At 37.8% G+C, this 240,312-nt stretch overlaps 7 protein-coding genes across 10 annotated transcripts; 5 read left to right on the top strand and 2 right to left on the bottom strand.

Moving 5' to 3' along the window:
* The first annotated feature begins 30,831 nt into the window (after positions 1 to 30,831).
* Positions 30,832 to 39,723, top strand: LOC136053447 (programmed cell death 1 ligand 1-like). 2 transcript variants are annotated; one of them, XM_065744149.1, is made up of 8 exons: positions 30,832 to 32,100; positions 34,348 to 34,416; positions 35,104 to 35,457; positions 35,869 to 36,150; positions 37,151 to 37,258; positions 37,800 to 37,856; positions 38,463 to 38,528; positions 39,275 to 39,723. In XM_065744149.1, the coding sequence occupies exons 2-8, from the start codon at positions 34,359 to 34,361 to the stop codon at positions 39,295 to 39,297; spliced, it is 948 nt and encodes a 315-aa protein (XP_065600221.1). In that variant the 5' UTR covers positions 30,832 to 32,100; positions 34,348 to 34,358; the 3' UTR covers positions 39,298 to 39,723. The 2 variants fall into 2 exon arrangements, with proteins under 2 accessions (XP_065600221.1, XP_065600223.1); XM_065744151.1 differs by lacking the exon at positions 37,151 to 37,258.
* A 10,725-nt stretch (positions 39,724 to 50,448) lies between these two features.
* Positions 50,449 to 56,179, top strand: LOC136053534 (programmed cell death 1 ligand 2-like). The gene is made up of 5 exons (XM_065744280.1): positions 50,449 to 50,749; positions 51,735 to 52,019; positions 52,630 to 52,770; positions 53,594 to 53,635; positions 55,734 to 56,179. Exons 1-5 carry the CDS (start codon positions 50,449 to 50,451, stop codon positions 55,814 to 55,816), a joined length of 852 nt encoding a protein of 283 aa, XP_065600352.1. The 3' UTR covers positions 55,817 to 56,179.
* An 18,038-nt stretch (positions 56,180 to 74,217) lies between these two features.
* RIC1 (RIC1 homolog, RAB6A GEF complex partner 1) lies at positions 74,218 to 123,322 on the top strand. Of its 3 annotated transcripts, none has more exons than XM_065744159.1 (26): positions 74,218 to 74,528; positions 84,608 to 84,715; positions 88,000 to 88,076; positions 99,645 to 99,752; positions 100,793 to 100,935; positions 101,953 to 102,086; positions 103,139 to 103,230; positions 104,305 to 104,393; positions 105,206 to 105,350; positions 105,781 to 105,829; positions 106,088 to 106,240; positions 106,509 to 106,712; positions 108,033 to 108,071; positions 108,271 to 108,381; positions 109,488 to 109,577; positions 110,082 to 110,242; positions 111,270 to 111,408; positions 114,156 to 114,272; positions 115,079 to 115,807; positions 116,078 to 116,236; positions 116,343 to 116,476; positions 119,302 to 119,591; positions 120,379 to 120,573; positions 121,156 to 121,333; positions 122,266 to 122,454; positions 122,818 to 123,322. In XM_065744159.1, exons 1-26 carry the CDS (start codon positions 74,388 to 74,390, stop codon positions 123,101 to 123,103), a joined length of 4,260 nt encoding a protein of 1,419 aa, XP_065600231.1. In that variant the 5' UTR covers positions 74,218 to 74,387; the 3' UTR covers positions 123,104 to 123,322. The 3 variants fall into 3 exon arrangements, with proteins under 3 accessions (XP_065600231.1, XP_065600232.1, XP_065600230.1); XM_065744160.1 differs by having other exon boundaries at positions 101,950 to 102,086; positions 103,142 to 103,230; XM_065744158.1 differs by having other exon boundaries at positions 101,950 to 102,086.
* An 8,556-nt stretch (positions 123,323 to 131,878) lies between these two features.
* On the bottom strand, positions 131,879 to 145,646 carry ERMP1 (endoplasmic reticulum metallopeptidase 1). Its single transcript, XM_065744169.1, has 15 exons — positions 145,357 to 145,646; positions 144,535 to 144,836; positions 142,023 to 142,150; positions 141,576 to 141,681; positions 140,631 to 140,777; positions 139,897 to 139,989; positions 138,897 to 139,109; positions 137,773 to 137,993; positions 136,430 to 136,604; positions 135,713 to 135,903; positions 134,951 to 135,103; positions 134,322 to 134,524; positions 133,600 to 133,715; positions 133,007 to 133,170; positions 131,879 to 132,233 (listed from the first exon to the last, which is right to left on the bottom strand). The coding sequence occupies exons 1-15, from the start codon at positions 145,644 to 145,646 to the stop codon at positions 132,069 to 132,071; spliced, it is 2,667 nt and encodes an 888-aa protein (XP_065600241.1). The 3' UTR covers positions 131,879 to 132,068.
* Positions 145,647 to 155,661: 10,015 nt separating this feature from the next.
* Positions 155,662 to 164,588, top strand: LOC136053535 (monocarboxylate transporter 13-like). Its single transcript, XM_065744281.1, has 5 exons — positions 155,662 to 155,719; positions 157,088 to 157,387; positions 160,382 to 160,525; positions 161,572 to 162,372; positions 164,259 to 164,588. Exons 2-5 carry the CDS (start codon positions 157,186 to 157,188, stop codon positions 164,483 to 164,485), a joined length of 1,374 nt encoding a protein of 457 aa, XP_065600353.1. The 5' UTR covers positions 155,662 to 155,719; positions 157,088 to 157,185; the 3' UTR covers positions 164,486 to 164,588.
* Positions 164,589 to 169,684: 5,096 nt separating this feature from the next.
* On the top strand, positions 169,685 to 173,428 carry MLANA (melan-A). The gene is made up of 4 exons (XM_065744246.1): positions 169,685 to 169,764; positions 170,863 to 170,959; positions 172,294 to 172,395; positions 173,260 to 173,428. The coding sequence occupies exons 1-4, from the start codon at positions 169,694 to 169,696 to the stop codon at positions 173,326 to 173,328; spliced, it is 339 nt and encodes a 112-aa protein (XP_065600318.1). The 5' UTR covers positions 169,685 to 169,693; the 3' UTR covers positions 173,329 to 173,428.
* A 6,181-nt stretch (positions 173,429 to 179,609) lies between these two features.
* Positions 179,610 to 238,357, bottom strand: BRD10 (bromodomain containing 10). Its single transcript, XM_065744156.1, has 8 exons — positions 237,647 to 238,357; positions 231,774 to 231,974; positions 226,758 to 228,175; positions 212,027 to 212,103; positions 206,356 to 206,445; positions 191,020 to 191,135; positions 187,435 to 187,622; positions 179,610 to 183,815 (listed from the first exon to the last, which is right to left on the bottom strand). The coding sequence occupies exons 1-8, from the start codon at positions 238,159 to 238,161 to the stop codon at positions 180,181 to 180,183; spliced, it is 6,240 nt and encodes a 2,079-aa protein (XP_065600228.1). The 5' UTR covers positions 238,162 to 238,357; the 3' UTR covers positions 179,610 to 180,180.
* Positions 238,358 to 240,312: the final 1,955 nt, after the last annotated feature.

The following is a 240,312-nucleotide window of genomic DNA, read 5'->3' as shown; positions in this document are numbered from 1 at the left end:
CTGTACTACAACTGTGGAATTTCCATTCTTGCAGATGTCCAAGAGACAATTGGATATGGCCCTGGGCAACTGGCCCTGCTTTAGTAGAGTGGGTGAGGTGTTAGTTCAGATGACCTGAAAGATGTCTTCAACCTCAATCATTCTGTGGTTCCACGAGACCAGAAAACATCCCATGGTGTTCTCAGACTTCTTTTGATGCTCTTGTACTTCATCACACTACTGAGTTAAACGAGTTCTGTGATCAGCTTATACATTGAAGTTCTTCACTATTACTTCCATCTGGTGTGTTCTGATGGCAGAAATCCCTATTAATCTCTAGCTTCTTGCTGTTCTTCATATCAAATTGAGTTCTACTTTATAATATCACTTCTTTAGGTCATCAGTTATTGTATTACAGTTCATTTGTTCTCTTGATAAAACCCATCAATTTTGTCATTCACAAATATTATTAATATAATCTACTCACAATGTCAAATATAAACCAAAAGCAGATCCAGACCAATTCTTGAGAATCTTTTTTATAACTACTAAAATCAAGCCTTACTTTTTAAATAGAAACATCTGATATCTTCTCTTTACCCCAGCGCTCACATTTCTGCTAATCTCAGTGTCTTTCATGGTAATTTACTTAATCTTACAGTAAATTCTTTCAAGAATTTATAGAACATCTACCACATCAATTTTGGAAAAGAGGTTGATTTTCTTAGAAAAGACACAGCTTGGCATATTACATTTTATTTATTGTCCATTTGGCTCCACAGCTTTTCTTATTGTTTCTTTCAAAACTTCATCATAAGCCTTGTAAATAACTGAAGTTACAATCCTTTAGTAAACCTTGCCCTGAGATCTGGATGTTAAGACAAAGAGCTGAAACAATTCTTAAATTTGTTTGTTGTTTTCAGTAGTAGACTGCAATGTCAATCCAGTTAACTAAGATGATTTGTGAGGGTGACAAGCCACAGATCAGTGCTGTCCCCACTTACAGTATACACTCTCTAGCATGTCTTGTTCACTAAGAACTTGAGTGAATATAAAAGTATCTATTAGATTTTCCACAGTCCTTCACACTGATCATTTAATCACATTCATCACTGAAAACTATGAGGCAGGAAACAACTTTATTTTCCATCTCAATATGGTACTGTGGCAAGATGATCTGCTGATGACTGTGTTTAATCTTGATGGTGTAATAAGAGCAAGATTCTTGTCTATATCCTTTTAACTATTCTTAATATTCTTATTTTCTGCCAAAACTGCAGAATCTGAGTGGAACATAGAGGGAAATCACTTGGTGTGTCATTTCTTTCAAATATTCAGTGCTTACTTCAGCTGGTTGTTTGGTCAGATTTTAGGTTTTTGTTGTTGTTGCTTTGTTTTGGTTTGGTTTTTTAAACAAGAGAGGAGAAGATAATGCAGCCTGAACAGCAGGGACAAAGCTGTGTAAGTACAATAGCCCTAACTGAGGAAGTACCTGACTATAACAGAACAAAAAATAAAAATAAAAATAAAGGAAATCAAGGAGTGAGATTTTCATCTGAAAGAAAATCTATTCTGAAAAAAGATAAAATCAAGTTATCTCCCAGCCTTTCTAAAAGGGCCAGAGATTATCTGAAACATTGTTTGGTTCTGTGTGTAAACCAAGCAGACTGGCACACACAAACCTTTTAACATTTACAACAGCATCCCACAGCCCACATCATATTGATAGGCAAATACAAAGCTTCAGAGAAATGCAGTAGAACTTCTGGGTTCTGATATTTTATTACTCAGTTTAACAGAAGAATTTTTTTAAAAAAGCTAAAAATAATGGGGGGAGGGAAGCCCAAGATTATTTAGGACATTCAGCACATCAGCACTGCTAGGTTAGATTGACCTTGATTGTCTAAGACTTGTGTGCTCTTATACACACAATCAAGAAGGAAGCCATTTTAATTTCTTCAAAAGCATTAAATTGCCTTCTGGTCACCTTCCCATTTCTCATGTAACTGTCAATTAAACAATATTAAAGAATATGCTTCAGATGAGTTTTTAACATATCTAACTTGAAATGGGATTATCTAACTGGTTGAGTGTGTGTATATCCATCCAGACTCATGCACCCTGAGGGGAGCCACAAAGATGACCAGAGTGCTGGAGTACCACTCCTGTGATGAATGCTTGAGGGAACTGGTGCTGTTCAGCGTGGAGAAGAGCAGGCTACAGGAATGCCTTATTGCAGCATTTCACTACCTGAAGTGAGCTTATAAAAAGAGGGAGACTGACTTCTACAAAGCTTGATTGTGATAGTTATAGGGAGAATGGTCTTAAAGTAAAAGCAGAGAGATTTATGTCAGATGCTAAGAGTAAATTCATAAATGGTGAGGCACTGGCACAGGCTGCCCAGAGAAGCAGTGGATGCTCCATCCCTGAAAGTATTCAAGGCCAGGTTGCATGGTGGCATGGGCAGCCTGACCTAGCAATTGGCAACCCAGCCCACAAAACAAAGTTGGAACCTTCCAACCCAAGCCAATCCTATGCAAATCAAGTCACCTATTTAAAGATGAGACATTTTATATTTTATAGATATTTTCATAGATATTTTAAAGATGAGACATTCTCTCTTTGTATTATACATCCAAAATACTAACTGAGAAAGTTGCCATTTAGTTCTCTCAGTGCAGTCAGTAGATTTTGACTGAGAATAATCATTAGTAGTAACTATGAGTAGATTGTACCAAGAAATCATTTAGGTAATTAGCAAATGCTCTAGCATAGAATCTTTCTATTGCTGCTTCACATGGTCAAGAAAAGCAAAATACAGAATTAGGTTTTGAGAAATCCCCAAGCATCAACAGAACTCTTTAAGTTTCTCTGATCTTTACATTTATACAATATTATGTAACTGCTCTTCAGTTTTTTCCTGTTTGATTTTAATTTAGCTGTAAGCACAGCTAGGGTCAGCCTTGACACCTCTTTGCCCTTTGAAGATTTCTTTTCCCATGAGTCAAGATAATAGCTTTTGTGAACCAGTATAGTTTACAAATATGGAAAAGCATTGTGAAGATAACAGATCTTTTAAAGACAATGCAACACATCTTTACAGAAAATGGGAAAATACTTCCACAAACAAAATAAAAAATAAGAATGCAAAGAGTACCATCTGGGTAATATCTTCACACATTGAAAAATTTTGTATGGTGTAGGAGCTTTAAAAAACCCAACACACTGCTAGACTTTTTTCTTCATTATTTATTACATGTACTATCTAAACATATGGGTCCATTCCCATTAAATAATGGTACATTTATTAATAATGGTACATCTTTATTAAAAGTTCCTCTCTACTGTACAAAAAAAAAAAAAAAAAAAAAAGAAATAAATACACTGGTCTTTTCACCTTAGAGTTTTGCTAAAAATATTTATTGTGCCTAAAATAAGCAGCCTGAAAACAGTGTAGTTAAGAAGTTAGTTAAGTTAGTTAAGAAGAAATCGGCTTCTTCCCACAGATATTTGTAACTCAGCATAGGGAAAAAATGGGGTACCTAAGTTAGTATATCTAGTTTAGCTAAGTGAGTTTTATAAGGTACAGGAAACTAAACACTATCTGCATGAAGAAATATATTCTAGAAGAAAAGTGCAAATAGAGAATTCAGAAAGTTCTCTTCATGTATCAGAAAAACAAGTAATTAAATCTGTTCTTTTCTTCTGCTTTCTAATTCAAGAATAATTTAAAGGATTTGTAATTACTTAAGGTTTCTACCATTTATTCATCTCCATTACTATTGATTTAGCCTGAGCTGAACAATTTTTGTTAAATTGTTACTAATTATTTCTTCAGACTATGTTGATCTTGCTATCTTATTTACAAGGTCATTGAGTATCTAGATAGGTAGAATTAATTTTTTAGACAGCACAGTAAAAAAAAAAAAAGGATAGAACTAATTACATATAATTGTACACAGTAGGAAAAATAACATTCACTGTAATGTCTCAGTACTATTCCATCTCTTTCCTGAAGACTTAACTTGCAATTGTTGTTCTTACAAAAATATCATCAACAGGCTCTAGTTTCCTGACATCCTTAATTTTCAGATCACTTTTTTTCTGAAAAAGTAATTACATTGTGGCTGAGAAACCACTTAATAAAATATCAAAATAATTAGATTTTATTTTGTCATCTACAAGAGACTTAGAGATTCTAAAGTAAGCAAGCATGCTGCCTGTTAATTAGACCCATTGTGGTCCCAAATATCCTAAGCCTTGTAAATTGCAGAGGCTTGATGTGACAAGATAAAATAATGACATGTAATTTAATGTTCTCTATTTTTCCCTTCAATTTGATGATGTGTGTAGTTTGCACATGTATGAAAAGTACTAAGGGATCCTTTGTTCTCTTGCTGGCACATAAGAAGTTTATGCTTCTAAAATGCACAGTAGCATCTAAATTAGCTTCAATTTGAAGGCGCACATGGGGAGGAAGTGGGACAAGGTTATGCTGATGAAATATATTTCTTTCCAAACGGTAACTTTCTGGAGAAGAATAAAACCAGATAGTTTATTATGCACAGATAATAGACAGAAATAAGAGAAGAATGAAAAATACAGTTTTAAGTTTATATTAGTAAATAAAAACATGACCTCTTAAAAAGTAAATCACAGAACTTGCAGAGTGACAGCTCTTTGACGCCACAGTAAGAAGAGGAAGAAGAAGAAGAAGAAGAAGGAGAAAAAGAAGAAGAAGAAGAAGAAAAAGAAGATGAAGAAAAAGGAAGATATTTAAGTCACAAGGTCAAACAAAAACCCTTCTGTAGGAGACTGTCTAATAACATTCAGAAGCCCAAGATTACTTTCATGTTTATTTATACAATTAAAAAGTAATATGTGTAAATGAAAAGGACCTGTAGTATATATTATAAACAAAGTCCAGATAACATAATGATTACATTCTTCATATTCTTTTTTTAACTATAAGAACAATTTTTTCACATATGAAACCCTCAGCTCTCTACACACAAGAATAAATGGGAAAAATTCACAGAAAAACCCTCATAATCTCTTTCACTTCAGCAAGCTTCTACAGTGTGAGTATAGCATCTTACCTAGATGAAACGAAGTACTGGATTTAAATTCATTTCTTAAAAAAGCATATGCTGGGAAGAAGATTAGGCTGAAGAATCTTTGAGAAAAGTATTTCATGTCTGTACAGGAAAATGTAGCACAGTCAGGAAGAGAATGTTTCAGAGCAATCTTCACATACAGAAGGCTGTAAAAGGTTGATCTAGTGACATTCAGATTAATCACTGAATTCTTATTGTTGCTCAACGGGTATAACGTTACAATGAAAATGTTATTGTACAAGATTCTTGCTCATGAAGCTACAATATTGTACCAAGATAGTGTGAAGGAAATTTTTAGAGACAGTAAGTACTCTACAATATCGTTGAAGAAGCTTGTTTTTAAGCAAACATTTTTAAAAGAAAAATCCATTTATCTTCAGTCATAAGTTATATAAAGAATATCTAATAAAAATATCACTAAATTTCACTAAATGTGATGCACAAAATATCCTTAATCTCTTTACAGCTGCGCAATATTGTATCAAACACAGAAATACATCTTCCAAACACTAGAAACACCCTTTGTTCTGTTCTTCTATAATCTGAAAATCTCCATTTTTGCTTCCCATTTCTTCCACAGCAGTGGAAGAACATTTACGTCACTTTGCATAGTTTCATCCTGTCAAAACAAAAGACTGCAGCGGTAGGTCTGTAATGGGGGCCTGAATAATGGAGAAAGTGTTTAGTAAAGCATTCCAGGGTAATTCCACAGTGACTTCACTGGATTTCAAGCTTTTCTTATGGAAAAAGAGAAGGGGAAAACCAAGCAACACTGATGGCCGAAGTTGCCTCAGATCACAGTGTTTCATCACAAAATTTACTGGAAGAATTGCATGAGAAATAGTTTGGAAAATGTCTGGGCTCTATTCAGAGAACACTTAAGCCAGTGGATTGTGAGAAAAGAGCTGATACTGCTGGCATGTTCCAAGGACAGGCTCCAGTAACACACGTTTAGAGAATGCACCTCTGACAGCAAATTGAAGGCAGGACACCATATGCTATCAAAAATGTGTGCCATCAAAACACACTTAAACTTGTCCAGACCCAATGTCCAATCAACTCAATATATTTTCATCATCAATAATTGTTGGCTCAAGTATAAATATATCTTAAATTAATTTGGATGCTGTAAGTTGTAATTTTAAGCAGCTACAAGGACACTCAAGCAGCTCCTATGTCTCTCAACCTTTAGGACTTCTGGGCATAATACTTTCACGCTTACCCAATCAATACAGCAAACCTAATTTAAGATCTTGTGTTCCCAGTTTTGAATGTTTTGAATGAACTACAGCCTGACATTTTGACCTTACATTGGCAAACAGCTATTGGTAGATCCTAAGACAAAGCAGCTACATTTTTCAATTTCTTAATTTCAAGTCTTTGTCAATCTGCTCTGGGTGCCCCTGTCAGAGTGGGGGTTGGACCGCATGACCTCCAGAGGATCCCTCCAAACTCTCCCATTCTGTGGCTCTATGAAGATTATTTTAAATTAGTCAGAAGGCAGAACTATATAAGGAAAGATTCATGAGTCCACCACAAAAGGCTGTTCCAAATTAGATGAAAGATACAAAACCAAACAACATTTGACTGCAGTTCAAATCAATATCCCATTTTTACCTGTTTATTTCTTAGTAATTGTGTCTTGTTTTCCTCCACATGTGTTCTATTGAAAATGCCAGCCACACTAGTGCAGTTAAAGAGTGGAAGAGACTTTTGACCTATCAACATGTAGATTTTATTACAAAGGCCAAGTCCCACTCCATTAGGACTTATTTTGCAATGAAGTTTAAGACAGTTTATTTTTCCTTATGGACAAGCAGCAAGAATTAAGAATAGTATATATTCCTGCAAACCATAACATCTCGTGTAGAACATTATAAGATCACATAAGGAAAAAAAAAGCTTGTCATTCAAACTTAGTATAGTCTCACTGATGTGAGTAGTTGGTTACTGAGGAAAAAAGATACAGGTGAATATTATATGTGAAGGTAAACTCTTCGTGGTCCAAGTTCCACGTTTCAGGGAATAAATTCTACTTTCTTTTTATCATATAGGCCTGCCATCTATGGAACAGCAGAAACTTCAACAGGGACTACTCACATTCCTACATTTTTATTTAATAAAAAAACTGCCGTAACTTAAAGGGTCTCAGGTGCAGATTTACTGTGGCAGGAAGGAAGGTGCTGAAACTTTCCCAGCCAGCAATCATGGGCTGAAGCTGTGATGTGAATGTGTGAGTACCCTCAAGCATGCTTGCCTGTTAGTACTGGAAAATCAAGTCCTCCAAGAAGCAGACCAAGTTTAAATACAAATAAGTTAGTACTGTAGTCTTTAAAGGTGACACAAATTTTTGTGAATTTAACTCCATAATGAACAAGTTTTCAAAAAACACAGGTTTTCTTAAATACCGATCATATCATTTTAAAATTTCAGTTCAGAATTTCAAAATAAAATTGGTTCTACTTCTATATTTTAAAACATTCTCAGGAGGATCCACTCAGAAATAATTGTCCTTTTTTTTTTTTTAAATACAATTAATATTTTCTAAACATTGTGAGGAACTGTAAGGACTGATTAGCATTTGAAATGTAACACACACAAACTGTTATGGTAAAAGGAAATCAATCTGACAAAATGAAACTTGACATATGAAGAGAAGTGAGGCAGGGAGGGAAAAGGTCAGCTCCTGCGAAACTGATAATGCTAATAAACTAGTCAGTGGTAACCATCCTTATCATTTCAGTTGATTATTATTTCAGACCATGATGTCAAACCATAGAAAAGAGCATTTATGCCTTCATTTCATTGATTAAAATCTAGTTGGAGAAAATTCTTGTCTAAAATAATGTAATCAACTTCCACAACTTATAAAGAATAGTAAACAGCCTTCTCTGGATTACAGACTACACGAACACTGGTAAGTAGGACTGGAAATTTCTGATTCTCGTTTTCTCTTTCTGGCCTTCTCTTTCATGTTCGCATGCTGTAGGAAGGAACAAATGCTACTTTAGTCAAAAGCAAAACAAATGGTTTACAATATGTTGTACAAAGTTTCAATGGAAGTAGAAACTACAACCGTTAAAAATTGCTCCCTCTTCATTGTCCTAGTGAATTAAATACTACTTGTTTGATGCATTTCTCGATGCATCGGGAGAGAGTATGACACAGCAATCATCTCCTGATAAAGTATTTGTCTGATATATTCAATGGTCCTCCTAGCAGATTCACCCCTTTCCAGAAGTCCTCCAGAGAAGGGAGCAGGGCAAGCATTCTGCTTGAGAGCTGTCACAGCAGTTACACTCCTGAGGGAACTGCATTTCATGTCACTGTCATTAAGATATGATTATTCTGATGGTTTTGTAAATATATTCAGGCAGAAATTTACCTTAATGGAATTACCAGCCATAAAAACATACACATGCATCTCCGCTTAAGTTCTATAACTCACAATACAAATTTTAAAAAGGAGAAACAAACTGCTTGAGTATCCTTACACACATTTTAGAAGAGCTTTCAGTTCTGCCAAAGGCTGATCTCTTGCATGTCTGTTGGAGGGGTAAAGGCCTTGGCTCCTGAGGCTTTAATAGGAGGTTATTGCCACTTGAAGTTTTCAGTCATCAGAAAGTCTGAAAATGTTCCTTAAACAGCTAGTTATTACTATTTTCTGAGTCCTCTGAGACAGTGAAAATAAGATGTAATTTTTCAAAAACATGACAGTCACATACAAAACCTGCAGAACACTTACAAAGCATTCATAAAAGTTGGTTTAGCTAAATAATTGCATAAAAAGTGCGTAGAAGCAATGCAGTTGGCATTTCATTAACAGACTAAAGACTATGGCTTTTGTGGCCTGTCCTAGGTGTCAACCTTAATGATCAATGTGCAAAAAATAGAAGCTGCTACAAATATCTGCTGAGCAAAAAATAAATAAGTAAATTGAATACAGAATAGTGATACTTACGTTTACAACTACATAGCGAGTAACTAGAGTGCAAAATAGAGATGATAACTTGTAATAATTACACAGCATTGATTTATTCTACATCTAGCATACATACAGAAGTGTCAGGAAATAGGCCTCCAGATCAAACAGTTAAAATAAATGTTTCATCCTGCAGCTTCAAAGCTTGCCTGCAAATATCATTCACTTAGAGTACACAGAGCAATTAAAATTAATAGTGCTGCAAGAAATTACACTCCCTGAAAGGCAAATTCAATTTTTAAAGTTTCCAATTGCAAACGTGTATTACAAAATCTGTACAAGCTAAAAACTGTCATAAAAAGGGGGTCTCAGGATATTAGCTACAAACCAGATCATAAACTACGAAAAACAAAAATGCTCTTTATGCGCCTGTTTTTGTCAGTAAAGTAATTGAATTACATGCCATTTAAAAAGAAAATAGCACAAAAAGTGTGTAAATCTATCTGGAGTATTAGGATATTAAAAGATGAGGTCCAAGGACTGTCATGTGAAAGTAAGGATCTGTGGGAGTTACCTGTGCTTCTGCTTCTGAGCATTATAGCAAAGAGTGCGCAGCAGAGTGCAGGAGGATGTTCTCCTCCTGCACTTAAAAATCTTTTATCTACAGAACAAAGATATGTTTTGGGGTGTCATATCAGTCTGCAGAGTTCTTAGGAGTTTTATACAAGAATTACATAGACAAACCAAAGTCTTTGGATAGACAGTTATGTCAAAATCAGGTTTCAAACAGCAACAAAAAGCAGTGTAGGACTGAGTTAAGATTACAAAATCAAATAATTCATAAATCTGACTAAAAATTAAGTAAGAACAATTCAATTTATTATTTCCAGCCCCCAATAATTTCATTAAGTACTCTCCTTCTGGGCTCTATAAACTTGAGGGTTTTGTTGTTTTTAAGAAATGCACAGTCATCACTGAGTCAAAATGAAAACCGTAAGATGTGTGACAGGATATTAAAAAAAATTTTTAAATCTCAAAATGTGATGTTTTTCCTATCCTATTTCTGATCCTTACTTGTAAAATTACTTTTCTTTCTTTAAAGCATTTTGTTTGAAAATAAAAATAGACGCAAAATCCCTTTACTTATACATTTTACATCCTGTGCTCCTTTAAGCTCTGCTTTATAGAGCTTCCCATTTTTAATCTTTTAGACTTAGCAATCAGGAAATATTATTTTTTTCATACAAAAAATAACTGAGATTCAACCCAGATTTAACTTCAATTGACATAACAACAGAGGATGAAAACACTTAAGTTAGCTCTGCTAACAAGGAAGGAAAAACAGAAAACTTGTATTGCTAAAGAAGGCAGCTTCAGAAGGCATTTTTTCCCAGCAGTGAGGTAAATCCCCCCCCTCCAGTGAACTGAGGGTTGGCTGCTGATGCACATCTGAGCAAGACAAAAATTATAACTAAGTAAACTGCATTCATAACAAAATGTGCTAGTCTGGTAAGACTGTTTCCACTGAAGAGGTGTACTTTACTGGTAATGTTTGTATATTAGAAATAATTAAAATTTGTCCTTGTAAACCACTACATTTACTACTTCACAGCGTTCAGGAGGAGTAGACAACACAATCTCCCAGCTAATTCCAACCAAAGTGGCTTTCTTTTTCCTTGTGAGATAGATTGTTCTAATCTTCCTCAACACAGATGTCATTCATCTTGTTCTGTTCCATTTGATGCACACAAACTAATAAGGATATAGAATTGTTACCAGAGAACATTTATTTCCTGAATTAAGCCCAGATCTCCTAGAGGGCAAAACAATTTTTCTAATGCTTCAAGACAAATACATTAGAAATGCCATAAAAGCTTGTAGTATCTTGCCAATAGAAAACAAATGTAGGTACTTCCCACCCCAAAGGGAGAAGGATGGTAGAAGTCAGGAAAAGGAAAGCATGCTTACATTTCACTTCATGCGGAAGAAAGGGAGCAATTGTTTTTATTGTAATAGGACAAAAAAAAAATCCTTTTGATAATTCGGTGTGAAAGTGAGAAAAATAGTCAAAAGTCTCACAAAAACTGACAGAGAATTACTCAGTATCTAACACTTGAAGAAAAGATACATTTTTTAAGTATCATCATGGCAAACATTTACATTTTACTAAAATATAAATTGGCAAATCTGCTGATGCAAAAAAGGATATCATCACACTAAGAACAGGGTGATACTACAACAAGCCTCTGCAAAGACACCTATACAGGATCATGCATCAGTTCTCTTCCTTTTTTAATCAGTGAAAGTGATAAAGCATTAAGAGAAGTTTTATTGTTCAGAAACTTATTAGCATTTTTACACAGGGATAGTATTAGACGATCTTTAAGGATCCCCTCCATCCAAAGCTATTATGTGCTTTTACTTCTTGCCAAGAGCAAAAACATAACACACATGTGCCTTTCAAAAGACACTTCATTTAATGACCAGCTAATAAAATATCCACAGTATGTTGATGAATATGTTGGTAGGATTTATTCAGAAAATCACAGTGCTACTTGCATATAAACTTCACCTCCAAATAAAGCAGGCAGCAACTCCTCTCACCCTTTCTGACATTTCTTTTTTGCATTTCTGCTTTTAGCTCATTGCTCAGATAGGATTGGAGTAAGGAGTAAGATTGTCCTAGGATAAGAACATGTAAAACATACAAGTCTCTATCAAGAACAAAATAATAGACCAATGAGATCCACTCATTATACTTGTCTGAGATGAAGGACTTTAAATTTAGTACATACAGGACTGACATTAATATTTTCCCCTTTCCAATGGTTTCTTTGTTTATTTGGTTGGTTGTTTTTTTTTCCTTCTCCCCTGGTGTTTTACTTAATATTTTTTGCTTTTCTATGAGCCAAATGACTAAAGCAGAGTGTGACCCAAAGCTCAGTTTGTCATAAAACTTCTAATAGCATATCTCGTAATGACTTCTTTGCATTCTTAATACATGTATATCTAACTGAAATAAAAGTTACGCACATAAGACCTTCATCTCAAATACAAATTATTTCTCAGTTTAAAACTAACTGGGGAGATGAAGGGCAGCATTGAGTTACCCGATAAGTAAGTAATGACTTCCTCATCTCTCCCTAGCAAAATTCTCAATATCTGCACTAACAAAGGAAGTTGAGAAAATAGTTATGTGCTACATTATTCAATTAAAATCTCAGAAAAATCAATAATTTTAGAAAGGTACACATTTGTATATAAAAACATTTATTTTCATAAATACTGAGACACAAATACTGCTTGCACTTTATGAATCTGTGATTCTATCACTCTGTGACAAAATACAAGCAGTATTTGTGTAAGAATATTTATGAAAATAAATGTTTTTATCTATGCTAAATGAGTAATCTCGTTTTTCATTCAAACAAATGCTTAACATATACAAGGCAACTCTTTCACTATTTGTTCTCACATTACCATTGAAACTTCTGCTTCTTAAAAATAAAGGACTTGAAAAACTGACAGAAGGTTAACTAGATCCTCAAGCACTTGTAAGTAAGAAACAAACTTAAAACTGTTAAAGAGTTTAAATTCACTTTTTACAGTGTATTTATAAACCCTACAATCACCTATGTTTTCAAAAAGATATTGAGATGAAAACTAAACAATAAAGAACAACTATAGAATAAAAGTTACATCCTCTTGCAATCTTTACTGCATAGAAGTTTCACCCATAACATTATGTATTATAATAAAGTTCACACAGATATCAGTATCAAGTCCTGAAAAAGGTTATTTTGTACTTAAAAAAAAAAAAAGGAAGGGGAAAAAGAAAAAGGGGGAAAAAAGAATAATCACATTTACTAATGTGCTTGAGCAGGTTAGAATTTGAAAGGCTGGAAAAGAAATGTAAAGTTCAAAATAAGTCTTAAAGAAAGATTTCCTTACGTATTAGCCAGGCTTTTGTTAACTGGGCCTGCTTTCTGCTCAGGTACGTTAGCTTCTGTAGAAGGCATATTCAGAGGTTATTTAAAGTTAGCCTGAAAGCAGGGAGCAGAAATAGACATTTGCTTATCCTGATCTTCAGGACCACAAAGGACAGATTTCATTGTCATTCTTAGTAACTCACATAATGACAGTTAAGCACTTAGCATCTCCTAATATTTATCTTAATTCTTGCCTAATTTTGCAATGAAAAATTAAGATTAAAGGCCTCTTAAAAGGATGCATGAAAAAAAACGAAGGACTAAACCAACAGTACACACAAAAACTTCAACTGCATAACAAGTGTGTTTATAGCTTCAGCCAAATACAGTTTTTTCATCATTTTTCCATGGGTTCTGATGCTTTCATTATTCTTAGCCCTTTTCTCTGAATTATTCACAATCTGACTGCTTATTAAAATCTCTTTCTCAGCAAAAGTAATCAAACATGCGAATTGAGAACTTTTATCCCCACTTAATAAATCCATAATGACATACGCTTTTTTCAAATTGTGCTGTTGAATTAGTTTGTATATATATTTATAATAGTATATATAATATACTGATATTTATGCACAAGTATATAATGTACAGGTCTTTATTTAAGCTCCTGGAACCTAATCACTTATACTTGATTCACTTATTTAACTTTCCTTCTTTTATATAATGCTCTGGACTGGCATTTACTCCATTATATCACCTATTACTCCAGGCATTTTCAAATTCATCATGAAAACCTGAATTCTAACCAACCCTTCATTCTAAAATTTTATGTAAGGACCATTTCACTGAATTATGGTCAGATTTTATTCTGAGAAACTGCAGAATGTCTGGAAATAAATTGAAATGTTCTGGTCCTCTTCCATCATTTCTTATAACAGACTTTACTTTTTTTTCCTAACTATTATTTTTACTTCAATTCAGAAAATATCCAGTATCCAGGCCATAAGACATAGTCTACCAAGAAGCTTGCTATACGGTAAAGCTATACTTTCATTTCAGATTTAAGGCAAATCGTTGAACATGCAGATAAATCTGCCTCATTCCATTTATTTATTGCCATTAGATGCAAATTTCTTTAGGAAACACATCCATTGCTTAAAAGTAGTGCAGCCATATTGGGCTGTTTGTTTGTCTGTTTGTTTTCAATCTGAGAACTGTTTTCTGAAGTCTGTAAAGATCTTGTGATTTGTAATTTGGATGTATTATTTTTACAGGCACAAAATTGTCAACAATCTAGTGTGTTTTTGGCATTTCTCTGTCTTTAATGCAACACACTGTTGCATTAAAGGATACACATATGTAGAGCAATAAAGGAGCATGAATACATCAGTATAAATACAGAATTGCAGGACAATTTCAGTATCACTGCCGATACATATTAGAATAGAATTATGTAGTCTTCTAAAGGCTTAAAATTGACCTTTGATATTAGGAACTTCAAAAGAGTCAAAAGATTTTTGAAACGCAATGCCAGACTCTCTTTTGTTTTTCAAAAGATGTATTGCAATGCATTGTCAAAACAGAGTAATAAATTCCCCTCTGTTCAACCAAACATACATTTCCAGCTTTGCTTAATTTTGGCATTTCTTAACCAGAGTATGGAACCTTTTCCATGCCTGTACAGACAGCATGCAGTCAGCAAGCTTAATAATGACAAATGCCCCAAAAATACCTGCTATGAATGCAGTTCAGTGGCTGTTCCCTGGCTATCTAATATTACCTGGGGAGGAGAATGCACTTTACAGTCTGACATAATAAAACAAGGAGAAAGGAGGGACAGAAATAGAAGGGGAGTGAGACAATCCAGAGATTCATATTGCAGACAGGAGGTTACAATCAAACATTTTCATTATGGGTAAACACAAGATTTGTCAGAAGTATATTATTTTCCTAGCCTGTTTATTTTCTCAAAGGTTACGTGGCTCCCATCAAAGATTAATTTGGAGGATTATCTTTGACTCCTCAATGCAATTAAGTTTCCCCACAGAGAAGACTATATCCTTTTGTTTGATAAGAAATTCTCTTGCTAGAACAAGAAGAACAACAAAATTGAACCAAAGAAAACCCCAGATAATTCTGAACTGCTACTCCATTCCCTTCTCTGCTCCCTCCCCCCAAGTCTGTTAGCCACAGAAACATTGATAAGCCCTAATTACTAACTAGTTTCCTCTCTTTCCAGCACCATCAGCAATTCTTGCTTTCTCTTTTTTACTTTCTCCTAAATCTTAGATTTTTCAAGCCCTCCAGCATTTCACTACCAGGCTCAGCCAGCCCTGACAGCCTGCCAGAGCCAACCTTCTGTAACATTAAAACAATATATTTATAACAAATTGTATTTAAAAAAATGGTTATTGCTTTTTACTGCCATTGTCAATTATGACAGATTTATGTATGTGCTATAACTTGACACATAATATTGAACAGGGGAAATTGACCAGTTAGTATAGAAATATATATTCTATAGATCTAGTAATTGTTTTTATTTTTATTTTAAATTCTTGCAGTATAATTTTATAAATTTTAATCTTTTCAATGTTTTATAATGATTGTTATAGCGTTATAGCATTTGCATGTCAAAATATAAGGAGATCATACAATTTCTTCTCAAGTGAATTATTCCCACAGACAACCAGACTTTTGCTCAGTCCTTGCTGGGTGAGGAATCTGTCATGCAGGACATACTAAGGCTTTAATTCTGATTTCCCTTCCTTGCAACATTGTCCGTGCACCAGTATCACACATATCTGACTGTTAAAAGCTAGACCAAGTCACAGCTCATTTCAACAGACTGCTATGCTGTTCATGTGGTACTCAACAGGAGAGCAGACAGCAATTCCCAGCTTGTCTTGAAGAAGATGTGAAGAAGTCCTATTTCAATCAAAACAAAGGAAAGTAATTTTGATTCCTCTATACAGTTTAATAAAAAAAAAAAAACACAGAGCCTTTGTAATGCGTTTAGACAGTCTTTTACAAATCAACACAAAAATCTTGTGCAGTGAAAAGCAGATTTTGTAAGCGTTGCTTTGTGTATCCGAGAATTATGTTCATTAACAATTAGAGATTCAATTTAAAATTTTTGACTGTATTGTGCCATGGCCTTTTTCCAACATTTGACCTCATATCACTCTAAACATCACTATATAAAGAGTGTACTATATGTGAGGGTGTTTTTTAATTCGTTAAAAAAATAATGTTTAAAAACAATGTACTTAGATTATAAACAAAAACTTTTCTTATCAAAATAAAGTCTTCAGCAAACTTCATCAGAGCATGTGAATTCAAAACCTACATGATGGTCAAGGAATGTCACTATCCAGAAATATCTACAAAAAAGTTGTAATTAAAGAGTTCTAAACCATGCTGAGGAAGGCATGATGAACCACAAATGCTGCTGCACGCTTAATTGTCACTTTCAAAATTTGTATCTTTTTTGAGGTTGCTCTGTATATTGAAAATAGCCCATTATTTCAATAACCTTTTGCAGATATTAATTTTAGTCATCAAAAATGGAAAAGATAAATATCTAACTAGAAGGGAAAGTGCAGAGCGTAGCTCTTTAAAGAAGGAAATACAGAAAGTACTTAATTTAGCATTAAGAGTGCTCACACAGCTCAAGACATATTTCAAGACCTGAAACTTTCTCTTATACAACTCAGCCACACCAAAAGCATTTAGCAAGGCCATATCCTAAGCCTGAGCTGTATCTGATATATTAGATGCTTAGAGAGAACTTGCAAGTTGCATTCTCAGGAGCAGGGTTATGATAAAAATGAAGTCTCAACAAATGTCTACCACAAAGACTTTTCACTTGGTACAGACTGATACTGTGTTCTGAAGCCACATCAAGACACAACACAAACAACTGGCAAGTCCTTCAATGTGAAGGCAAACTGACAGTCTGTCGGTTTTTGTTTTGTTTTTTACTTGAAAAGCATTAAGATACATTTTACAAGGCCACAATCTCTTCTTTTTGCAGAGAAACCCCAAGACGTGTGTAAGGAAGAAATATGCACATGACATCTTTTAACATTCTCCTACTTCAAAATTGTCAAGCTGGTTTGGGTGCTCAGTACACATTAGAGTGACTCTAAAACTGACCAAGCTTTAGGAGTCAACAAGGGTTGGGATTTAGGGAGTTTTTTTGTCAACTATCTTGTTACTTGCCTTCCTATTTGTGCAAAAGTCTCCTTTCAAGCTTTTCAAACCCCCACAGAAGTTAAGCCAGCATCTATACAGCTTTTCATCTTTTCTCCATTCAGTAGAGAGCAGTTACTCTTCTTTTGTTGTTGTTGTTCTTTTTGGTTTTTTATTTTTGTCCAAATGTTTCTCCATAGAAATTCATAGCACATTAATTCTGTTTTGAACAATTCACAGTAACTTCATGGCTCTCCCAGTATGCAAACAACTCAGAAGCCTTCACAGATTCTAGAAGTTTTTCCAACATTTTCTGTGATTTTATTCTCCACATCAATCCAATGACTTAAATATTTAATGCATGAGCAGTAACAAAACATCACAGTTAGTATGTACAGCACTCCATGATATAATTCTGTTTAAAAGCAAATAAGTCAAACTACATTATCTTCCACATGTAGACTGAAGGCAGATTGTCTAGCACTATGGACACATCACAGGTTTTATTCACATCATACTCTTAACATGCAGAGACAAAAGTCTTCTATTCTTCCTTACTCTCTGCCTGAGCGCAAAACAGATCCATTTTATTCCATTCCTTCCTGACAAGATATTTAGTTCTTCCCCTGACTATAATGCATCATTTGTAGATGGCATAACTACACACTTCATGCAGTTTTAATAGTTGACTATTTTCTAATATGGACAGTAATGTCTGCAAATGAAGTACAAATCAGATATGAGTAGGTATGTTTTCTGCCAGAAGGAAATCTCTGTGTTGCCTAGTAGTGTTATAAAAAAGATGAAATACCACACAGGGAGAGATCCTTCAGAGCAACTTGCAAAGATTTATAAAGTGATCACAAAAAGGATTTTTACTTGTTTAGTTGGGTGGTTTTTTTTTCGTTTGTTTGTTTTCTTTGCTTGCTTTTTGTAGTTATCCTTAGAAAAATAGAAGATGATCTTTTATGTTAGTCTGAGCATTTAATCGAGAACTAACTTTGTTAGTCATCCTTGGCCAAAGGGCCAAATAGTGTTTTCCAGTCAATGCCCTTAGTGCCCTACAAAAGCTAGCCTGAATTCAAGTTGTTTTTTCACCACCATCTTTTATTCTGAGCAGCAGAGAAGAATGTAGCACATCTCCACTTTAATTTCATCACCGTCCTCTGCCATTAGGATTTCAAAAAACTCTTTGAGAGGACTACCTCTGTAGCTCTGGCAAGTTGGACTTGAGTTAGCAATGCATCCTCACAGCCCAGAATGCAAACCATATCCTGCACAGCACTGAAAGAGATGTGGCCAGCAGGGCAAGGGAGATGATCGTGCCCCTCTACTGCTCCCTCGTCTGGAGTACTGCATCCCGATATGGAGTCCTCAGTACAGGAGAGATGCAGACGTATTAGAGTGTGTCCAGAGAAGGGCCACAAAAGTGATACAAGGAATAGAATGTCTCCCCTACGAGGACTGGCTGAGAGAACTGTTCAGCTCTGCAAAGACCTGGTAGCAGCTCTAAGTATCTAAAGAGGAGGTCAGAAAGAAGCAGACAGACTGTTTAGCAGGGTCTGTTGTAATTGGACAAGGGAAATAATTTCAAACTAGAAGAGGAGAGATTTAGGCTGGATATAAGAAAGAAGTTTTTTTTTTTTATGATAAGAGTTGTGAAGCAGTGGAACAGGTTGTCTAGAGAGGTGGTGGATGGCCTGACCCTGGAGACATTCAGCACTCAGGGTCAGGCTGGAGAGGGCTCTAAGTAATGTAATCTAGCTGTAGGTGTCCCTGCTAATTGCAGGGGACTTGGTCTAGTTGACCTTTAAGGGTCCCTTCCAAATCAAATGATTTTGTGCTTATATGACAATTTTTTCTCATAGAAATATTTTTTGTGCTATCTTTGTGTTTTCCTTCCTGTCCTTTTTTAATGACAAAGCAAAATAGGAGAAAAGTAAAGAGAAAAAAAAATTCCATTAGGTATATTACTTGACATTTTTGCTTCAAGTCCTACCAAGACTTCACAGAGGTTTTTATGTATGTATGTATGTATGTATATATTTTGTGATGTTTCTGAAAGGCTTGTGACTTTTAAAAATGTTTGATCTCTTGAGCATACATAGTTTCAGTTTGTGAGGAGATTCACACATTAAAAGGTAGGATGTCTTTTCCACTTATGAAGTTTGGCAGAAGAGTCCCTATCAAATTCAGGAAGCCAATTTACCATTTAGAATAAGTCTGTTAATTTAACTGTTTATAGGTGCAACGATGAAGATCCCTGGCAGAAGATTCTGTATACAGCTTTGAAAGCAAGGTTCTTCACCAAAACTTAATAATTTTACTGGAGTGAAGGTTACTGAGGTGAGGTGAGGAAGGGTGAGATTTCTCCCTGGGAGTGGGACAGGCTGGATGGGCACAAGCCAAGGGCTAGCCAAGTTTATGGAGTTTGGCTGACAAAGCACACTGCCTCATTACCCACAGAAGTCACCACACAAAGCTGGTCTAGGAGCTCTAGGTAACGAGCAATCTTCATCCCCCAGTGTTCAAGGTGTTCTTTGTTTACAAAGTCTGTATGTTCAGATGTGTTTATCAGACCCAGCAGATATCCAGGTGTGTAAAGCACTGCTCCTCTGAATCTATTTACTCCCCTGGATGTCTGTTAGAGAGTTGCAGAGGCAGAAACTGCAGTAGCCAGACTTTAAAAATACATTTGAGGAAAGTTACATTGAACAGTTTCTTGAAGCACAACTGAAATACTCCACTGTAAAGGTACATGTATATGTTAACATGAGTCAGTAACAGTTTGGTTAATAAAATATTGATGTAGAAGATACTTCCTGGGAAAATCTGGTTAATTTTTGCTGTCAGGTAAGATCTCTCCACTGTGATGTGCAGTCTCACACACACTGGTGTTGGGCACCTTAACAAGATACTGTTTGGTCCTGAAGGAAGTCCTAGGGATCTTATCCAGTGTTTCTATTACTGTTTAAAAGCCAGTGTTGGATTTTAACCCAGCAAGCAGCTCAGTACCACACAGTGTTTTGCTCACTCAATCCACTGGAGTAGGACAGGGGAGAATCAGGAAAAATAATGTAGATCTTATAGAAAAGGAAGAGAGAAATAACAGTAATGATGATTATGCAGACAGGCAGACAGACAGATGTGGGTTGCTCCAAAAATAATGTCTCCGATTTATTTCCATGTAAACTGCAACAGATAGGACAAACACAATAAGACTATTTGAAGAAGCAAAACTCAGCTACTTGCCCCCCTTCTCCCCCCCCCCCCTTTAATTTTTCAACAGTCACCACCATTAGCTGCACATTTTCACCATTAATGAACAAGGGTCTGTGTGCCCTGCTCATAAAAATCTGCGGCAGTGGAAGCACCCCATTGTTGCTGTTGCCAGTGATGAAACATATCACTCACTGACTGTTTCACTGTGCTCACATCCACTCTTTGGTCTCCATAAATGTTCAGCAAGCATCCATGGATATCAATGGGTGCCTTTTTCCTGTTTAGAAATATTCAATGGGCCATCTGTGCTTCATATTCGCTTCCATGTCGGACTCCATTCCTACAGACTGCCTCTATGCTGCTATCTGTCACACAGTAACAGAATGTAATGGAAACTTCATTGTACGGTTCAAACTCTAATGCCCCACCACCAGTGTCTGCTTCTGAGCTCTTGGGCCAACAGCAAAAACAAGTGGTATTATTTTCAGAGCAGCCCTTAGATAGATAGATAGATAGATAGATAGATAGATAGATAGATAGATAGATAGATAGATAGATAGATAGATGGATGGATGGATGGATGGATGGATGGATGGATGGATGGATGGATGGATGGATGGATGGATGGATGGATGGATGGATGGATGGATGGATGGATGGACGGACAGGCAGGCAGGCAGTTTTTTTTTTCTGAAGTGACAACTGCACAACTTAGGAAAGGAGTGTAACAATGAACAGCCCTCCTCTGGCAAACTTCACTGAAGTTTAACATTTGCATAAGGTTGTACCAAGAACCCCAACACGGGTCAGGAAGAAGGGAGCTGACTCCTTCACTTGGCTGCTGCTGCTGGGCAGCAGCAATCCCGGATAAATTTCCTGCCGTACCCCAGCTTCACACAAGATGGCAGCCTTCCTCTGCTAGGCCTTGACAGGTGCTGCTTTAACAGGACGACTTCAGAGAAAGATGTGATAAGTTTGAGAGAATCACATTTTCTGTCAAAGCCGCTCACCGAAGATATCATCCACCCTACTCAGTGACCCCCTTACAGCCAAGCAAACAATCTCGATGTGCTCATGTTTCTTCCTTTCTTGAGCTGAAAGACATTCCAGCGTGTGGTGTGCCCCCTCGTTATTCAGGCAGCCCTTTGTGTTTCTGTAACACATTGAGGCAGTGCATTTCAAATTCTTGGAATAAAGAGCAGGGGGAACTCTTGTCTGCCTGCTACTAAAATATGGCCAGCTTATGGAGCACAGGTTAATGACTTATGAATGAGTGGAAAGAACAAGGGCTGGTCTTGATTGGGTCATGAAGAATCACTGTGGTCTATGCACGTAGAAAGGAGGTGGGTTTGATCAGTGCCAGATCCAGAGAGAGTAGCCATCTGTCCCTGCTGATGTCTGCCTGCTTCCCCAGACACCAACTTAGCACTAATCATTTCACTAATATTGTTTGTATTCGTGTCAGGAGACAATGGAATCTTAGAATCACCAGAATTGGAAAAGTCATCCTTGATCATCCAGTCCAACTATTCACCTACCAACAGTATTTTCCCACTAAACCATATTCTTCAGTAAAACATCCAAACGTCTCTTGAGCACCTCCAGGAACTGTGAGTGACTCCACCACCTCCCTGGACAGCCCGTTCCAGCACCTGACCACTCTTATGGAGTTTTTCCTAATATCTAACCTAACCTCCCTAGGCACAACTTTAGACCTTTCCCTTCAGTCCTATCACTAGTTACACAGGAAAAGAGGTCAGTCCCTACCTCCACATAATATGTCACAGTTTACAACACCAACTTTCCAAGGTACATTGCTCACAGGAAATTCAGCTCTCTGAAAAGCCACAGTCAAATCCAGAATATCTGTCCTGCTGGGCTGGTAGGTGCCTATATGCCTCTCTATCACTGCTTTGGTACCACTGTGTTTCAGTACACAATGAAGGAGGCAGAGGCTGGCCCAGAGTGATGCCATTAAATCTACTTGCCACTGTGATTCGTTGATGATGTGCTGGCACATCATAAACCAGGAGACACTGTCTGGTGAAGAACAGTGATGTAAAAACTAGATTTAGTCATGGGTACTTGTTCACACCACGCTGTGACCTGATGGTGACCAGTTCAACATGCAATGGCAATTTTAGTTTTGACTTTCACATTTAATTTAATTTAATAAATACAGTAACATTTATAATAATTTGCCTTTACACAGCATTCTTGTCTGGAGTCAGTTGTTTTAGGTCCAAAGTGGGTGCATTAGTACAATATAATACTGAAAGATGTAGCTAGGTCAAATTCACTCGAATTATTCTGTGTTAGTCCATTAGAGAAAATGAAATCGCTTGTGGATAAAATATGCTCCATTTTCTCCTCTCATCTGTTATCTGTCCTAAATCATGTATGAGAAATAAAATATTTCTGTCTAGATACAAAGGGGAAATATTTGTAACTTCCATCATTTTACACATTCATTGAGCAAGTCAAGTGTGATTTTTACATGATGTGAAAGATAAGAAGCACATAAGAAAAAACAAACAAACAAAAAGAAACAGAAGAAATGTTGGAAAAAAATGTCATTTTCCCCCTTATATTTACATGCAGTGCAGTTTGAAGAATCAGTTTGATTTTTACCCTTTTTCTGTAAAAAAATTCAGTATCATAAATCAAATCACAATAGAGATAGTCTGGAGAATTAGTATTTGGAAAGGAGGTTTATGTCTATGTCAGTCTGCTTAATTGATTTCATGGAACTGGAAAGGTTACCTACAGAAGTAAATTCCAGTATATATCATCTTAACATTTTCCAAAATGGAACAGCAAATGCTTGTGTAGAGCCTCCTAATTTTGAAGTTGCTGGATCAAAGTATTTAAATCATGTGAAAGAGAGGAAAAGCAATGTTATAAAAATGCAGTCTTTATGGGAACCGTTTCTCTGTTTTATCTTAGCATATTTATCTGATGTTCTTTTTTTCTCGTAAATAAAAATACACTGACCATAAACATGGATGACTACAAACAGTCAAGACTTCTATAACTACATATTAGTTAGTCCTTTGGCTTGTAAGAATTGCTTATTTGTCTTTTGGGAATGACTGTTCAACAAGAAGTCCAGATTTTTACTATCTTATGCTTAAGGTAAAACATTCTGATGGACATTGAAGATTTTTTGTTTTGTTTTACTCATAGTATTCATCTTTTGAGAAAAAGAAGTAAAAGAGTATATATATATATGTTAATTTTGAAAATCCAAGGATGCACACAGAGAGAAGATAAACTTTTGGCTTGACACAGCACGCTTTTATTTGCAGTAAGGGAAATCCCAGTGTTATCTAATCCTCTTAGTTAACTAAAGAACTCATCACCTTAGTGAAGCTTCTCTTAAATGAGCAGCTTCCTCTTCATTCTGGGAATTAAGATTTCTGAGTTTTTTGTTCTTGCTGGAGAGAGGTTGCTCAGATCTGCTTATATTGGTGACTTTCAATTTTAGGTACCATACACATCTGCTGTCATTTGTTTTTAAGAATGCGATTTACAAATGTCAAATTTTTTACTAAGCAATTATCATTTGAAGTGTATTATAATATTAGATGAATAAGTTATACTGGTTACCTCTGTGCCTAGCACCAGTCTGAACTACAAGGACAAAACAGGATGGGTAAATCTGATTCTTACTCATCAAATTCCCAACTCTTTTTTTAAATCAGGATCAAAATTTCATTGTTAATTTAGGTGGTAGAATATGTATTTGGACAGGGATGCCAAACTATGAGATAGATTTGCTCCTCCTAGTAACTTCCATATGAAGACATTCCTAAGGAGATATTCTGCTGTTTAATGACTGCTCAGGAGTAAGGTTTGCTTAGGTCATGTTTACTCATTTTGGTTTCCATTTGGGAAAGTACTCTTACATCACAAGTGCTGTAAATGCTAAACAGGTAATACCTGTGATTTGATTCTCTTCTCTGTTCTTATTTGGATTTGAAATAGTTTTTGTTGTTGCTGTTGTTTGGTTTGGGGTTTTTTGTTTTGTTTTGTTTTCTCACTGTAAGAAGGGGGAAATTGTTTATCATTTGAATTTTTATTTGCATAGTTCTTCTGAAGTTGTAACATTTTGTGAGTCTAAGAGTTCTTCAGCATCTGACTGTGCTTTGTACCATTAGAGAAGCTCCCAGAGAATTCTGGACTGCAGAGGGGAAAATGGCATACAGAGAGAGTTACCAAGGCAATATAATTCTGATTGAGCAGAAGTTAGTATTCCTGATGGTGTATTTCCTAGCCTCAGATTCACCATCTCCTTCTCTTTGCTCTGTCTTTAACAGTACAGGTGCCACTCTTCTTTCTCTAGTGGAAGAGCATGAGTTACCAACTATTGAATATTCTCTTGTCTGAAGAGTCCTCAGCATGTCAGTCAGTCATGAAATGGGAGTGAGTGTAACTAAAGTACCCTTGGAATACCTGAACACTTCCAAATGGAAAAACAAGACAAGAATGAGGTTTTCCTCTAGAGCATGGGTGTCCAATCTTTTGACTTGCTTGGCTGTATTGAGTGAAGGGGAACTATTTAGGGCCATATATAAAATATATCACAAAGTTAATCCACATAGGTAACAAAACTTCTTTCATTTTTTTTTAATTTAATTAAAACATATTTGAAAAAGGGTAGCAAAAACCTCAAGCTGATGGGATGCTTTAACTTTTATTCCAGTCATGCTGGAATGATGAATAAATAAATAAATACTCAACCAGTTATTTTTATAGTACTAACACTCTTGTCTATGTAACTAAAATATAATGAGTAAAACATTATTTGCATTTCCTATATCACAGCTGAAAGAAAACAAACAAACAAAACCCACCATTTTAACATGCTTACTGTGGAGACCACAATGTTGTGGTTAATTATTCTGTGCCAAAGTATGGACCCTGCAGAAGTCACTGTCTTTTTTACCCCTCAAAGAACTACATTTAAAAATTCCCATGTGCAATCCACATGTTTAATATGTTAATTTTTAGACAATGCTCCATTAGTCTGTGTTCAAAAGACTTACTGATTTTTTGGCAATTCTATATTTGCTACCCCTTTCCTGACTATAAATCTGGGCTTACAGAAGAACATCATAAAATTACTTCTGAATTTGAATTATAGACTCATGGAAGCACCAAGGCTTGAAAAGACCACCAAGATTATCCAGTCCAACTGTACACCTACTACCAATATTTCCCCACTAAACCATGTCCCTTAGCACAGCCATTCCAGCACTTAACCACTCTTTTGGAGAATAATTTTTCCTAATATCCAACTTGAACCTTCCCTTGTGCAACTTGAGACTGTTCCCTCTCAACCTCTCACTAGTAATGCAGGAGAAGACACTGACCCTGTACTCTCTACAGCCTCCCTTCAAGTAAATGTAAAGAACTGTAGTACCTCCTTTCAGCCTTTTCTTCTCCAGACTAAACAAGCTGAGTTTACTAAATAGTGGAGTTCCCTCAAGCTACTCCTCATAAGACTTGTGCTCCAGATCCCTCACCATCTTTGTTGCCCTTCTCTGGACATGCTTCAGGGCCTCAATGTATTTCTTATAGGGAGGGGCCCAAAACTGAGTGCAGTGCTGAGTACACAGGGACAATCACTTATCTGCTCCACCTCGCAACACAATTTCTGATATAAGCCAGGATGACACTAGCCTTCTTGGCTACCTGGTCACACTGCTGGTTCATGTTTAGCCAAGCATCAGCCAACACTCCCAGGCCCATTTCTTCTATACAATCTTCCATCCACTCTGTCCCAAGGATGCTCAGTTGCCTGTTGTACTGAGGACTGTTGTAGCCAAAGTGCAGGACACGGCATTTGATAATGTTGAATCACTTCATCCCATTGGCCTCAGTGTTCTGGATAATTATTCTCCAGCAAACACACTAACTTATTAGAATACTTCACAAAATGACAGAAGCCCAAATTTAATAATTGATGAGAGAATTTCATTGTCTGCTTAATAACAAAAGACGTGTGTCTTCACAGGCATATACGCACATGTTGGTGGTTTGAAATATAATCGGCAATCACATCATTTTACTCACCAAGTGGCATAATCACATGTAACATGTAATACACATGAGTTTTGATTTGATTGTGTGTGGTGGATATAAGAGGCAGAGTTAGCCCTGCACTGCACCCTCCCCTCCACTGCTCTCTGTTGTCACCTCTGCAGTCCACTCTTGAGCTATGCATAGACAACTCACGAGAAATAATCCTAAAAATCATACAATAATGTTATAAATTTACAATTTTATGGGGCTGCATTACTAGTTGTCCAGGTTTGGACATGCCTGATGTAGCAGATGAGAGCTGTGTCCATGCACATCAATCAGACATAGAAAAGGTGGTGAGGGCACTGGCACAGGCTGCCCAGAGGAGCTGTGGATACCTCCTCTCTTGAAGGCATTCAAAGCCAGGCTGGATGGCATCTGTGGCAGCTTGATCTAGAGACTGGAAACTCTGCCCATAGCAAAGGGTCGGAACTGAATGATCTTTAATGTTTCTTCCAACTGAAGCCATTCTGTGATTCTATGAGTCTATGAAATGTAAAGTGAAACAAAACGTGTCTGACCAAAGCTATCTGAAGCTGCTGTTCTGTTCTCTGAAATACTCAGGAAGGATGTAATTGTATGATGTATGAGTTGTTGTTCCCCAGCATAAATATTTCCATATTCCATTCTAACATAGAACCATTTCTGAAGCCCAGACTTGTCTCTAATGCCAGACACTGCAACAGAATGCAACTAAAACTACAAACCATTGACACAGCAGAGTGTGTATTTAAGTTGAGAAAATGAAAAAAAAAATAAAGAGGACAACAGAAGGAACAAAGATGGAAAGGAGAATTTCTGCACAGAAAATATTCTAATTTTCAACATGAATTAGTAGCTTTGTAGTTATAAATTCAGTAGTAGATTAGCAGGTAATTGCATAAACTTTGTTGTTCAGAGCATATGGCCAGCAGGAGCAGGGAGGTGATCATCCCCCTGTACTCAGCTCTGGTGCGGCCACACCTCGAATACTGTGTTCAGTTTTGGGCCCCTCACTACAAGAAGGACATTGAGGCCCTGGAGCGTGTTCAGAGAAGGGCAACAAAACTGGTGAGGGGTCTGGAGCACAAGTCTTATGAGGAGCGGCTGAGGGAGCTGGGATTGTTTAGTCTGGAGAAGAGGAGGCTCAGAGGAGACCTTATTGCACTCTACCACTTCCTGAAGGGGGGTTGTGGTGAGGAGGGGGTGGGCCTCTTCTCCCTGATAAATAACGACAGGACGAGAGGGAATGGCCACAAGTTGCGCCGGGGAAGATTTAGATTAGACCTGAGGAAACATTTTTTCTCTGCAAGAGTGGTCAGGCACTGGAATGGCCTGCCTAGGGAGGTGGTTGAGGCACCATCCCTAGCGCTGTTCAAGAAGCGTTTAGACGGGGTGCTGAGGGATTTGATTTAGTAGTTTAGAGGGTAGGGATGGTGTTAGGAGGATGGTTGGACTAGATGATCTTGTAGGTCCTTTCCAACCTAATGTACCTATGAACCTATGAACCTTTAACAAGAATGGACTGACTGCTCTAATTGGGGTCGTGCCATCTCCGGATAAGTACTTTAGCCAACAATCATCTATATGCAACTGGTGTGTTTTATATCCTGACCTCCCAGGGAGGTTGTGGAATCTCCTTTTCTGGAGATATTCAAGACCTGCCTGGATGCCTACCTGTGAGACCTTGGTGTAGGGAACCTGCTTTGGCAGTGGGGTTGGACTCGATGATCTCTTGAGGTCCCTTCCAACCCCTATGATTCTATGATTCTATGATTCTATGATCTCACTACTTTTTTCACATTTGTTCCTCCCAAAGTCACTTATATATCTCCCTATTTCTTTCTTTCATTCCTTCCCTAAGCTTACTGTAAGACCCATGTAGTCCAGAAGTGCTCTACATATCTGTTCTGCAATGTGTCTCACACATTACAATGTGTTCAGCAAAGGTTGAGGAGCAGCTCCCTTGGTCTGAATGGTGCTGTGGCTTGCTGGGCTTTGCACTGCACGTCAGCACTGCAGCTCTCCTCCAGGCAGGAGACTTTCCTCTGTGCCTCTGTGCTTATGAAGGTGGCTTCTGGTGGGCTGGTGGCTCCTGAGATGGATTTGGGTGTTGCAGGGGCAGTGCATGACTTGGGGTTTCCACCTGCCACTGTGTCGCAGTGCTCCTTTACAGTGCATCAGTGCTTATGCTCCCCATCATCCTTGCCTCACCAGTTCAGGGAACAGAGGGTTTCTGTCAAATAGCTCCATAGGATCACCCTTGGTAAGAAGCAAACCTAGTAGTGTACAGTGACTACTCAGCGACCTCAGCCTCCTGAAGTTTTATGACCTCTCAAAAAATGCCAGCCACAGACTGAAGGTGGAAATGCCAGATACTTAAGCACACAGCATCTGTGTACACAGCCATGCCACGTGAAAACCAGTGTAGATTTTGAATTTTCCTTATATCTGTTCCTGGTATGCATGCCAGGGCTAAAGTGTTCTTCTAACACATCAGGAAATATTTTGTTTCATTGATACATTGATGTTCCGAGTGAGCTACTTGTCTTCAGGTTGCTTTCTTGTGGGTAACCAGAAGTTAATGCTGTGGTGTAATGGTTAGAAGCCGGTGCTTGCACAGCCGTGACCCGGGTTCGATTCCTGGTCAGGTATACCCAGAACAGAGCTAGAGCATTAACTCTTTAACTCTAAATGCACTACATGATGTTATGATGTGGAATACCAGTACCAAAAATCATAAAACCATGACACAGGGTCATTGTAGCAGCAAAGAAAGTGCATATCAGGTTATAACATCCCATCTTGTGATCGGAGCTGTGTTCAATGCAGGATCCGTCAGTAGGGAGAGCTACGGGCGAGGAGTCGGAAGCAGTCGAAGTCCGACGCTAGCCCTCGTCCACCTGGGCTGGGAATTTGTGTAGCGGGGAAGGAAATGCCTCCGACGGGACGTGCCTCCGTTTGCTCCTGCCTCCATTTCTATTTTGGTTTCGTTTCCTGAAAGACCAGGGCTTTCGGGATAACGAAAACAAAAGGCATTGCAAGCTCCACCGCGAACACGCAAGGTCACGTCTCCGCGGCCGAGGACCGCAGCCCTCCGGGAGCAGCCGCCGAGAGCCGACAGGTATGGGAGCGGCGGGGGGAGCAACCGCTGCCGTCCGGGGCTCTCTGGCAGTGGGCGGCTTCGGCCCTGTGTCTTACCCGGGGATACCTGACGGGGCTGGCATGGAAAACGTGATCAGAACAATAGAAACATCCGTACCCCAAAATAGCAAAATACATCAAAAACCCAGTACAGCTGATATATACGGCATCTATGTCTGTATCTGCATCTATAGCCATGTCCATGTCTGTATGTATATGTATATGTATATGTATATGTATATGTATATGTATATGTATATGTATATGTATATCTTCATCTTTGTCATCTACATAGGATGAGAGTATATGATTGTACAAGGGGAAATGGTTTCAAAGCAGAAGAGGGGAGATTAAGATTGGATTTAAGGAAAGCTTTTTTTTTCATTAAGGGTGGTGAGTCACTGGCACAGGTTGCCCAGAGAGGTGGTGAATGCCCTGTCCCTGGAGACTCTCAAGGTCAGGCTGGACAGGACTCTGAGCACCTGATAGAGCTGTGGGTGACCCTGTTCATTGCACTGGACTAGAAGACCTTTAAGGGTCCCTTTCAACTCAAACATTTCTGTGATTCTATGTTTTCACATCTGTATCTATACCTATATCTATATCCACATAGTTTATACTTTAAAAGATTATATATATGTTGTATATATGAGAAATAATATGTGTTTATATACATACAAACATGTACACCTAGCACTGTGAAAAAAACTTCAGTGGTCTTTTGTTTGTTGTGTACTTGCATGGAAATTCCAACCTTGTTAGCTCAACACAAGTGATGAAAAAGAGGAAATTAAATTAATGGCTTTGACAGCTGGCTACACTGATCACAGAATCACAGAATCATAGGGGTTGGAAGGGACCTCAAGAGATCATCGAGTCCAACCTCCCTGCCAAAGCAGGTTCCCTACACCAGGTCACACAGGTAGGCGTCCAGGCGGGTCTTGAATATCTCCAGAGAAGGAGACTCCACAACCCCCCTGTGCAGCCTGTGCCAGTGCTCCATCACACTCACCATAAAGAAGTTCTTGCACACAATCGTGTGCAATCTTTTGTGCTGCAGTTTCTGTCTGTTCCCCCTTGTCCTGTCTCCACACACTGCTGAAAAGAGTCTGGCCTCGCCACTTTGTCCCCCACACCTCAGATATTTATAAACCTGGATCAGGTCCCCTCTCAGTCTTCTTTTCTCAAGGCTAAAGAGACCCAGTTCACTCAGCCCTTCTTCATAGGGGAGATCCTCCAGGCCCTTCACCATCTTTGTGCCCCTACACTGGACTCTTTCTAAGAGATCTCTGTCCTTTTTATACTGGGAAGCCCAGAACTGGACACAATACTCCAGATGGCTTCTGTGGTCTCAAAGTATTGTTTTACAAATTCCCTTTGGTTTCTTTTTGCTGCATCTTTGCTTCTGAGAAAATAAAATGTCACTAACAGATGTGTTTAAGCACAGAAGAAACTAGTGGAAATAAACCTTCATCATTATCTCCTACTATGGAAATCCACCACCTCAGGTTCCCAGAGTACTTTCAGGTTACCAGAACATAAATGTAAGGTTTTACTATTTCATACGCCTGTCATGTTCCTCCCACGCTTCAAGTAAAAAGGCCAGTGCTGACCAATATTGTCTGTTACGTGTTTTTGCTTCCATGACAGGTACTGTGAGTGGGCTGTCAGGTGAAAGAAGAAAATATTTCCTGGAAACTTTTAAGCAGTCTTCTTATAATATTTATATTCTTCTGAGAACCTTCTCCACTTTTTGAGATACACAAAAGAAACAGAATTGGGTGAGCCTATGCTGAACAATAGGTTTAAAGTCCTATTTGGTGCAGTTGAACAGGTTGTCCCACTGCACTCAGCAGGTGAATATGAATAACATTCTTTTGCTTCACATGCTTGTTTTCTTTTCTGTTTTCCTTAATGTCTTCTAGAATCAAGGACAAGTTTTCCTGAATTAGTGTAGAGGGATCAAGGACTATTGCCTACATATTGCTCTGATTAGATGATACATTTCTTAAAATGCCTGTGGCATTTCAAGCACTAATTTTCCCATTTTTGTCTCTGGTTACAGTTAACCACTGTTAGCAACAGAGAATTTTCCCTGCTGGGGAACTTTCCAGTAATGGGGAAGTTTCCTAAAGAAGTGGAGTTACATGCACATTTAAGTTCTGCTATGAGGCTTGAGCAAGTAGTTCTGGTCTTGTCATCTCCATGTGATTGTGAGGGAACTGTGCAGCTGTGTAATGCACAGGTGTCAGAAATCAGGCAGAGGAGAGAAGGAGCACTGTGGCAGTTCTGCAAGAAAGGCAGTGAGAAGGCTCTGGGTTTGGCTTGACATCTAGGTCTCAAGCTGCTTCAGCTGAGCTGGCTTGGGTATGCTCCTGATGAGAGTAAAGCAGAGCAGTCTGCAACAGTTACTGCAGTGAGTATTTTCATTTGCTTTTGGATTCAACCTGGACCGACGTTTTTTCTCTCTGAAAGTGAACTATTGAGTACAGCAGCACGGCACACTTTCTCAGCCTTGAGGAATTTTGTAAGTAACAGTCATATATTTTCTACATGTAGTAAAGCTCATCTTCTTCTGCAGCAGTTGAAAGCAAGGAAGTTAGTATTTTGCAATTTCAGGATACAGTCATGGGTCTGAGAACCATAGAAGAGATTCTTTGCTGTCATCCATCTCCTAGGAAGTGATTTCCTCTCCTAAGAGAAATACCTACAGAGAACTGGGATGGGATGCATGCACAGGCGTGGGTGTCCTCCTGTGTCAGTAGAGCATATACTCTTTGTTCTGGCTACCTTCTCAGCTCTAATCTCTGCTATGGATAGAGCAGGGCATGTTTTGAGCCTGAGTGTACTGCAGCTCTCATTACTCACAGCTTGGAGAAGAGAAGACTGCGGGAAGACTTAATTGTGGCCTTCCACAATTAAGGAAGCTTATAAACAGGAGAGGGACCAACTTTTTGCATGGTCAAATAGCAATAGAACAAGAGGGGGTGGCTTTAAAGTAAAAGAGAGAAAATTAAATTTAGAAGTTAGGAAGAAATTATTTACTCAGAAGGCGGTGAAGCACTGGCACAGGCTGCCTAGAGAAGCTGTGGATCCCTCGAGCTGTTCAAGCCCAGGCTGGATGGAGCCCTGGGTAGTCTCAGTTGGTGGGTGGCAACTCTGCCCATGGCAGGGGATTGGAACTTCGTGATCTCTGACGCCCCCTCCAATCCAAGCCATTCTGTCATTCTGTGATCTTGGTGTGGGGAACACTGAAAGTTGCCCATCTGCACTGGGCAATCTCTGTGACTCACTTTGTGCAGGTTGTGCTTGGAGTGAATGTGGCTGAAGCACACTCATGAAGCAGTACTCTTCTATCTCATTTGAGAAGCTTTGCTTTCTTGGGCAGCAAGAATTAAGGGAATCTATTGCACATACTTCACCTAGGCATTCATGGGCAATTAGATTGCTGTTGCTTTTAAGAATGTCTTTTGTGGTTAAAGAGTGAATTGGGTATCCAGACATGTAAACAAGACTGGGATTTATTCATACTTGAAATGTGCCTTTCACCTCAAGTCTTGCCTGTATTTTCATGTCACTGTTAGCAGAACCCCATTTCATAATTGCTCATGCCTGCCTGGCAACATGTATGATGGGCTCCCTTCCTCAGCTTCACCTGCCTTACCACAGATGCTCTGCTGGGATCAAGCAGCAGTGATCTTGGGGAAAAAAAGAGCCTGAATCAAATCGCTGGGAGTAGTCCCATCTTCTTAAGCCACAATACTGTAAAGGCATACATGTCTTAATGGCTCACAGTAATATTGCTAATTTATCACCTTAGTGTTGAAAACCAGAGAAGTATCAAATTGTTTGTTGGGTAAGTTTTGCAATCCTGAGAGAATTTCATGAGTTGGAAGTCTGATGGCTACCCTAGTTTCTAATTTCTTATTTAAATTTCTGTTACCACTAGAGTTCACTGTATTCATCAGTGATTTCCGTTAAAGTCAGCTTAAGCTTTTGTTAAGTGTGCTTTGGAAAGATAGACTACTGTTTGATACCAGTACAGTTCTCACTTAAGTTTCACACTTAAGCAAGAGTAGTGGGTGTGTGAACTGACATTAATCAGTGTTTTGTAATATTGAAGTGTTGTGTAGGAGTATAAAAGTCATGTTAGTAAAGAGGGGAACATTTCTGAGGGAAAACTGACACATTTGTGTGTTCAGAACTAAAGTGGCAGAAATTCAAGATTCTGTATGTAGGCTGTTTAATCAATGTTTTACAAGGGCATTGCTGTTTCAGTGCTCTTTAATTGATTATTTATGTAACTTCACTAGCCCTTCTACAAGTGCTGTGAAATCCCAGGTGCTGCAAAGTTCAGTACAGTAAAATAAGGGCAGCTTTCAGGGAAGAACTGAGCACCCACTATGTGTGTAGTGAATGAGTGTAGAGAATGTGTGTAGAGAACTGCTTCCTTCTTTTCCCAGCAGGAGAAATGATCCCTGCTATGATTTCTAGGAACACTGGGGTACTTGTGAATATTCATTTACTAGCTGACAGATTGTGATAAAGTTCATGTTTTGATATTAAAAAATGTGTTTAAAGGTAATAAAATTAGGTGCTCTCCCTGGATCTGTCCTTGAGGATTTCTGCCTCACTTGGTGCAGTTACACATGCAACTTTGTCACACCTTTGCTGGAGTTGTATTCAGCGCCTTCTGTGCAGCAGCTATGAAATACATTCAATAGTGCAAGTTAGAAAATAAGCAGATATTTATGTTCATCCATTATCATTTTAGGTTCTACCTACATGATGGAAAAGCTTTTACTTCTGCACATATTTCTATTCCGCTGGCACTCCCTAAATGGTAAGAAGTTGAGTTGCAAGAAGTAGCAGAACCACTTGTTTCCTTTCTACGTGTTAGCATGAAAAGGTTAATTTCTCAGTTTTCTTGCAGGTGCTAGTGTTTTGCTCATTTTTATTTATTTTTTTTCTTTTTAGCTGAATGTTTTAAGTAAAAAGGTCTCTGTATGTTTTCATTCCACACGATCTCTGTATGTTTTATGGGAGTGCTTTGATGTATTGTTACAGTGTTGAAATGCTGGCAGGGACTTCAGAGACATCACGAAGGCAAGATACTATCTTCATGAAGCAAAATGTTATTGGCAGTGTTAGGTCTGGTGCTTGTTAGGTGTCCTTGAACATCCCCTGAGAAAAGAGCTGGCTCTGCTATAAAGGGAATACTCTCACAAGAGGTATTAGCAGTGGTCTGTTACTGTAGCAATGTTCTGAAGGCAACAGCTGAGCATGCACGCACGATATTGTTTTTAGAACAGGTTCATACTGTTTACCTGCACAAAACAGATGTCTGCAAGCATAAATATCCCTGTTTGCTATTGGGAAAATGAACACAAAAAGAACATCAGTGAGAACATAGCAGACACTTTCAGTCCTCAAAACGTCACAAAAACATGATATGACATCAATTAATCATGGCTTTAAAAAAATGTTTGTAACTGGAAAACTAAGTTTTGTTTAAAATTTTGTTTTTCAGCTTTATTCACAGTTGAAGCTCCCAGATCACTCTATACTGCAGAACTTGGCAGCAATGTGACCATGGAATGCATATTTCCAGTGGATGGGAAACTAAAGTTCAAGGATTTAAGTGTCATCTGGGAAAAAAAAGATGAAGTTAGAAAGGATGTTTATTTACTTCTCAAAGGGAAGGAAGACTCTGGAGGTCAGCATAGTGATTTTCAGGGAAGGATAAAGCTGTTGAAAGAGAATCTGGATTTTGGGCAGTCTCTCCTTCAGATCAGCAATGTGAAGCTTGGAGATGCGGGGCTTTACCACTGCCTTATTGAGTACGAGGGAGCTGACTACAAGACCATCAATCTGAAAGTTCAGGGTGAGAGTTCTACTCTAGGAGGTTCGCTGCTCTATGATACTGTGGGAAGATTTGGGGCCAGTCCTGGCAGGAGGGCATGTCTGCACTAGCATTTCACGAAAGCTCCTCACAGACAGGAGCAGCCTCATGGCCATTGAACCACAAGTATAGCCTTGTATTTCATCTAGGTGGAAACCATATTCTCTCCTTAATTACTCTGACATATGAGGAACACTCTCGTAAATGCCATTTAGACAGCTTTGTCAACATTATAATATAACCTGTACAATAGTACTATTTACTTTCCCTACCAGGAGTACTATTTACCAAAAACAAACTGATGCACAGAAGGCTGGGATAAGGAAAAGTTACCTTGCTAATAGATGCTGTTCTTCTGGTTTTCTCCAAGCAGATTCTCTCTCATCTCTTTAGCTCCTTACAGAACCATAGCCCAAGAAGTGGTAAGGACAGGAGACAAAGAGTGGAAGTTAACTTGTCAGTCAGAAGGATACCCAAAAGCTGAGGTGATGTGGCAAAATGAAGAATATCAGGATTTGACTGATAAGGCAAATACAAGTTATGAAACGGGAAGTGATCAGCTGTATCGTGTGACGAGTATTCTCACAATCAAAAACAGAACTTGTGAAAATTTTCGTTGCATCTTCTGGAATAAAGAAATTCAAGAAAATACATCAGCAACTTTGTACATACTAGGTAATTTCTCCAAATATAATTTATGGTAATATATGTCAAGATATTATGCCATTTTGTCTGAGTTGAATCAACCATTGCTTGTTTCACATTCCTATCTAATTTTGGAAAGGCTAAAATGGAATACCCATGATGTTGAGTTTTGCCAACAGTGTATACTTCCACTGTACCAACACTGCCATTATGGGTCTGTTGATGGAGCTAATTGTTCAGAGGTGGGAATTTTATACAATCTACATGAAACTGAGCTTTAACCTGTTATAAAAATTATATAAATATTATTAAATATTATCAATTATTTGAAAAGCATATAGCTTGGAGATCAAAAGTGAGACCCTCTCATATAAATTAAACATACTTTAAGAAAAATTCTGTCTCTGTTATGAGAATCGTCAACAACCTGGTCTTTTTGAGTATTAGAACAACCTGGTCTTTTCCTGCCAATACAGTTTTTGCTGTGAGCACATTTAAATTTAACATCTTGCTAAAAATGCTTGTGCTTCCTGTGACTGACAGGGTAGGGTAGAAGCAGAAAGCTAGAGTGTGGAATGTAAGCATCCCTTCACAGGGTGGAGAGAAGACAAGTTCTGTATTGATAAGAAATGCATTCACCATTGAAGAGTGCCCTTTACATTCCAAACTTTACCCAAACAAAGTGATGCCTTCTTTACTTTGTCTAGCAGCTCTTTCCTGTAGTCTTGATGGATGAACACTAAGCTGTGAGTAATACTTGGCACTTTGGTGACAAGCAGGATCTATGACAGAAGGAAAGGCGCTGTCCAGTGGAATGCAGGAAGCAAAGATAGACAGAAATTTGTTAGATAATCTTTATCTAATATTTCTTAGATAATGAATGCACTAAAGTGCACCACCAACCTTAGACAAAATCTAAAATGCTGTTATGACATCAATTATCTTAACAAAAATAATAATGAAAATGAAAGAGAAAGGGAGAAGCTTATGTAATTCTGCATTGCTCTTCCCCTACTCCTTTTACCTGAAGATTCAGCTGATGATGTTCTGTGGACTGAGAGCAAGTACCTTGTTTGGCCAGTTCTCATTGTGACAGTCCTCGCTGGATCAGCGTCAATTACTGTCTGCATAAGGAAAGGTACGTTCAAGATGTTTATTTTTGTGTATCAATCTTTCCTGTTGATTTATCTTTGCAAAAGTTAGATGAGATCATAAAAACTTTCTTAAATCCTTAATCATGAAATCACTTTTTTGTTTGTTTGTTTGTTTTACTACATTGTTTTTTTCTTCACCTGACTCAATCAGATTTGAGCTGTTAGGTTAGCAGAGTAGAATGGGTTGCCAGCCACCCTCAGGTCATTTAATCATACATCTCTATTATTTTTTCTTATAGGTAGAGCAATATGGTTAATACAGTATTATATCTATCCATAAGGGTGTGGTTTGTGAACCTATCTAAGATGGAAGTTATTCTGAATGCTCAGAATAGATAGGGCAGGTTTTTTGGCATTTTCTACTGCATTCTGTAAACAGTGCGCATGCTTTTTTTTTAACTGATCTGTTATGAACTCTAGATACACCCTCATTCTTGTTAAAATACTATAAAAAATGATAGATTACAAATGGAGTGATTGGTTCAATTTTCAGTCTAAAATTTTTTTTCTCTTATTGTTTTTCAGCTAGAGCAAGTAAGGACAGTAGGACATGTATGGCTAAACCATCAATAAATATAACAAGTATGTACCCATGGCATAAATCTAGCTCAGTTGTGTCTTATGGAAATAATAATAATAAAACATCTGTAACTGAGAATTTATTCTATAATGATGGCAACAACAGGCAAAACTCCCTTTATCTGTCACTTTATTCCTTGCTTTTTCCCCTAATAGCCGTTTTTCCGTCCTGTTCAGACACTGATGTTATTTAGCAAAGGTCACTGAATGGCCAGTATCACTGTGACAGTCAGACAGGAAAAGGAGCAGGGCTAATACCTACCATGGTATTAGACTAAAAATTAGACTAAATTCAGCTGAAATACTTCAGTCTTCTCTATTGAAGGCTTTTTAAAATTTTTATTACTATTCGGATGTTGTTTGGCTTTATTTAGAAATCACTTTAAAATACACTGCTCTGTGGAAGTTAGTCCATACAGACAGGATTTTTCCTGAAGAAAACCTATTCTAAAATATTTGTCCAAATAGGACACAGTATTTGGTATTAATTCCTTTCCTAGTTTGTCACGTGCTTCTTGGAAGCCCTGATACAAGTTTAACAAAGTTTTATCACTGCATGAGTAGTTTTATCTGTGCTGACTGTTATCTGTGTTTGTGGTTTATTTGAAGAGCTGTCAAGAAATAAAGATGCACATGACTGCAGAGGTCCTTCTTTTGAAGATGAGGAGCTGAAATGTAAGCATAAACAGTAACGGTAAAAGTAGTAGCAAATGTATGCAGAGTGGCTCACCTGTTATCCTCACATTGAATGATCATTAGAAGTCTTGGCAGCACAGCTGGAGGAATGATGGTGGGGAGGGAGACCGTAGCCCATCATTACTACTCTAACTATATCAAGTTATGAGATTCTGTCTCAGCAAAGCAGGAAAATAAATGACTGAGTCTTTGAAGCTCCCAAAACAGACTGTGGCATGGAACAAAAGGAGGAAGTTATGGAAGCTTTTCTTTCACCTTCTCTCTGACTTTTAAAGAACATAAATTACTCTCCAGATCCCTCCTTGCAATACTTTACTATTGTAAAACCAAACAAAGCAAGCAGATATATATTTCTGAACCAAACAGGGCATAGAGATACCCTTCCAGAGATAATGACAAATAGGGCAATGTATTGGATTTTAAAAGAAGGAATTACCTAAGCCACAGAAATTTCTCTGCATTTTGTTAGGTTGTATTTGTTCCATTGCATCTGTTTGAACACTCTATCCTCCAGTGAGCTTGAACTATCATTACTTACCACGATCGCATTCTGTGTCTATTTGACCTTCTTTTTAATTTTTTTTTAGACCTTTTGTTTTGAAAATGAAAGGAATTTTTCTTGGTACCTCCAAGCTCTGGGAAAGAGTCACAAAGCCAATGTATGTTCTGTTACTTAATATTTTTGTAGTTTGATTTGCTTTTTCATATAGTTCTTCTTTTTACAGACATACAAATTGAGAAGACTTAGAGAAAGCAGGGGAAGATTTTCCATTGGTGGTGAAGATTTGGCAGCCCTAATTTTCTCTACTCTGTCTGTTAAGTGAGATAGTCATTTTTTATTCTGTTGTTGCAACCTTCTTCCATATTACTGTAAATCGGGAGAAGCTGTAATCACCATAGCATAACAGCCCCTTGGATTCTGGCCTCTGTTTATACAACTAAGTATGGAGAGGCTTATTTAAATGTCCACATTTTTGCTTTCTGAAGCTTATGCACTTTGAAGAATACATCCTATTGAAAATATATTTAAGATAAAGCACTTTAGGTCTTGGACCATAAATAATTTCTTAGCCTGTGCTTGAACAGTCAATCTTCTGGACTATTTCCTGTTGAAGTTCTTTGCTCACTGCAGAGATTTTGTTTTCTAGCTTGTGAAGATTTTTTTTTCAGTACATTGATCTGCATAGAAGATGAGTGCAATAAGAAAAGATGCTATACATACAGGGCATTTTCTGTCCTTATTGTAGATCTTAAAATGTTGTGGCTACCATCAGCTATGTTTCAAATGGATACTGTAACCGTCTTGACAGCTATGAGAAAATTCTTGGAAATTACTAGATAAAGCTCAGTTTATTATTTTTTTTTTCTAAAAAAAAAAAAAGTTGTTTTGAGGATTTAATTTCCTTGCAATAATCTGGCACTACGTGATTACTGATCGCTGATCGTTATTCTTCTGATTTAATATTTGGGGATAATGCAACTCTTCAGAACTTCGAGAAGTACACTTCTTGGCTTGGACTGGTTTTTTTTTTTTTTTTTTGTTCATCGTGGAAACAGAAGAAGAGAAACATTGTCACTGCTAGGACATGAAATATATGTTCATATGGTTACTTAAGAAATGCTGATGGAACATGCTCCTAGGTGGTATTTCTTAATCTACTGTTGTGTTACGTTTTGCAGGTTCATAGCGGTTGTGTTTGTCACACATATATTGAAATAATTTATTACAATGCTATTCATAACTATATATTTTAAATAAATGTGTGTTGTTTTGTTTTTTTTTTTAATTATTATTATTATTTGCATGGAATCTTTGACAACTTATCAGTGTCTGGTGTAAGGACTGTTCACGCTGTTTCTGGAGAACTCAGGTATTCAAATAGCCTCTAATGTCTCCCACAGAGATGAAACTGAATCACCACATACTGCTGAGAAGAGTCCAGCCTCGTATTTTTGCTTCCTGCTCCTTAGATATTTATACACATGGATCAGATCCCCTCTGAGTTTCTTTCTTCAAGGCTGAACCCTCACTTGAGAGGTGCCTAAAGACTGGAGGATAGCCAGTGTCATTCCAGTCTTCAAAAAGGGCAAGAAGGAGGATCTGGGGAGCTACAGGCCAGTCAGCCTCACCTCTTGCCCTGGAAAGGTGACAGAACAGTTTGTTCTGGATGCTGTCTCCAGACAGTTGGAAGAGAAGAGAGTTATAAGGAGTAGTCAGCATAGGTTCACCAAGGGGAGGTCATGCTCAGCTGACCTGGGGGCCTTCTATGATGTTGTTACTGGCTGGGTGGGTGGGAGGAGAGCAGTGGATTTATTCTACCTTGATTTCAGCGAAGTGTTTGACACTGTCTCTCACAGCATCCTTATAACACAGTTGAGGAAGTGTGGAATAGATGGGTGGATGTTGAGTTGGGTTGAGAACTGGCTGAGTAGCAGTGCTCAGAGGGTTGTGATTGGTGGCATAGAGTCCAGTTGGAGGTCTGTACTTAGTGGTGTTCCTCAGGGGTTGGTGCTGGGTCTGGTCCTGTTCAACATCTTCATCAATGATCTTGATGAGGGAATAGAGTCCACCCTCAGCAAGTTTGTTGATACAAAACTGGGAGGAACACCAGAAGGCTGTGCTGCCATTCAGCGAGACCTGGACAGACTGTAGAGTTGGGTAGAAAGGAACCAGATGAGTTTTAACAAGAGCAAGTGTAGAGTCTTGCACCTAGTGAGGAATAACGGGATGCACCCGACATGTTGGTGGTTGACCTGCTAGAGAGGAGCTCTGAGAAGAGGGACCTGGGTGTCTTGGTGGATGACGGGTTGATCATGGGTCAGCAGTGTGTCCTGGTGGCCAAGAAGACCAGTGGCATCCTGGGTTGCCAGCAGGTCAAGGGAGGATATCATCCCCCTCGACTCTGCCTTGGTGAGGCCTCAAGTGGAGTACTGTGTCCAGTTCTGGGCTCCCAAATACAAAAAAGGCAGAGATCTCCTCGAGGAGTCCAGTGGAGGGCTACAAAGATGATAAAGGGTGTGAAACACCTCTCCTATGAGGAAAGGCTGAGAAACCTTGGTCTGTTCAGCCTTGAAAAAAGAAGACTCAGAGGGGATCTGATCCATGTCCATAAATATCTAAGGTGCAGAAGGCAAAAGGACAAGGCTGGACTCTTCTCAGCTGTATACGGTGATAGGAAGTTCCGCACAAATGTGTGTGGGAAATTCTTCACGGTGCAGTGACGGAGCACTGGCACAGCTGCACAGGGAGGTGGTGGAGTCTCCTTCTCTGGAGATGTTCAAGACCCGCCTGGACACCTACCTGTGCAACCTGGTCTTGGGAGCTGCTCTGGCAGGGGGGTTGGACTCGATGATTACTAGAGGTCCTTTCCAACCTCTACAATTCTGATTCTTTAAGCAGTTGTTTTTTTTTTTTGGTTTTTTTTGTTTTTTTTAAATAGATAAATATACATAAATTGAATAAAGAGAACATGAAATATGTTTTGCAAAAGTTGGGTAGCCCCTAGAGGAGGTCTTTTAATCTGGTGAAAATTAAGAAAATGCAACTTAGCAGTGTAATGAATGCAGAATAGTTCTAGTAAATGCATGTTTAGAATCCAAGTCTGTATAATGCCCTAAGTGGGAATAAATCCAGTAAAATTACTGTGCAATTAAAAGAATAATTTAAGTATAAAAGCTCTGTATAAAGCTTTGAATAAACTTGTTTGGATGTGTGTTATCAGCATTGAACCCAGACTCCTTTCAGAATGAAACAGTTCTGAATTCAAAATGAAACTGGAACTGCTCATAAATTCCTTAGAAACTTGGTTTTCTTTAGCCACAGACACTTCTTTTCTGACACAGCTTGAATAGGAACATGAACTGTGTTATTCAACAGTAGCTGTTAAATGGGTTATGAGAGCCAGATGGATAGCTGCTGCTGCCATGCAAACAGGATACAGTTCTTCTACATTCTGAAAATCCTAGCTGTTATTTGAACCTCGTTCTCCCAATGGTTGCATAAAGATCCTATGTGAGTATAATGCTGCTAAAATACAAATCTAAATTAACTCTATTTCTGGCTGATCGATTGCAGATTTTGCTTAATATTCTAAATATTTACTTAAACCAATTTTATTGTCAAAGATTTGCAGAGAATGAATTCTGAATCAGATGCTAAGTCACAGATCCTGAAATAGATTGATATAACTTCAAACTCTGGGGAAGGAAAAGTCTTAGGAACTGAACCTGAGTCTCTAATTCAGTCTTCTGACTGACATAGGTGAAAGCAGAATAGGAATGCTAGCAATCCTCTACTGCCTGTGGATTGGGATTTTGCTGTTTGTAAATTTTACATTATGAAATTCAGGGAAAAGTTGTAAAAAGGAAACATAACCCTGCATCAGTTTGTGTCCATATGTTCCTGGTTATTTTCTTTTTATTGGTATTAACCTGTTATCTGCATGGTTGTTTTGATTGCATAGTAAATCTGCAGAATTCCACCTTGTGCATTTCCAGGAAAAGTCTGTAGAAGCTGGAAATCACACTGAAATGTTAGCCTATATTGTTCAGCACTGCTGCTAATAACTGAAAGGTACATACTCTGCAGAATACATGGCTGCATTAGTTTTGATTTTGTAAATATCATTTTCTTACAACAAAGATTTCAACCCAATCTTACTATAGTATCTATGGAAAAAATATTTGAGGTTTTATTAGTATAACCATATTTGACAATGAATGAAAATAAATGGAAGATACAATAAGTGGTGGTTGTCACATGTATTGCAATTGTTGTAATTATATTTGGTTACAGATACATTTTAAAAAATGAAGGAAGAGTGAAAATTGAAAGTGAGGGAGAGCAAAGAAGAAAATGAGAAATGTTATTGTCTCACCTGAAAGCTGGAGATGGAGAGCAGGTTGAAGTGATGGAATTAGGCTGCCATGGGTGATATGAACATCAGAGGCAAAGCAATGAGCTCGGCAGTAGCCTAACTGCATAGAGAGGTGAACAAGTTAGACACTGAGTGCAGCAGCAGAGAACAGACGAAAAATGAGAGTGTGTGTGGGTGCTGTTGCAGACAAGGAGGGCAGAAGTCTGTGTCCTCAGGACCTACTGGGATAGGAGCAAGACACAAACTTTGAACAAATACTAGTTTTTATTAAATTAACATGTAACTTATGTTTTAAATGAAGTCCCTGAAATGAAAATGAAGTACATTCTTTGTGCTTATAAGATATAGATATTAGGTTGGGTTTTTGCTTATTTTTTCACATGGGATTTTAGACCTTTTAAGAAAACAAATGAACTAATTAACAAAAAACACCCACAAAAACTGGATTCCTCACTGAGTGGGAAAAAAAGTGCAGCCACTTAATGACTAGGTTGAAAAGTCCTTTTTGCGGATTTTGGAAGGCTGGGAGGTTTTGAAGCTTCTAGGAACGAGCATGGTATGCAAGACTTTCAGTGGCAGAGAAATACAAAGCAAACAGTGACAGGGCCTCAACAGAGTTATGCAGTGTTGCTTACTATGTGCATAAAAACATATTCTGTTTCTGCAAGGACAGCAATTACAAGGAGTGCTACAATCATGTGAGCCAGGTACTGCTGATGATCAGCATCCTTCTGGCTTAACTGGGGATGTCATGTTAACACAGCTTGATTCTTCCAGGCATTGGCAGTGCCAGGGGGTCTTGTACTAAAGCATTATATTGAGATACTCCTTTTATCTGAGAAAATTGCTATGATCTTTCAGACACAATAGTGAAAGGAACAGAACTGAATTCACAGTTCATGCTGCTCAGAGGTAGGTTTCAATCTTTACTACTGAGGAGCACATTGCAAAGATCCCTTGACAGCCTTCTCTGAGTGGCCATGCTTGGGCAGGAGGACTGGACCAGATGTCCTCCAGATGTAACTTACAACCTCAATCATTCCATGATACATGAAAATTCTCTTTGCTTACCAAACCCCATGCAAATACTTCAGTGTTGGCAACATTGCGGGAATTCTTGCTAACCAAGAGTGGATTTCTGACTGGACTGGCGCCAAACATATTCATTCTGACAAAATGAATGGTTGATGCAGCCAGCTGTACCTCCTTATTTTGGTTGCTAACCTTCATACACCTTGAGCCTGACTTTCTGAGGTACAAAGAGCCCAAGGATAAGTGCATTCAGAAAAATAAAGCACCTGAGAGAATCAGAGCCAAAACATTTCAGACCGAGTCACAAACAAACAGGGAAGTAAGATCTAAAATCCTCTGCAGTAAGTCTAGCTCTGAGGAAGTCTAAAATTGTTCCTTCTTTGCTTTTCTTCCTTATACTTATTTCTGCATCTCTTTCACTGATTTTTTTCTGGCCACAATAGTGAGCTTGATTTGTTCAAATAAATTCTTCCTTTGTAGAATCATAAAATCATAGAATATCCTGGCTTTGAATGGATCCTTTAGGATCATGAAGTTCAACTCCTGGCTCCCTGCAGAACCAGCCAAAATCCAAACTCTATGTCTTAGAGCATTGTCCAAATGTTTCTTGATCTCTGGCAGCTTGGGGATGTGACCATTGCTCTGGGGAACCTGTTCTATGCCCACCACCCTCTGGCGAAGAACCTTTTCCTAGCATATTTGATCTTCTCCTGACAGCTCCATGTCATTCCCTCAAGGTCCAGTCACTGTCACCAGAGAGCAGAGCTCAGTGCTTCTACTCCACACGACCTCTTGAGGAGTTGCAGCCACCATGACACCCCTCAGCCCCCTCTGTCCTGTGCTAAACTAACTCAGAGACTTCAGCCACTCCTCATACACCTTGCCCTCCAGACCTTTCAACATCTTCATAGCCAGTACTTTTACATCCTTCTTATGTTGTGGTAACCACTGAACACAGTGCTTGAGGTGAGCCCACGCAGTGCAGAGCAGAGTGGGACAACTCCTGCTCTTGTCCTGTGACACTGCAGAGCACCCCAGGGTGCAGTTGGCCCTTCTGGCTGCCAGGGCACACTGCTGACTCATGTTCATCTTGTCACTAACAACACCACTACAGAACACTCCTTTCCACAGGGCTGCTCCTTCAGTCCCTTAACATCCAGACTGTATTTATATCCAGAACTATCCCATCCCAGATTATGGCTCTCACTCTTCAAATCCAGGTTAAAATTGTATCCATTAATCTTGCTAATTCCTGCAGAGCTGATCCATGATCTCATTAGTTTAGTAACAAATGTTGTCCCTTGGTTTCATTGTTGTTAGTTTTTTATTCAGTTATGTTGGTCCATACACAGAAGTATAAACAATAGTTTCCTTCTCACAGGAATAGGAAGCTACTAACCCTTAAATTGGACTTTCTACTGAATTACTTAAGGGCTGACGGTTTACTGCCAGTAATGCAAGGTACTTTATAAATACCAGGCACTGCTTTGTGTTAAGTGAAAGGAAAAGTAGCACCCAGCCATACAATATGAAGCAAGATTATTTGTTCATAAGTTCATAAGTTCATAAGGTTGGAAAGGACCTACAAGATCATCTAGTCCAACCATCCTCCTATCACTATCTCTACCCAACTACTAAATTAAATCCTTTAGCACCTCATCTAAACGCTTCTTGAACAGCGCTAGGGATGGTGCCTCAACCACCTCCCTAGGCAGGCCATTCCAGTGCCTGACCACTCTTTCAGAAAAGAAATGCTTCCTCAGGTCTAATCTAAATCTTCCCCGGTGCAACTTGTGGCCATTCCCTCTCGTCCTGTCCTTATTTATCAGGGAGAAGAGGCCCACCCCCTCCTCACCACAACCCCCCTTCAGGAAGTGGTAGAGTGCAATAAGGTCTCCTCTGAGCCTCCTCTTGTCCAGACTAAACAATCCCAGCTCCCTCAGCCGCTCCTCATAAGACTTGTGCTCCAGACCCCTCACCAGTTTTGTTGCCCTTCTCTGAACATGCTCCAGGGCCTCAATGTCCTTCTTGTAGTGAGGGGCCCAAAACTGAACACAGTACTCGAGGTGCGGCCGTACCAGAGCTGAGTACAGGGGGATGATCACCTCCCTGCTCCTGCTGGCTACACTATTTCTAATACAGGCCAGGATGCTGTTGGCCTTCTTGGCCACCTGGGCACACTGCCGGCTCATGTTGAGCCTAGCATCAACCAACACCCCCAGGTCCTTTTCCTCTCTACATTCTTCAAGCCATTCTGCCCCAAGCCTATAGCATTGCAGGGGGTTATTGTGGCCAAAGTGCAGGACCCGGCACTTGGTCTTATTGAACCTCATCCCATTGAGCTCAGCCCAGCTATTCAGCCTATCCAAATCCCTCTGAAGGGCCTCCCTACCCTCAGGCAGTTTGACACATCCTCCCAACTTTGTGTCATCTGCAAACTTACTGAGGGTACACTCAATTTCCTCGTCTAGGTCATCAATAAAGATATTAAACAAGATGGGCCCCAAAACTGACCCTTGGGGGACACCACTCATAACAGGACGCCAGCTGGACTTAACTCCATTAACCACTACCCTCTGGGCACGGCCCTCCAGCCAGATCTCCACCCAGAGAAGAGTGAACCTGTCCACACCACGGGCTGCCAGTTTCCTTAGGAGAATACTGTGGGAGACCGTGTCAAAGGCCTTGCTGAAGTCCAGGTAGACTACATCAACAGCCTTTCCCTCATCTACCTGTCTGGTCACCCAGTCATAGAAGGAGATGAGGTTGGACAAGCACGACCTGCCCCTGGTGAACCCGTGCTGGCTGGGTCTGATCCCTTTATTGCCATGCACGTGTCATGTGATTTCCCTCAAGATCATCTGTTCCATAACTTTCCCTGATACCGAGGTCAGGCTGACAGGCCTGTAGTTCCCCGGGTCTTCCTTACAGCCTTTCTTGTAGATGGGAGTCACATCGGCAAGCCTCCAATCTTGTGGGACCTCTCCAGATAACCAGGAATGCTGATAGATGGCAGAAAGTGGCTCGGCAATCACCTCTGCTAGCTCCCTCAGCACCCTTGGGTGGATCCCATCTGGCCCCATGGACTTGTGGCAGTTCAGATGGAGGAGTAGATCTCTGACCATTTCTGCTTGAATCACAGGGGATGCATTATGCACCCCGTTCCGGACTTCCAGGTCAGGGCAAGTACCGTGTGGACAACTGTCCTGTCTATTAAAGACAGATGTGAAGAAGGCATTGAGAACCTCAGCCTTTTCCTTATCATCTGTGGTTATATTGCCTGCCTCGTTGAGTAAAGGAGGGAAATTTTCCTTAGTTTTTCTCCTGCTGTTAATATATTTGTAAAAGGGTTTCCTGTTCTCCTTTACAGCAGTAGCCAGCCTAATTTCAAGCTGGGCTTTAGCATTTCTAATTTTCTGCCTGCAGATCTTGGCCAGTTCTCTGCAGTCACCCCAAGTAGCCTGACCCATCTTCCAGAGGACATAGACTCTCTTTTTCTCTCGGAGTCTCAACAAAAGATCCCGGTTCATCCACACTGGTCTTTTTCTCCTCCGGCTTGACTTACGGGACTCCGGGACTGCCTGCTCCTGTGCCTTTAAGATTTCCATCTTGAGGAGCATCCAGGCTTCCTGGACCCCTTTACCCTTCAGGAGCAAGTCCCAAGGGACCCTTGCAACAAGTGTCCTGAACAGGTCAAAGTCTGCCCTCCGGAAGTCCAAGGTAATAGTTTTGCTAGTCACAATTTGCATACCTCTCTGATATTTCCTGCTTAGTGCCAAGTATTTGCAGGTTGTGACGTTAAAGAACTCAGATAATAAACTCAGATAACTTAGTTTTACACAAAAAATTATGGAAAATGAAGTTGAAAAAAGTAAGAGTCAGTGATCTGAACGGGTGTTAGTGATCTCTGTAAGCAAGATCAGGTGTTAGTACAGACAGTAACAAAAATAAAAAATAAAAAAATAAATTTGGTTCTTCATATTTATAAATCTCTCTGTCAAGAGAGGCAACTGAAATTCTTTCTGTTATTTATGGGTACAGAAATGCTGTAAAAAGTCTGCCCTGACAGATTTCTTAAGACTGCAAGCTACAGATTTTGAAGGCTTCACGAATAAATTTGCAGAAGTATTTTCTCTCCCTTCATTGCCAGAGCTCAGTAGTTCAAATTCTGTGTATGAACATGGGTTATTTTATCCAGGATTTCCCTTGTTTCCAGAGGTAGTCTAGTAATGCTTTGCATTTGCTGCTGTTTCTTAGCTGCAATAGATTCTGAAGGTCTGAAAGGCTTTTAGTGACAGCATTCTAGTACATCTCTCAAGCAGAAGATAGCTGATGTTAATTAAGTTCAATTCTTTTATTTCAGATCCACCTGAGAAAATGTTCCAAATCCTGATAGTGCTGTTGCTGGAAATTGATCTCTGTATGGTTTCAGGTGAGAGGAAGTGGACCATCTTTCATTCTCATCATTAGGACCAATGTAACCATACTGCTATGTCCTCGGGATGTGGGTTGCAGCATCTTACCATGACTACTGGCTTCCACAAACAGCTGGTGATGTCTGGATCCTCTGCCTTGAAAAGTCTTACAGAAGGCATTGAGCATGAGGACAGCTGTCCACCACTTTCCACCCCTGTGCTTCTTGACAGCATTCTGTGTTTTCAGCAGAGCTGGCTTGAATTACCAGGCATGACTATGAGAGAGAGAATAGCCACGAGCCAGTTGTAAACTAAAGCAATCTCAGTGCAAGACGTACTGAAGCAAAATCATGGGTATACCTCTGACCACCTCTGTAGAAGGAGCAGCTTGCTAAAGGGGGGTCACAGGAGTAGAAAAATGGGTGAGGAGCATGGCATATGACATTGTAGTAAGGCTGTGGCCCCTGGGTGGCCACTGTGCTCAAAAGATTTTGCAGCAAACATATTCCTTATTTAACTTATCTCAGGTTAGTGAACTCATATATTCTATATAGATAAAGAAATTCTACATATAATAGATTCAGTAAATGGGAAGAGCTTGGGATTTTTTTCATATTATTTTTCTGTCACTATGGTTGTATAAAAACAAATAAAGAAACATTGCTAATAGGAACTGAAAATTTCCCTGCAAGTATTTAACAAACTCTTGTAAGAATAATAAGAAAAACACACAAGCAGTTGCATGAACTTCTCTTTTGAATATTGCTATAAATATTTTCAAGTGCTTCTGAATTAAAAAAATATGTGGTAAATCCAGTAAAAAAGGTAGTAACAAGGTTTATGGAATCATTGATCATAAAAATCGTTATGAAGTATGCCTTAAAATGATAAAGTATTAATAACAATATGACTTTCAAATTTGCTGAGTGGCTAAGAAGATTGTTTTGACATACTTTCAGTAATAGTTCTCTGTATTTCTGAGTTCACATGGGATCAGAGATACACGGTCCATGCGTGTGCAAGACTGCAGCTGCTGCACAGCAATTCTTGCCCGTTACTTGTACGTATTTAGTGCCAATACATGTGCTTCACAGGTGTTAAACTGAACCTTTACTTTTTAAAGAACAACAAAACTAGCCTTAGCATTTCCATTTTTATTTTTGTTTTGACAAAAACCTTAGGACGTACAAGATACAATCGTGGTTTCAGAGCCTGTGTAATCACTGACTCTGACTTGAAGTACCTTTTAAATGTGAAAAAAAAAAAGAAAAAATGTTGCTTGTCTTGTCTTTGTCATTCAGATTATATAAACAATACAAATAGAGATTATTTTCTATAGATACTACCAACATAGCAAAAATGCTGTTGTGAATAGGAAAAAAAAAATGCTTAAATCCTTGAGTCAAGCTAATAATCGTATGTCAGACAATACAAAACTGTCTGATTAAGCTTAAAGAAAATCATAAAATATTTCAGCACAGCAAAGAACAGTTGCTTTCTTCTCCTACCCTAGCTTTATTCACAGTTGAAGTTCCTCAGCAGCTATATGTTGCGGAGTATGGGAGCAATGTGACCATGGAATGCAGATTCCCTGTTAACGGCTCATTGAACCTGGGACTCCTGAATGTTGTCTGGGAGCAGAAGAGGCAAGGTCAGCTGGAATCAAGAGATGTGTACACACTTCACAGTGGGAAAGCACTCCTTTCATCCCAGCATCGTGATTATATGGGAAGAGCAGCACTGTTACACAACAAATTGAAATTGGGACAAGCTATCCTTCAAATCACCAACATCAAAATCACAGATGCAGGATCTTACCTTTGCCTCATTGATTACCAAGGTGCTGACTACAAGTACATTACTTTGGAAGTAAAAGGTCAGTGGCTGAAGGAACGTGACTGCTTATTTATTGAGATGTCTTAGCTAAATTCCTACAGATAAGTAGGAATTTATGAAATGATAGTAATCTCTTACCAAGCCCTCAGTACTACCCAGTGGTACCGAAGCAGTAGTCCCAGTGTCATCTGTTCTGGTTCAACAACAGCTGAATTTCTCTGGGGTACATTCCATCTTCTCTCAGCACCCTCTTCTGTGGAGCTCCACCCACAACCCAATGCCCTGCTGGTCCACTTCTGGCTATTCTCAGGCATCCCTCTGATGTGTTTTACCTTACTGATAAGCCCTGCTGCAATTACTCAGGAGGCTGGAAATTTCCCCAGTGATTGCAGCTCACCGAGCATGGACAAGTGGTTTTCTGAGTTTGTCAGAGCCAAGTGGGCATCAGTAATAAATACGTACATGACTGGATAGTATGGCAGGACAGTCCTTAGAAAGACCTCTATTGTTTCCCATTAATTGCTGTATGTCTGTGTGATACAAGGCAGCATTCATTTCCCATTTAGACATTTGAATAATGAACTTTATCAAATGCAAAAATGGCCACAGTTTGCTCCCTCTGACCCACTCATGAAAATTCTAGGCTCGTCTCCTTCTAAATACCATGAAAATACCATGCTTGTTTATAAAGTATGGTAACATAAACATTAAAACAACCTTTTTCCTGAGTTATTTCTCTTGTAATACAGCTACTATTTTGTGTATTCAAGATGAAGCCCCACAAGATTTCATTTATTTCCCCTGTACTGATTAATTCAGTGTTAACTACTGTCTTGGACAGGGTATTGAAGTAAGCTCTGTCACTTTGGTCCCAAGAAGGATTGAGTTAACACTACTGAGTTGTTCTACAGTATTTTCTTCATCAGTTCAAATAAGCATACTTCAGATAAAACCACAAACAATAAGGGGAAGGAGGGAAATAGGAAAATTACTGTCATTGCTTAACTTCACCTGTTTTCATGCAGCATCCTACAGGATAATAAACACACAGGAAATAAGAAAATGGAATGAAGACAAGATTGCTTTTATATGCCAGTCAGAAGGCTTCCCTCTGGCAGAGGTATTCTGGCAAAATGAAAAGAACTTCAGTCTCAGCAGGTCTGCAAATACTACATACACAGCGACTGCAGATGGCCTCTATAATGTCACCAGCATCCTGACAATCAACCAAAACATGAATGAGAACTACAGCTGCATATTCTGGAATAAAGAACTGAATGAAAATACTTCAGCTTACATTTACTCCTTAGGTTCATATCACCTTGAACTTGTATAATAGACAGATGAGAGAGGGAGAGAGAGAGAGGAAAAAATGATAATGCCCTTTATTACATATGTTTTGTCCTATTATTCATCACTATAACTTCACTCTAAAAAGTGGTGTAATAGTGATGCTCAGGATCAAGTCACTGTTATTTGTGTCTTTAAAGTCAAGGCTAGCTCACACCCCAAAAAAGCCAAACTGTCTTTTTCTAGAGTATTTTAATTTCAGAGTCGCTGCCATTATTTTGCTGCCAGTATGGTGGAAATTCTTTAATCTTCATGGGTATGTTCCCTAACAAACTGTTCTTACAGAATACAGATAAATTGCAGTATTGCTTGCTCAGATGGCATGAAAATGGGAAACTTGACACATGTATTATAAAGATTATTGAAGAAATATTGCAGAATAAGAAATTCTCAGTGTAAAATAATACCTTGATAAATGCTAAGAATCTTAAGTTCAGTCAGTGCCAGTCTTTGGAGAATCAGAACTGGAAGTTTATAAACTCTGCCAGCTTTCTAAGTTACAAATTTACTTTTCCTGTTTTGTTTTGTTTTGTTTTATTTTGTGTTTTCTCTTTTGTTTTTCTTTGACAGCTTTAATGAGCACACAGTATGATGGACAAAAGTCTCTGGTCTTATTTATCCTTGCTACATGTGTGACAGTACTGGTCCTACTCTCTGCATTAATAATCTTTCACAAAAGAAAATCATTCAAGAATTGCCGTACTAAAAAAGGTACATCTTACTTCAGATAGTTGATTTTTTTCTTATTTATTTTTCCTGCGAAAGATGTATTTTAATGCTTAATAACGTTAGGCATGCTCGTATGATTTTGGTCACATTTTCTTTCTAGAGGAACTCTACTCTAAAATGAGATCTTGCTGTGTTTGAGTTGGACTTGATTCTTCTCACCTTTAATTTAGGTGAGCGAGTGAATGAGTGTACATTTTCTCTGACCATCAATTGTTCAGTAAAGGACGTCAGCAGGTTTTGGCTTGGGTGAGGAGAGCTGTAAAAACATAGCTTGTCATTTCCATTTGTAGCAACAGATTAACAAATTTGCTCACCTCAGAGCCTTTGTCTTGTTTTCATTCTTCTAAGCTACAAAGCCACTCTATCTACAGTATTTGACATTAAACTTTTATTTATAGGCTTCATTAAAAGCAGTACAGCTAAAATGGCACGCAGATCCACTGCTCTGTTGGATTATTATAAACTGTGTTTATTTCCTGGCTTGAAAATGCAATACTCACAAAGTGAAAATGCAAATGGGCTATTACTCTGATCTTTTCTGTACATGAGAAGACTCCAATAAACTCAAATAGAGCTGTTGTAACAAAATAAGATTGAGTCACATTTGGTTATTAAGGTCTTCAGAATTTGATTCAAAACTTGTAAATGAAAAGAACTGTAGAGAAGCCAGTATATTTGGGATGAATTAATAACAAAAACTTTAATGTATTTAAATCCCTGTTTAATGCAAAAGTTTGTTGAATTATATTGTTTCTTCCAATATTTGAAATGTTTAAGTTAAATTTATTTACATTTGCTTTAACAGACAGGAAAGGAAAATTAAGCCCTAATATGACAGATGAGAACAGTAAGTCATTTTTTTTTATTGTTGATGCTTTCAGCTTTTCCCTCCTCAAAGGTAAGAGCAGTGTAAATCTACAGGCAGCAACTTAGATATTGCTATATCAAAATAGGAGCTACTTTGAATTTAATTTGAACTTCTCTTAAATATTCTAACTATCTAGTATCTATAATAATCTCTAAAAACATAAATTCAAACTTACAACTTTCTCACATGCTGTATAAAAATTAATGAATATTTATTCTTTTGTACTGAGATACAGAGAGCTTGCAAATATAGCTGTGTCTACACCCCTGTATATTGACTGCAGTTCTGGTAGCCTTATCAGGATAAGACACACAGAAAAAGCTGGTTGTTTTGAAAAGCTTTTTGTCACAATTATTTGTGGTGCTTTTGGCTCAGTCCACATATTTTGTCAGTAATAAGAAATGACACCTGATTTCTCTGGAGCATTAGATGGTCCATCAAAGTTCTTCTCATCTAATGAGTATTTGCCATGCCTAGACACCTAAAAATTATTACATTGCAAAGTGAATGCAATGCCTAAAGACAATAGGGTGTATGTGGCTGTCCTGTACTAAAATTGAAGTGGCAAAAAACAAAACAAAACAAAACCATAGAAAACTATGAAGTGATACAAGAAACGTCTTGTACACATACGATAATATGTGATACCACATGCGTACATACATCACTTTTGTTACCTATACACAGAAGTCTCATAGATTAATGCACTGTCAGGAGAGAGGCTGTGGTCAGCACCAGGTATGATGATGCTGGATAGAGGTGCCTTTCCTTGGTGCCCAAGTAGCCTACTGAGGGCAGTCCTGAGGTACACAGTGTAGGAAATGACCAACTCCCCCACTGCATGGAGCAAAACTGTGATGCAGCTGGCCAAGGGCCTGAGGAAATAACACGGAGCAGTTTTTATGCATAGACATACATATACAACCTTGGGCATTTCCAAGGACAAGATTTACTGGAGAAGCCACCTTTGTTTCCCACTACTAGAAAAAAATGCATCAAAAAGCCACTTCCTTAGGAGAAGTAAAACCTGGGGACTGGGGAGATGGGAATGAGATCTTCACTGACTCTCACTTCACATCAGATAGCAGTGCGTGCCTCTCTCTTCATCAGCACCACTAGATAGCACTTGTGAGATGACACTTTCAGAAAATCACTCTCGCCTATCACAAATCATAACTTACTGAAGTTAAAAGGCCTTTCTCATTCTGTGTGTGGCAATGTGACATTTTGGTGGAGCTATGCCACATGCAAATGAATAAAAGCTGTAGGCAAGCAGCACTGGTGCATGTCTGGACACAATTCCAGTGCATGTTGTCTGAACAATCAGGCTTCTCCCAGCCTTTTGTATAGCTGCTGTAGGACTTTTTTGCTGTGTAGGCAGTAGCCTCTTCTTTGCGCTTACCGAAATGAAGAAATTAAAGGAGAGGTAGTAGCTTTTTGTGGTTTTGTTTTACTTCTTCATTTTAATGACCAAAAATCTTTGTCATATGACTTACTGCATGTTGCACAAACATGTATATTTCTCAGCACCATGTATTTTTAAGAAACACTGGAAAGAACCTTTATTCCATGATGAGTATGTAGTTGAAGCCACAGACACTTTACCAGAGAGCCCTGGAATGACCCACATGGCCTTGGTTACAGGAACAAGTATTGTGCATGTTATCATCTTAACTTGCAGCTTGAGCTGCACCACTACTGAGGATGCAGAACATTCTACCTTGTCATTGAAGTCCCAGTTCTGCAAACATCTCTTCAGCTACACAAATTTTACCTATAAGTATTCCTATGGGTGTTATCTAACCTGATTTCAGTTTTGCTACTTCAATTGCATGGGATTGCCATTGATAGCTGTGATACAACAGAAAATTCATAATTTGCATCATACTCTTTCCTCTGAGAAGGTTGCAACTGGATGTCATGAAGTTAATGTCAGCTTTAAAGAGACACTGTACTTCAGCATACATAGAAAAACTCATTTAGTGAATACAGACTCTCAGTGTTAGCCTCTAGACTGCTAAAACCAAGTGATTATTGTGTATTTTTAAAATAAGATCTTTCTTTTTCTTTCCTTAAGGAGACTACTGTAACTCTCAAACAGAGACTTTATACTTGTCAACTGTCATATTTTCTGAAGAAAGCAGGAATGCGAGTGTGTGAAAATTCATCATCTCACATGCAGAAATTTGCACATTTTTATCTGTTTTTGAGGACTTCAGAGGAAAGCTACCACATCAGTTTCAGATGAACAGATGAACTCATGTGGATTTGCTGGCATTAGAGCAATGGACAGCTGCACTTCTTCAGATACAGTATCTTGAAGTTACTGAGAATTATGCCATCATTCAATGTGGTTTGCCACTGGGAGAAGGTTTTCTCCAGTTCTTTTGATTCACTTTATTTTTGAATTTACTGTGGCTCAATGAAATTTAGTTCAAAGAGTACTTTCATTAACTGGTACAGTTTCAAGAATGTTGCTAGGCTTCAAACATCCTATGTGAGTTTGAATAAAAGCTATATATGCTGCCCTGTATCTAAACTTCTTTCACAGGGAGAGTGTTACATACTGGTATCTCATTTCCAAACTTTCCAACATATTAAACTGGAAATTACCACAAGTACCCATCAGCATTTCACAAAACTAATAAGAGATCAAAGTTAAAGTAGAGCCAGAACTAAAACCAAAACAAACCAATAACAACAAAAACACAGTAAATCAGGACTATATCAGAGGAGAAAATATTAATGTACAGTCTCTGTAAAACTACAGGTAAGATGGGTGAAAAACTATGATCTGTGATGCAGCAGCAACATAAAAATAAGGAATTTTACACTTGATATTATTACTCAACATAATTTTCTTTAGGAGGAATTTAGAAGCAAAAGTGAAAATCTAGTTCAGTTAGATTTTTCTGATTATGTTTAAACAGTAATTTAAACTTTATTTAAGAGGAAGAGGCATGTAATTGTTTTACTTCCCATTATAGTAATGCCAATTAGATAAGCCAATGCTTTATTTAACATGAATATCCTGCAGCCTGGGCATAGCTTCCACCGTGCCAGTTCTGAAAAACAGCACAGCAGGAAACCACGTTTTTCTTCTTAAATAGTCATCAAACACTGAAGCCCAAGCACAGAGTTGGATTTGTCGTACTATTTTCAAAGTGCACTGGCTCTGGTGTACTGTCCTTTCTCCAAAGATAGACAGACACAGAATCACAGAATCATAGAATGACTTGGGTTGTAAGTGTCCTTCAACATCATCCCTGCAGTAGCCAGGATTGCTACCCACTAGATCAGACTGCCCAAAGCCCCAGCAAATGTGTCCTTGAATACTTCCAGGGATGGGGCTTCCACAACTTCTCTGAGCAGCTTGTTCTAGTGCCTCACCATCATCTGAGCAAAAAATCTCCACACAATATCTAATCTACATTTCCCCTAGACACGGAGCAGTTGGCCACAACCCTCTGTCTGTGACCATCCCACCAGTGATTTACCCACCAAACAGCCCACCCTTCAAATCTGTATCTCTCCAATTCAGAGACAAGGGTGTGGTGTGGGAAATATGACAAAACTATAACATTATACATAACATGTTATATGTTATATGCCAGATTATAATGTAACAAGATTAAAAAGAGGTTCTCACATGGAAACTATTTCTGACATTTTTCTAGTCTTTGAAGAGCATTGTCTGCTTTGCCAATAAAAAATAAAAATAACGTATCAGTAAGACTACATTTTTTCATAAAACTTTGGATATAGACAGAAGCTGTATCTCCAGGGGCACGTGCCACAGTTCACACTAGCACAAGACTGACCTACTGTAGGAAGGTATTTGAAAGACAGCATATATTTCTTCTCCATGATAGTTGATTTTAAAAAAGGAGGACTGATGCCGATTTTACTTTGGACAGAGGAATAAAGTATCTCTTTATCATCACCTCAACTTGGGCATCTGGGACATCTGTGTATTATACCTTTAAATATTCAGTTGTAGCTATTGTATTCAGCTGAGTATAATCCACCAAGGCTTGTCATGTCCTTGCTGACATGGGAAATCCGATAGATGGCAGAGAATCAGAGGCAGCTTCTCAAAGCAGTGCTTAGCTTGCAATGTATAGCAGCTTGGGGACTGCCCTAGCTTGTAGTATTTAGCAATAGTTAAGGGTCAGTGCATACAGTCGATTTCTTCCCATGACAGACTCCACAGGGAACCACTAGCTGCTTCTGTTAGTCACTGTGAAAACTCCACCTCCTGTAAGGACTTTGTTTTTGTGTTTTTAATCAGTTTTTTTTTTCCTTTCTCATTATCATAAAATGGAAGTAATTTAAGCTGAATTTATGTGGATAAATATAAAGCATATGCCACAGACTTTGAAATTTGATTACAGATTATTGTTCCTTTCTGAATGAAAGTCATCCTGTTATTATCTTACTCTTCTAAGTAAATTTTGCCTTGATGTGGGTAGGGACTATCACATGTGGGCAGCACCTCTTGCATGTTTTACAGGCATAACAAACACTCCCTTGTTTTACTTTTCATAAGAACCAATTACTTATACACTGGCATTATCAGGAGGAGGCAGTACAGCTTTGTACTACAGTCCTGTGTCCTAATCACTCTATTCCATATGAAAGGAGCAATTTTACTACTTACTGTTAAGACCCATAAAAATATCAAAAAATGTGTCTTTGTTTGCATGTGTGTATTTTTTTTTACCAGCTCCCAGTTGATACCTATGAACTACAGTAAAAATAAATCAGGATGATACTCACAGCTTAGTAAGTGACATTTAGCTTGTCAGCTGCCTGAAACATCTATATGCATATACAAATTCATGCATGAATTGCTTTTTACTGAAAGTCACTGAGCATATGATATGTGTGTGATATGATGAGTCTCTGTACTGCTTTACAAGCTGTTATCTTGAAAAAGCTGAAGTAAGAGTTTTTGGATAAACCACCCACAACATATGCAAAGAGTTTTTTTCCCCACAGTTTTAAAGACTACAGTGAGCTGTAAATAGCTGATATTATCAGACCAAGACTGTAAAGTTTCTAAATATTATATAACAGTTAGTCCAAAGAGATAGACTTTAAAGCTTACTCTCAAGTAGAGGACATCTTGCATAGGACATTTCCATTGTCCTTCCTGATATCATAGAATAACAAAATGGCTCAGGTTGAAAAGGATTTTAAAGATAATCCAGTTCCAACTCCCCTATCACGAGCAGGGTTGCTAGCCACTATATCAGGCTGCCCAGGGTCCCATCCAGCCTGGCCTTGAATGTCTCCAAAGATGGGGCATTTACAACCTCTCTGGGCAACCTCTTTCAGAGATTCATGCTCCTCTGAGCAAAAAACTTCATCCTAACATCTAACCTAAATCTCCTCTCTTCTAACTAAAAATCTTTTTCTCCTGTCTTAATCACAATCAGACCATGTAGAAAGTGAGTCCTCCCAAACTTGTTAAGTTCCCTTCAAGTACTGGAAAAACACATTGAGATCTCCCTGGAGCCTTCTCCTCTTTAAGCTAAATAAGTCCAGCTGCTCACCCTTTCTTCATACGAGAGGAGCTCCAGCCCTTTGATCATCTTCATGGTCTTCCTCTGGACTTGTTCCAACAGGTCTACATCCTTCCTGTTCTGGGGGCCTCAGACATGGAAACAGTACTCCCAGATGGAACCTCACAAGGGCTGAGTAGATGGGGACAATCACCTCTCTCTCTCTGTTGGCCACCCCTCTTGATGTAGTCCAGCATAGTGTTGGCTTTTAGGGGCTCCAAAAGTACATTGCTGGCTCATGTCCAGCTTTTCATCCATCAGAACCCCCAAGTCCTTCTCTGCAGGTCTGTTTTCAGTGAGTTCTCCTAGTCTGTACTCATATCTGGGATTACCTTGACCCAAATGCAGCACATTGCACTGGGCCTTGTTAAATCATTAGATTTTTGTGTGCCCACTTCATGAGTATGTCCAGGTCCCTTTGGATGGTGCCTCTTCTTTCTACTGTGTCAGCTGCATCACTCAGCTTGGTATTATGAGCAAACCTGAAAAAAGTGCGCTCAACCCCACTGTCTATGCCAGTTGAAAACAGATCCTTGGGGAACACCACTCATGACTCATGACATACAACTCCTCTTCCTCTAAATAATTTTATCTCACATAGGAGGGTGTAATAAATAATGCCATGCTATTGGACTGTAGGAAGGCATGGATTCAATTATATTTGGTGGAAAATTTAAACTACTTACTGGTTTAAATTCCTTAAAAACATTTGATAGCTAATCAGATTTTAATGATGATCAGTTTTCACAAACATGTATGTAAAAAAAACATTTTATATAATCTAATTATTGTTCAGCTAAGGAACACACTACTTTTGTTTCGGGCCTATTTCACTGTGAGATGTTTGCAATTTTAGCACAGGTTGATTAGTCTTCTTGTTCATTCCTCACCTGTTATTTATCTTTGATTCCAGGGGCTTGCACTAGGTTTATAACATAGTATTTTTAGTGACTGTGAATTGCAGGTTGTTCTGTGACTAAAAGCACAAAGGGGAATAGAACTAGTGTCTGTTTTATGCAGCATTCACTTTTGCACTGTCAGTGCCTAAAAACACTGAACTAGTTGATTTCATAAAAATGTAGAATCACAGAAAACTCCGAGTTGGAAAGGACCTCAAAGGTCATCTAGTCCAGCTCCCCTGCAATGAACAGGGACAAGCACAGCTAAATCAGGTTGCTCAGAGTTTGGTCCAGCCTGGCCTTGAAAGTCTCCAGGGACAGAACATCCACCACATCTCTGGGCAACTTGTTCCAATGCCTCATCACCCTCACCATAAAAAAAATTTTACTTATATTTAATTTAAATCCACCCTCTTTAAGTTTGAAAACATTTATCCTTGTCCTACCAACACAGACTCTGCTGAAGAGTCTATCCCCTTCTTTCCTGTATCTTCCTTTTAGATACTGAAAGGCCACTATAAGGTCACCTCAGAGCCTTCTCTTTTCCAGGCTGAACAGACCCCTTAACACAGATAAGGCTGCAGGCAACAGCTTACATTAAGAATATTAGTATATTTGAAATAAGGCTGTGGGTAGGCAGGGATTTCTAATGAGCACTTAAAAGATGTATGTTTGCTTACCAGATAATTCTATCAGCTGATTCTAAGCACGGCCAACTGGAAGCAGTTCAAAATGCCTTTTAGGTGTTTGAATCACCAATAAACAAAACATCCAAGTCTTTCTTAAATGGAGTAGTTAGCAATTCTCACAGAATTTCTTCTTTCACCTGATAGAAACATGCAACTTGTCACCAAAACCAATACTCTCCTACTTCACAGAATGGCAGTGGGAAAGGTTTTGCAAGCCATTCCTCTACTGCAAAGAATCAGTTTCTGGAACACATCTAATCTGAAGCTTGGCTTCTTTTTGTGTAGTGGAGGGACTGAACTACATGACCTCTAGAAGTCCCTTCTAACCTATTATCATATTTCCTTGTAAATTTGTTATTCAAATTAGCTTCAGCATATTTGGCAATTAGCTGACTTAGACTCTGATGGAAGACTGGCCTGGGAGAATAGCCTCGGGTTCTCAGGACTGCCACCTGGTATGACAGGATATCCTAGTTTTCCTCAGCATGTTGTCAAATGTGCCTTGAAATACTGTTATAGCCGGTGTGCTCTACTACTTACTCAATCTGAACGTGTATCCATATGGCAGAAAGTAGCTGACACAGGTACATTCACTGTGCAAACACTGACAAAAGCTGACTTGAAAGAAACATTAATCGAGTTCATTAGTATTTGCTTTTGGGTATTATATTTACTATCTCTTTTCTGCAGCTGAAGTTTGTTTACTCACAAGTCACTTTCCTTAATGGGCTTTTCCAAACGAGAAGTGAAATGTCTTTCACGTAAAGTCTGTGTCACAAACCATGTAACTTGAGGAAATAAGACCAGCCCTATGCAGTAGAAATTTAATAAATTGCAGAGTGGGTTTAAGTGCATTCCTAACACATGTGTTTTCTAAGAAAGACAAGATGATTGAATGAGTCTCCACTGGTGAAGACAGAGCTTCCTGTAATGATGTGGAGAATCAAGCTAATCATAAATTTAGAATTCTAATTGCAACAAAATTGCTATTAAAAAGATCCCTGTGATGCTGAGCTGCTGCATGTCTGCATGAAATGTACGTTCTTCATGTGAAAAAATGAAGATATTTTTCCCAGACCCAAAGCAGACAACTGTCTGTCTTAGCAAAGCTTGGTAACAACTGTACCAACATGTAAAGCTGGTAGAAAAGAAAGATAACTTTTTCCATGTCATCTTTTAGTAAATAAAAATTGGTTAAAATAAAAATTGGTTAAATAAATAAGTCAGATATCAGTAAAGAGACTGACAAAAATATTAGTGATCAGTGAGAAAGCGGAAACTTTAGGTGGAAGAGGGAAAAGGAAGACATCAATTTTTGTTTCAAAAGGCACACAGAATTTTTGTGAGAACTAATGAAGTTTTGTGATGCACTCTGAGCTCAAAGAATGTCGTTTTTCATATCAGAACCCATGAACCGCTGAGAATTGTTTCTGTACATCCCCAAAATATTGCTATCCTAGCCCATGGAGAAGTTTCCAATTGATGAGAAAAATAAGGCAGTAAAATACCTAGACCATTTATTTATTTATTTATTTATCTATTTATTTATTTAGGGGGGGGAAGCAACATATTTAGGCCTCCATTCAATTTCTGTATGTTTACAGTACACATACCCTGTGTCCCTGAAGAGCTGTGAAATGTAAACCAGAATATGGAGCTTTGCTGGGATACAGGAGAAAATGTCAGAGATATTGAACTGACTTTCTGAAGGCTCCTATTTCTAGGCTTTGGAAAGTAAATCACTGCTTTTAAAGAGAAATATTAGACATACAGCCTGTTTCCAGACTACTTAAAATGCTCAAAACCAGGAGCAGGATTCAGTGAACGTCTGGGGTTGTCCAAACTTCTGGCTTGTTTGGGCCACACTGGGTAATGAGGAATTCTCTTGTGTTGCATATAAAATATATAATATAGTTAATTTATACAAGTAACAGAACTTTTTTTCTGTGTTTTTTAGATTTTTATTAAAACATAGAAAAAGTAGGGCATACGTAAAAGTATTGGAATATTTGACTTAACTTTTGTGAAACAAACACATCAATCTAGTTCAATGGATATCACTGCAATTCTTAGTGAGTTTTTAAAGTGCTAATTGGAGATTTTTATCTATTTTTTCTCTTCCTGTGCTTTACCCTTGAAGACAGTTGTTCCCAAATTTACATACTGCCAAAAACCAATGACATATATAAGGCATGATAGTGAATTGATGGGTACCTTTCTCTGGTAAGAGAGAGCTTATAGAAATCTAGTAAAAAGACACAAAAAAATTTTATATATCAGATTGCAACTCCTTTCATTCCACTTGAAATCTGTAGGTTATGTATTTATGTTGGCTAAAATGAACTTAAATATACCAAAAAATTTATGATTTTTTAGCAATCTTGAAACCTGATCTCCAGTCCTTCATCAAAACAGAAAGCAAGGCTGCATTTTTTTCTATGTTCACAGGACTGTGTTTAGCCAATGCCTAAAATTATTTGTCATAAATAGAGCTTGCCATAATGTAAGTTTCAATTCAATGCTGCTATGGTTTGAAACATAAGTTGATCGTCTCCTTGAAGACGCATGATTAACTCATTTTAATGGGTGGTAAAATCCACCAAAAATGTTAAAATTGTGAGCCATTTTTTATCTTCAAGTTCTGGCACAACTTTTCCTTCTAATTCCACAAATGACTTGACTTCATTTTGCAAATCTTAACATCTTTTTAGCATTTTACCCAGACTTAGTCACCTTTCTTCAGAAAAGTAATGTTTCCATAATCAGCATCCATACTTTTAAGGAATTTCTAGAATTGGTGTGATTCAGACTTTTGGACTTCATGAAATTCATAGATTTGATGGCAATTTGCATGACATAATATATTTTTAAAGCTTTCACATACAAATTTTCTTGATGTATCATGCAGTGACATTTCATCAAATGTTAATCACTGATGGCAATTACATCGTCTTCTATTAACTGTGTAAGTCCTTTTTTACCAACCATCATCAGAGTGCTGGCACATAAACATGTATGTAGGTTAAAATATTATTATCGGCAAACACTGTGTTCTAGTCACCAAGCTGCATAAGAACACATCACATGTCATACACATGGGTTTCACTTTTACTGTGTGTTTGAGGTGGATGGAAGAGGTGGAGTTAGCACTGCACTGCACTGCACCTTCCACTCCATAGCATTCCACTGTTGCCTACTCAGTCTGCACTTGAGCTACATGTAATTGGATCATGAAAAAATACTGCTAAAATCACAAAATAATGTCAAAAGTTTACAATCTTCTGTTACAACATTATTAGCTGCCCAGGGTTGCATGTGGCCCATGGGTCAGCCATAGGGTGGAGATGCCTAGAGAATTCACAGTTGAGAAGATAATTTACCCAAGTGTGAAAATTTCACAGAGATGAATGAAGATTATTATATGCTATAAATGAGAATGAGAATTCAATATAAATATGAATATAAATGAGAATACATTCTATCACAGACGTTGATCTAACGGAGGATAAATTCAGAGATCACTGGATCAGTGGCCCCTTATTACCATTCATGAAGGTTCTTTATTCAGGTTCTTTATAATAAGCTTCAAACTCAATATCTACAAAGACATTCAGTTTTCCAAAACTGGAAAAGTATATGATAATTGCTGAATGGGACCAGAAACCTAGACACTTTCAGCTGAGGAAGTTAGCTGGATCAGATATTCCCATGATTTCCACGACAACAAGCTGTTCAATTGGAAGGTTAAAAATAGCCAAAGACTACGAAAAATTTTCTCTCACCAGTCAATACAATCTTGAACTTCAAATGCAATTTCAGAGCACCAACCAGATCTGTCCAGTCAGCCATTACTGACCTTTCCCATTCTCCAGTACAATAGGCAAGGACACCATTACAACGTAGGCCTGATGGCACTGAGATAATTCAATGTTCCTGTTGCTACCAGGAGAATGGTCTGAAACATGGATATTCATTTGTGCATCTTGCCTGACAGGAGAACTGCTAAGAGACAGAAGCAAAAATGTTCTTGACTCGATTAGGGAAAACACTGAAGAACTGCAGGAAGTGAAAGTACCAAAGTTAACTCAGCAGATGGGCTCTCTGTCCTGTGTAGTTAAAGTCAAGGATTTTCTCAAGTCAAGGTTTTCAATCTCATCTTCTGTGTGCTGCGTTCTGATACAAGTCACATGTTCTCTGTTGATCTGCACATTTTTCAGCTTCTTTAAATCATATGGCTGAGGTACTCTGCCTGCTATAGCAGCATAACTGCATATTTATAAGTTAGCTATAATTGTGGACTACATGTATGACTTGCTACTTGATATGTTATTTAAAATAAGATTATTATTGAGATAATTGAGCTTCCTGATGCCTTTGGATCATTTTCCTTTGCAGTACTCAGTGTTGCTTGGACTTGTCCTACTGGTTTACCGTTCACCTAGACACACCATGTGCAATTTTCACTCTTTCTGCCAGTGAAGCTGAATTCAAAGTGGAACAAAAATATAAATGGTCTAGTAGGATCATATGCAAAAAGTGAAAACATGTAGAAGAAACTTAGAAGAGATAGTCTTCTTTAGTCTAACAAAAGCTAAAGAGGAGAAAGACAACACTGCTGTCTAGAAAAATATCTTACTTAAGAGTATAAGAGGAACAGTCTACCTGAATGAAGAGCCAATACTGGCATATAAATGAACTTATAAATAGGCCCTGTGCTCAAAACATTGGCAACATTGGACTTCTTGAGTGTCAGGGGAGGGAAGACTTAAGCCTTCCTGGAGTTACAACTTTCAAGGCATTGTTTCCTACTCTGTATGTGTTGCTAGTGTTCATTTTCCTTCAAAGGAGAACAACAATAACAACAAAATACAGAAACCTTGTAGAAAGCCTTCTATGATTTAATAAACAAGAATAATAGGCTGCAGTTATCCAGTTACAGAGCTTTTACTCAGAAACTCAGGCTACTTACACCTATTTAAGGATAAAAAAGGGAAAAACTGTTTTTACCTTGCTTAATCAGGGCTCTTCTCAAGAGAACAAGAACATGTACATTACTTCAACATATACCAAAACCTTTCTTGTCATAAGAAACACCTCTCATCTTGCAGAGTCATAAAGTAAATGCTCTAGTACTGCTAGAGTACTCTATTCTGCTGCAGGTTTAGAAACCATAAGCCTCAAAGGAGAAACAAGGAACAAGGTGAAGTATTGTTTTGTAGCACATAGCAACTGCAGTGAGTTAACTCTTAGAACCAGGCAGCCACTCAGGCTTGCTCTGTTCCAGCCTTTCACTTTCATAACTATCTGATAGTAGTAGAAACAGCACAGAGAAAGCCTTGGTAGCTGTCCCCCATTGCTGATTCTGTGGGCAATGGCCAGATAACATACTTGCAGGCAACTCAGAAGATTTAATAAAGTTTGGCTTTTTCACAATTGTTGGGTCATGATGGAAAGCTCTAAGAGTGGCTACAAAAGCATTTGAAACGAATCATGCTATTCAGTCTGTGATAACACTATGTAGAAGGTAAAAATGACATAACACGTTTTAAAACTCTCCTTGCAACTATTAACTACATTGAAAGCTTTTTACATTTTTAAATAAAATGGAATTTTTTTCTTAAGAAAGAAAGACACAGTGAGATTAAAAACACCAATGAATTAGGGAATCTGGCTTGTGTTTTCAGTTTTATTACTTGAATTTCTCCATTTCAGAAGACTTGGTTGTTGCTTTTTGTTATTGTTTGTTTTATCTGTATTGTTGTTTTATCAGCATCTTTTAAAAATTCACTTATGTTCATGATAAGAGTTTTGCAGAGATTTGGAAAACTCTGAGCAGAAAGACAGTAGAGTTGATCCCTATACCCACTCGCATGGGCTTTTTTCCCTGAAAATATTCATGTCACCAAGATGTAAATGTTGTCAAGAGGTTCCAGATCTGTATAGTTCAGCTTTGTACAGCTGACCATAACACTACTAAGAGACGTTATCTCACACTAGGCAGATTGGTAATATGCTTTAGGAACACTCACTTCTGTTTTTTTCAAAGCAAACTTTGTTAAATCTCCAACCAGATGCAATCTTATGGTAGCTTATGACAGTTGCATGGCATGACTTTGCAGCTTTCCAACTTCCCATAAAACCACCAGCCAAAATATCAGTTGGGCTGATAATTTATTAGTGGATGGAAGAGACCTTCCTTGCACTAATTCTGCCATTAAAGGTCTTCTAACTTCAAGGTTATACAGGTATCATGCTGTGGAGTCAAGTGATTCTCAGTTGAACAAATAAGCAGCTTAAGTAAGGGATATGGAAAGACCTAAAAAGATGAAGTTACAATGGAGAATTGTTAAGTAAGATCCTATAGCAAGATCTCATTGTTTACAGGATAAAATATGGCAACATTCAAGAACAAAGTAAGGAATATTTAAAAAATAAAAATAAGGCAATGACAGAGGGTAACTGTGATACAAATTCTCTTCAAACCATGAAACATACTGCCAAATATTTGCAGAATCTTTTACAAAGCAGTCTTGGGGATGTGAAAATGGAATACTTTACTTAGTAAGCAAATTAAGTTGCTTCACTGTTTTTTAACATTTCTCTGGCTGTGGTGCAAATAATCCTCTCATATTTCAAACACTAAGAGCAGTTGCTAGAAATTTATTAACAAATTGATAGAAGTTTCTCTGTACACTAGATTTATGGTTCTCTGTCCTAATTTCTGCCAGGTTCATCTTCCCTGTTCTCCTCTCAGTGTTTCAGACTTAAATTTATCTTGAGCAAAATGTGCCAACAGCCAAAAGCAGAAATAAAATCACAACACATTTTGTAACATTTTAACCTACACAGCTTAAATCATCGCAAAGTACTACTGTCTACATGGTGTCTCCAATAACCCCCATTGTGCTGGCTAGACTCAAAAAGCCTTATTTTACAAATACATGGCTTTGAATATTTCATGTTATTTGACAAAGTCAGCCTCTAAAAATTCAGTAAAAGGTGCCAAACCACTGTACTCTGCCCAGGGATGCTGGACGATGTTAGCAACTGTCAAAAGTAAGAGGGCTATTATTTCTGAATGCCAACAGACCAACGCTTCCTCCTTGAAGAAAGCTCTGAGGAAACACCAACAGCTGAGAAAACTGTTAGCTCTTCCTTCTTCTTTTATTTGCTGTGCATTAGTCATGTGCAGACATTCTGTTACAAACAGACTTGTGATCCAGCTGTAGTGTTTTACAGTTTTAATGACACATAGATCTGGTCAAACAGAGTAACATTGACATTAGAGAGGCTTGCTTTTTGTCTGCCACCTATGCACTGAAATACAGAATTTCTAAGTGGTGCCACTTCATATTTCAACCATAACAAAACTGTAACAGGTTTTTTCCTTGTTCAAAAGTCCTTTATTTCTGCACATCTTGTATTTTTCTACTGGTTTAAACTCAGATTTCATCTCTGTAAGATTTTCATACCACATTTGGAAACATCTTTTCAGATCTTTACAACCACATTTGCAAGACAGTTCAGGACTTTGTGTGCATCATGTCCATTTTATTTTGCTGTCTCAGTAAAAGCTACATTATTTTGAAACCAGATTATTTGTGGGAATATGAAGGGAAGCAGTAAGAAATGTCAGACTTTCAAGGACTATAGTAAAAGAAGGGAAGAGGATCACAAGACAAATCTCACAAGGCCAAGAATGTCACATGATGCCGGACAGCATTTGCACAGGACCAACCACCTTTTTTGAAATCTGTCCTTCCTGCAGATTTTCCTAATTAAAGCTTATTTGTTTTTCTCATGTGTAGATAGATGTGAACCCCGAGAGGACCTGAGCACTTACAAGTCTCTTCTTATTTAAAGACAGTGAGATTGTTCATTTTTTTCTAATAACTAGATCTATAATTTTTCTACTGTCTTCAGTAACATATGATCTGAACTTAGAAGCCCTGTAACCTTGGACTATTTTTGCAGCTGAAAAAGTGAAGTCTTCCTCTGATTACATGTAGAAAAATGTGTATTTAACTCTGTCAAGGAACTGTTGAAAGGTCGCCATGGTTAAAGAAACGTGAGTATTAGTGTATAGCCTAAAAGCAGACGTTCAAATAGCTCTTCCTCATCCGTTTTACTGTTTTTTTTTTTTTTTTAATGGTTATTTACATCTACAGAATAAGCTCTATAGCTCCACCCAGTGTTTATTCACAAACTTCAAATCGCTACATAGCCACGAGATGGTTCATTAGAGATGTCTCTAGATGTGGATGAAGATAACCAACTCTCTAGAACTTATCTAATGTATTCTTCTTTCAAATAATCATTAAATCACAAAATCTTTGCCCCTTGTCATGGGCAAAGGTTGTCACCCACTACATCTTGCTGCCCAGAGCCCCATCCAGCCTGGTGTTCAGCACCTCCATCTATGACTATACCTAACACCACATATCCATACCTTCTGTATGTATGTATATTACCAGCTAATCCTGAATCTACAGTGATGATAAACAACATCAGTTTTACTTGCAGGTGTATTCTAGCAATGTTAGAACATCTGTCCCAAAGAAACAGCTGAGTTTGATGCAAGGCTCTTATATAAAAGCTAATTTTTTTTTTTTTTACATAGTCTCTGAGCACAAAGAGCTACTGAATTGATACTCATTTATTTCAGATGTGCCCAGTTCAATACAGGCAGAGAGAAACTCCCAAGGGGAAGAGAGATGGGATCTCGAATTACTGTTAACTGGCGTGCAGCGGGGCTAAGACACAAACTGATAACAAACCAGGCTTTTGAAACATGACTGTAATTTGTTTGCTTAGTGTTTTATGGCTGTTCACTTAAAATGCTGTGCATGTTTCTGGGCAGTCTTGTCAAGAAAATTCCAAAGTTCAGACGATGTTGTACTAGCAAAATATTTAGAAAGAACTAGCTCAGCTAGAATAAATAATCAAAATAGAGTGTGGCTGCTGCAGCTCCCTTTGCTTACCACAGGCTTACCATAGTGCCTGCAGAGGGCACTGCCAATGCCATGTGCACATCAGAGCTAATTTAGTGTACTTCTCAGCCTATGCAAGTGCCTACAATGAAGAGACATGGAAAACAGAATTAAGGTTAATAGCTACTAATCATACACAAGTAAAGCCCTCTATTTTTGATAGCTCAATTTTTTTCTTTTGCTTTGTTCAGATGGTGTCCCATGCTCTGGGTGATGTCTAAAATCAGATTTCTGCCTTTAACCAATCTTCCTTTACTTTTCACCTCCAGAAAGAAAATACTCTTAAAATCCAACAGTCAAGAGTGCTACTTGTTACAGATAACATTTTTCAGGTGTTACTGATAACACATATAAATATAGCATTAGTAGTACAATACACCAGTATAATTTAAATGCACTTCTGTGAGCTACAGATAATAATACAGATACAATACAGCAAATATTTGCAACATTCCAGGAACACATAGTAAAGAGAGTAATTTAAATGCCTAACAAACACTGAATCTAAGACATCATATTCACCACTATTTCTGTATGCCAGAGCTCCTATCTCTCCAAACTTCTTGTCAGCAATTCTTTATCCACATCACATACTGTAACCATAGTGTATACCCAGTACTTCATGCACTGGGTGTTACTTCGTAAAAACCATGCAGCCATCATCCCCTAAAACTTAACTGATTTATTTCCATTTCTCCATAGATGACAGCTTACAAGGTTCTTTGGTCAATTTGTTTACCATAAATAAAATTTTTCTGGCACTTTGTTATATAGAAAGCAATGCTAGGAATCATATATTAGAGCAATTTAGCTCCTCCTGTAACCCCTTTTTCCTGCTGGAAAGCCATACAGAGTTTGTATATATCCTCTTCACTGATCAGAAAAGATTGAATGAAATCCACCGACCTGTAGCTCATAACACTGGTATTCTTCTTAGAGTCTGCACAGTGTAAAAGTTATTCTTTTATACTATTAATTATTTACATTATTATTAATTAATAATGTCACAAATGTTAAAACAACCTGTGATTCTGGACATTTTGTTTTCAATGCTATCAAAACATAAAAATTCTTCAATGAATGCAATTCTCTACACATGTTCAGAAACCACACTGGTGTTTAACAAAATGGTTGCATGCACAGATTCTTCAGTGATGGGCTACTTAAGATACTAAGAGCATATTCCTCATTCACTGAACCCTAGATAACAAAGTCTGAAAGGCAACTGTGTATTTCTAAGGATATTTTCACATGTGACTTTGAAGCCAACTTGTCTTAGTAGTTTTTGAAATCATCATTGTAGGTGTTACAAAGGAAAATGAGTTGAATACTTGCCCTATCTCATTCTATTTTGTATGAATCTGCTCTTAATGAAAAAGATCATTTTTGGCAGGTCAGGGGATGGTATGACTAAGAAAACAGGCAGTTTAAATCACAGACTAGTCCATAGCAACCCTCTCCTTTCTGTACCAGAAACCTACAAGGTGAATGACATGTTTGTTCCATAGTTTTAAGAAGCCAAGATGATGTAATAACTACACATGTATTGTCACCTGCCTTCTAATGCTTATGCGATGTAATACCTGCTTTGTTGAAACAGGTTGGCAAAACCTCATGCTATTGTCAATGGTCAGGCTTCATGCTTCATTACCATTCTCCCTGTAAGGCTTTTTAATTTTTTCTTATTTTTTGGCTTTAAGCTGCAAATACAACATGAGGTGAGAATCTAACTTACATTTGTGGCACTAGCTGTAACTCAGGGCCAGGAATCTGAGACTAACACTGGCATCCCTGCAAAATGCCTACACTACTGCAATGTACTGGGTCTGCAATCAGCAGCATCTGTCTCCTCCTTGTAGTGAGGCCTATTTATCTAAGCTTAGATTATTTCAAACACACCACATGCTCCCACAGCTCTGCATGAGAAATTCCTTTTCAGGGAACAGTTATCTCAAGCGTTCAGCTTGCAAAACATCATGACTGTCATTGTGTAGGCAGGTGAAAGCAAGTGAGTCTTATCTTCAGCTGGGTGAACTTGATGACAATTGACAACTGGACCTCTGTGTATGAACAACTTCCACAATTCTGTCCAGCCTTGTTATCAAAGTCTCTCTGCTGTATTCTGTCCTTGTGACCGGCTGCCACTGCCAGATCTGTTGAAGGATCTCTCAGCTTAGTCATTTGCATGCTTGTCATTTCTACACATCTTTTGCCTCTCAGGGTAGTCTGTCTTATATTATCATATTACAGCACCAAGAAACAGGCTTGTTTTTGTATTCAAACAACCTATGAATCCAAAAAAATCTATCTTATCTTGCTACAGAATTATTGCACTCAGCATCTAAATATGATCTTGATTCATACTACAGCAGTGGTCTGGAAAAAAAAAACACTGTTTAGACCATAGCCTTATCGTTGACATGAACATTTTGATAATAACATTTTTAAGTAAAACAGTGTGATTTGTATTGGTGAGCTTCCCATCATTATTTCTGACTCCACTGCAGTGCCTCATGCCTTTCCACAGTTAAAGCAACAACAGCAACAATGTGAACCTGACAAAACATTAGCCTTTCCTTTTTGCACAATGTCATGGTTTCAACGTATTCACTATCAATGGCAGCAGTTTTCTCTCATTAACATTGTTCTGTACAACCCAGCATTGGTCACTTGAAACAGCATGATCTGGAAGCTTGTTCGCTTCTTAGGCATACATGTGCAACAGCACCATAGCGTTAACTAAAGGAGTCACATGGAACTACTGAAAACATGTGGCTCCCTTATGATTTTTTTCCCATGGATTGTGATAAATTTATCAGCATTTTACTTTCATTAAATAAGGCTGAACAAATGTGATTAATCCAGAATAAATATGATTCTAAAAGTCATATCTATTCTTCAGGATATATTTCATGGTATTTATTTCCTAAAAAGAGGATTAGAAAGTTATTTAATAAACACGATGTTGCTATATTCCCAAAAAATAATTGACTATTTTAGAACATTTGTTATCAGAAAAGCAGGCCAAAACAGGTTCAGAGGAGAGTCAACAGCACAAATAAAGCATGTAGCAGATCTGTTGACTGGTATCTGTCTGGTGGGAGAGAATCTGATGAGAAGGCATTTCTACGTTGCATGCTTAGAAAACTAAGGTAAAAATATCTTGATATTGTGCTTCCGTGTATATATTTCCCAGATACATTAGTTTTGTTTATGTTCTAAAGTATTGAGACAGCTGGAATGTGGTATTTGTACGGGAACAAAAAACATTTACTACCAAAAAAGGTGTCAAAACAGTCCTTGGCAGCAGGAAGGGGCCATGCCCTTTGAATGAGCAAGGTGGTATTAGTGCAGTTTGATTTCCCCCATCCCTTAAAAGATCAGCTGCACTCAGTTCATCTAACAGCGCGCCTGACACTTAGACAGTTTTCCCTTCTCACTAGCTGTTTCTGATGTCTCATTAACCTGTGAATAAAACACTTCAACAATTTTGGAAACAAACTGGATAACAGGCACTGGCTGAAAAACAACCTATAGAAAGAATGTTTTTTTTTGTTTTTTGTTTTTTCAGATGAATTCATTCTTTTATCCAGCTCATCACTTGATAGAAGAAATGCTAGCACCAGCCTCTGACACAAACTTGGTGCCAAAACCACACTGCTACACACACATTGCTAGCGTGACTGTTCTCGCACCCGCACTCCTCGTACCCAAAGGAGCTTCAATGCCAGTATCTGTACTAGTAACTCACCCAGTGACCAGCATCCTGGGGAGCCCGCTCTATACCCACCACCCTCTGATGAACCCTTCCTTAAACAACACGTGACCGACCCCCAACACAACCGCACGTTACCGCCTCCGCTACGTGTCGGCGTCACCTACGGCATGCGCATGCGCTGTCTGCCACGCGTCAGTGGAAGGGAGCCACGCATTGCCACGCAAGCGCACAACACTCTCCCGGCCCTTAACTCGGTACGTCCCCTCCGCGCGCTTTCGGCGAGGAACCTTGACACAGCGCCCGCGGAGCCGTGAGGGCGGAGCCGTCTCCGCGTCTGACGTCATTTCCGTGCGGCCCCGCGGCCGCGGCCAATGGGCGCCTCCGCGGCCGTGGCCCCGCCCCCTCCCCCTTCCGCCGCCGCGGGGCCGCTGTTGCGCTCCGGGCCGTGGCGGTGGAACCGGAGCGGGGGCGGGGAGATGGCGGCGGGGGCCCGAGCGGCAGCCACCACAGCGACACCCAGAGCGGTCGGGCGAGGCACCCGCAGGAGGGAGGAGCCGCTGCGACTGCCGCCGGTCCGCGCTCAGCAGTGACCGCTTGCTTCTCTCAGGTCGCGGCCCGCGGGACGCACGCCCCTCCTCGCGCTCTCAGTCGCGGCGTCGATATCGTTCCCACCGCCTCCGCGACGCAGCGGGGTGGTTTGGGCCCGGCCGGGCGCACTCGGCTGCCCTTCCTCTGGGCGGCGGCGGTGATTATGCGCGGGCGGCCCCGGGCCCTGCGGCGCTCCGAGCTCGTGGTCCCGAGGCCGTCGCGCGGGCGGGGAGCGCTCCCGGCCTAGGTCCAGCGAGCGGGCGGCCGGGAAGCCGCAGCCATGTACTTCCTCAGCGGCTGGCCTAAGCGGCTGCTGTGCCCGCTGGAGCGCCTGGAGCCGCCTGTGCACATCCAGACGGACCCCCGGAGGGTTTTCTTCGCGGTGCTGTCCCCGTCACAGCTCAGCATCTGGTACTGCAGGGTAAGTGTCCCGGCTGCTCCCGGCCCTGCTGTGTGCCATCCGTTCCACTCCGGAGCGGCCGTGGCGGTTGGGATCGGAGCGCACCGAGATCTGAGTTACTTGTGAGTCTCTCCTGTGGGCCGGTGCTGTGCAGCCTGGGTGTTTACTGCTGGCAGAGCAGTATCAGGGAAAAGCGAGATCTGTCTGCTCAGGCTGCACCACGTATTCCCCGAGATGAGACTCGGAACCGACTTTCTCTGTCTTTCTGTCTGTCTTTCTGTCTTTTTACTTTGTCTGTAGCTGGCTCACAAGTGTAACGTAGAGGCTGTGCTTAGCAGCATTATTGCAAATGTGCCTCGTGTCTTTTATGTGGATGTGTTCCATGTTTTATATAAAAGGGAGTGTAAACTTAAAAAAAGAAACATTTTTTCAGAACTCTCTAATTATGTAATCCTGAAGTTCTCAAACTTTGTTTGATGATAGTTTAACTGTTTTGTGACTCTGAGACCAAGAATTACAATGCTTTTGGTTAGATGTTGCTGCTTTAGTGATGTCATCTGAATGTGCGTGTAATTGATATTAAATGCTTTAAATTAGCTTTGATAAGGTTGGTAAGGAAAAAATGGTGCATGCCACTTTGGTTTGACGCAGCATTACAAAGCAGCTGGGATATTGACTTTAAATTTTGATGCTGGGTCTTTTAAAATACTGCCTTAGTAAGATCTCTGCCTGTCTATTAGTATCTCTAATTCCAGATAATTTTTCAGAGTTCATCTCAGATTACAGAGAAAAGTAAAAATCCTGTTTTAGAAAGCTGGTATAGAGTAGTATTAAGTGACAGCCGTAACCTTAAAATCTTCTCTTACGTTATGCTGAGATTTCATCGCTGTTGTGTTCTGACTGTCTATTAATTAGTTCCTGGGCGAGGTGCCGATGCTGTGTTTTAACTTTCATGTGTATTGCATCAGGGAGTATCAACCTGGTATCTGTGCCATGTGAACTTCGTCATGTTGCCTGTGGTCCCTTTGGTTCGTGGCATGTAGTGTAGAAGAAGTATACTGTATGATAGCTTGTCTGATAGCTTTTGCTGTTTGTTAAATCTCTAGCTGAAATTGTCAAGAAAACATAAATGGCCTTTTCTGGGAAAATAGGTAAAGGAGGACAGGGTTGTAGAATGCTTTGCAAGACATGCCCTTTTGTCCAGAAGGCAGTTTCTTTTACCATACATGGGGGCTGCGTTCATTATCTGACAAGTTTGGACTTGTATTGAGGCACTGAACAGTGTGTAGCTGACAGAAGGAAGGGCTGAAGGGTAGATGGATTCTCTTGTTGCAGGAAAGGTTGAGCAAACTTAAAGGTTATGAAAAATTTCTCAATGCATTCTGTTCCTGTATGTAATGGTTTATTTTGACGCTATTTTGCCAGACTTGATCAGTAAAAAATTAGTCTCACCACTTGCACGAATGTCCAATTGTTAGCAAAATTCTTTAAGATAGAGGTTTATGTTGAGCATTTTTTTATGATACTCTACTTATTGCAGGTTTGGGTTTTTTTAAAGGGGGAAGTCACATGATGAACTGTTACAAAATGAACTAAAATTTTAGCATTCTAGAGAATGTTGTCATTAGGCAGAAGTATATTCTTTAGAACAGAGCTACTTTTTGGTTGGGTTGAACTAATTCAGTTTTGTGTAGTGGAAAAGCCTTCAGGCTAATGTCCCTGTTAAGACTTAATACTCTCTCAAATATATATGGAAGGCTTTGTGTGAGCATGAGGTGATGAGGCTGGTGATTTTCAAGAGCAAGGAGCCCTTTCAAATACATCCAGGCTGTGAACTTGCATTGAGTGTCGTGTGCTTATCAAGTGAAGTCATAATGTTTAAAGCTCCTTTTTATCTACAGTGTATTAGGACCTGACACCTGGAGTTAGAAACCATAAGGTTAGAAACTGGGTTAAATGACATAGGTAAAAACAGATGGAATTCTCTTGGTGTCTGAGTCAAAAATTCCTAGACATTTAACTTGTCTTGTAGAGTGAGTTTGTATCGTAAATAAAAAGACCACTAATCAGTGATGAGCTTATGTCATTACATGCTGAGAACACTCACCCCAAGTTTGTATATTTTGTTTTCTAAACTGTTTGTGCTGCTGTACCTATTTGTATGTTATAAAACATACACAAAATAGAAATTAAGGAATGAAAAGATTAAATAAACTGTACCTTTAGTTTATTTATTAATGGTACAACAGTGCTTTCTTCTCTTGCCCAGTGGATTCTCTTACATGTGCCCCAGTTTAGAGAAAGCCCATCTAAGCATTTTTCCTGAATATTTTGTAATAAATTTATGGCTGCAGAACATTTCATTGACATTGAAAGCCTGTTTTCATTGACAGCGTTGGAAATCTTGTTTTTATTCTGCTAATGTTAGGTACTTGGATGTTTGAAACTTGCTTGAAATAAACTTTCTGAAAAACTAAGAAGGAGTCGTTTATTAACCTGGGAACTGAAGGTGTGCTTTCATTGAGCAACTGTGCAGTTTGAAGAGTTGTCATCTTCTCTGCTTAGACATGTATTTTTGTGGCTACTATTGTCTTCTATGGGGCAGTTCAACTTGCTGAACAAATGGAAACTCGCTTTTCCCTGTTCATGGCTGAATGAGAGGAGCATTGTTCTTAGCTTGTTGAGTGTGTTACTCCTTTGAGAGCAGTGACTTCCTATTTTTGATTAGTTTTGTTATCTGATGAAATAAGAACTTGAGGCAGTTTAGGGAATTTAGTTATTCTCTAGATATTGAGGGAAGATGTATGTGGGTGTAGAATATGTGACAAAAGGATGGATTTTTCCGCTGCAGATGTTGAAGAGTAAAACAAGAATAGAGTCTGATGACATAGTTGCACATATAAATATAGTCTGGTGTTTCCTTCCTTTGATCTTAACAGACTGATGGCAATGACAGGAATAAGTACCAGCCTTAAATATTTAATGAAAACTCTTGCACATTGTCATACTGTCTGGAATGAGTCTGCCTTTCGTTACCAGTCCTGCAAGCTCTCTGGAGTCTATTCATTTTGAGGAAGATATTGTAATTACCTATCTGTTTACCAATTTACAATTTTTATCTACCCCTGTTTTTAAACTTTTATTTCTGTGATATTCTGACACTGAATGAGATCACTGAATCATAAGTTAGATAGCATGCGTGTCAGAATCCTAGAATTATCCATCTTGATTCTTAATGCTGACTTCTGTGCATTCTTCTAGGACACTCATCATGTGCTTTTTGGTCTCTAAGTGGTCCAGCATTAGAACTGAGCTTGATATATGCTTTAAGTAAATTGGACACAACAGGGAACTGTGCTTCTCTTAAAGAAGTGATCTTTGCAACCTGGAATTTTGGCATGCTGTAAAAGGAGTTATTTGCGATGCCAGTGCTTATAGTAAATGTGAAATGTGCAAAGATAGTTTTTTTGTAAAAAGTGCAATTGTTACTGTAATTTTTTTTAATTATTATTACAGGTGACTTTTAAGGGAAAAACTAATTGTTTATTCTGTGGTTCCAGGATTAAGTTTTCAGAGTAATGTATTTATCTCAGAACTCTAAGGAGAATAACTTGCTGAGTACAGTAATTTGTTATTTTTTCTTGGGTAGAACTAGATTGAGTCTCTGTAGCATTTTTATTTGAAATTTTATTGGAATATGGACATCAGACATGTTGATAATGATGGATGTGGTTACACATCGTGAACAATATGAAACAAATGGCATCAGTGCAAATGGTGTTGTCTTGCCTCTTCTGTTGTGGTTTGTGGTTTTTTGTTTTTGCTTTTTTTTTCTTCATAGTAATTTATTCTCTGGGATTCTTCTTCTCACTGATACCTATTGGGGACTGATCTGAAAATGCCGTTTCATTTTTCACTTTGTGAGAGTGACAGCTGTTCCATTGCTTCCATTATAAGGTTATTTATGACTTATGTAAAAAAAAAATAAAAGAGAAATATCTATGAGACTGATGCATTTGTTGTATGAAATGTGAAGTTCTCATGTTTATATTAGCATGCCTTTTTGGTTTATCCTCTATTAATATCAAAGAGATGACCCTTCAAAAACATTGAAAAATTGCTTACCTGGAAAGAATAACATCTTAGTTGTGAGCTCTGGCTTTCCAAGGAATTGCATATAAAATTGTTCGTCAGCCCAAGACCAGGTATTAAGGTAGAGGTTTTGTGAATTTGCTCTTCATCACAGACTCCCATTGTTCCATTTAATTCAAATTTAAGCACTTGATAATTCATGGGACTGAGAAACAGTGAAGAGTGCAGCCTTTCTTACTGACAGCATTTTTGAACAGTAGGCTGACTGAAAACTTTTGCTTAGAAGAGCTGGTGATTGCCATCAGCTAGGCAGTTCTGCAGCACCTAGGTTTTTGTTCTTCCACAGCAGCTTCTGTAAGGCGCAGTGTTGGGAGTTGTTCATGCTGTATTTCTTGGATGCATATGCTACTGATTTTAAATCTGCTGCTTTTTTAAACTGAATTAAGAATGATATTATTATAGTCAACATTACCTTCAGAAATCCTTCTGCTACTACCTTGTACCTATGTTACTTACAAAATAGCTTTTCATGGTTTATCTCTACATCCCTTTCCCCTCCCTCTATTTAAGCATGTATTAATAAACCTACAAAATTCAGCCTTCAAAGTGGAGTGCAAGCCATCTGATAGCATACAGCGCAGTGTCACCAGCCCTTCGTTCTGTTTCTTTCAGCCTGCCATTTAAATTTTCAGCTCATCAGAACAGTTCATTTGATTTTTGTCTTGTGCATACATCCTAATACATTGAAAACTTGTTGAGACAAAACGAACATTTGTGTTTCTGAAAGATACTGCCTCCTAATTCTGTATGAGATAAACATAGCTGTCTTAACTACTTCATTGTTCTGTGTAAAAATCATGAGTCTGCTGGTGCCTTACAGGATGGTCTGCAATCCTCATAGAGTGCTAATTCACATTCTTGCTATTTTTTTGAGTGACTATAAATGGCAATGTTCCTGTTTCAATTTTTCTCTTTCCTTTTGGGTTCAAGTCAATTCATAGTGAGAGAGCATCTGAAAATGAAGGAATATTAACAGGTTTTAGTATTTGAGTCTACTCATGCTGTTAGGTTTTTAATTTTCAAACGTAGTCCAGTAATTTTATGTTGCATTTGTTGACCTATTTACTGGGTTGAGTGTTCTTTACATGTTGTTTGCTGCTGACCCACAGCAGTCAAACCACAGAATCTGAATTAAGGAAAACTTAGCATTAATTAAATTACAGTCACTCAAACAAGCAATGGCTGTACCTCTCTCCAGTTGGCTAGTGTATCATTTTATTTTGAGGCCTTTGAACACCTCGATAAAAGCAGGCACTTACTCATGTGAGAGTGGCTGTTCAAGTCTGTACTACTTGTGCTATTTAAAGATGGCCAGTTCAGAGCAACCTGGTTTGGGATTTGAGTCTGTTCAAAGTGCGTTCATATAATGTAGTGGAATGCCTGTATTTGGAGAAGTGAATCAATAATGTCTTATGTCTAGCTTGCTGACAGAACTGTATGTGGGGCTTTTATATCTTGATAGAACTTTTCATTAGAAATTACTTCATATGGTCCAGTGTTGGGAGGCTGTTTACTCTGCTCCTGGTTACTGCAAAAGGAAGGAAGTGTGAAAAGTGGTATACTCTTTGTCAGATAGAGTTAAATAAAACTATTGATTTCAAATTACTTTCATTGTGTTTGTTGCAGTGTGGTTTTTTTGTTTTTGTTTTTTTTTCCTTGATCTTCATTAAGACTCCATCTTTCTCAGTTAAAAGACAAAGGGAAATATTAGTAACCAGTGTTACAACAACTAACAATGAAACAGAAGTCAGTTTTAAAGCAGGTAGCTGAATTGGATGTCTTTGCTTGTGAAACTGACTTACTACAGTAAGGGTTTTATAGGTAGAGAAGTCTCTCTGTTTCGGTACTGATCATTCAAAATGTTTTTTTTTTCCTTTTAATTGGAAAAGAAAAAACAACTTCTAACTTAATGTTAGAAGGAATTTGTTGAGAATAATCAAGATTTCAGAGTATGAGACCTGTGGAAGGGGTTCTTGTGAGAATAGAAGCTAAGTAATTGAGTGGTGAATAAGAATGGAAGGAGATGTGGTATATTTAACCATGGGAACTAGAAGTTGTATTTTATTTCTCTCTTTTTTTTATTGCAGGAACATTAGAGAACTAACATAATCTTTGGAGGATGATATTAAGATGCTTTTTTTTGATGGTTGTCTTCCCTTTTTCCCTTTTTATCGATTTCTGTATCATTTGAACATCATCCCCCACTGTTCTATTCATAAGCAAGTGCTGGCTTCTGAATACTGTTTTTGCCTGACCTGATATTCTTTATACTGAGTGGCAAAACATACATCAAAATGCTAGACTTGCTTTGCAGCGGTTTGAGAAATGGCTTCTCATCTATTCTGGGAAGCTTTTGCTAGCTTCACTAGTATCAGTGAAAGAACCATTATTAGTTTCACAGGAAATCCTCAGTTCTTCCTTTCTTAAGAACTGAAGATGTTTACTTAGCTTTGTAGACAATTTTTATTTTTTTTTAACAATTGTTTTTATTAGCTATGTTACTTCCCATGTTTCTCCAATCACAAGCTTCACCAGAAACTGTGATTCTGTCATTAGAAGTTTAGTGAAGGTAGATTTTAAGCATTGTAAAGAAGCAGAATCATTGTCTTGATTTATCCTTTATATCTTGGGCTTAACTGGATTTCTTTACAATTTTCTGTTACTGCATGCTAAAGTGTGAAGAAGGACACAAAATGCATGGGGTTTTCGTGATGCTGATGTAGGGAATTGGTTATTCCAACAGGAAAAACTCTGTGCCATGGGGTCTAAATACCTGCTGCTTCTCTACAGGCTATGAGTTAGTTATCTAAACCTAATCAGAGAAAGCTATTATATTTACTGGGTCCTTTTGTTTTTCGAAAGCAATAATTTGTTCCACTTTGGGAAAGTACTCAAAATGAGACTGATAGACTTCTTTTTTATACAGTGTACTTCTGTACTGTTATACATCTTAGGTCACTTTTTTTCAGTAGTAAATGACTTCAGATATAATATGGTTGTTTCTATTTCACTTGTGTGCACTGAGCAAGCTGCCTTTTAGGTGTGTGAAGCTTGTACCTGTTCTCATTTTAGTGGAGAGCTTGTAAACCTAGGGAGTGAAAGTACTATGTTAGGGGTTTTCAAAACTCATAGTTTTCACATTCCGAATATGGAAAGAAATGGCACTGGTGAAATATTTATGGTTTAACCAGTAGTTAGGTGGACTTTCTGATTTATTAAATTAGAAATGAGTCTGCATGCTAGTAAGAAACTGCTGAAACTCAAAAAGGTAAAAAGAGCACGTACTCTTAATGGTAACTTTTTTAGTCCTCTTCTGTGAAAACAAAATGCAGATCAATCTAGAAATAGTTTTGTGTAAATTTTACATTTGCTGTGTATGTGGTATGTTCTCCCACATCCTAAGGTATAATAACAGCTTTCTTACAAATAAATGTCACAAGAACATTACAGTATAAATGCAGTCATTATGGTTGTAAAAGTAGCAATAAAGAAAGAAAATTTTTGTACTTTAATGAGTTTCTAGCTTTTTAAAAAAATTTTTTTACCTGCTCTATAATTCTTGAAGCACAGGAGTGCTTCAGGTTTGGTGTTAGAATCATCAGAGCAGATTATTGTGGTTGTACTGTCACAAGACACTACTTTTCCCTTCATATCTAAGACATCTAACTTGGTTTTAAACCAAATGGTGAAAGACTGTGTAGTTTGCAAGATCAGTAAATAGATTACATGAAACTGTATTTTCTTTAGTATTGGTTTTCTTGATCTATGAGTGGCCGAAAAAAAACAGAAAAGCCATCTTAATTGAAAAAGTTGATGTAGACAGTTCTTAAGGTAAAGATTAGTTTGCTTGTTGTATTTTCTAGTATAAATTCTTAACTTATTTTTGAGAAATCAGTTCTATGTAGATGTGAAATCTCATTAATAGAACTGTTCACAAAATGCAAAGTCATACTATAAATGTGCCTATAAAGGCCTCATGTCTGGGTGGTGTTAATGAAAATCCTTGTTTAAATGTGTACTGATTTCATAATAAATTGTTTGTAGCTCTGCTTTTTTTTTTTTTTTTTTTTTATTTTTGTAAGGGAAACTGAAGTAACTGGTTTCAAATGTGTAAATACCTAATTATGAGGTATCATGATTTCTGGGTAGAATTAATAATTTTACTTTTTTCCTCCCACTTCTGCCATTTGAACTAGTAAACTAGAAATGATCCGATGTTGACATTACCTTTGACTGTTGTGACAGTTATTTTTATCCCCATCCAGTAGCTGGGGTAGTGCACTCTTTTTTGGTGTAGAGTTTGTTGCTACAACTCCCAAGAAAAATGAACATTTGATATGGTTAGAGAATGCATCTCTTGTCTTGATGAGGGAAAACTTCTAAAAAAAGCTTGGTTTGCTTAATGTAGCTGAAGGCTGAGAAAGCATGCTTGTGCTCAAACCAATGTACATGCACATATTTCTCTGCCTTTCTTCCCCACTGGGAAGGGTAGCAAACAAGAGAATACCTGTCTAAGCTGAAAGCTATTATTGGTTCAAGAATGAGAAAAGTGAAAACATATCTTAAATATGTTTAGGGAGGAGGACTGTTTCTGAGCCTGGGGGCAAGAAGAGGTATCTTTCATTAGGATTTTATGTCAGCTCTTCACTGTTTTCAAGAAAGGGAATGAAGACTTCGTGCCTTTGGTAACTTTGTGTGAGCTTCACTACACCAGAAGTCTTCTCGATACCCAGGAATAAAGGTATAAATGAGCACTTCCCTTCATGTGCAAAATCAATTCAGCAAACTATAAGAGGTGGTTTGTCTGCATAATTTCTGGTGACCTTTTCTTGAAGAGATGTAAAAAAGGTTTTCTGGTTATCATCTGTTTTATACATCTGTTTAGCACAAACATTTCGAATAGATTATACCAAGTATTTACATAGAATTTTTCATCCTGGTTAATTTGACAGTCCTTTTCGTTATAGGAGCCTATGAGTAGTGCTATTTTCTTTTCTCATTTTAAGTTTCAGATACCCTTTGTTTAACTTGAAACTATTTCTGTGTTCTGAAATAACTTTTTTTCTGACTAAAGAAATATTTTGTTTGTTTTGATCTGAAATCTGGGAAGAAAAGTCTCTTAATTCTGATGTGGTGTTAGAAAGCAGTGTTGCTCTATTCCTCACGATGTGTACTGGAACACTTGCAAACAGGAGCATTCTCCCAGAGTTCAGGTTCTACATTTAAACAGTTAAGACATACTGCTGCAGTACATTAGCATACATATTCATTCTATACCAAGATTTCAGTAGTATATGCTAATGTCCCTCTGGGCATGTGCAATTGCACTTAGGGTGGTTGTATATACCCACTTTATACCTGTTTTTCCAAGATTGGCTTAAGCACTTAAACTTTTGGCTGACCTTTAGCTGTTTTTCACCAATTGGGCAAATTTTCAAATTTTCCATTTTTCATATGCCATAATGAGCAAATTCCAAAGTAACATATGTGAAAAAGGAAAACATCCTTGCACCTGATGAAATGCAAAGTAGTCTGTTATGACTCCATTGCTTCTTGTGAAGCAGAATTAGAAGAAAAGAAGGCTGTTAACACACCAAGTGAAGTTGAAATGGAAAGTTTTAGAATTAGCACACATTGATTCCTTTTGCTAAACTAATATATTGGTCCTTAAAGTGATATACTGATCCCTATTGCTAAGCAAACCAGCCAGATAGCATAGCTTTTTACTGAAAGTGAGATGAAGAACAGCAGAGTGGCAGGAATTTGGTGTAAGTTCTTTTATTTAAAAGTACCGTTGTATTGTGCATTGTCAAATACTCTTTTTTTTTTTTTTTTTTGTCTTTCCTTTTTGTGAGAAACTTGTTGTTAAGGAAAGATAATTCTTTACATTCCTATTTCTCTAGACAAATTATGTAATTATTATCATATTTCTTTTTTTTCCCCTTCAGCCCAGTGTATTAATTGTGAGCTACAAGGAACTGTCAAAAGCAGCTTCTCAGTTTGGATCTTATAAGCAAGCAGAGTGGCGACCTGATGGCACCATGATAGCTGTTTCAGTAAGTAACTAATATTTATCTTATGTGAATATATAATAGTACCAAGGGTACCAGAAACTTTCTTTAGTAATTTTAGTGCTTTTTTTTTCTTGGAAGAATGAATTGTAGTTCTTTATTAAAATGTTTACATTTGTTTGCTAGAGGTTGTGTAGTATCTCAGTATTTTTGGGATCTAATCACAAAGAAAAAAAAAAAGCTTTTTAAGTCAAAGTTGATTAATTTAATTTTCTTGTGAGAAAGTGCAAAAGATTGACATTTTAAATTACCCATCAAAAACTGGAAATGTGGAATTACAAATCATGTAATAATTACTGTCTTGTTGGTGACTTTATCACCAAATATAAACTATCTTTTATACTTCAAATGGTGCCTATAGCATCTTGCAGATTTTAAACTGATCAAACATTCCATCATACTGGAAAACACTAGATGGGTGATGAAATTGTTCTTGTTCCTACTAAAATTCCAAAGATCCCATTTTTGTATTTAATGCTGGCGCTATTCTTTTCTTTGATAGTTAACTTACATTGTATAAATCATTTAAAAAGATCTGTTGAAATCAATGCAGTAATATATTACTGCTAGAATTTCTGTTTGTATCAGATTAAGTTTTCAGGTTGTAAAAGATCTATCCACAATAGCAAAAAGGAGACTTCTGTAAAATTTACCATGAATAAACTAATAATTCTTCAATTTTATAACACAGAATGTAATCACAAGTAAACTACTCAAGCACGTTACAATGGCATCTTCATGCAGAAATTCTTCATGCAGGAGATATAGATTGTTGTATTGAATTAATGTGTGTATTTTTTTCTATGATATTGGGATCCACTTACTTGAGACTTTGTGGTTCAACTAATGTTAAGACTATTTTTTTTTATTTGGTTACTGAACATTCAAGTTATTTTTTGCACTTTAATGCATAGTGTTCTATTTTTCCTAATGATATCAGATGGTGTATGCCCATATCTTAAATTCTCAGATTGCAAATTTAGGTTTCACAAAGTAAAGTTTGTAAAAGTTTTTACATTTACAAAGTAAAATGGTTAAATAGGGAGTGGGTATAAATCTGTAGCATCTGCAGTGAGGTAGTTATTGTTTGTAATGAGGGAAAACTGTGATCTGGCACTTAAGATTTTATAATATCTTAGGTAGCTTTAACAGTAGGCAGTTGAACAAGCTTAAGCAGTTCCTACTATTGTTCTTGAGAAATTCTAAAATATTTTCTACTAGTATCAGAATTCTAGTGTTAAGCTGTTGGCACAGTTCTAAACTAGTATCTTGCTTTGGAGTATCATATTCACCATCACTATCCACGTATTGTTCTTTGTTCTTTCTTGGTAGAGTTTGATCTTGTTCTTTTTTTTTTTCCCCAATATTTTGAACCTTCTTCTCTCATACTACTGTATTAATAACTTCTTCTAGTGTTGCTGAGCTTAGATTAGTATGTACAACCATGATAAATGATTCTACCGAATAAATAAATGTGTATCAAGATGCTTCAGTGCAGAGAAGGATACTGGCATTTTAGAACTTTGACTGGTTTGGGCAGTCCTCCAATACAGGTTGTTTTTCAGGTTCTTTTCCCAGAACTAAAGCAGAACTTTATGAAACACCACAATATAAGAGAAAATGTGTAGTGAAATCCCTTGTAAGGTGCTGAATGTTTATGCTTTGACTGTCAGAAATGAGAATGTTTAGGGAACAGATGACAGTGATGAAACTTCACTAAGTTTCATTGTAGCATAGGTATTTATAAGGCAATGTATAAACCTCTCTGAATAAATGTGATCTATTTGCAATGAGTATCTGGTTGAATCTTCCACATTTCAGCCAGCTATCCATGGAATTTGAGGTTCTGTCTAGAAATGAGCCTGTAACAATAATGACTTGTGTTTTGAATGGGATTTCATCTAGGCCCTTTGTTTACAGTATCAGTATAAAGATTACTTCACAGTATTGTTTTACCTTTCCTTCCAGTATAAGGTAACTTTGAGGTTAAATATTTAATGATGTAATGGAAAGAACCTGTAAAGATACTAAAGTGAGCATCTTTTTTTTTTTTTTTCCCTATATAATGATTGAACATATTACCACTAATGGAAAATCTTCCAGTTACTTTTGGTCTCTCTATCAATTTTATAGCTTGGATAGTTTTACACAGCAAAGATATTTGCTTTGGATGCAAGAATTGTACTTTTAATGCATTATTGGACTTTTCTGAAGCTGAAACACGAATTCATTTCAGAAAACTTGATTTCTTTGAACTGATGAACAGAGCTAACAAGTGTTACTTTTTCCTTTGTTCACAGAAAAGAAAACCACTCTTGCACAGCATCTTGAAACCATACGTTTCAGTGCTGCTTATCTTTAGTAATAATGCTTTAGGTACATACCAAGCCTATATTAAAATGTTTGTATGAAAATACTGTTTAACTGAAGAGCATTTGCCATTTTGCCTAAAGGATAAATTTGTGCTTTGAACAAGTCATTATTCTTAATTTTGAACAATAAACTTTGCTAATCATTTGTGCATCTTGCACTTTTACAAGCACTGGATCATCTTCTACTTGTGATTGCAAATCTGATGACTAAATGATTTATGTTTGCTCTTTGAATAATGTTTGAGTTTTAAGTCAGTCTCCCAGAACAGCAAAATATAACTGGGTATTGGATTAGAGTAGAATTTTTTTCAGGCACTGAGAATTTTAAAATGTACTGTCATGTCTAAAGGTGGATGAATGAAGACTTTTCAAATCCTGCCTGGCTGACTAAAGCTGAGGGGCAGTGCCTGGCTTTTTTGGTCCCAGTATGTGTTAAAGCATATGGAGGTCTTGCTTTGAAGGCCTGCTACGTTTTACTAGATCTATTCTGTGCTAATTCTCTGTAAAAGCACAACCAGTTCTCTCATATTTAAAACTCAAGATGCTGTTGTTAGAAGATTGTACTTTTGGAATTTAGGTGACTAAGTTCCACATACCTATCTATTTTCATGTATTTAGGTCTGTATGAGTCAGACAAATCTCTGTGGGATGCATATATCGACTGCATATTTTCATGTCTTCTCCCAAGTGAGTGATATATTCAGCAGATTCTGAGAAGTAGTATAGATTTTGTATAGAATGAATTTCATACCACTATTTTTTTTACTGTCTGAAACGTGATAGTGTGTATGTGTGCTCACTCTACGTAAGACACGTAGAATTGACAAGAATCTGTACATATTTTACTCATTCATCTTGATGGCCAGATGTGGGTGTTAACAGTTATTTCTCTTTCAGACTGCAAATGGATACATCTTGTTTTTTGAAATTCCTTCAGCAAGAGACAAGTATCTTTATGAGCCAATGTATCCCAAGTGAGTATTATAAACTTTCTTTGTGTCCTCAAGTATGGGAAAATGTGACCAAAAAAGTCCTGTGCAGATTATATGATCAGACACATTGTTTTTAATTTTGTGTTTTAAACCTTGATGACCGTATGGAGTATCTTTCTTTGGAGTTAAAGTCAGTTTAGAGAGGCTGATCTAACTGGCTTGCTGTACACTGGCTCAGTTCAAGTCAATTGCTGGAAATTCATGAGTTCTCAAAATTCTGAATAACAGAGTTAATATTGTCTAATTTTCTGATTCATACTAGGCAGTCTTCTGGATTCTTCATCTTTCACTAAACTTTAATAGTTATTTAATAGTAGCTCAGTTAAATATATCATGTTTCTTAGGAATTATTAGTGTTACTTTTTTTTTAATGGCTTTTTTCCCTCCAATTTTACAATAATTAAGATAATTTTGAAACAAATTGGGAAGGAATTTCCTATCTCTTGTACACAATAGTAACTGTTTATAGTAAGAATGTGCAAATATTTTAGTTTTGTGTTATGTTGTCATTATTATTGTCCCTTGTGAGACGTATAATACACGTCCTTTGTTAAAATGTAATGAGACTGTATATTGGATGCATTTGTGGTTAACTTCATTGACTTCTAGTGTGATTTGGCATAATTTGAAAATATTTAGGTGAGATTAAAACTTTAATGGTGTATTTATATATTTGCATGTTTACATGGGCAAACTTTATAGTTGTTGATTGAATTCAGTTTGTTCACAGTAATAATAAAATGCTCTTGATTTATCATTGATTTCTATGGGAGGGAGAGGAGTGTTTTCATGTTCACAGAGTAAGTTAAAGTTGGTGGGTAGATGTCATGGATTAAAGACTTATTGTATGTTGATAGGGTTAGGCCCTCCCTGCTTCTGCCCCTTCCTCTGTGGGAAGCTGTCAGAGAGGTGAGAAGGAGGAATTACCTGAGATAAGGTGTAAACTATTTTACTAAAAATGCTAAAGGAATTTGGTATAATACAATATGAAAAGAATCATTAGAAATAAATCACACAAATGGGAAAGAGAGGCTACCAGTAGGCCAAAGCTGGATGCTTCCCACAGTCTATCCAAGGAACAGCCTCTCAGTGGCAGGACAAAAAAGCACCTGTATCTGCAAATGGAAGCCTGTCAGGAGGACTGGACAAAGATGATGTCATATAGGAGGAAAACATAAAGACATAATTGTTAAATCATGAACTTTTAAAACTTTAATGTTTATGAAGGATTTTTTTTTCACTTCAGTGAGTAGATAATTGTAGGTGTTACACTGTTATAATGTATATTTTTCTTCTGAAATAGTCTTCAAAGCTGTGGGTTTAAATGGAATTTACTGTTGCAACTTATTGTCAGTTTTCCAGAAACTTAGACTAATATTAGCAAGTTATATTACAATGCTTGGTTTTTCTGGAACTCTAGTAGATCAGATTTACAAACTGACTTTTAACATCTGATTTATGTCTTCAGAAGAAAAAAAAAAAGGAGCAAGAAGAAAAATCAGAGAAGCCTAACCTGTTAAACAAACTGTTGAAATAAGTAAATGAAACTGGTATGTCTGTAGCTGCATATAATGCAAATGCAAATGAAGTAAACAGTAAATGATGGAATACTCTTCTTCGATTGGGCATATGTTTTTAACTGGTAAAATATGAAACTATATGGAAGTAAGTGTAAAGGATGCAGTAAGAATGAAAGAAATGTTGGAACATTAGTTTTGTCATGTTAAGGAGGGATTTGAAAATAGCTATCAAGCTATATCAGACTAACTTTCATATAAAAATATTGGAAAGTGACTTGTCAACCTAAAATGCATGTTTTATGAGAAAGTATTTGTTACATGTGCTGTCTATTGAATTGTGAGGACTTTAGAGTGTATTTATTAAGCCAAGGGGATAATATAATGTTTTTTCTATGAATGAAAAAGACAAGGTGCTTTTCCCATAAGAGTTTTTGTTGGGTTGCTCACAATCTCCTAAGGCTAATGCATGGACTTAAGATCTAACTGAACTTGCTGGAATTACTAGTCTGTCTATATTTAGCTCTCAATTTTGAAAACTTACTCAAAATTACTACAGGTCTTATTATATTAGATCAAAAGCCAGGCAGACACCCAGTAGTGTTTGTGTGTAAATTATGTATACTGTGGTTAACTGAAGATTGTTCTGTAAGATTTTGGGATGTGTTGAACTTCTTTTCCTGTGCAGGTGCAGTGCTTTGTCAGTAGGTAGTTTTGCTAGTTCTGCTTTATAGTTTCTTCTGTGTTGATCAGTCATTAAACAAAAAACAAACAAAAAATCTAATTCCCAGAGCCAGGCCAAAATGAACCAGCAGACAAACTAAACAGACTGAAACTTTAAATTCTTGGGGAGATGCTTTCGTTTTCCAAAGATGAAAACATTTAACTGAAATACTTGTATTTTATTTCTCCAGGACTGAACAATTTACCAAATGTGTTCTGTTAATTATGAAGCAATTAAAAAAATCACTGTAAGGACATATATTTCTTGCATTGAGCCTGAAAGGCATCATATTACTGTTTTCTCCTGCCGTAGCAGTGTGTTCTTGGCTCCTTTCTGTATGCTGGCAATAATGATTATGCAGCTGTGCCTTAAGGCAAGCTAAGTTGCTGGCCTGATGGGGAATATAGACCTACCTCTTTTCCTCCTTTAACTCCTTGCACACACTCCCTTAGATTCTAGTACCTTAGCTTGTGAGCCTTTATGCAATGTAATAGAAGGGCTGGTGTTAGGAAGTGATGTCCTTGAAGGAGCCTTTAATGTAGTGAACTGATTGTTAGAATTTTCTGTTCATTAGCAGGATTTCAGAGTTCAGGAACATGTAGTGACTGGCCAGTGGTACATGTATGGTGATTCTCTTCAGTTCATGATAAAGTAGTTGTTTGTGTGACATTTTAACACTCATGCAAACATTCATTCTGACTTGTCCAGCTCTGATTTCTGTAGTTACAGAAAGTCTGTGTTGTCCATGAGTAGTAGTGTGGTGAGTTTTGCAGAATGTTGGGAAGATTGAAGACTTTTCTTGTATTTGAGTAGGTTAGGACACTGTCTTATTGGCTACTGGAAACAAAAATTAAAAGATAACAGTTCAACTGTAGGTGTATGTACTGTTTGTATATGAGGTAAAGATTTTTTCCCCTCCACCATTCTTCTCTTTGGTCACCTCCATGACATGTCAGGAAGTTAAAGATTTTGTAGAATATTGCCAGTTTTCTTTTACCTCCAGCTAACAGACACGCTTGTTCCAAAGTAACTCTTTTATGTTTGAACTTGGTCTTATTCTTAAAATTTGGAATAAGAATCTGCTTAGTGTTTATGATCTAACCAAACCTAGTTTCTGTAAGCAGAATGAGGCTGTAAGCAGAATGAGTACCTCCAGTACTCTTTCTTCAAATAACCAGTTCTGACTGAATCATAAATAATAAGCATCTTGACAAAAGAAGATAAAATAAAACTCTCTTAATGCAGTTTCAACTTGGAAGGAGTTCTTAAGCACTGCAGGTAAGTATAATGAGGTCACGGTGCACTGAGAGTACACACCAGAAACTTGCTCAGCTGCACTTGAATCCTGATACAACTTTCTAGTTTAATGAGTAGTTGAACTTGTGGTTATATTTTATCCCATAAAGATGAAAAATATTGTCTTTAAGTTCTCCTGTCACCTTAGCTCTCATTTAAATACAATGTGCATGTTTTACTGTCCATGAATAAAAAATGTCAGAAAAACAGATAAGATACTTTCTTGGCCTTATGGTTTCTTTTACATTCCTCTGCTTTAGGCAATTGGTGGATGCAGTGAAGTTACAGATGTATAAGGCATTACTGTTTTTGAAATGAATACTTATTTCAAGACTTGTTTCAAACTGTAGATTTTGGTTGATAATTGAAATACCTTGAATAATTGTTTAACTGTCATTTAAAGAAATAGACCAAAAAAGCCTTTGAAAATAAAAGTGCTCTGTTCTATTTTATGTGAAGTTTTTCCTACATATGATGGAGCAAGATGATCCTGAGGTGCTTACCCACATTTGAACTGATAGCACAACTGTTCCAAAACAAACAAACAACAAAAATTTGCATAGGAGTATGTGGGAAGTGAGGGAAACACTTTAGCTGCTTCTACTTCACTACATGTTGCAATATATTGTTTTAAATTCTAGTCTTGTTATACCTTCTGAGGCTTATTTGGTTAATAGCAGCATTCTGTTGTGAATTCTGAATATTTTTCCAAGTTGTTCTAATGAAGAAATAATTTTGGCTCTGTTGATACTTTGCTGGAGCTAGTCTGTGAAATAAATGCTTAGTCCTGCTTAATCTGTTCAACTAAGAATACATTTTAAAAAAAATGAGGTAAACTAGACTGTCGCAGACTATTTTACTGTTCCAGCTCTTAAAAAAACTTTCTCCAGTTCATAGCAGACTTGGAAGAGATTCAGTGTTGGCCATTAGCCCAAATTCTGAGATACTTCCCAGGAGTGAAAGCAAGTACAAAGTTCTGCTTCAGTTAGTTCAGTCTAATTTTACCACTGTATTACTAAAAATTACTACAAAATAAAACAAAAGAATGTGTGATAGTAGAATGGTAAATTATGTTTAACCTCTACATGTGTTACACTTTAAAGTGGTAGTACATGTAAGTAAATACTCAGACAATGTTTTTTGAGGAATGTCCAGAGGAATTTGTACAGATATTGTACAGATTGTTTCATGGGGATGAGGTGTACAGTGCCATCACAGTAGAGACTTCGCTCTATTGAACTGTAGTTTCAGCAAAAATAGTGACGAGACTTGTAACTGAAAAGACATTGTGTGGTGATTTAATACTGAGTATATTTTTGTCTCATATTTCTTTATATCCTCAAGTGGTCCCTGCTTAGGACTTAAGGGCCATAAATTTAGAGTCAGGCCTGAATGTCATGTTCTAACCAACACGAGCACGTTGACAAGCTAATGTTTACATTCCAGTTCATATTACTGGATTAATGCTAATATATCTCATTAGAGTATTTGTGCCCTACTCTTTTGGGGCATTTTTTAAAACTTTTTCCTTTCCTTTAGCAAGTTGTTTATAGGTGCTATAAGTTACCTCATCAGTAGGGATTTTTTTTCCCCTGATTCAGTGTAGTTAAGATTAGTGTGCGGAAATGTTTCGAACTTTAAACTCTGCAGGGATAAATGATGAGGTATACAGTTAATTAACTTATTCTATAATTGTTCTTGGTAATTATGCTTGCACTACATTTTACGTATGTGATTTTTTTCCTTGTTAAAACAACAAAGTTGTTTAGGGCATTGATTGGACAGTGTATATTTAGAACTTGATCAGTTGTAAAATTTTATTAAACACCGTGGCATTTGCTAGACCAGGTCCTGGATCAGGAGCAATTAAGAAATCTTTGAAACTGAAATAACTTGTTACACCACTTCACTTTTAAAATGAGTATGTCAGTTGTCATTCATATAATCATAAAATGTCTTTGTTTGGAAGGGACCTCAAGGATCATCAAATTCCAACTTACCTGCCACAGACAGGGTTGCCACTAGATCAAGTACTAAGATCAGGCTGCCCGTGGGCTCATCCAGACTGGCCTTAAACACCTCCAGGGACTGGGCATCTATAGCCTCTCTGGGCAACTTATGCCTGCACCTCACCACTCTCAATAAAAAAGAACTTCACCCTGGTCTCGCCTTTCCTTTAGTTTAGTAGACTGATAGTGTTCTATCACTATCTACCCATGAAAAAAGTTGATTTCTGTCATGTTTGTGAACTTCCTTTAAATACTGGAAGGCTGCAATGAGGTCTCCCTGCAGCCTTCTCTCTCCAGTTTTAATAAACCTGATTCATTCAGCCTGTCTTATAGGAGAGGTGCTCCACCCCTTGGGTCATCTTCGTGGCCCTCCTTCAGACCTACTCAGAGCAGCCACAATTCTTTCTTGTGCTGAGGGCCTCATTCCTGGACCCAGGACTCCAGATGTGGATCACTTCTCTTGCTGTACTAGCCACCTCTCTTCTGATGAGAACCAGGAACCATTGGCATTCTAGGCTGCAAGCATACACTGATGGCTCATGTTAAGTTTTTCATCAACCAGAACCCTTAAGTCCTCTCTACAGGGCTGTTCCCAAGGAGTTGTTCTCCCAGTTTCTATACATATCTGGGATTACCTTAGCCCAAGTGCGAAACCTTGCACTTTTCTGTGTTGAACCTCATTAGGTTCACAAGGGCCCACCTTTTGAATTTATCACGATGCCTCTGAATGGCATCCCTTCCTTCTGCTGTATCAACTGCACTGAGGTACTTCTCAAACCACAGGAACCTATTATTCATTTTGGTAGAAAGGACTGTATGGAGAACTACTTTTTAAAATCCTTTCTCATTCTTCATAGTAATTTCCACATGCTCTCTTTTAAGGTTTGATTGTCTGCCATTTTCTGTCTGAGTGTATGTGGACTAAGCCAGACATTTCATCTGCTGATGGCTGGCTGCAGTATCTGGTGGAGATAAAGAGGTTTAGAGGTCAGAAAATTAAGATTACATGGAAATCAAAGCTCATAGTGCAACTTTCAGAACTGGCCTTTAAAGGTTGGTAGACAGTGGCTTGTTATTGAAGAGTCCCATATAAAGGTAATGATAGTGTTATAAATTGATCTGCAGATGTTGTTTGCTGTGGTTTTGTTTGGTTTTCAGGACTGTTTATCACCTTTACTAGATGAAACTTCAATTTTTTTATTCAAAACATACTATTGAAGGAACCATTTTTTAGCAGCAGTTATTAAGAAATGTATAGGCCTGAGTATGTTTAAAAAATGATTTTACTTTGTGTGTTTCAGTTATTTGTTCTAAGTATATTTCCTAATGAACTAGTCTAGAATTTTGAATGTGCTTTTCAATAGTGTCTCCACTACTTCCCAAGCAGCTCTTGAGTTGTGGGAACTAATGATGTTGGTGAGTTGGTTGGTCTGTTTTTCTTTTGTTTTGTGTTTTAGTCCCTTCCTTCATTTTTTCAGTGTTGGAGCTCTTGTTTTTCACTTTCAACGTAGTTTTCTAATGAAGTGTTATTAAGACAGCCAGTTCTTCTCCCTGCAAGTTCAAATAAATACAACAGAATGTGACTTCATGTTAAAGAATTTTAGCAGTTCTTACACATTTCTCTTTAATTTGGGGGAAGTCAGGTTAGAAATCCACATCAGGAGATTAATGTGGGGAAAGGTTAGTGAATGAGTTTTGGAATAGGGAAAATATATTTAACATATTTCTATACCCTTATTTTAAAAGTGATTAATGAGATTTAGTTATTTAGATCTTCAACATCTTACAGAAGCTTTGTTAAAACATGTAACACTAGTTTTCTGTGAATAAGCATCTGGAGTATAATGTGAAATACGGAACAGAATGAATGGTCATAAAAAATTAAAAAAAAAAAGATACATCTTGATCTTCAAGATCTGAAACATCACTAGAAGACTTGTATTCTACTTTAAAAATAAACATAGCACTGCTAAACATTCCATGTCATTGCATTTGGCAACTACTGCTTCAGTACAAGCTGGGATATATAAGGATATGTACAGATAAGCACAGTCATGCTGAAAAGGACTTTGGGGTAATGGTGGATGGCAAGCTGGAGCCATCCATGTGCCCAGAAAGCCAACTGTATCCTGAGCTGCATCTAAAGCAGTGTGGTCAGCAGGTTGAGTGAGGTGATCCTGCCTCTCTGTGCTGCTGAGGCCCCACCTGGACTACTGGCTGAGAGAGCTGGGGCTGTCCAACCTGGAGAAGAGAAGGCTCTGGAGAGACCTGATAGTGGTCTTTCAGTGACTAAAGGGGCACTATGAGAAAGAAGGGGACAGACTCTATAGCAGGGTCAGTTGTGATAGGACAGGGGGACAACTAAAGGAGGGGAAATTTAAATTTAAATAAGGAAGTTCTTTTACAGTAAAGTTGGTGAGGCTCTGAACTGTGCTAATCGGAGAAGTGCTGGGCGTCCCATCCCTGGAGGCATTCAAGGTCAGGCTGTACAGGACTCTGAGCAACATGATCTAGCTGTAGGTGTCTCTGCTCATTGCTAGATGAACTTTAGGGTCCCTTCCAACTCAGATGATTCTTTATCTGGGTTTTTCTTGGATCACTAACAGAATGGGAAGTTTTTCTCAATTCTGAGTGCTAAGAGACTTATTAAAAGGTTTAGTTATCTTAACAGATGTGGCCAGTATCTTTAAAATCAGTGAATTAAGGCCTAGAATAACGTGTTTTGATACTTGAGCTACATAGAGGAATTAAGACAGAACTCTGAAAGACAGACAAAAGATTTTCCACAGTTTTACTTGCAGTTCACTTACTTTTTCACTTCACTGTTCCTTCACTATTGTTTCAAGCACAGGTTCATTAACTTCATGAACCTGGTTTTAGTTGTTTCCTTTCTGAACTAAGAATAGAGGAGAAATACTGTTTTGTTTTGTTTTGTTTGTTTGTTTGTTTGTTTTTTAAGCATGTAGCTAGTTGATTACTGGAATGTGTCCGTTCCTCTCAACTCTTGCACACCAGAGAGTTACTTAAAATTTGGATACAACAGTAGCAGATGCTGATGTGGCAATGCAGACCAAGCATTCTTTCCTGCTTCTGTCAGCAAAGCAAATTGTTTAAAGGTCAAAGTAGCTTAACTAGTAAGGCTGACTCATGCAGATGTGGAATGTATGAACGCACTGTACTGTGTTCTCCCTGTATATGTGGTAAGGGTTTACTGTGAATTGATAAAATTGATAAATCGTAGGCAATACATTAAAATACTGAAAATTTTGGGTTTCAATCAGGATAATGGTAGCTCACTGAAAAAAAGATGCATTCTGCAGTTTGAAATAAATGTGCTGATCTGACCTCATAAACCTGAAATCTAAAATATTCTTACAAACTATTTTTATCAGAGACATTTAAAGAGAAAGAAGCCTGCCTCTATGCAATATTATTTTCCTGCAAGAAAAATCTTTTCAACTGTGACATTCCTGTTCTGGCTTGCATTTTGTCCTCTGCAGAACCAGTACTTATATTTGGTTATGTACCTGTCAGTGTCATGTTACACTGTGTGTTACAATAACACTTGCATGTTACACAAACTTTTTCTGTCAATTCTTTTATTTGTTTAGGAGATTGATTTTTGATGAGCTACAGTCCTGTCAGGTTGTTTGGTAACAGCCTGTCTGTACCTATGGGTCCACATGGACTGAAAGGCATATAGTCAAACATCTGGTAATTTCTAATTGTTTTCTGTCCTCTTCTCCAATCCTCAGGATAATACATTGCAGGTAGTGACAGAGATTTGAAGGTACTAAGCCTTTATGTATTTTTTTCATTTCTGAAATACCTGACTCTGGAAGGTACAAATCAAGATGAACTTCCAAGAAGTGCATAGTGATTGAAGAAAGACTCACAACAGTAGTATTATTAACTGGTCAATTTCTTTGTATTTTAGGCCTCATGTCAGTCCATCACAATAGCTGGCTGCTCTGAGGTCTGGTTGGTTTTTTTTTTTCCAAGACAGCTGTGTTTTGAGATTTTTATGTTTTTTTTTAAATACCCTTGTTTAGACAAGGTGTGTAGTCTGTGGGCATTAAAGTAACTAATCTTACTGAGCTATTATTTTTTTTTCTATAATCCTTAAGGACCCCCATAGTGTCATTCCTAAAACATGTTAGTATTTCAGTCTGTAAACTTTACTTTGTCAAAGATTACTTTTCTCTTACCTCAGCTAGCATACATCTTTATCTTTGCTTAAGAGTAGTTCATATTTGTCAAAAAATAGTTTATCTGAATGCAATGTTTTGCTATAAAATGGTAATGAAATTAAGGTACTTAAATCCAGCTGAGATCAAGAAAGTCAGGAAAGAGGTTAAGGTGTCACTGTGATATCAAACTTCTCAAAAACTGCACCTGCTTTGTTATCTGCCATATCTCATGTAGTTGCATTGGCTGCCCTGCTGTAGGGCAAAGTATTTTCTTAGCTAAAACCCAAGATGACACAGATTTGTGTATATGTTTGTTTCTGACTAGTGATGCTAGACAAAAGTCTAACTTGTCTGCAGTGCCTTTGAAATCCATAATTGGAGAGGTTTACCAGTGTAATGCTCATTGCAGCACAGGTTGACATCGTGTCACAATACTTAAATTAAGTCAGGTTTTTTTGTTTCTTGATTAGCTGAACAATTGAACTACGCATTGAGTCAACTACATGAATAAGGATGTTATATTTAGTTTGAGAATTAAATGTGAAATTTAAAATGAGGAAAGCATACATTAAAAGCTTTCACTGTCTAGAAACTGATAAAGTTCAATGGTCTGTTTTAAGGAAGTTCTATATCATCTCTTTTGTACCTTTTCTCAGTATGTCAAAGGTTTACTGATAATTTACTGTAGGAGAATAGTTGTATGAATTATTATAATGTCTGCCTCTCGAGTTGTGAGAATTAAAGATGGAAACATAAACCTGGTAAAAGGGGAAGTGGCCACAAACTATAACATAGGAAATTCCACACAAATGTGTGTAAGAACTCCTTCACTGGTGATGGAGCACTGGCACAAGCTGCCCAGAGAGGATGTGGAGTCATTGAAGACCCACCTGGGTGCCTACCTGTGCAACCTGGTCTACTTTGGCAGCGGGGTTGGACTGGATGATCTCTAGAGGTCCCTTCTAACCCCTACAGTTCTGTGATCCTGTGAATAGGAGGTGAGGAAACATGAGTGTTTTATGGCCGAAACCTGCAGTGCTTTTTGGCAACTGATGAATTTGCAATTGTTGTAATATTCATTATCTGCTAATTGTCTTAGTTTGCTTACATACTCCTTACATATACATGTGATGATACTTCTGATTACAGCTCTTGTTCTAAAATTATGTTCTACAAGGGATGTTCTGAAAGTAATACTCTCTGTTTTATTATGTTGGTGTCAGAAGTAGGTGTTGGTAATATGGTAAGTAGAGGTTGAACCTACTTAAGAGTATTCCATTACATGTTGATGCTGTGTGCCTGATGGCAGCAAAGGAGCAGTCTGTCAAATGGTGTCTGATGTGGAAGTATGGATAGAGCAAAGGTGTGTCATTGAATTCCTCCTTGCAGAAAAAATGACACCCACTGACAGTCACTGACACTTGCTAAGTATTTCTGGAGTCCAAACAGTAAATGTGAGCACAGTGATGGCAACAGCAGCAGTGCTCTGCCTATACTGGTGTGGATGTTCAGGCTCTTGTGTATCACAGACATAAATACATAGCTAATAGTATTGACTCTTGAAAGCTAGTGTTCAGTAACTGAGAATTTGCTCTATAAAATAGTGTTATTGTGCTTTTTGTATCTGTTGTAGTTTCCATGGAAATAAATAGGAGGCATTACTTTTGGAGCAACCTATTTATATATTGTATTGCTCATAGACAGGTAGTAGCTGATATACATCAGCAAAAATCAGTAAAAAATGTGGAAATAAAAAACTCTTACCTCTTTTGATTGGCATCTTGTTTCAATGTTTGGGTTTCTTTCTGTTTTAGAGGAAGCCCACATGTAAAGGGAACCCCACATTATAAAGAAGAACAATGTGCTCCTTCTTTGAATGTCGGAATGAAGAAAGTATTGGATCTGCAAGCTTCTATCACAAGGTATGTTCACTAATTGCATTAGAACTTTTCTCTTTATTGCAGTTACTTGTTAAAAAGAAAAGAGGAAACTGGATCGAAAGCTTTAGAAAGTTGAAGAATGTGAAAAAGTAAATTGTTCAGGAATTCTTTATTTCTGTGCTTGCCAATGCTGATATTTTGATGCTATGTACTTAGTACATTCATATTCAATATTACATTACTTTAAAGTGTGTTTGTTCATGGGTTCAAAGTATGGATTAGATATTTCATGGAGACACATGTACACTAGAATAAAACTGTAGGTGGAATTCCAGTATTTCCTCCATTTGTCTGCATCTTTCATCTGAAAGATTTTGTTTATCTCAATTTTGGGGGGAGTGATTTCTTTCTCTGTATATTTAACATAAGTTGGTGAAACTGCCTAGCATTGGGATGGAATGGAAAAATAACGAAATGCAAATTGTAAATAGGCTTCTAAGGAGGAAATAGATATTGAAATACATGTAGTAAGTGTTGGAAAAAGCTTTCCTAGAAAGCTTCAGGTTGTTACGTACATGTGAATAGATTAACAGTAGTTTTCAGAATTTTTGAGATATTTTTGGAAAATACTTACGTCCAATGTCTGCTGGATTAATGATCTTAATGAAAGCACAGGAAGTATTGTGGATTGTTTACAGCCCTGGTGATATTGGCAATTTTATGCTGTAGATGAATAGTTGATTGTCTGCAGCATCTTACATTTAGTCAAAAGTAGTATGAGTATGATCTACAGTTGTTCATGTACCATTTAAACAGTTCCTCTGATGATACAGACCTGTTAATGATTTCTGACTCCTGGAATAAAACAAAGAGATACTATATTTTATAAGCTTGGTCTTACATCTTATCTTTAGTTCCTACTATCTAAAATGTTTACACACTTCAATTATAACTTAATTAATATAAATTCCCAACTTACTTATGCAAAAGGAAGTAATGTGATGTTTGTTACACTAATTGATAATTCTGTGACATTGATTTGAGTTACAGATTTTAAAGAAAATTACAAATACATTTGTTAGTTTGCAGTCCACATTAGAGGATCTACTTGTTGCTACTGCTGATGGATTTCTCCATCTTATTCACTGGGATGGTATGACCAATGGAAGAAAGGCCATCAACCTGTGTACAGTTCCTTTTTCTGTGGATTTGCAGTCTTCTCGAGGTATATATAAATTTGTTTATTGTGGGGTCTTTTTGGAGATTGCTTTGCTGCCATTCAGAGAGACCTGAACAGGCTGGAGAGTTGGGGAGAAAGGAAACAGATGAGGTTTAACAAGTGCAAGTGTAGAGTCTTGCACCTGGGGAGGAGTAACCGCATGCACTGGTTCAGGTTGAGGGAAGACCACCTGCTGCAGAAGAGCTCTGAGGAGTGGGACCTTGGGTGTCTTGGTGGATGACAGGCTGGCAGTGAACCAGCAGTGTCAGTGAGGTGCATTAAAAAGAGCATGACCAGCAGGTCAAGGGATGTGATCTTCACCTTCTACTCTGCCCTGGCGAGGCCTCACCTGGAGTATTGTCTCCAGTTCTGGGCTCCTCAGTGCCAAAAAGACAAGGATCTCCTGGAAAGAGTCCAGTGGAGGGCTACAAAGATGATAAAGGGCGTGGAACACCTCCCTTATGAGGAATGGCTGAGAGACCTGGGTCTGTTTAGCCTTGAAAACAGAAGATTCAGAGGGAATCTGATCCACATCTATAAATATCTAAGGTGAGGGAGGCAAAGGGACGAAGCTGAACTCTTCTCAGCAGTGTGTGGCAATAGGACAAGGGGAATTGGCCACAAACTGAATCATAGGAAGTTCTGCACAAATGTGTGTGGAACTTCTTCACAGTGCAGTGATGGAGCACTGGCACAGCTGCACACAGAGGTGGTGGAGTCTCTTTCCCTGGAGATGTTTAAGACCCACCTGGACGCCTACCTGTGCAACCTGGGCTAGGGAGCTACTTTGGCAGGGGGGTTGCACTAGATGATCTCTAGAGGTCCCTTCCAACCCCTAAAGTTCTGTGATTATTGAAGAAATACTGTCTAATATAAAATACAACTTACTTTGAAGAGAATTTATTTTTTTTTAAATATGGACAGAACATCCTGTTTAAATTAGCTTTTGCTGTGAAGTAGTAAATAACTGTAAAGTTGTTGGTTTGCATGTTGACATTTTATAATCTGCTATCTTCTCAGCAGGTTCATTTTTGGGATTTGAAGATGTTTACATCAGAGATATGGAGTACTGTGCCACACTTGATGGTTTTGCAGTTGTTTTTAATGATGGCAGAGTTGGTTTCATTACACCAATGTCAAGTAGATTCACTGCTGAGGTATATTCCCTCTTGTATTTACTGCACACGTTCTATAATATGTATCCTTTCGCTGGTCTCCACCTTCCAGTTAGCTTTCTATTTTAACTTCTGTTCAGCTACAAAGAAATTAAAAAAAAAAAAAAAAGAAACCCCTACAAAAGTTCAAGAGTTAACAGAAAAGCATAAGAGCAGTACTGTATTTAGCATTTAAAACTAATATTTGTACTAGATTGCTTTAGGAGCAGTACACATCTGTGGGAGAGTAATTACTAGAAGGTGAAATTTCTAATTTTGTTTGTCTGTTTTGGAATGTCATCATAGTTCTGAGGTCTTACTGCTGTCTGTGACAGCTTGTTTACTAGTCATGAGTGTAGAGTGATTCAGAGAAGTTTCTCCGGTACCAAAGTATTGTAGCTATTTCTAACTTTAACTGTATTTTAAGTCTAACTTTTCTCATAGCAGCAAACATACTTCTGAGTTTGTTTGTTTGAAGCTCTTCTAAGCTAAGCACTTTCTGACTGTAGCTCAGCCTACAAACCTCACTACATTTTATCATTTAATCTTTTCTGATCAGGTAGATGGACTAGATGATCTCTGAAGGTCCAGTCCATCTAAACTATTTTATTCAATTTTAATTACAAAAGATACAGAAGAATTTATTTACTTAAGCCTAGACTCCTTCATGGTTGCAGATTTATTGCAGTTTTATTCTCTTGTTTCTTGTTTTGTTTCCATCCTTAGTACCACCTACTGCTTCTTATGTAGTAGCAGGGACATATTTATAGGTAATGACTTGCTTTCTTTTTTCATAACTTTGAAATAAAATCTACCGTATGTAAAAACTGGTTTCATTATTACTGATTAAAAAAAGAAATGCCAGTATGCAGGGAAGCTGTTTACTTGAGTCATGTCAGTTAATGTTGCTATTTGCAATAGGAATTAACTGGGATTATGACAGTCAAGTAGTAAATCAGTTGTACGACGTTCATAGATAGCACATGAGTAGAAAGTGGCTATTATGAATGAAAGCACTGCTTAACTCAAAGTGTTGTGATTTCCTTTCTTTACAGCAGCTCCATGGTGTTTGGGCACAAGATGTGGTTGATGGAACCTGTGTAGCAGTGAATAACAAATACAGACTAATGGCATTTGGCTGTGCCAAGTAAGTTTTGTAAGAGTGGTTCAGTGGGGAAAAAATAAGCATATCCTTTTGTAACACAAGTACTTATTTATTCTGACTAACTTGTGTTGCAGAAGTTTAAGAGATGATCAGTCTTCCTAGTATATTATGTCAAGAAGGCAGGAGGGAAGGCCTGCTTGAACTGAAATTGTAGTTGACGCTTTTTCCAGCTTTGGGGAGAAAGAAAGGACTGGAAGGATTGGAAATGTGCTACTGTCCCAGTTAATTTCAATGCAGGGTTATAAAGTCAATTTTAAGCAATTAATGGCAATAGTTTTGAAAGGAAATAGCATTTTATAGCAAAATGACAGAATGATCTGTCCTGATTGGGGAAAATGTTGCCTGTTTAAATATGTGAGGATTTAGAAATAAAAAAAAGGAAGTGTAGTTGTGGTCTTTATTTACTACTCTTTCAAGACAGTTCCTCCTATGTAACAGTGTTTTAGGTGGTGTTGAATGCAGTTTTCTAAAAAAAATGTATTGTTTTTTTCAGAGTATTTCTTAAGACTGTGATCATATAGGTCTTCAGGTGTCTTCTGAAGTAAAGTTCTTCTAGTAGTAATAACACAGTATGTTGCCATTTGCCTTTGAAGAACAGTTACTGTAATGCATAGACCTTAGTTTACGCTGCTACACTCCTAATGATGCCCTAGCACCTAGTAAAAACAGAATTCACTTGAACAGCTTGTAGTGCAGTTGGAAACAATAAAAATCTGTGGATCCTATATATGTGTATGTTAACAGAGAATTAAAAGGTCTTGGTGTATGAGTTATTGTAATTTTTTTTTCAGGTCCTCCATTGCATTCTTAATGCACTTTACAAAATATTTATGAGCTAAATATATAAATATTTTTATATATAAATATATAAATATAACTTGGTATGTCTGTTCTTCAACAAGTTTGTAAATAAGTTGTTCTGTTGTATCTGGACAAGTTGAGTTAATTAAAAAACAGAGTTACATATGAAAATTAAAGTGTAACCTGTTTTATTAATATCTTGAAACTGATGAGAAGTTCAGATGGATTGTCTGAATTGCTTGTAATCTCTTTCAGTGGCTCTGTGCAGGTTTATACAATAGATACTACCACTGGAGCCATGCAGTTTTCTCATAAGTTGGAGCTAACACCAAAACAATATCCTGGTGAGCTAATTTTATTACTAGAATTTTCCAGCTGTTTTTTGGGCACATGTTTTTAACTACTTAGAAATTATTTGTTATTGTCTGTTATCACTAATGGCATTAGTTATATACTTTTGCACAGTTAAACTGAATTACTCTCGTGTATTTACTCTTTGCTGCTTGCTTGTGATTTTTATCTTTTACATTACTTGCTAAGAAAATGAGAGATTATTGTCAAAACTGTTAATGAATGTAGTAAAACAGGCAGGAGTTAACTTGAAATAATTGACATGCAGAGTGCTAAGATTACAGAAAACATTTTTTTTAGTAATTCAGCAATCCCCTGCCAGAACTGCAGTGAACAAAAAGTGAATTTTTAGTGTAGACTTTTAAGTGAGAAGCATAAAAAGGGATTAGTTGTGTCTTAAACTGAACATGTAAATTTCAACTGAAATAAAAAAAAATAGGTAAGTGGGAGTTTCACAGTTCTGTGATGTGCCAGAGGAAGAAGTTTCAAGAGTGGCAATAAAATCTTACTTTTCCTGAAAACTATCTTACCAGAGTTGCAGTGATGCAATTGTTGTAGCATGGTGTGTTTCTGGCCTGTTTTCATGTGTTTTTAGTTTTCTACCCAACATATATTTGAAAGAAAATGTTAATTCTTGATTTGTCTTTTATTCATGCGGTTGAATGCAACAAAAACTTACTGAAAATATCTATTATTTGTTTCTTTAAGATTTGGTTTCTACTGTTATGTTCTCCAGCTGCTGTCATCTTAACGTTTTCTCACATGCTATTTTACTGCTTTTTACTGTTTTACTGTTTTTAAACAGATATTTGGAATAAAACGGGGCCTGTCAAGCTAATCAGATGGTCACCTGATAGCTGTGTTGTTATGGTGACCTGGGAATGTGGAGGCTTGTCCTTATGGAGTGTTTTTGGTGCTCAGCTTATTTGTACTTTAGGAGGTGATTTTGCGTGAGTATCTTTCTCTCATTAAATTGTAAACATTATATTAGGGCACTTTATTTTCTTATGATCTTAATTATAAAAGTAATGCATTATCTTATTTTTTGATCTTGTTCTTTTATAACTCCTTAGTTATGGGAGTCATTGAATGTTATTTAGTAGTTTAGTAGTTATCTTTCTGCCCACAGTAGCTAATACCCCTTATAGCAGGCAAATATTGTTAGAACTGCCTTGGTGCCCATATATATTTACTGGACATTTTCTAACAATGTAGGAATCACAATATAGCTCACTCTAGACACGTAACAATCACTTTACCATTTAGGCATTATAGTTGAAGATGACTGTAAAGATAAAATCATGTGACAATACAAAGATAAGATACTTCCTTATTTTGATGAAGGAATTGCAAAGTCAAACTTTTTGTTCTGTTTTTAAGGTATCAGTCTGATGGTACCAAAAAGGACCCCCTAAAGATCAGTTCTATGGTAAGTATGAATGCAAAAATACTATCACAGAGGATGCCTGTTAATTTTTTATTATTCTTAATTGTTGTAAAACTTTTCAGAAAAGCAAACTGGCTTTCTTTAGCTTTATTACACTTAATAAGTAAGATATGTATACTGTTCTTCCTAACACAAATGTTTCACTAAGAGGGGACAGCTAATGACTGTTGTAGTGTTGCTTGTAAGGGTGAATGCTTTTGCTGTTTCTCTTCTTTTTTAATTACTATTATTTACATCTAGACTTGGGGTTCAGAAGGGTATCATCTGTGGGTGATTTATGGGAATTCTTCTCAAAACATCAAGTCTGAAAGAGATGCAAAAAATGAAGCTCACCAAAGTGGTATTCTGCAGTTTCACTTCATCAAGAGCGCACTCACTGTTAACCCTTGTATGGTAAGGATTTTTGTTATTTGTTGAGTTATTCTTTGTTAAATTGGTCATCTTATAGTGAAGTCTTTGGGATGATTGTGTGAAAATATGGCTATGAAGTAATGTAAAATTATAGGTTACATAGATTTTAACCAATGTGAAGGTTGGAAACAGCCATAATGGCTATTTTTCATGTTGTTTAATTTGCTAATAAAGTGATCAAATGTTTTCCCTTTTTTTTTTCTGTACACAGTGCTGAATGTTAATTTAGTTTTATTTTATTTTAATATAGAGTAACCAGGAACAAGTCGTTCTGCAAGGAGAAGATCGTTTGTATTTGAACTGTGGTGATGCAACACAGGCTCAGAATCCCAGAAATACTTCAGCATACTCTGAACATAAGCCAGCCAGGGAGAGAGTTCCATTTTCAGATGGCAGTTTAGATTCTCAGGGTTTAAGCACTTTACTAGGGCACCGGCATTGGCATGTTGTACAGGTACTTCCTACTGGTTGTCCATGTGTTCTATGCTTGCTAGAATTTGTAGCTAATTTCATCACTCTCTGCCATACTTCTTTTCTCTAGTATGAAATTATTGCCATTGTACTTTCTCTTGGGTACAGCTTCTTGACAAATGATAAAGGGATATTGACCATGTCAACTTTGTGACTGTATTTACAGTCTAATCAATGAGAAAATCAGAATATCTTTTTGATTCTTGGGAAAAGAAGTTTAATTCCATTTCAGTTATTTGAGTGGGAGAGTATGTGTGACATGCAAGAAATCCTTAAGGGATTAGTTCTGTTCTTTATACATTTATGCAGATTGCTTTAAGCATGTGCAGCTGATAAATACAGTCTTATGATGTTGGCTGTGTTTCAAGTAGACTTGTATGGCATCTGTCTGTGTATTTCAAACCTGCCAATGCCTTCCCAAATTCTTGGGAAGAAATTACTTCCAGGGAGTAGTAATGGCACAGATTGCTTTTTCTCTGTCATAGAAAAACTAAATATCTTCTTTTGTGTCATTCATGTATCATCTTCTATGGTGGATTGTGAGATGTTTTAAAAAACTTTTATTTGGAAAATTGTGTACCAATATGTTATTTTTCACACAGAACAATAATTGCTATTATGAAGCAACACCTGACACTTAAGTATGTATGTAAGATCCTAAATACAGTTGAATTTCCACTTTATCTGGTCAGATAGCACTTCTGCACTCTGAAACTGAGGTAGGAGGGCAAAGTCCTCATTCAGTTTGGGAAGAAAACTAGGGCAACTGAGACTTTTTGTGGGGAACAACTTACCTCTGAGACCTAGCAGTTAGTTCATGATGAAGGCAGTTACCTGTCCTGTGTTAGACCAAGGACTGGAGTTTGGTCCTGGATCATCTCTTTGATCTCTCATGTCATGAGGAATCCAGAGCAAAGCTGTATTTTGACACATCCCAGGGAAGTGCTCTCATAACAGGGCTCTTGAGCATGCTGGTTTGCATTCCTGATTGGATTAGAAATTTCATCTGAACACGGGAAGTCCTTCCTGACTGCTGCATTTATCAAAATTTGTACATTCCCAAGAGAGATTCTTTTGGAAGAGGTGTTAGTTATTAATCTGTGATGTTGTATTGTATGTTGTTAATGCACTTTTATATTTCTTGTATTAACAGTCTAGCCTTTATGATTTGATAGTGGTATTGGGGAAAAAAGTAATTATAGTTAAAATAGAAATCTCAACATCAAAGATGTTGTAATTAATCCCTACTTTTTTGATGCTTTGTATAGTAATTTTTGTTTGTTTTGATGTTTTTTTCCTTTAGATTCATAGTACTTATCTAGAAAGCAACTGGCCAATAAGGGTGAGTGATTTTTAAGAATGTGTTCTTTAGAAGTATTGGGTTCTTTGAACCAGTTCTAAAAGTTGAAATCATTGTTTTAAATTACAGAAGGAACAGTTTGTAGAAAATGTTTGTAGAAAACACAAAGTCTGTGAAGTATCTTTGATGTTTCATGCTTCGTGGTGATGTACCTGAATTTGTTTTGTTTTCTTTTGACCAGTTTTCAGCTATTGACAAGCTTGGGCAGAATGTAGCTGTTGTTGGCAAGTTTGGTTTTGCACATTATTCCTTACTCACCAAAAAATGGAAGCTGTTTGGAAACATTACCCAGGTGAGAGGTTATATAACTTTATTTGGAAATACTCTGGAGGTCATATTTGTTGGAATGTTTTTCTCAGAGAAAGCTTGAAGTATCTTTTTAAGATTAGCAGTTTGTAGACACAGTAATTTTTCATATTTTTTTAGTGAACTGCCTGAAATATCTTGTGGTTTTGGTGTAATTGTTCATGTCTGATTATTAACTGTTTCAAATATGACTGCATTTGGTCAGACGCTGCCTTATGTCTTGTCTGAGAGTTTGTGTGCAGCCCTGCTTTGAATGATAAGCTAATAAATTCTGTCCAGAAGAAAGCTAATTTGAGAGAGCTGGGGCTTGCCGGTAGGCTAGGGAAATGTAAAGTTGTGTTTTGTAGAGTGTTAATTTGTCTTTCATTTACAGTTCTTCAGTACTTTCATTATTTTCAAACAGCAGAAACGTTTGCTTTTGTAGACTGTTTCTACTATCAGTAAAGTTTGTGTAGATCATGTCTGTCTTTGGGATTACCTGCAGAATGTACATATATGCATGTCCATATGTATTTTTGTGTGTATGTATGTAGGTCACTCCAAAAGTAATGTCTCCCTACTTAATTCCGTAGGAGCTATAACATACAAAGAGCATAAAGCACTATTTTGTAGAGAAAATTCTCAGCTAAAAAGCACTAGTTTTCAGCATAATCACCACCATTAGCATTGTCAGCAGTGAACAAGAGCCTGCATACTGCCCTCATAAAAATAGGCACCAGCAGAGGTGATGACCCACTGTCACTACTGTGGGAACAGTACACCCACAACCTCACTGTGCTCACATCCACTGGTTGATCTCCAATTTATGTTTAGCATGCATCAGTAAAAGTCAGTGGGTGACATACATTTGCTCTGTCCACACCTCCATGTTAGACACCATTTTGTCAGACCATCCCTCTGCTGCCATCTGTCACATGGCAACCAAATATAGTGACATATTGGTGGAAGAGTTTAACTTCTACTGCCATCCTACAAGCATCAGCCTCTGATGTTACAGACCAACATAATAAAATAGGAGGCATTGCGTTCAAAGTTGCTTTTATGTAGGTATATATGCATCTGTCATCTGCTTGCCCTTTTTTTCCTTTTCAGGAGCAAAATATGATGGTAACAGGTGGCTTAGCTTGGTGGAATGACTTCATTGTTCTTGCATGTTATAATTTAAATGATCACCAGGAAGAGGTGAGATATTTTTCTTCAAAATTTATAAATCTTTCTCAGCATAGTAGATCTGTTACAAAGCAGTAGTATAAATGTGAAAAACTTAATATGTAGATGACTTTTGGTCACTTTCAAGAAATCTTAATTAATACGTAAGTAATGCGTGGAAGTTTATTGCTATTAAAAACTATTTTCTGCTGACTACTGTGAGTGCTCATTGTTCTGAAAACTTACTGAGGTTTTTTTAGTGTTAGCACAAAGCCTGTTGTAAGATTTCAATTTACAGTTTTTGGAGTGACTTGTAATGTTTTAAATTAAGTGAGCAGGCAAACTTCAATTAATTCTTTTTCTTTTTCCAAACTAGTGAATGAAATTCTTTCCTTAAGTTTTTTCAGTACTTCTCTCTTGTTCTTTAGCTAGTTTAGATGCAGAAGCATAATGTAAAATAAATATACTTGAATGTTGGAGTGCTATCAGTTTGGTAGTAAATGGTATCTGTATTTAAACTACCCGTTTTCTTCATAGCTGAGAATCTACCTGCGAACATCTAATCTTGACAATGCATTTGCGCACATCACCAAAGTGCAAGCAAACACATTACTACTGAGTGTCTTCCGGGACATTGTAATATTGTTCAGAGCAGATTGTTCCATTTGCCTTTACAGTATTGAGAGAAGGCATGAAGGGTGAGTGTTAGTATTTGAATGCTTTCTTGTGGTAATGTACTTTTAAATCTGTTCTCAGTTTGAGTGAATTCTTAGAGCAAAATAAATAAAGTTGTTTGTGAATTTGTTAAGTCAGATTATTAAGTGTAGTGTTAGAGGGTAAGTATTATCTGTGTACACAGGTGATAATTCATGAGTTTTGTCACTTGACTATATTCAAATTCACATACTAGATGCAAGGTTTATGACTGAGGTACACATGTTCCAAGCTATGTCTGTACAAATGTGTGCCATTTTCTACCTGATAGTAACTTGAAGATTGTATGTAAATAGAAAATGAATACTGATTGACTCTGATTAATAGTGATTGACACCTACTTCCCTGAGTATTTTCAATACAAACTGTTTCTAATGCTACAAGTAGTAATCTGTGGGCATAGGGGAGGAATAGCAAAGAAGGAAAGAAGTTTGGTTTGTGGTGTGGTCATGGGGAACTGTTCTGGTGCAAAAGAAGCAGCAAAAACCAAACATTTTCAGAGAATAAGACTAGTAGCACTGGAGAAGATAGAGATCCTAGATAAGTTTAGAGTATCTGAGTTGGTGATTTTAATTCCATATTGTAGATTTGGTTTCAGTAAGAAGAGAACTTTTCAACACAAAGTAAGCTGTTGACCCGCTTCAGAGGAAAGTTTTCAATGGTGTTTTTTTCACAAAACCCAAATTGGATTAGGTCAGATCTCCTGGAGGGTAACTGAAGTCTTGTTCTGAACTGACTAATGATATCTTCCATACACTTACACAGTTCTTTGTTACCCAAAAGGGTCAAGATAGAGTTGCTTAGCTTTGTAAGCTTATTTTATAACATTGTGTAGTGCATGTAGGTGAGCTTATGAGATACCTGGTTAAAGTGGGCAGGAATGGAGTGCATCATTTTAATCTGTGGACTAATTTGTTTGCTGAGGTTTTTTTTCTTTAGGATTACTTCAAGATACTAATTTTATGTTTAAATACTGCAAAACAATTGCTTAATAGTCATCTTCTGTTTCAGTCTTAACCCTACTGCCAGTGTCCAGGTTCTTCAAGAAGTGTCCATGTCTCGATATATACCCCATCCCTTCCTTGTAGTGTCTGTTACGTTGACGTCTGTGAGAACAGAGACTGGCATCAGCTTGAAGATGCCTCAGCAGGTATAAAGAATTTGTTGCATGGATTTGTTAGCTTAGGTTTCAAAAGTTGCCTGACTGGAAAATAAACGACAAATCAGTTCTGTATAGTAAAATTAATTGTGTATGTTTTCTAGTGCTTATTGTGTAGGCTTTAAGAACTGGAAGGGAAAAAAAAGAAAAAAAAGAAAACCTCTTACTTCTTTTTTGCATCTTCCCTTGTCATGTTGTAAAGTTTGCGGCTGAATTTTGGAGAAAAATTAAACTTAGCTATAATGCCAGGGGTATGTTTCTCTGTTACATATAAGGTGCTGAAGGCTAGAGCTGATGAACAATGACTGAGGTGTGAGGTTGATGCCGTGTCTTAGCTGTCGGAAATAATAATGGCCACTGAAAGGCATGGAGTAAAGAAAAAGTGTTTTTTTGTTGTTTGTGATGTAAATAAATAAAGCTCAGTTATTTGTTTAGCTGGAGTATAAAGTCCTATAATCTTACAGTAGTTACCTTAAAAGAATTGTGAAGTTAGGCTAGCTGTGAGGTAGGCCTCTAGATACATGAAAATTTGTCTTTTTCTTTGCGTACCAAAGCCACCTGCAGGCAATGAAATACTGCCATAGATTTAAAATCTGAAGGTTTTGTTTACTTCATCTTAACCTACTTTAGTGTTCTATAGTTCAGAACATACAACCTGAGACTGCCACGTGTTCTTCGAGAGCATAAGAGGCAGAACGCTTGTCATTTTCTAGTGTGTTTTGCTGTAAGCCTGTGTCCTAACATGTGAAATACCTGACCTCTATCATTTCTTAATTTTGAAGAGAAGGTGTTGATACATTTTAGAGCACTGCTACTATTTTAAATTTGATTTCAGTTTGAGCTCATCCCTTTTCTTTCTAAGAGCTCATATTCTTCAAACTGTCAATCCTCCAACTACATGTATTCCTAGTGGACATGTGTTACAGATGCTTGTTTGCTCTGTTGTGTCCAAAATTATGGTTTTTTTATCTCTCTATCTTGTCTAGTCTAAAGTCCTGAAAAGTCGTAGTAACTCTTGCAGTCAAATGATCAGACTTAAACAGCCCAAACTGCCAAACAGAAGCTGCTAAGCCAGTAGTTATACAGCACTATCTACTTATATAAATATTAGACATTGGTAATGATTGAAAGAAAAGCGTTTATGTTAGTGCTGAATATGATATCATACAGCACCTTTAAATAAAGCAACAAGTCCAATGTAAAATGTTAGACTTTACAGTATTGTTGCTCATTAGAGACCTTAGTTCTTCACGCTTCGAATTTCTTAAAATACCATGTCTGTAGTCTTAGCTGGAAAAAGACCCTCTTATTTTTAGGCAATTACAAATGTGTGGAATGTATTTGTAGCAAACAAAGCATCTGTATTTATTCTTTTGCACTGGAACTGTAAAATTAGTCTATTTGTAGGCACTTAGTTCTGAGTCTTCTAATTCCTTCTGCACTGAGATGGACTTTATCATCTCTGTATGGATCAACTGATTTCATTTGGGCTGAAACAAATACAAATAAAACTGTTCGTAGAAAGGTTGTTTGCCTGGAGACTAAAGGCTAAAATAAGGGATTTTTTTTTCTCTAGTTTTAAATAAATTAAAACATTCCTTCAGAATTTCTTTATTCTCTTTGGAATGTTAAATTAACAACATACACACACACACACGTTATTTAAATTCCAATTCTGCAGTTTACTATATAGAATCATAGAATCCATAGGGGTTGGAAGGTACCTCTGAAGATCATTGAGTCCAACCTCTCCCTGTTAAAGTAATTTCCCTACAGTAGGTTGAGCAGGGAAACATCCAAGTGGGTCTTCTGCAGAGGAGACTGCACAACCTCTCTGGGCAGGCTGCTCCAGTTCACTGCCATCCTCACATTGAAGAATTTTTTTCGCATATATGTATAGAACTTCCTATGTTCTAGTTTTTGCCCCTTGTTCTATTGCTGCATGCCACTGAAAAGAGCCTAGCCCCATATATCGTTATGAATCCAACTATTAGAAATAGAGTTTTGTGGCTAATGATTGTGAAGAAGCCAACATCTGTATGTATATATATGTATAGATAATGCACATATTTAGGTTTTTTTTTGTTGTTTTTTTTTAACTTTATTTAAATTAGAGTGTTATGCAATTCAGATTAAGAATTATGTAAATGCATCTCCAGCATGAAGTTTCAGATCAGTTGTGGACATGTGTGAACAGAGCACTAAGTTTACCAGGAGCTGGCAGTTCGATTAACATAGTTACAGCTATGTAACTAGTGTCTTGCGAGTTTACGCAGCATATTATCTTGTAACTTGTCAGCTCCTGTTGTAAAATAGCTAAGGAAAGCAGTGTGTGGAGTTCAGACATGCCCTGTTTATGCACATTACTTCAAGCAGATAAAAGTCCTTAGAGCTTGTTGGATAGGTTTTATTTTCTTTTTTATTTAATTTTTAATTTAATTTAATTTAATTTAATTTATTATTTATTTTTTATTTTTTGTTTTATTTTATTGACAGGTAAGCAAAAGCTAAGGATTCTTTACTGCTCCCCTTTCTTGGCAGAATTTGTCTTTAGAGTAACTAAAAACATAGCATCCTACAATTTGTCAGAAGAGATTGTGAGCTTTTCTTGAAGAGGCAGTGCAGTTAATATTTTGTTTTTATTCTGGAATTATCTTGTGATTGTGCATGCAAAAATATTGTGTCTTTGTTTTGTTTTGTTTTTTAATGTAATTTCCATAACACTGATTTATTCTTAGGCTTGTGAAGCTGAAAGTATTATGCTAAACTTAGCAGGACAACTCATAATGCTGCAGAGGGATCGATCTGGCCCTCAGATACGCGATAAGGATAGTAATCCTAATCAAAGGAAGCATGTGAGTAAACGTGATATATTGTGATGGCTTCAACGATGACAATGGCTGGAGAAGTTGTGGATGAGAGTGGTTCAGGAATTTAAAAAAATAATAACAAAAAGGAGGGTAGATATTTATGAAAGGCAGCATGTACTTTTACAGGATGAATTATTAGCTGGAAATAGATTACAGCTTCCCTGATTTTTTTTTCTAAGAATTTATGAAAGTTGCTTGTTAATTGTGTGAATGTCTGGCTGAAGTATTTACTACTAGTATTGCGGATCCAAGTTTTAAAATAATAGACCTGTGCAGAATATGGTATGCAGTAATAACAGAAGGTCTCCAATATATCTAAAATGCTAATGGAATATTACAATTTTTGCAGAATATATTTACTAATAGTACTTGCAAGTTCTGCTCTTTTTTTTTCTGTGTTTATGGAAAAACCTTTTCACTACGTGAAACAAAGACTTCAGAAAAGTGAAATCTGAAAAGTTTAGATGAAGGATTTTTTGCAGTTGAGTCAAACACAATCAAGTTTTGTCTTCATAGTGATTTTATCATTTGGACTTTAGGCAAACTGAAGAAGTATAGAGCAGGTTTTTGTTTTCCTCCCTTATTCTGGCTCTTGTTGCTTCCTGATTAAGATTAGGTTGTTGGAAAAATGAACAAGATGTCTTCTGAGTTAATGTAAGTAGCATTTTCTCTGGTGCTTTGCAGAGAGATAAATTCTTAGCTGAAAAAAGAGCACCTCTGAAGGTTTAAAAATGAGGAATATTATGTTTGATAAATGTTGTTATTTTTGTTTTTTCTGTTTCTTTTTTTAGCTGCCTTTTTGTGCTCCAGTTGTACTAGCCCAATCTGTTGAAAATGTATGGACTACTTGCAGGATCAATAAACACAAACGCCACTTATTGGAAGCTCTTTGGCTCAGCTGTGGTGGGGCAGGTATGAAAGTCTGGCTTCCCCTCTTTCCCAGAGATCATCGAAAACCACATTCCTTTCTGTCAAGACGGATCATGCTGCCTTTCCACATCAACATATACCCACTAGCTGTTTTGTTTGAAGATGCCTTGGTTCTTGGTGCTGTTAATGACACTGTGCTCTATGACTGTTTATACACTCAAACCAGTGCTAGAGAAAACTTGGAGGTTCTCTTCCCTTTCTCTATTGTTGAGAGAACCTCTCAGATCTACCTCCATCACATTTTACGCCAGCTTTTGGTTAGGAACCTTGGTGAACAAGCCTTGCTTTTGGCTCACTCCTGTGCCACGTTACCATACTTTCCTCATGTACTAGAACTGATGCTTCATGAAGTGCTGGAAGAAGAAGCTACCTCGCGGGAACCTATTCCCGACCCTCTGCTTCCCACTGTGGCAAAATTCATTACGGAGTTCCCCCTCTTCCTGCAGACAGTTGTTCATTGTGCTAGGAAGACAGAGTATGCCCTGTGGAATTATCTTTTTGCTGCTGTTGGAAACCCAAAGGACTTATTTGAAGAGTGCTTAATGGCCCAGGACTTGGACACAGCTGCCTCTTATCTTATTATTCTACAGGTAATGGTATGCTGTGTATTGCAACTGTATTGTTTAAAAAATGTTCTTCATAACGAAGTTACTTACGTTAAGTGAATTTTAAGTTCAGTGATGATGCCCTGTTGGGAAGGTAAGAGTATCAGGCAACATGAGTAGTTAGCTTACTATTAGAAAAAGAAAAATCTTTTTTCTAATCTCTTATTTTTGAATGTGACATAAGGTTTGACGTAATAATACCTTTATTTCTCAATGGTAAAAACAAATGATTTAAATGTTCTTTGTTATTCACAGAATATGGAAGTTCCAGCAGTTAGTAGACAACATGCTACTCTCCTGTTTAATACTGCCTTAGAGCAGGGAAAGTGGGATCTTTGTCGTCATATGATCAGATTTCTTAAAGCCATTGGTTCTGGAGAAACAGAGACACCTCCAGCTACACCAACAACTCAGGTTAGTGGTGAAAACAGTAAATACTGTGCATCAAACTTCCTGTGATCTATCTTGCTGTTACACAGCATGTTTACTCGATTCTAAGTTTGTATTTTCTTGGTTTTAGGAACCTAGTTCAAGTAGTGGCTTTGAGTTCTTCAGACATCGCAGCATCAGTTTATCCCAATCAGCAGAGAATCTTCATAGCAAGTTTAACTTGACAAAAACACTGAGTATGCCCTCTGGCCCATCAGGAAAAAGGTAATGCCTTCTCCTTACCTTCTTTGTTAAGTAATGTACTAGTTCTCTTCCCAGTTTAAAGCTATATTATTGTATAGTAGAGTTAAATGTATCATCATCTCTCTCAGCAGCCTTTTGTTTGTTGTTTCTATACTCTTATAATGCTTGTGCCTCACTTACATTCTCAGATGAAGATGCATTCACACATATATAAATACATGTGTCTGTATGCATGTACTTATACGGAAACAAACTTAAATGGATATTACTGACCACCAGAAGACTCTGAATCAACTGGGTGCATTTTTATTAATTTAAATAGCTAGTGAGACCTTGTGCCTCTTATTTGAAAAATCTGTTTTCCTTAGTTAAAAAAAAAAAAAAGTGAACCGCTCACAGCACTGCAGTGCCATAAAATGCATTTTACAGTGATACCGTGCACATCTGGAACTGGCAGTGTGTTGCTGACCCATAGAGAATCCACCCAAAGGTGGATTCCTCAAGCTGCTGTACACAGAATTCATTTGACCAGTGTAAATACTCAGAATAAATAGCGAACTATAGGATATAGTGAAATAGGATTCATTATTATCTTTGTTTTTTTTTTCCTATATAAGACTTTCAGAACAATCTTAGTACCAACTGAAATCCTTTCATTTAGTAATTTTCCATACATGTCACCACTTGAGGAGTTTTGAAAGGGTGTACCTTTCCAGATGTGTAAAAGTGAGATCCGGAAGGCCACAGCCTTCCTGACAGTGAACTTGGCAAGGGAGGTGAAAAAGAACAAGAAGGGATTCTACAGGTACAGTGGTCAGAAGAGAAAGACTAAGGAGACTGTAACCCATTTGATAAATGAGAAGGCTGACCACACAGAAACAAACATAGAGAATCCTGAGATCCTCCACAAGTTTAGTCTCAGTCTTCACTGAGGGTCACACTTCTCATACCTCTCACATCCCTGAACCTTTAACTGGGGGTCAGAGGAGGATAATCTCCCAGTCTAAGGGCAGAGCAAGTCAGAGACCACCTCATGAAACTGAACATGTACAACTCTATTGGGGTTGGATGACTTGCATTCCAGGGTCCTAAAGGGGATGACTGATGTTGTTGCCAAGCTGCATTCCATATGAAAAGTCATGACTGACAGGTAAAGACTTTGGTGACTGAAAAAAGGGAAACATCACCTCCATTTTTAAGAAAGGAAGACCTAGGGAACTACAGGCCAGCGAGCCATGTGTCTGTGTCTGGGAAGATAATGGAGTGGATCCTCCTAGAAGACATATTAGGGCACATGAGAGATGAACAGGTGATCTAAGCCAGCCAGCACAGTTTCACCAAAGGGTAGATCATGCCTGACCAATCTGATGGCCTTCTATGATGGATCTGTGGCATCAATAGACAAAGGAATAGCACCTGAGGTCATCTACCCGGCTTTGTGCAAGGCTTTTGGCACAGTCTCACATCACATCACATCCTTATCTCTTCACTGGAGAGAGATGGTTTTGTAGGGTGAGCTTCTTGATGGATAAAGATTTGGTTGAATGGTTGCAGCAGTGGGTTGTGGTTAAAGGCTCTCTGTTCAGGTGGAGGCCCGTCATGAAGGATGTCCCCCAGAGATCCACCTTGGGACTGGTGCTCTTCAACATCTCTATCAATGATATAAGGTAGTGGGATTGAGTGTGCCTTCAGCAAGCTGAGTGGAGAAATTAATGTGGAGGGATGCATCCAGAAGGACCTGGACAAGCTTGAAAAATGAACCTAGTGAGATTCAACAAAACTATGTGCAAGATGTTGCACTTGGGTTGGTACAATCCCAGACATGTATACAGACTGGGAGAACTCACTGAGAGCTGCCCTGCCCTGTGGAGATGGACATATTTTGGAGATCAGTCCTTGTGGATTATGTGTTTGACGTGAGCAATTACGTTCTGGATAAACCAACTCTATCCTTGGCTCTATCAAAATAAGTGTTGACAGTAACACAGGGTAGTTGCATATCTGGATCTGTCAGTGTGTTGCTGAGTGACACACTGATATTTCCCTGGGAGGCCCCACCTGGGGTATTGCATCCAGCTCTGAGGCCCCAAAACAAGAACGGCATGGAGATGTTGATGTAGGTCCAGAAGATACGATCTTCTGGAGGGAGCTGGAGCCAGCTTTCCTCTGAGGAAAGACTGAGGGATCTGGGACTCATTGGGGCCATCAGGTATAAAGAGGACTTAGAAAGAGGAGGGAGAACAACTTTTCATACAGGCAGATAGTAATAGGGCAGGGGAGAATGGCTTTAAACTAAAATATAGGAAATTCAGAGTAGATGTTAGAAGGAAATACTTTACTTAGAGGGTAGTGAGGCACTGACTGGCACAGGCTGCCCAGAGAAGCTGTGGATGCCCTATCCCTGGAGATGTTTGAGGTCAGGTTGGATAGGGCTCTGGACAGCCTAAGCCTGAGCTGGTGGGTGTCAACCCTGCCTGCAGAGTCTTTAGGTTCCCTTCCAACCCAAGGTATTCTGTGATTCTATTACTAATGTTCAACTTTACTCTAAAATTGTTTCTCAGAAGTCATTTTTTTTTATGTCATCTGCTTTTTGTCTTTATTTATTTATTTATTCCTCTGCTCATGGTTTGATATTCTATGGTTGCTACTGCTGTAATTTCCTTCTGTTATTTTACTTCACCTATTGTGGCAATGGGATCTTTTGAAGAATATAGGGCAGGAAGGAGTGGTGGAAAATGTCTTGGTATTCAGAAATCTACTTCACTTGTACTATGGAGTACTGTGGCCAACAGTCTATATGACTTCTGTTCAGTGCTTCATCTGACTCAGGTCTGGTTTGTCCATAGGTGGAGTAAAGACAGTGACTGTGCTGAGAATATGTACATTGACATGATGCTCTGGCGACATGCTCGGCGCCTGCTAGAAGAAATCAAGCTGAAAGACCTTGGTTGTTTTTCTGCACAGCTGGGCTTTGAACTCATTGGCTGGCTGTGCAAGGAGCGAGCCAGAGCTGCCCGTGTGGAAGACTTTGTTTTTGCTTTGAAAAAACTACACAAGGATTTCCTCTGGCCATTTCCAGTCATGCCAGCTTCATCTATTATTAATTCACCGTTCAAGAATGGAAAATACAAGACAGGTGCTGTAACATATAGGTTGATTTTGATTTGGTTTCACTTCTGCAGTCCTGCTTCCATCAGCCTGAATATCTCCTTCTTCAGTTCAGCCAGGCAGACAGGCTGAGGTTTATCATCTTCATAGCCTTCTCACATGGCCTGTATTTTCTGAAGGGATTTTGTTTAGCATAGACCTCATCTCTTCTGTAGTCTGATTTACACTGCTGTTTCTTCTGAGGTTTCTTACTTTTTTTGGTGCACTGGAATGGATATCACTTGTACAGATAGTAAGTTGGACTTGAGGTACTGCTTGTTGATGTATGACTGCTATGTAAGATTATAAAAAGCAACATTTTAATATAGTTTTTAGGCGAGAATTTGTTTTACATTAAAAAGTATATATTTTCCTCATCTTTAAAATTTTCTATGTTGTAGAGGACTAGAAGTTTGAAAGCTTGCTGTAAACCTCCTTTGCAGTATTACTGTCTCAGTACACTGCTTTACCCTCTTACAGAATAAGTGAAACTAGCTGCCAAGTATTCCTCTTCCTGGTAGTAGCAGCACCATTATTTAGTTCCGTTGTTGCCAATACTATATTACCTGATGGTTCCTTTGTTCCAGTGCTGATATAAAAAGCTGACCAGAAAACCTTGAGATACATGAAATTGCTATATTCCTTTAATTTTGTTGAGCTTAACAAATTGAGTACTGACATAGTGAGAAGTTACAGCTTTATGAGGTTCCCGGAGAGAACTTTACAAATTCTTTTCAATTATTACATGAGTTTTTTTTTCCTTTTTCTTCTCTCAGCCATGGGGGAACAGCTCCTAAAATCTCAGTCAGCAGACACCTTTGTAAATATGGAAATGGACACAGGGGTTTCAAACACACCTCGGAGTCGCAGCTGGCTTGGCACTATCGGCTCCTCTCAGAGAGAGATTGACACAGCTTCGTCCCATGGACCACACATGCAAGATGCATTCCTTTCTCCTTTGCTAAGTAAAGGTTAGCCACACTTCCTTCTGAAAGTGCTTCCTTCTGAAAGTTTGCTGACAGGAAAAAATGCACCTGGAAGTATTGCATCTATATTCTAGTATTTTTCATGTGATTGCTGTATTGTTGCATCACGCGGCTGGTGAAGTAATACTAGGCTGTGGGGAGTAGGAGGAAGAGGATTTAGAGAAAAGTTAAGAAAATCAGTCTCGTATAGTTTCTTCTATTTTTTTCTATGACTGTTAGAAAAGTAAAGTAAAAGTTGCAAAGCTCTCTCTCAAAGAAAGCAGAATTTAAATGAGAAGAAAAAGATGGTTTTTTCCTTGCACCATCTTGTACTGCTGTCTGCTGCTGATCTAAAATGAAGACCTTTGAGTTCAGTGGACTTTAATAAGCATTTTGAAGCACTTTGTTTTAAACTGAAATTAAGTCAATAATCTTTAAATACTGACAGGTGAATTCTAGTCATAATTTCGTAACTAATACAGCAGTACACAATTACTCATCAGTTGAGTGAGTTCTATAGGAAGTAATTCAGAAATTCTGAATCTTAGTAAAGTAAGTGTTTTATTTGTTTCTGAATGTTTTTGGTAGGTGATGAATGCAGCATTGGTTCAGCCACAGACCTGACTGAAACGAGTTCTATGGTGGATGGTGACTGGACCATGGTGGATGAAAACTTCTCCAGTCCAAGTCTAACGCAGTCAGAGCTTGAACATCTTTCACTAGAACTGGCTAGTAAAGGGCCACACAAGTCACAAGTTCAGCTGAGGTAAGTTACATACTCATTGCATTTGAAACTAGAAATGAATAGTACCCAACATTAGAAGAAATAAACACAATCTACAGACTTACATACCAGGATTTTGTCTTTGGAGGGGTAAAAAATTCAACAAGGCTTCAACAGCACTTTGGCCACAACAACTTCAGGCAGTGCTACAGGCTTGAGGCTGAGTGGCTGGAAGACTGTGTGGAAGAAATGGATGCAGGAGTACTGATTGACGCCCAACTAAACATGAGCCAGTAGTGTGCCCAGGTAACCAAGAAGACCAGTGGCATTCTGGCTTATATCAGAAATATAAGCAGGAGCAGGGAGGTGGTCATCTCCCTGTACTCAACTCTGATGAGACCACAAACCTCAAGTACATGAATTCCTCACTGTAAAAAAAGACACTGAGGCCCTGGAGTGTGTCCAGAGAAGGGCTGTAAAGCTTATGAGGGGTCTGGAGCACAAATCTTATAAAGGAGTGCCTGTGCACAGTGCATGGGAACTGCAGTTCAGAGTCATGAGCACACAGGGAACTGATTGCTCAGTCTGGAGAAGAGGAGGCTCAGGGGAGACCTCTACTCTCTCTACAATTCTTTGAAAGGAGGTTGTGGTAACCTGGATGTTGGCTTCTTCTTCCACATAACTAGTGGTGGTAGGAATGGCCTCAAGTTTCACAAGGTGAAGTTCAAGTTGGCTATTAGGAAAAATTTCTTCTCTGAAAGAGTGGTCCAGTGCTGGAACAGGCTGCCCAGGGAGGTGATTGAGGCACTGTCTCTGAAGGTGTTTAAGAAACATTTAGACATTGTATTAAGGAGCATGGTTTAGTGGGGAAATACTGGTAGAGGTGGACAGTTGGACTGAGTGATCTTGGAGGTCTTTTCCAACCTTGGTGATTCTCTGAAAAATAATTCAGTAGGATGTTTTTTTCCTTATAGGTACTTGCTACATATCTTCATGGAAGCAGGATGTTTGGATTGGTGTATTATCATAGGTCTTATCCTGAGAGAATCTTCAGTGATCAGCCAAGTTTTCAGTGTAATGCAGTCCTCTGACATTGATGGAGAAATCTGTCAGAATATCAAGACTGGCCTATATGCTGTTGACAAATGGGCATCTACAGATTGGTAGGTGTTATTTTCCATCTTGATTTCCATTCCGTTTCTGGATACTTGGTTGCTCAGTAAGTTGCCTAACATAATAATTTGGAGTCATTTTAGTCTTAGGTAAGCCATTAATTAAAAACACTCATGCAAGAAATGTATGGATATTGACTTGATAGAGTTGGGGTCAACCTTTTCCCTGTTTAAAAACAAAAAAACAAACAAAAAACAACAACAAAAAAAAAACCAACTCAGGTTCTGTGCAGGAAGGATGCTAGAAGATAATCTTTTATACTAAGCATCTCCCAACAAATGCTGCTTATTAGGAGTTTGACAGAAGTAGTATTACTAACTCACTAAAGATTTTCCATACCATTATTTTTCTAGCCCTGGGTACAAGCCATTTCTAAATGTCATCAAACCACAGATCCAGAAGCTAAGTGAAATAGCAGAAGAGCAAGTACAGCCTGAAGCTTTCCAGCCAGTGAATCCCTCTAAAGTTACAGAACAAGCAAACATCAGAGCTGAGGAGAGCAGGATGTCGTCTAATCATGGCACTAATCCTCAGAGTGATGCCAGCAACAGCAGTGCTAGCAGACATGAAGAGGACAAGTCTAAGACTGAGGATGAGGATTCATTTCAAGAGGGCAGTTATGACTGCGTTGTGTCTTAAATGGAAAGTGAACTACTTCCCAAACATCAGTTGTGAAAGGAAGCAGACCATCTCTAGACATGCTTCTGTGTTTTGGAGTAGGACTTCTTTTTTATATTTTAATCTTTCAAGTCTAATTTGGGGATAATGTAACTAAGAAACAGTTTTATCTAGTAACTTCAGAAGGCGGCAGCCTTTTTTTTTTTGAGGTTTTTTTTTAAAGCAATCTTCAGACTGGAGCTTTTGATACTCAATAGTGCTGTCAGAGACAGTGAACACACACATAGACAGGTTCAGTTGATGTTTATAAGGCCCTCTACATCACAGACATATTCTGGAGAAGCTACTATAGTGTTTTTTTGATTGAGTTTAAAAGGTAAAGAGGAGTTTAAATCTGAAAGTTATTCTCCTTCCCACCTCGCCTGCCTGAGAAATGTCTGATCAATGCAAACTGGTTTGATATCAATATTTTGTATGAAAAGAGTGTAAAATATATTGTATGTTTTTGTGAATACTCTTGTACATATTCAAGGTTGTACCATATTTGAAGGTACCCATATGCATTGTGCATGTTTCTAGATTCCTAGTAAAGCTAAAGCAGAGTTGCACTTCTTTCTGGATGAAGCATACTTTACTGACCTACCAGAGACACAAGGTGGCTTTTTTTTGTTTTACTGCCACTTACAGATCTTATACTTGGGTTTAAGGGATTGCTGAAGGTTATTTATTTTATTGTAAATTCTTTTCTGAAAAATGGATTTTTTAAATGTAAATATTCATCATATTCTCTAGCTATGAATAATTAGTTTAAAAGCTCATACTTAAACATTTTTTCAAACATTTTATAATATGCATTCTTGTAACTAAGACTTATTTAACTTTCATACAATGTTATGAAAAGCTGGCTGCAGAAGTCTGTTGCTTTGAGGTACTTATTTTTTCTAGCTGCTGTCCCTATGTAATAACTACCTGTGACAGTATTAATTTAGATAATAGCTTCTTTGTACTGTGCAATCTGAACAAAAATGCAACATTGCTCATTTTATACAAAGTAAACTAGTTTATTTTTTATAACATCACTTGATTACTGACATGGACCAAACAAGCCATCATAGGGTAGTTGTAGCATCTGTTGCTTTTGTAGTGTAGTTACTAAATGCACATCCATTTAAAGCCTGAAAATTAACAACATTCACAGTTAAGTTGAAATAAATTGTGGTTTTATTGTCTCTATTTCCTTTGCTGATAAGTGCTTTAAAATGTGTAAAATATTATATGGTTGCTTTACAGTGGCTTTACTAAGCCAATACAAGCAGTACAAGTGCAATAACAGTATTACCTGGAAAGGTGGAGGTTTAGTGAATGGAGCTTGAATCTTCACCTAAGAGTCAAAACTAATACTGAAGTTACAGCAAAGAAGTCCAAGAGTCCCAGCATTAAGTTTAGTCTGCATTATAGCTACTGGTTATAGATAATGTCCATCAGACTTCCTTCCAAATTAGGACCTACAAGCCTGTTGTTTTCTGACATCAGAATCCATTGTTGTTCTAAGGGGATATTTAGAAAGCTTTTTTTTTTTTAATGGAAAAACCTATTTAATCTATAAGTTTTCATGTTAAAACAAATAAAAACTGCTTCAAGTTAATATTTTTCTGTGATTCTGTGGCAATGCTGTAGGCCAAGCCCAACCTGATCATCTTTTTGCTGTTCAGGTTTGGATATGTATGAGTGAACAAAAACATTAATTGATATACTGCAATTCTTGATATTAGATATCTTACTACTGTGCTACTGTTGTTTAACAGTTAAATCTTTTTAGTTGTGAAATTCTAGAAGTTTGTACTTCTCTAGTAGTAATTATCTCTATGCAAATCATGTGCTAATTTTGTATTTCAATTTCACTGCTGTTATACTGTAATTAAAAGATGAATACATACAACTTTACCTGAAGTTACTCTTATGGAAAAAATCACACAAGCTAATGGCAGGGATCCTTACTAGAATTTCAGCATGTTGTCCTGGAGAAAGTAAACTCTAACAGAAAATGCCTGGTGAAAGTTGTAGTACCATGCTGCATTGTATCGATATATCAGAACTGTTTTAAAGAGTAATATCATGCTTCTAAGTTAAACATTGCTTTCTTAGTGTATCTCTCAAGTGAAGTAAACCTATTGTTTTGAAGAGAAATTATTAACTTGTGTTTGGCAAGACAGTGATAGTAGAGGGGGTTGCAGGAGGGGCTTCTGTGAATGGAAACGAGGTGCACCCCTCTTGTCAAACAGCCAATTCTATCTGGCTCCCACAGCTGGCCAAAGCTGAGTCCATCACTGATGGTGATAGCACCTGTGATAACATCTCAGAAAGGCTAAAAGCACTGTGCAGCAGCGGTGAGAGATAAAGGAGTGATGAAAAAATGGCAGAGAAGCAGTTCTGCAGCCCCAAAAGTCAGTGCAGAAGGAGGGGCAGGAGGTGCTCCAGGCATGGAGAAGTTCCTTGCAGCCCAGGACATGCCTGTGGTGGAGCAGGTTCTGTTCTACGCGGTGCTGACTTTCAGCCTGTGCCAGAGCTGGTGGATAGATTCTGCTGCTTACTGCAGGGTGTGGAGGACCTGTGCCAGCTGCAAGCTCCAAAAAGGAACTCTAGGCCAGGACAGGGCAGGTGGAGTGGAGTGGAGTAGATGGTGCACTGTGGAGCAGCCTTGTCCTGGAGGACTAACCTGTGAAGAAGAGGACCTTGCTGAAACAGTTCATGAACAAAACCCTGGTGGGAGGGTCCCCACACTGAAAAAGGAGAAAACCACGACGAGGAAGGAGCAGCAGAGACTTTCCCAGCCCTGTGTGCACTGCCAGGAGAGAAGAAAGTAGAAAACTTGAGAACATGTGGGTGTGAAGCTGAGCCTGGGAAGAATGTGGGGGTGGAAGAAAGGTGGTTTTAGTTATAAACCATTCTCATCAACCTACTTCAATTTTAAATTGGCCATAAATTAAATGCTTTCCCCAGTTCAAGTTTGTTTCTTGCCTGTGATCGTAGATGACAGTCTCCCAGTCCTCTTCCCAATCCAGGAGCTACTTCATTGTATATTCTCTCCCTGTCCTCTTTGAAGAGAGGGATTAGGAGTAGTTGGCAGCCAGACAAGGTTAACCCACCACTAAAGGTTTAGTCATATGTGAATGAGAGCCATTACTTCAACCTAAACGGGAGACAACACCGTTTTATCAGGTTGAGTCTCACCTTGTTTACCCATAGTACACAGCCATGCCATCACATGCATGCATGCATGCAGCCTGGCTTAGTCTGTCCTGTGGGCGCCCCTTGCTCCGCACTGTAAAGGCAGTGACTGCCTTGCTGAGCAGCCAAGCTCAGGCATGCACCCATTGCTTACAGCAACCAAACATCAGTGTGTAATAGAGCCATGTGAGCTGGAACCAGGATGGGGAGTGCACAGCCAACACAAATACATGACCTGCAAATTTTCATGTGGAAAATATGGCAATCAGATATTTAACTCAAAATTTCATCATGGCTCTTCACTTGTCTTCTATAAACTCTTACCATAGAACAGTATCCCTCGCTTCACTGTCACACCTTATTCATGTAATTGCTTTTTGTAATTTATGCTATTTGTAAAATACTGTAATGGCAGTACACACATTTGTGAACAACTGTTTTTAAGGGTGAAGCATGTGAAAAGCAAAATTACATCAAAAATCTGAGGAACACCTTGAGAGCTTGCTCAGAACTGTAACCCCTGCCACTGAATCAGTCTGAAGCATTAGTTTCATGAAAACAAGGTTACATATCCCACTAGTTTTATTATTTTGTAACTGTCTTAATTTTTAATAAAAAATGTTTTGTTGATTACATACAATAAAACTATATCATCATATATTTTGCAAAGGCTGCTCTAGAAGTAATGCCTCCTGTTTTATTCCATTGGCCCACAGTGTCAGAAGCAGATGGAGATTGAAACTGCTCACCAGTACTCCCATTACGTGTTGTTGCTGTGTGACAGATGGCAGCAGAGGGGCACTCTGACATAGAAGAACGGATGGAGCAAAGGTGTGTCACTGAGTTCCTCCATATGGAGAAAATGGCACCTACTGACATCCATCTTCACTTGCTGAACATTTGTGGAGACCAAGCAGGGGATGTGAGGCACAGGGAGGTGGGTGGGTGGTGCATTGCAGCAGTTGCAACAAGTAACAGTGGGCAACCTCTGTTGGTGGAGACTTTGATGAGTGGAGCCCATGAGGTCTTGTTCATTGCTGGAGAAAATGCACTGCTAATGGTGGTGACTGTTGGAAAACTGTTTTGTAGCAAAGCATTTGCTCTATCAAACAATGTTAGTGTGCTCTTTGTATGTTGTAGTTTCTGTGGAAATAAACAGGTGGCAGTACTTGCAGTGACCTACACGTATGTGGCCCCAGACAGTTCCATTTAAAGTGGCCCAGGCAAGCCAGCATCTGTGCAAAAAAGGCCCATGGTTCCTCATTATAAACTGAGGAAAAGAAGCGGTATATAGCTATAATGGGATTATAAAAGACAAACAAGGGTAGTACAGTGGTAAGAATCAGCTCTATGAAGGAAAAGCCCTAAGAATATATTAAGATACTCTTAACCATCTCATAATTGTTGCCTCCATCCTACAGCTCAGAGTTAAGACTTCCAGAGAGCTCCAGTGCTTAACAAGATTAATTCTAGCTGCTAACGACAAAAATCATCCCAATGCTTGAACACTCAGCAGGGAAAAAGAGCCACGCGTAGATCTCCTGACACTGTGGTGCTGTGTTTGTATGCTATCATCTACACTTTCGGAAGTGACATTAAACTGCAGAGAACTCTGGAAATCTCCAAGGCTTGTAGTAGACTCCAAGTACCAGATATCCTCTATATTTCTGTTCCCTGATTTTCACTCACAAGCTCTACCTGATTGTGGCTGTTTCTCAGAGGCAGCTCTTTGCACTCCAGCCCTTCTATAACACAGAGCAACTTCCTGCCCCACTTTCCCTGCCTCTATCTTCTGAAAAACTTTTAGCTCTTAATTCTTGTGCTCCAGCCATATGAATCATCCCACCATGTCTCTGTGTTCTCAACTACTTCTAGTATCCGAATTGTGCCATGGCTTCCAATTCCTCCCATTTTTCACCACATTGCATTCACTGGCATCAAGTCACTTCAGTCGGGCTATCAGCTTTGTTAACTCCTCTGAGGAGCCTTCTTGAGATTCTTTAGGACAATTCAGAGGTTTTCCCCACTGTTTCCTAAAACAACAGCATTCCCTGGCCCTTCTTAGTGACACAGAACTACATCCCCTTGCACCACCAAACCTACTTAAGCTCTGGAAATTGACCCAGCCAGCTTGCTTCCCAGAAGTCTTGCCCCACCTGCTGAGTTGCATTCCATCTGATCTCCACATGCCAAACATGTCCAAGGCACGTCCAAGACCACAGAACACCAGGCCTTGATCACCACACCATCTGTGCAGCTAATGGTGCACCTGATACATTCCTCTCCTTCCTTTCCTGTCCCAGCCCCCAGCTGCAAGAACACAGGAGGACACCATTCATGCTCTGAGCTCTTCAATACCTTCCTTACAAGGGATGTAAAGTCCCATTAAACATTCTTCAGTTTCTTTGTCACAGCCTTCCAAGACCTAGCTTGAATGAACAGGAGTGCATAGTAGTCCATCTAGCTCTATCAGGTACATTAGCCTCTTCTTGACATCCCTGGCAGACAGAAAATCTCCCTGGAGGGATTACCAGGGTGACAAATGGCCTCAATGCCCATCAGCAAGTAGGCTCTGGTTACTAAGACTCTACGCCCCTCCTTGGTGGTGCTAGTTCTCATGTAGTTCTTCAGTTGCTTAAAATGCTGCTTGTTTCCAAAGTTTTGACTGCTATACACACCATCTCTTTCTTTCAGCCCCAGAGTCTTATACCATGAACTGAAAACATTCTGTGTTCAAAATACAAGTAGCACTTGTGCAATTTCTTATTCTCTAACCATATTTTTGTGACAGAATTTAGGGCTATTGATTTCCCAGTGTTTTCCATGCTGCCTGTCAGATTCTAAGTCAGGTCATTCTGCCAGCTTCTTCCAGGCCAGCATTGAGCATCAAATCACACTCAGATCCCAAGGAAAGACAATACTGAACAGCATTACCATGCATGCAAACTCTTCAGCAGCTCTGTCCCATATGCTACGATTAGGTCTGCATTGACTTGTTAGATCTTGTCTACTCAATTAGTGTTTTCCAGCAGGCCTACAATCCAGCCTAAATTGAACAGACTTTATAAAGACAGGTTTTGTTAATACAGAACAACTCCTCCTAATCCAACAGTCTGTTCTTTCGTATCTGGTACCTGAAACTCTCCTGCTTATTGAACTTATCCTAACATTCCTCCTCCTAATATATACTTTTTCTGGACTTGCAATGCAAAGGTATAGTGACATACTCTAGTGCTGCATTAGTTTGCATAATCACAGCACACAAAGCACAATAATGCATAAAGGCCTCCTCTGAAAACATCTGCTTAAAGTGATAAATTGCCTATTTATTCTCCCTGTAGACACGTACCAGAATGATATATGTTCTACATTTTTCAGCTCAGAATTTTTTTTTTTTTAATGTTTCTTGACTGTGCACACGATCCACACAGCTGCAGTTCCCAGCATCACTCAGCAGAAATACAGCACTGGCACAACAAAGACAATTCACACATGCCCTTAACAAGCACACTGAACATTCACTTTTACTGATTTTCACTTTTATTTATAAAGCCAGAAATTTACAACAAATTAGACATTCCTCATAAATATATAATTTAATAAAGGTTAACTCCTGAGTTAGGAAAAGTTATTGCTTCGTGGAAGTTCCAGAATTTGCTAACAGGCATTTTTACATTGTTGGCTCTTGGTATTACTTCTTCATGTAGCACTTTTCAAAAAACTATAAACCAGAGGCAAAACAAAAACAAAATCTGGGAGGACAGTAAATATCAGTGCAGCTTTTGGTAACTTGCCATGCATCAACTAGAATGTAACACACAGTGCATGTAGAGATTCAAGACAATCAGAGTTACAAACTAAGGTTTTCTTTCTCAAGTCATTAATAGCACAAGTTCATTGTTAGAATAATGACTGCATCGTATACAGACTGTGCTTTCGTTACCAGATATCATCTGATACAAGTGAGTGATGACTGATTCACATTCGTGCTGAGCATCAAATGATACTGGTTTAAAGAGGATGACGACCAGTTTGGTATGATCACAGTAATTAAATTTGTGTCCATAGTCCAATAGTCAGTGAACAACGCTTGCAAATAGAACTTGAAAGAAATAAAACTGTTTCTTGATGCTTACCTACACAGCTACAGACCAATTTCAAGGAAAAATACCTAAACCAGGAGCTGCTTTCCATCACAGCTCACACAAATTGAAGGGTTTTCTTCCACATGCCCTGTACAACTTCCCAGTACGAGCATGTTTTTACTTGAAATTATGATGCATGCATAAAATCTGCTTTACATTCCATTTGTCAATATTCATGAGACAAACAAAAGGTGAATCTGTGTAAATCACAGCATGGTGTTGATGTCACAGAACGTTTTATATTAAGTTTGGGTGAAAAGGAAAAGAAACAAAACCTATACAACAACAGGTCAGTGGCTTCACAATTCAAAGCCTATCAAAAACCAGAAGTTATTCTAAAAATCATAGCCACTTACAACACCCATCCTGTAGAAATAAGAACAAGAGCAACGACTCAGAGATATGAGACATTCTTTTAAGGACTGAGCCTTCTCGGTATTCTTCCTCACTGAAAGCAAGCCACATTTAAAGAAACAAGTGTATTAGCAAAGTGCAATACTGTCACACTACTACAAGTCTCTCCAAAGGAGATAGCAAAATTTAGCCAGTTCTAATAAATTAGAAGATAACTTGAAATTAAAGTGGATTAACTATAAAACATCCACTCAAAGAAGTGGTGACTTGGCACTCTTACATACAAGACAGTGAGTTACACACTTGTATGCTGATACTGAAAGGTCTTAACAGCCACAAAAGCACAAGGTGACAGGTCAAACTTACCCCCACAAATTCCTACACCAAAAAGACAGGTGAAAGATAGGAAAGATATGTTTTTAAGAGAAACACATTAACTGGAAATGATAACATGGATTGTCATGGTTCCACTCAGATAAATAATTACCGCATTCCAGAATACCAGCTTTTCTGCATTATGCAACCTACAAAGGCATCAGCTTTCAGTAACTTCATCCAGTGACAAAAGTAACACCTAGGACTTTGCTATCCCCTCCACCCACCAAATAAACAAGCATCTCTTAGCTGAATACTTTACTAGGATGTATAGGACAGGTACATGACAATAGCCACACAGAATAGAACAGTTCAGTCGAAAGCGATCTATGAAGATCACTGAGTCAACTGCTCACCCATGCCAGGTCTAAGCAGAGGTTAAAGTGTATGAGAACACTGTCCAACTGTCTTTTAAGCACTGACAGACACAGGGCATCAACCACCTCGCCAGGATGCCTGTTCTAGTGTTTGACCTCTTTCACAGTAAAGAAATTCTTCCTGATGTCCAGTCTGTACCTCCACTAAATGTGGAACACGCATGAAGTATAGTTATATTTTATGCTATATCAAAATAATCTCATGAGGCCCTTCCATTACAATTGTCACTGTATTATGCTAGCTTTACTTCCTCAAATGCAGTTTTCATGTTCAGAAACATCAGTCAAACTGCCATTTCAGTGGAAGGACTTTGCATTGACATGGAATACCACCTTAACCCCAAGACAACTGTAGCCTTTAAATAGCCAAACTGCCAAAGAAACACTATTTGTATCCAACCTATTTAAAACTCTTGCAAAAGTCTCCAGTATCTTGTTAGGATACTTGTTATTACAGTATCCTATGTCAGGGAGATTATCCTATTAGAACTGCACTACTATTAAATATTAAAAAACAAAAAGGTCGTAAGTGCAGGACCAACCAGAAGAAAACGTCCAGTTTGGAAATCTCTCCAGTAAGGCATAAAGTTGAGGTGATTTTTGGTCTTCCCCAAAAAAATAGTGTGCTGCTATGGCAAGGGAGACTATTCCATCAGAATGCTTTTCTGAGGCCTGTAAGTGAAAAAGGACAATACAGTATTTATGACTGCTCATAGGTTTTAAACATAAAATCGATCCAGATGTACCTTTCCACAGACCTAATACCCACGTAACCAACTACAGCCCAGAGGTCATTGCTCTGTAAGTCAAAGCACTGCATGTCTTCAACTGTATCAGTATCATCATGAGCTCAATTTGAATTGAAATTGCTCTGACATGTTAGAGCACATGCGCTAAACGTATTTCTAGCTATACATTGTGCCAACAAATCAAGACAGAACTCCAACAGAGTATTCATACTGATCTTTCCATTTTGAAACTTTAGTAGGACAAGTTCTTTGTGCCTAGCTTTGCTTTTTCAATCTTGCAAAGCTTGCTGAACTGCAGATTCCTGTTTGCCTTTATCACATATCCTCATAAGGATTATTTGGTTAAGTGTTTATGCAATAAAATCCAGGAAGGAACAATGAGCTTTGCTGAACTTTCACAGGTTCTGGAAATATTTCCTCGAAGTCAAATCTAAAATAAACATCACTGTTAAAGTGGTAATAGTAGTCTACAAATCACTGGCAGTTTAACAGAGAGCATGAGAGATCATAAATCCTACAGGAATAGGAATGCTGGAAGCTATCAGATTGGTACTTAACAGAAGCCTTAATTCCAACCAAAGTCTAAAGTACAGAACACAAAACTTTTATGATTCTCATCATGGTCAAGTCTAACAATAAAGACTCCCTGAAACAAAATCTACGAAATCACCAGGTTTCCAACAGCAGCATACTTACTGTCAGCTCTATCCAGAAGTGCCATGGTGAAGCCTGCAGCCCACGGGAGTAAAACACAAAGTAGTCTCCTCCAACGCTAGCAACCGGTGTTCCATCTCCAAGAGACCACGTAGACAAAGCTGACCCTTCGTGTGGCCGAATATACAGAGACATGTGACTTGGTCCTGTAGACAGGGAAATGCATCTATGTGTATGAACAGCTGAAAGGACAAAGAACATCTGCCCCCCTCTCTTTCATTCCAAGACCACATTGGTATAGTAACTAGTAACCTATATTACTATATATACTTCCCAAAACAAGATAAACTGTGTTCTCTATAGAAGAGTCTTCGTACATTTCCAAGCAGTAAGATAAATTAAATGTAAATGGACTTGAAGAAGGGACTTTCTATAAAAAAGATCAAAACTTAAAACAGACAAGGTATCAGTCTCCCAGATAACAACTGAAACATGACAACCACAGTGTACTCTGAAACTGGTGAGTCAGCTGTGACTGGCACAAATTAATTCATTTTAGGAATGGCACTTTAAACTGCAGTATTGGAATAAAACCTGAGCTAGTATGAGCACAAAAGTAAAAACAAATCACTCACCAGATACTTCAAAACTCAACCTCAAAGAGTTCCAAGGCGTTAGCTCTTTGGTGAGAACTTTAAAGTGAATGGGGCTTGCTGGGAAAATTTCTGAAGCAGGAAGATACCAGTTTTTCCTGGTAACAAATAAAACTAGATTAACTTCTTCTCAGTGCAACAGTTAAAGGCTGTTGAAAAGTAACAGCTTGTAGAGAGACAAATGCTTAAAAGACAATAACAGAATAACAGCCATCTTCACAGTTTTTATGTTACCTGGACCTGTCTGAATTTACAAACCAATAAAATAAGTAAAAATATTTGGATCTTCAAAATTGTTTACTTATGGTCACAAGGCTTCTAGGGTACAAGCAGCAGCTACTTTTCATCTGGTGAAACTATCTCCTCTAAGCTTCCTCAGCTGAGTAGAGGTGGGAAAAGAAGGGAAGAAATGCACATACTACTACTTTGAAGTGCCATTTAGAATGACCCCACGCTTTCCACTCTGCTGGTGCTACATCAGTTTTCCCATACATTTCTAAATCTCTTCCAGCAGACCCAGTGATCTCTGGCACAGTTTGTGGCAGACGACACGGCGTCTAAACAGAAGCGCCCTTCGAAGAGAAGGATAATTTACTTTCAGGCCCTTATCAGCTACGTTTTATCTCTGTTCCCTTACAAAAGTAAGATTGCATGATCAAGTGGCTTTGCAGTATATGCTCAAATTAAGCAGTGTTCACACCAACCGGAACATGAAATGCACTGGCAGAATCCAAGGAAGGCCACAAAACGGAGCCCGCTCCTCACACGGAGTTCTAATGGTGTCATTGATTTCGGGTACAAGGGGAGTTATGTGAGATATTCCATTATAATCGAAGCCATTAATCCATATACCAGAGTCACTTTTAACCAGGTTTCCATCTAAATCATGAAATCTTCTGTTTGTATGCTGGGAGAATTAAAAAAACAAATAATAAAAAAGATGCTGACAGTCTGTGAAGCTTGTGACAGTTAGAAGTAATTCTCAAACAATTACATAGATTACAAAATTCCCATAGAAACAAATTCAAAAGATTGCTACGCCTGTAAGTATTTACATTTGTTTCTTCAATAAAGACTGCTTACTCATGAAATTTAAAAAACCTCCAGTAAAAACAAAATAAAACAACCTCTTCTTCAGACAAAAACGAACCAAATTCAGGAACTGAACATGAGAAACAGTAGCAGCTTTTCCAAATCCAAGAATAACTGTTACAGTTTGAAAAAGTTACTTCTTAAGGTTTTTAGCTTAAAAAAAAAAAAAAAAAAAACAACACAAAAATACTCTTCCTTGCATGCAAAAGAAAGGCAATGTGATATGCAAGATTCTTCTTACCTGTAGAAAGACTCGTTTAGGCTTTGGATTATCAGCATCAGAACTGTAAGGAAAGAAGATTCCACTACAAACGAGAATCAGAGTGACTACAAACACAGCAGTTAAAGTTATTAGCGTCGTTTTTGTACTTTTGACAAGGTAAATGAAGTTAATCTAGAGAACAGAAAGACAGCTCAGTTATAAAACTACAAGACTGAAAAATAAAATACGCTGTGTAAATCTAAAATCCAAATATGGAACTACAAGTACATTAGAAAGAATACTACTTCACACAAGAAACCTTCTTGCAAGATACTTTCCTTCTCAATATTCAAAATCAAAAAGTAAGTGATAGAGGTTTAAAAAAAACGCCTAATTTCTGTAAAACATCTGACAAGAAAAACCTAGAAATTATGCAGCTGGGGTGTCACAAAGAAGCAAAACAAATCTTTGAAGTGTAGTATAAGCTTCGTTTAACTACATACTATATTTCATCTAACATGAACATTTGTTCGAACTCCAGCAATAAATTACATATTTAATACCCATTTTATTATGTAATTATAGAGCAACATAATTTTGAAATCCACCTGCTTCCATTACCTCTTTCTGAAAAATAAAAACCAGGATCTTTCCCGTTTCCTAGAATTTCCTTGTATTAACATTTGAGATATTGTACAATATCATTAATTTCAAACAGTAGCTTAGAAAATAAACATTGATTTTCAACTCCAGAGAAAGTTTTAAAAAGTTTTAAACAACATTTTAAAAATTTCTACTTACAAAATAGGATGACAGAATCATAGTGCTGGCCACAATAAATCCTGCCAACACTACGTCTGGTGGGATTTCTGAGCCACTTCGCCCCATGATGGGAGTAAACATTTCAAATACAGTCCAACTGAGATACATCATATATAGATAGGGAACAAACATTCCCAGCATGTATACCACAACAAATTTCATTGTGGCACCTGCAAGACATAAAATTCACAACTATATACAAATATATGCATACACTGCTGCAAGGCCAATGCACAAGTTCACATACAATATGAAGAACTTGACAGGGACTTCATTTTACCCAGCCAATGTCAATATAACTCTTCTAGGAACATTGCAAAACAACTCTCGTATTACCAAAAAATATATAACAGATGTTTTATTTCAAAGTCTGTTTAAATGCTCCATTTTTATAACAACGTTTACCATCCATCAAAGTATTTGATCAGACAGTAACTCCAAAGAATATTGTTCTTTTCAGCCTGAGATACAGGATGATTTTCAGTATGTTTTTCCAAAAATATTCTCCAAAGTTTCATATTGTCTTTGGTTAAAGAACACATTATTGTGACAAAAATGTCATAAATACTTTAAAAATTCTCCGTTCCTAAATTGAGTTACTTTGCTTAAACAATACAGACTGGGGGAAACACCTCAACTTTCAATAGCAGGGGAAAAGGTTTTGAAATGTAACCTTCCCAACCACAAAACTCATACCTTTTTGTCTGAATTCTTTATGGGTCATCAGCTTTGTGAGTAAAGGAAATGCAACCCACAACGTACAAACAAATGCTGAACAAAGACCGATGTGAGTAATCATTGCCAATACTACAGACCAAACCATCAATGAGGCATCAAAAAACACATCTCCCAGGTACTGGTCATTCATGTTCTGTAATAAAAAGGGAATCAATCATCACTGAGGAAGAGCACTTCATGTATCAAATGTCATAGAATATATAAACAAATTCTGATTTCTCATATGGAATCGTTCGTCTTGGACAAAGAAATTTTAACAGGTATCAGCCCTGACATTTAGACTTATTCATGATGGATTATGATTGTATTGGCTGGTCCTGTTTTTTGTTTTTTTTTTTTTGTTTTTTTTTCCTAATAGAAAGGACTGCTTTCCTGGATGGTTTTAAAAAAAGCAAGTAGCTCAGTTTCAGGATGTGAATAAAAATGGGGACAGTGAGGAAATATGTTTGGTAACCCAGAAGTTTCTTCTCAAAACAAAAACTCCATTGATTCACAAGTTCCTGATCTGTTAACAGCAAATACATTACTTCATCAACACTTAGACATTGCCTGTAACAGCCAAATAAGAAAGAGATTAGCTTCCAACATTTTCATGCAGATCTTCCTACGTACAGTATAAGTTACAGAGGCAGAAAAAAACTGTGGCATACTGTAACCTAAAGTATGCCAGGAAAACTGAGAGATGAATAGTATCTAGTCAAGTGATCTTTTCTTCAGAAAATCAGCAGGTAAGAACTAGATCCAGCACCTGAAACCAAATAATTATTGCCCATCAGTGAGAGCCACTAGAAAACAGTAATGTCCCTTCTATTTTATAACAGGACAGAATAAACCAAAGAGCAGGAATGCCAAATTTAACAACAAAATTTACACTATAATTTAGATGAAGAATAGAAATACTAAAAAATATATTAAAAGTAACAAAATATGATTACACTGAGGGAACCTGTCTTACAAGTATACTCATAAGGAGTCTTGTAAGACTCAAAGACCATTCAAGTATAGATACAGATTCTTTAAGTTTCAAGAACATGTACAGATATCAAAAAACTCAATTCTCCAGCTATTGCTTTGATCCCTTATCAACAGAGTGATAGGAGACAGTGTGCTATAGGGAAAGAAACAGCATATTGTCTACTAAAAAGCTTTTGAGTTTTTTCCCTGAATCAACTGCTACCAGTCATTAGTGAGGTCAAAGCCCTAAGTCAAAGGACTGTTAATTCTCATTTAACCCCTACACTTAAATGAGATTAATCACTACACTCACCACTCTTTAACAATGGCAATGAAGTCAGCCTTACCTTGTAGTAGAACTTCTTGGCTAGAGTGTGCACAAGAATGAGCTTAACTGCAGCTGCAGTGCCATACAGAAACACAGAAACATAGAAATGGGTATACCAAGAAAGAGACCGTCCAATGAGAGAGATGAACACTGCCACAGTAAGGACAGTTACGAGTGTGGAGATCCAACTTAACAGAATTAATCCAAAAGCGGTAAAGAATTTCTTCAGGTTATTAATTGCTACGAAGAAGAAGAAAAATTTCACCCAATAGTCATAAATACTACTGCAGACTATCATCAATATTAAGATTACCCTAAGTGTACAACTGCGGTAATGACCAAGTGATGACTGAATAAGGAGTTCACTCTGAAGATTTCTCAACAGTATAGTCTAAATCACTTTGCCAGTTTATCTTCTTGGAAGTCTTGCAGTACTCCTCACTACACGATTAAACCCCAGAGGAACAGGCTACTTCCTAGGTTACCATATAACTGATGATAAAAGCTTTTCTAAGGAACTGATGAAGTCAACAACCTGGAAAATTTCAGAAAACTTCACAGTTGCGTCACAGGTAACGTTTTCTTATTCAGAAAAAAAAGTTTTCTTGATTCTGTTATGTCTTTTTTATTTCCCCATGCCTCAAATGAAAGTGTCTAATTAGAGTGTTAGATTTTACACCCCTTACTAAGGGCGCTACCCTGATATCTTTTCCCATTATGACAATTTGTTTTGCAATTTGCTCCTGCCTATGGCCAGCTTTTCAAGAAACACCTTTCTGAAGCCCTACGCATGATGAGAACAAAGAGTTTACATACACAGTAGGCAATTTTTTCTCCATTTTCAGAATTTTTAAATATTTAAAGTAAAATCTTCACAAAAAGATAGAAGCTTTCATACCAATTCATGAATGACAGACATCTGGGCCTATTGCAGCCCATCATAAATATGTATAGTTGAATAAATTAAATGCAAAGTAACTCCTGCACACCTAAAATTTTCTTATCAAATCAGAGAACCATTACAGAATGGTTATGATGGAAAGGGATGTAAGGAAATAACCTTTCTCTATCTCCTGGGTACTTCTTACTCTTCATAGCAGTAGTAGATAAAAAAATAAAAAACCATCAAACCACCATATTTACCTCTGTTTTTGGGCTGTAATACTTTCTTGCCTAAGTAAAGAAAAGCAATTGCTGCTATTACGTAGTTCATGATGGTGCCAACACGAGCAGGATAAGCCAGGACAAATAAACCAAGTACATCAAAGAATACAACATTTCCATGTCTATACTCAAAAGACTTTGCCAGCATATCTGATGTAGCTAGGTATTTTAGGACGGCTAGAATATTGTCACCTATTAAAAAAGAGCAAATGCACAACAGAACTGTATCAGATATGATGAATTAACACACTTTTATTTCATGCATTTAAAACTGAATTTATATATCCATAACAAAAGAACTTAATACACAGACGATTATTTTGAATATTTGAAGGCATAGACTATATTTTCACAAGGTAACCTATACAATTATACAATTACTCTTAAAGTAAGCTTCAAAAGCTTTCTGCACTTAAGTACTATATCAATAAAGGGACTACTTCATCTTTCAGCCTATAAGCCCTTCAAGTCTCTTATTAAAGACTTCAAGCCTCAACAGAGGAGTTTAATTTTCTGTTAACCTTCTTCCTCTTTTCCCTGCTCGGGCTGCCTTCCTTTCTCTCAAGGACTACAAGGAAAGAGACAAGAAGGCTACTTTCCTTTGTAGCCTACACGTACTAATCACTTTTTCACCTCGCATAATACCTAAGTTCAATGTTAATCAATAAAGGCCCTCACTGAGAAAAAAAAAGCCAAATGCTGAACAATCAACGACAAATTAATAGAACCACTAAAATGGCTGGATTATAACTTTAATTAGATGCTGAAATTGCAAATCAACATTGGTTACAGTGATAGTTGCTCTAACACATTCCCTATGTATTTTAAAGGTATGTATTCAGTTAAATCTTTCCTCATTAACAAGTAGTTTTTATAACTAAAAATTTATTGAGTTAGTAACCTTACACAGAAATGAAGAAACAGCTGTGTAATCATAGCTGAGGATTTGTAGCTATAATTTATTTCTTGAAACACTAACCTGCTCTCTGAATGGAGTCTGTTAAAATTCTGTCTGATGTATCATATTTTGTATGATAAATGTAGCCATTTTCAATAAAAGCCAGGTCTATTCCTACAAAGAGAAAAAAGCATGACAAATTATGTAACTCTGAAGACCTCAGAACAAATGTGAAAGCCTAAGACAACTTTCAGAGAAAACATTGCTCTACTATGTTGTCTGCTTACTTTCCCCAAAAAAGTGAAGGAGTTTGCTTTATGTAAGGAAGACTAACTAGGGATACACCTATTTTTAAAAAAGATACACATTTTAAGATATGTTATTATTAACATACTGATCATGTGACACCTGCAGGCAAATCTATACAGATCTCTAATGGAGAAAAGCACAAAAATTGTTGACCATATATCAGCATCATAAAAAAGTATACTTAGTGCTTTCTAAATATTTACTACAAATATGTCAATAGAGATCCACTCTGAAGTCAATACTGTGAACTACAGGAACACATTCTTAAAATATCAAGTGTATCCTTTTTACAACTGATTAACAAACAACTTTGCAGAAGGCCTGTCTGAAAACTCTTTAAATGTCCAAATAATTTGTAATGTAAGCAAAAATAATCAAAAAGTTTTTCCACAAGATCAGTGATACACTCAGCATATCCCCCTTCATTCTGACCAACAGAACAGCCTACTTGTAAGCTTAGATAAATGGTTACCTTATGCCCATTGACCTGTTTTCTGATAACATACCTGGAACATTACCGAAGTCTCTGTAGATCCGGAAGTCTGTATCTGCTGGGATAATACCACTCTGAAATATTTCCTGTGCCACCACAGAGGCAAAGGGATGTTTGGCTGCAAATACATATGCCTGTACCAACCAAGGATTTTCAGGTCCTAACAGAAGATGAACAGAAAGCTCACAACAAATACTTTTTGAACTTCACTTAAGATCTTTATTGTAACAAGCAACAACACACAAAGGAACTGCACTGCCCCAAGAAGTATACTAAGTTCATTTATTTAAGGGGAAGGTCTCATACAATTTAGAGAATTAGTCACGTGGGGAAAAACATTAATTCCTTTAGCATTCAGTGCCAAGATAGACATGTAGCCTCCCAGAGAAGACCCAGCACTAATGCACAAACCATAGTCACTACTAGAAGCTCCAACTCATTATCTATCACACATCAAAATTATTTGCTGGAAAGTCTCCTTGCTAAAGCATTCAAAGTAAACCATTAGGCAGCTGCAGTAGTAGCAAGAAGTATGCAGTCCAACTACACTGGATCAAAAGTTCAACAGAGTTTTGCTGCTTTCTGAGCAGCAGCTAGAGTTCCAATGACTAAATCTCTCTGCAAAGATTTTGAAAGAGTGGCATGAAGATTAAATAAAGCCCATGAAGATATGAGTACACAAGATACAAGTAATACACAAATATGTTTGTCTCCTTACTACCTTGATGTATAAAAGAAACACAATTTTAGTACAATTCCATACAGGCTTCCAATCTGCGAGGGAACTTCTGCCACAGTGCTTCTGCCTATGTGTTCTTGAAGATGCAGAGCAACTTATTTACTGCAAAGTGTTAGAGGCATAGAAGCTCTGTCTTCCATTTATGAGGCACTTTCAATACTCTTTCAAGTCTACATTGCTTATTACCAAATTACCCCTGGAAATAATACATGCTCCTACCTGTTTGAAAAACAAGTTCTTTTCCTCCTACACCTGCTGCCTCCAGGTTAATAAAAGCTCTAATTGACTTGGCCCACTTATGTTGTGTAATGAAGCCATGACTAGCCTTGATGAGAAACAAAGAAATACAGGTCAGCTCTCTTCCATACCAGCCTAAGTGTTATTTTCCATCACGTATGATCTTAAATCAAATTTTGACATGGTATTCAGATCATTCGTAACACAAGCAGAACAGATAACTAAAGTCTTCTAACTAATTTAATATGAACAGTAGTCTTAATTTAAGCATATTTTTCCCTTTGACAGCAAATACACTTTCCTCAGAATGTTAAGACCGGCACTTAACTAACATTTCAACAGATTAAATGAAAGTGACATTTGCAGTCACTCTTATCTGGACTTTAATTCACAACTTCGATGTACATTTTATAATTCTATAACTCTTACCTGCAAAATATTTTCTTCTGCTCCATTAAATAGGAATATGACAGCATGCTGAAGGGGCTCTGATGATTTTGAGAGAGTGTAAAGTATTTCAAGCATCACTGAGCAGCTAACAGCATCATCGCTGGCACCTTAAAACAATTCACAGATCAGAAGGGCTTATAACAAATGCACAATATTGCAACAAAGAGCTGAGATGAAAAAGTTTCACAGCCTCTCAATCACTTAATCTAGCCAGGGTATGACTATGCCAAGCTTTAGTATATCTTCTGCTGCAGATTGTACACTGGATCTACTGATTAGAAGCAATAGGAGAAAGAAAAATAATGTTCAAAAGTCAAACAAGTACAGAATACCAGGTCCAATAATACTCTTCAAGAGACTAACTAGGTGCTGAACAGGCAAAGTGATCATTATCTATTTTTCTAAGAACAACGTGAACAAACAAGAAAAATTTTCTTACAGTGTACTCCAACTAATAAAACTAAACTTTTGCATACAAGTCACCATAAGGAATTCCACCCTGCTACAATGCAGGTAAGTGACTGGATGGACACATTCTCAAAGTAACATTAAGGACAACATTGCAAAATAAAGGAAACACCAGAATTCCTTTAAAGCATTTAATTAAATATTAAAAGTATATGTTGCAACAAAGTAGTTTCATGACAGGATGCTTTCTAACACCTTTCTGGTTTCTTAGGAGAAAAATCCTTTTTCATCCTGGCCTCAGTGCTCTGTTCATAATTCTGATCAAATAATCCACACCTTTCTTCAACCTCCCTCTCATACCCCATCAGTCCTTCATCTTGAAGAAATAACCAGATTCTAGGTTCTCCCTTGCCCCATTTCTCTCACTTTGGTACAGGGGTAGCATCTCCCCATCCCACTCCCATCAATAAAACTTTGGAACAAATAGAGAAATGTTATATGACTGCTGGTGGCCTGGGCTGTATAGATTATGCTTACTTGCACTGAGACGATGACAGCACTTTGTTCAGCATTACTTGTCACAACCTGCATCAGAATGATACTAAGGCAGAGTCATTAGCTGCCTAAACTTTTCAGTTCATATATTAAAAAACAGCTTTTCCGGAGCATGTAACTTGGCAGAATTCAGACACGTGCTCCCCTTCTACTAAAAGGGTATATCTCTTTTTGCCTGATACTGTGTCAAGAACTGGACAAGGAAGCAATAATTCTTGCTGAAATCTAAACACTTATGGTCTTTATGCGAATCTAGGAGAAACAAAGGCTCAAAATACATGTGCAGGCTCAGAGGAAAAATATTCCCTAACACTTCATACGCAACAAAACAGTTTGTCATAAAATCTGTTTTACCTTGCTTACATCAGTTATACAAAGAAACCCTGCTGTCAGCTACACCTACAGCAACAATTTCAGGGACATTTTCACCTTCAAGTTCATTAGAAAATAATCAAATAGGACATGTTCTAACGGTACTCATTCTCAGTTTACAAAATAAATAGGTTAAGAGTTCAAACCTTACGCATTTCCTTCACAAGCTTTTTCCCTACACTCTTCTCTAGCTAAAAAGGCGCTGAAGCTTTATAACACCGAAGTTCAAATGGTTTATTGAATTCCTCTGTACTCAAATGGAGCACTGTGCTACACCATTAGCAAAAGGGAAAAGTACTTGCCTTGATTTTCAAGAAATGTATACACAGGAGTATCAGTGGCAACGTAAAGAAAATTTCAAATATTTGAATGTCAGAACAGTTGCTACTGCTTTAAAGTATTTAAGTAACATCAACACCTAAAAAAAACATATAAAAAACTTCATACAGATCTGATACCTATTCCATCAGCATGCAAGTAGGTGCACTAACCATTAATCATGCCAGGAAAGCAACTCCATCAGCATCAACAGCAGATCACATATTGTTATATTAATTTTCAGGTATACTATTCATTGAAATGTCAACGAGTCATGCTGATTCTGGTTAAACAAAACTTTTTTTTTTTCCAAATCAGTTTAGCTATAGAAAGACAGAAAACAAAAGGCTCTTGCTTAGGTTATGTGCAAGTTTCACACCAGGAAAACCAATGAGCAGCTCCTCACCATTGTGACAAAGGGCTGCACAGCGATTAATGGCAAGCATATGGGTTGATTTTTCCAGTATAAAGCATTCCTTTACAGGAAAGCCAAGTTTAAATCAGTACAGTGGTATGGAAAGAGCTGAATGACTGGTAGAAGCAGCACATGAGTAACATGCCCAAGGAATTAATTATTATGTCTGCTTTTCTTATAACACTTCTCAGAAATGCAAATTTGACATCTCTAACTTGCTGCTTGCCAAAAAAACACACTGACTTAAATGGGACTAACCAGTCACTCCATATACAGTGAATTTCACTGAAGTCAGACAAGTTTGTTGCCACATGCAACATTCTAGTATGTGGCTATAAGGGTATTAGCTGCAAGAAGACACTGAGCTTGTGGCTCTGTGGTTTGTGAACTACAGAGAAATGTAAGGGTAACATGTGGACCTACCTGGGGTATTTGGTACAGAATCAAAGTGACAATTGGATAAGACAGCATGCTCTGCTCCACCTTGAGGTTCCAGCTTCACTACAACATTGGTTATGTTTGCGTAGTAGCTAGTAAAGCCTCCTAGAAAGTCAATGCTGAAGGAGCCTGTGGGTCTCTGTATGTCTACAAATATCTTGTGAGCATCCGTACTTTCAGTTTCTATTGCCTTAATTTGTTCTAAGAGGTAGTTAACAGTAAGGACTTCATTTTCTGGACTTCCAACTGTCCTGGGCCCAATTGCTGTTATGTTGTCAAGATAGCCCCTAAAAGACAAATTGTACAACCAGCATCAGCACATTTAGTGTTTATATACATCTTATCTATAGATAAGCTTTAGTTTTAACATTCTTGCATGTTTTTAACGTTCAAAGTTCACAGTAAGAGACTAACGACAGTAACTTCACTTAGGACATCTAAGATTATAACAGTAAAGATTGTAACTGAAGCAGAGAAACACAGGATGGCTTGGGTTGGAAGGGCCCTGAGGGTTATCCAGTTCCAATGCCTGGCTGTGGGCAGGTCTGCACTGCCCTGGGCCTTGAGTACCTCCAGGGATCCTCAGCTCTCAGGGCAGCCTGTGCCAACGCACCACTGCCGTCTCAGGGAAGAATTTCTTCCTAACGTCTAACTCATTTTTCCCCTCTTTTACTTTAAAGCCATTCCCCGTTGCCCTGTCACTATCTACCGGAGCAAAAAGCTGCTCCCTCCTGCTGGTAAGCTCCCCTTCAATTACCAGACACCCATCCCACCCACAGCCAGCAGAGCGGCCGCCTCGTCGTATACCTGGCCCGCTGCGCGCTGAACTCGCGCTCCCCGCCTCGGCCGGGCGGGCTGAGCAGCTGTCGGTGCGAGACCTGCACCAGAGCCCTCAGGGCCAGCAAGTAAAGCAGCACCAGCGGCGCGCTCCGCGCCTCTCCCATCACCAGCCGTCTCCGCGGCCCGCCCCGCTTCTTCCCCTGCAGGTCGCCCTCGCCGTCCTCTCGCCGAGATGGAGGGGGGGGGCGGCGGTCGCCATTCCGCTCGCGGCCGCCGGACGCGCGTAGGCGCCTCACCGCCGCTGCGCTGCGCTCCATCACTGCGTGGACACGCGATGCGGAAAGGGCCGAGAGCGAAAAGGCTGCCCCGCCCTCCCCGACGTGAGCGTACGGGGAGGCGTACGCTCACGTCGGGGAGGGCGGGGCACCTCCCCCCCCCCCCCCCCCCCTCGCCTAAGTGCCTCCCCCCTCGCCTAAGTGCCTCCCCCCTCGCCCAAGTGTCTGAAAGTCTGTCTTGAATGAACACGGTAAAGCAGTGTGCCCTGTGAATTCAGTTGGAAGTGTAGCGCCTACACGTTTTGACACGAATGGCACGTCAAACATACAGTGTTCTTTACTGCTCTGTTAGTCTGGAATGACCAATTTGAGATAATTGGATCCTATTTCCAAGCGGATGATTCAGCATATATTCTGTTTGACTTTGTGTATGGAAGTGTGATACTTGACCTAGTTCTTGTAAATCTCATGTTAAAATGGGAAAATCCCCTGGTCACTGGGCAAGCTCATAAATAGATTTCTTTCTCCTTCAAAGCAGAAGAATTAAAAATCCAGCACCTCACCTCATCTACAGGAACTCAAGCTTCATTTTCTAACTTATTTGCAAAACCGAGCTAGTCAGTAAGATGACTTGTTCTTGCTTAAGAAACAAACAAATGGCAGTAGAGGTTGAACCTTCTTGCCAATATTCTCTTACATTTTGAGGCTGTGTGACAGATGGGAGCAGTCTGGCAGAATGCTGTCTGACATGGAAGTATGGATGGAGCAGAGTTATGTCATTGAATTTTTCCATTTGGAAAAAATGGCACCCACTGATATTCACTGACACTTGCTGAATGTTTCTGGAGACCAAAGAATGGACATGAGGAATATTTAGGCAGTGGGTGATGCATTTCAGCACTGGCAACAGTGACAGTGGGTCACTTCCGCTGGTGCAAATTTTTATGAGCACATTTAGGCTGTTGTTCACCAGTGGTGAAAATGCATAACAATAGTATTTTGTAGCTGAGAATGTGCTCCATAAAATATTAAATGTGTGTATTAACATAAAATGTCACATACTTTCTACCTTGCAGTTTCCATGGAGATAAATGGGAGTTCATTTTCCACAGTGTTTTTACAAGGTTTTTTGGTCATTACTTCCCCACGTTTAATTCCCATGCACTAACTATGGTCTGCCTCTGATTATACATTCTGTAATCTTTATAGTGTTCATCTTGCAAACTTGTAAACGTTCTGCATTGCTCTGCATCAACAGCTGATTATATTCTGTACATTTCCTAGTCTTAAAAGCAGGAAGGAAACTGTAAGAACTCATTACAAGTATCTACCTTAGCAATAGTACATGGCAGTCCCATATAACATGTATTGAATCCTAATGTTGTAGGATTATCTAGGTTGGAAAAGGCCTTCAAGATCACCCAGTCCAACAGTCAACCCAGCCTATCAAGTCTTCTCACTAAGCCATGTCCCTAAGCACCACATCCACATGCCTCTCAAATACCTCCAGAAGTGGTGACTTCACCACTTCCCTAAGCAGCAAATTCCTCATGAAAAAAAAAAAGAAATCTTTCTGATGTCCAATATAAACCTCTGGTTTATAAGGCCATTTCTTTACATAGTACTAATGGTCACCTGAGAAAAGAGACCAACACCATCCTTACTGTAGCCTCCTTTCAGGTAGCTGTAGGGGGTGATGAAGCTTGTTTACCTTGATGTCTGTACTCTCCATTGAATCCTTGTAAAATCTTTCCCAAACATCAACCAGAGGACATTTAGAGTCTATTTAGCTCAACATGTTCATCTCTTTCCCAAAGTGTAACAGCAGCAAATGTCTCAGCCCTCCACCAAGAATAGGATATTACTACCATCATCCTATAATTAAAGCAGAGAGGTAGTATTGTGGTCACTCATTCAGGAACTGGAAAAAATAATCACAGCTTCTAGACCAATAGGGCACAAATAGATGGTTGTTTGCACTAACACTGTGCTTGACCATTAAGCTTAAACATGCTTTTCAGTCTTGTTTAATGATACACATTTTCTGTACTCTCTCCCTTACTGGCTTATTTTGTAATGAGAGTTGTAATAATAGCCAATAATTAGAGGGAATTAACTCACTATTGCTCATCAGAAACCCAAAACACCTTTCTCCAGGTTGGTGTATCCTCTCATCTCAACCGTTATGTCACTCATTTCTCTGTGGAGAGGATACACTTTCATTCAGTGTCACCATTCCCTTTGTTATTGAGGGGAAGCAAGGGCTTGCTGGAGGATGGTTGCTGATGAAGGGGAAGGAGCAGGGCAGTAGAGTTAGCACATCTGCTGTGATGCCATGACAGAAGGCTTCTTCTTTGTTTGATCCCAACCTGGAATTGTTCAGTCAATTTGAAGTAATGATAGTTGGGCAAGCTGAGTAACCTTCTTGCTTGAGCAAGGAGGTTGGACCAGATGATTCAGAGGTCCCTTCCAACATCAACCATCCTGTGATTTCATGAAGCAGATAATATGATAACCTAAACCCATTCCAAATACAAGCAATATTTTCTTGCACTATCTACTAAATATGTCATTTTCTTGTGCAGTCTGACAGCTTCTGCCAAACCCTGATCACTCTATAGTTAGATTGCTTCCTTTCTGTTGCAATACTCTACTGGCCAGCTATCCTATCTAACCCCCTCCAAAAACAACAACAACAGCAACAACAACAAGAACAGAAATGACCACCTTAATCCATTGACTTAGTGACTTTATGCAACTGAATCACCTCCATTGTCCTTCTTCTTCAATCACATCAAGATTAAGCTCATTTTTTTCCTACATGACTTCAAGTACACCACAGTCATGTTTTTTTACCCAATTTGTATTCTGTGTTAGTTTTTTGTCAGTCTGTTTATTTCTTCTGTGTATTCTCCTAATTCTTTTTCATGCTAGCATCTTTCCTTGAACAATTCATTGCATATCAAAGGTAAAATTGTTTTGATTCAGTCATTGTAATAAACATGCTTTTTAATTAAGAAATCATGTGGCTTTGCAACATTTCATTTTGGCTTACTATTCTCCTGTATAATGGAAGGCTTTGGTCAATAAAAAATAAAGACAATCAGGGCCAGTAGTTCCAGATGGAGAGATAAACATGATCACCAAGAAAGACTGGTGAATGCAGGAGTTACGTTTCTCTGTCCTTCCACCTGAGTACAGCTGAGCGGTGGGAGACTTTGCCAGATGATGTGGGTATTTATAGCAGGCTGGCCTTTTATGTTTATGAAGTTTATTTCAATAAAAACTACACTTCAGTGACTTGTTTACTACATCTCTCATATTCTTCAATAATAGCAAAAGTTGATAGATTATATCTTCCATGAAAGCAACCCTGTTCCAACAGAGAAATTACCTAAGATATTTTCTGGTGGTGAGCGCAGTGAAACACCTTTGAAACTGATGGAACTGCAACCAATCATAGCAGCAGAAAACAGAGCCATTAATTTCACTTTCTGGCCTAGCAATAAAAAGGCATTTCAAAAAGTAGATCTAAACTAGTGAGACACCAGCTAACTCCTGAATGGTTAAATAATTCTTTGTGACATCACTGGGCAAAGTTGAAGCATAATCTTCTCTGAATCATCATTGTTCCCTGAAGTGCAGGTGTTCCAGTCAGTTTCTCATTTCAGTTCACACCAAATACGTATTTAACGTAGCAGTCTACCTATAAACACATTTTGTGCTTACTCAAGCACTTAAAGTGGAAACTAGCACTCTGGCTTGGTGAGTGCTAAGCTGACAAAATAAATCTAAATAGAAAATAATCTTCTTTCCACCTGGAATAAACTGTTTTCTTCAGTGTATGAACTGAAACCTGAAAGCTGTTTCAGACTATCATGTTCTAAAAACAGCATTTATAAAAGTAATCTTTTTCTTACTGTGTAAGAGTCTTAGATTTATTTTTGAAATGTAAAATGTGAAGGAAATAGATGATTAGAGAGAAGTACCATACAAAGCTGCACGCAGTGTGCCGATAACCTATAATGACAGAAAATTGTGTAAATAATATTTTAGCCAAATAAACTGAGCAAAAATCTATTATGATAGTAGTATGAAAGAGTAGTTCTGGGTAACTCAAATTATATGCTATGACTAAAAATGAATGTAGTTAAAATGAATGTATGTAGTAAGATGGACTATAGAGAGTGTTCAGCGTATGATCAGTAGGAACATTCTGGTTTTAAGTCGCAACCATGGAAAGCCATGATAGCATTCTCTTGCACATAACCTCCCGTAATTTCAACGAAAAGAACATTAAAAGTAGTCATGTAGACTGACTGGTGCACCATTTCTAAGATTACAGGTTTTACAGAATTGAAACTCCATGATTAAAATGTGAAACAGCAGTGGAATTATGAATATATCTCTATGGATAGCAAACTCAAAATAGATTGCAAGTCTTTCCAGCGCTTTGCTACAAAGAATCCTGTTCTTGTTCCATGAGATTTACCACATTAAAAAAAACCAAACAAACAAAAAATTGAGTTCTTCACTTGTTAGATTATCCAGTCCACCTCATTTTCTACAATTCAGTATTTTTAAATGAAGTAAACAAAAAATTGGAGCAACTGGTAAAACAATCCCCCAAACCCTCAGTAGGCCTGCAGTAGTTATATCAAAAGTTGTTTTTTACTTTCCGTTTAGTGGCACAGCCAAAGGACTACAAGCTTAAGTCATAAGCTTCAAGAAGAAAAATTCAAATTAGATGTTGGGTAAATAAAAATCGCCACATTGCTACTACAACACTAGCACAGGTTGCCACAGAGACTACAAAATGTTCATTTCCTCCATGAAGAACAACATGCTTATATTGTTGTTTGTTTCCATCTGGGTTATAGTTCTAAGTGAGCTGCAGCTTTGTTTATTTCAGTCCCCACCTTATGCACAGCAGTCTGGACAGTATGGCTTCACCTACCTGCGCACATACAGTTGCTAGATGGCAAATTTTATTACTGTGGGACTCCAGAAGGTAATACAGGTCAACAGAGTTAGGAGGGAAAGAATCTTCTCTGCAAATACAAGTCCTACCAATCCAGAAGATGTATGTATGCATGTATGTATATGTATGGCTATAAGATCTAGTGTAAAGATATCTTCGACTCAAGGCCTCCTAGGCATGCAGACAGAAGCAGTGCAACGTTAGATATCTTTCTCCAACATGGGTAATAAGGAAGGTGAGAGGAGGCATGGGAAGTGTAGTTGCTGACAGGTTACTTTGAAACTTTCTTTTATGATAAGTCCACAATTCTGTTAATAATCTACATCTACACCTCCAGAGTCGATTACTTTCTTAAACTCACAAACTTAGTTTCATAGATTCACAGAGTGCATAAATATGCTAATTGTCCTGCAATTCCCATGTAATTCTCTTCTTTGGATTAAGCTGCCTTATCTGCTGAGTTTACTTCATGGCCATTTTTCTCAGCCTTCTGCTTTATATTTAAATAAAATAGCTTTTTAAATACAGAATGTATTTCTCCAAATTGAAGAACTACTGCTGTGTGGTTTACCCAGATGGATGCATTCACCCATCTGGTTCACTGTGTAAGAAGTCCACATGGCAGCAGCAAGGTGAAAATGGGATGGCAGCAAATATTCTATCAGTGCTGGACATTTAAACACACTTAAAAAACTATAAAATTGTAGAATTTTTCTCTGCCCCTTTTTTGCCTTCTCCAATCTTACAAAACATTTTGTCTGAATGCAGCTAGTATGTTTTATCAATCCTCTGTCAGAAAACTAGATCTGTTTTTACTTTCCTATTTAGCATTTCAAATATCAGCCTCAAAGTTAAGTAGCAATTTCTCTCATGCAGTACATCAGAGGATTAATAAAACATAAATCTAAAATTTCATCTGTCTTAAGTATGTAATTCAACTGGCCAGTTTGTACATTCATCCTCCTCCTGAATTCACATAAAACACAGAGGTTACTTGCCAAGTCATAAGATAAACAGAATAACGTGAACAAAAAGATTACAAACAGTGACCAACTACTGAAACAAACCTCTCTTCATTCCCAGCCCCAAACTATTACAGTACTAGGCTATAGTATAGGCATGAGTACAGTGTAAGGCAGACTGTTAGGAAATAAAAAAGTCATCACCAAAAATTGCAGGGAAAGCTGATATCTAAAATCTTTCTGAAATCCAGCAGAGCAATACAGTATTTCAGGAACTGGGATTTGCAGGGAAAAAAAAAAAAGATAATAGAAAGATCACACAACAAAGGCAAATACTCCTGAAGAGTGCAGCAGAACATTCTGATCATGCATGTTGCAGGCTTGGAATTTGTAGCTGATGCAAGCTCTATGATGCTTGACTGTAACCAGGATCTGTCCAAGAGCACAGCAGGAGAGAATTGACGAACTAATTTTATTTTAGAACAAATACTACACTAACTGCCCCAAAATACTGGGGAGTTTGAGGCTGGCTGATTAATCTGAGTTTTTTTGATTTGGCTACATAGTTGAGTACAATAAAAGCTTAGGACAGCAGTCCAAGTCTAGTAACATATATGTATTATGTACATTATATATAATATATATACGTAAACATGTGTAATAAAGTTTGCCTTCCTACACCATTCCTTCCAACCCTTCCTGATTTTAATTTCTCTGATCTTTAGTTCATGACAGAACTTGGTTTTTCTGAGTGTAGGTGGAGCCAAATGAATTTTGGGGAGTGGTGATGGGTTCCTTGTAAAGTCAAACAACTTAACCATTCTGACTGAGACCGATTGGCTTGTTCATCTAGATTCTGCATACAAGGAACAAAGTATAAGATGACCCAGTGGTTTTCAGAACCACTCAAGAACCTACATGCAACTACAAGGTAAAGGAAGAACTCTGCCCACACAAATCTGGGTTATCTGAATAAGGTAATTTCTTTATGCAGTATTTAATTTATGTTACTTCAAACTAGCTGCTAGAGCATTTGGTGATTCTTTTCCATACTGATGAGATATGACAGTAAACTGTATTATATTCATTAGCCACACACTTATCAAGATGGTGTTAATGAAGTTAGAAAGGATAGTTTTATGGAAAGTATCTCTTCATTTTGTATCTGAAGAGCAGTAACTAGAACAGTTCTGTTGTATTTGGAATTGCGGTGGCTTATGTGTGCGTCGTAGATGAAGAACAGAAGGTATCTGAGTTTGGTAAACATATTAAGTACCTGTTCCATCGCTGTATTCAGCATAAATAACCATTATTCTCCCTGATTCTTTCTATCTTTCTTTTAATATAATAATTAAAACAGTGATAGTCAGTTGTCAGCTTACTGAAGATCTTCTAGAGTTTAACCCAGAAAGCAGCTCAGCACCACACAACTTTTCCCTCACTCCCCCCTACCCAATGGCATGGGGAAGAAATTCAGAAATAAAGAAGCAGAAATTGTAGGTTGAGATCAAAAGTATTTGCTAAAACAGAAAAGTAGTGGTAATGATAATTATATATGTATATTTATACAAAACAAGTGCTGCACAATGCGATTGCTCATCACCTGCCAGCTGATGCTCAGCCAGTTCGTATGATACCATACTGTATGGAATATCCCTTTTGACAGTTTAGGTCAGCTGTCTCAGTTCTGCCTTCTCCCAGATCCATGTGCACACCAGTTACTTAGTTGTTAGGACAGTATGAGAAGCTCAGAACTGAAATATCCTTGGCTCTGCACAGCACTAAAACATCAGTGTGTTATCAATATTGTTTTTCTCCTAAAGCCAAAACATTCTAGGCAGTATGAAGAAAGTCAACTCTGTCCCAGTTGAAAAAAAAAGGCAACATCTAATTCATTTTAGTAGTTGTCATATCTCAGTATTAACCTTCAGCAGAGATAGTTTAACCTTTGTTTACATAATTGTCATCTTTCTTTTTCTCTCTCTCTCTCTTTTTTTTTTTTTTTGTAAGCCCAAATCCATGATAAATTACCACATTTGTACTGGAAGACAAAGCCAAAATAACAAGTAGCAAGAGACTTTTTTTTTATCTGAGCATGCAAAAATGTAACATTTGCTTTATTAGTTCTCTTCTGCAAAGTGCTGTTCTCCTAGGGAGTCCATCCAGTCTTTAAGAAAGACTGAAACTGTGCAATTATTTGGGGGGTTTATGCACTGTTTGAAAATAAGAAGACTGTTTGAAAATAGCAGAATTTTTTTGATTTCAGTATCTTGTTGTTCTGTGATATGTGTGTTCTGTGACATTAAACTGCTTTGTTATTCTGTAATAAGTAGATTAGACCACAAACTCAAAATAACTAAATAAGGCAATAATCAGACTTCACAAGATTGTCTGGCACCCTAAAATGCAAGCAGTCAGACAAAATCTGTATTTATTATTATTATTTTTTCAATCTTCTGGGTCACTAACGTGAATAAAAACAGAAACAGCTCAGAGAAATTAAAGAGTGTGAACAGACAAATCCTCTACTCATGCAGTATGAATGCCTTTGTAGGAATACAGCTGCAAGTAAATAGGTTGCATTTTTGCAAGGATTTCTTTGCTGGCAAATTTCACCATAGGGTGGCTGCTACTAGTGGCAGAGATATCTGCTGTTCCTGATGTACTCTCCACAGTCACAGAAACAAACATATCTTCTGTCTCACAGGGGATAAATTCCAATGGCCACAAGAAAGGTTAGAGGCAGGGGGAGACTACTAATTCTTCCACACATGGCTTTACAGACATGAGTGATATTCTGTGTGGCCAAGCACAGCAGATAGGTATTTTTCCCCCCAGGTTTTTCCCTCTTTCTTTTCAGAAGTCTTTTTCAAGGGCAAGGGGGAAAAGAGAAAATGTTAAAAACTTTCCACTTAGCATTGCTTAATAGTTAAGAGTGAAAAGAAATCTGGAGCGTTTTTCTTACATGCTTCTAGCCAACTTTCACCTGCAATTGAAGGACTGAAGAAAGCAGAATATGGTGTTCAGAAAGGTGTTCTCCTATTGCAACATCTAAGCTTTCTTTTACTCAACTCAGGTACTTCAACGATTCCCTGCATATGTGCCTGTACTACTTTCAGATCTGTAGAGTACCTGGAAGACAAAACTATTAATTAATCAAGTGACTAAAGTAGTAACTGCATTTTGGAAGCAACTGAAATTTCATTTTGGTGTTACATGTAAGATCTTGATCATTAAAACAGACTGGAGACTGAATTCTGAGCAGTGACATAGAAGATATGTTTGTAATAAGAAAAAAAAGTGTTCATTTAAGTTTTCTGAGCAGCGGAGCTTGATTTATACTCCTCCTAGGGCAGGGTTTGCCTAATGAAGGTGAAGAGCCTTGGGTGGTGTCAGGAAGTAGTAGGTTTTATTATGCTCGCTTTGGTTTGGGGTGCTGCTGGGTAAATGGCAGGATTTCTTCTATCTGTCTTGAGGCACAAGACATAATCCCTTTCCCTGGCATGTCTATGCAGAGTGCAGCAGTATCACAATCACCCTGCATAAGAGGCTTATTTTGCCCGGGTGTTGCAGCTTTTTTCATCTGTCCTCCAGTACCTCAGAATAAATCATGACCATGACACTTGAGCCCAGCTGTATAAAGTGTATAAATCTTGATATATTTTCTGCATTTTCTTGGAGTATCCGAGCACTAATAGCGTTAATGTTTTTAACCTCACAAAATTCATGTCTATGGAACACATTAGCTGCACTTGATGACTGAGAGAATAGTTACTGCAAGATTGAGTATCTTGCTCAAGGTCACCCAGAAACTGTGCGAATTAAAACCAGATTCCTTCACATAGGCCCAAACACAGAACATTCCTTCCTCTCTCATGTCTGAGTTTTGAGATTTTTCAGGATGTTTCTGAGACCTTCCACAACTGATGAATCAGTCTGGCTATGTCTGTCATGCAAATGCAGCCAGTGCCATATGTTAGCCAGAAGTTTGAGCCAGACACAAGGCAGCAGGATGTTTTTGCTTCTCAACCCTACCAGGATCTGATAGCTTCTTTACCCCAACCTTTTTGCAGTTATTTAGGTTCTTCTGGACTAGTGGCTTTTGCTTTGTGCTGGATGGCTTCTAGTGATATGGATTCCCTAAACCCTTACTGCACACAATGAAGGTAAACGTAAGTAAATAAGAACATCTGTAGTTCACATTTGTTCTCTTGTATTTAGTATAAGATGCTCACTTGTAGTTATTCTTAGAGTCCATAAAGGAACAAGAAAAAAGTAAGAATGTTTCCTTCTCTCAGACAGATCCTACATCTTCTATGTACTGCATGCTTGCTTCAAGTATGTCACAAAATTTTAACAGTACTTTTGTCAGTTATGTATTTAATAAGATGCACTTGCCTATAAAGATGTTCTCGCACAAACAGAAAAATGCCCCAAGTTTTTACATAAAATCTTATCAATTCTGTAACCATTGGTATTTATAAATGCTCAAATATTACAAAGATCCCTACAAAATTTTTATACTTTACTCCTTGCAGTTTTACTCACACTATAAAAATCTCTGGTTCAGATCCAGATATTTCAGGCCCAAATAAGGTGTTTTTGTGTAAGAACAGCATAAGCATTAAGTTTCTGACAACTTGCAGCTTAGAGATTTCCAGAGCCAAAGAACTTTTTTTAATATCCCTCCGAAGTTTTCTGTCATGGAGATTTATCTGTGGTAACCAGGCAAAATTTTAGTATCCATAGGATGCTGTGAAAAGGTGCTCTAAAATTTGAAGGTATACAGTTAGTGTTTAGACTTCAACTGTCACATTTAGTCCTGGTTCCTGAATGTGCAGCTTGGAGACCAGAATAACATGCAGTTTCATGTTAATGCCCTTTCTTGAGATTACATACATCATCTTTATGTAGACAAAAGACTTATTACCACTGGAATTACTAAGAAATTATGCAGTGTCTCTGAATTTGAGACACAAAGAGTAATATGAAGAGTCATAAGCATTATTCTAAATAATCTTCATGAGTTTGTGTTAAATTTATACATTTACTCTCCTTAGTCAAAGTTGTCAGATCACATGGAATTTTAGAACCAAAGCACATCTTAAAAAAAAAAAGGATTTGCAATATTCCTGGAACTTACGACTGTCATCATAGAATCACAGAATGGTTTGGGTTGGATAGGACTTTAGGATTATCCAGTTCCAGCCCACCCGCCATGGACACGAACACTTTCTGCTAGACTACATTGCTCGAAACACCATTCAGCACAGCCTGTCATGGTCTTCTGTCTCATTTTCATTTTGGCATGCTTTTCTTCTTCTACTTTTCTCACATGAATACTTTCTGTAACTTTTAAACTTTGTTCCTTTTATTTTCTATTCCTTTTTCTGTCTCCTAGGGCATCTGTTTTCCAGTTAGTATTTTCAGCCAAACTACAGCAATATATAATTCATTTTCACTTGGTAATTACTTACATAAACTATTCCAAGAAAATTTGAATTCACTTATTTAATACTGGCCCTTCTACTAACTTGCAGATCTTTTAAAGATCCTTGCCACAACTGCTACTACCACAGGAAAAAAAGATTACAAAAAATCAAACCACAGCTGAGAGAAGATTTGAGAAGCAGAAAAGATGCAGAACAAAGACAGCAATCCACCAGACGGTGGCTATGGATGGGTTGTAGTTGTGTCTGCCTTCATAGTGATGGGCCTCACTGCTGCTGTCCTCAAGACATTTGGTCTCTTCTTTGTTGAAATCCAGGAACACTTTGATGAACTTGCAAGCACCATATCTTGGATCACATCAATAACAATTGCCACCTTTCATTTAGGAGGTAAGTAAAAGTCATCCTTTAGCATTTTGCTTTTAAGTCCTAACTACAGAATTAAGACATGCAAGGACAATGCTTCTTTCCTCTCTCTCTCAAAAAAAAAATTGGCATTTGCTTCCTCTTATAAAAATGTATCCATACCTCAGACATTAAAATGGTATAGTGTGTACCCTTTCTGTATACACAGAAATTTCATTAACTTAGAGAACTTTATGTACCTAGTCTCATAATTCAGTTTTCCTACAGACTTTGTATCACACTCAGGGATGCTATTCCTAAGAACTTCAGAGCTTGTTGGATCAAGTTCTAAACCAGTTTGTGCAAGTTCACTAATTTTAGAGTAACAATCATTTTTCCAAGCAGTTTAAGACCTAGGGGCTGTCGCCCTGCCAACTAGATAAGTCATCTGCTACTGGAATGGTGACATCAGTCCCCCCGTTTCTTCTCCTTTTTCACTTCACAGAGTTTCCCTCTCCTTCTGACTAATGCCAATTCAGGCTCTCCTTCTTCCTCTTAAAGTAATTCCAAACTCTTTATCTAACAGAAAATGCATGAGATTAAAATAATAAAAAAAAATCAGTTCACCCATAGAGAGGAAACGGAAGACAAGATCATACAGACAGTAACTAGACAGTAAGGGAGAGATCTATATATGAGTCAAATACTGTGTGCTATTGGATCAGGTGAAATACTCCATGTTACCAAAACAAGTAGGGAAGAAAGTAAAATGCACTGCATTTGATTCTTCACTTTGGAGTTAGGGCCTTTTGAGCCATGGTGAACTGGATCATCCTTTACCATGGTGGTGAAGATTTCAAATAAGCGCACGCAAGAACTGCACAGAATTTGTAAAGTTCTGTCCACATATTATTGAGTGGATACATAATTGCAATAAGTAGGTATCCTTATGTAATAAATTTTATTGCCATTTTGTTTGTGAAGACATTTCATTGCATAGATACTCTGTAATTATATACATCCTACGTAGTCCACACCTAGTACTTATAAAGATTGTGGACAACTGATCTTTCTTGGAAAAAATATAAGAACAAAACTGTAGTTCAAATTTAGAGTCTAAAGAGAAAGCAAATCATGCATTGTCAGGTTTTTATTAGTTCCATAAGATGTTATACCTGAAGCTTGGTTTGCAGTATTGTTTCATTCTGACAGAAATAATTAATTGAAAAATCAGTAAAAGCCTGATTTTTCACCCATTTCTATGAAAATCTAACTTTTTGGTTTATAAATTAGACTTACCACTGAACAAACTGTGACACTGTTTTGTCATTCAGACATATGAACTTTGTGCCAATGTAGGAGGATAAAAGAACTCAAAATTTGTATTTTTTTAAAATTATCATTTCTATTTTTATTTTTTATATACCAGCAAAATTGCAGTTGCCTTAGAAGGTCTTAGCCTGCCCTACTTCAAAGAAAATGGTTATACTTTTCAGCAGAAACTGCTTCTTATTCTTTGAAATCATTTTGACACAATCCTCTTTCAGTGAATCAATGATGATCAAACATTCTAAAACTCTCCCATACAGCAGTTTATGAATTATTGCATCACTCAGTAATTTCCCTTCTGCCTTTGCTTCATTTATAGGGACCAGAAGACTTATTGATGAAGATCACCTGAGCTTCCAGTTCCTTAAGCATCTTTTCTGGCCTGGCTTAGTACTTCCTAACATATTCCACTGTGAAACCTTCAGTGTCATTTGGCTCAGTATGAAGGATGATCAGTGAATTGTTAATTATTCACATTTGGATATTTTCAACAGTATATCTGCATCTTTCATAGAAGGACAGCACATTTCTATCTGAGCATCTACATCTGCAAGAGGCTGCTTGATTTACCAAGAGCAAGAATTTTTCCCATCAAATAGCCCTCCTTTCGGTATTCGTTTGCCTCTTCCATCACCTCTCTCGCAGTATGATTGCAAGTTTTCTGAGTACTGTCCTTTATCCTTTCAGACTCTGCTCCCTTGTTATCTTCTCAGTTTCCAGTTCTGTGGCTAGCTCATTTCTCCCTCCTACTACCCCATGCTGAATTTCTGCCTATTCTTTCTCATTCTCTATAAAAAATTGCCCTGTGTTTTGGTTCTTCTCCAGCTGCAGATTTTACTTCCACCATTAAGCACTTCCATGGATTCCTCTTGTTATTTTCAGACTAATTTTTTCTTATTTTACTCATCATATATATATAATGTATATATGATTCTCCAGCAGTATACACATTTTCTTCTTTCATTCTTTCCACTAATTCTGACAGACCATTACTGAATTCTCTTATCAATTTTACATACTTAGCAAATCCTTGTAACTTTTATGTAAATGCTGAAAGAATGATTACAGCCTGTATCTCTTCTATCTGATAGCATGCACTCTACAGCTTTTGTGTCTGTTAATACCTCTCTACCAGGTTTATTTCACTTGTTTTATTTATCAAAGTCACTTGTTATCTTACTTAACACAGGTGAAAGTACAACGGCCTACCCCTACAAGTTACTATAAAACCGCCCTCTCTGACTGCCATCTATTCACTGTCTCCCTCCTTCTTTCATTTTGTAAACAAAACTCTCATTAATTGATTTTCTTTATACTCTGGAACTCCTGTTTCGGTGCTTTCGTGAAGCAGAGTAGGCCCATCGTCGAAGAGGAGCAGGAGGAGAGGTTATTTGTGTTACTTGGGTTCCATCTAGTGGCAATTATTGTTTCACGAAAATCGTATTTTCCACAGGTGCGAGACACTTTCACAGAACAGGTGATCTTTTGAATAAATTCGTGAGTTTTGTCTTTAAATTTGTGCTGCCTCCTGTACAGCAGAATACAACAGAATTAGGTCATCTCTCCCTTACATGTGCACAACAGCCACTGGGTTTGACATTCACGATAGAGCTATTACTTCTTCAAATGCTTTATTTCATTGCTCAGGAGTGTCAGTCTGTTTAGTATTCCTAACGTGCTTATTTTAATCCTGTTTTGCTGTTGATCTAGCCCCTGTTGCCAGCTCACTATGTGTAAAATACACTCATCGAGCAGTTGTGATCACTGGAGGACTCCTTGCATTTTCAGGAATGGCACTGGGATGTCTTGGGCTCAGCATGATCTGGATGTATGCAACAACTGGCTTCCTACAAGGTATGACTTTATGGCTTTATGGGTTTCTTGCATTAGCAACTCAGAGCCCTTATTCAAGTATGCTAATGGTAGGAGTTTTAAAGTCCAATTTCTGTTTTGATATTATAAACATCTAAAATCAGTGACCATATTTAAAGGCTGCTTCCCTCTTTTTGCACTCTAGAAGTAAGAATTCCTACTAGAAAACTGCATTACATAGTATAAAACTGATTTTATGCAGTAATTTTTGTCTGCAAAATATATAACCAAAAAATGAAAAGTGTTTTTCATCACATGTTGATAGCTCTATGAAGGCCTTAGGAACCTAAAGCATACCAAAGTACATGGACCTAGAGATCCCAGGCTTTGTACTTGCTGTTGCATGACCTTACATTCTGAGGCTTTCAGTTGATTGCAGTCCTTCACTTTGCATGGAAAAAGGCCAGAAAGTTGGCAGGAGGCAAAGCTGGAAAGGAACAAAATAAACCATTCCCAGTTCTACGCTGAAATCTTGAAAATGTCTGGAATTTGAGTTCTTGGCAGTCCCGAGCCTGCTAAATGATTCCAGAGAGCCATTAAAACTAATTAGAGCAGATTTGAAACCAAGCAGTCTGGCAAGTCAATGAACAGTACCAGTATCTGTCATGCTACCAACTTTCTTCACGTCCTTCCTTGCCCCCTGATACTGAGCACAGCTCAGCTTAACCTAGAGATCTGCTCTAGAACCGTCTTCAAATTTGTCAAAGCAACTGTTATTTTGTATTTTTTTTTAATTTTTTTTTCATGGTGAGAATATCATTGTGTATACATCATATTCCTGCTTGTTTTGTTTTGTATTGTTTTGCTTTGTTTTGTTCTGATTTTCACCATACAACCTATTCATACAGAACAAATGCCATTAATACAATGTAGCACATGATACAAATGAGCTCATTGTTTCGCTAGGAATAAAAATATTCTTATTTTCCCAGTTACTAACTCTGCAAACAGAAGACTGTTTTAATTTACAGCTTAAGAGAATACTTCAGGAGTGTCTAACTGGTGGTATTTGTACTGGTGTTTTTCAGGACTTGGGATTTCCTTTTCATGGACACCAGCCATCAGCATTGTTAGCCATTACTTTTCCAAGAAAAGAGCTCTGGCTAATGCTATTGCCAGTGCTGGCGAATGTGCATTTGCATTTACATTTGGGCCATTTTTCCAGTGGCTCATCAGTCAGTATGGATGGAAAGGTGCCCTCTTGATCATAGGTGGCACCCAACTCAATATCTGTGTCTGTGGAATACTGATGCGTCCCCTGACAAGCAGCAGCCGTCCTGAGGTGAGCCATTCTGAAACACCACCAGGAAATGGTGCATCAAAGACAGACAAAGAAGAGAAGTCTACTATTGCACACAGAACCTTCAACTGGATGCTTTTGAGGAGACCAGAGTTTGTGCTTTATGCCATGTTTGGCATACTGGCTGCAATGAGTTTTTTCGTTCCTCCGTTATTTTTAGTTCCACTTAGCTACAGCCTGGGAATAGATGAATCTTGGACTGCATCTCTTCTGTCCATTTTGGCTATGGTGGACTTTGCAGGCAGACTGCTGTGTGGCTGGTATGCCAATCTACACCTTACAAAAACTGTTCATTTATTGACAATGACAATTATGTTGATCAGTACTTCCTTGATGCTCCTGCCACTGGCTAACAGTTACCTATCCTTGGCAATATTCACTGGCTTCTATGGATTCTTCTTTGGCACAACAGTTGCTATTCACATTACAGTCCTAGCAGAAGTTGTGGGCATGTCAGATTTTGACAGTGCTTTAGGACTTTTTATGCTCATTAGAAGCACTGGAGGATTTCTGGGGCCTCCTCTTGCTGGTAAGTTTATACTTGCTAAATACAGTTTACAAGAATAATGAGGAATGGTCACCCAAACTGAAATATTTAGATCTGGAGCCAGATTTCCTCCTCTGTTAACTCAGCAGTGTCTGGACAAACAAGTAAATAATGCAAATATATATTCGGGACAAACAGTAGATCCATACTTCCAGAGAAAAAGCAGCTGAGCTTTTGGAATTTGAGAATAATCATATTGCACAAGTATTACTATTTATTTTTTATTATTTACTGTTCTGGGAATGTTTCTACAGGAGGTCACATTTAATATCTTGAAACATTAAGCTATGTGTACCTCAAGGAAATATTCACAGAGATGCCTGCTGTTTCAGGCAGCATTTGAGCTGAACAGTAAAATATATGGGGAGTCAGCGTAAAAAAAATGCAGGTAGAGAAAGAAGACAGTGAGACAGCATACAGGTTTATTTGTTAGCAGCAATAGAAGGTTCATCTTGGAAAATGCAAGGGAAACTAGCTGATGACTGTAGGAACTTTACTAAGCAATATGGTAGAAAAATGACCAATGTAACCACGTAAAGAGTGAATCTGAGTCATCATCCAAAGAGCACTGAATGAAGTGAGAGACCTCACAGACTACTGCAATTTCTGTGGCAATGGCACCATTTTATGGGATGCAAATGGGTTAAATGAGTACTGTAGTATTTTAATTCGACTTGAAAGGACAGGAATGAAAAATGAGTTAACTGATGTTCTGGTAGCCTAAAGCAGATTATTGAACAGATGTTCAAGGGCCACCTGGACACCTATCTGTACAACCTGGTCTGGGGAGCTGCTTTGGAAGGGGGTTGAGCTCGATGATCTCTAGAGGTCCCTTCCAACCCCTACAGTTCTGTGATTCTGTGATTCTAACTAGGAATATTTATAGAGAATTTGAAACAGAATGGTGTCAGAGTTAGGTAGGGAAGATCAAAGTGAAGTATCACAATAACAAGATTTGCAGATACAGTGCCTCCTCACTAGTAGTCAATATTTGGGTATCAGTATGACCCCTTTGTGTATATGTAGCAAGCTGAAAGGAAGGTACAAAAGTGGAGAGAAACCTTGGTGCTTTCCTAGCTCTTCTCTCTTGCTTTCAGAGTAGTACATCAAAGATTATTTCAAAGATATGTTGCCTAGAAGGACTGATGTTAGATTGGAGCAAGAGCTGGAGAACAGGCCAAATGTAGACAAAATTTCCAATGATCCTGCCACTGGATGAAGGCCAACCAAAAAAAGCAGCTTTTGTCAGCTCATAGGTGAACCTGTAATTGTACATTCTGAGCAGCCAGTGCTACCACATGCACTGCTTCAGCACTACTACTGTATTTCTGTTTCTTCAGTGCACGGTCTTAGATGTGTTATATGGATTAAAGCTATGTAAAAACCAAGGTCTTTTCTTTCATTAACATCAACTACATTTTGAAAAATGATTAAAGGGGAAGCCATTAACACCATAGGCAATTTACCAAACTCAGTTGCCACCAGAGGGCCTCTCCTTTCCTTCTTTAAACTCATGCTCTACAGTTGTGGTCCAACTTATAACTGTTGAATACGGGGATCCTAAGATACAAATCTGCATCATTTATTTTTCTGCCATTGCTTTTACAGTCTGATTATTTTTGATTTGAAAAGTATTTCAAACTATGTAGCACTTTGTGTATGCAAAGTAGATAAATAGAGGATTGTGTTTTAAATTTTTAAGTGCTATAATTGTGCGATGTTTTATGCTTTCATGGTACAGAAAGACGGTTATGTAGCCAGCAAGCAACCTTTATGAGAAGATATGTTCACACTGATGAGCTAATTCACATTGTCCTGTTTCCCACCAGTCACATCACTGTCCTTTTTTCTTTTTTTTTTCTATCCAGGTCTAATTGTGGACATGGCTGGAGATTACAGAGCAGGATTCTACATGGCAGGAGCCACACTCATCCTAGCAGCTGTATTTTTAGTTACTTTAGATCAATTTCAGCAAAGAAGTGAAAAAGGAAGCCAGATTAATACTAAATTGGAAAAGTCATCATTACCTTACGCTTCCTTTCATTTCCTGAAACTTCAGAAAAGAAGGTACCAAGACCATGATGTAGTGGTGTGACTACTTTCACCACCACGTAACTTAGACTTATGGAAGTACTTTATTTTCTTGAAAGTTAATATTTGTAGGATTTCCTAAATGATGGGTGATTTGAGTAGGAGCATTTAAAGCAGAGGAAGGTAGTTGTTATTTCACAAGCAAATAGCTATAATCATTGTCACAATGTTATTTTGATGTTGCAGTTGCATTTTGATTTTACGAGTTTTCAACACAGTCCCACAAGGCTGTGATAGAGAAGCTTTGATTTAAGCGAAATTACCATGAAGCATGTATGCAGCAGACAGAAATATTCCCCTCCGAATACAGGCCACAGCCATCACTTTCAAATAGAAAAAAACATCAGCTCACAGATGGTTAGCCTGTGGAAGCAGTATTCAGAATGATCGCTGAGTAGACAGGATATAAAATCAAGAGTGCATTAATTTATCTTTGAGATGATGGTTTACACATACTTCACAGAGCAGTCCTGGAATCCAAATAAACCTCATAAAGGGAGAAATTGGCATCAATAATATAATTCAGCGAAGAGAAATGTAGTCCTAAGTATCAAAAGTAATAAGAAAAATGCACTTACATAAAATGGAGAAGGACTGACAATTAACAGTATAAGACCTAAAGTTATGGTGGACTTCAAACCAAGTAAGATTCTCAAATGTAACAGTATGTTAAAAATAGTAGATGTCTCTTTGTGCAATAGCATGATATGTGAGAGAATGATACGTGCAAGGCTTTAACTGAAAGGGGTACATAAAATGCAAAGAATGAAGTGGAACAGGAATGAAAAAGGTTAAAAATAAAATGCCAAAAGAAAAAGTCTGTCCAATTTAGAAAACAAGAGGTTGTACAGAGTATGAAAATAATCTTCAGATCTTTAATAGGTTGAGATAAGTAGATGCAATTAATTCCTTTCCTTGTACAGACAACTAGGAATTGATATAATTTATAGCAAGGCAGAGATTTCATATGGGAAAAGACTTTCTAATTCTAGACAGCTAATCATAGAAATAGACCCCAGGAGACTACAAAAACAGAGAGATATCAGAGAATAGATGAGTCTTGAGAATCTAATGATACCCATTTGTACCTCTGAATTGTTTACTTCTACCTTTCAGTTGTTCTGAGGCTCATTAAGGGAATACTTGATTTGTTACAGTAAGAAGAATCTGTATCCAAATCGTGCTTTTTTGCAGTTTTATTTTATTTGGGAAAGAAATAGATCAAAAGAGAGGAAGGAGTGGATCATATTAGGAAAAAAAATAGTAAAAGATAAAAATAGAGAAGTTAGAAGGTTTCAAGCTCCGTGTTATAGCTGCCTTATTTATGAGCTTTGGAATGCTTTTCCATTCAAACATTTTATCTGTGTTGCCAAGCTTAACAACAATTGCTCATCTGAAATAATTATTCCTTATCCCATGGAAATAAATTCAAAAATTTAATTTAATTTATGGAAAATTAGCTGAGCCACTCATTAACCAACTACCTGCAAGTGTTAGACCACAGAACACAGAGTGGAAGGGACATGATTTGCAGCATGAGGTCTTGTAGCAAGGACTAGGATTTTCTGAAAAAGTATGTCAATTATGTCACTTGTGTCAATATAATTTAAAACTTACATTTCTGCAAAAGTGATTGTTCTTTGATCACTGCAAAGTTCTGGTACTCAAAAGAACACTGCATTTTTATTTTTATTTTTCATTTGAAAGGAAGGAGAATTATTTCAGAGGAAAAAAAATGGGGAGGCATTTAATATAGGACATTTCTTTTCGATTAAAATTCTGTATTTTCTATTAAAGTTCTGTATTTTATTTACAGACCTTGTCAGTGATTTCTGTGTTTTGGTGCATCCTGACATCTACCAGTGGCAGTACAGATGGCTGGTGCCTTCCTGGCCACTGGGTACAGCAGCCATCAGACCAAGGGAGGTTATTTTCCCACCCTACTCCACACTTGTGCATCCATTCTGGGGGCACCCAGTACTGAAAAGAAATGGACCAGCACAATTGAGTTCAGCTTGGGGTACAGGGAGGCTCAGGCATTGAGTGGGGTGGCTTCAGGGGCACCCAGGAGCAGCTCCAGCATCGGCAACAGAGCACAGCTGTGCTCTGCACTGAGTACGTGAAAGGAGGGCTAGAAGAACAGAATGAGCTGCGAGTGAGATGCTCCAGCTGCAGGCGAGGAGAAGATTCTTCCCACCAGCATGGCTCAGCCATTGAGCCAGGGCCCAGGCAGGTTGGGCTGGTTCTGGCCTGAGAACTCACATGCTCCAGCAGTGTGAGGTCCTGAGCAGCCTGGCCTGAGCCTGGAGAGTCCTGCTCCATGCAGAGTGAGAGTGGAGACTTAGGACTCGCTGGGCACAGCAGGACTCCGTGTTATTGTGAAGGGAGAAAAAAGTAATCCTAGCAAAACAAAATCACACTTATCAACAGAATAAGAAAAGCAGTCATTCCTTTTAAAAGGTCAGGCATATTTTTTTTTCAGTTAAACTAGAAGTATTCATTTCATAGCTATCATAAAAATTCATCAGAGTGTCCTAGATTTGACACAGGCTGCTGGCTAAGAGAAATGGACAGGCTTCCACGGGGGATCCTCTTACATCATCTTCTCCTGAAATACTGTATTTAAAAAGGTAACACTTCAAGAATTCATGTATAAGTTCCTTTGACTTTACACTCCTGAAGTCAGTAATGCCACTTCAGAGCAACAGGACTCAGTGAAAGAACCACGATCAGAACCAGGACGTAGTGCTTCACCTTTCCCATCCACCCAAATTTTCAATAGCAGCATTGTGTGTTAACGTACCAGATTGCACCACTGATCTATGACAAAGTTTTTTGCCCCATCCCCTTGTTTTACTATTAACAAGAAATTCTTTCAGAACACAACCTATTCAATCAGTTGACATTTTCTCCTCAGCATTGCTTAAGGCAAAGAATGGGCAGAAACACACTGGTTTTGTTATCACATGGATTTTCTGTATGTGTCAGCTACCCTTGAAAGAACAAACAGTAGTCTTCAGTTAACATTTCCTTACAGATGTAGATCTTTTCTTCAGGAAAACACATGGTTCGATAAGGCATTCTGTGACATTTCTGAGGCATTACACAAGAGCTGGCATGCTCCTTCAGGAATTTACTGGACTACGATAGTGTACCCTTAGTATTTTACATACATGAGTATCTGCAGGAAGTTTCCTTATAATCTCACTCCCCTTTGCAACTCCCACTAAATTCACTTGTAATAATATAAAAGAAACACTGAATCATTTAGCTAAACCAGCAAATTTATGCTCCTCACTGTTGTTTCTCTTCCATTGCTTCTACATTTTCCTTCTACTTGCACTTTATTTGTACATTTATTTTTTCAGAACTTTTGATATTTAGACTTTTCATCTATCCCATAAAGAAATAAGTGTTGATCTCTCACACTATTGCTGCTTTTCTACTCACTTCTGCAAGTCGGACATTTTTCAACCAAACCTAGAGCCAATTTCACAGCCTCAAAGGTAACCAAACTACTTCAAATTTAAACAAAAAGTCTTCTGCATGATAGAGAGGCCAAAGTGATTGATTTGAGATAAATGTCAAATAGAACATGGTCCATCATGGTCTTTGTATCTTTTTTTCTGTCAGTAACTAACATTTCTTACCCATCACAGAACACAGGGCTCTGGATTCATTGCAGGCAGCCATTTCTTGTCTGATGTTGTGAACAAAATTATTGCAGCTCGTGTGCATGTGTGAGCACAGACAATGACAGTTCATACAAATCCTCTGGGAACCAGGCTTCATTAACTCTGCAGCCCACTGGACAGTCTCTTTTTGTTGCAGCTTTTACTATCCAGTACAGAATCAAACTGTACTTGCCATAATGTAAGACACTTCCATCGCAGTGTAACCACGTCCATCTTTGAGTTTTGCTCCAACAGTATTGGTCTCTACATGGTGTTACAATGGCATAAAAAAGGTGGATAAGCAAAGTTTTGGTTAAACATGTTGCAAAACTCTGTTTATATCAAACCTCAGCCATGAAACAATCAGCCCCAATTCAGAACATGCTTTAATTTAGTATGAGACTGCCCATTCCAGGAACTCATGTTGATAGGCAGCCTGAGTGGTGCTGAGCCCCTTCTAGCAAGGTATGTAATCTCATGAAGAAATAACAGATTTCTGAGGTGCTTATTAGGAGAAAAAGATGTAGGCTGCAAGAAGAAAGTTGTATCCTGCCCCCTTTCATGCTGATTAATGCATTTGGAAGCTGTACTGAAAGGAATTTAAACTCGTGATAGTCATAAGAGAACAGATCAAAGAAGAAAAAAAAACACCAGATCAAGTCAAGGAAAGGAAAGCTGTATATACCTTTAGTCAACAGACAGAATACAAGTCTAAAGAAGGTAAGGCTTGCATTTTTTTTATTCTACCTAAACCTAAACTTTTCTATGTTGCTTAAAAATTATGCTTTAGTGGAGACTTAACTGACCTTTAGTGAAGTCTGAAAACGCTTTGTTTCCTTGGATATATTTTCTCTGGCAAGGTCACTGTTTTTTTCACTAATTTTACCCCAGTATGGGATAGTATATGAGTTGGCTAATATCAAGAAGAATCTGTTGAGATGCTTGCAGAGACATGATTACTTGAGGATCCTTCCTTTGTCATGTTCAGATTATTTTTAGTTGGATGATTATTTTCTTAAGATTGAAAATTAGGATTATAATTTCTCTGTGCTTCTTAGTCAACACAAGTTAGTCTAACTATCTGAAAACCAACAGACCTTCGACAGTCTGTGCTGACTGACCTTCTGAACATTTATAGGGGGTAACACATGCATGTACACATAGTATTCTTTTTTTTTTCCTTCCAAATATTTTTCCTTATCCAGAAAAATTGTCTCTTTATTTTTTTTCTATATTCCTATGAGATTTTGCTTTCAAAATGTGCCACTGATTAGCACCTAAAGTGACCATGTCAAATCCCTTCCTGTTCCACTCATGCAGAACTGTTCATAGTTTTGAGTTCTGTGCTCTTGAGTTTTTAAATTGGAACAGTTGCAAATGCATATGGATCTGCATAATTCTGAGAATAACAGGTTGCCCTACCTCCACAAAATGCCTCCACTGAAACCAAAATTTGATAGTATTTATTATGCCTTAAATGTAACAAATATTTCTGTTCTATTCTAATACGTGGATTTGAATAGGGCTAGGCTCTCGAAATGCCCAGAAGTCACCATCAAGACGGAAACTTCTTCAGAGGAAAAGGACGCACCTATTTCACAGCAGAAGAGTAAGCATAAAGCAAAACCTATTTTAGCATATGTTGAAAAAAAAAATTCAGTTCAGAGAAAAAATATTGAAAAAATATTCAGTTCAGAATTCTCAGGTCACGAAAGAGTTCTCCATGAAACCCTGAATCAGAGTAAATGTAAAAGGTCTTTGACATGTAATGTTCCCCACTCCTCAGTCCCAGTGGAAAAACCTGGTGGCAGTTACTTCAGAGAAACTGGATATCCAACATATAAGAGTGTGTTGGGATGGATTTATCCTGACTCATATAATCCTTTTCCTGCCTACTGATCCCTCCGAGCATTTCCCAGACTCTTCTGTTCCCAAATGTGCAAAGAACAGAAAAACAGAGAGTGAATGCTCAATGTCATAACAGAGAGCACATTAGCACAGGAAGAGGAGCTTTTTAAGATTAAGAAACTGCAATTACTTGGTCATATTGCTTTTTGATATTCTAAGCAGTGGGAAAGATGTCTTACAGCACAGTGTGCAGAACCTATATTCCCTAAAAGGACTCATTGACATCAGTACTGTACCTGAGCAAGAAATAAAGATTTATAGAGCTGTTTACAAAAAAAAAAAAAAAAAAAAAAAAGTATTGAAGTTTCTCACTAGGTTATTGAAACTGCATAGTCTTTTATGAATAATTAAAAAACACACAGCAATAATTTATTGTAATATGATGCAGCTGGGATATATTTATCAGTTCTTACACCCTGGAGAAACTTAACAAACATGAGATGCCTCTGCAGGTGTAGCATCTATTTTATTTCTCATTCCTTTCCAAAGTCAAAATGCTGTCTGCTGAATTTATACATAGGGATGTTTTAGAAACAGGGGTTGTTGGTGGATTATAATCTTCAAAGCTACAAATATTCCTCATTTTTAGAATGTTTTATATCTGGGCAGAGAATTTAGCTAGCAGCTTAATCTAGAGAGACTGGTTTAAGTTACTGATGCTTTATTTTCTGAGGTATATCCTGCGTCATTTCTCCCTCTGGTGAAGTGATAGGGATATAAGCTCCTATCTAACCACTCTTGCTCCCAAAAGAAAGCACCCAGTTCTACTGTCAATGGTTTCATCTTGTGTTCCACACAGAGCCTTGGGGATTGGGATCTTCATTTTGGTGCTGGCCATCTTGCTTATCTTTGGCTGCTGGTTTTACAAAAGGCGTAGTGGCTATAAAAGACTAAGGGTAAGCATGGTAGCTCACTTTCACACATACTGTTATTTTGACAACATGCTGCTACATACCCATCATACTCATATTACAATGCTGAGAACACTACATCTACCGTAAGATGTCACTGTCTCATATATAAACAGGTGAAAATATGGAATATGAAACGCTGTAGGACTTGCAAGTCACTCAGAGGAAGCAGAAGCATGAAGAAGTGGAGCCAATTGCCCAACTTCTCACCATATGCCAAGGGAAAAATCTGATCTCTAGGAGGCATATTTAAATCCATACATATTCTGTGAATTTTCATTTGAGTAAAACAACAAAGGATTTGCATCTAAGAACAGATGCAATTGGAGTAAGTCTAGGAAGCAGATAAAAAATGACTGTTACAGTTAATAAATGTTATAGTCATATAAGTGATACAGAATACTTTCTTATAAAAGTTAAATTAAAATTGATTTATAAAAAAGAAGACAGATTTTGCGGTTTACTTTCTAAACACTACTTCTAAAAATTTGTATTTCCTGCCTTCTTCAAAAATGTTTAAAAAATCAGATTAGATCTGTCTCACAACATCTGGTGTTGGAAGATTCAAATCTTTATCTTCAGCACTCTGTTCTTACTCATGTAAAATAGAGTTTTAACCACACAAAGTGAAAGTTTTGTCAGGGTATCTTTTAGTTTTGCTAATATTTCTAAAAAAAATATGTGATCATTTTGAATTTAAAAACATAACTCTCCTCAGGATAGCCATTTCCTTGCTGTTCCTGATAACTGCCCTGCTACCTTCCCAGTGACAGGTCCAATACCTCATCACAGAATACACAAAACTCAAACTTTCATACGAACCAGAACTTTTTTCATGCCTTCTGTGTACAGCATGGCACAACTTTTTCAACTCCTTATGACAGCAGGCATTTTCTGGTTTTGAAAACCTCACATTTTATAGGCTTTTTGGAAGGGGGAGGACTGGTGTGGAATGTACAAAAAGTAGTGGGAAACAGTAAAGAAAGAAGATTGAGGTTAAGAAAAGAAATGGGTAAAAAAGGAGGTGACCTCCAGGTAGCTGAGGTGTCTATGCAGTAATTATGGGCCAAAAAGATGCAATCCTCATTTTCGCTGGCTACACATTGTGTGAGGAGGGAGAGCATTTTTCAGGAGAGACGGCAAAACGTGATGGGTAGATTACTCCTTTTACTTGCTGCTATTGTGTCCAGCCCTAATCTCAGACCCTAACAAATATTGCAGAAGTGCTGTTAAATATTAAGTGATACATTTATATAGTGTGATCAAACTTTATATTCAATTTTCCTTTGACTTTCCATGCTTTTCATGATCTCTCACAGAGCAAAGGCATCAGTATGGGCAGCATACGAACTGTGGTACGTGACGGAGCAACATCAGACTGCAAAACGGCTCTGCAAGAGTACAGAAACTTCAATTCTGTGGTAAGTCAAAGCTTGAGCTTTGTTTACTTTAAATACAATAAGACATGGTGAGATAATCTTGATAAATATCCACTTGATGGTTTCTTCCTTGGTTTGTGCTCTCTAGGCTGGGTCTTCAACAACTCTAACTCTTAAAAATAGTTTTGCACATTTATAACTGTGAGAAGGGTTTTTTAAAGTTTAACCCTAAGAATACTAAAAAACCCTGTTCTTTTACTTATCTTTATTCATAAATTGTATAGTCATTATTCATGATGTAATACAGTAATGCTGGAATATACTGAATAAACACATGTCCCTGATAGATATTCCACCATTCTTGTAGTCAACAAATAGTTCATGTTTGGGAGTATCACAAAATTTCAGGCTTGTAGCTTCTGTAAAAACTATGGGAAGATGAACATTCAAGTTCATAATTATTAAAAAAAGTTAAAATATCTGAATTGATAGATATATATTGATCAAGCTACAGTTATGTTTAAACAGACTGAGAAGAGGAAAAAGGGTAACAACCCATTGTAAAGAAGCTGCCCAAATTGTTAACACTGGAAATAAGGTAACATCCATTCATCAAGACTCCTGAAGTCTTAAATGGAGTTGAAATCTCAATAGATAAAATGTTTTTCGTTTAAAATTCCTATAAAATGAATTATTAAAAAATAATAATAATAATTTAGTCTGATGCAATTGCTGAAAACATGTTAGCAAAAACAAGAGCAACATAAAGACACTGTAAATCAGCTCAGCTATTTTAAGCTATTTTGCTACATCTGATATAGAAGCAGATAGCTCCTTGTATTCTTCATGTCATTTTCTGGCATCTCAAATGTCTTTTCAATTTTTCACATCAATTTTCCTATATAGGTACCCGATGCTCCACCAGCCTACGACAAAATTGCTGCAGAGCAGTCACCACCACCTTATTCACCATGATGGCAAGAAGTCTTAAACTCTGAGCACATCAATTTAATTTCTTCATGCTCCCTCTTAATTTCCTATACATCCTTAACTTCCTGAAAGCTAGAACTGAAAAAAAAAACCCAAAAAAAAAACAAAACCAAACAACCAAAAAAACTCACATGCTTTCATAAGCAATTGCTTAGAATTCCTTTTGCTTAATTTAAAGAAGTAGATCTTGAAACACTTCAATAAAGCTGACTGTGCTTCCATTCTACGTTTCTCATTTCTTGTGTTCAGATTGTGTGAGATTCATTCTGATTGTTTCAGATTCAGTTGTGTTCAAACATTTTGCTGGGGTTTTGGCTTCTTGCATCCTTCACAGAAGTACAAATGTTAAGAACACACCACTGAGTATCAACTCATTCAGAAGTGTAGACAACTGCATGTTCAACTTCTGCGCTTCCTCTCCCTTTGTTCAATAAATAAATAGATAGGTAGATAGACAGCTATCTATAGATAGCTATAGACAGATAAACAATCTATTCCATAAACTGTAATGTACAAGAAGCTGTTATAATGTGGGCAAAAATAACTGACTACACATGCTGATACAAAAAATAACCATTTTCTATACCAGCAGTTCTAAAAATCAGCCTGCACATGCAGATGGTATTTTACACCATATACCTCACAGCACTTGTTATCAGTAATTAACCAATTCCTCATTAAACGTAAAATTTTGATCCAAGTGACCTAAGAATTTCTGCTTACAGCGCGAGTTACTTCATACTTGCCTGTGCATATAAGAACAATCCCATTATGTGTCCTATTGGCAAGAAAGAAGAGCAGTCACAGAAAACAAAGAACTACAATACATCTATGTTGGGATGTACTCACTAGGCAGATACTTGTTCAAAGGTAACAAATATCTCTGAATTCTGTGAAAGTTTGAAATAATAATTATTGGTTTTTTTTTAATAATTATTTGATACACGTTATTAGGAATCTAGAGAAGTACTTAAACTCAAAAAGATGTCTCAAAGTTGTCATTTTCAGCATAACCCTTTAAGGAAAAAAAATTTCTGTGGACTTGCTTAGTGACAGGAAAACATACCAAATGCCAGCTTACAGCTGCTATGCACCATGCACATAGAACATTATGTGCTCCCAACATTTTTTGCAGAACTGGGAAGCTCGAAGCTGATGGTCTTTAGCACTTTGCTGTCCATCCTTGGGGAAACTTCTTTTTAAACAAAGCACCGGAAAGCCAAGGTCTTGAGAGAAGGTTTGAACAAACAGAAAGAACTACTTCCTCAGCTGCAAAACTATAGATCTTCAATAAATTGTGTCCTTATATGCTTAACTTCTGGGCCAATGCAAAAGAAGTTGCAAAAGATGCTAGGGCAGCAGTTTCTCCAGGGAATAAGAGGGACAGGCAAGGCTGAACTCTCTCAAATTCCCTCATCAGAAGGGAGATAGAGATTACTGACCCTTGTTTCATCAAAGAAAAAGGGCAGAACAAGAAATCCAGTTTGTTGGCACTTTTAACATCTAAGCTACAAGGTATAGTTATTACCTTCCCCAGTTCCTCCAGAAAGTTCTTGCTTGATGATAGAACTGGACTCCACAATTGCTGGGCTCACAGGGTCCAAGAACTGCAGCAGTGTTTGAGCAGCAGACGTGCTTTCACATTTCCAGACCATTTTATTAGACCAATTACATGCTTGGACCACATAGGTGTTTTTTTGTTTGTTTCCTGAGAGGTACATTGAATCAGCAAAGTACAGATCAGAAGAGGCCCAAGAGCGATGGCCTAATACAAAAGATTAGGTCTTTCACTACTGATTTTATCAGCTTTTTTCAACAAAGATCACTCTTATTTTTGGATGGGAGGAATAGACTGCAGTGCTGCATATTGTGTTCACTATGTTCTACACTCACATAGAAAATCAGCCTTCCTCCTCCTGCTTCATATCTGAATATGTTATCATTATCTTGTTATCATTATCTTAATTCTTGAGCTATTTGGAAAAAGAACAGACTTATTATTTTCTAGAGAGTAGAAAAGTACAAGCTTTAATCTTTCAACACTTGTCAGTTTGCTCTTTGCCAATTACCTTATTAGAGGCAATTTATTTCTTTTTCTGTGCACCATCACTTATGCCCCAAGTAACTCTTCACTGTGACTCAGGAAAACAACAACAACAACAACAGCAACAAAAAAACAGCTCCCATTTTAGACATAGGCCAGTTTCCAGTTCACCTCACTGTCTTCTCATCCAGCCCCATCTTCACTACGAGGGCAGTGTCAAAGGTCTCACTGAAGTCCAGGCTAGTACTGCTCAGTGCTAGATTTACTGTGTGCAGTTACTTGCAGTAGGAATTTTAGGCTTGTTTTTTGTCTGGTAAACATGTTTACAAAATTTTTGCATCACTTCAGAATATTTGTCAAAATGGCAGAACCTTATGGCATGTGTGAATACTTCCTGAACATTAATCTCCTATGAAGACCCATTTGTACCCTGCAATTTGTTACTCCCACATCAGTGTTTCCAGAAAACATTTCCTGATCTTTTCTGGAGTCAATATGGATTTAAGGTTGTGGATCTTACAACATTTGTACACCCTTGCATATGCTGTCCATGTACTCTGCACATGTTGTGTTTGGCCTTGCCAGCAGGAAGGATCACTACAGTGTTTCATCATCAAATCCTCATTTAAAACTTAAGGATTATTTTTAAGCAGGCATTCATATACCTTTCTCATACTTTCTGTAGGTGAAAGAACATTTTCATCTTTTTTGACCACTGTTATTTCTGCTCTGCTTCTCACCTTTTTTCCCAGTCCCTGACTTCCTGGCTGCAAACTGTCCTGTCATGAGACAAGCCAGTTCTGCCTGAGTTCTCACAACTCCCCTGGAAATTAACTCTTGTTCTTTCCACCACCACTCTCTACCATTCACCACAGTGAGAGAGGATCCTCCATAGTCAAAGAAGCTAAAGCCAGCAGTAGCAGACTGCAAACATTGGTTTGAATAATCTCCTTTAAAGGACATGTTTTTGAGTAGGCATAGTTTTAGAAGTTAGATCTCTTTGGCAGTGAAGTATATTTGGTTTATAGTTGATATTGCTATGAAAAGATTTGTATAATAGGTTCATGGTACTCCTTTGTCTTGAGAAATGTTAATTCTGTTCCCACACCTCAAGGATGCAGTAACACTGAAAATTACAGCACAGGACAGTAACAGATTACTTCCATGAGGGGGACAACTGAACTGACCATGTCTCCTCATTCTCAGAAAGAGATGACCAACATGGCAAAGGTCCGCATCGGCTGCATGGAAAAATTAGAGTGAAGACTTGTTGTCTCCCACTATTAATACTATGAGTGTGGAGTCTGTCCGGCGTGTATCCGTAGGCAGAGATGGTGATCTCTTGGCCTTGGTCTGCAGAAAGCTGTGGGAGCAAAGAGAAAGCAGACAGATCAAGGAACATGGAAAGAGCACCTTAATAACAAGAAATACATGTTGACCTCGTGTGCTGCTGATTGTGCAAGTTGCAGGGGAACCACAAGGGGTAAGGTTTGCGGAGGGAAAAACTCGAAGCCGCGCTTGCTGGGCTATATAAGCTGTGCTGTAACTAAATAAAGGGTCTTTGGTTGTTATTGGAGTCCTTTCCTTTATCACCACATATGGGTGGTGATACCAGTTACCAGGTTCAGAAACAAAGAGATGATATAATTATGCAAAAACTCTTCATCACAGGGGATGCCGGGGATGGTAGTATTTCACAGGCACTCAAGTGGTACTGTGGAATGGATTATCTATTTCTCCATGAAAATCATACAAAAGGCTCTTCAAAAAATCAAAACAAAAACAAACAAGAAACTACAATGCACAACACAAAACCCCAAAACAATCAAAAAAGCCAACTACAACCAAAAGAAAGAACAATAATAATAACTTTGCAGAGAGAGATGCTGGTTCACGGATTACTACATAGTAAACGAGCATTCAGAAAATGTGTCACCAGCAGTTTGCCTTTTATATTCATTGGAATCGCTGTTGTGTACTGCTCCAAGGCTCGTGGTGCTAAAACAAAATGGTCATTTACCTCCATCCATCACTACCACTTATATAGTCACTAAAGCCACTGTTTGCTTAGGGTGGCTAGCCACTTTGTTTCAATAAAGAACTAAAGAATACGCATAAGATGACAAAGACTAAGATCATCTAGTCCAGCTATCAACCTTACCTGCTGAGCCCTATCACTGAACCACACCCACATTCACACCTTCACACCTCTTAAATACCTCCAGGGGTGGCAGCTTCACTGCTTCCCTTGGTAGCCAGCTCCAATGCCTTGCCAGCCCTTCTGTGGTGAAATTCTTCTTGATGTCCAATCTGAGCCTCATCTGGTGCATCTCGAGGCTATTTCCTTGCATCCTATTACTTGTAACCTGGGAAAAGAGACTGACACCCTCCTCACTGCAGCCTCCTTTCAGGAAGCTGCAGGGAGTGAGGAAGTTCTGAGTTCCCCAAAGCTTTTCATAACTTTGCTCTTCATTAGAATGAAGAATAATGTGTATCTTTCTACAACACTGGTAAAGAAAAACATCAGGCATGATCCGTTTCTCCATCCAAGCAGACTACTCCTACACTTTCAAAGAAGCATAGATACTGATTCTACCACAAACATAAAACAAACATTCAAAGAGGAAACGAAATTCCATGGAAGTCGGCCCCTTCCATCAGTAAAATGTAAATAAAATGTGTTGCTGGAGTAGAATATATGCTTTTATAGTGACCAAGGTGCCATCCTCTGCCACCTTCCTCACCATAAAATGAAGTCACCTATCACATTCAACTGCACAATGTAGTTAGGTTAAAACAGCCTTCATAATGCAAAGCCTACCATGCAGGCACCTTATTATTTCATATTGCAAATCTAGAAAATGGCCATTTCCTATTGTTTTATTTTATTCTATTTTATTTTACTTTTTAAATTACTTAAAAAAGGGAAGGCACGTATGGAAGGTATAAGATTTTCTTCCCAGTAGTTTTCCAGAACTATGGTTAATCAGTTACCAATTCACTTTTCATAACAGTATGAAGGGAAGTTGACACAGAGGAATCTGTGGGTTCATCATTCACACCAAGGTGGGATCTAAACTGTTAACAGTAAAAGAAGAGGGGAAGGAGAAAAACAGAGAGGATGAGGATATCTTTATAAAAATCAGTACAAGAATACTGTTAAAAACAGATATCCAAGTTTTTCTTCAGTTTAGAAATCACTACTATTAAAAAGATAACTGACATTCACAAGTTCTGAAATACTCCACTCCACACTGTTCTTAAACACATGAACCATAAGAACAACAAAAATTCTGCATGTACCTGGCCTAGGTCTGGCTCTCCCAAACAATTAACAGAAGCAATGACTTCAGATTTTAATACAGCACTTCTAAAATAAGCATCTTCAACTGAAAAAAAAAAAAAAGCCCCTAGAAAGGGGCACCTTTCTTTGTATGCTAAGTAGACACGTAAAAATCTTAACAAGTAATAAAAAACTTCTCAATTTCCATGCTCAATTTCCATGTGCATTGCAATAGGCACTTACGAACCTAGCTGACCTGCTGAAAATGACCCAAGATTTTTACCAGACCAAAAGCTGAAACTAAGACACAAAATAATTGAATACCATTCATAAAAAAGAAAGGTGTACACAATACTAACAAGGTTCCCTCTAATACCAGGCGATGTTTTAGTATTATCCTTTCATGAATACTTGAACCAATGAAAAAATAAAGAATAAAAGTACATATCTAGGAAGCATGACTGGTGAAAAAACTTCATGAGCTATTCTGAGTAAGCTATTCTGACTAGACAGAAAAGGTCAAAGAGTCACCCTGTTAAAGTTTCCAGAGACATTGAAATGCATATACCATTGCAAAAGAAATACAATCATGAATTTTCAAGATAGCTAAAAACGTCATGACAAAACACAGTAGCCCTGAACAGCAACCAGTGTGACTTAGAATGGTGTTTGGGAAACCACTGCTTGTCTTACCCTTTCACGGCAGATTTCAGGCCATTTAACAAGAGGTTATCCCTCTCTGTGTCAGGAGAATTCCATGAGACGATCCTCTTTCCAACTCCTAGCATACCATGTGAAATGTAAGCCATGCTGAGAAGCAGAAGATACTAAATAATTTCATTTGACCATATTAAAAGAACTGCATTCTGACATATATGTATGTATGCTGCCATGGTGTAACAGCATACATATTGTTAAAATATCACCAACACAAAGCAGTACAGCAACTTGATTTATTATATGCAGATTCTTTTGCATTGTTGCTAAACAGTACACTGGTCCAAAGTTACTAAAATACTTAAAAAACTATACATTATGTAAACAAAACATAAATAAGACAGCATAGTTCTTTGTACATATAGTTTAGTACAGATTGTTAGGAATTCATGAATATTTACAATTCTATACCATAGATTGCATTTTTACAATGCATAAATATTTTTTACAGAAACAAAAAAAAAATAAATTTGACAAATAAAAAGGAGACACACACTGTCATAAACACACTGCCAAACAGTCCATATTGTAAGATGGAACATGTGCAAAAAGCTAGATTTTTCAAAACTGTTTAATGAACTCATTGGTCATTTCTGACCTTCTTACTAAACAACTCTCTGACAAACTAAATATATTTTTATTTCTTATCCCCATAGGTAAACAGGAAAGTGAAATCTTAAGTACTTTTGAGAAAATCAACTGTTTCATACAATGTAAGATGTTATTCAACAGTTGTAACTTCCAGAGTCAAAAGAATGCCCCACAACTTCAAAGTGGCTCATTTGCTCTAAATTCAGGATGCAGCGTTATCAGGTTTATCAAGGCAAGATGACTGAGATACAGGGAAGACAGTGGTAGAAATTCTACTCGTGGACACAACAACGGGAGGCAGTGATGAAGACTGCGAAGAAACTTTTGATGCTGGAGTATTTATAGCATTCAGAATGGCTCCCTCTGGACTGACCAACAATTTTTTGATGGAAGTGTCCAACTTAAACACTGAAGTGTTGCTGGGTAAATGGGAGTTTGAAGGATGAACAGCAGAAACCACAGAGGATGTTGTTGGAACGTTAGCAGGAGATTTTATCACTGAAGACACAGACACTGTTGCTGCAGATAGTGGAGTACACGAGCTAGCTGGAGTGCTAAGTATCTGTGATGTCACGTGTACAACAGGTAAAGCATCTGCAGACCCAAAAGAGTTCACAATTTTTGTAGAGTTTTTCAAAAGTCGCTGTGATGTTTGCCAACTTAGTGAATTACTTGGTGCCAGCACGATTTTTGAGGTTATTGGATTAACAACTGGTACACCTTGAGCCTCCTGGCCGTGGTTAATATTTAAAGGAGGATTATGTTTTGTGTTATAAGAGAGAAGAAGGACATGGCTGCCAGCTCCAAGGCCTTGTGGTGGAACAACAAAACAAGTACCATTAATCATTATCTGAGTCCCAGGTGCCAAAGGCATACAAGTGTTAATGACTATTTTCTGTTGAATGCAAGGTTCATTCAGTTGACCTCCTGTCTTGCTTGTTATAGCTGGTGAAGCCGCACACATCTGAATGGTAGGAGCAACAGTGTAAGCAGGACTTTGTTTCTCTAGACTGGGAGGCACCTGCTGGCACTGCAGCGATGAAAAACTTGGAAAAGTAATGACTTTACCTGTATTTGGTGAGCCAGGGGTCAACAAACTTTGAGGTTTTTGGGTACCTGCATTACTTGGCCCAGCAGCTGTAACTTCAGATAACTGAAACTGAAGCACTGTGGGCAGCTGGCTTTTTGGTACAGGAGGAGGAGGAACTGCTGCCAACTGAGGAACTGTATGCAACACTTTGCGTGGGGTGGCTACAGATCCAGACAAGCTAATGACTGGAAACTGCAAGGCAGATGTTAGGCTCTGAGAAGATACCATTGGCTGAGTTTTTGAAATTAGCACAGATGAAGCAAGATGTCCTGTTTTCACAGTTGATATACCTACAGTATTTCCAACATTTGCTGTACACAGTCGATTACCTAGAACTGGCCTTACTCTTGAGGGATCATTCCCACCACTCAAGACAGCAGGCCGCGTCCCAGAAGATGTCCCACTTGGTGCTACTGAAACAGATTCTGGACATGCGTTTGCTGTTGGAACTGAAAATGAATTTATAGCTTTTGCTGCAACACACACAGATTCATTAACTGACACAGCACTTTGACTCATAAAACTTGAACACACAGGAACCAAACTACTGCTACTTGTCAAAGATAAAGCCAAGCCTATGCTTTTTTTGTCTTCTCCCTTAGAAATTGTAGAGTGCAATATATTAACTGGTGGAGCCTGCTGTGCACTGCCTTTAGCATTTACAATAGTTTGACCTATATTTAGTCCAATTTTCACATCTTTTACCTGAGCAATAGTTGGTGATGAATTTATTCTTACTGGCGCCCCCATTGTAGATGGGATCAGAACCAACTGCGGTTGCTCTGTGGCACTAACAAAGGTTTTGCTTATAGAAGAAGGAAGGTTATGTTTCAGAGGCTCAGCAACTAGGCTAGTGACTGAAGGTCCACTGGGAATTTGTGTGTTAATGAAAACTAACTTCTGAGCACTAATGCCAGTAGATGTTAGAGATGGTATAACACTGACTCCTGATGCACCACAGGGGGATAAAATAGGGGGATTTGTGACTAAGGTGAGTTTCTGTACTGGAGTACCACTGATAAAATCTCCATTTATTACTGAACTAGACTCGGGCTGAATAACATAATTTGTTTTAGTTTTAGCGTCACCTTGTTTCTGCACAGAAGAATTTGGAGTTATCACTGTGTTACTTTGCCCACTGCTAGACACACTAATGGGACTGTTTGGAGTGGCTGATACTGAGCTGCTAGCTGACAAAATGCAGGATGAAGGGCAGGACACTTGGCAGGTGGTCTCTATTACATGACCCAAAGTGGCCCCAATAGCAGGCTGCTGTAAAGTAAACTTTGTATTTTTATCCACTGCCTGGTTAAAATCAGCTGAGAAAGATGGAGTGTTAAAAGATGAACCTGTCGAGGAGGCAAATCCAGAAAGAGATGACTGTCCATGACTTGGGAGACTAGACGTGGCTGTTGTTACAGATGGAATAGTAGAAGATGATAATGCTGTGTTTTTTGGCACCAAAAAACCCTTAAATTGAGATGCATATGTCAAAACTGAACCAGAAGATATACTAGTAGGTGAAATTTGGTCTGGGTTTGTCTGTACTTTAACAATTCCTGTGTTTCCACCTCGTGTTGTGACCAGAATAGATTGTGATTCTCTTATACACACAGTTTTCAACTCCTGCCTAGTTTCAAAGGATTCAGTTGCCTGTTGTGATGCAAGACAATTAAAGGCAGTAGCAGTGTTTGTAGATGCACTTAATGCTGTTGCTGATATCAGAGAATGACTAGCTGTGGAAATACTAGGTGAAGACAAAAACACAGGGAATGTGGTAGTTGAAACTGCAGTCCTGAGGGTGTCCTGTTCAGTTTGGCACACCTTAGCTGTTGATACTAAGTTACTTGTTGTAGCAGGCAATGTTTCTGAACTGCTGGTGGGACCAGTCCCTTGTGACAAGTGGCTAATATTCTTGTTAAAAATTGTACTTGTTGAATGAGGGGTAATGTTTGCAGGAGCTGATACCAGGACAGGTGTTAAAGATGCACTGACATTTGTTAATTCCGGGAAAGTTGCACAGTGCAGCTCAGAAGAGTTCTGCTGGAGTAAATTACTGTCCTTGGACAATGCTTTTCCTTCTTTTTGTTGCAGAAGAAAATTCTTAGGTAAGATAAGAACTTGTTGCATTACTTTTTCTCCAGTTTTAGGGTCAATCACAGGTTGCATTTGAATTTTCACCGAGCTGCTGTGAAGGTCTACAGGTACACAGTGTCCATTTGGCATTTTGTATACCATTTGTAAAGGAGTCTTTGAACTTGTCTGACACGGCAATGTTGGTTTTATCAGTGATGATTCAACAGGTGATAAAACTGGCTTTTCAGAAGTAGATGCATTTATGCCTGGTGGAGGTGACAGTTGATTTGTTAAGGTCACTTTGTTCCCAATATTTTTGGCAAGCAAGGCCTGGATGGGCTTGGTCCCTTTCAGAAAGCTTGACGCTGATGTTGCAGGATCTGTCAAAGAACATGATTCTGGAGATGATCCTTCAAGTTGCTTCAGATCAGTCGAACAACTGTCTGTCTGTAGGCTACTTTCTGAACTCTGGACTGCAGCCTCACTATTGCTTAGCTTAGCCTTCTTTCTTGGTGGAAGCTCATTAGTGTTTTGATCCAGACAACTGTTCAGCTTGGGCTGTCGTTTAACAGATTTGAGCAGTGTCTTGTGTATTTCTTTAGAGGTTGATTCTTTTTTCAGAAGTTTGCTTTTCCCAGCAGGTAAATTCATCTCTAATAGCTTCATTTCATCTGCAAGGATATTAAAACAGAAACCACGTTTTACAAGTTTGCAATTGGTATTTCTATACAACAAATGTATAGGTGTAGGGATATGGGCAGTGAAAGTCTCTGCTCCATTAAACGTACCTGGTGAAGGACCTTTTTCAACACAAAATGGGGACAGCAAGAAAAGGAGGAAGCTCTAAGGACATATGGTGAGAAAATGACGAAAACCAAACTGTATTAATTGAAAAGGGCATGTGGAAATGTGAGAAGGTTTCTTCCAGTATGGTAATCTAAGTGGGGATCTGATCAGTTGGGACAGTAAGGGAAAAAGGGGAAACCAGAAATCAAATATACAGAGACACAGACCAAACAAAACAAACAAAGGGGTGATGACAAGAAACAACCTCAACGGTCCTACCAATTAACGGGCTCTCAAGAAAGTACAAGTACAATTTTGAGAGTGATCAATCTGGACTTTGCAGCTGGTAAGATCATGGATATGAGGCTGAAGTGTGGAAATAGAGCTGGACAAGCCCATGAAAGGAGTATGCTGGAGAGAGGGATGATGGGAATAATACGGTAGAAGATGTGAGAGTGGGCAGAAAAGCAAATAGAAGAAGATAGCATGTGTAAAATGTGGCATGTACTCTCATCTGAGAGCTGTCTGATCTCTATAATAGTCTGTCCTACCTTCTTAGACCTTTTTGTTAAATCATTTCATAACTATCTCTATGTAATCTCACTCCCCATCCATGTGTGTTGGTGCTCCAAGGACCAACTGACACCTACCAGTGAGAACTATTTGTGAATGAGATCTAATGCTAGTCAGACCATGGCAGTAGGCACCTCTGAATGGGGGAGTGGGGCTCCTAGCATAAGTAGCTGGAAGTACCATAGCCTTCTCTATCTAGGGAGGATCCTGCAGAATTTGTGCCCAGAGTGCTAGCTACTGGGAACACCAGTCTAAGTGAGTTTGAGGCTAACTACTGGAGTCAGAATGCTGGCGTACATTTTTCAAGCCTGCTGTATCAGTAACTGGAGCAAATGTGTCCAGTGGGCTGGGAATGGTGTGCATGTCCTGAAAACCAGCTACTGAGGAGACTGGTATAAGTGAGGGGCTTCACACTGCTCCACACATCACAGCCCACATGCCTGCTAACAGCAGCTGTAAAATAAGGCCAAGCATCTTCATTTTCCTCAGACAGGATGTGCATGGGGATATACATACATAATTCACTAACGAACTTCAGGCTGGACCTGAAGGGGGTCAAGGTCCAGACTAAGGTATCATGTAGGTGAAGGGTTTGCGCTGGAATATCCAGGGGAACTAGCAAGGGTAGAGCACTTGCAAAACAAGTGTATATGAGTGCTAAGTGTTTGTAGCAAGTATCAAGCTGGACCAGGCAGTGAGCAGGGAAAAACTGTGAGGTGACTAAAGTGGTCCAGGACTCAGGCAGGTGGACAGAAGGGGCTATGCCAGCACTGAGGTAATCAGCAAACGTGTATTGTTAACCTAGAGCATATCATGTATGTGCTTTTACCACTACTCTACTAGTTGAAAAGGAGAAAGTTTGCAGATGTCTGCTTATGTTTTAAATGAGTCCCTCACAAAGCTGCATCTTGCCTGTGGCAGTTTGCATGACTGCTGTTGTCACTGTTGTGTGCATATACATCTCTCTCTAGGATATATGCTCAACTTTGCCACTGATTGAACTTGCAAACAGGACAGCAGTAGCTGCATCCCTCAGCCTGATCACAGACTGCAGGTCACTGGGTGAATAGAACTGGGCTTCAGTGGCCCAACAGAAGTGATTCCTGGTCTGGGGTTTCTGGAGGAGGCAGGTGTGCTCCTAACAATGCTCAAAAATAATAAGCATCTGTCACGACAACTGTGAAGAGTAGTCTCTGAGATTATGATTGTTCATCAGCTTTATTACCTTTACTTCTCTTTAAAAAATGTTATTTCCAATTCAGTGTTGTACTGGCTTTACATGGTAAGGTTTTGGTACTGGGGGAGCTGAAGGGCTGGCTCTACAGAGAAGAGATCAAGAGCTGCCCCTGTGCCAAACACAGCTGGGATCAGCTGGCTTCAAAATGGACCTACTGCAGGCTAGAAGTAAGTCCATCAGCAAGTAAGTAAACAAACACTGGAGAGGGAGAAAAAGGAGGGAGAAAATTAAGCTGAGTAGTGCAGTTGATACAGCAGAAGGAAGGGATGCTATCCAGAGAGATCTGGACGAACTTGAAAAGTGAATCTAATGAAGTTCAAGTAGGCCGAGTGCAAGGTTTTGCTGCAATCAGTTTGTGGCAAAACCAGACATGACTGAACTCTGGAAAAAGAACTTGAACAACAACCCTGCAGAAGCTCTGGTGGATAAAAAGCTTGAAATGAGCCAGCAGTGTTCAGCTGTATCCTCGAAGGCCAACTGTAATCTGGGCTACATTAAAAGAGGGGTAGTCAGCAGTGTGAGGGAGGTGACTGTCCCCCTCTGTTATGCTCTTGTGAGGTCCCACTTGGAGTACCGCATCCAAGCCGGAGACCCACAGCTGTTGGAACAGATCCATAGTTGGGCCATGAAGATGATCAGAAGGTGGGAACACCTCTCTTATGAAGAAAGGTTGAAGGAGCTGGGCTTGTTTATCCTAGAGAAGGCTTCACTTAAGCCCTCCAGTGCTTACAAAATAGGAGGGTGACTAACTTTTTACACAGTCTGATAGTGACAGGACAAGGTGGAATGGTTTTAAACTAAAAGAGGAGAGATTTAGGTTAGCTGTCAGAAATAAATTTTTTACTGAGAGGATAGTGAGGCACCAGGACCAGGTTAACCACGAAAGTTGTGGATGTCCATTTCTGGAGGTTTTAAAGGCAAGATTGGATGTGTCTCTATGGTCCACTTGATCTAGTGAGTGGCAGCCCTGGCTAAGCCAGTGAGATTGGAATTGGACAGGCTTTCAAGTCCCTTCAATCCCAGAACATTTTGCAATTCTGTGAACTGCAGTCCATGGGAACCATCCATGCTGGAGCTGAATAAAGGTGGAGCAAGGAGTGAGAGAGACAAACTACTATGAACTGACTGTGACCTCCATTCTCCAACACCATTGTTCCACTCAGTGCAGGGAAGAAGAGGACTATTTGGGAATGAAATAAAGTTGAGTTAGTGATGGGTATGGTCAGGGTTTGTCTTTGTTTCTGACCATTCTACTCCAATTGGAAATCAATTAAATTAATTTTCCTCATGTTTAGTCTATTCTTGTCTTTACTTTGATCCATAAGATCTCCCATATTATTTTCTACCCTGTTTTACTGAGAACAGGGAGTGAGAGAGTGGCTGGGTGGGCACTGGGATGCTGGCCAAGGCATCCCACCATAAAGGTAAATTCTGAACAGGTACATTATATGATCACACAGTTAGGCATTAAAATTGTAAAAGTTCCCATGAATCAGAATTTTTGTCTTGGTCATGTCTACCCTTCTATTTCACACCTGTCAGGCATAAATCAAAATGTATTTCAATATTATCACAATGGTAGCTAAGGAAAAAAAAAATATGATGCAAGCTCAGATGGAAAAATTCAGCTCCTTAGTCAACTTCATTCAGCTCCTGGATCAAGTTAAGGCTATCAAATTCCAGTAAATGCTTACCATTGTCTGGGTGATCTTTTCTGGGAATTTCCACATATTCTGCAGCCTCTGAAGATTTACTGCTTACTATTGCAAAACAATCTTTGCCAGCATCAACCTCACTTTCATCATTACTCCACAATTCTCTGGTAAATTTATCATGGTCTGGATGTCTTTTAAATTCATCGTAGTCCTTCTTCAATCTAGACCTTGAAAGTAATAAGACTAACTTTACAAAAAAACATTACTTTCTTTTAAAACTCTCTTAATTGCATTTGCTGCCACAGTAGAAGAAATTTTCAGGGTAGCTCTGCAAGTCTCTAAAACCCAGAAAATGTGAAGTGACAGTAACATCCTTTCCCTTGCCAAAATCGAATTGTATGCCATTAAATCCGTTAACAACAAGCAAAAAGACTGAGTCAAATATAACCATCACTGTTAAACTGCATTTATTTTCTTTATCTTAATTCATTTTGCACAGTGACAAGAACTCGAGTGTTAAATGTAGGAAGTCTAATTCTGACTCTGAAAACAGCTCCAGCTATACAAATTAGGTAAATCTTGAATGCATCATGCTTTTGGCTCAGCAACAGGACCAAAATGTAACTTGCTCCTTTAAGACAACCTTTTATTTTCTGGGTCAACTGAACAGCTGCCACTGTCATTTTCACAGGCTTACACTCCACTAAGAACGTACATACGATGGAATTACATAGCTGCTTTACTCACTTGAACACTCTTCAGAAACACATCCACTTTATAGCACACTTATCTTGACACTCCTAAACTGCTGCGTATTTCCATTGTCCCTTCTTCTACGCCAATGTTTAGATGAAATCTAGGGATATTTTAGTGTACAAATACAGAGAACTGCATGATTCAGGTGGTGGTAACCAACACAATTTCCAGGAGGATTAATCAGCAAAAGAATAAAGAGATGATAGCAATTAGTATTCTGTGTGGAAGAGAATCTATACTCCAGTATGCGTCTAAACTCAGTCTTCGTGAAATTAAGAATAAGATCTTACCCTTTCTTATGGCTTAAAATTGCAATTCTTTGCACTGAGTGCAGTAATGTCTACCTGCTCCCTAAGGAGTGGGGGAAGAACAAAAATGGAGAATTACAGCTGGTCAGGCAGAAAACTTCATGAGTCAGGACACCATCCCACTGTGTCTAAGAGAGGGTACAAGGTAGTCCTGGAGATGGTAATTGGCTTCAATCAAGAGCTCAAATCAACAGGCAAGTTCCTGGTGATGAGGTAGGTCTGAGGCTGAGCTGGGACATCAATTCCACTGTTTTCAGTCAGGATTGGAACCAGTGATGGCTGCCAGGGTTAGACCCAGTCCAGTGATTGTTGAGCAGACCCACACTGGTGATGCAGGTTTGAGGTCAGGCTGAAGTCAGGCCAGATCTGCAAGATCTGTGGTCGAGCAGGGACACTGCTGCAGCTGAGCTGGAAACTAGCATTCCTATAGTAGAGGTTGAAAGCTGCAGAATGGCTTGAAATTGGGATTCTGGGCCCATGAGCATGTAATATGGCTGGAGACCAAGCTGGTTTTGGTCAGAATAAGTAAGACCTATTAGTATATTTTAGCTTTCACACTCTCACTAATAAGACAAACTTGAAGATTACATAAGATGTAGTGAGGGTGAGATACTTTATCAGCTCTACCATTAGGACTTCAAGCTGATGTCTAGGTGCAGAAGTACACTAGGGAACTACAGAATGATCCTAGTAAACAACTACTGTAATAAAATTTAAAACTGGATTTCAGTCATAAAGAGTACTCCTATTAAGTAAAGCTACAAAGAGGAGGAAGTAAAACTTATAAACTCTTAATCCATATGAAGGTCTTGCAGAGATTGAATGAGCTCTGCCCAGCCCTCAACCACCAAGAAGACCAACAATTTCATGTAATTAGCAGATGTTAACTGGATGACACACTGCAAATGCAGCTGGAGTTGAAATGGTGTTGTTGCTTATACTAGCATAAGCAGATTTTATTCAGTTGAGTTTTCCCTTTCAGGATACCTTTTTTCACCACTTCTCATGGGTGTTACACAGCTGCCTAGCATCTGCATAATGAAACAAGACACTGAACTAGCCTTCTCCCATCCATCTCTTTCCTCCTCTCAATTTGTAAAGATTGTTTTCCAGCTCAAGCTTTTCAGAAGTATGCTATGTGTCTGTCCAGATAGTTTTGTTGCAGAAATGACTAGGCTACCTAAAGAAATTTGGGTTTCAGACTAAAACACGTGAGTTAAGTTCATTTCAGAAACTATTATCTACATGAAATGCATGTTTCCTTAGCTTCCAGCACATACGTATGATAAGACTTCAGCCATACAGATCATGTATAAAAATGAATGACTCAGACCCACAGTACTTCTATGAATACACCTTACAAATGACAGTTCTATTTCCACATTATGTGGCTACTCACCTGAACACCACAGTTAGTAAAGAAAATCCATTCCAAAATAGAATTTACAAGAAGGATAATTTACACAAGGGATAAACTAGAGAGCCCATACTCTGGAAAATGAAATTCTTTTAATAGTACACCCGTCATGTTTCCAAAGGAAATTGAATTGCTACACGCAAGCAGAAAAGAACAGCTAAGAAAAAATGAATAGAAACTCAAAAAGAATAGAAAAGAGCAGAACTTGCACTCTGGGCTATTGTATAAAGTAAAATGTTCAACAACATCCTAAATTTCCAAATAAGGGTATTCATTCATGTATGATGCCCATAAATTGAGCTACTATGGAACCAGCGCTTACTGTCTGTGTGTTATTTTTTAATGTAATACCTTTTGCATTTTCAGAATTAGTTCTGTACCATGTAACTGTGTAAACTGCTTTCTTCACATTTAATATATTAGCAGCAGCCTAACTTTCCCTATCATTTGACACATGCTTCTAATCATTACCTACTTTTTCAGTTTCTATGTGGTGAAACAGACGTGATTATAGCAACAGCTATACAGCTAACAGACAACAGTAGCACCACACTTCAAGACAAAATGACCACAAAAAATCAGTATCAAATCTCCCCAGGGCTTAGAAGAGAGATGCCACCTCAGTCTTAACTGCTACTAACACTTCTCCTTACTTGTCTGATGCTTCTCAGACATATCTCATTCTAGATGCATTCTAAATTCACAGCTCTATGAAGATGTTATAATAATTGCTTTGAATTGCTTTGTAGAGAATTCATCAGCAACTCATTTAAGTAGCTTAAGACAGTATGTAGTCAGATATAAAGTGCCATAGTTTAAGCCCTGGTTCATATATGCATCAAATAAACAGCAATACAAGTCCTGTTTTGTAGAGTTCTAACTATCAAGCTCGGCATCATTAAGGATTTTAGATCATTGTAGAGAAAAAAATCTTTGGGGTTAACCTTATCCATACTCAGAAACACTACATATGGAATATAAAAAATCCTTTCAACTAAAGCACTGACAGGGCTTCTCCCTGTTTTCTCTTCACTTAAATTCTTTGAGAGGCCAACTAATATTAATTATTTTAAAAAATGATGAATTTTGGCCCATTTCTGCTTTATTACATGCACTATTGTTAAAAAAAGAGTAGCTGATTACCTGTTCCTCTGAAATGCTTTCATTAGCTTTGGTTCCCATGGTAACAGTTCATTAAGCAGTCGTACCAATGTACCATGCAACTCCTTTACTGCTTGCTTTCGGTGGTACCATCTTCCCTGCAAACATAAATACCATCTATTTATCATAGCATTAAATCAGAATCTTGTTATTGTGCATCAGTCCTACGATAATCCTGGTACATGTTAATACAGCATAGAAAGAAAATAACTGGAAGAAAACAGTAAGTTTCACAGATTTTTCTACCCTTAGTGCATGTAAGAAGAAATGAGTATTTCTATGTTTTCTATATTACATAAAAATAATGTCCTAATTAAAAAAATAACGATTGGAAAGATGTTCATTTTTTTCAGTTAAAACTACAACTGATGCAGAAACCCACAAATACACCATGTATTTAAAATTACTTACATTGCTAACTAACATACAGTAGTCCATGCCAGTTGTGGAAGCTAACCATCTAATTACATTTTAAATAGTTAAATTTATGCAGAAAAACTTAAACAATTTCAGTTAAAGTGATATCATTTATACTTTTACTTCCAAAATATTTTACTACAGTTCTTAGGAGAAAACAGTTTAGGGAGAAAACAGTTTTTGCACTGTATTTTTGTACTTTATTCAGAATTTAAGATAAATGTATTTTTAATAGAAAAATTTTGCAAATTGGTCAAAATAACAAACTACAGGGCAGTTTCCTGGTGTTAAAAATTTAGCTTTGGATTTAAATGTGTAATTAGAAATACTTCCTGTTCAAACTGACATAAGTGCTCTTACGATCTTCCATGAAAACTTCGTGTTTGAAAAGTCTGTAGAATAAAAGATATTCAGGGAAAAATCTATTTTGCAAGATGCATAAGGAGCAGCTGAGGCCCCTGGGTTTGTTCAGCCCAGAGCAGAGGCAGCTGAGGGGAGACCTTACGGTGGCTGCAGCTCTACATGAAGGAAGCAGAGGGGCAGCTCTGAGCTCTGTTTTCTGGTGAGTGACAAATGGTATGAGGCTGAGAGGGGTGGGTCAGGTGGGGGTTAGAAAAGGTTCTCCACCAGAGAATGGTGGGCATGGATCAAGCTGATCAGGGCACTGGTCACAGCCTCATGCTGCCACAGTTCAAGAAGCATTTGGGCAGCACAAAATATGGTCTCATTTTAGGTAGTCCTGTGCGGAGTCAGGAGTTGACTTGATGATTCTTGTGGGATCCTTCCAGCCCAAACCATTCTATGAGGGCTGTTACAAAAGTAATGCCTCCTGTTTTACTCTGTTGGCTGACAACATCAGACGCAGATGGTGGTACGGCAGTAGAGGCTGAACAATCTCACCAATATTCCATTACCCTTCATTGCTGTGTGACTGATGGCAGCAGAGTGACAGTCTGACATGGAAGTGTGTATGAAACAGATGTAAGGAACTGAATTCCTCCACATGGAAACAATTCCACCCACTGACATTCATTGACATTTGCTGAATGTTTATGGAGATCAAACAGTAGACGTGAGCACAGTGAGGTGTTGGATGGTCCATTTCAGCAGTGGTGACAGTGATGTTAAAGAAAAGCCATGTTCCAGATGGTCGTGAAGATTTTCACAAGTGTGGCATGCAGGTTCTTGTTTATCGCTGGTAAAAATGCTTTGCTAATGGTGGTGACTGTTTTGAGTGTTTTGTAGCTGAGAGTTTTCTCTATCATACAGTGTTATTCTGCTCTTTGTATCTGTTGTAGTTTCCATGGAAATAAACAGACGGCATTATTTTCAGTGATCTACGCATGATTCTATCATCCACAAGGTCCATTACAGCTCAGGACATTTTCTATTTTATGATTCTGTGATATTCTGTGATTCTATTTTCTGTTGTAACTCGCTTAAATAGGGAAAATGCAATACTGAAAAGAAAACATAGTATCTGTAATAGTGCCAAACACCTTTCTGAACAGTATTAAGTACATAATTTTTCCTAAGAATTTTTTTCCAAGAATTCTTTAACCTATTACACAAAGGATTGAAAGAAAAGCATATTTTGCCAGCAAAATTTCAGTGGTGTATATGGGGAGAGTAGGCTTCTGGCTGCTTAGAGAAACAGTTAATCAGATCTCCTGGACACGTGCTCCTGATAGTACTGGGGTTCATCAGTGCTGGCTGCTTTTTAACAGCCATCTTCTAAGAGGGCAGGAGGTAATTCCAAAGTATCAGAAGTAGGGTAAAAGACCAATTTGCTTCAGCAGGAATTTTCTTCTCAAGCTCTAGTGGGAAAGCAAAATGTATGCACATTGGAAATAAGGTCAGGTGAAATGGGTGAACTACAGAGATGCTGTTTGCTACTGTATGGAAAAAAAACATTGCAGCTAATGAGAGCTGGAGTTGGCTGGTACTACTATTAAGACAAAACAAAAAGGGAGAAGATTATTCAGAGAGTTTTTTTAAGAACACCTGAAAGACAACACAGTCACTGGTTGTAGCCAACACAGGTTCATGGGGAAGAAAGTTCTGTTTAACCAACATAATCATGATAAGGTTACCCACATAGCACACTAAGGGAAGACAGCTGATGTAATCTTTTTTTATTTAAGCAAAACTTTGATACTGTTTCTCTATTACCCTATTGGATAAAATGTCCAGCACACAGCCAGACAAATACATAATGCACTGGGTGAGCAACGGGCCAATGAGTCACGCTTAAAGGGTTAAACAGGTCATCATCTTACTGATGGCCAGTCACTAGCGGAGTTCCATGGAACTCCATTTTAGGGCTAGTTCTCTTCAACATTTTTATGAATTACCTGGAGTTGAATGTATAATACAGAAATCTACAGATGATACTAAATTAGGAGCTGTTGAATCCCTTGAGAATACAGGTTAAAGAGATGGACAATCATCAGGTGTGTGAAATTTAACTCCCTTGATTTGTCTGAGAAAACGTTAAGACAGTAAATAGACTGTGGTTCAGCATGAAAAAGAAGTAACACTTGGGAACCTATTTGTTTGATACATTTCTTTTGTTTTTGATAGAACTCCTATCCTTAATGGTTTCCTGTGGTCCAGCATGCTAAGAAATCTATGGCAGGAAATACAGCATAAATCTCAACTTGACTGCAATCTGCAATGATGTTTCATGGACTGTGGAATAATTCACTTCTATCTATTTCAGCTGATCTCTCCAAAGTACAGCGAGATCAATCAGGCTGAATGCTTATTTGACTATCAGGTATCTTATTTATTTTTATGGATAATAGTTTATGTGTTAGTACACTACAAGATGAACAGCTACTCCTTCACACTCAAATTTAAATAAAAAAAATCAAAAGGTTTTATATAGGAAATTATGCCACATTACACTTAGTGCTGAGCCCACAGAAAAGCTAGGAAACGGTGTTCTACTTTCCTCAACTTCTGGCCAGTCTCATTTGCACATACAATGTACTGCAGCATCAAACCTGCCACTGAGCACTGCAACAGAAAACAGCTCTTGTGCATAGGAGAAAGGGAAAGGGAAGGAAAAGTTGAAAGGAGAAAAGGGAAAGGAAGCAGCTTACAAAAGGCATCTGTTATTACCTCTTAGTAACAGCAGTCAATAGAATCAATTGCTAATGTATGAGAGAATTACATGTGCAGATTTATTTTTCCTGTGATATATAAAAAATATTCTACAGCCAGTTTTAGAAGGGATTAGTTTATATATTATGAAGTTTTAGTGGGTCGTGCTGAACCAAAATATGAATGATGCCACTACTGTCAGGGTATAGAAATGTTGTATAGGCATTTGATAAAGCATTTAAACTGTGTTAAAACATAGTATAAAATAAAAACAGTTATACTAAAAATGACTACAGAGTTCACAGAAAATAGTCAATTTCTGAGCAGCTAATTTATTTTTAAATAAGATCGTGGTTTAAGGAGAAAAAAGGAGCATTTTATGAGTCTGATAAATAACAGTTGAATCACTGAGTAAGCTTCGAAATGGTAACACTACCAGGGATTCAATAGCCTGACACAAGCAAAAGGCTTAGTCAAGAACAAACCTCAGAATGTTACTGCCTTCATTATCACTTCAAGAAAAGCTTTTTTTTACAGGCCACTTTTCTCCTTACTTCAAAAATAATAATAATAAAAAAGTCAGAAACACCAAGCTATGGACAGGCTTTTACTGAAAATTGTAGTGAATGTTAAATATAATTCCTAGGAAACTCCGCATGTGCTTCCAAATTATTTTTATGCAATTATGGACCAACACAGTGAGAAAATGTTAAGTTAGTTATTTTCCTAAATCTTAACAATTCACTTTTCTTACTGTGGTTTAGTAGTTCATAATGAATTTGCGACATACACACAACAAACACAAATTAGAATATCCTTTCCTTAGAATTAGTGAAGGTAGTGCTCAGAACGAAACTGCAGGGTGCTCACTGAGGGCAGGAGGTATCACACTCAGGGACTGGCCTGGTTTTGGTCAGTTGTTGGTGAGCAGTTGCACTGTGCATCACCTTTTTGTGTGTCCTTTCATTTTCTGTCCTCTTTCTTTCCTGTAAAACTGTCCTTAGTTCAACCCACATTATTTTACTTCCCCTATACCCTTATTCTCTCTCCTACTCTGCCTCTGTGGAGGGAGTGAGCAAAGGGCTGTGTGGTGCTTTGCTTCCTACTGGGTTAAACCACAACACAGGGACCTGTGTTTTTCCAGGTAAAAAGCTACTGAATGACTGTTAAAGCTCTAACTTAACTCCCTGCCTCAGTAATACTTATCAGCCTACTGATATGTATTCTGTACTCTCTACAAAACATAAATGTTCCTTTACAAATATGTATGTTGCAAACTCTTCTCAGTTACACTAAATGGTATAAATGCAGGAAAGCATCCACAAACTGAAGCTTAGGAAGTTTAGGTTGAACTTTAGAAGACTTATTTTCATGAGAAACCTATAGTGTTAGAACAGCTTGCCCCAGAAAAACTGCTGAGTCTCCATTCCATTTTATTTTCAGATTTCATTTCATCAGGCTTTGGCTACCCTACTGCATCAATAGTAATAGTGCTGTTTCAAGGCACAGAGACCTTCAGAGATCCCTGGTTAGTGGATTCCTTAAGATGAAAGATAAAGTCTCTGAATATGACCTGATGTGGTAATGAAATTAACAAATAAATAGGACGCAATACTTCAGGGCACAAAAAGCACTTAGTAGCACAGAATAGCGAAGAACTTTCTGAGTAGAAATGCATAAAAATGTAGTTGCATATGAAATTCCACAGTGAGTGGTGAAGTAGAACAGACAACTTTATACAAGTGAATAGCTATTACAGCTTCACAGTTCAGTTCTCTCATAAATGATAAGCATGAAGAGATGGATGTCTGGAGGTACTACTTTACAGCTTACATGAAATCCAGTAGGGTTTTATTAGTAGATATGAAATAAAAACACTCAACCACATTAACCCAAGATAGTTTTTGCTGGAAAAAGGTCTCTCAATGAAGAGCTTTCTTTTAACATGAGTGAAGAAACTGTTCCCCTTCTGTGTACTGGAACTAATTCTAATTTCATCAAGCTTTTACAGCGGACATTCCCAACTGATTATTTAAGGAGAAATATCCAGTAGCTAACTTGGATGTGTGTAGAATTATGCTCTTATGTGGCTTATAATTCACATTCCCAATAGCACTGTTTCTATACATTAATTCAAACTGCTAATTACTCTTTTCTTTCAAATAGCGATGAACAAAACGCTGTATTTTATTCTGGAAATACAACATACAGTATTAAGAACAAAACTATGGAGATTAAAAGGCCTAGACAGAAGACAAGTACAAAATGTAACTCCTACCTGTTTTAAGCTACAACTAAAATCTTAAAACACAAATACAAAAAAGAATAAAAATTAAGAAATGTGCTGAATGTTTCCATATATGCACATAGAGACATTCAACACATTCTGAACTGAAAACTTACCTTTTAAAATTAGGTTTCTGACATCCAGAGCAGCCAGGGAATGCTGACTCCACTCTCCGTGATGTCCCAACATACACTATTCTGGCACACTCATCATGGAACCCCAAAGCAGACTGGAGCCAGGATACTGATATATGGGGTAAGGACTGAACTTTATGGGGGAGTTTTTGTTGTTGTTGTTGTTTTTAATAAACACACACACACACAACCACAATATTATGCAGTTTTATAAGATTTTCTTTAGTCTTTACTTTATATCCCAGGGATATAAAATTAAGAAAATTAGAAATCTTATAAAACCATGCAATATTGTCGAAAAGGGGTGGTGGTGGAGGAAGAAAACTTACCTTACCCTTAATAGGCCTGCTCCATTCTGCAGCGGGGTTCTGTGGTATATGTGACATCACCAGTCTAGCGTTTTCTAGTGATGTCACATGGAGAGGGAGTTGATCTGCAGCTGCTTTGGACATCAGATACCTAAAGAAAAGAGATTAATAACTTCTTTCAATTCAGAGATTGGTTGATACTGAATATTCTTCTTAATCAATTTATGGGCCAACTTCCAGTATTTCAGAACCTCAGTGACAACTTTTATGAAAAAAAAAGGAATACATGAGATCACACAACGCAAAGACAGATGTAATACCTGGTGTAGCAACCTGCTTTGGCAGGAGGGTTGGACTCAATGATCTCTTGAGATCCCTTCCAACCCCATGATTCTATGATTCTAATAGAATATGTTTTCATCTTCAAAAAACTTAAGAGTTACTTCTTTAAGTTAAACTTCTACAAGTCAAAGACATGGATTTACCCTTGATATGTCCTTCTGAGCATTTTATCTGTCAACAGCTAGCCTCTGGCACTATTAGAAGACTGGAATGGAAGGAACACAGTCAGGAAGAATGGCTGGCAGTAAAGCACAGAACAAAATCACTCAGGACACCACTTTATCAATTATATGTTTGATTGTTTACCTATAACCAATGAAAAGACTGGAGAACATCTTTTGTCAGCACTCAAACTTTTTGTTGTTGTGGTTTTCTAAGACTTCAGCTTGCAATTCCGTTACAGGAATCCAATCAAACTGCAGTATATCCTGAAATAGTATCCCAGACTCTTCTCAAATATTGCAAATAAATGAGGTGAAAATAAACAAACGATCACCCAAGAAAAATCTTGCTAATAGGCATTTCCTCATCTCATGATTTATTTTACTACTATGTCCCTGTTTATTTGCAGGGGAGCTGGAACAGATGAACTTTAATGGTCCTTTCCAGCTCAAACTATGAAATAATTCCTTAGACAGACATATAGTCATTTGGGCAAAATTATTATCATCGTATTGATCACCTCTCAGATTTAAAGCCCAATTTTACTGCTTTTTCCAAACTAACTCAGAACACTGAAGTTACACACCACTGAACTATCACATTTCACTCTTAATTATAGCAGCTTACGTATACTAACTTATACTTCCTTAACACATCAAGGAACTGTATGAATGCAACATCTTAATATGTTAACAAAGAAGTCACTTTTCCTTTTAAGCTATTAATTAATAATTTTATCTTTCTTAACTGTAGATATACAAACATTTCACTATTCTTCAACAGACCATCTTAAAGTCAGCTGCTTTGTTGTAACTACCTGTGTGTGCTGACAGGAATGTCTTACCTGATTTTCAAAATAATATTTTTGTTGATCAAATTCCAAAGCACTATAACATGTTCTGAATAGACAGCAGTATGTCTACGATGAAAATGTTCCACATTAAATGTATGACTACCTATTCATGTGTTTGATGCAGGATTCACATCAGTAGATCTGGAATTGTAAAATACATGTGACAGAAGTGGCCTAGGTGAAGCATTTTAGCAAACACTTATTGGAGGACTAGTCTTTACACAGGAAAGGCATAAAAATCATGCAAAGCAAAAACAGTTATGAAACAAAATACAGCTAGTATAGGCAGCACTGAAGAGGTACTGAAGGAGCTAAGAAATACTGAAGACTAGGAAAAAAATGTGGAAAACCAGTGAGATATGCAAAAGATAGAAATAGTACAGAAGTAATTCTGTGGAAAAGCTTTGAAAATCTGAAGCCTAAAATTGGTTATATTCCTTTGAAGTATGCAACTAATTAGTCAACTGGATTCTTGAAAACTCTACATCTCAATCTCTCTTCAGAAATATGCAAAACTGCATGAATGTAAAAGCAAATTGAAAAGCTGTATTTCAGTCTCCAAATTCAACGTTTTTAAAACCCATGAATGGCTTACAAAAGGCAGGCAAACCAGAAGTAATATGAAACTATTATCATTTTTGATACCATGATTAAAATAAAAATAAAGTTTTTAGGACAAAGGGTGCAAAACAAGAATACATTGTATTCATTAAATAGAAGCTTCATAGCAATACAGAATATAGTCTAAAATTAAAAATCTTTGTTACAGGTGCAAGTCTACAAGCAGGTCTATTGAAATTCTGTTACTTCCCTACAGACTTACAACAAAGATGTCTTAACCAAAAGTTTAAACTAAAAGCAAACATAGATTTCTCATACTATATTATTTGTATGAACATTACTATGTAACAAAATGCAAACAAATATAAGAGAAAGCTCCTTACATCCAAAATGTTCAAGTTCAGTATATGCACAGGTTGCTCCAAAAATAGCGTGTCTTTATTTATTTCCATTGAAACTACAATGGGACAGTAAAACTGAAAGACCAAATCATCAGCTACAAAAGACTGTATTTCAACACAGTCACCACCAGTAGCTATGCATCTTTGTCAGTGATGAATAAAGAGCTTGCATGGCATGCTCATAAAAATCTGCACCAATGGACGTGACCTAGTATTACTGCCATGACTGTGATGTGCATCACCACTGCCTCACTGTGGTCAGACCCACTCTTTGATCTCCATAAACATTCAACAAGTGTCCACGAATGTCAGTGAGTGCCATTTTTTTCCGCACTGAGGAATTCAATTCCACACTTTTGGTTCGTAAGCATGTCCATGTCAGATACCATTTTGTAAGAGTGTTCCTCTGTTGCCATCTATCACATGGCAACAAAATGTAATTGGTGGAGTATTGGTGGAAAGGTCCAGCCTCTACTACTGTATCACCAACATCCACCTCTGACACTGTGGGATAATATAATAAGTTAGGAGTCATTACCCTTGGAACAGCCCTCATGCTTCACTGGGGAGTATGGGAATGAAAGAGAAAGGAGAAAAATACAGAGAAGGAAGCCTAACTCAAGCTAAAAAATGAAGAAAATGTAACCTAGTAAAATTCCTGCACAGTCCTGTTAAAACACAGTGCCCCCACCATCAAACAGGTGGTAATTTTCTTTACTATATACAGAGGGAATGTTTTAGAAACTTATTTGTAAATTAACTGATTTGCATTACTTTTGATACAAATCAACATTACATTTTTTAAAGTAGTATGTTGCAAGTCAGCAAAATAAGAAAACAGATTCTTCTCTTACTCTGGATACTTACGTTTCCTGTGAACAAATTTAACAACAGCCTGTGTAAAATTTCCACCAAAAAAAAAAAAAAAGCAGACAAAAGATAATGTTTTACCCTGGCCCAATGTATTCCTTTAGGATTTCTCTGTGATCCCATGAATTAGTTCATGTCTTAAGTTCTAAAAATTTCTGATCTGAATGAGTGTGTTTTTAAATCTTCAGGTGCACTCCCAAATACAGACTTCCATAGCTGGTATGGATTTAAGGGCTACAAAGAGCTTCTGAGACTCACGTGCTGAAAAGATTTTCAGTGTTTGCAATGACAGATAATGATATTCATTTGCAACAGGAAGTATAGCAGCCTAACTGAAAGATTTATGAACAACATTACAAAATAGCAAAACCAAAAACCTTTATAAAGGAGGTTTTTTTACTACAAAGTCAAGAACATAAGTGTGTTACACACCTCTGTAAAACCATACTATTTTCATCCTCTTGCAACAAACCCTAGTTAATTGTGTACTTGACTCTCTCCTTTCCCTCACCTTTGCCTGATGTTTCCTGCAGGGACATTCTGGATCCTTCTACACCACAAAATCCTGATTTTTTTCATGTTCACTTTATGTACTTAACCATGGGAATCCTGGGCTCCAGCCTCTCTTCTCCCTCAAAAGACATCTGTACACTTACCATCAGGCTTGCAAGCAATGATTCAAATCCAATGGTGCTACTAGAATAAAGTTTTGCATTTCAGGAAACACAAAATCTATAAGTATTAATGCTTCCTTCAAGTGATCTGTGCTCTAACATAGACACAGAACAGTGACAGTGACGTGAATTACCTAACACTGTCACAGCCCGGTTCATTTCATAACAAACATGTTAACTATAAAGTTAGGTTAATAATAACATCTGAAAAAAAAAAGAAAAAAAAAAAGGAAGTTCACTACTTGAGGAGCTGTAATCTTGTCACAGTTTCATATTAAACAATAGTAAGAGGGCATAAAGATTATTCAAGTCCTGCTGTAATATAAGCAGTTAAACCCACAGAACTGATTTACAGAGCAGCTTAATTAACAGCTACCACACAATAAAACTCTGATGATTCCAGATCACTAAAGAAATTATTATGTCAATTGGCAGCAAAGAAATTTGCATTCACACTGCAGCTTCCTCTGATTTTAGCTGACAAATCAGTCAATAAACAAACAAACAAAAAAGGATCCAAAATGTCAAAAACTTATAGTTACCTCAAATACTTATCAGGACAGAAAGCATTATTTTATATTTCTTACTTCATTTGCTAGGTACAGCACGTGTCTAAAAGTTCCATTCAAATGAACTGTCACATACAGACACAGTTCAAATTTTCAGCAAACATAAGGTAAAAACAGTAAAATCTCAAGGGAAAGATTTTTAGCAGCACACTCTACTCTAAAGTTATACTTGTCTAGTGATTATTGGTAATTTCTGTTGCATCTTTACCATGTCAGTATTACACATGTATACACACAGAAAGCACAGCAAGATGTATTTTTTTTTAAATATGTGGAATGTACATCAGTATGGACACAAAAATCAATAACACGTTCTAACTTTCTAAAAAACGCAGGTTCCTCATTTAAGACAAGTTCCTTGTTTCCTAACTCTTCAGATAAACTACAGGAAACAAACACACAACAACAACAACAACAAAGAAAAACAAGTAAAAAATACAGCAGTTGACAAATGACTTCTCTAAAAATTAGTGTATCTCAGAGGAAATAAAAAGCATTAGGCTAACATAAGGTACAATTTTAGATTTACTTTAAATATATAACATATTCTACACAGAAAAACTGAAACTCCATGAAATTTAGCTTACACCAACAGTTTTAAGGCAATTGATCAATGTTTGACTGATTGTAACTCCCTAGTAAAACAATGTGCTCCACCATGCCAAACAGTGGCATGAGAGAACAGTTTAAAAGCCAGCAATCTAAGACACTATCCTGACAAAACCTAGCACTTAATGATAGCTGAGTGCAACGGATGCACTACAGATACAAAATACAATTATACTTTAGCAGTAAGCAAAGCTATTAAATAGAGGAAGAGACAAAGAGCCCTGGTGGAGTGCTGGAAGTCTTGTGGCACATCTCCACAGAGCATGCTACATCTGGCCTGATGAAAACTTTAGGACATTCTAAGGGAATCATACAGATAAGGAAATGGGAAAACTAAGATTTAGGATTGTGTACTTTCCTGTAAAGGTAGACTAAAATAAAGACTTAGATCTTCACTACTTAAATCATTTATAACGGCAATGACATATCATATCATTTCAGAATACAATGTGGCAGATCCTTTGCCTAGACTTCAGGAGGTGCACTGTTGGAAAGGTTCCATCAGGAGAGGAACTATTTAGTAGCTGAAGGGATTGAGAATTTTAAAACACCCCAGACTCAGACTGTAATATCACTAACTACAATAGCTGCCACAGAAAAGCACTTCTGACAAAAGCAGTTTGACTTCCTCTTGCCCCCAGATGCTCTATTCTGCCCTCAAAATGATCCCTGGAGCTATGGCAGGACACAAGCAGTTATTTGCACAATTCCAGGATCAATTGCTGTAGGATACTGATTTGCTTTAAAACTACCTCGCAGCAGTTAAAGTGAAGTTACATTTGTAACAGACTCTCATGCAGCTGAACAAATAATTTTGTTACACCCTCTTAAAGGGTGGCAGAGAAAACAGAAGCAGCCAGAGATGCGGAGAGTAGGAACTAGTTTCTGGCAGCAGTTTTTGTTTATGTCAGTTGAAGTCATACATGAAATTGCAGCCTCATGTCAGAGCTGTGGCTAGAGTTCAAGGGTGAAGTAGTCTGGAAAGAGCTAATATTAAGACTGAACTTCAGCTTAATGTTAAAAGAATTGAGGTCAAATTTAATTTTCTTCTCTAAACAGTTACTTCAAGCTTGTACTAATGCAAATCTGATAATTGTTATAACAAACTCATCGTCAATCAAACAGAAATGTAAAGTTTTTTAAAATGAGTAAGTTATATCATAGTTAATTCAAGAAGTATTTCAGATGTATGAGTACAAAATAACTGTTTTAATCAGCCATACAGTGAAAATCTTTTCAAATGTTTTATTATTTCACTGCTGTAGGAGGAATTAGTAGTAATGCTCACATCTGAAATTATCCATTGCTCTCCATTACATAATCTTGATCAAATTTGCTTTAATTCTGCCAAACAAAACTTGTTTGAGATAAAAAATTTCATGTCATTTGTTGGCTCAAGATGATTTCTGAGAAGTATCAGATACAACCAGTCCAACTATGTATAAAAAATGCCAGCAAACAGCATGTTTACTCATGTTGAAGAACTCTTACAGCTCAGCTCCTTCATTACAGCCTCCAGTACTTCCAAAATCTGGAGTAGGAATTTCTTTTAGGTCACCAAGACAAATACCATTAAGTAGTACAGACAGTAAGACCACCACCATTTTCACCATCTTCAGGTCCAAATAAGAAAGAACAACCTCAAAATTATTATAATATATCATATTATAATATGCTTTCACATTAAGATGAATCTGTATTATGAAATTAGAGCAATGTTTTACTTAATACATTAGGAACTTCAGAAAACCTGCAAGAAACTCTGGATGCCAATGTCAAAGATGAATAATGAAAATCTGCAACTCCTCTGGATTTAAAGTTATCTAACTTAATTATGCATGGTGTTACTGATATCAAAAAAGCAACTTCAATAACCTCCATTCCAAAGTGTCCAGTCAAGTCTGCTAACTATTCATCTAACTTAAGATCTTTGTATTTTTTTGAAGTATGCAAACTGAATGATTTTTAAAATCAACATTTCACTATTTCTTTTTCATCAATTCTTCAGTAATTAATCCTACTCTTATTTCTCCCCATAATATTTCTAACACTACAAATGTGTGTAAGCACACAGAAAGATTGTCCTTACCTCACGTCTTCTGACCACTGAATGAGTTGTATCTTAACTCCCCTGTATTTAAGAGCTTGTTGGTTTTCTAAGATGGTGTGATTAGAACTAAACATAGTATTCCTGCTGAAGTCATGCAACTTATTTACATAATGACATTATCAGATTTCAGTTCAAAGAGCGATTATGACATATTTAGCATTTGTCTACCCTTGAAGAAGTCTTGTTGGTATAGTTTCACTAGTAGGGAAAGTCTCATCTGTAATACGATTATTAGTATGCTAATGTGTACTCTCATTTTTGTCTTTTTCTTCTATTGTTGACATAGTCTTTCTGATAACCACCTGACAATTCTACATTAAAACCAATTTACAGTTTAGCAACTGTAAGTTCAAGTGTCATCTATCTTTATTGTTTTAAATATTATAACAGTTATTATGCTAAGGAAATGCACTGAAGTTTGTCTTTCACTGGCTCTAGCATCTCTCCAATACTCAATTAAAAATAGAAGTTACTTCTGATTCAGACTAAAGATATTCCCACAAATCAGTGACCAAACTTTCAAGGTACAGAAAAAGCAGAATTTTTGACCAGTTATTCATAGAAATGCGTCACAAAAGTTTAATCAAAAAAAAAAAAGAATCAGTATTAGAAATAATTGGTTGTAGGGGGCCATTTAAATAAGTACTATTTATGTATTTAAATACAGCCAACACCTTGGGGAGAATCACTGCCTTCAAACTAAACCCCAAACATGTTGGATTATTTTGTCTAATGTTTATTAAGCTTTTCAGCTCCATAGACTAAGTGATCCAATGCACCTCAGGGAAAATTTATATTTCAACCTTGGACTTAAAGCCAGATATGATTTCAATACAAAACACAGAATCACAGAATCATTTAGGTTGGAAAAGACTCTTAAGATCACAAAGTCCTAAGATCAATCTAACACTATCAAGTTCACCACTAAACCATGTCCCTAAAAACCACATCCATACATCTCTTAAATAACTCCAGGATAGTGACTTCACCACTTCTCAGGGCAGCCAATTTCACAGCCTTGCCAGCCTTTCCATGAAGAAAATATTTCTAGTGTTCAATATAAACCTCTGCTAGAGCAAGTTGAGGATGTTTTCTTGTATCCTGTCACTTGTCACCTGAAAGAAGAGACTGATAACCTCTCCAGTGCAATCTCCTTTCAGGTAGTTGCAGAGAACAATGAGGTCTCCCCTTAATAGTCTCCTCACCAGTCTAAACATCAGTTTGTGGAACAGTGACTGGAAAGTTACCTGGCAGAAAATGATCCAGGGGTGCTAGGTGACAGCTGGCTGAACATGATTACAGCAGTGTGCCCAGGTGCCCCAAAAGGCAAAAGCCTGCATCAGGAATACTGGACCAAGGAACAGGACCATGGAAGTGACTTATCCTTCTGTACTCAGCACTGATGAGACTGCATCTTGAGTATTGTGCCCAGTTTGGGCCACTCATTGCAAGAAAAATATTCAGTTGCTGGAACACTTTAGCATAGCCTATTTTAATAGCTTATTCAAAAACTAAAAAGGGTTAGGAATCCTAATATGCATCTTAAGGGTCTCAAGAAGATATGATCTGCATAGACAAAAATAAGAACTCTGCCTTGTAATTACCTGCTGGTAAGAGTTTGTCTTCAGGGAATAGGGCTCACATGTTTAATAGACTACTTCTAAGGCATTACCACTGCTTGCAATTTTTTTCTGGCAGTGAGAAGTGTTAACATATAGTTAATTAATTTACTTATAAGAACATTGTGAACAGAACAATATATACAGAAAAGATTAAAATTATAGTCTCCAGGTACCAACCTTATGAGGCTTCATGCATCAATGAAAAGGCAAAAAATCTTCAGCTGACAGGCCTCAGCAAATAACTGGCACAGTTTTACATTCATACAAGAGAAAACTTTTTATGTCACATACCGATTTCTTTTTAATGTCCTCCAGATCTTTGAGTTCATTCTCAATCTTTGTGATTAATTCCCTGAGTTCATCAAGATTAGTGCAAATAAGCTAAAAAAAAAACAAAAAACGAACACAAACACTTGGTAATGTGGGACTTGAAAAGTACACAATGAATTTAAATAAAATCTAAAAGCTCGTGCTACTACTCAGTGCCAACCATTTTGTTTTTGCTTTCTTACAGTATTATTTAATGTAAAAATATACATATGTATTTTTAAAAAAGGTCTTATTGAAAGGAAAGCACTTCAGATACAAACCATAAATCTCGGCACATGAGCTTCCTTTCCACAAAGTAGGATTTTTTTCTCCAGGCTGCAGTGAATGATACAAGTTACCAAATCTGTCTGAAGTATAGCAATGAGTTGGAACAGGCTTCAGCACCAAGCAATAACCTGTAGAATTAATGTGTACTAGCTTTGCACTACGCTGCTGTTATAACATTATTGATCTTGTTACAACTTTCACCTGAACAGAACTTCACATATTTACATGCAGTACTCCAGAAAGATAACCTAGCCTTGTCTATGAAATCTATCTAATTTCAGTAAAAGCAATATATCCAGTGCACTGGAATAGCTTCTTTCTATCCTTAGCAAACAGATTTTTGCATCCTTCCTTTAACAATATGGCTACTATTTACTTGAACAAGTTTTCAAAGAAACAATAATGATCTTTAAGTTTTGGCTTACCGTCACTTACAGCAGTTACAGCCTTACTAAACTGGAAATTATTAAGCTGTTAGGTTCATTCAGGTCACTTTAAGTTATGCCTTGCTTACTTCCAAATAGCTTTAGGTAGAAATGCTTTCCTTTAGAAGTGAAAAAACTTTGAAACAACTTCAGGAAAGTCAAAACCAAGTAGGAGAAAAAACTTCAATATGCTATTATGATACAACTTCCTTTTCTTCCTCCCCCCATATAAGTGATTCACAACAACACATCTTTACTTCAATTACACATTAATTTCTAAAATTTCTAGATTTTGAACAAATTCATATAGAAAAAACATATCAAGTTATTTCATTATTATAACACAGAACAGGCATATCCTGCAGGGAAGAAGTTCCAAGTGTATAAGTAAAAACCAGAAGGCAAAATAATATTTCTAATTCTCCCATCTGGCCAGCATGTAAATCACTACACTAAATATACTACAATTAAACAAAAATTTGAAAAGTTATCACAGTAAGCCCTTGATAAAACTAAATAAAGGCATGACTAGAGAATTTCCTTGTACAGTTATATAACCATTCCTTTGGATATATAACTCGCAATTCATTTTTAAATCATATTTTTTTGTGTGTACTTGTGTGTACTTTGCCTTTTGTGTACTCCTACAGTAAGTATTTTAAATCAATGACCAAAGATAAAGCAGAACTATGAAACAAAGGAAAACACTGTCCATCCAACTCTGTATTTCATTTGCTAGAATTGAAATACTTCTCTCTAGAAATGTACATATAATAAGGCAGGTGTTTTTAAGAAGGATAATTTCAGAGCTATTAGTTGAATGCTGTCCTGAAAATACTAACTGTATCTTTACAACAGAGCTCCTACATGTCATCAGATACTTCATGTTGCCACTTTTCACAGTCCCTAGTTCTGTCAGAGCAGTCACTTGAAACATTAGGATCTAATTTGCTAAATTGTCACTGAGTGTACATCAAGAGGAAAAACAAAGCAAACATTAAAAAAAATAGTTTTGGTGATGGTGCTGACAGAGTAGAGTAATCAAACTGCAATCTCACATCAGCAGAGGTATATCTCTTAAGACTAATACTTGTGTACCAATTATTAGCTGATAAAACAATGAGGGTAGCAGCAGGTCAACTTAGAGTATTTATTGCCAAAATATGCTGACAGAGTGGAACGCTCTGGTACTGTACTGAAAACGATCACAAAAACGCTCAAGAAGACATCTGTATATTTACAAAAAGCAGGATTTAAAATAAGATACACTTACTGGGAAGGAGTTATTTCTGAAATTTCTCTCATTCATCCAATATTTCTTACTGAACAAAGGCAGTGTATTAAAATGGAAAAGAACAGTAATTTAAGTGTAGAATGTAATGTTTATACAAAGCAGAAGGAATCTTAAATTGCAAGGATGAGCAGTTTGTGAATTTCCCTAGTTTTAGATAACTGATGTAGAAATTACAGGCAAATTTTAGGAATAATTAAGACATATGAGGATAGTAAAATTCTTACAAAATTCTAAAATCACATTAGACAAGTAACAGCTGATTTCAGCCTCTAATTACAAACTCACTTCAGCAAACTTAGCTTATGACTTTATTTTGCAATATACTGAGAGAAAAAATATAATGCTTTTAAAGTACTGTTTATGTTACCATTATTTTACATGATCTAAAACTTTTTTTTTTCTTTTGCATGACATCTACTGTCAGTAAACAAACTGAAGGAAATTATTTCTTTTTACGATCATCTTGATATGAAATACAGCAGTTGCTTCTCACAATGACACTCTAGTGTTTCACTGTTCTTTGTTTATCCTTGTTAATTGCCAGGACGCAGCAATTCAACTTTCGGCAAGCAAATCTGGTTTTCTGCATTAATTTCTATGTTTCAACAGTAAGTTTTGTAAATGTAACAAGAAACAAACTGATGTTACAGTCTAATCTTCCTATACTCCTCTTGGAGAACATGCTCTCTAATTATCTGAAAAGTTAGTCCCTATTCTCTAAAATACTACACAGTATCTTAAATCTCTAGGGTTCCAATATTTTTATTAATGTATATGCCATGTACATTAATCATGCATATGCTCACTATGACATGGGCATTTTCAGATCAAGCATGGGACTTCACTACATATGGGCTGAATTTTCACTGGAAATAAATGTTCTTCAACTGAACATAAAGAAAACTTCAGATGTTCTGTTTTCCAATACTTTTTCAAATTCAGAGTTGAACCTGTCCCACTGGATACACTCTCAAATCTTAGTAATCTCTCCAAGACCCTCACTGCTTTCTAGAACTTCAAGGAGTAATGGCAAGAATAAAAAAACTCTCCAGGTTTTTGCAAGGAAAGATAAGCACATTCTAACTTGGCACTCTCCAGCGATCCCTCAGAATTTACAAATTAACTTCTATCATTATTTAAAAAGTGTAATCTGTAAGCCTGTTCATAATTACACAACTTGTGTACACCCCTGGATTATATATGCCCCTCCTTGGCCCTCTTTAACCAGCTGGAACTTCCGCTGATCTTTTTAAACAAAAAGCACTTCAGTGAGTTTTTGTTCCCAGCTTCATGTTGTCTGCATAATGATTTTAAGTTATACTTTAACTTCTCATTAAACTGTTCTTTTATTGAAACCATTTCAAAGAGGATATTCCCCTTTTGAGATCTGTATTTATTACAGGCCATAGCTGATGAAAGATAAAACTGTTAGACACAGTCACAGAAAAGGCAAAACATTGGCCCAGCTCTTTACAATGTGTCTTCCTTCTTTGGTTATGGTAATATAAGTCTATGGAGCTACATGTGTATTCACATATGGAAAAAGAAGGAAAGAATGACAGAAAGCACTTAGAGCAAGACAATAGACATGGGTTGGGGAGAGAACCAACAGCACCAACTTAGTAACCTATTAGTACAGAAATATATTATTTATTTATTTATTTATTTTTAACATTGACAAGAAACAGTAGCTAAAAGCCAACTTACAGACTCATGATCTATCCAGCTATCAACACACTTATCAGATAATTTCAATAATATTAAAAACAGCATGTGTTTTTATGTGCTCTTCTTTGGTAAATATAATTAATTTACATCTGCTGTTTATTATTATAATTATTAATTATTATTATTTTTTTTTAAACAGCTTTGAACTAAGAACTTAGTATAAAGTCTGAAACCACATGTAAGTAGGCATTGATTTGTGCTTTTAATGTCCTGTCTGTGACATTCGAACTATGGAAGTGAGCAGAAAATTCACACTATTTCTTCAAAAAGATATTTAAAACTGGCATTATAAATTTTAGGATTAATTAGCACACTTATATCCTGTTGTTTTTTTTTCTTGTTATTTTTTGTTTTTCTTTTTCTTTTAAAGCACAGTTTGGGTCATTTGGTCTCTGTCATTGTGGATATTAAAATATGTAATAATATTTATTTTCTCAGCATTAATGCCGAATTTTGATTTTCAGGTAAAAGATATACACATTTATACCAAAGTATAGGATCTACCCCTCTGCAATAAGGTACATTATGGCCATTTTTCTTTTTTTTTTTTTCCTTTCTTACATTTGTAGACAGAAGGCTTATAAAAGAACTTACACATTTTCAAAGAAGTTTCAATTCTTGTCTTTCTTCCTAAAAGAGCTAATATTTACATATGAACAGCAACATTTGTGCAGTTATACCCTCCCCTGCATATCTCATTGTATAAACTTGCCTTATTAAATATTTTAAAACGTACTCTTGACTTCAAATAGTTATGTGAATGTGAGAAATGTACATGGAAAAGAATATCAAAACACATGTTTTACAGAGCTTTCGAAGTTTTACACTAGCAAATATGGTATAAATTATGAAAATATTTGAAACACAGTCATACCAGCCCTGCCTATCCTCCTGAAAAGAAGCAGATAAATGATTAAAAACTTCCCTAATAAGATTAATCTGCCCGCATTGATACATCTTACCTTCACCTGAAACAGATCTAAAGCTTAGCTTTGATCAAAAGAGCTGAGATCATTCTGTTCTATTTTAATTAACATTTTACATATGTAATTATAAGAATGTTATTTAAATAGATACATAAACATACAGTTTACTTGGTTAGATATAAAATTAGGGTAAGCTTTAATTAATATGTTAGACAGACTATTTCTAACTAAACTATGTATATTCATGGTATGCAGGGAGTATGTTGAGAAAAATACACTTTTTTAGACACTACCTACACAACAGTTGTAGTTTTATGAGGTTTGGCTGCTTAGAATAGCACAGACTGCTATCTCAAAAATAAATTTTTATAAAAATATGTCACCAAATGAGAAGTTTAATTCAAGCAGGTATGGATCTGTAAATTGTGACTTACAACTTGAACACTTTCATACTTCTGTTATAGCACCATAAAAAACATATTATTATAATTACCACTCTCTTCTTAGTGCTCTCTGGTCTAAAGTTCATGTGCAGGTAAGAGGTAAAAGTTACAGACAAGATGAACACATGAAGGTACAGACTTTTTTTCCAAGTCCTTCAAGTAAATTAAGCTAGATTTCACTGAAATGTACCATGAAACCAAATCAAACCAAACCAATAAAAACACTAGCAATTTTATCCAAGATTGTATCTTATAAATTATATTGACAACTTCTGTTTTCCAGGTTTTGCCCTGCAACACATTTAGCTGGAATGCTCAAAAGTACTGTGAAACACTATATAAAATGCATATAATAAAATACGCTAAAACATTCTCTACCAAGAAATGTGAAGTATATGTTTAAAAACACTACTGGAAGTAAAAATTTTAATCTAGAAAAGGAAAATTCATCTCTGACTAGCATTTCCTAGATCTACATCAGACAATATGGGACTTAATTTACAGGCATTCAGGTTTCAAGAACTAGGAACAAAAATTAAAATCATTTACCTGAAATTCTGGTATGGTAGACTTTGTGACACCTTTCCTCTTCCTTGTGAGTGCTTTTTTAGAGACCGATTTTTTTCCTTTCAAGATTAAAAGAGAAAAGCTTCATAATGATGTTTGCTGTACTTCATTAATAAAACCAAATTACATTCAGACTTTAAAGTTAAACTATAACTAACAGATGGCTGACTGTGTCACGTATACACAACAAATCAGAACTAGACACAGCAAAAGCAAACATTAAACTACAAGTATCTGTGGGGCAGTTCTTTCGCCAAAAAAAAAATAGAAAAGTAATAAAATAATAGAAAAATAGAAAAAGGAAAAGGAACAAATCAATTAAAACGCTCATAATATGACACCTAAAAATTAAGGTAACACTGCAAGAAATTTAAGTCATAAAAGAAACATTCACATCACCATTCTGGAAGGAGCAAAATCCAGAACTTATGGCACAAACTTAAGAAACATATCTTACCTGCAAGGCATGTTCTCTGACACTGCAAAGTGAATCACACATTAGGGTCTGGGACATCTGTACGTTACAGTAAAAAATACCCTCAAAGCACAAACAACATCTAGAAATTGCCAAATGGATATACTGAAGTGATCAATGAAATTAGAATATTCATGGCGTCATTCTGGCAGTGGCAAAGCCTATCATTTTAGATGAAAACCTCATGTCTACACCACATAATTGTGCTATATTATAATATAGATGGAATGATTAACTTTCTTGGAGACGAGACAAGTGGACTAAGACCTAAAGTATCAGGATTAATAGACTGTAAATACTTCTCACATCAAGTAGTTGAATCACCCAGGCTCACTTACATATTCTTAATATAATCAGGTTTCTTATTAGTCTATTACTATATTTACATGGTGAACTGCATCAAGTTCACTTTTGACATGTTCATTTAGACCCAAACCACCACTGTAAGATTACTTCCACACTCACATTTCAGAGTCCTAAACGCTAACTAAAAGCCTAACGAGTCGCACAGCATATGCTGAATTCATTAGACACAATCATCACAGGTTACTTGGCTGAACAAAAAAACACTGATTTTTAAATTACTAAAGTATTGACAGGAATTGTTTGGGTTTTTTTTTCCTTAATATATGAATGTGCAAATAGCCACATGCAAGTATATGAAGACTGCTCCAAAAGTAATGCCTCTTATTCTATTATTTTGGCCCATGACTCAGGTGGTTGCTCAGGTGGTACGGCTCTAGAGGCTGAACCTCTTCATCAGTATTCTGTTACGTGTCACTGCTGTGTAACAGATGGCAGCAGAGGGGCAGTGTGGCAAAATGGTGTCAGACATGGAAGTACATATAAAGTAGGAGTGTGGAACAAATGGCAACCACTGACATTCATTGACATTTGATGAAGTGTTCATGAAGATCAAACAGTGAATGTGAGCACATGAGGCAATCGGTGATGTGCTTCAGGCAGTGGTGACAGTGACATGAGAAACACGCCATGTTCTGAACAGCTATGCACAGGTGTTACACCACCAAATGAAGAGCATCTCGATCAGCTCATCTGTATAAATCAGCAGCTTATGACTATACAGAGCTGAGTATCAGCTTCAGTGCATTGGCAACAATGGTGACAACATTCAAATATTGCAAAGTTTGTGCTAGGTGGGTCCCATGAATGTTCACATGAGAACAGAAATAACACCATATACAAGTTTGTCAGGTCCTACTGAACCATTATGAGGGCAAAGGTGGCAGTTTCATGGATTGCATCATAACTGTTGATGAGATGCGATGTCACCACCATGAGCTAGAGTCAAAACACCAGAACATGGAGTGGCAACATCTACATTCCCTAACGAAGTTCAAGACATGGCCCAATCTGAGTCATAATGTGCACTGTTTTTTGGGATAGGAAAGAGATGATCCTTCTGGATATCCTAGAACTTGGAGAAGCCAACTCTGACCACAGCATCACAATGCTGACAAAGCTAAAGGCTTGAACATCCAGAGAAGACCTTCCTCATGCAACATGGTAACTAATAACAGATCCCATACCAGTCTGAAGACCATGAAGCAGAATGTCAGTGTTGGCTACCGTCCTAACACACCCCCTCTATTGTCCAGATTTCATACCTTCTGACTTCCATCTATTTGGTCTGATGAAAGATGGAGTGCACAGGCAACATTTTCTTAGCAACAATACTACCACAGCACCTTTGAAACAGTGGATCGCCTCTGCTGGTGCCAGATTTTACAAGCATGGAATGCAGGGTCTTGTTCTCTGCTGGTGAAAATGCACAGCTAATGGTAGAGACTGTTAAAAAAAAAGGTGTTTTGTAGCTAAGAATTCGCTCTATTAAACAGTATTATTGTGCTCTTTTTATCTGCTATAGTTCCCATGGAAATAAATAGGAGGCACTACTTTCAGAGTGACCTATGTAGATATACAGGCAACTTCAACAGAATAAATTGAGATACTGTTCATATCTCAAGACACTCTATCAATCATTAACCAAAACAAGGGGAACATAAAAATCAAAGTTTTGGTTTCAGTTTACTGCAGTACGAGGTTTCCTAAACATTGTAGCTGAATCTAACATTGAACAGTGCTAGGAGGGGGTACAGAGCTGGATGGAGTGCTGTTACAAACCCAGATCTGAAAATCTTATGTAATGAAAATATATGAACATTTAAAGAGCCCTCAACTACCAGAAGTCAACACTCACGGATTTAGCATTAGAGAAAAGTGACAAAGGTGTAAGTGCATATTTATTAAAACAATGACCTATACATTTTGACGACACAAAAAAAATCCAAAGTATCGACATTTTTGGTACATATTTTATGAATTCAGATGCACTGATAACATAGCTGGTATGATTAAAAACAGAGCTGTTTGTTAAAAGAATTAAAGCAGACATCTAAGAAAAGTTTTCTTGACAAATACTGAGAAAGATGTCTGGACATATGGTAGTTACTTAATGTTGTAAAAGAATGAAGAGAAAAAAACATGAGGCTGCCAGACCATCTTACAATATCTTTCTTTATAGAGAGACAGTTCTGTATGGTTAAAAAGAAAAATTTAGTTTTGAATATTTTCAACATATCAGTTTTTAATGAATATTTACTTGAATATTTTCAGCATCAGGTATTATATGATGCAGTGTACTTTGAAAAAAGCAAGAGATAACAGAAATACATTCTCTCTTTGCACCAGTATTGAAAAAGGGGGGAAATAATTATGGAGATTTATAATTAAATAACAAAAATGCAAGTAAATATATTTTATTTGCAAAACACCTAAAATGGAAATTATTGGGATAACAAATAAAACAAGGAGAACTGAAAATTTGATTAGAAACATATTGAGAATGAACCCTTGCCTGTAATGTAATCTAAATCAAGGTTAAATAAAATTGTTTTCTTTTTGCTCAAGAAAAGTTTAACAAATTCATTATCAAAGTGTGGCTAATAAAATATATTTACATAAGATTCACAGTTATTTAACAAGCTGACATATTCTGTTAATTAATAACATATTTGTACTGTGCAGCACCATAGTGTCTTTATCATACGGAGACTACACACAGCAGATGTCCTATGGTGCCAGCACCAAAAATGAAATCAGAACAAATATTTGTACCATGGAAGAAAACTATTAGGTAAAAAAAACTAACTTAGAGAAAGTCATTGTCCACTTCAATAATATCCTTATAAAATAACAATTTTAAATTTGAAAGAGAGAAGCTAATGCAGCAGTAATTATATTCTCTTTAAAGAAAAAAAAAAGGTAATCCCAAAATCTTCCCAAAAAACCCAATCCTTGGTAAGCAAGTTACAATGGAAATTTTTGCTGTAACAGCTTTTCAAGAAAAGAAGAAAAAAAGAAAAACACATGGTAAAAGAAGTACTTAAAGGAACTTTTATCTAGTACTTCCTGAGACAATGCAGCTGCACTTATGCACCTGTGTTCTTTTTCCAGGCTAACTTCGGTACCTAAAGGTAAGTGAATTTGAATATTTCAAAGTGTAAATATATTCTAATTAAATAATGAAAAATGAGTTTTATAAATCCACTGATTGATGACTAAGTATTTTCAGCAAAAACAACAGTCATGATACGTCTGTCTCTACCAGACACTTCATAATGGCCCTGTCACATATATAAAAAACATATATAAAAATGGTTATGCTAACACTGACATCATGCCACCACAGCGTATAGCCACTTGTCTTCAACTGCCAGGTTGAGGTGGGCATAGATTCTGTATGGACTGTAAAATCAGTGAGGGGTTGAACAAATTACAGCTCTGAGTAGTAACTTCTCAAACTACTCCTGTGACATCTGCTAAAGCTCCTCTGCCCATGATTCTAGCTAAAGAGACTGTTTAAAACAGTTTAGATTCCTCACTTCAAAAAATGAAGTTCTTTTAATAGCATGCTCATTGTACAAATTTATTTAATCGCTGAAAGCAATTAAAACTAGCAAATCAAATCTGAGAAATAATAAAGTGAAAAAACAATCTGTAATAAAGAAGTTGATACACAGTGTTTCATTAAGTTACCTACACTGATCCACTATGACTTGCTTATCTCCCAACTCTCAGCCTCCCTCTTTTACTAGCTGTGATTTAGAAACCACTTTGCAATAATTCCACACATTGATTAAAGAAATAATCATAGAATCATAGAATGATTGAAGCTGGCAGGGACTTCTAGGCCAATTTGGTTGAAGTCCTTTTCAAGCAGAGACATGAGAGCAGCATGCCCATGTCCATGCTCAGGCATATTCTGAACACCTCCAGGGGGGAGATTGCAACCTCTGGGCAGCCCATGCCAGCGAACATCCAGTCATTTCAGTAGAAACATTCTCACAGAGGGATGGGGTGGCTCAATAAATACTCCTATCTTTACAGGTCTTCAAGAAATAGCTAGACAGAGTCACAGCTGACATGACCTGGCATTTTTAAGAGAACTGCTTCAAACAAGGAGCCAAACTATGTGACCTCCAGAGGATCATTCCAATCAACTTCTCTATCACTGTGCTCCTTTTAAAAGACTGTCTTGTACAGAACACACGTTATAACAAACACATCAGAATCAATAATGCTAGAGCGCAATGCACAGATGGAAGATACATCTGAAAATGTTTTGTCCAGTTTCACACTCCTCCCCTCCAATCACGTTATGAATGAAATGATAAAAAAACTCTCAAAATAGTTTCCCTTCAAAATAAGTTGTTTCCCAAATTACAAGAAATCCATGTAAAATAATGACCTAAAAATTCTTAAAAGGTCTTCTCCTCAACAGCTGCAACTTCACACAGCTGTTGCTATTACATCTACCATCCTGAAAAATTAACTATGATCTTCCAGTTCAACAGCTACAACAGCTACTTTTTCCTTGCACACTGGAAAAATACTTACAGGAACAAGTATTTGATGTGTTTTTTTAAAGATTAGCAAGTAAATACTAATTTATTCTTACTTTTGTTAGCACCACATGGCAATACTCCTAATTAAAATAAAAAAATTATTTTTAATATAAGGTTTAATTTCAAATATAGTCAATATTTCTTTAAAAAGAAAAAAACAACCTCTTTCCTTTTTATCAGAATTATACAGTATTACTAAACAAGGAAAACTGATTTGCATTCAAATATATGTATCTGCCTATCAAAACTACATTACAAAAAATTATACTTCACTACAATAGAAATACTATAAAACTAGAAAATGTTAGCCTGCATTATCTCTGTATAACCTCTTTCCCCGTCCCCAAAACGTGATTTAACTGTGCCATAATCACTGTCTCCACAATGCCTCTTCCAACAGGCTTCACATCTCACTGGGGTTTCGTTTCAGAGAGGAGGTAGATATCAGACATCTTACCTTGGATAAAAGTAGCTATTCTTATCTATTTCCTCCCTCCCATAGGGCAGGAGAAGATCAATTCTTTTTTTATACCATTTCAAACATAGTTAAAACATTCCTGAGGTTAGAGAGGTAAAAACTACAGACATTTAAGGGAAGAGCCCTTCCATGTTCTTCCATTCTCTCCCAGAGAACACAAGGAAAATACACAATCATCTTATTTTTCAAGTAAAGTACAACACATTACCCTAAATTAAGCTATAATCCACTTATGTATAGATATAAAACAGAAGATTTATTACTATGAGATTATATTACTCATCAATAACTTGATACAAATCTACACCTTGAACTGGTAGCATCACAGCAATTTGTATATTCCCTGACTTCACCCACTGACACAAACCTCTGGTCAAAATGCATGCATTCTGCAATAATGGCTCTGCAGTTGAGTAACACCTCAGCTATCATTTCCTTATTTGTTTTTCTAAACAAAAACAAACTTTATCTTGCGTCAAGAATGCAGGAAAATACAAGTTTTCCCACAAAGCATGCCCCTACATACCTACAGAAGGGGCCAGAAAAGTATTAAGCACACATAAATAATATTTAACTTGGATACTCCCCTGTCCTGCTAGTCATGGCTTGGTCTTTGAAGGATGACGAAGGAGGAAACTTTTATACTGAGTACGAGTATAAGCCACACTGCTCTCAGAAAAGTTAATTTCAAAGGAGGTGAACTCTATATGACTAAAAAGCTGCTTGAAACAATGCATTCCAGGTTTTATGTATCACTGGGTCTTCAATTAAACATGGTATTTTATATAGCAAACATAAAATTGAATCAAAATAAATGAGTAAAATAATTAAAAACTGAGTATTTTTTACACATTGCTGTTTTAGATGTTAATTTTCAATTAACAGTGAAGATTCCTAATAGTAAGTGAAGAAGAAATTCTATGAGTTCACTGTCTTGAAATTTCTCTTCAAACCTCAAATCTAACACAGAATAATGTTATACCTTTGACTGACAATTAAATGCTGATAGTTGCTTATCTTCCTTCATCATTTCTTTTCTCATACATAGTCAGTAGAGATTTACCAAGGAGAAATCATGCTTGATAGATGTATACTTTTTTGATGACCAGCCTCCTGGATTTGGGAAGATCAGAGGATTTCTGTAGGACCTTTGACAGTGCCTTCCATGAGATCCTCAGAGACAAGACAGTGATTTACGGCGAGGATGGACAGACGGTGAGGTGGGCTGAAAGCTGGCTAAATGGCCAGGCCTGAAGGGTGGTAATTAGCAGAACAAAGTCTGTGTGGAGGGCACTAAGTGGTGGTGCACCCTGCGGGTGAGTTCTGAGAGCAATACTGTTCTGTGACATATGAACTAGGTGATAGGGTGGAGTACACACACAAATACAGATGATACAGAACTGCGAGGAGTGGCTGATAGAGCAGAGGGTCATGCTGCTATCCAGAGGGCCTTGGAGAGGATGGAGAAATGGGTTGACAGGAAACTAGGGAAGTTCAGCAAAGGGACATGCAAAGACCTGCACTTGGTTAGGAACAATCCCAAGTAACAGAACATGGTGGGGGCTACCTCTATGGAAAGCACCTGGGGGTCCCAGTGGACACCAAGCTGAAGAGGTGCCAACTATATGCCTTTGCAGCAAAGAAGGCCAATGGTATCCTGGGCTATGTTAGGCAAAGTATGGACAGTAAAAACAAGGGAGCTTTTTTTTACGGCCCCCCCTCTCCTCAGGGATAATGAGACTACACCTGGAACACTGTGGTTCTCCAGTACAAGACAGACAAGGGTACATCAGAGTCCAAAAAAAGCCATGAAAATTATGAAGGGACTGGAGCATTATTTGAGCCTGGGGAAGGACAGGAGGGATCTCAATGTAATATGTAAGTATCAGAAGGGCAGCTGCAAAGAAAACATAGCCAGGTCCATTTCACTGATTCACAGAGACATGACAAGAGGCAATGGGCACAAAGGGAAACAAAGAAGGCTCTGTCTGAATACCATTAGAATTTGATTTTATTTTTACTGTGTAGGTAACTACTTGCAACCTCCTCAAGGTGGCCCTGCTTGCATAAAGGGGATGGACAAGGTGACTTCCATAGTTGCCATTCAAGCTCTACCACTGTGATTCTATGTACTTTTGATGTGATTAATAATTGGTTCAATTACAAAATGATGGTTAAGAGTAAAAAAGTTAAAAAAGTTCATATTCACAGACTTTTCAGCAGTCATTCATTTTAAATAACAATGCTGTTTGAATACTTCTGTTCTAAGATTTACTGGTAATCACTATTTTATTAGCTAACAGCTCCTCCAACAGCTTTAAGAAAGTTCTTAGAAATGCTCAGCTTTAGATCACCTCAGCAAGAAAAATAGAACCCATTCATTAGTTAGCGTTACATAAATTATTTTTTCTTGAAAACAGGAACATATCTGAAGATCCAGCAGATCTTCTTGTTATGTAGATTTGAGATTTTGTGGTTTCTGTTTGAAGATATCAATCAGTGCTGCAAATTAACAAGTGACATCATCATAGAGCAGTAAAGCAATTTTTGCAGCATATGCAGCACAGCATCAATCCTCCTGAAGACAAAAAAGGTGTTATTTTACTCTACATTACCAACACTCACCATGATAAAATGTCTAAATGCTAAAAGTCCTATTTGCTCTTTACATTCTACATGCAACTCCACTAATCTCAAATGGAAAAACTGGCAAGAGTTTTCCTCCTCGCAAACATTTAAGATATATTTTCACACCTTTCAAAGGTTTGGCAACAACTGAGCATGTTCTGACTTTACATTATTCTCCTTATCTTTGATCTTGATCCCAACAGCTTCCCTTCTAGAAAATATTGCATGCAATTATCCAGAAAAACAAAGCACTACTACAGACTTTTTAACCCTCCACATTGGTATAGATAACGTTTTTATACGGTTACAACAGCAAAGCAGGTCTCAACAAGTGTGTTAATAATGACGATTTAAAGAACAATGCAAGTAAACACACAATAGGGGTACCGTTTCCAGAATTACTAAACTCAACTGGCATTGCAACTTGATGCACTGAGTTCACTGTTGCAACTTGAAAAAGAAAATAAACCACATGTATTTATAGAACACCTCACTTATTGTTTTAAACATTGTTAATAGGCTGTTCACACATAGTAGCTAGGAATCTACAACAAAGTATTTACTACTCTAATGTCAAAGGTGAAGATGAAAATCCCAAGGACAGCATATCAAATACTACAAAATACTGACCAGACTGCTAAATTCATTCCTTCACAATCAAGCTCAGGTTGACTTCATACACAAAACTTAATGATACCTCGAAGAAATAAAAATTCCTATGAAATAAAGATTAAGAGGATAGAGTGCTAAGAACCTTTTAAAGCACAAGTATAGGGTATTGAATTTACACTGAGATTCTTCTAAAGAAATTGCTGCGGTTACAGCAGATGTATGCTATAAATGAGTTTTCTAAACAAACTGAATTAAAAGACATTGAACTCACACCTATTTCAACCTATGCTTCAGGCACATACAGTTATTTCAGACTCTCATCCTTCTCTTTTTCCTCACTCTTCTGCATGTTTTCAGTTTTATCCAGTCTCTGTTCCAAGCAAACAGACAGAATTCCTGTGTTTTTATATTGCACCTTGCACTATAAGCCTTGATGTATCTCCAAGTTACAAACAAGAGCCAGAGAATTCTGTCACTTTCAGGAAGCAGCAGGGAAATAAAACTCAGATTTGTCCCAGAGGCATCAAGGAGGGCTCTACCAAGAAGGTAATAAAGCCCATAATCCAGCTGAAATGCCACTACACTAATGCAAAGAAAAAAGACATTCACTTGTCAACCATAATTCTGTGATTCAGAATTCTTCATCTTGAAATATAAGGTTGTTTGCTCTTTAGATGCTGTTTCACATCTAGTCTGTTGATGCAGCCCAGAAGAGTAATATCTTCTAACTGTAAAGATGTTGGAAAGTGGAAGACCTACTTCATAGCACTAAACACTGCTCTAGATCAAGCTTAGACCTTGATTATACATACAAACGTATTCAGTACTGCTCTATCAGTAATGCTGACAGTCACCACATCGCAAAGATTCAGTAAAGTGTTACATTTTTCCTTTTGAAATCATAAAGAAGTTCCTTATTTATTGCAATGCGTACAACATGGCTGTATTTTCCAGTAATTTTTCTCACAGTAGTTATGGAAAGTGCACCTTCAGCAAGTTTACTGATGATAAAAAGCTGGGAGGAGTGGCTGACACACCAGAAAGCTGCATAGTGAAACTTGCATAGGCTGGAGAGTTGGTTGTAGAGGAAACTTAGGAGACTAAACAAAGGCAAGTGCAGAGTCCTACACCTGGGGAGGAATAACTGCACAGATTGTCAGTACAGGCTAAAGGCTGAGCTGCTGGGAAGGAGCTCTGCAGAGCAGGAGCTAAGTGACCACAAGCCAGCAATGTGCCCATGATGTCAAGAAGGCCAATGGTATCCTGGGGAGCACCAAAGAGAGTGGCCAGCAGGTTGAAGGAGGTGAGCCTCCCCCTCTATTCTGGAGAGGTCACACATGGAGTATTGTGTCCAGGTCTGCACTCCGAGTTCAAGAAAGACAGGGAAATACTTGAGAGTCAGGTGGAGGGTTATAAAGATGATAAAAGGGGCTGGAAGTGTCTCCATCATGAGGAAAGGCTGAGAGACCTGGAACTGTTCAGCCTGGAGAAGATCAAGAAGGGATCTTATCCAAGCTTGTAAAAATCTTAAGGATAAGTGTCAAGATAACAGTGTCCAACTCTTTTCAGTGGAGCTCAGTAACGGGATGAGGGGCAACCAGGGGAGCCTGCTTTGGCAGGGGGGCTGGACTAGATAATCTCTAGAGGTCCCTTCCAACTCCTACAATTCTGCGATTCTGAACATGTGGAAAAACTATTTTTCTTTTAAAGGAGACAGAGCACTGGAAAAAGCTGCGCACAGGGGGGTGTGAATTTTCCATCACTGGAGATATTCAAAACATTCTCCCAGCTTAAAACTATCCAATCAATCTACATTCATGAACAGTATGTTTTGGGTTCCCTTTGGCCACTGCTACATCAAGTTGGGAAAGTGGTAATCAAGTCTATAGAAAAATAAATCTTGATTCAAAGTCACATGTAGCAGCCTTCAAAAAAATCCATCAGAAAAAAAACCACAAATATCTTGTTAAAGTGAAGGTACTCACTTTTCCATTTCTGATTATCTGTTCTACACAATGAACTTCTAAGGATCATAGTAAAGAGAAATGATTGCTATGATCATATTTGAATTAGTATTTTTTGTGAATTCAAAATGGGTTGTACTAAGTTTCTTTCACTGTACACTTTATCTTCAAGGAAAAGATAAAATTTCAGAAGAACTCTGAGGAACCCTTAACCTTTAAAGTGATAAAACAGTGAATAGCAATTTCTGTAGCACCTAAGTTCAGTCCTCCAATTCGATTCTTCCTTACCCATTTCAGCCAAGTATGCATAGGACTAATGCACACTTCACAAGCATAGGAAGATAAGCTCAATCATGTAATATTTAATCATCTAGGAAAATTCTCCTCCAGTATGGTCAGAGGGAAATCCCTCAAAGTTTGAGAGAGAAAGAAGAAAAGAACATCACATGAAATTAGACACTTCGTAACATGCTTAGGACCGTCTCTTGTCTACAGATGAGGAATGTCTGAAGATTGTCTTACACTCCCCATCTGAATGGAAACAAACATGCTATCGCAGCATAAATTAGACTAAATAGTGTATTGAGTTGTTAAAGAGACAGGAAAAGTCAAAGTGGATAAGGGGCATTTCCATTGTTTCTCCTCCAATAGACAAACACATGAGTTCTGTGCAAACACCATAAGAACATGTAGCAGAAAGCGTCTGTCATCTCTTCTGGATTTCTTCCTACCACACTTCTCTTCCTGTCTGAAAGCGACAATGAAAGTCAGTAACTATGCACCCACAGTGTCCCCGAAAATGAAAGTATGTATAATTAAAACATAAGTTCAGATAACTGATGATGTTATGTCTCAGTATATTCTGGTCTACCAATACAGAAACTTACTCCTAACAAAAATACACACTTATTATTTTCTGCATTAAACAACTTCTGACAATATTAAATCCCACACAACACAGTAAGAAACCAGAAGTACCAAGCATCCACCAGCTGAATTTACTATTCAAGTCATGGAAAAACAAACATTACATTGAAAGAAAAATAGTTTTAGTTCCCATACGTTTTGTGGCATAGAGTACTAGCTTGTGGAACATATTTGTGTTCTAAAATACATTTTAAAAAAGATCAGCATAAAGCACAAAGTATGATACCTGCATCAATAATCTTTATTTTCCAGTATCAAACCAGTATTAAGTAAATCCTGTACAAAGTCATGTAATAGCTAAGTCTTTGGAATACAAACAAAATCCAAACTTCTTTTTTAACACTTCAGAAAACAAAACAAATTAAAACTATACTGTTTAATGTAAGTAAGATAACAAAGGTATTGAAAACCCAGGGATGTCAGTATTCACTTTTAATATTCGGTGCACCATATTTTTGACACAAAAGAGAAAACTGAGTGGAAGACTGTCTGCTCTTAAGAGTCTGCCAACTCAAGGACAGGAATTATATATATATTATATATAATAATTACATATATATAAAATACTTAGGAAATGCTATTCACCACATTAGAGTGAGCGTTACTGTTTCTACTTACAGGGCAAGACTAAGTTTCTGACCTACTCCGGAGCAGAAATTCTTTAATGTTACAGACCACAAACCAGAAATTAAAAAAACAAAAACAAAACAACAATGTTCAGAATCACCGAATAGAAAGGGTCGGAAGGGATCTCAAAAGATCGAGTCCAATACTCCCTGCTAAAGCAGAAACCCTACAATAGGTCAAACAGGTAATTGTTTGAGATAGGTTTGAGTATCTCTACAGAAGACTCCTCCAGTGCTCCAATTACGTTAGGACATATTTTTCTTATAAATACAATTACTCTGTGAGAACTGTTAATAATGTACTTCTTAAAAAAAACAACTTTCTCATATTTACAGCTCAGTTAACACTATTTCAGTTTTTGTGTTTCAGTTTTAGCATAATAGTTTGTATTATACTAAAATATATATTGTATTTATATATATAGTATAATTAATATATATATGTATATATTTTTTTACAAATCGTAATACAATTTGTAACTATAAAAAAATCAAAATGCCACTAAGTGTACCTAGTATCAAGATTGAGGAAAACAGGCATTTTCTGAATCCTTCTTATTTTTATAGATGGCATATAGAAAAGCAGTTGCCACATTAAACATTGCCTCTATCAAGAAGTTTCAAAAGCTACATTCATACAATTGATACTGTTTCACTAATGGTAGTTCTCTTTCAAAACAACAATTCATAGAAAGAAGATTTTTAAATATTCATTGTAAAATGAGATCTACAGTGAAGTCTGCAATATAATTAAATACATTCAAATAATTTTGTTTACTTATTTACTTTTAAGCAATAGCTCTTCAAATTAAAAACCCTTACCTGCAATTTTGGTTGTTATTAGTTTGTGGTTTTTTTAAAGTAAATAAAAACAGTAACACATTTTAGAGCTAACAATGCAAACTACACTACTTTTGCTAAACACTACATATATGAAACTGAACTGTAACTCTTAAAATTTATGTTCAGATGAAATCTATGTTCAGATGAAATTTTTTGGAGGGAGGAGTTAATGACTGATACAGTAAGACAGTTGTTCTGTATAGATATTTGAGGTCTAAAAAAATTACCTATCTTCTCAGGTTTAAATTTCCATGTAAGCTCTAACTAAACTACACTGACAACTTTCTGAATTTGCTTATCCTTCACAAGATGTTTTTTTAAACAGATCTTTTTGTTTGTTGCTTAACTTTACAGCTGAAAATGAGTATCTACCCGCTAGTCGACACTGTTCTGAAACAAGGTCTGTTGCAGTGTTTGAAGAAGCCTGCTGAAATCTTAAACTAAAATCTTAATCTTAAACCTAAGCTCGTGACTCAACAAGATAGCTTTACAGTAGTTCACAAAAAAATAAATATATATATATATAGCAGCCACCTAATAATTCAAAGTGAATCAACAACTTCATACCTCTACTATTTTAGAATTGCTTTTAAGTTTTTCAGACTTCGGAACATTCAAAACTTCAGAAGTTTTCTTTTTAACTGAAGTTTACCACCTACATAGAGCACTTAACTAGGTGGTGTCCACACACACAATAAAAATGTCAACTGCATAAATTTTCTATCTTATTTGCTTGACTAAGCAGAAATATGATTATGCCCACAGCCAAAGCAGTACTGCCGTCACAAGGCTGCGCATCTTTAGAATTTTAGACTCATATAATTACCCCACATTTTCCTAAAACTTGAATAGATATTACCAAAAGGGGAAAAATATTTCCAAAATTACTGTGATAGCATACTGTAAAACAAGCTCAAGCTATACTCTCTAAACTAGTCAATCAGATTCATTTGCCTAAATATTATTCGTAACACAAAAATTCTTACCAGTTATGCTCTCTCTAGATAGTTTATGTAAATTAATCATGGTTCAATCACCTTCTAAGCCTGTTATATATGCTTGTGTAACTGAAAGGGAAACTTTCACTAAAAAATTGGTATCTGAACAACATAAAGTAATAACGTCATCCAATTTCGAAAACCAAAACGTAGAAGGATCAGCTAAGCAAATTTCAAAACAAACAAAAATCAGTATTTCTCTAGTTTTTACTGTATGTAAAAATGTCAACTCACCAGACTTGTGTTTCTTGTGTTTTGCTTTCTTCTTAAACAACTTGCTTTGGATCTCAGATTTGTAAGATTTGAATGGGTGAAGATGAACTTCACGTCTTCTTTGCAAGTCATCAAGTTTTTTCTGTAGATTTTCATTTAGAATATCCTTCAATTTCTTTTTTTTCTTTTTCTTCTTCTTTGCCCGCAGCTTAATTAGTTTACTATTATTTCGAAGTGAGTTCTCCAGCATTATTTCTTTATCAGATTTGTGGTAGTCTGTGTCTTGGCTGTCAGAATGAGTGCCATTGACAAGCACTTGACAAGCTTTCAGTGTGTTCTCTTTGAATGGACTGATCTCAACTTTTACTCTAGCCATTTCCGTGCAACCTTGTCCATTCTCTGCAGGCCTTCTTTCTCCTGAACTAAAGTGATCAGCCATGCTAACAATCTCTCCTGAACTAATCAAATGCCTCAAGTTCTCTTTATAACATCCAGATTTTTTAATGTCACAGACTTCTGAGGTCTTCATTTCACAGTTAATTTTAATCTCTGTAGTGACGCTAAAGCTATCTAAGTGTGTATCTTTTTCTGGGCAGCTAGCAGTGGAACCCATACTTTTCCCTACTTCTGACTTGGAACGAGGTAGCAGCTCTCCTCTACCGCCAGAGCCAACAGCCCCATTGCTTTTGGTCACATACTCATGTTTTACCTTCGTACGTGGCACTTTTTTTACTTTGATGGGAGGAGATGGGAATTCAGGAGCCTGAAAAGGCTTTTGTTTGTAAATCCGAACATCTGCACCACAGAACTGTGGAAAATGAACGTATGCATTCTCCAAGTAGTCATAACCAAGAATTACTTCTCTGCATTCATGGATAGGTTGACCCAGAACAGCATCCTGAACATCCTTTTGTGTTTCATAGACAAAATCACAGAGACCTTTTAGCAGCCACACTTTTTGGTAGAACGGTAGTTCATGAAATGGTTTTTCCTGTAACGGATTAACTTCTCCAAGGACTTTAAAAAACTGTGGACACAATCCAAGTTTTTCTGCAGAGCTATTAGGATTGTCAGTCTGCCCTACAACATTATACCAGTGTTGGACTTTCTGTCTGAGTGCTGCTTCCCAAGCCCTGTAAGAAAGAGTTGGCCTACGATGCAATGTAGATCTGCGATGCGGAGGACTTAACAAAGAAGTCATTATTTTAGACAAAAAAGCATTACACTGAGGCATGAGAAGGCAACGTTCCAATTCATAAAACACTATTTCAGGTAAGTTTAAAATCTGTTGTGCTAAACAAAGGAAATGACCAATAGCTGGAATTTCCCACATTGTCTCCATCCTTGTAGGTGCTGCTTGAGCTAAAAGTGACTTTTCCCATTCTTCTATTTCCTTCTGACTAGCTTCTTCTGCTTCTTTTCTTTCTTGCTCTCTCATCCTATTAAGAGAAAGTCAACAAAAATTCAGGTATCAGTTGAATAAAAAGAAACTTGAGGGAAAAAAAATTCAGAACTACAGTATGATACACACATCTTGAATAAAGAACACAATACATACCAGTATCTTGGTTATGCTAGATTATAAGACATATCCTCTTTAGTTCTCAAATCACCTATTTTTGCTATGTTTCAGTATTTCCAGTCAACAGTATTTTACTTGTCACCTACTCAAATCAGTATCTCTTAAAACAAATGCCAGATAACTTACTTCAAAATTATTCTCCTGTGGCGTGTGTCACCTAACTTGTAACTTCCTCGTTTACACCTAACTTAAGAGCTTCATTCAAGTACATAAATGTGAGAATCCCTCCCAGGTGAAGGCTTCTTACTAGCCTGTGTAGAACAGTGGTCAAAAAGGAAAAATATCAAAATGTATGAAGAACATGAAGGAAAATATCACTAGAAATAAGATACCATTACATTAATAAATGGTTTGCCCTTATCTGAAAAAGTGTATTCAGTTCTGGTCCCCTATCTGTGAAAAGGATAGGGCAGAAATAGTGGGCATTCAGAGAAAGAGGTTATTGGTAATAAGAGTCCTCTTGAACTTCTGAAAAAATTCAGACTCTATACAAAACATTAGCAAGAAGAAACATGACCAAAATATACAAGATGATTTCCTTTTATTTGTAAATTCATCGTGACATTCAAAAGCAACAAGATGAAAAGGAAGAGATGCTTCCACTTCAGATAATCAATTACCTTTAGCTTACTATCCAATTTAGTTTTATGTTAATTTAGTTCTAGAGTAATAGGACACCAACATTAATCATATAAACACCAACAAGTTTTAATGGTAAAGAAACATTTTGCCTCATAGTACGACCAGATTCTAACCAGTAGAATTAGGATATATCCATACTTATAGGAATATTTTCTTTCCAGAGCTATTCCAAATGTTTTCATATTTTTTTCTCTCTGAAGCTTGTTTTTCTAAGTATACTTTGGGGGAAAAAAAAGCTTTTGCTGACATATAGAAATTAACAGCTGTGAAGGCATGTTCTACGTCAAGTCTATTACAATGTATGTATGACTTAGGGGAGGTTATATAAAGATCAAATGACTGATAAAATAGATTGTGCAAGAAATGAATAGACAACAAGAAAGAAAGTAAATTATCTGCAAAGTATACCCATAAAATATACGGAATAGATCCAGAGTAGGCATTCCACAAAATTAACTATAGAATATGAAAGAAAAATCACATATTTCAGAAGAGTCTTCCAAAACATGCAGCTGAAGAAAATCTTGGACATGGTTTAGTGGGCATGGTGGTAAACAGTTTGACTCGATGACCTTAGAGGTCTTTCCCAACCTTAATGATTCTGATTTAAAAAAAAAAAATCATTTTGTAAGATGCTTGTGTCCTACAAGAGTATCTAACTACCTAGAACAAAGGTTTAAGTTGGCAATTTCTTTCGGTATGAGTGTGTTTTGTAGCAATACACCAGCATTAGCAACCTTGCCTACCCTAGGGCTGCAAGTTACTAACTCAGAAAGCTGAACAGACTCGACTAATATGCTTGTTGACCTAAGAGAATAAATGCTGACAAGCTGAATGCACTGCCAGAAGATGAATATGTTTTTGCTCAGCAGACTACTCACTTTCAAGCTAAGTAAACATCAGGTGCTCCTATCCAAACACAACTGATTTGACAGCATACGAGCAAGTTACACTATCATACTGTACAGTTTCATGGGAAAGATCAGTAGTAGAGAAAGACTGGGAGGAAGGCAAAGTTTGATACAGCAGAAATTAAAATCCAAACTACTTCACCCATTCATAATTAGACACAGAATAGTCTATGTTACAGCAACAGATTTGGACAATCTTTTTTTACAACAGTAATAAGACTCAAAAAATCAATATGAATAAAATAATTTGTATCTACTAAGTAGAGCTTTAGTTCTGAGTCTAGAGTTAACACCATAAATTTTATAAGAATACATTAAAATGATTAGAAATTCTACATTAACACTTTGAGGCCTAAAAAATACTTGGATAATTGCTCAGTAACACATATTTAAACTGAATTCTCCTGGTCAATTTAGCACAAGCTTTAAATAGATGTAAATGCAGTTTTAGGTCAGCAAACTTCAACTTAATTACAAAAAATGAAGAGCAAGAGAAAGGCGAATTCAGTAAAATGTGTATTTGTCAATGGATCAAGTCTGTAGCTCCAAGGAACACCTTAATGGGTTTACTAGTAGGAAGGTGCTGTAAACTGCAATAAACTCCCCAGGGCAGCAATTTCATATCTCCTTTTGCTAAGTATGTACTCCGCAGTGACTTGGTGTAATCAGACTTCTAAAAAGTGAAGGTGAATAGCCATTTTTTTCCATAATATATAGAACAATATATTCAACATAACAATATATTCAACATAATCTATTTTTTATCAATAATCCAAAATGAATGCAGGGATCTGCAATACATTTTTTTGAAGAAAAATGGTGGGTCAATGTAGTGTTTCAAATATGCTTATTAATATATGAAAATACTACGAAAAATATGCACATTGTCAGTGCTATATGGATCTTCATTAATAATGTGTTGCCCTCCAATTTCCCTAACTGTTTTACAAAACACCTTCCAATCACAGTGAGACCAAATTCAGAGATATGGAATGCAAAGTTTAACACTGCTCAAGGGAATACCAGAGAAATAAGATCTGTACTGATCTTTACTCTTTTTTGCAAAGGATGAGGTGGATTAGAAAAATGACTCAGTCATACCTAGAGAAGAAGTACAGTTTGGCATGCAACACAGCCCAAACTGTATCGCTTCAGTTCTTTTAAAAATGATACTTACCTGCAAACTGAGAATGCTTCCACTATATATGGAAAAAATAACCAAAACTGTTAAGTTTGAAAAAAGCTGGAAGCATTTAGTTTCCTAAAACTAAGTCTTATCATCACCCTCCATGTTCAGAGACAGTTTCTCATATTACTAATAAAGTACACATTTATGAACTTCAGTTTCTCAAAGTGAAACAAACCACAATCAACATTAGAAACTCTTTATCAGATTTGCAAAATCCCACAGAATTAACTACATACAGATTGTAAACATCTGTGTACCTAACCAAAAAGGTGAAACACAAAACTGGTGAGATAATAAAAATGGCACTTGCAGAAGTAGTTTGCCTCTGGCCATCAGAAAGGAAGAGCAGACAAGCCTAACTACAGTCTAGTTCTGTGACCACACTGATAGCACTTATTCGTTGTTTTTTTCTGCATGGAAAAGTCCAGTTATAAGTAGGATAAATCATGACTGGGCTGTACATGCTTTCAGTTACTATTAGAAGTTTTACAATTCAAACTTAATAGTAGCCGTAAATTATTTTTAAAGTTTATACTGCTTTAGTATTTTTTCCAAGAAGGCAACAAATCAAAAGCTAATGCCTTTCTTTGTGGATACACTACACTCAAGTCTGGGTTCATTCATTTACTAAAGACAAATAAGACTACCAAGTTTAGCAATGCAAATGAGTCTTAATCATTAAGATGGCATGATTATACAGTTTTTCCTTTTACCTTTTTTCTTCTTTTGCTCTCAGCTGTTCCTCTTGTCTTAGAACCTGAACCATCACAGACTCGAACATGCCTGTAGACAAGCCTACTAAGTTGCGAAGTGTGGAACGACGTCTTGTTGAAGTGCACGGTGCTCCTTTCTCATCTTCTAGACCATAGGATCCTCTAGACGTTACTGCTATTGAAGTTTTCTCTCTTAAATGCCTACAAGGGAAAACAAAGTCAATTCACAGTTACAATTTTCCTTAACTGCTTGTAAGAGACTAATATTTTATATCATTGCCTCAAAGTTTGCTGATGAACATGTCTGAACATGTCCAAGCTAGTCCTGGGCAAGGGTTGTGAAATCCTTTGTCTAAGGGACAAGCAGATGGGCATGTCCTGGGGCAATGAAAGAGAGATCAGCAGCAGCTCAGTGGCCACTGAACACTCTTTTGTGTGGTACTCATCTCTGTGGGGAGATAGCCATCACAGGAGAAGCTTGCCTGGCACGCTAGCACAGGATTTGTCATGTAGGCAAGAGAAATGAAGGATAAAAGAGGGATCGACCACCATGAAAGTGTTGTGGTTTTGTTGTTGTTGCTGTGTTGGTGTTCTTCCATCGGAAACCTCATGAGCTGATCCCTGCTGCTGAACTCCCTCCTGGGCCTGCTGCCTGAGACATGCTGCTTTCTCCTGGACCTCGCTGTTCCTTCGAGGTGTTCTACCATCTGAACCCTCACAAGGTGATCACTGTTCGCTGCTTCTCCGGTGCTGACTGACACTGTTCCTGGACTTTCCCCATGCTGCTTCTCCTGTGCTGTCCATAGAAGCAGCACCAGGTCAACTGCTTGCTGCTCAGGGCTGCCCGTCACTGCTGCTGTTCTCCCTGCATCTGCCACCCCTGCTCTTCTGCCTCGGACCATCAGAGCCGCTTGCAACCGGACCGCCCCTGGGATCCTGGCTGCTGACTTTCCCTGTGTTTTACAAACCCTTGCTTCTTTCCTATCTTTCCTATTGCTCGCCTTCCCTTCCCCATCACCCTAACAGTGTCCGCCTTCCCCATCTCCCTGGTCAATATTGGTAATAAACTGGTCAGACCAACATTTGAACAGTTGTTTCTTAATCTCATGCTGGGTATATACATAATCTAAGAACCTTTGTCGCCCTCCTTTATATTGGAGCGTGACACTGCTGCGCTACAAATGCCTACACCAACATCCACAGATAAAAAAAAAATTTAGCAAGGCCTAAAGCAGTTAATGTTCTCTGGACACTACCAGGGCTGTCTTCATAAATACCTTATAAAGCTATAAAATTTAAACCCAATAAACTAACATACATATACATTTGTATCTGTTAAAGATGGATAGCTATCTCAAGTAACTACGTACTATTTTGAGATTTAAATTAATATTTTAATCCTTAAGTTATAGAATCAGGCAAACATTTGGAAAGAAGATACTTCTGAAATGCTTAAACTTCAGTTTTTAGAAGATATTGAAAAACACTGAGAAAATGTATGCATTTCTGTTGCACTTTCTTGAAATAGCAACTTATTACTATTAACCTTTTCTAAAAAAAAAAAAAAAAGATGTAAAACAGCTCAAGATAGGTGTATGGGAACTGCTGAATCACAGCCTGAACCACTGATTGATCACCTGAGATGAGCATCGAATCAGCCATGGGGGCACAGGTGGAGGTGATATACCTGTGTGATTGGAAGGGGTGGAGCCTGGCTCCACCTCTCCCAAACCCCATTTAAGGGCTGACCACCACCAGGAAAGGATCTCTTTTTGGAGATCCCTCCTACATGGAGTCTACTGCAAGCCTTTGTCATCTTAAAGGTGAGCCATCTTCCTTTTTGTATTATTTGTGTACCATCTATATAGACCTATTTAAATATACAATCATCTATACTATTTTTTGAGTATCATCTTTGAGATTACTCACATTACAATAGGTGATTGTGCAATAACATTTCACGCTATGCTGTGTTTTAAAGCACTGCAGTGAAAACATTCTAAGAAGTGATACTTAACACACAACACAACCTCTGAAAACAAGAGGGAAGAAAATAAAACAAATTCCAACCTCTCCTTAAAATCACCCTCTACTATGAGGTCATTTTCTGTAGTCTGTCTATCCGCAGGTGGACTCTGGGAGAACAAAATCCCTCCCTCTGTAAGGAAAGAGCAAGTTCAAAACAACCTGATGAGACTAAACACGTGCAAGTTTATGGGTCCCAATGACATGCATCCCAGGGTCCTGAAAGTCCTGAACTGGCTGATGTGGTTGCCAAGCCATTCTCCATCACACAAAAAAATCACAGCTGCCAGGTGAAGCCCTCAGTAACTCAAAAAAGGGAAAACATCACTCCCATTTTTTAAGAAGGGAAGAAAGCAATGAAGTGTGAAATGATGCATTAGTGAGCCTTGCATCTGTGCATGAGCAGATCGCGGATGAGATCCTCCTGGAAGCTATGGTAAGGCATATGCAAAACAAGGAGATCTGAGACAGTCAGCATGGCTTCACCAATTGCAGATGATGTCTGACCAATCTGGTGGTCTTCTATGATGAACTGACAACATCAATAGAAAAAGGAAATGCAAATGATGTCATCTGCCTGGAGGCCACTGATACCACATCTTTATCCTTATCTTGGAGAGAGATAAGGTTGGACTACTCAGTGGAAAAGGAATTGACTGTATGGTTGCAGCCATAAGGTTATAGCAAATGTCTGTACAGATAGAGGCCAGTCACAGGTGGCGTCCTCCAGGGGGTCTTGGGACAGGTACTTTTCAACATCTTTATCAATGACATAGAATGGGATTGAGTTCATTTTCAGCAAGCTTGCTAACGACAGAGTGATGCAGTTTATACTACATAGGAAAGGGATGCCATCCAAAGGGACACCATCCAAAGGGACCTGAACAAGCTTGAAAAACAAGCTTGAAAAAAAAAGGCCCACAAGAACTGAAAGACATTCAACAAGACAAGTGAAAGGTGCTGCACTTGAGTAAAGGAAATCCTGGATATGCATACAGATGGGGAAAATTCATATAAGTACAGAATGGCTTGGGTAGGAAGAGACCCCAGGGATCAAGTTCCAACCACCCTGCCACAGGCATGGCCCCCAACCTTCAGATCTGGTACTAGACAAGGTTGCCAAGGCCCTATTCAATCCACTCTTAACAAGTACAGGGACAGAGCATTCACAGCCAATTCACTAAGAGCAGCACCACAGAGGAAGTCTTAGAGGTTCCCGTGGATGAAAAACATGATGGGAGTCAGCTGTGTGTACCAACTGTATGCCAGACTAAGGGGTGGTCAGCGTATCAGGGAGGTAGTTGAACTCCTCTGCACTTATCTCACATGAAACCAAACAAAGCACTGCATCCAAGCCTGGATCCCCCAACACATGAAAGATATGGTGCTGTTGCAGAAGGACCAAATGGGAGCCTCAAAAGTTAACAGTGCTGGAGCACCTCTCCTACAAAGGGAGAGCTTGAGGAGTTTGACTGGGGCAGTACACCTGTCAAAGCATAACACAGGTGTCCTAAGGTGAGCTCAAGGAGGCCAGAAACCTCCCATGGAGCAGAAGGGCAAAAGCTCGCTTGATCTTGATTTTCAGTACAACTGCAGACCGTGAAAACATGGCCTCGCAATCCTTCTGACTTTCTTGGTTCTGGGCTTGTTCCATATGGAGAAGAGAAAGCACCTGGGAGTCCTCACTGTGGCTTTCTAGTACTTAAAGGGACCTTACAAACACAAGAGAAATCAACTTTTCACATGAACTGATAGTGATAGGACAAGGAAGAATGGTTTTAAATAAAAAGATTTAGGTTAGATGTTGGGAACAAAATTTTTACTCAGAAGATGGTGAGGCACTGGCACAGGCTACCCTGAGAATCTGTGGATGCCCCATCCCAGGAAGTATTAAGGCCAGGCTGGATGGTGCCCTGAGCAGCCTGAGATGGAGGGTGGCAGCCCTGCCTATGGCAAAGGGGTTGGAACTGGATTAACTTTAAGGCCTCTTAAAGCTCGAGTCATTCTGAGATTCTATTACTCTAGAATGATTATTCCAAGTAGTTCTTATATGTCATTTTACTAGTAAATACTGTTCTATTAAGTGCTTAAAAAAACTGTCTAATCAAAAATTCTAAAAGAACTCTGAGACATCTAGATTCCAAAATCCTTTCTACCCATTACGTTCTTAAAAATGTTCACCATGCACACACTTAAAAAATTATCCTTACAAATCTGTTTTAGCATAAGAGATATATGGTATAGATAAGGGAAGAACAATTTCTAGCCTGTTCAACACTTTTTATTTGAACCAAAGCATCTGCATTTCTGAAAGAATGACAACAGCAACTGTATTTTTTAGTAAACATGAGTATGACTATATGATGGCACCGTGCATAATTTGACTTTGCTTTCTTATGTAATCTTTAATAAAAAGGCACTGACGCCTCTCACATCCTATCAAGTCCAATGAGAATAACATAATTCAGCAGACTTCCACATAACACTCCCGTGTTCAATACAGCTGAAACATCATGTCATGCCACATACAGAAATGAATTTGGGATAGATCTCTCAAGTCCTATTTGATTAGGTATTTATTTTCCAGAATTAATTGTTTTAAGACATTTTTTAATCAGTGTAAGTGGCTACCTTGAGCCAGTCACACCCCATTAGGTTCAGCTGCTTCCTTTCTACTCCTAACTGTTGTCAGGCAAAAGTTTCAAATGCATAGTTCTGATATACCAACATAGTTCACACTGACCGTGACTTATTCAGTTCAGGTCTGCCCCACACTCAAGTGTTTCCACTTCAGAAACGAGGCTCTTCTCACCAGCTGGCACTAACACCCTGTGTCACTAGCAAGTTCAAGCTTGACGGACATGGACAGCTTCACATATCCGCCATTACCATTCTTTCTTGCTCACCTTCATAGTCTCACAAAAAACTTTTTGGAATTTTAACGTGTAAAATATTAGTTTACACAGAAAAACAGTAAACCTTCCAGTGTAAAAAGACACCACAGCTTTAATGCAATTGATCTCTGTCTGCATCAAACTCGAGAGAAAACATACTTCAGTTGGGTTTACATTAGACTATACACCACATGGCTTGAAATTCTTCCACACTCAGCTGTTTTGGCCTAAAAGCAAGTTCTTGCCAGGAATTTTTGCTTAAACATATCGTAACTTGTATTTCACCATTTAAATCTGTGATTATAAATGCCAGGTGTTATTTTCTATTTTATCATTTCCTAAAATAGGGACAATAAATTACCCATTTCAAAGCAGATACTTTGGCCCAACATTTTATTCCTACTAAGAGACAGTAAAAATTTCACTGAATATTAAGAACTGCATGAAATTTATCATGTATTTTTAACTGAGAAAGGTATTAATTTTAAAGAGACGATCATACAGAGGCAGTCAAACATGGGCAGCATCACTTGTTTCTGTCAGCGTAAAATAAAGGAGCATTTGACATCTTATCCAAACAACTATGTCTCCATGTTCCTAAAAGGCTTCTTTCAGATACAAAATCTTAGCCAGGAAACACTAAGCCCTATTTGGCACTTTCGTATGTCAAGCTTCAGAAACTCCAAAATACTCTGAATTGAGACCTTAATGACGCCAGTAGGCACCATTTGTCTTCGTGGAAGCACTGACAACTTGGGGGTTCGATCCTACTGGGAGTTACTCTGACATTGTTTTTAAAACCAGTCGTGGTTTAGGAGTTCAGGTTTCTGAATTTAAAAAATAAAAAACAACAAAAAGAGGAACAGAAGGTTACATTCCAGAAAGGAACACATCTGCATAATCTACTTTATGTAAATAGCATATGCCAGGCCCTCGACAGTTTTCTAAACCTACCGGGACAGCAGCGCCAGCTTCTGCTCCAGCATCATCTCCAGCTTCTGGGCCTGTTTGGACAGCCAGTGATCCACTCCGTGCAACCGGTAACACGTCTCCAGCATTTGCCGGAAGTCACTCACGAAATCTGCTATCCCCGTGTACTGCCCACTGGCAAATTTCTCTTCCATCTTCAGCAGCCACATTCCAGCTGGTGACTGTTGAGCGGAGGAGTGACTGCTATTATGACCCGAGAGGGAGCCGGCTCCTCCTTCTTCCTTCACGCATTCCTGATCGGCGAGCGGCTTTAAAAACGGCGCTGTCAGAGGCCGGTATTTCTCCAGGAGGAACTCGCGCAGGATGCGGTATCCCTGCTGCAGCTCAGGGCTCAGGCTCTGCTCCCAGGAGCGGCCGCCGCTGTCGCTCCCATCCTCGTCCTGCCGCTCCTCCCTCCGCCGAGTGTGGCCGGCCGAGGCCCGCTCCGCCGAGAGGTCCGCTGTGTGTTCCGCGCCGCCGGCAGGCCGCGCCGAGTCCATGTCTGCCGCCCTGCGCACGCACACGGCCTCGCGGCGCCGGGCCGGCTGTTGAGCAGCAGCTAGGGGCCGCCGCGCTGCACCCCGCCCGGCCACGGCATCCACATTGGGCTCACCTAGGCGGAGAGACGCGGTTCAACCCTCACCGCGCTACCCTGTGGCGGCCCCAGCCCTGCCCCCAACCGCCGCGAGCAGGAGGAGGAAGCGGCGGCGGCCGGCAGCCGGTTGGGCCCGCCTCTCCCCGGCCTCCTCCTGGCGTGCCCGAGCCCGCGCGCGGCCCCGCCCGCCACTCAGCCGCGCCCTCACCCTCAGGGGCCGCCCCCGGCGACGGGCACGGTGTGGATCCCCCGCCCCGAGCCCCTCCACCTGACGCCCGCGAGCGAGGGGAAGAAGGGCGCTGGGCGTTGTGCCACCGCTCGCGGCCCCGCACAGCCCCCGCGTGTTCCCGCCTCACCCCACAGCGACGGTTGGCGGCGGCAAGGGCCGCGGCGCCGACCGCTAGAGACACTCGGAGAAGTGGCAGGGGGGAGGGGAGGGGACGCTGCGACCGCGGAGAGGTGCGAAAGAAAGAGACGCGGCGTCTCACCTAGCGCGCATGCGCTCGAGCGGCGTCGGGGGGTGGATGTTTTGAGCGCCAGGTGGGATGACGTCATCAGGCAGCGCCCGCGCCCGGCTGCCGTTGGCACTGGCGGAGGCGTGGCTGCACTGCGCGGGAAAGGGGGCGGGATGGGGCCGGGCTATGGCTGCGGCGGGGATTTACTACCCGCGTAGTGTATGTAGGGACCGGCGGATGCGAGGGATGGGCAGTCCTGAGGAGGTTCCTGTTGTGTGGGCGCTCTCCGGTCTCGCTGCAGTGTGACTGGCATCAGTGAACTGAAGAACGTCGCTTGGATTCCACGGGACACTGCAGTATTAAATATCGCGGGAATGTATTTGTGCTCGTAGTGTCAAACATACATGAAAGCTTAGGGCACCTCCTCGCGAGATAGACAATTGAATGTACAACAAAAAACAAAATAGAAACAAAATACGGTTAACACGAGCAGCCCTCTGCTCTCTTAGGTCGCCAACCTTCTCTCTGCGTGGTTGCTTTCTCCAGAGGTCACTGCAGAAAACAAACGTGTGACACCTGACAGGAACAAACCAGGCTTTGTGACCAAGTATTGCAGCACCATTCCCTTTCATGATGGTCTTGAAAGTCTTATAAAAGCTGAGCGATTCTATGATTCTGTGATCAATATTGCACTTTGTAAGGACACCATGAAATCTCCCTCTGTCCGCCCATGCTTGGTCACAGCCAGCTTTCATAAATGCTTCTCTCAAGCTGCTTTACTAGAAGAGCAGTAGCTGTGGTACTCAGTAGCAAGCTCAGAGCTGCCTGTCCATGCAGGTTTTGGCTACAGGACAGGATGTTAGGACCATAAATGCCTCCTCTAGCCTTGTTTTCTGTTAAAAACAAGCTCAAGATAAAAAATTTCTAATCAGGCAAAGATCTCTGTGAAGAGCATTTTATTCATTATTGCAATAATGGGCACACCCCCTACTGACAAGTGAGAATTGTGCAACCAGTCAGTGAAATCCATTCCGTCATATTCCCTGAATCCAACGCAGGTAAAGCCTCTCCTGGCACTCATTGGTTGAGCGTCTCAGGCTCACAAGTCTTCCAGTGCTGTTTGCTACGTCACACTTCCATACAATGTCTATTGCCAATCCCATATTCTTCTAGTATGTTCTGTACCTTCTATGATGATAAGAAGGCAAAATTTTCAATAAATTACACACTAGTCCTGTACCGGACTCTCCTCTACCCTATATAGTTACCTTGCCTAGTGCCTGTGTCATTTTTACCTAGGTCATAATGCCCCAGTCTCAACTTTACTCTGTTTGGCAACTTATCCTATGCTACATACAGAAATACTGGAAATTTCCACTGCAAAAAACACAATCTACTTCTCACATTTTCCAACCGTAGTCTCTGAAGTCCTGTTATAACCTAAGCACTGAGGTTATTTCAACTAGGTTCTGCCAAATCTTCAGGTCACTTATGGTTGCTGATATTATAGCTATCCAGGTAATTCTTCCCAAACCTTCTCCTGAATTAAGAACTCGAATGAGATCAGACATCACAAAATTCATTGTGGTAGTAGAGCAGAG

The sequence above is a fragment of the Cyrtonyx montezumae genome, unplaced genomic scaffold, assembly GCF_038088225.1.
Source record: "Cyrtonyx montezumae isolate F1298 unplaced genomic scaffold, pur_monq_1.0 scaffold_30, whole genome shotgun sequence".
NCBI classification, from domain to species: domain Eukaryota; kingdom Metazoa; phylum Chordata; class Aves; order Galliformes; family Odontophoridae; genus Cyrtonyx; species Cyrtonyx montezumae.
The sequence above is the reverse complement of the archived record's forward strand: the minus strand, read 5'-3'. Positions and strand labels throughout refer to the sequence as shown.

Coding starts and splice junctions, on each gene's coding strand:
- RIC1 (XM_065744158.1), top strand. CDS start 74,388: ATGTACTTCCTCAGCGGCTGGCCTAAGCGGCTGCTGTGCCCGCTGGAG. Junction 109,578..110,081: donor TAAATGATCACCAGGAAGAG/GTGAGATATTTT, acceptor TTTTCTTCATAG/CTGAGAATCTACCTGCGAAC. Junction 121,334..122,265: donor AAGTCACAAGTTCAGCTGAG/GTAAGTTACATA, acceptor TTTTCCTTATAG/GTACTTGCTACATATCTTCA.
- LOC136053534 (XM_065744280.1), top strand. CDS start 50,449: ATGGAATGCAGATTCCCTGTTAACGGCTCATTGAACCTGGGACTCCTG. Junction 50,750..51,734: donor CATTACTTTGGAAGTAAAAG/GTCAGTGGCTGA, acceptor GTTTTCATGCAG/CATCCTACAGGATAATAAAC. Junction 52,020..52,629: donor AGCTTACATTTACTCCTTAG/GTTCATATCACC, acceptor TTTCTTTGACAG/CTTTAATGAGCACACAGTAT.
- LOC136053447 (XM_065744149.1), top strand. CDS start 34,359: ATGATGGAAAAGCTTTTACTTCTGCACATATTTCTATTCCGCTGGCAC. Junction 36,151..37,150: donor AGCAACTTTGTACATACTAG/GTAATTTCTCCA, acceptor TTTTACCTGAAG/ATTCAGCTGATGATGTTCTG. Junction 38,529..39,274: donor TGAAGATGAGGAGCTGAAAT/GTAAGCATAAAC, acceptor TTCTTTTTACAG/ACATACAAATTGAGAAGACT.
- ERMP1 (XM_065744169.1), bottom strand. CDS start 145,646: ATGGAGCGCAGCGCAGCGGCGGTGAGGCGCCTACGCGCGTCCGGCGGC. Junction 139,990..140,630: donor AGACTTCGGTAATGTTCCAG/GTATGTTATCAG, acceptor TTCTCTTTGTAG/GAATAGACCTGGCTTTTATT. Junction 135,104..135,712: donor TGATTCTGTCATCCTATTTT/GTAAGTAGAAAT, acceptor TCTGTTCTCTAG/ATTAACTTCATTTACCTTGT.
- BRD10 (XM_065744156.1), bottom strand. CDS start 238,161: ATGGACTCGGCGCGGCCTGCCGGCGGCGCGGAACACACAGCGGACCTC. Junction 191,136..206,355: donor AGGACATTAAAAAGAAATCG/GTATGTGACATA, acceptor TTATGTTTGCAG/GGAAGATGGTACCACCGAAA. Junction 183,816..187,434: donor AAAAGATCACCCAGACAATG/GTAAGCATTTAC, acceptor ATATCCTTGCAG/ATGAAATGAAGCTATTAGAG.
- MLANA (XM_065744246.1), top strand. CDS start 169,694: ATGCCCAGAAGTCACCATCAAGACGGAAACTTCTTCAGAGGAAAAGGA. Junction 169,765..170,862: donor ACCTATTTCACAGCAGAAGA/GTAAGCATAAAG, acceptor TGTTCCACACAG/AGCCTTGGGGATTGGGATCT. Junction 170,960..172,293: donor GTGGCTATAAAAGACTAAGG/GTAAGCATGGTA, acceptor GATCTCTCACAG/AGCAAAGGCATCAGTATGGG.
- LOC136053535 (XM_065744281.1), top strand. CDS start 157,186: ATGCAGAACAAAGACAGCAATCCACCAGACGGTGGCTATGGATGGGTT. Junction 157,388..160,381: donor TGCCACCTTTCATTTAGGAG/GTAAGTAAAAGT, acceptor CTGTTGATCTAG/CCCCTGTTGCCAGCTCACTA. Junction 160,526..161,571: donor AACAACTGGCTTCCTACAAG/GTATGACTTTAT, acceptor GGTGTTTTTCAG/GACTTGGGATTTCCTTTTCA.